Source organism: Phalacrocorax aristotelis, chromosome 5 (assembly GCF_949628215.1).
Source record: "Phalacrocorax aristotelis chromosome 5, bGulAri2.1, whole genome shotgun sequence".
Taxonomy (NCBI): domain Eukaryota; kingdom Metazoa; phylum Chordata; class Aves; order Suliformes; family Phalacrocoracidae; genus Phalacrocorax; species Phalacrocorax aristotelis.
Genome location: NC_134280.1, coordinates 60,410,230 through 60,686,209, shown reverse-complemented (window position 1 = coordinate 60,686,209; position 275,980 = coordinate 60,410,230). Strand labels below are relative to the sequence as shown.

Here is a 275,980-nt window from a genome sequence, read left to right as displayed (position 1 = left end):
ATGGATCTAGAGCATGGGAAATAATCAAAAAACCTGGTATTACGGTCTTAATGTACAAGGAGAGTTTCTGACTATTAGCTGAATTGGCATGAATTTTTTTTTCTAGCCGAGAGCATCACTCCATGATCTAACAACAGTTAAAATAAGATCACAGTTAGGAAAAAAAAAGATCCAATCCTGACTCTGATTTTGGGAAAATGACTTAAGCTGTCTGGCCTGTTGGCTTCTTATGTGGTATAATCAGAACCATTTTGTATTGCTTTGTAATTTTCTGGTGGAAAAAAAAAGCTGCTCGCCTTTATTTAAAACATGCTGTGATGAAAATCTCCCCATGAACTAAAATAATTAATGCTGCATCTTTGAAACTTCAAAATAAAGTGTCACTTATGGTAAGGGAAGAAGGGGATCTTGATGACATTCCTGCTTATCTTTTAGTTACTATCATAATTAACAACAAAGTTGACTGATCCTTGGACTGCTTTTACGGTCAGTCAGTATCACTGAGCTTTGTAAGGTAGCAGAGAGCAAAAACAACTTTGGTTACTGCCTTCTAAGCGGACTCTCCAATAACCATTTCAGCAGTCCTTCCCTCATCAGTAATGCTTTCCCACAGAAATTTGCAGAGAGCAGAGAATTGCTTTATACTAGTTAGTATTTAGACTGCAGTTCAAGGCTTTGAGATTTTTCATCTAGTGCTGATGATATCTCTTTGTAGCTCATTAAGCTCTGTAACCCAAATGAAAGACGCCAAAGGAGTTGTCTGTGAAGCAAATGCACACTTGCTTCTTGCTGTAGTGTCATGGTGCACTTAATTCTGTGTGGTTATCTTGAATGATAACGTATCTGGCAGCAAGAGGAAAATATCTCTGTGCAGATAGTGGAGAGAGTTTTTTCTAGCGTGAACTCATGTCACCCTTCTTTTTGTAGCTTATTGTCTGTTGATGAATTTTAAAGAAGCCCTTAAGGATTTGGCACAGAATAAAAGCATTATGCTAGCTTCTCAAGTCAGATTATCCCTTCACCTTACTGCACACCCAAACCTGGTTTGCGTTGCTTGTTTTTCTCTTAGCTGGACTGAAGAAGGAACTTGCATAAAGAAGAGTGAACTGGAAATTGTTAGCATCATTCTGAGAGTCACTTTTTTTGACATTCTGATTTAAGATATTTCTGTAAAACTCTCTCCACCCATTACAGGTAACTAAGAGTTTGTAATTGGTGCCACAAGCAGCCTAAGTAGTTATCCAGCGTTATAGTACCTCGTGCAGACTGATCTTCAGAAGCGATTAATTTGTTCTGATAGAATTAGACATACCTATGACAAGTAGGATGCAGGCTGGATGTAGCTACTAGTTTCAGCCACAGCATTGCTGAAGTTTTCTTGTCAAACTGACAGTGCTCTGCCTCTTTTCCATGTATCATGGTTAATGAGTACATAGTCTGTACAAGGTGGTACTGTTATTTGAAAATTAGAAGATGATTTATATTATTAACTTATAACAGAAAATTTTGCATCTATTTTTCACCTGCGGTTTAAATTCTGATATAGCAAAGGCTGTTTCCCTTCAGTATAGAATCCTGCAAGTACCTAAGAATCCTTGACAACTGTCTTTGATAGTTCTGGCATAGAGTATTATGTGGTAGAGAGGGGTAAGAACACCTGGAGCAAGGAAGGGGAACAAGAAGTGAAATTCCTACTTAGAACAGGCACCTTGCACTGTACAGGCTCTAACACTACTATTACCAAAGACTTCTTATCTTTAGTGCAGACAGTGCAGTAATCAGACAACTCAGCAGCACCATTTCTGCTGTTTTTTCCAATCTTCCCTCCTAGCTCTGGGCCCTTGTGACTCCCTGGCAGAGATCAGGGAAAGGCCCTTTTTTGCTCTCACAGCTGAGGCTGATAATCACAACTGATACTAAACACAAAGCAGGTGGGCACCCAGGGGAAGCTGCTTCTCCTTCAGCCTGGGTGGAAATTTGGGCTGGTGTCTTTCTAGGCAGTGGCTGACCTCCAGTGTTAGCTGTACTAGAAATACAGGCATTTATTGGACTTTACAGAGACAACACCAGAGCAGAGCTCTTGAGGTAAGGATTGAGTACTCTTTTCTTTAGTTAGTAGGTAGAAGATGCAGCTGGAAATAGAAAAAGTAAAATCCTACCACTTTTAGTTAAGTATGACTTGATAAGCAGATACTTTGGTATCTGAAGTACATATATTCAGTTTTTTAGGGTTGTTTGATGTTCTCAGTTCCATCTGCCCTTGAGAAAGCTGAAGGTATTCAGTATCTCTGGCAAGTGCTGAGGTATTTTGGAGCTGGTCCTTAGTATCTCAGTTGATATATCTCACTTTGCTCTATTAAAATGGCCTTGTTATTGTTATAGACTGTGGTAGTTTAAGTACAAGCACAGCCACACTGATGTGTTAACTGTTAATAGATAGATTGGTCTCTTCAGGTCTATCTGTATTAGATACTCTTTGGAATAATTACTTGCGCTATGTTAAAATACAGAATGGGCCAGAAAATGAGAGACCAGTGGCCAATCTGTAGCATCTGTAAAATTTCAGGTAAATCTTAGAACAACATCTGGGCTCTAATGAGTTCAAAACAAACTCTAAAAGCTGCTGTGCAGAAAATAGTGGTGCTAAAAAGTTTATGTGGGCTAATGAGTCTAGACTTTGTTTTAGAGATATCTGCAGGCTTTTGTTCATACATCATTGAAGTATAAATCTCTGGAGGCTTTACTTGCTTAGGTTGTTATACCCCTTCAATCTCTTTAGCTTCCCATATGTGTGGTAACTCACTATTAGCATTTTTGATGCTTCTCTTTGCAGTGGTAGCTAGAATCTGGGGGCCTCTCTGTGTTGGTGTTACAGCTTTGCTTTGTAACCAATAGCCATGCTGCTAGGCTTTGAAAACAGCGCTGTTTTCTGGAGGGCTGACTTCCCCTTGTACAACATCCACATAAAGCCCTCTATGTAATTTTTTGCATCCTTTGGATTTAGATCTACTTATAACTGGGAAGGCCTGAATTGCTGGTTTACTTGTTCTAATGTAGTGCAGGGGTTATGCTGGTGGAAAAACTGTGATTCAAATCTAGGTTGTGTGATCTGGCAACTGGCAACTAGTTTTGTGGAAGAGGAAAGAGAGGGGAAAGGCTGAAAGTGAGGGCTATCTGGGTTTGTCTTCATCTGACCAAAACAATAAATGTATTTTGGTTCATTATTACTCCTTGAGTAATATTATGTCTCCACATTTCTTTCAAGCACAGAAAGATTCTCCACTATAAACAAGCTCTGAGAAATTTTTCCAGTAATTTTTGGTACAAGCCTTGACTGACATTGAAGTTTACCAAATTACCAATACTCTACTAATTCTCGTTGAACATGACAATTATCACTTCTAACATCACATAAATATTGAGTGTGTTCACACGGGTTTATCACCTCTCCCTCCTCTTCTTCCCTGTTTGAGTAGGGAGGAGCAAAGAAAATTGCCATTAGCTGTTGAGGAGGAGGAATAAAGCGGAATTCCTGCTCTTGATCTTGCAGGAGCTGCTGGTAGCAGGGACTGAAAAAAGGTGGTGGTTCTGGGGCTGGGCAGGGCGCTTTTTTCCCAGGAAGGCAAAGCTTTATATAGGCCACAGGACGCGTACAAATGGTATGTTTACCTGGTCCTCCCATGTCACTTAAAACTGGAGAAGTCTACAGAGTACCTCAAATCTCAGACATTGAGAGGGACAAAAAACAACCAACCAACAAAAAAACCCCCCAAAACCTAAGAAAACCCACAACCCAAAACAAGACCCCAAACCTATTTTCCTTGAACCTCTGTCCATAATGAATTGTGTTATGTTTTGGGGTGTGTGGCTTTGTTAGTGTTTTTTTAGGGGGCAGTAAAGATATAAAATTTTTTCCTACTTCACATTTTTTATGTGATAGGACTTAACATGAAAATCTGGCTTGTGTTACCCTTTGATAGCGCGTCTGACTGATTTATAAAACTTTTACTGAGGCACCACCATCTTTGATGCTTTGTTAGGAAGCCAAATCCCTCCAGGTGGCTTAGACAGATGCTAGCACCTTGGCTACGCCCTAGTTTGTATACTGTTTTAATAGTTACTAATTACCTATTCAATGTCATTACCATGTTTCTGGTTTTGGCACAAAATTACAGAGCAAGTTACAACAGTCACGCAGAAAGATCACTATGTATTCTGCCAACAGTAGAAAATAAGAATTGTTAGGGTGCTTGCAAGGTATGTTGAGAAGTTAGTGTGTGTACTTAGCTCTTAAAATGTGTGTTTATTTTGGACTTTCTGTATTCTTTATGATTTGTTCCTTGGCCGGAACTGAAGAACCAGAACAACTACTTTTTATGTGCTAGAAAGAAGATACACTTTGGAGAAACAGTATATTTTTTACAGTTTGGAGTAACTCAGTGAACAAAATGAAATCTCTTTGGACACCCTTCAGAAATCTTGTGAATTTTCAAAAGCTGTAGTGGAGAATATTACTCTAAAAATCGAAGTTAAGGCAAAAAAAAATTTAAAAAACCAAACAACCCAAACAAGCCCAAGCAGTCACTTATATTGTTAGAAAATATTCTGTGTGGTAAATTTTATTTTACTGTGAAAGGAAAAACTAGTTAACAAGATATAAAGGAGACTAAGATGGTTTTGGTGGGTTTTTTTGTTGTGGGTGGTTTTTTTTTTTTTTTTTCACTTATTCCCCCCTGACCCTGCTGTGTATGTGTATGTGAGAGCCATTTCATAGCAGGGGTTTTAAATCCTGTAAATTCCCTTTTTCATACCACTTTCTGAAAGGTGTTTCCTAGTGAACGTCCTGTAGAGGGAGGTGGTTTCAGCAGGGCTAATTATTTGGGGCAGAGCACCATGTTAAGGCAGATGCTTCTAGTTTTAGCACTACCTCGTTTGACACTGCCCTGTGGGCGAGTGCCAGGGCACACGGTAACCGCACATGAAATACCTTTCATTGCAGATTGGGTAGAACTTCTGATCTGATTAATTGTATGTCTGCTGTGGGAAGTTTTCCTGGTGTAACTAAGATGATTAGTAGTGTGATTTGTTTTGGGAGCATTGCTATGCTGATAACAGGCTTTTATTTTTATAAAATGCAACAGTGGAAACAGAGGGTTTTGGCTGGCTTGGTTACACAGAAAAAAAAAATTACAGTGAGTTGTCAACCAACCCCCCCTCTAGTAAGATCTTATCTAGAGTGGAATACTTAATTTCTACATTTAAATTGCTGTTTAGTTTTCAGAGTTCACTTGCACATGAACGATGCAATTAATAATTATGAAAGCTATCGTCTCAACTATCTTTTGAGGCAAAAATCCTTGTGCTTGAATTTATCAACTTATAGCCAATTCACATTTTGAAATGTAACTTTTGTGTCTGTGTGATCTAGAGATCCTTGAATTACTTTGCACTTCTTCATTTACAAATAATCCCTGGAAGAATAAGAGCCGTGCCCAGTGTGAATAAGAGTACAGGAATTGAGCCCATCATCTATAAAAGAAAGAACAGATTCTGGATCACAGGACTTGAACCCAGCCCTTTCCCTTCACTGCTGCCAGTGGGTAGCAATATGCCTCAGCCAGCTCTTGAGGCTGAAGGAAGCTTTCCAATATAAAGATTTTTCTGTCATCCATCATGCTATTAATTTTTATAAACCTGTTGCTTATGTCTCATTGGTGCTTTGTCTGAGTTTTCAACTGAAAAATAGTTAAAAGCTTGCAAAACCAGGGAGAGAGATCTTGTGTTGCTGCTACTGCCAGTGTCTGACAGCGTGTTTACACTGCAGGCTTGATTTGAGATACAGCCTGCCGTAAGTTTGGGGTCGGGATTTTTTGGCGTTGAGTGCAGATTAAAAGTTTGGGTTTTATTCCCACAAATGCATTGCTCTCTGTTTCCCTGTCAGTTCTCCACCTGTTTTCTGAAGCTGCCTTGTAAGCTGAACTAGTGTAATAATTATCCTGACAAGTGGAAGCTGAGGTGCCCTGTGAGGGAGGGAGCGGAGAGGCTCAGCTCGAGGTTGTGGTACAAAAAAGTGTGAGACACCAGGGTGCTCTAAGCTGGCTCCTCCACCTGCAGGGACGTGTGTGGAGCTGTACCTTGCAGAATTGATTGCCGGGATAGCCCAATCCTGTGTCTTAATCATCACATTGCAGAAATTCATTCGAATTATTGTCCTTGGTGGTTCTGTGTATCATTAGTGCTTCTGGAAATGTAGCTCTTTTCTCTTTGCACGGTGGGGGGGGGGAATCAAAGCTACCTTATGGTTTTTTTCACAATGAATTGTGGGGAAACTTTGTCTCCTTGTAAATTCATTGGGGAAATTATGTGGGAGGTCAAGTAACAACAATGTTTAGCCTTAGGCTTACAGTCCTTTTAAATATGAAAGGAAGAATTTTTTATTTGTGGGTGAGAAAGGGCAGCAGCCAAATAGGAGCCTAGGGTAACTCTGCAGTGAAAGCATAACCTCAGGGGGTCAACACTGTCAGGAACACAGGACATGCTGTTCTCTATTGTGCTTATTTTCAGACAGTATCTTCCGATTTATGGACTAGCATTCACTATAGGGTTAAATCAGAATGGAAAGTTAAAAGTATTCTGAAACGGGAATATAGGAAATTCAACTTGCAGCCTAAATAAAAGTGTAATGACTTTGTTTAAAAAGAATTTATTCTTGGCCTCTTAGAATAAAGTTGTCTGCTTAAACTTTCATTTTAAAACTTCATATTTTCAGAATTATTGTGGAAGCAGTGTCCATTTCTTGGCTAAATTAAGGCCATGCAGATGTACTTCGAATGTTCCCTGGCTTTAATGGAAGTAGGAGTTGAAAGTGCTTGGAGCCTGTACGTTTGTTGTTTTTCAGTTAAGGAAGCTGGCAAATGATGTTAAAATTTTTTTGGAAGAATTGTGGTTTTACAGACAATGAAAGCAGTAGCTAGAGCAACACAATGTCTAGATAGTGTTGCTGAGAACATAATTATGATTGGTTTTCTGTTGTATAACTGATAAGTAATATGAAAACCTCAAATTATGATTGTAGGATGATACAACAGCCCTGAAGTCTGACGTTTTCAAGATCAAAAAGACTATGTGAGGTCTTGCATATTTCTTGTTTGAAGAAACAGTTCCATGACACAGTAGCTATAGGCACTGAACCATCCAGGCAGATGAATCTTACAAGGAAACTATCTGTATTAAAATTAACAGTTTGCAATACAAGCTCTGAAAATCCAACAGAGATTAGCATTGGTTTAAAATGTTGGCATTTGGAGATTATTAATTTCTATTCCAACCTGTGATTCTGTGATAATTAATCTTATTTTTTTAAAAAGACTGCTTTATTTTTTAAAGTTATACATCACCAGAAAGCCCTGTAAGTGCCTTGCAAGTATCCTATATGCTGAGATGTTTTTAATAAACAAAATCATCTGGCTTTGCTTTGCAATTATATTGCTGCAAAGTGGTTTTGCATTATAATGTTCCTCTTTAGTAATTTCTTCATACAGGGTTATTTGGTTTTTATTTTGATAATTGGAAGTTAGAAGTGCTCTGATAATTGAAATAAGATTTTCATTTAAAGATTATATACCTACTGAGTACTTTTGTGTTAATTTGGTTATTATAGAAGAGAGGAAGAAAGTTCATATTTGCCTTCTGTCCGTATTTGTTTAATCAAGATAATAACAGGTACTAGGGTGTTTATTTCTGAAGTCACATGATAAAGTAAGAGAAAGGACTACGGTCTTTTAAATTATAATACTTTCAAACACTAAGAAGTGTTTGTCCTCACCTAGCCATGGATAAAAATTAATTTAAATTTAACTTGTAAAAGTTGAAAAAGAAATCAAGCTTGAATACAGTGCAAGAATTGTTATGCCCATGTAGAAACCCTGTAAAACAGGGTACCCCTACCAAGTATTCGAGTTTCCCAGGGTATAAGCTGAGGGAAGGGTGTTTGACTTTTGTTTATGGCTGTTACTTTTTTATCTTTTATTTTTTTTAGGTTTATGACTACAAAGTTTCTGAGATACTCTGATAGGTAAAATCAAAGGTCTAAGGCAGTGCAGAGTAGCATAATCTTAATTTTTTTTTTTGAAGTGTAGTGTTTAGCTAATTTGTCTGCTTTTCAGTTCATGATGGAAGATGAGAGTGATAAACAAATGAACTATGTATATTCTCATCAAAACAAATGTGCAAACATCTAGGCTGAATCGGGGTATAGAAAGAAGGTAATTTAACCCCTTTTTGAACATGGATTTATAAAAATCTTATTTTGGCTATACTGTCTGAGAAAGCTTCTGCTGAGAAACCACACAGGTGAATCTTCAAGATTACAATCTCTCCCCTTTATTAGTTACTTCTAAGGTATTATTCCTTAAGAATTTGAAGCATAGCAGGGCATGATTCTCTAATAGATGGTAGATTTAATTATTAAAATAAAATACGAAAACCTTCCCCTATTTTTAACATATTTTGTCCAGGCAAACCTTCTATCTACTAATGTGTATATGCTAACTAAGTGTCTGCAGGGAGTGTTTGGTTTTTTGGTGTTTGTTTTTGGTTTGGTTTTTAAAAAAAAATAACAAAAACAAACAAACAAAAAAAAAAAAAAAAAAAAAACAAAACACCCCAAAACCAACCAAACAAAAAAACAAGAACCAGTCACAAATCTGTGCTTGCTTATGCTGTTGTTCATCACTCCATGTTGTAAAATAGGCATGCGGCCAAGAAATGAAAAGCTGGGGAAAATGGTCACAAGAGCACTTGCATGTCTTCACCCTAAATAGCTTGAAAAGTGCAGATTCCCTTGTGGCTGGCAAGTGATTGTGAGACCAGAGGGATGCCCACAATGCCTCCAGTAAATTCAGATTATAGTAAGGATATCTGATTTTCATTAATAGTTACTGGTTTTGTGTGAAGAAGTTGTTTGTAGCTACTGACTTCTCTTTGATTAGAATAGAACAGACAAGTTCAGCTCTTTGAAATTAAGTTTAGCTGTTCTTGGTTTGCTTTGCAAATGTTTGCATCACTGTGCTCTCTTAAAATTAAATTAAAATTATATAATATCAAACAGCAATTAGTTTCATAGTTATGTATACATATTGGCAAAGAGCCAGGATACTCCAGGAGGTGAGACAATATGTCTATGTAGGTAGGTAGATGAAATGCTCTGCTCCAACAAACCAAAGGGAAGATGAACTGACAGTGAAACTTCTTACATGTTCTTGGCCAAATAGAAAAAAAATACACAAGACTACAATAGAAGAAAAGACTATAAAAACTTAATTTCTGAGACTTTGATAATTTTAGGGGAGTGATTTCTGAATTTCATGGTGATGGAAGTACTAATTCTTTGCAGAAGCCTCTCCTAATACTAAGATAGTTGGACATCCTCATGTCCACTTCAAATTGATGTTTAGCTGGGATAATTTTTGAAAGAGAGAAAACCTAGTCCTTTGTGTAAGATTAGATACCCATAAAGGTAAAATAACTGCTTGAGACCTACAGACAGAAATTGACAGAAGATTTTAAAAACAAAAAAAAAAACCCCAAACCCCGATCCCTGTCTTATTGCAACATGAAGGTGATACGTCACCTCTCAGAATAGAAGGGAAGTTAAAATATATTAAGTGAGCAGTTTTTTCTGTCTGAAAGTCTTTCATAAACCAAGTGTTTTCATGCAGCCTGTAGAAATTTATGTACATATTTGGTCTCTTGTAATATTGCAAAATAACTTTGTTTTGGTTTCCTCTACTATTGTTTGTATCTCCTCACTACTTCTCGGGAATGGTAGTGATTATGTGAAGCTGAGTCCAGCTCGACCTGGTTTTGAAACTCACTTGTGATTTTGGCCAAATGGCTTGTGGCTATTGTGCTCGCTGAAGCTGTTAAGAGCAGCAGTGATCGAGCTACAATGCAGTTGCTCTGTCTCTCCCAGCTCCCCAACTTGCTGGCACCTCTGTTATAGTGTTTTCAAAAAGAGTTGACCAAAGTACAGATATTAATTGAACGAGTTGGCTTTCATTTAACATCACTGAGACTTCCATTACCCAGAAGGAACCTCAGGGTGATGGAAGAGAACCACAGTATCTTTTAAATTAATCTATCTTAATTTGGGGGTTTTAATGCCTCTTTTATTAAGTAACTTATACTGATTGGAGGATGGGAGAAGAAGGCATAATCTCTGTTAAAACTCTGGGGAATGGTGAGGGACAACCTAACAGGCAAAGATCTTTTCAGCATCAGGAGTGGTGGACCTGAGAGAGGACATGTGCTTGCAGTCTGAGAGTATAGGCTAGTCATACATGTTTAGCTTTTCATAAACTGGGCAAATGAGGCCTCTTGAGATTAAGTAGTCCCAAATAATCATGAAAATTACTTCAGAAACTGAAGTTCTGAGTTGTTCTTCTACGGTGTAACAATGATTTAAAGGAAGATATGTAATGTTGGAGATCCTGACTTTGTTCAGTGTTTCAACCAGCTTTAATGAGACTGTTTCTTAGATTTGACACTTCTTTTATATATTACTAAGGCCTCTTTCCATGTGAAATTCTTACTTTGCATACACACAAACCTCAGGTTATAGTTGACTTGATGTAGTGTCTCCCATTGTGACTGTGTACCAACATCTACTCGTCCCCTTAGCAATACCTCTATGAAGCATACAACCAGAATGTAGACTATAATGCAGTAGGGAAAAATCACAGCTGACAATATATGTGTTTTAGTAGGGAAAGGGTTAAGTCATGATGGGAATGTGTTTTTAATTTTAAGGAATAAATAAAGGAAACTGTTGGGTCTTAACAGCTGGCCAAGAGTACTCAGAAAGACTTGCAAGCTCCTACAGCAATTAATCCAGATCAAGAAAGGATTAACTTTGAAGTTTAAAATATCCTCCATGCCTGAGGAGGGACCAGTTTAAAGTACTCATGAATGGGGTAGATAGCTGATTTGTAAGAGTGGGAGTTAATTTATGGATATGAAATCTGCTTTTTGACTTTGTAGTCTGGACTTTTAGATCTTAATCTTCTGCAGTACATCAGTAGCCTGGGTGAGTATGGAATGAAAAATACCATAGATCATCTTAGATTAACAAGTAATTTATATTTCTTATGGTCTATACTATATTTATTGCCAGAGCCAAGAGTTTGAGTTATCCAGCTTTTGATAATCAAGGTTTCTAAGTAGACCAACAGTAAATTTGAAAAAATTTAAATTATTTTGGTGGCTTTTTATAAGTTTACTCTATTTTAGCTTGAAAAATAGGTTGAGCTTTTGGATTGAGGGGGAATATCTAATGAGGAAGATATTCCACTCGCTCTATAGAGTAAATCTTGGAAACTAACCTGCAAGTGTATTGGTAAACTTCATACCAATTTCTGAAGATTTTAATTCTTCTGGAAATAAAATTACAATAAGGTGGGGGTTTTTTTGTTTACTAAAGCTCATTGAGGTAATAATATGTATTATCACATCAGCCAGAATAAGTGACCAGTCACATGGAAAAGATGGTAGTCTTTTATTTGACCAGTTTGAGCTTTGAAAATTATAGTGAGATTTTCACATTTTGAGCAGGAAGCTTCCCCCAGTCGTCCTGTTATGGCTTTGCATTTTGATGGGAATATTCTGTTCTCAGTCACTGCCAGTGTTTGTAAGAGGCTCTTTCACTTTTCTATGATTATTTTCTGTCTTAGAACAATGAAACACCTACTGCTGTCTTCATTCTTTTCACTGTCCTCCTCCTTCCCCACAAAAGTGAAAGTGAAGCTATTAAGAAACAGCCACCTTGTGAGCAGAGGGAACCAAATCCTCTGACAGCTTTCCCCTGCAGACTGAAAGTCTCTCAATCTTTGTCTTCCCACACAAACTTCAGGTGTCTTTTTTTGACATGAACGTAGCCTTTTGTAAAACTCATTCGTGCACCTTGATGAAATTACACCCACCGTTGTCTGTAATGCCAAGAGCCTCTAACGGCAACAGAAAATTGAGGAAAGATAGTTTGGAGAAAACACTTAAGATACCCTGTCTCTACTCTGTTTTATTAATACCTACTGTGTGATCTCAGATTAGGGGGCACGATAGCGTGTTTCTAGATGAATGCTTCTCAACCTGTATGACAAAGTACTGCAACAGAGTTGAAAATGTTTTAAACGCTTCTTCACCGGACAGCCCCATGGATGTATCGTTACGTAAGGCACTGACAACTTTGGTATGTTGGAAGGGGAAGGGGGAAGGCATTTAACTTGAGATAACATGGAAGGGTGTGGGAGATGGGAATGGAGATGAAGGCGTGATCATCACAGACACTTCCAGTGAAGATCTCTGTGTCATCAAACTATGTTTCAAACAAAGTAACAAGAATACTAACAAAATAGGATGCTAGCTTTGAATGTTAAGCAGAGAGGAGGATGAGGAAGAAGAGATTCACCTTGCACAGAAAGACAGAGAAGGTAATTGGTTCAGAAGAATTCTCATGGATGGCGTGAGATACCGTGTTAGCTTAAGCTCTTGGCTCCTGGAGGAACAAAGGATCTTACTGTAAAATATAATTTCATATTGCATTTTCTTGTTTCATTTTCCTTTTTGTAGGTTGTCATTTGGAGTTTAATGTTTTGCTGTGTTAAACTTGGACTTAAATTTTCTTGTTTAAGCACCTCTCATCAAGTGCGATCTTGGGTGAAGTTAATAGGATTTTTGTTACTGTAGCCTGACTCTAGACTTACCTTTGGATATGTGCCATGACATGCTTTAGAATCTAGTCCCCTCATTTTTCAAGGTGTTTCTGCTTAGAGCACACAAGTCTCCTGCATGGGGTGAGGATGCAGCTACGTGCATCTGTGGAGCAGAGGATGGGGAAGGGGGAGCTGATGTGTATTGTAAGTGTCTTATGCTGACTTGCAAAGTTAGGTTACGTATCCAGATCAAGAGTTAGAACGTAGTCCTGGAAAGCGTAGAAAAAACCCGATGTAGTGTATGTGTGTAACCTAATGTACAGCTGTAGGCAAATGGAAATGAATGCAAACCATAACGAATTTAGGAATTTCACACTTAAGGCGGGGTTAGGGAAGTACGAGTCTTCAAAGCTGGAATTCCTCTGCAGCCCTGCTCAGCTGGGGAAGTTAGGATGCAGGCTGAGCTCAGGATGGGTCTGCTGCTCAGCGTATTCTTGCAGCTGGACTCACCTGTCTGTGCTTCAGCCTAGGTTTAGGGTTAGGGAGGCAAGGCGGTCTGAGCAGGATATCCAGTGGAGTCCTGTTCCACCTGGAGAGCAGGGATGGGGTCTTGGGTCAGGATGAGGCTGTAAGCCAAGACACATTTGGAGCTAGACAAGCACTGTGCTCTGCCTTGGGATAAGGATGAGGGCTTTCAGAGGTGGAATTGCATTGGAGTCTTGCCCAGTCCAGAGAGCTGATGGGGCAGTGTGGAGTTTAAAGGCTGATATTGCTGAAAATCGCATCATAGGAAAAACCTTCGCATATGTGAATGCCCTGCTGTAAGAGAATGAGTAAATGGTTCGTGCTTCTGGCAAGATCCAAATTCATACTTAGTTATTGTCTCTCATTTTAAAGGTATTTTCTTTTCAAATCTGCAAGATAAGATGAATTGAGGATTTTATGCAACTCCGGGATATTTTTTTTTTTAATGTCAACTGTTAGTGTGTTGAGTGATATATCTGTATCACCTACTTAAGCCTGAAATCCTGCACTTATTTTTTCATGTTATTTATTTTGGAAAACATATTAAAGTGCTCTTCTCTCACTAGTTTAAATAACGGAGAACAACTTGGAATTTGTAATAATCAAACTGAATGACTGAGGGTGGGATAGCAATTCATTCAGCACAAGCCAAAAACAGGAGATTTCAAAAAAAGTCATCATCACCATGTAATGAGAGAAACTATGCCAATTCATGAATACAAATCTTTTAAAAAAGAAAATTCTGTGAAACTTGGCCTGTATCATGTATCAGCTCCGGCTGGTTTAATTTATGTGGCACATACTCAACTCTTACACTAGCTGATTATATTACTCAAAAAAGAGGGGGGAAGTGTATCACCTCTGCACCACTGTTTTTATATACATACCCCTTCTGTGTCATAGAACAATATGCTGACAGACGGTACTTAGTCACCTGTTATGTCTGTTGATTATACGCTTTGATGTAAAATTTATTTTGCTGCTCTTGGCAGCTGAGCTGTTTCTTAATCCATTGATAAAACCTGCTTAATAAGCACTTACAAAGACATTGACATCACCAGACTGTGTTGGTGAAATCATGACCTGATGCCTGTAAATCCAAAAGAAGCCTTGTATTCAAGGCTTCAGGTAGAATGGCTTTTTTTCTAAGAAAGAAGTAACGAGCAGATTTATTCTTGTTTTGCATAGCTAAGTCTGATGCTTCCCTGTATCAATAAGGACAGTTCAAATGGCTCATAATCTTATGAGGAATTTTATTTTACCATGTTACAACTTCCTTTTCTGTGTGTTAAGTCTATTTTGAACATTATTTGATCTTCCTTAATTATGTGTGTAAATATAATTTTGTTGTCATGAAACAGCTTTCAGAGGAGAGCCATTACTTCCTTAGGGTGGCTTGCTGTGACTAAACAGAACTGACAGTTTGCCGTGAGAAGTGTAGGTAGCTAAAATATGGCGCTTTGTTTGTTTCATGGAGGGTTTCTGCAAAAGGTAAAGCTTTCTGGGTTTTTAGTTTCAGTCCTGATACTCATTAAATTCCTTTGGTAATGACAGCGTGACTAATAAGAACCAGTTACAGTAATCTTAATATATTTAACCTTGGCAGGGTGGGAGTTATAAATTTTTTTGATATCTTGAGGACTTTATTGCATTAGCATTTTAGCAAAATCAGGTCTTTCCTACTAACCTGCATGACCATTTCCGGCCAACTCATGCAGTGACCAAGCTTCACTAAGAGGGTCATGCAGTGCAGTTTCACTTGCCATCAGTTGGCTGCCAAGTCCCTTCATCCAATTAATAAGGTATATTCTGTCAGCAGGTAAGCAGTGTCTTCTGCCAGCTTTGGGAACTTTCCAGTCTTGGAGACCTTCAAGGCTGCAGTGTAGGAAAAGTGACTTGTGTTTAGCATTCTCTTTGCCTGGACAGCTTGCTTGATGTCCTGTGAAGGAGCATTGGAGAGCGCCTAGGTAATTAATTTAAACTGGGTGGGCAAAAACCAAGCGTCATGATGCCATAAGAGATTGTTCCTAAATGATCCATCCTTAAACAAAATATTGAAGCTTCCCCATGAAAGCTGTTAGATTTTTCTACAGGGAAATTATGTTCATTTTAATGCAAGAAATACAAATTAATGGAGAAAATTATCATGGACAGAATTCTGGAATATTTAATTCTGAACCTGGCCATAATAACACACTGAATGCTGCTGCTTAGATTCTTATTGAGTTGTGCTCAGGATAGCTCTTACGTCTTTTAAACTAAAGTGACAAGGAAGTTAAGTACTTTATTTCTTCTATTGCCCTGTGACTGATCGCTTGAAAATAGGAGCAAAATTTTTATAAATTTTGCCCTACCTGATTATGTAAGTGAAGTACTTATAAGCACCTAGGTTTCTGTAATGGTTTTTTCTTTGATAGGACAGAATTTATTAAAATTCCTGAGCAAATGATAAAAATGACTTCAAATTTTAAATAAAAAAAATAATTCTACCTTTTTTGTTTTTTGGTTTGGCACAGGAAAGGCTGATTATAAATATAGGTTAGAGGACTACTAGTTAAACTGTAAAATACTGCAAAGCATGTTAAGGCATGACACTGTTGCATGGTTAATGATTGTTCTTTTTTGGCTTGTTGCCTCTAGAGACATACTAAAAAGGGGAGGAGAGGGGGTGAAGCATGCAATTTAGAGCTTATACTTATATAAATACAGAGAGCTTTAAAAAAGAAAAGAAAAAAAAAAACCACCAACCCACAAACATCAAAACACAGGAAACAACCCTCCAGAACCCCCACAGCCCCTGGAAATCCATAGCAAAAATACTCCCACAGCACAGAATGCTGTTCTTCATCAGATGTTTTTGCCTGCCAGACCTGGGGACATGCACACTGCCAGACAGACCATCTGTCACGCAGCCATTTCGGTGTTTGCCACTTGCCAGGAATGTTTGCACAGCTCAGAGAGGGTACAGCAAGGCGTGGATGAATGCTAGCATGGAATAATGCTTACTTGAAACTTTTTTTTTCTGGGAGGAGAAAACCGATATTGTATGTACGTAGGAGAAACAGTAGTATGTATTTTATCTTGGGAAGTTCTCGAAGAAAGAGAATGGAATCTGTGGGTGTTTTGCTTTCTTCTTGGGAAGGCTTTGGGCTTTGGCATGAGAGGGGGTAAAAAACCTCACAATTTAAACATACACTTCAGGTATTTTTAAAAACTAGTTTTAGTTGTGATAAATGTTCATACTGTAAATGTCCATTAATTTGAATATTGAAGAACCCGATATTTAATTTCTGGCTGACGAATACACATGTTTAAGTGGCATAAGAAGCTGAATATATTGGGGAAGCATCTGAGTTTCATTCAGTGTTGTGCTCCCCCCCACCTTACTTTAATTATGAGAGTATCACAAGAAATAGTAGGCTAGAGGAAAAGAGATTTTCTTCCCTCCCTGTCTGACATTGCTTCTGTCAACCTTCCAGCTGCTCTTTCTGACTCCTTTCTGTTAGGGGCTTTCTCCCCCTTTCACCCAGATGCCCTTCCCACACACATACGTACTAGGATCTTCAGTCATATCTACCCTGTCTCATGCGCAATAAATTTTCAGTTACTACTTCTACCTCTCTTTCCCACAGCTCTCCAAAAGCCCGGTGAGAGTCCTTTCACTTACTGTTTCACGATGTCTCTGTTCATCCTGTGGCACTGCCTGTGCCTGCTCTGCTTCCTATTGCTGGTAGTGCAACGCTGACTTTTGCCACCCCTAGTTTTGGCTGCAAAACTAAATTTTGTTGAAGTTGTTATGAGTTGGTTCCAGGTGTAGCAAAATGCACCTCAGCTAGCTTCAGTATTGCTATAATTCGATATCCATGAAGTGAACGTCCTCTTTCAAAAGCTGCTGTAGAGAGATTCCTCAGTTCACAGGCAAGGAACCATACATTTTCAGGGCTTTGGATGAAGCCAAGTATGCATCACTTCTATAGGAAGGATCTTAACGAGAAGATGCAGTGGAAAATAAAGCAATCAATACAGTGATTCTATATTATCTAAAAATGTTTTTCTTGATGGTGTTTCCACATTTATGAAGTTCGAAGTGTTTTAATGTTAATGTTTTGCAAATAATAAGTTGTCATGGTTGATGTTCTGGTGTCTAAAAAAGATGAACAGAATTTTAGATCATGTTATAAACTAGATTATTAGCTAAAAGTTATTGTGAGCATTTTTACAATCTGGCACTGACATCATCTTGGATTGCACCACTGGCAGTCCTCTCAAATGATTGAGCTAATTCACTTTCCCAGAGTGTCTGCAGGCTTAAAAATAGAATACCTTATCTACTACAATCTTCTGATTAGAAAATATTGTTTTACAGGTGTAAAGAAAAAGAAAATGTTTAAAATTCAAATTAGAAACACATGTTCAGCTGGAGAGAATACTAGAAGTTCAACAGCTGTGGATTCATTATGTATTTAGGACTATGGCCATGAAAACTTGAAGTAATATCCCTGGTTTTGGTTCTTTGGTTTGTTTTGGGTTTTGTTTGCTGTTTTGTTACTTTGGTTTTTTTAATTCCTTGTGGATAAGCAGATTTTACTAAAAGCTTTTGTCTGTGGGTTTTTTTTCTCTTTACTATGGTAATGAAAAATGTGACGTGCTAACAGGAAAACTCGTTGCGATGCACATGCTGAAGAGGGAGGCCTAGGCCAGGAGTCAAATATTCCATAGCAGTCTGCAAGATTAAAATGTTTGCAGTTTAGCACTTTACACAGTTTTTATTGGAGTCTATCCAGATATTTGCATGCAAAGAATTATTGCTCAATAACAAATTGTGTTGATACAATCTAGTATGTTGGGAAATTTCCCCTCTAGTAAGGTCATGTGCCAAGTATGATACCTTTTGGGAATAACAAAATGAGTGACGTATTTTGGCCTCAAATGTACAATAGCACTTTTCTATCAAGTTGGAAACATTACAGTTTCTATATCCCTAATCAGAGGTGATAAACATTTTTGCCAGTTTGTGCAAAGGTTGTAACACGAAAAGCTGAAACCATAAACGTCAGCATCTGTAAAATACTCCTCTTAGGAAGAGGAGTCTGCATACATGCATACTTGGGCTATCTGTACTCCAAAGTGTGACCCTGCAAATGGGGTGCTAAGTAGCACTTTTTCCCAAAGTAGTTCAGATACAACTGTGAAATTTGATTTGTGGAAGTTGTCTGCAAAATTGGGGTCTGGCTGCATGTTAAGTCTAATGTAAAAGCTAAGGACCAGATTGTTTCACCACGTTCATCATCTCTGTACGCTGGAACCAGTTCCTTTTCAGAGCAGGAGCTGCTGTGTGTGCACTGTTGCTACTCAGCTGCAAACTGAGTAACACCTGGTTTACACGGTATTTCCAGAAGTATTCTACCACATTGTTGTAATGATATTCAGAGCTGCACTAAATCAGAATAGTTTCTTTGATAATTAACTAGAGCCAGCATTAGTTGACAAGAGAAAAGGATACCTGTTACACTGGAGCTAGTGTGCTCTGGTAGCTAACAGGTTCCGTTTTAAATCTGCTCTTTTCCCCTTTATCTTGTGTATTTTCTACTGTATAAATCCTATTTTGGAGTTTGTTAGTGGGCATTTGTTTCTCAGTCTCGCTCACCTCCCAGAGTTCTATGCAGTAGAGCTCTGCTTCTAATCATGACAAAGTCACTCAAACTTTTTGGCGACAGTAACCCACTCCTACAGTAAGTGCCACATGTCTGGTAGTACGGAGAGATTATTTCATAAAGCTTCATCTAAGCCTTTGGGCAAATTGCAGTACTGTAAGGAACAATCTTATGATGAAGTGGCTACGTAGAAATGTTCTGCTTTAGAAAGCCTGGTCTCGCCAGATTGACGTGTATTTGACAAATGTTTAAAGGAATGCAGATCTGATTCAAAGACTGGTGCAGCCATGCAAACATGTTTCCAGTGGATGCTGGATCAGGCCTCTTCACTTAAGCCAGGGTTTTCAGGCAAGGCTGGCACTGCACCAGTGGACAGTGAGATCTGGAAGAAATTACTGTGTTCTGGATTTTAGAAGCAGGTACTGAAAATCAGACATGCAAGATCAGTCAGGAAGTTTTTGCATTAAGTACTTAAGAGCTCTTCAGTGAGCTAGCCTTAGAGGAAGGAGTAATAGGTTTCCTACAGTTTTTCTCTCTAACTGCCCTTGCAGCAGGATCTGTGGTAGAATAAACTAAGCCTGAAAGAGATGTGTGAGAATAAAGTGTATTTATTGTATATTTGCCAAAATGAAGTATTTGTTGTACATAACAGTAGCATTCTTTTTCCTGTTTGATACTATAAACGTTTCAATGACATAAAAACTAGCATTTTAAGATGATTGACTAAGAGCGGAGGGGTCTCACTTTTCAAATAAAGTTTTGAGGCTGAAAATTCAGTTTCTTAACTGGATATGTGATAGCTGGAATTTCAATATTGACTTCAATGGGACCTTTCAGATAATGTACTTGTACTTTTTGTAAATGTCTTTTATTTGGCAGTAAAACAATTGTAGGAACAAGGATTAGTTTGTGCTTTGTGAAGAGATTACACTTAGTTTACTGCATTTCATGTTTATCTTGGAATATCACTGACATTACAAAGTAAGTTGAAAAGGCTTAACTTTTAAAATGACAGCTGAAGTCTTAATACTGAAAGCTCTTTGATGATTAGAGCTGTCCTCTCTTGAGGAAGAGTGATATGGGAAAAGAAGAAAGCACTAGTGGGATTCAGGTCTCTGTCAACATTTTAATTACACAGCTCATGGTTTTTAGTCACTGTACTTGAGTCTTGCTTTGCGCATAGCTTTTATTTACTTCCATTACGTTATCTTGTAGTTGTTACCTACTGATCACTGGGCAATGTCACACTAATGTAGTAAACAATAATGTTGTAGTACTATAGAAGAGCAGGGTTTGTGGGGTTTATTTTGCTTTTGGTTTGGTGGGGTTTTTTTGGTGGGTGGGTTTGGGTTTTGTTTGGTTTTTTGTTTGTTTTGCTTTTAGACACAGTGAAGGGAAATGTTTTCAAGGTAAATTGATAGTAGCTGGCAGGCACATGATACTAAATGTTTTGTCAAGTCCTGTATAAACATCTACTTTGCCCATTCTGTTCCTGTGTGATGAGTTTTATTTTGTGCACCCATTTGGTGATAGCTCTGTATGTGATCGGTCCCATGGTTGCATTTGTTGACGTAAAATATTTGCTCACATTCCTTGTGAGGAAAAGATAAGTGCCTTTGGTTTCAAGGGCTAGCTCTGTATAGAGCTGATGATAACGCTTCCAACCCATTCAACTCCTTTCTTAAAATGACCCACCATAGGTAGATTCTCTACTTGGCATGAAGCACTCTGGCTGTTGAAAGAGTCCCAGAAACAACTAACAAAAACTTAATCTATCCATCTCTTAGGACACTGTTTTTAAGCAGGGGTAATATATGTAAACACATATATATCTCTGTACTTGTCAATCCTGCCTGCTTCATGTCTTATAGTCCTGAAGAGCTGGAAATAACCATGTTTAAACCCAGTGAATACATTGCTATTATGAGTAAGAAATACAGTTTGACATGTTAATAAGCTACTAAATGTAGTTTATTTACATACTGAACTCCACAAACAATTTTATCTATAAACAGGATGTAAAGATACTGTTGCAAAAATCTATCCAAGAGTGATGGAAACTGGTCAGAATTTGGAAGAAAAGGAGAATAATGGCATTTTACTATAGTAGCTTAGAGAAGTCTGTTAATCTCGTCATTGCGATGACACAGGTATATACAACTTTCATTTTCACGGGCTAGCTGGCGTTGCTTGTAGCACAATGCATTTTTCTAATTCATACTGTCCTTTGAACTGTGTATTTCTTCATTTTTATTGCCTTTTTTCCTGTTTCTTCATTTTCAGCGTCTCTCCTCCAGATCTTTCTGCCCCATTCTTTCTCCTCAACTTTTCTTTTCACTTGTCACTCCTCTGTTTCTAATTTCATGTACTAGAAGTGTTGCTACAGTAATGTAGAATTCCCAGAAGATAGACTCTCTAATAGAAATTGGCCCTTATTTCCTGCAAAATAGTTATATTAAAAGTTCTAAAACTTCCTTTAAGGATATAGAGCATGCTATTCAAGTCATAAGGACCAGAAGATCAGTTCAGGAGATCAGACCATCTCTAATCTAGTTTTGTTTTGCAATATCTTGATGTATTTGTGATGTGAAAGGGCTTCCTCTCTACACAGCTGTTTTGCTTAAGCAGAAGGAAATTGCTTTGCCATATCAAAAGCATTGTGGTCCTGCTGCTTTGTCTGTGCCAGGGCCTCAGAAAGCTAGCTGCTGCTGTGAGGGGGTCAGCAGACAGGCAGAGGCAGCTGCTGCTGGGGAGGCAGAGCCACCACAAAAGCCATGCTTGGTGCCCAGCCTTCCCCATCCATGTACCTCTTCAGCTGGTTCATCGTTGCTCTCAAGTCCCCTTCTTCACATTCCTGCCCGGAGACCAGGCTGGCCCTGGTCCCATATTCTCATGCAGGCTTGCTTCTGCTGCAGAGAAGCCCTGAGATGGTTCTATTTAGGTATTGGTTGCTCAGTGGTTTATGTGAAATGAGCTACTGACCTTTCTGCTTCCTTAGAGGCAGAGATTACTTCACAGCTGACACTACATGGTGTAAATAACATAGCTGAGAGCTGTAGGAACTGAATGAGTGAGCAGGAAAACTAAGTGAGCTTTCAGTTCAGCCCGAGGTGATGCAGCCAGTGTGTGGGAACAGTTCTTTTGCATTGCCTTCTCTTCAGGGCCAAGCAGAGGAGTTCTGCTGGTGGGGTGAGCAGCCTTGTACCTTGTTCTCCAGAGCATGCAGTCAATACCAGTATGATGGTGTACAACACACAACCTCCTTGGTCCAGAGATGGCATCATACAGTACTGCCACCAGTAAGGATATCTTCATGTAATATTATTTCATAGACATTATTGCAGAATATTACAATAAGAGGGATAATTGTTTTGGGCTGACTGTTTTAATATCTGTTTTTGTTATGGACTGAAAAACCAGCTACTGCTTCCTGTCATTGCCTGTAGTTTCCTTTGGACTTATGCAAGCTTTTTTCAATTAGCCTGCGTTCTGATGACTTTTCAGGAAACAAAATCTGTTTATATGCATATATCTATATGCAAGGAAAAGAACAAGCCAGATTTGTGAGGAACTGAAAACCAAAAAATCCTCCACACTCTTACAATAAAACAACAGCAATAGCTCAACCTTTTGTGTAGTTCAAAACACTTCTGCTGCCGTTTGTTACCAAGTATTACGGAAGGGTGCTGAAGGGGGTATATAAACCAAATTCGGTTGTTTTTCAATAGTAGATGTCATAGTCTTTTTCTTGGTGATCATACTCATCCTTCTTTTTCAGATCATTTTTTTTTGTCTTTAGACAACTATCTTTGCTTCAACATAAAGTTACTTATTTAGTGGGCTCTCCTAATAGAACTTAGCATTTCTTGCTACAGACGTTGGTAACTTCTGTCAGTTACTTGCTCTTATGAAAAAGTGTTGCTCTATTTTTCTCCCTACTATGAGGTTTTTCAATGATTCATTTCTCTTTGGAAGTATTATTGGGTTTGATCTCATACTTAATTTGCTTTGCATTTCTCATAAGCTTGCAGTGTGCTGAGAGCTTGCTGGTTTCAGAAATGTGCCAGTGTTTGTGTTTGAATTGGTTGCTGTTTACAAGCCAGACGCTAACAGAGGTGGTTACTAGAGCCTCACTGTCTTTTTTTTTTTTTTTTTTTTTGTAAAGAACATTGATTTTTCACAGCAGTGTTTCTGGATACAGTGATATCGGGCCTATTTGTGCGCAGCAGAAGTTACACAAGTGACAAGACCTTCATGGAGTTTCACGGCCTTTTGAGAAAGGCTTCCAGCTCCTTTCAGGCCTTGACAAAGTTGCTCACCTGTGAAAGCTTTACCAGTAGAAACTTGTTGGAAGGAAAGCAGATCCAGGTGGCTATTGTGTAAATGTGGGGAGACCTTGTCTGAAAGGTTGTTAAAGGGAGAGAAAATTAGAAGAGGGAAAGTAGATGTTTTAGCTTGTTCTCAGTTCTGGGGCTGTTTATACATATATGAGAGGGTTTTCTGTGAGAAATTGAATACTGAGATAATTTCACGCTTGTGACTAAATGAATTTAATTGAAGTTATTTATTGCTCGTTCCCCCTGCTCCCACAAACACTTACTCAGTACCTTTATGTGGCTGTAGAGGGTCATTAGAGCAGAAAAGAAAGCATATGGGTTTTTTCCCTTGACTATTGGGAAAAAAGATGGCTAAAATTAATAAAAATGCCAGGCTTCAGATGTGTCCCAAACCACTGGGGACACGTAAGTGAACACTGATGGGGAAATGGCTTCAACTTTTAAGTTTCTGTTGGCTAGAGTTGTTTTTCAGTTCATTTTGATCATAGATGTTTTAAAGAAACTGTTCTTATTACTGCATCTTTTTAGGATCTGTTGGAGAGATGATAAATACTTCCTTGTAGATTTTTTTTTTTTTTTTCCCCAAAAGAGCTACTTAATTTCGTCTTGAATAAGATTCTTTTCTGCCTGGGTGATCTTACTTTAATTTTGAGCAAAATATGGGTTCCTATTCTGACCTATTCAAGGAAGTGTGTGTGTGTGCACATATCACATCACACACAAATACCCATATCAGTCTTAAGGCAGAATATCAGGCCTCACTTTCCAGAATTTCAGAATTAGAAGATGATACTTCTTCAGCCCCAGTCAGAAAGCTGAAATGATTTTAAAATTTCCATTACATCTGTTAACAGTATTTCCCTGCAATACAGAGAATTTGGATATGAAGTGTCTTCATTCCTATATAAAATTCACCAAAATGTTTTATTTATTTAATTTTGAGGAAACACATTCATAAGTAAGTGAAAAAGGTATAAGAAATAATTTTTATGATAGATTTCTAAATATATTCAAAGGTCTTAACAAGCTGATTTATCTGGTTTTGCTTTAGTGAACTAATAGTGAGAGAACACCTGGAAGTTTACCTTATTCTTTTTTTCGGAAGTGCATATCCTGAAAGCAGAGTTAAGTCAATGTTGTTTAGTAGCAAAGTAGTTTTGCCATTTCTACAAGTATGAGTCCCTCTTTTTCACGGGTTGTGGAGCAGGCTTTTTGTGGATTTATCTTCTGACAGCCATGGCCTGTAAAGGCCAGGTTACCATTCTCTGATTTGAGTTAAAACAGTAGCTTCCTTTAACAGATCTAGTCTCACTTTTTGTTCCTGCTTATCTTGCATGTTTTGTATCGGGCAGGTGGTTGGGAAAAGGAGGAAAAACTTAGTGTGTTCAGTATCTACTGAATTAAAAAAAAAAAATACCCTTATCATTTAGATGAGTACAATCAAAGCATGTTACCCTGCTTAGATTTCAACTGGTTTGGGTTGAGCTGTGCAATGCATAGCTGCAATTGTGCTGAGCCGTAGCTATAAAGTTCCCTGAGAATTCTAGTTTTAGGTCAATCACCCTGTCTCTGTACAGTATATAAGAATTTCAATGCACGCTATTTCATTAGTCCTTGGTAAGCTGAAATCAATATGGGTTCTTGCACTTTTAAGCAACATACTGTATAAGAAACCATGCAAGGCAATCTCCTGGGGGGTTTCTTTTTTGTTGTCACTTGAACTATATGTAACAAGAACCATAGGAAAAAAAAAATCCAGCTTTTCAAAGAACATATTCACTAAGGTGCTCAGTGTGATTCAGCATTGCATTGAAGGCCAGGGCAAAAACTATCTTAAAGGTACAGGAGGAAAGCGGGAGGTACACAGAAGCACGATTGTACCCAGTCATTTGAAGCAAATGTCTTCAGCTTCATACTACACAAGTCAGGTATTTATGTCATAATGCTTACATTAGAAAAAGTGTTTTCATTCAGGATGAGGATGTATACAAGGTATAGGAGGATTAAATCACTGGCTACATTTACTATTAAAAAATAAATACAAGTACAAGAAGATGAAGCACTACTTGCACTTATTGTTTGTATCCCACAGACAAAAGTACTTCTATGTGTTAATGTTAAAATTAATCATGTAATTTGATTTATAGAAAAAAGTGAATTTAAACAAAGCCACCTGCTGTTTATCAAACACTTCCAAAACCTTGTGTTTTTAGGAGGGGAAAAGTAGTTAAAAGAGCACTCTTCTCTACTTGCCCTTACCTGGTAATTCTGTTTCAGCCTTGTACTAGCAAACTTGGACACCGTCACTTAGGCAGAGAGAGAGAAGACAGTTTTTGTAGCTCTGAAAGGGCATTTTTACTATGGTAGTAACGGCTGCAACATACTCTCATGGGAAAAAAAAAAATAGTGATTTTTGAATCCTTTTTGTTATATTCCCAGCTATATTCATGAAATGCCCTTTGGATGGTTATTCTCCAACAGACAAATATATGGCTTATATGTCTGAAGCAACTGTGAATTTCTGGCGACAATGACGTTGTTCTTGCATCAAGTGAATGAGTTATATTCAAATAAATAGCATGCTTCTAAAGGTGATGTGAAGTAGTACTCTATAAATTTGCTTGCTTCTGGCTAACTGGTGACTTCCCACTGTATATAAGGTATGGGGTCATGGGAAAGCTGTCCCTGCAGACCTGTTCTTGTGCACTGGGCTGCGTAGGTTTTGGGTGTCTTTGCAGCCATAATTTCAATAAATGTGCATGTGTTCTGAACGTGGATCTGGTGTTCTAAAACAGGAGAGGAAAAAGAGCCAGCTCCCAACCTCTTTGTACTAGTGTAAATATAAAAAGGGATTTAAAGGAAAGAAAAGGGAATGTGAGTCTGCAGGTGCGACACTTCAGATTGCATCTGCGATTCCCTAAAGTCACTATTCTATTCCTGCAAATTTTTTTGTTTGTTAATCTCCTGAAAAAAATGCTTTTCCAGAGTTAATGCATCAGATCAAATCTGGAATAGGCATTAAATTTTATTTTCAGTCATTAAAAAGTCACTTGATATTTCAAAACTTATTCTGGGACCTTAGGGGATAAAAATTTCATTTGAATTTGCAGGTTTTCTTCTGTAAAAGTACAATGAATTGCAAATGCAATTGATCATAAAGTATAAACTGAAGTCAACAGTTTCTATTCAGATTTATGATTAACTTACAAAGAAATACGGAAGGATTTCTGATATTTAGGTTATTTCATTCATGACAGTGAGATGTATGAATTACTAATGTGTTCTTTAAGATATTTTTTTTTCTGTTATTCTAATCTCAATGGTTTGAAAGCAATCAAGATTACTGCATTGCTCACATCATACTCTTCCTCTATGTACTTTTCTGGGTTTAGAATTTCTCACTATTTTGTTTCGCATTTCCAGATATTAAGTGTTCTTCACAAACTGACTGCTGTAATGCCACCTGAAATATTATTTTCTATATTGGAATTATCTACAATAGCGTGTGTGTATATATGTATGTATTTCCAAGTGCCTTGCAATGAATTTGTCCTCTCATTGTGCTCAGCAAACATCAGAAGGATTTTCCCTGCAGACAGTCTTGAACGCAGAAGCTATAAAATCATGAATTCTCATAGCAATCTACTTACCGTTAATATTCTTCTGTACCGGTATATTTTCAAAAAACTTTCCTATTAGATGGTAATGGTGGTGGGGGGGAACCCACCTGCCACCAAGGTTGAAATCAGCTGAAGTGTATTTAGAGACAGGTCAGTTTCTAAGAAAGAAAATGATAAATTTTGGACAGGTTGGAAAATTAAAAGCAATGTGTGTGCATGGTGCATCTTTTGGTTTTTTTGTTTGGCTTTTTTCCCCTCATTCATCACAGGCTCCGGATCTGAGCATTAGTTATGTTTATCCTTTAATCCTACTGTCTGGGCTTGTTTATGTAAGATTTATTATATAGCCAGGGTGGGTAGTTAAATTAAATACAAAACTGACCCTCAGTGTGAGAATACCTAAGAACAGATTACTTTACATAGACAAGTTAAATTTTCTCAATTAATTTTGTAAGAGTTGGGCTCCATGTTTTCTGAGCCAACATGAGATGGAAATTACTGCCAGTTGTATCTGCCGTTTTGCATTCAGCTCTCTAATATTTGAACAGCAAAACAAGGAGGAAGAGCAGCTGTGTACTTTTTCTATAAGTATTACCTTTAAGATAGAAACTCATTAAATGACTGTGTTTCATTGTTCAGTTAATTAAAACACTACTATAATTGAATAGACTTACTACTGGCTGTGTACAAATCTCACCCAAGTAGGATTTTTGTTGGTCCCTGGTAACATTTACTTTACAGAAAATACTTAATAGATACCAGAAGCATAGGGCTTGGGTGAATTAATATAAAAACCGTAACATTGTGAGTTATTCCACCTTTTTTTTGTACATAAAACCAATTTTAATAGGTATAAATTATATTGGGGATGGACTGTATTTACCTTAAAATGATTCTTGATACTATGGCTTGTTCTGTTAGTTTGAGGTTTGGTTCCTGGTGCTTTTTGGCTTTGTGTTTTTGGTTTTGTTTTTTTTTCCTTTATTTCATGAATGTGCTGAAGCAGACTGGAAATAACCAGATTGCCTAGTTATGTGGACAGTGACTGCAGGAATAGTTGTGGAAATCACAGATGTTTTCACTCAGTGTGCATTTTGTATTTTGTACTCATAGGGCAAGTATAGAAAAATCATGGTGGGCTTGTGCTGCTAGGAGCCACAGAATAAATTCATCCTGGTTTAAAAAACCTACATGAGATTTATTAATCTTTAAAATCCCACTTAAATCCTGTTTTAATGTCTTAAGTAGGATTTAAATGATGTCTAGTATAGGCCCTCTGTAGAGAGGGGAAAAAATGACCCTATAGGTTACCAGAAACTTAATATTTTGCAATTTCATCAAGCCATATGTAACAGGATTTCAGGGCCACTGAAGGACTAACCTTTTGTGAAATCCTGTCTAATTCTCTGAGGAAATAGTTTCCACTTCATCAGAAAACCCAAAGGAACTCCAATGGTTAGTTATGTCACCTAGCTTAGGATCTTAAACAATTTATATGGCCAGCTCCGTATATTCTCTGACTATACCCTATGGCTCCCTACGTGTTTATTTCATTTTAAAATGTTTTGTTTCATTTTAAAATAACATTTGGTAAGGTATTTTGTTCTTTGTGGGTTTCTTTCTTCATTGCTGCTTTTGAAACACCCATGCAAGCAAAAGGCAAAGTAAATTTAAAAAACACTGTAGGAGAAATGCTGAAATTGAAGTTGTATGAAGTAACTTCTGTAAAAGAAAAAAATGAAGTGGGGAATCCCCCTGCCCCAGCTCACTTGCTTTGATGTCCCTATCATTGATTGCATGTTCATATAACTGTTCATGAAAAATCTGAGTGAAAATGTCATTTTTCAATTATTGCATCTTTAACAGTGATGCAAAGAGGTTAAAAATCCTAAGTGATGACTCTAAATCTGAGAGCAAAAATTTAGTGGAGTTGTACAGTTGTTCTGGGATGCTCAATTAATTGTATAGAGGAGACAAGCTTATCCTCAAAATATGTTTTCATTAAAGTCATGTTTCTTTACTCTGAGTGCAGCAGGTTTATGGGGAGATGTGGGTGTGTGGTCCTGTGGTTAGAACAGGAGGATACAAGTAGGACAGGAACTCTGACTCTGCACCAGCTCTGCCATAACTCTCTGTGTGATCCTGGGCAAACCACGAAACCTCTGCTGTTCATTTTGCCCATTCATAGTGGTTAAAATGCTGATTTCGGAATGGGCCAAGAACCTTAATTAGCAGACATTTGATTTGCTCAAGATTCTCAGAGAAGAGATGTTGTGGGTGTTTAAAAATACATGTAATTATTCACCTAGACAACAAAGTTTTGCTAATATTGCAGCACAGCTATGCAGTGAAAGATACTGCATTCTCTTGCTGTGTCACGAGTAGGTGGTTTTGGCTTTTAAAGGTCAGAGCTGTGTTTAATTTATGGTATTAAAAAATGAAACACTAAGTCATACATCTGTACAGTATATTATTATTATAAACTATAATTAGGATAATATTGAGTATTTTTTGTCAGCTCACAGTTGATTCTTTACAAAGTAAGTCTAAATCTAATTCATTGCTGTCATAAGCTTTGTAAGGTGTGATATGAATGCAGGTTTTACTTAATTTCCCCCCTTAGGCAAAATATTTGTTAGTTAATTATGTGTAATAATTTTCTGTCTTTTTGCTCATCTTGGGAGCATTAACAAACAAATCAGGACACATGTCTGTCAGAAGGAGCATGGTCTGGCAGAGGAACAACAAATCAGTGGGTGGGGGCACGTAAGAAATGTTCTCTTGAGGCTTTGTACTCAGAGATTGAATTGCAAGACTGACTCTCTGCACCATTGCTGAAGTGATGAATGAATCAAGCTTGAGGCATAATTTAAGGGAGGGTAGTTTTAATGCAATGCAACAGGCCTACCGGCAAACTAGGATTTGGGGGTCTCCAAATACAAGAGAAAAAAAAAAAAAAGGCAAACTGTCAGAGTAGGTGAACAATTATTATTTTTTTTTTTTTTTCCTCCATGAAGTATTCCACTGAAGGGGGTGGTGGGGGGAACCAAATGGTTGTTTAGACTTCACTTTGGTAAAGCATAAAATAAGAGGAAGAAAAAGTCATTACATCAGCAGAGTGTGGGTTAAATTTATTTGGTCTTTGCGGGATACAAAAGCTGTATGCATGGGGAAAGGGTTACTGATACAGATTATTAAAATGTGACTGTAAAACATGTTCTGCAGGATTCTGTCTGTTTGCTAGTTAATGAGAAGTGTGTTTCTCATTGTCTTATAAAATTGGGTGGCTCTAAATTAAAGCTGTACCTTTGCAGGAAGTGTAGTTTCTGTATGGGCTACCATTTGCCATATCTACGTTTGCACCATGTGTAGCAATTGAAAGCAATTTGGATTTAGGAGGATTGCACTCAATTACCGCTGTGATAACGGGAATCTACAGCTTCAATTAGTGGTCAAGCCACTATAGGAGGCATAGTACATTATTGTGAGTAAGCACAGGATAAAGTGTACAGTGTTTTGCCTTGAGGAGCTTGAAACTGAAAGATGGACTGACAAACCATGGGCAAGATAACAAGGTGCTGCAGGCAGTAGGTTGATATAAGATGCAGATGTGTTTGCAAGAATAAAATTGTTTTATTTTCCATTTAGCTTTATCTTCTTGAGGGCATTCATTCTGCTGACCCTCAGTAGTTCCAGACCAGGACAAGAGGAGTAAGATGAGAGCAGGGATGTCAGGAAAAGCAAATACTGAGAGAGGTGAGCATTTCATGAACTCTGGTTACCTGACATAGATGGCAGGGTGTCTTGCGTTGCCCAGTCTAAATTAGTTAGACCAATATAAGTTCCTCAAAAGATCTGACAGCAGCAGCCATAGGGTAAGGAGGAGATCTGTGATTATCCAGACTGACTTGTCCAAAACTAATAATTTGAAACCAGCTTGACTTTCTCTGGGAGAATGTAGCCAGTGGTGTCGATAACAGAGATCTGACCAACACCATGTGAGGTTTTTCATACTATTTTGCATGCTTACCAAACAGCATCTGACTTGTTATATGGAATTGCTGAGACAATTCTGAAAGGCATATACTAGTTGGCTGGTAAAGCGTGTTCAAGAAATTGCTGTCAGTGATCCTCTATCAAATTAGAAAGTTGTTTTAATGGTATTTATGCAGGGTTTGCCCTTTTTGGTCGAGTCCAATTCCATGCTTTCTTTGCTGACAGGGATGGCAAAATAGAAAGGGTGCCTATTGCATTGGCAGGTGATGCTACACTACAACCAATTTGAAAAACGGGAATAGCTTTGAAAACAAAGTAATATTGAGAAAATAAAATTAATTAAGAAAAAGCATCAAATTATGCACTTAAAAAGGAATGGTTAGGTGGTCATTCTTTAGGAAAAATTGCATTAAAATTGCTAGGGCTTCTGGTGGATCGTGATGCAAATAGCGGTCAACATTTTTTGTAGAAATGACAAATGGGGGTGTCTAGGTAGATACATCATTCATAGCAGATGTAGAGTAATCCTCTACTCCATTAAATGCTCTTACAGTTTCAGCTGAACTACTGTGTTTCTGTTATTAGCCTTAAGTGGCTAAAACAGTAACAGTTAAACATTAGGAAAGGTTTTGTTATGTCTAAGAGTAATGTGGTACTGGAATGATTGTGGGGTTGTGGAGATCTTCAGGAACTTGTTCGATCTTCATTAGTTAGGTGTGAGTTGAATGCACCTGAAAAGAAAGGGCAGGGGCAGCCCAGCTGAAATCTTAAACCTCTTTCAGCCCTGTTTTCTGTGACTCTGTATATCATTCCTGCGCACTTATGAAAACCCTGCTTTTGAGTTCTCTTATTATCCATTGTGTATGCTGAGCCCAGAGACTTATAATTTTAGTGGGACGTAAAACGAGAATTCTGTGTGCATTGCCAGAAGGCACTGATATTTTGGTGCTCTCATTTGGTATCATTGCCTGACAATCTTTTGAAGAATGGAATAATGACACACCTTAGACAGTGTGTAAATTTACTGACTCTGCATTTTAGAAGCTGGATGTATTTAATACATGACTTGGTTCATTATGGTGCACCAAGTTCATTTATAAGTTCTGTTACGTCTAAGAACTTCCTAAGGGCCTCCTCCATGGCTCCAGTCCATTGGCAATCACTGCTTTGCTAGGGTGGTATGTTTGTTTGGGAGAAGTTGAAGTGAACCAAAATCAAGCCTAGAGTTGGGATTTTCTTAATACAGTAAATCTTAGTTATCTGGAATATATTTTACTATGTTTTGAGGAGGGGATATTTTTTTTGTCTAATTCCTGTGGAAAGGGAAAGGAAGTTCTCATACCTTTTTACAATCTCAGGTGTAAATTTCCAGGTATTTGAACAAATACACGGTAGCTTTAAACTGCAATTTCGTGCCTCCTGGATCATCTAGGTCATCCTGGAAAAGGTATGTCATTTCAAAGAGCTACTTAAACAGTGGGAAGCTTTTGAGATATTATCACATAACTCCAAGGTCGACCAAGAAATTCAAGCATAGGTCCCTCTGGCCTTCCTTGGATTCTTCCTCTAAAGTGTGAAAAACTAGACACAGGTCAGCTATCATCCGACTATAGAGCTCTGTCTTGTGCCAGTGAAAGGCAACTGCTAAGGAATTGTGTTTAACAAGAAGCCAAAAATTCTCTAATTGCGGGTCACGTTTTTTAGGTGGAGTTACATGAACCAGTTTGTCATTGGCATTCTGTATGCTCTGTGTGTGTGTATATATATATAATGCATATGTAATACTGTATTCTCCCAAACTTCTCTATAATCCAGGCTATGACTGGATTTTATTTTATAGCCATTGTTTCAAAGAACTGCTTATCCAAGCCATGCATAGATATGGCCTGAAGAAAGGGAACCTTTGGACTGCTTTCATGATTTCATTCAGGTTACATAAGGTAAAGTTTTCTTGTATTATGTCAATTGTTAGCAAGCTTAGGATGACACCATTTTCTAGGGTTTAAATGATTAATTAGAAGCTTGGGTTGAGATATAAAATTAAATAATTGTAATAGTGTGGTCAGCTTTAATTTTGCTAACTGAAACTGTAATACACTGCTTTGTAAGGCCAGACGTTCCCACCTCTTGCAAAAGTGGAAGTGCAACTGGCATGCAGCTCTTCAGCACGGGATAAGCGTGATTTAAGCCATTAGGTTTTGTTTTAAGTTATATTTGCAAAATATTTCTAAACCACTGGACAGTTTCCCTTTTCATTTTCATTAGAAAATTTAAAGATTTTTGAACTGTGTTTTTTGTTCCTCTTATTCCTTAAGATTTATAATAGCTTAAACATATTTAAAATGTCAAATTTATCTTCCTTGTTGTCACCATGAAACTTTTGGTAGTACTGAGTAAACAAACATACTGTGAACAAAGCTGCCTTTTGACCCAAGTTGTCGTTAGCTGTGTTCCCTGGATGTTAACAAAAATAAATTAAATTCACAGATAGGCTAAATATTCCTTCCCGGTTGAGAATTCAAAGACTTTTCCTACTGTTGCCCAAAAATTAATAGATAAAAACACCTCCACACTGATTTCATCCTCCTTTAGTCCTGGGTCTAGCAAGAGTTTGGTAGTATGTTGGATCAGTGTTTTGGCTGTAGTCACTTGTTATAGCCTGTAATGGTTCCGGGGATCTCTGGCATGTATAAATGGCGATGGTAGGAGGAACTGTCACAGCTGCCGTTTCCTTCTGCTGCCTATCTGCAGTTTGTGGTCTCAGAATAGACAGGGACACTTGTGCGCGGCCAGAAATCCAGGCCTGAGGGTGTTCTTGCTTGTGACTGAATTTAGTATGTTGTCTGACTAGATTACAGGACACTAGACCTGTGCGGGGCCGTGGGATCCTGCGATTATGCTTGGTACGGTGCAGCGGTAGCCTCGGTTTCCAGTATGAAAAGCCAAAGAAAAGCCAAGCAGGGGAAAATCAAGGAAGAAACCTTTCATAGTTTGTTGAGGCCTATTAAGGGGTGCAAAACACAGGGATCTTAGGTCATTTCTTGTGTGGTTAATTTATGATGGAAGAACAACAATGGAAGTTGACAGGCACGATAGTTTTTTTTTTTACCTTTTTTTATTTGGCCAGCAAAAAATTCTTGATCAAGGACTGTCACTTTCAAAGCAAGTATTTTACTAATTTTTTTTTTAATATACAAAATGTGGTGGTTTTGGTCATGGATTTAGAGGTGACCTATCCAACCAAACTTTGGACAAAAGAATAAGCACATTTTTATGAATATGTACATGAGCAGCAGTGAGGAGCTGGATAAAAGTAACAATTTTGAGAATAAGCAAGTCTGAAGCCACAAAAGTTGTAGGTGTACTGGTGAAGTAATGGTTTACCCCCCTGAGGACATTACCTTATACTGAGAGAGGATTGTGCGCTGCTAATGACTGCTGTAAAAGGAACATTCTTTGAGAGGTGGGGCTTGGCAGAGCTCTGAAGCAAATCTGATGTTGGGGCCTCTCTCACACTACTTGCTCTGCATCTCTGGTCGGCGCTTTTGTTTTTTTAAACCCTGCTTAGAGTCCTCACATTGATAGTGTAACTTGGATGCTGTGTGTCCCATCTCTATGCTTCTGACACTTGGGGCGTTAGAACGACATGTTTTTCCCCTACAAAAGCGGCCACTGGTGAGGGTGGGGAATCTTCCAAAATAGTTTTCTATGACACAAAACTCCCTCTCCCTGCTTAGTGTCTTAGGTGAAGCATAACACTAGGTGAGGGCAGACAGGTATTCTTATCATACTAAGGACAGCATGACAGCTTGAAAAGCACCATAATTCAGTCTTTTTTTCTTCCCCCCTGCACTGCAACCACCCCCTCCCCAAGCAATGAAGGCACCTAGTCAAAGGGGTTTTTCATAATTATTAGTACTTTTCAGTGCTAAAAACTAACTGGAGATTCCAAGCAGGTGTAATTCACAATATTAAACCATGCCAGAATATCTGTTCTAGAGTGCACTGCTGGACAGGTTAAATGACCACTGAGGTAACACACCAGAAAGTCTACATTGCAGAAATACTGGTGATTTTTCAACTAGTAGTAGTTAATTTGGCTGAACTGAACTGCCCCAGAGAAATTATCACTAAAAATTAAAATAACAATACTTTGTGCTAGCAAAGACATTTTCAAATATCAAGAAGTCACTTAACTATCAATTACACTTCATTAAGTGATTCTTGATGAATTCATCAGCTAAATTAAGCTTCATTAAGTGATTCTTGCAGTATCATTCAGAAATGTTATAATTGTTTCTCATTTAAGTACAGAGAAACTGAGGTAGACAATTCAGGTGGTTTGCCAATGGCTATGTACAGCATTTACTCTATAACCAAAATTGAAGGCTAGATTCCCAGAGCTTCTCTTCTGGTATTAAAACCATTAGCCCTGATTTGATACGTGCTTTAAAAAAAAAAAAAAAAGAAAATCACCACCAAAACAAAACAAAAAAACACCCCAAGAAACCCCCACCTAAAAAACCCAACAAAACCCACACAACAACAGATTAAAAACAAACACACACCACCACTACCCTTCCCCATGCCCCCCACCCCTAAAAAAAAAAAAAAAAAAACAAACAACCACCATAAAAAAAAAAAACAACTTCCATCTTGTTTTATAAAATCTTCAATTTGACTGCCCTGGCTACCCAGACAATGTCTGAAAAAGGTTCCATTTAAATATAATTTAGAAAGGGCTTTGATACGTGATAGAAATTAAGACAAACACTTGGTTTTCAGGCCAAGTTTTATTAGCAATGCTTTTGCCATTTGTAGGCTCTACGGTGTACGTATGTTTTAAAACTGTTTCTTAGGCTGGAAGTGCAACATCTTTTCTGCCAGGAACATTTCTGTAAAGTATGCATTTTGACCTTTCACAGTTCATCACAGTAATGTAATCCATCTAATTTATTTGACGATTTTTCAAAATCCCAGTGGCTAGATAAAAGCACCCACCACAGAACTCTCCTCCACTTTAGTTGAATGACCTGAAGAACTGGTAGTATAAAATAGCTTAGAAATAGCACCCTAAATTTGATTTCCCTTACCACCCCTTTCAGATTTTCAACTTGCTGTAAAAAGCGCAGGACTGAACTTGTGCAAACAGGCTGATGTCTTTCTGAGTGTGGCTGAGAAGCACAGGGGAAAGGATGAATAAAGTGTTTCTCTAGCTCTTGCATAACTGCGTCAGGCCTATTGGTATGTGCTTCCCCCAGTCCCCTGAGAAAATTGGGGCATAGGAGCACAGCTGTGACTCTCACAGCTCAGCCTACAGTGTTAGCGTTGCCTTCTGTGCATGACTTTGTCTTCAAGCACAAAGAAATGTGCTCCTTGCTAAGGTGTATTTAAAAGCATAATTTAATCCATAAATGAAGGCTGATTCTGTCCTTATCTAGTGACTACTATCATTTTGCTCTGGAGCAGGGGAGGAAGCAGCCTTCAAAGTCAAGTAATTTCATCTCAAACATTACTAAAGGTTTATCGGATTCTTACTGTCATCTAGTTATGTTTTAGAAGACACCATGATTGCAAGCAAGCGATGCCAGCTCATTATATATTGGTGGGTTTCATTGCTGCTGTTCAGCTGGACTATGGGACAGGCTGTAGTGAGTGCAGAGAACAGGTACCTCAGTACATGTAACAAATTATTACACACACAGTTATTTTATGTATAAGACAAGTATTCGATGCTGCTTAGAAAAAAAATCTATAAAATTATTGTGTGGCAGAGTGTTGGAGCTTACTTTACTTTTTGACTAAGCAAAGACTGTAGTGGTGTTCTTGTTCAGAAAAAACATAACCATGGTAGTCATTATTCCATTTTGAAGAGCAGAAAAATGGTAGTGGATTATTTACTTAAAGCAAACTTTCTTAAACTTAATCTATTGCATATCTGTTAACGTAATGTGTTGCACTAATTCTGCTCTTCTACAATACATAGTTCCTTCCTATCTATAGGCTGTGTCCCTTCATTTCCTGAGGTAACTCAAGTTCTCTTTTGATAGAGTAATGGCTTCCTCTCTAGCATGTCACAAGTTACAGTTTTGTTTACAAGGATTCCTTGTCTGAGAATTCTTGCACATATATATTCCACTGCTTGCTGTAATAAGTTGCGTGCTGAATGCGTCTGAACTGATTTATGGAGTAGCCCTTGCAGGGGCAGCACGTAGAGCCCTCTGCCTCTGTGTGAAGGGGCAGTGGTGCTCCACCCTTCCCTTTCTTCTCCTGACCAGCGCTGCCAGTTGAATCTTCCCGTGTTGCCTGAAGCTGAAGTGGTTCTTGTCCAATTGTTTACATGTAAATAACTTATACGCTTTGTTAATTAATGGGGGGGTAGGAATGAACAAAACCTGTTTTCTTCTGAGTGGGAAGAAATTTTATTTTTCTTGGAGCCCCAGGGTGTTTTATTTGATACTCTCCAGTGTTGACATCTCCAGATTTCGAACATTGCTCTTCTTGCCAGGAGGTTTTGCTTCAACACTGCAGCAAAGGTGAAGTATATCTGGAAAAGTCTATTACTTTGAAAAAAGCTATCTGAAAGAAAAGGAGTTATTTGCTGGGTTTGTAGGCAGATTGCTGGATTGGTGAAAGGTCTTGATAGCTGAGGCCCCCACTGCAAAACATATGCCCTGTGTTTGAAAGATAGGATTTTTATAAGAAGAATCTCACCTGTGATTACTCTGAGAAGAGGTGTGAATCTCTTTTCTAATGGGGATTTCCAAGAAATCAACCTACAAATTGAATCCATAGCTAAGCTTCGCACAGCCCCCACTGCTGTCAGTAGCAGGAAGTCCTTCAGGCACAGCTCATGGTGGGGTAATAGGTGTCTCAGCAGCACAAGTCTGTGGCCACTGCCATGTCTGTCTGTCCCCAGGCTGTGGTCCCTATGGTGACCCCTACAGCCATGCCTCCTCCTGTGTTTGGGTCCCAGCAGGCGCACATATTCTGTTAAGTCTTGCGTCTTGAGATTTTTCATCTTTTATTTCACTCTGCTCAAACAGAATAAGAATGGCTGTAACCTGAGGGACTCGGATTCTAGGCCCAAGCATCTGTGTGGGGCTTGATGACCTTCAGGTCCTCATATGTACCTGCTGAGGTCCTGATGGAGATGTGACAGAGTGACAGGCATCTTTGTCAACACTTGTTTTCAGTGAAGGGAAGGACAAACTAAAGGACTACAGAAAAACACATAAATTACTAGTATCCTTCTGTGTGAAGATATTCCAGATGTAATGTAATGCCTGTATATTAATATGGCCCCTTTAAACCTGGTAAAAAAGACATTTAGCAGATCTCGTGTCCTCTGACTTGTATATCTAAGAATGAAAACAAAGAATACTAAGGATCTGAGGTGTTTCCTCACAGCTGATACCAAACTTTATGTAATTGCAGCAATAAAAAGCCAAGATGGACCCAAGTTCCCTATTTGAAAGGAGCAAAATGTTCCCAGGTGTAAGTGGCAAGGCTTTACACTTATGGATTCTGGGATAATGCTCTATGCTCTAGGAAGCATAACATGCTCCTAGGAAGGCAATTCAAACTTCAGCAACAGAGCTTTAGGACCAAGTGAGGAATATTGAAATTTATAAGGTACGTATGAATTCGGGGTGGGGGGACGACCCACAAACTGCACTTGTTCAGCCACACTGCTGCTTTAGTTGTCTAACATTTTGAAGTAGCCTGAAGAACTGCAGATTATTAATTGTCTGTGTTTTTGTTCACTGTGTTTCCGCAGTGTCTGGCACTCGATCTTCAAAGGCTGTTGGATGTCAAGTGTTAGGTGAAATCATACTGCTTTCATCTTTTATATTTCTACCATATACAGGGATCCCTCTTACAAGACGGTGTGGTTTAAATGACTTGGGTGTACTTCAACCAGCTGTAGAAAATATTTCATAAGCCTCAAGAAAAGGGTACTTTGCCTCTAAGAGACAAATTGGGTTTGGTTCGCTGACCTCTCATTGTTATCAGAAACTGGACATCTGAATGTCAAAATGAAGTTCAATTGGTTTCCCTAGCATCCTTTCCTTGAGTCAATGATGTATCAAATCCATGGTGCTGAGCTATACTGCTGTGAACAAACAAGCTGCTAGAGGACTACTGCTAGAGGAGCTGCTGTGGAGAAAACTTGGCAGAGGTCCTAATTTCTTTCTATTCTCTTTCTATTTTAGGAGGAATTAAGCAGCTGGTGTTTTCCATCCGACTAAACCCAGGCTTTTACACATACCTTTGCAGTGTAACTTTGACTTTACAAAAAGGGAATGAATTATTATTGGCATGAATTCTGGCTTCTGCCGTTAAAGCCAGGTTTGCAGGACCAAACTGAATGAGAAGAACAACTTTTCTTTAAAATAGCTGCTTGAAAGTCCAGATTATGAAGTGGTATGTGGTATCGTTTAAGTGTCTCAAATACTTAGAGATGTTGCAAGAGCCGATTCAGATGCCCTTAAGTCTGACAGGTTGATTTTGCTCTGTGGGAGGCCTTGAAGAGCTGTCAGTCTCTTAAGTCTGACTGGAATGACTTGGAAGGCTGTGAAGATCATCCTTAAAAGGAAAATAAGCAAAAATCGTTGTGGTTAAACTCTAAGGATTAATTGCTTGAACAGATCTAGTTATAAATGCAGGTTCCTTCTTCCTCCATTACTTTTGAAGATTGTAGGTCTGAGCAGTTGGAGACTTAAGAGCATGGCCTGTATTTTTCTCCTGAATGGCTGTGGGCATTTTTTATGGTTCGCATATTACAGCTGAGCTGTATTTCTTTCTTAATGATTTCAGAGTAAGATTGGAGGATGCCTCTTGCACAGAACTGTAACTTACCTGGTAATCATTGCATGTTTTATGAATAGAAATTCTTTCAATGCCTTAATTTTAAGGAGCCGCAAGTAGTAAAGGCGGGATAGTAAATGATCGTCTGCTCAAAGTTTCATTTAGTTTAATGTGTATTGAAAGAAGTAAACTGAAGAGGGATTATCAAGCACTGACTGTTGTGCTCTTAAAACATGCTAAAAGCAGATGTGCCTGACACTTAAAAACAGAACAGGAAGGCTTTGCAGCTGGTTACACAGTGGGATGTTGCTCTGTGCCCGCCGTTTAAGCATTAGGTGCCCACTTACAAAATAATGTCCCTAGGCTTCTGCCCCTGTCAGAGTGCAGGCTTTGTTGTCTTATTACATGACTTTTAAGGAAACAAAAGGCAAAAGAATGCGTGAAAGCCTCCTCAGTGCATCTCTGATCTTGTGTAGCTTTGCAACTTTTCAAGGAGAGGCCGACAAAGGCGTCGCGCCCTGCCACTGCGCCCGCACTCAGGGAGCGCGGGCAGGGCGGGCACCCTCTGGGAGGCGCCTGGAAGTGTGAGCAGGCAGGGGGATGGAGAGGTAAAATGTCAGTCTGGAAAAACTGATTGCCATCCTCTCTGCAGATAGGTATGCACACACATGGGTGTGCTGGTCGCTAGGCTTTGGCATCATTGAAACTATTTTAATTACGTTTACAGTTTGTTTTGGTGGTAGGTTTTTTTTATATTATCTATGTCTTTAAAAGCATATTCTGGACTTTAGAATTAAAGTTATTTTACCCGTGTTTGTGTATTTGTGTTATTTAGCTCCCCCAGTGAGCTGCCCTCTTCCCCCCCCCCCCCCCCCCCCGACCTTAATGTCAATAGTATTTTTCATTATTTTCTAAAGAAGTTTTGGTGTCTGTAAAGTATCTCTAAAAAGATAGTGCTTTGTAGCTTTGGTTTAGTAGATGGGAGCAGGAAAATGAAAATGCTTGTCCCATTGTCTAAACTGAATGAAGTACAAAAGTAAGCAATGAGAGTATGGACAATGGAGGAGTCTATTTTCATTTTAATAAACCCATGTTAATGATTTAGAAAATATTGAAAATTATATTATTCAGCTACGGTTCTGATTTGGTTCCATTCACAGAATAAAGTGCTCTGAGTGAGAAGACTCAAAATATCATTTTCATCGCTTTTGTGATTGCTTCTGTCTGTTGGAAAATAATTGCCATTAATTTCAGGAGAGAGTTATCAACTTCAGTTTGTTCTCTTTCTCACATAAAAATAAACGTAGGGATTGTTTTGTGGACCTGTGGAAAATATGTCTCTGGCCAGTTCCTGCATTTCCAGTTCAAGATTTCAGGGGTGGTTTTGTCTGCATAAGGACTATAGAATTTTGATTGGTGTTGAAAGCATGGCTATTTAAAAAAAAAAAAAAACCACACAATCTCCTGCTTCCGTACAAAGTTTATGCACATTGATTTGCTGTCTTTACTCCAGGTAGTTCATCTGTTTAAATATCTTTCCAGAAACTGAGGTCTTTGATATTTAATATGTTATTTGCACTTGGATAAGTATAATTAATTATAACTTTCATGCAAAAAGATAGAAAATAGTATTAAGTAGTGATTCTTTTGTTTAAGTTCTTTGAGTTAATTCTAGTGAAGATAATTTTTGGGGTGTTTTTTAAACTAAGAATGGAAGACCAGACCCTGGCCTTAGCTCTAAAGAAGAAAAAAACATGTCTTCATAACTGCATTTAATGTGTATAGTTTACATGAACAGTAATTTTGGAGTGTGTCTGTGAAAATTCCATCTCTTTATACCAGAGTGCAGAAGTCGTCTCTGTCCAAAGCATTCCCATTCTTCACCTCTTTGAATTAAGTTAGGAACAGGAATCCTTATGCTATGAGAGAAAACACAGTATGACCTAAAAAACTTTGTAAATTAGACAACACTTCTGTTTCAGTCAGATGAAATAAATTAACATATCCTTCACATTCTGAGAGGTATAAGTCAATTTTAAAATAGTTCACTTTTCTTTTTAAACTTTTGCTATTACCGTCATTTCAAATCTGGCCTTTTTAAAACTAGGGTCAATATCCCACTGTAAGGCTTGTTTTGGGACTGTTGTTTATTGCCTGGCAGTGCAAGTGAATGTAGCATGAAGACATCTTTGTCATCAGCAGAAATTGGCATAGTTACAACAACCCAGGCAGGACCTAGCAAACAAATATGCCTGTACTTCTTTTTTCTCCTTTATAAAAAGGTGCTGTGCTTGTTAGCTGGGTGGTGTTCATCATACTAGGAGTGTCAGATAGAGACTATGTATATCTTATAAGCAATCTCTTTAAGTAGGTTGTTAGTTCACCACCATGGTATTCGTGTACTGTTAGAACGATAAAAGCTAACCCATCCTCACTCCTACGTACTGCCTTCAGAGTGTTTTGTCTTGCAGCATCTTAAAGTTATTGTAAGCACATGCATCTGTGGGGGACGAGTCACCAAAGGAAGTCCATTTTTGGTCTCTTCCAGTTCTTCAGCTGGGTTTCAGGTACTCACTTGTCTCCTCAGGAGGCAAATGGGATCTGTTCCTTCTGGAGCACCTGCAGTCAGTGCAGCCTGAAATGCCGGGCAAAGGACTCAAGAATAATGCTAGGTACCTCCCTGTCCCACTGCTTCCAGTAACACAAAAGGGAGGAATTATCTGACACTGGCAGAATCTGATGTGATGTTGTGCTGAGAGGAACTGAGAAGAAACATTAGTTGTTATTTTAATGACCTTCATGTGGGAATGCATTTGATGTTCATCTGTGAACAGGACCCAAGATGTACTGAGGAATGTCTTGGAGCAGTATATTCACATGACGTTATGGATGCTAACGTACCATAATATATTCTGAAATATGAATGGTACTGCTGTGAGTTAGCTATTATTCTCTAGGTAGATTAGCGCACAGAGGAATAAGTCAGAAATTAACCCCCTTTCTTCAAGCTGGCTATGTGGTTGATGTCAACTTTTTCTTCCATGAAGTAGGGGAGCAAGTGATGCTGTACCTGCTGCTGTTCTCCCTCTGCGAGCAAACATAGGTGGGGTGAGGGGGAGGAATTGCCTTCATCGGGTAGCAACATTGTACAGAAGACAGGTTGCAAGTAGATATACTGGGGAAGGGTGAGTACAGCTCTATTCTTTCAACTAAAATTCTGCTCCTCTGAAGCTCAGTTCATTTCCTTAGCGCTTCCTTCAGTGGTAGGGCTGTAGGCCCTTAGCTACTGTAGAGCCGTAGGTAGGAATATACTCACTTGTATAGCTGCTTTTTGCAGCGTTACCATGAAAACTCTAAAATATGAAAGGCTTAAATGACCTGCATGAGGTTTTGTCAGTTTATCTTCATTCTGGTATGTCATTCATAATGACTGTTTTTAACACTTAATATATTAAGCATCAAACATTCTATTCCATAGACTACATAAAGAAAAGGTAAGTACAATGGCACCTTCTGGTTTATCTTGCTGTTAGCTCATATTTTTTTCTGTATCTAACTGAAGTATTTGTGGCAGAGATTTTTTCAATCTCTTCCAATCCCCGCTGATAAGTTATGAAGGCTACAGCCAGTAACCCTTTGTTATAATTTTAAGAATCTCTGTGCGAATTCACTATTGATCTGCAGGCAAAGATGTGAAACAACTTCCCTTCGGTGCTTGATTCCCTAAATTATACAATGTGAAACTAACCACTTAGTTACCCACAGAGGTGAAGCGAATTAATTATTCTGCTACAGAAATGTTAATTAGAATCTGAGGCATGTTTTTTTAAACTAATGTTTGCTTGTGGATGATCAATTGTGACATGTTGTGACCTTCCTTTGGTAGAGTCAACAAGCACTTCATACTACTGTTTATTAAATCCTTATTGGTCTACAACAAATGTGCCATTCATTCTCTTCAGTTAGTCATGGCTAGCCTGACAAGGGAGGGCTTTCGCTCCTGTTTGTACGGCTGTCCCTTGTACATGACTGCTAAACAATGGTGCACCAACTGCAGTAAATGATGTGGTCAATTCATAGTCTCAGAGCCACCAAAAATAAATCAATTTTAGTAAATATGCTAATGAACTCTTAACTCATTAGTGAAGTTACTGCAGGTACCAGACTTATCTCCTCGCTTCTCTTATTTACATTAAAGGTTCTTTAAGGTGTAAAAAAAGTAACTGTAGTTGTTACTCAGGACGCATATATTATACAGTTATAGTTGTTAGTGTCTAAAACTGTTTCCTGTTTCACACTGACTCTTTGATACATCTCTGTATCCATGTGTGCTATTTAATGCTCTGTTGAGCAATATTAAAATACCAGAATCATCCAGTAATACAAAATATTCAGCAGTAGCTTCCAGAGCCTGTTCATAGTGCACTGAAACCAAGCATTTCCTGGCTTGTTTTTGTTACCAGTTGTATGTGATGCTTTCAACTGCTACATTACACCTACTACCCTTTGTATTTGACTAATACTTAAGAGAACACCAAACTTTGCAAACATGGAAGGAAAATCTCAGAACAATAGTAATGAAAAAAGTCTTTCTTATTTAATTTTCAGTTCCTGAGGTGTTTGCACATATTTCTTGGTGGTTTTGCTTATTGCCTTTTTCCGTGCTCCTCCAGACTCCTAGGGTTTATTTCATACAGAACCAGTAAGACTTATAAAACGTTGGTCACTATTTCTGGTTTTATTACTGAGGAGTTGATCAATTAAAAAAAAAGAAAGCTTTATCAATCATCTTTACAGTTGTTGAAATTCAAAGAATATTAATATGCATAGAAAATACCCATTCTTTGAGTATTTAAACAAAATGCTTGGGACCAGTGTGTGAAAACATCTCACAGCAATTAAAATGAGTCATGACCTAATGAAATGATTTCCTACTTCATTTTACACAGTCATGACCCTCATGACATCCCCGACTGTGACATCTCCATCACTATTTCCATTTAACCTCAGCCAAGAATCTGGGACATTTGTCATAGTGGAACAGCTAAAGCAGACCTTATCTGTGTGATTCTTACTACCATCAGGTCCACTAGAGTCACGTTCCTGGTATGCCTAGAGGCACTTGGTGTAAAGTGCATCTTCTATAACAATTACGATGGCAGAAGAACAATATACATACTGTGGGCTTACAAAGACCCCTTTCATTGGACTGTAATATTGCACATTTCACTATGCCCAAAGGATTAAAAGTGGCTTTTTCTACCCTAATAATAAATAACAATTTTTAATAAGAAATGTCTTATAGATCCATTTTAGTGTGGAAGTTCATAAAAGTAATTAAAAAACCCTAAACACTTTGTCAAGCTGTTTTCTGTTTTGCTTTTCAAATAGAATATTTTTAACAGACTTGGCAAAATTAGCAGAATGAATGTTTCAGAATTTGCATTCATGCTTTGCATATAACAGGCTTTTTGTTTCTTGCGTATAACTTGGCATTCTCTCTCCTATTCATTCCTTCTGTTTTTCCTGGTTTCTTTCATTACAGTTACAGCCATTTGCCACCTGCTTACTTCCAGAATCTCTGGACATTCTAGGCCAAAATGTTATCTGTCGCTTTTTCCTAATGTTCACATATTATGTGAGCATTTGTTCCTATATATCCATTTTTCTTCATTTTTTTCATGCTCATGGTGGAAAAAAAACAGTTTTTGCTTTCTGCCGGATGCTGTAGCATTAAAATGCTTCAGCTGAAGGATATAGGCTTGAGTGTTCTGTGGTCTGGGCACACCGTGGGGAGAGACTATGCAGCGCTGAATGAATTCATCTTGGGATGTTTTTGGAATCTTGTGCTGAAATTTGGGGATGCTCTTGTAGAATGTTTCCCTGAGTTCCCAGCTGCCTTTTTCGTTATTTCTTTTTTGGGGCTGACAAACACCACACCTTAAGAATATAAATTTTTTCTTTGAGAATGTACCATGTGTCCAATGATTTCTCGTAAGTTATAAAACCTTCTTGTCCTTCTCCCAGCTTTAAGTTGTTCCGGGCTTGTTTGACTCTTCCCCTCCAATCGCACAGTTTGAACGCTGTGCTATTGTACCAGGCTATCGTCTTACTTGCAGTGTTTTTCTAGAAGAAAGTATAAATTATACCAGTGAAGCTAACTTTCAGTTTGCAAGAATGTTGTTTTTCTTCATAAAGAGTGCTTTAATTAGGAGAATATTGATTTCACATACCTGCTAGTGCTGCAGATGTAAACACCTAGAATAAAGGTGGGGGTGTTTTAACTGACATGGAAAATATTTTTGGGAAGATATCCAATTCCTGGATGCAAAGGGATTCATTTGGTACAAAGAAGAAATTTGTAATGGTGTCTTTTTTTTTTTTTTTAATAACCATAGAAAGACTGAGTAATTAGGAGAAACCTATGGATGCAGTAAGAAATCTGGGACACTTTGCTAGTTTTAAATTATCTCGGTAGACACTCATCTCTGATCTTCGTTCTGTTCTCACTATTGACAACTCCCTGCTCCTTCGAGAAGCTACATTGTGATTGGATTCCATTAACTTCTGGCATCCTCTACTTCTTTTTACAGGGTTTGTCTGCAAGCATCTTATATAGATGAAAAATATTATTATAAGCAGGAGACATTGTTTGAAAGTGATCTGATGTGAATGGATTTAAAATACTGCACATAGCTGTTTTGTGAAAATGACTTCTGAGGCATTACAGATAAGCGCTTTTGTGACAAGGACATAGATGCAAATAAATGCATTCTTTGGGTTCAGAGGAGAGCTTATATGTAGAATGCTTTGGTCCAGCCCCTTCAGAGTATCCTGCACCTTTCCCCCTGACATTTTGGTTACATGGTGTTTACATGGCAAACCTTGTAAAAACCAGGAGTGGTGCAACAGAGAGCACAATGACTGTATGCACTCAGGCTGCTGTGCATCTGTGTGTGGATGCAAACTCTTCCCTTCTGAAAGGGAGGTTGGTGCTTAGGAGTGTTTTGAAAGATTTGCTTTATATTCTGGAAACCCTCACACAAAATTTGCTGTGTTTTGGAAAACTAGATACGTTAAATCTCGATGTGTAATATCTAAAATGCTCTGTAAGTAATGCTTAATTAATAAAAGCAGTCTGAAAGCAAGATAAAATTAAGCACACTATGACAAAACATTGATTTCTAGATAAGAGAGTTATTTCGTGCTCCTAGTTTCGTAAGCTTTTTAAAATGGAGCTGGGGGGAGAAATTGCCTGTTAATGTTTCAGATCTCTTCTGGAAGTAATTTTTTTCAAGCAGGCCTGAACTGCTCTGTTTTTAAATGCTAACTACTGGAAGTTGATCTTCATTATACTGCTCCTTTATTATACAGATTGTTCTAGTAATTGAATGTCAACTTAGTGTCCTGTGCAAGACACTTCTGTGTCTCTGTACCTGATTTATTGTAGTAGTTGAAAGGATGGTTGTCTGTTTAAAATCCTTTCTACTGCTCCTCTATTCAGAATCATCTTGTCCTTCTGCCATGTCAGATGGTAAGATTACGGTTCCTGGTCATTACCAAATGAAAGGTATTCAGGCAAGTTGCAGACAGTCACCAAACAGAGGAACAATGAAATATCTGTTCCCTGGGTGGGAGCAAAGGGATTCCACCAGTTGACAAAAGAAAGGATGAACACACTAAGCTCTTGCAACTCAGATTTTCTGTTTTCTCCTTTGTTACTAATATTTTAAGCATAGCAAGAAAGAAGCTTGCTAGAGAGTTCATCTACTGACCATGTCATACTAAGATTGACTTATAAATCTTCTAAGCCTGTTAATGTATTTGTTTGAGCATTAAAAAAAAAAACTAAAAGGCATAAAAAAAACCCCTTCTGATTTCCAGAATACAAATCCTTGACAGGCACTGAAGCTACTGAAAGAAATTGAGTTATACTGAGAATGAGATTTATCTTATTCAAAATGTCATTTTGCTTAATTTTTTTTAGTATCTTTTTTGTATTCTTATGAGCCTGAACGTGTACTCAGTAAAAACAGTATTTTTGCCATTTACTTCAGTGGGAACAGATTAGTACTAGTAAATATTAGAGCAGTTATGTAGATTTCATAGTGTTACTAAACTAATAGAAGTTCAGCAAGTGAAATATATTTCTGCAGTTTTCAAAAGCTTAAACAAATTAAAAATTGTATCTTAAAATACACATTTTAGTAAGCAGAGGCAAAGGATAGCACTGAATCCATTAGTGGCACTTAATCCTTCACTGGAATTTTTCAAAACGAGTTGGAGAAAAGAAATGCAATATACCCGAATGAAAGCTTTTTTTGTTTTAAGAATACTTCTTGTCCTAAGCAGTTTGTGGGCTTCCTCATTGCAGTCGTATCACTTAAATAGATTATGGCTAATGTAACACTGAATTTACACTAATTAGCTGTCTTAATTTTACATTCAGGAAAGCTTATTGGCACAGAGAAATAATCAGCCTATGCAATTCAATGCCCTCAGAGGTGCTCCCAGCAACCTCTAAGTAACCCAAGAGATGCTTTTCTTTTCCCTCTACAGGACCTATATAAGACTTAATGCAATTAACTCTATGGGCTCAGGGCCCTTGGAGGAGCAGAGCTCCAAGGTTTTTCAGCATGTGGGCAAATCTCTTCTGGCACCTCTGCTCAGAGCCAGTGTGGCTCACATGAGGCATTCACGGCTCTTGTATCTTTTAATCTATCAGTCTGACAAATATTATCTGTTTTCATGCTCTGACAGCTTAGTTTTAAAGTATTGTATCTTTAGAAAAGCTCAGTGAGTTAGTGAAGTCCTATTTCCTTTTAATAGAGGGGAACTGAGGCACAATGAAAAGGCTGATGAGGTGGTTGCAGAATTCTAAGGGCAGGTCCTCATGTGGAGTGGAGTGCATGAGGGGACCGGAGCCCAGGGAAAGAAGCCACCCCGCTGATCAGTCAGAGTGCGCAGCCCTTGAGAGAGCTATTGGGAAGCACTGTGCAAGGGGTGTGTGTAAAACCACACCTCAGGGTGTGTGAGTGGGAGAGGAGTAGTCGTCCCAGCTTTGAAGTCTCATCCAGAAAGCAGGTTACCCAGGTTTAGGTCCCTCCTTTGCCTAAGGGCATCCAAACCCACTGCTCCCATCTCCTTTTGGAGCTCCTTAACCTTTGTGCTATGGGCTGCTCTTGGGTGGCAGTTACCTCTACCCTTCCTGCTGAAGCTGTGCCCACCCAAGGTCCTTGCAAAGCTTCCTGACCTTTCCCCTTGTCTCATACCTTCGGGAAGTACCAGGAGCTGCGTTGTGCACCCATTCCTTGTTGTAGGCTGACCATATCCCACTGGGATGGAGGCGGTGGTTAAAGCTGGCCCGAGCAAGCAGGGTGCCAGCGTGTGGTTAAAGCCCTCTGTGGGGAGATGTGTCATGGCAGCTTGGCACATACACTTTGGGAAGGGAAAAAAGAAAAACCTGTTTACTAGCAGCACAATATTGGTGGGGGTCCTTGAAGTATCTTTTTTGCATTGAAAAGGATGTGAAACAAATGGAATTCTCCCCCCTCAAAGTTTCAAAAGATTCAGCATCTGTGGGAAGCATCGATGCAAGCCTTTCAAATTTTGGCGTATTTACACATATGTAGATGTGGCTTTGATTACTGTGTGCTCCTTATTTTTCAAGTGGAACCCTACAATCTGAGGCTAATTAATGCTGGTATGAGAAAGAAAAGGCATCTAGGACTTTGTTCTGATCACAGAGTTAATGTAGGCCTTAATACTGAATGCTTTGGATGGGACACTGGATGAAAACTCATGCCATTACAACTTGCTAAACCATTACATTTAACTCAAGACTTATACATAATGTTATGGCTGTTTTGGCTGATATTATGCACTTCTCTGAAGATCTAAGCGTGCTATACAAAGAGTAATTTATTTGTACTTTCCTATGTTCTGAGAAGTTTCAAATTGCAGCTTTTTAAGAAATAAAACCAATAAAGTATATTTTCTCTAACAAGTAGTTCAGACATCTAATTTTAATGATACCGTAGCATAGTTCTATTTTTGTTCATACTGAAATAATTATACAAAAGGAATACAGATTTAGGGAAAGGGATTTTCTTTACAACCATCCTCTTAAAATCAGAAGTTAGCAGTTAATTGTGGAATATTCTGTCTGTTTTCTATTGGCAAGAGCCATATTTTTCGTATAAGTTGCATCTAATTCACTACTGCGCCTACGAACGTGTATCCCAGCCTTTTCCCAAAGGCTGTGGGGGTACAGAGTAACACAATAAAATGCTTAATAAAAGGAGTTGCAGTGCCTTCTTGAGCTCTTGCTGTTACTTCTCTCAACTCCTACGAACTACTGTATAAAACTGTTTTGCATAGTCCTATGAGCGAAGCCTGTTTTCATGACTGTAGATCATATGTGTATAGCATGGATGCAAATTTTCAAAATGAAAATACATTTGATCACAAGATCAAAGTGTGTCTGGTGTAGAATAACTAAAGTAGCTGGCATGCAAACTTACTGTCACATACATCTCGCCTAATGGCCAAAGACTGATCCCCTTCGTATGGTCAGGGAGGGGAAAGGCAGGGTTTGTTTTTATAGAAAATTCTGTAAGGAAGGGAGAGGTTTCTCTTTCTTACTTTTTACTTACATGAGTTTATTGATACTCTTAGACAAAGATGACAGTGAAAAAGGGATGTAAAGATTTCTTGAAATTAACTGCTAAAAATATACTAGGCTAGACTACCGCGAAGACTGAAAGCTACACAGCTGGCTTGCACGTCCACCTATTCATTCTACTCTGCTTTTCACGGGTTGCAAAATAATGTGCCCCAAAGATACTAATTCAAGCTGTGTTAGGTGAAGGAAGGAAGCCAGTTCCAGAGTCCAGGATATATCCAGCCACTAACTGCTCTTGTTTAAGCTACATTAAATATTTAACTTTAAGCTACTGTGTTGAAACTGACCCAAGTTAGAATTATAGATTGGTTTTATGGACCATAAACTCTACCTCTGATATATGTTAGAGATTGACTGGGAGTAGTGCCAGTAACAGCGCTTTGCTACTAGGTTCTTTTTTTTAGGTAAATCTTCAAGATTGTCTTAAGAGCTGCCACCTTTGTATGATGTGTTATAGCAAGCCACCATCATTCATCAGATGAAAGAAAGATTCATAGTTTTACAGTACAGGAGAAAATCTGGAATAATTAGAAGATTCAATAATACTCCTAAGCCTTGCTTTTCCCAAGGTTGTGTATTTGAGATTATGTCTTGGTGAGCATTTCTATCATCCTCATAGTTTCCTGTGGTTTCTTTCTCAACCCTTGTAGGAATTAAGTTGTGAGACTAAGTTGCAGACAGAAATACTCCAGGTCTCTAGATCAATTAAGTGCCTGGCAAATTGCTCAGCTACGCGGTTCTGTTCCTGATTTAACAGCAACAAAGTGGAGCTAAAAAGCATCCGAATGAATAATTCGTGTACTTCTACAAATGTGGAATCTCCTAGGGAGAGTCTCTATTCAGAAGGAGAAATATTGGGCACAGTTATTACTCTGGAGCTTGTATCGTTGCCCTGTGCTGTTCCAAGGCTTTGAATTCCTGAAGAAATGAGGTGTTTAGGTCAAAGGGGTTCCCCCTCCTACTGCTCACCTTCCCCATGGAGCTGCCTGCCTGCCTCCTTCCTGCCTGCTCCCAGTCCCCCAGGGTCTCTGGCACCCAGAGTTCGAGCAAGAGGTGTACTGAGCGGGCTGGTGCCTTGTACTAAGGTCTGAAAAAGCAGAGGGCAAAGGGAGAAGGCAGATAAGTAGCAGGGAGATAGAATGCAGATGAACACAATCGTGTAGAGAAGATGCAGCCACGTGAAGACAGCAGATGTTATCACTGCTGGCATAGATACTGGATGAGCGGATTGAGTTGTTAAGTATAGATTATATCTTGTAGCAATTCTCACGACTCCTAAAACATGTCAAACTGCCTGCAATATAGTGGATGATTTATATAAAAGACTAATAGGTTTTGTTTGCTTGATAAGGGCCTTTGCCAAGGTGCTGCAGCTCTTCTATGTCTTGCTTTGTCTTCCCTACTGAAACAAGATGAGGAGGAGGGTAACTGTCGTTGTAACATACTAATGATGAAATGGTTGGCCTCTTTGGCTGCTCCATGCTGGGAGGGGAGGCAAAGTCCTTGGGGAAGCTGTGTTGGATGCTAGTTAGCAGCAGCTCTCTTTTGTCAGGAAAGCCAGGACTTTTTTCAAGCACTGGAACAATTAGCTGATGAGGTGATTAATAAGGAAGGAATATTTTGAAACACATTAAAACTGCTGCAGCGAATCCTGCTCTGTAGTGCCCCTTTTCCACATTTCTTCCCTTGAATGCTGCCGTGCAGTTACAGAGGAGGAGAACAGTCAGTGTCACAGTCAGCTGTTGGCTGCTTCTTGCTTTGTTGCTATTCAAACCCCTTTCTTCCCTCATGGCTTTTTTTCAGAGCATTAGGGCTTTTGCTTGCTTCCCCAAAAAAAAGTTATTTCTCCACTCAACCCCAGTTCTCCCCTTAGCGAGAGGGAATGAGACAGTCTGGATTTGGGCATGTCTGCAGTATAGTTTCGCCTTGAGTTAATTGTTTGCTGTTTAGAAAGGCTAGTCTGGACAATCCCTGAATGTTTGTTTTCAGGCTATAAATGTTTGCAGCTCATGCTGAAGATGAGGATGTATGAAATTTCCGTGTGTACGAAATTGACTAGATTTTTCTACATGAACATGTGGCGATATGGGGTTGCCTCTTTTAACTTGCTGACATAAACTTTTGGCAGTTTTTTCTTCCATGAAATATTTACTGGACAAAGAGGGTTTTTAAAAAATTATTCTAGCAATCAGTTTTGGCTAGAAGTCCACCCAACAGTAATGACTAAGATTCTTCTTGTCCTTTTTGCTAAATGATAGGGTAAAAAAGAAGGGAGACTGATATAAATGCCTAATATCTGTGTATGAGTGGATTTTTTCCCATTGGATTGCTTTACCAGCGTAAGATTAATGTTAAGGCTTTCTTTGATAATTTTGAGACGTTTATGGAACAAAATTGCATGAAAACAGATTTTTAATGTAACACATCTTGGGGATCTGTGTGTGCATCTCTCCTTCCCACTTTTATGCGGTTTAGTAAAGTCAGGACGAGAATGTTGTCGGAGGAAAAAAGTGGCACACCACAATGCATGATTCTCCAAAGTCAGGTTACTGCTCAAGTTCCATCTGTGTGGATGCATCTTTTCTCACAGTCATGAATATTAAACCCCTTGAAGTTGATGAAGTTAGGGGTTCTACCTCTTTCACTGGGTAGGCTTGTAGCAGAAAATAACAAATACATAATAATTATTCACTCCTTTGGCCAGTATTTGAAGTACGAACCTCAGATATAAGTTGGTCTAGCTTATGTTACAGTTACTGATATTTTTTTTTTTTTTCAGTGAAACTATGCTTGATTAGTTTATGCCAGTAGGAGAAGACTGGGCTGGACAGCAGAACAACTGTCTCTGTCAGCCCATTGAACCGGTATCCTTGGGTCCACTAGCAGTGGATCTGTGAATTAGTATCGGGAGCATACGAACTTGGGACAGCAGCCCTGCCTGCGTGCTCTGCCCCTCTATCTGTCAGTCAAGTGAGGCTGTTGTGGGGATCTGTTAGTGATCTCACTTGTTCAAGGTGCCAAAGCAATTCTGTTATCAGCGCTGATGTTCTGTACTGTTAATTATAGCAGGTTAAAACCCTTGCAACCCTGAATGCAAGATTGCAGTGCTGAGGTTTTTATCTTGATAAAAGGCATTGATAGGTTTCCAAAGCTATGGAACCAGGGATTGAGCATTCACGTGCAGTGTTGATTCTTCCAGCTACCTCTGGATACGTCTCATATTCTTAGCATCCTGGTGAAGTAGTAGAGCTAAGCTTATGTCTTTAGTAGCGGCAGCTCTTGATTTGGGTTTCATTCTGTGAAAGAAGTCTGAAGCTGGGACAATTGGGCTTTTCCTTTTTCTATTCTGCAAATTTGACATCAGCTGAGCATCAGCTAAGTCAGGCAGCTGGATTTGTGGAAACCTAGGCTTTCACAATAAATCTTTGTGATTTTTCTTGCTCAGTTACTCAGGACCTGGTCAGATCTGGCACCGGGATGTGTATGCTCAGCAAGAGGAATACTGCAGTATTATGAATGTGAGCTTTTAAAAAACAGTTCTGTGCGACAGTGCTGACTTAATTTGTTTCTACACATATATTACAATGACTTAGAAAAGCTGGGCTTAGGAAATATCCTAAATATTTCCATGTTTGTTTTCAGTCTGTATTTTAATAATATCTGGACGCAATTCTTCGGAATTGCGAGAAAGTCACCAGCGGTAACTCCAGACAAGTTTCAATGTATGAAATTGCAAAATTTCTCTGTGCAAAAGTTTTCCCCGGTCTAAAACAATATGCTTCCCCTCTTATTAGTTTACAACTTTGAGTATCAAAGGCATAACACTTGAATTATGTAGTGCAGCTACAATTTTCAAAAAGACTCTAAGTGATTTTTTTACAAAAGCAACAACCTTTTGGAGGACAGGTGTCACTGGTAGTGAAAGACACTTAAACCTGTACCTCTTCTGAAAGCTGGACTTGGGTTCCTAAGTCAAGAGGTGGCTTTCGGTGTCTTATCCACACCCTCTCTCCCCTCAGCAAATCATGCAAAGGAAGCCCCTGCGGGCATACTCTGGGGTGGAGATGATGTTTGATTTGAAGTCAACGACTGACAGTCCTGCCAGACTTGTTGGCTTATGCCAATCCTTTTTCAGAAACAGGGCTAAGCTTAGGCATGATGCTCCAAATGGCATGATGCTTGCTTAGTGTTAAGGAAGATGTTTGAATGCAGTTGCTTGGGGACTACTGTTCTATTATTTTTTGGAAATGAGTAATTACTTCAGAGTAGGGGGGTGTAGAAGGATAATACTGTTTGCTGAAAACAAAATTAGGCATGGGTGTGCCCAAGTGACAAACGAGCAACAGACTTCTCAAACAGCATTGTAGAATGTCTCCTTATTGGCTTATATTTGTTTATGGTTAGACTGCACTCAGATGCAAATGTATGACACTCATGAATGTCATTGAATTTTTAACATTTGTGCCTTGGGCTGGAATTTGACCCTTATTACTCCTAGTGAAACATGCAAAGGACCATTCAGCTGCATTTCATACACTCAAGGATTTAAAAAAAAAAAAAGGGGGGGGGGTGTGAAGAGGGCAAAAATAACCCCATCACCACCACTGCCCCCTAAAACCCACATAGTCAAAAATACATTTTTGGCCAATATTAATGTACCTAAAAGCTCTTTATACTTGAATGCTGGATGTAGTTGGATGTCTTGGCTTTTGCACCTGTACATGTTTAGGCTCGATTTGTCAGTGAATATAATAATAGATTATTTAATTAAGAGTCATTTAAACTGAAGACTGATTACACGCTGCTTACAAACGTTCCACACTGAAATTAACTTAATTTTTCTCCTTAGTAATTTGAATCTGTACTTGTCCTACATTGACATACTCTTCATCTACTGATGTCCAAATGATATTCATCCTTTAAATATGGGATCAGGAAGAAAAATTAAATCAGCTTTAGTCAGCTTGTGTATAACTGAGTAGCTTATGAACATGAGTTCTGAATTTCTGCGAACAGTACGCTATTGGAAGAATTTGTTGGGAATTGTGAGGTACTCTTGAAGTGCCTTTCTTCAATTTGAAGTATACGTTAACGTGCAGAGAATCTCTTTATTTCTAGAGAAGTCTTGACTACCTGTCAACTTCAAAGCAAAGAATAAGGCTTTTTTTCATTAGGTGATCTCATCTTCTCATGACTGAGAAGGATTTTAGTTTTTTTTTTTCAGTAATTGACTACATCATTATTAATATGTATAGTTATATTAATTATCATGTTCAGTAATCAACATTTAAATACATGTATTGTACTTGCAATTAATTATTAAGAAAGATTTTGCAAGACACTAATCGCTTTTAGCTAGTGCCTCTGACTTCCATAAGAGAAGACACAATCCAAAACACAAAGCAGCAGGAAAAAAAGTATATGCATGTCATATACTAAATATATATAAAGCCATATGAAATGTTGAAAGCAAGTTCCAGTAGCAACATTTTCTCATTACTTCTATTATTTGCATTTTTCTGTCTAATAAGTAACGATTCAGGGCCTGCTCTTATTAAAGCTCATAATTCAATATCTAAAATACTTGCAGACACTAGGTTTGGTACTTTCCATTCTTGTCTTTGACATTATTTTGTTCATTAGAGATTTGAATAAAAATGGAAATTTTTCAGGTTAATAATATACCGTGTATCATGGCTACCTTCCCACATACAAACTTTTGGTAAGGGACCAAACTGGAACTTGTAGAGCATTAGTCACAGTGGGTTCCTAGACAACAGAACCAGCCATAATTGTTCATTTGTATTATATAATAACTAGGGCTTTCATCTAAACAGATCAAAAGATGCATGATAAAATATTTGGAGTTGTTCCTTTTGAGCCCTAGCGAAAGATGCAATCTTTTTTAGTTTTGAATATTTGTCTAATAAAGCCTCTTGTGGCAGTGCAGATCTCCGTAACAGTGCCCTTCAGTAACTTTAAAATACTCTGTTTATGGTTTGGGGATGGGAAGGGTTTTAGGGTTGTGTTTTGTTTTTGTTGTTTGTTGGTTTTGGTTTTGGTTGTTGGGATTTTGGGGGGGCGGGGGGTTCTTTTTGGTTTTTGGGGGGTTTTTTGTTTGTGGGGTTTTTGGGGGGTGGTTTGGGTTTTTAAGTAAAGCTGAGAATGTCAGGACTGAGCTCAGTTCAAATGGCCATACTAGCAATAGTCTATCTGAAGGAAATAATCCTCTTTTAGGTGCCATAGGCTCTGATACCTGGCAATTTCAGGTGAAGAGGAGTATGGGTGATAGAAAAGGTGAAACTTTCATGTTGGCACCTCCATCCCAGGCAGAACAGGAATAGCCAGAGAGCTCATCAGAGAGGAAGGCCAGGCAGGCTTCAGAGTGATACCTGCCCACTGGGTGAACCACCTTTGGCAGAGCTGGTTTTCACAAAGTGTTTTACTTTTGCTGGACCGGCAAATGAAAATACAATGGCCTTATCTGAACTTCCCCAACCAACTCTGTTCTCCACTGTATGTCATGTGAAAATTAATTTGCTTTTCACTGAGGCATGTTTTAGTGCACTGATTTGGCTGTTTTGATGAACAATGTGAGTATCCCAGTTTCTGGTATCCTGTAATAGGTCTCTCAAACACTAGGTCAAACTTCTGTTTGTGTTTCCACGGAGCTACTGAAAATTTGTTGGTGTCGCTTGAACTAGTGACAAAGTTTGGACCTCTGTGATCAATAAATCTGAGATAACTCTCCAGGCTCATGATTTTGAGCAGTGTATAACAAATATTTAACAGTAATACATAGAGAAAAAGACGAATGATAGAGCTGAGGCCGTAAGTGAAACACAAGTAGCATTTTTTTACTAAGAGTCCCAAAACTACAGATTTGCTAAGTATATATTGCTAACAACATTGAAAAAATTTAGTTGGAAAACTTACTCATGGACAGATCTTTACGGTATGTGTGGTTCTCCTTCTTGTAGAAAGAAATACAGATATTCAGGAGATGGAGAATGAAACACGTTTGTAGAAATAGCAGCTATTTGTCACTAACGTGTAAATGAATCAAAAACCTTCCTAAACCATAAATTCTTAGAGTACAAAATCATAGACTTGAGACTATTAAGAAATATGGTTATGAAATGTAGTTGTCTAGTACAGTGCTCTCCTAATACACTTTGACCTCCTGTGTTTCTTCAATACCTTGAATAAGTCTCCACAAGTTACCTGGTATACAGCTCCTGTGGCAGTAAGGGGTGTGGAGATGAATTTATAACTTGTCTTTTGCCCGTACCGCATCAGAGACTGGAAGCGTTGGGTCTAGCAGAGACGAAAATGGACTGGGAGTCGGGATAGCTGGCTTCTGTTCCTGTCTTTGTTACTAACCTGCTGAGCACCCAATTCAAGTCACTGCAGCTCCTCTGCCTGTCATTTCAATGATGTCTGGCTTGTCTGTCTGTACTGTGGTCTCTTCAGAGCAAGGGCTGCCTTGTCCTCTGTCTTTTAAAAATACATAGTATAATATCTTTCGATCTTGTGTGGTCCTGTTGCTATATAAATGCTAATAAGAATGATATTATTTAGCTCTAGCTGAAAATGTTGTACAAATTAATCACCGGGTTAACTGGGTACATCTTCAGGGTTGCTGACTTGCCTCCTTTTACAAGGAGATTCTGATATCCCGGGCAAAACAGTGGAGCTTGTGCCCTTTTGCATAAGCTGGTTGTCTGGTTACCTGTCTTTGAACTAGGAAAACATCAGTTCTTCAGCTTTATAAGTAAAAGAAATCCTAGAATAGTGATGTGAAAGCAACTCAGCTGGAATGACTATGACTTAGCAGTTACAAGCCTTGAGTTGAAAGCGTGTGGCAGACAACTTCTGAACAGGTGGGTATCTTTCATGCTTGCAAAGATGAAACCCAATTGTTAATCACTGGAGGAAAAGGAAAAGGTTTGGAAATTTTGTGGGGAAAAATATTGGCAGAGGGGGTAACATGAGACAATTCAAGAGTGAAATATATGTTCTATAAAGGTAAACTATTCCTTCAGGCATACTAAAGCCATAGGAGTTGGTAATTATGGAGGTAGTTATGAAGGTGAAATGCAGAAAGGAGTGTAAGTACCGGTTCAATTAATATTGTCAAAACATGGTAATTGTGTTCATTACCTAGACTAAGTGATCTACATGTGAATCACTTCAGTGACACATGATGAGAGACTTTAAACAACTAAAATTTAAGTCTGGCTCAGTCGGCTTGTTTTACACAAACTGGTTTGCAAAACATACTTAGAAATGCCATTGCACATGCATTGCAAGCTGGCTTGTGTAAACTGGAGTAATAGGACTGGATTTGCTTTTACCTTAAGCTTGCCTATTAAATTAAGCTAAATACCCTGTTTACTTTATGCAACAATTTTCAGCAAATCATGTCAGTAAACACTTCGAGCAACGTGACAATATCCTGGATCGTAAAACAGCAGCTGAGAATGTTCTAGGAAAGGAGTGTATTGGGGGGAAACTCTGGTATAAACCATGTATCATCTGGGAAACACTCATTCCTCCATATTTACCAAGTATGAGTTAAAAGTGAAGGGGAAAAAAACCAAACCAACTTGAGAGTGACTTTTCATTCTCAAATTCTCAGCATGCTAGCCTATTGCAAATTCTGCAGTCACTGGTCTTTAGAGCTGAGTTAGCAAAACCTTAAGGAAATGACAAGATTTTTCTCTGATCTCTCTTTCCTCCCATTCACCTGGCGACAGTGTTGATATGCTGTGCAGATGCTGAGGCATGGACTCGGGCCCTTCCCAGGCTGCTGGCTGTTAGGTGACTGAAGCGCAAGACGCGGGGTGGTTATCACAGACTGAGTTTTCTCCCTTGTTGCAACCCAGGGGTTGATTCATGCTGCCTGCTATTTTCCTGTTGTCCAGGCTTCTTGCTGGTTTTTGTCGTTTCTTGTTCATTCCCTTCAGCTACCTCTTCTCCAGTTTGTGTTTCTTGGACTCAGTTCTGTTCTCTTCTGACACGGTTTCATTCTCCACACTCTTGTCCCTGTCCATCCCAAATTCATTCAGGCAGTGCAGGGGCAGGAAAGTGTTCCTTCCCCACCAGAAGAGAAAGCAGCAATGTCCATGCTTGTTACTACCCTGACCGGTTTATAAATCCCTCTAAGCTGGAATGCTCTTTTCTTAACTAACTCTACACCTGAGCAAGGGATGCTGTTTTTAAAAATCCACACCCTGAAGTCAGTAAATTTGTAAAAAATTAATTCAAAATAAACAGATGATCAGGTTATTCTGTTTCACACTGGGATCACCTGCTGAAATTAGTTAGTTATCCCCGTCAGGGCTAAGAGCAAGTAATTTACAATATACTGGCTTCAAACTTGCCTCTGCGTATTAGCCTAGGAAAGACATTTCTAACCAGCTCGCTTCTGTGGATGGTGCACAGCTGCATGTACTGTTCTGTGTGTTACAGATACAGGACAGCTGAAGCTGTGTGTGCTATATCCTCCTTTGAAGGATGGCAAAATTTGAGTGCCTGACCCTCTACTATGTGGTCAGGGTAGTATTTTTTTTTTAGACCAAGCAGGGAAAGTAGGAGACACAGAAAATGTGTGGGGACAGGATAATAAAAAAGATTACAATCCTGGCTTTAAGCTTTTAACCTACTGGAGATTTGCGAGTCATCTGAAAAGGAAACCTGTAGTAGAATTATGGAGAGACCTTATTGTGAGAAAGTGAACAGCAACAGTGAAAGGAAGGGAAACATAAAAAGCTAGAAGTTTGCAGTTGAAAGCAAATTATATGCTTCTATGCTAGTGGTAGGAAGAACAAGCACCAATGTTTCCAAAAGGCGATCCATGTCTCTCTCCATTTCCAAAGTAATTTTTCTTCTGTTATTAAGATATGTCTATCAAGTGGAGAGTCAGTGGAAGGCAGGAAAAAAAATCATTAGGCTACACTGATAATTAGATGCATAAACTAATAGCCTGATTACATGTAAAAAAAATACACTGCAAGAGATTAAAACAAGGGGATTACATTAAATTGAAACAGGGATTAAATATTTTTCCTTAAGGCTTTTAACACATTTTCTAAAGACCTGCTTATGAGCACAATTTGACTGATGAAAAGTATTCCTTTTAGAGAGAACAGACTAAATAATTACATAATTAAGCCATGTGCAGTGCTAGTGCTAGTAAGCTGATGATAGTATGCTTCAGATATGTAAGAACTCTTTCTGTGAGTCACAGATTTTTTTTGTTCTTGTTGGTTTCCCCCCCACACATATACAAGTAAACTCTATAAAATCCCAAGATTGACTTAGCAGAATCATGTTCTGAGGTCACCCTGAGGTGGTTTCACTGAGCTATTAAATGGGAAAGATGATTTGAAACCATTTAGGAAAGGGAAGCACACGCTCTTCAACATTAGGGGAACTGAGGCAAGGAAGAGTGAAATCACTTAATGTTTTCATTATAACAGTACTAGAAGGCCTCAAGTAGATTAGGCCTTAGTCTGCCAGATGGTATACAATCACACAGTCAATATCTTAATCAAAAGCTTATGCTCTAAGGGAAATAAGATATCACTCGTTACTCAAGTTATTCTTCAAACCAGGAATACAAACTATATCTTCCTACCCCAATGCTTCACAGTAACGTTCCCCCCTGAAACATCATCTGAGGAGATGTGCTCCCTCCTCATGTCAGAACTACTTGCCTCAAGTTAGGAGAAGATAACTTGGAAACATGGTTAAAGAGAAAAAGAAAAAAAGAGGGGGGGAGCAAGGGAGTTGAGCAACAGTGGCATAAAACAGCTGGTGAGAATGTCCTTAATCTGTATGACATGCTATTACATAAAGAACTACAAAAATACTGATGAGATTGCCATGTACTACACAAATAATGAGTTTTTGCCAAGATGTAGAAATTTCCTTCAGGTTTCTCATGAAGTAGGATCCTCATAATGAATCCATGGAGTCCAACCAATTTAAGTGAGGCTATTCATGAAATTCAGAGCAGATGCTGATCAGTAAGGGAGGAGCAGGTTAGCAGGGAAGAGGAAAAAAGTTATTGGGAGGGAAACTATTTTTTCATGGAACACCAATGGGTTTCTAGAACACTTTCAAAACTGAGGGAAGGGAATTTCAATAAAACTTCCCAAAATAAAGCTTAAAGTGTAAACAAACTGATAGGTAGGTAGCGTGTTAAGCCTGCAGAAGTTATATTTTAAGGGTGTATTCTCATGCCCTGGTAGGGTTAGTACTGTATGCTCTAGGAAATCAGTGGCCAACCCAGTGTTGTTCAGTGTGTAAACGGGTGTGACAATCCACCCTGCATGGAAGGTTCTGCTCTGATGCATTTCCACAAGTAATGTATTAAATTATGCAAGCAGTATTTTTTAAAATACTATTTGACAATTCTGCTTGAAGATATTTGGCTAATTTGCATATAGGACCCAATTTTGCCTCGAGTTTATTAAATTTTCCCTTTCTGTTAAGCTTCCAAGTTCATTTAGCAATGTGAGTTCGTATAAAGGAAGTAACATCCGTGTAGACTCCCTGCACTTTGTGATGCTCACTTCTTTAAACTTTGTACGCCAGCTCAGGAGCAATAAGATCAAGTGACTTCAAAGGACAACTGTTTCCAACAATCCGCAGTGGCTTGTATTTCAACTCAGTAACCTGCATAGCTCACCAGACCTGTTATTTTATTTCAAGGCCTGTGCTATTCTTTTCATGTATTGAGCTCAGTCCAGCTCAGTTCAAATGAAAGGAGGGCAGGGGGAAAAGCCCAAAGTAGTGTAGAATTTGGGAGGGGGGGAGATCTGTGTGCATGGCCCTCCAGACATAGGCACACAGACTATTTTTAAAGTAAATATGGAAAATATGTTTCATGTAAGCAGTCAATAATAGATCTTGATGAAATGTTTTCCTTCTCTCACACCCACTTACTTGCTTCTCTCCTTTGACTATACCTCGTCTGAAACCAAGACTGTAGGTTCTTTGGAAAAGGCTCTGTCACTGTAAAGCAACCAGACTTTGATTTGTCTGGCTACATGCTGCTTTAGAATAAATGGTAATAATTAATAGGTCATTCATTTTGCATGTCAGTGGCATTCATTACACTAAATGCATTTGCCTCCCCTCCCTGTTTAAGACATCAAATGATATCCCTACAAAGTGCTTATTCAAACTGGCAGATCCCTTACATGCGTTCAGGACTAGAAATATATTGAATTTGACACAGAGTCTTCATTCTGGTAATATTGCTTGATAGTGGGTTTCTGAAACAAGGCCAAGGCTAAAAGCTGGACTACTTGACTCATTTTGGGTTTTTTATAGGTGAGTGTAATTTATGCCAATGAAGCTTCAGCTCCAGCGTTACTCTTCCACCAGAAATCTTCTCTTTAGACTGAGTGGGGGGATATTTACAGTCTGAACTATGCAAGTCAGCATAAGACAGTGCCCATTTCTGAAAGAATCAGTTCCTCCTTTCCAAGTGCCTTCAATTTCTCGTCTTTACCACTGTACCTTGTCACTGGCAGAAGCATTTGTGTGACTGTACATTGAGCCACATCAGGCACTCACCTAAAGTAAAGCTCATCAGGTTTTTTTTCTGATCTGATTCACACTCTGGTCCCGCAGACTCTTGTACAGGCACAAAAGAAAGTGCCATGTAGGGTCAGGAAAAAACGTGGCCAAGGGCAGCAAACAGACAGGGTTTGTGTAGTAGTACTTGATAATGCGTGTTTAAAGGGTGCCTGAAACTAAGGCCTGATTCTACTCTGATTACGTCTCCCAGACAAAACTGCCTTTGACTTCTGTAGGTATTGTCTGAGAGGCCTGACGGCCTTGGTCCTTGATGGTTGCTTTGAGAAGCAGATGGGGTCTTGACTAAAGAGAGCAATGTGGTACTATACACATTTGTCCTAAGTAGTTCATAATGATGTTAGTTTTTCATTTAATTCATGGCTATTTATATCTGCTTGTCTGGTCTTAAGATGAGAGAAAGATTAGACTGGAGTTGACTCTGGAAGACAGAAGAGTATTAAAAAAAAAAAAAGCAGGTGTTGGTTGGAGTTTTTACCCCTCTCTTGGTGGTGCCAGAAGGTAAATTTCTGTCATGATGTTGGTTGGGTTTTCTCTGCTGCTTTCTCTCTCTCCTATTTTCTCAGAACTGGAAATCCTGCCCTTCTACCTGTGATTGTGAATCAGCTCTCCTAACCCTGTGGCTATGTGCCTGGCAAAACCCCAGAACCAAATTCCTTGACAAAGCCAAGCACCCTGTGGCTTCTCTCTATTATCCAAGTGAGGATATACAAGTCCAGAAGAGGATGGCAAGGGAGAAGTACCTGGTCCAATGCAAACAGTGACTTCTTCTTGTGTGCGAATGTTTTAATAATGGTTTGAGAGAGACAGGGATTTGTGAAAATGTTTGAATTCAGTCTGTGTGCAGGAACAAACTCTGAGCCTGTTGCAATTGCGTTTGTAACTGTTTAAATGTCAAATAAATATACCCAATTTCACCTGCACAATATAGGAGCATATTCAAATATGTGCCTGGAGGAAGTCACTGCAGCTCCCACCAAAATGCTGAGGCTACAGTGCTACCTGCGTTGTTCTCACCCCTGCCCTTGTGGGACGGGGCCAGCAGATCAGCAGGGTCACAATCTACCGCATCATTATCTGGGGTACTGACAGGCCAAGAGCAAGCATTGTGTGGTGCCCAACAAACATGTCCCTTGGTGACCTAGAGCAAAAGTGGGTTTGGCCTGGTTTTAAGGCTTTTCCTAGCTGAGGCTGAGTAGGCAAGCTTTGCTTTACAACTTTGAATTTCCCGGCTTCCTTCACCTCACTTCACAAAATATGATGCCTCTATTACTAGCATAATGATGTACGGCCTGTTGCAGCTTATTTCTATAATGTGCTTGCTTTTTTATTTGCTTGGTGTGGCTAATGGGAGAACTTGCATAAAGCGATTTCAGGTTTATTGCTTACATCAGTCCCTGGAAAAAGTATCAACAGGTACTTGCATCACCCACGCATTACCATCGTGCTGGTTAATATACTGCCATGCAACAATGTGTATCCCCACCCCTCAACTTATTCTTCAGCTCTACTTCCATATAAATATTTTTAATTGCAGAGTGGGGCGAAATTCCTCACACTAGACATGCGCCAACACTTCTAAATGCCGCTACGCTACCCCGCAGTGACTAGATGTGAGGAACGCGCGCTCTGTTACTTCTGCCTGAGGGAGCCCCTGGTGCCATCAGGAGATGAGGGGGCAATGCTGTCATGAGACAGACCGGAGAGGTCTGACTTGGTGTATCTTTCTACTCGCTTTGCCAGAGGGTAAATAGCACCACAAGGTAACACAACACAACCCCAGACCTGAGATAGATAGAGATTTAATCACACTCAATTTGGAACACTCATTTAGTCTTAAGAGTTTTATTAGCTCTAAAAATAGGTTCTTAAATATTCTCCAAGGTTGACTAAAATATGAAAAACAACTATATAATCAGTGTTTAAAATAAACCATGGTTTGTTATAACTGAGACCCATTCAGTAGAATAACATTTCTCAAGAATGACAGCTTACAGGGAATTGTACAGCCTCAACAAATCCAGACAGTATTTCTCCGATTGCTTTCAAACTGACTGGTTGCAGAGTCTGTTCTTGTGTTGTCCAACAGAATTCCTACCACAGGAACACTGTGAAAGTATGGAACCTGGTCTTTGGGTAAGGAAGCTGCAAGGGTGTTTTTGAAAATAAAGAACTGGTCTATTAGTGTACCTTTTTTGACAGTTTCTTACTGTTTTAATGAAAACTCTCATAAATAGCCTTACATAAATAATAATCTCAGAAGTTTTAAGATGTTCATACCATCAGTCGGACCTGACTAAACATTCTCTACACTCCCACTGCTTAAACTGTTTCTGCTATTATTCTGGAATACAAGAATCCTTAATGTCTCTCATTGTAAGAGCATATAATATATTTTTGGTAAGAGTTAAGTTCCAGAGGAAGACTTGGCAGTCAGATGAAATGCATGTTCCAGCTGATGCCGTTTTTTGTTTTTTTTTTTTAATTGGAATAACTGAAAAGATTAAGCTGTAGTGCAGGTAGGGCTTGAGTCATGCTTTTATCATTGTATCTCTTGGCCTGATATGAACTGTATTATTAAAAACAGTAGCTCAAGCTGATTCTGTACTCTGTTTATTTACAACCAAGCCCAGCCAAATCTCAGCTAGCCTAGTGAAAAAAACGTAGTTGAAGGCTGTGTACACACACGCGCTGCTAATTACTTTCAATGACTGTCAAATGAACATTGATACTCATAGATTTCTTAGTATGCCTTTAACCAAAGCGCTCTTATCTATGCATAAGAAAAAGCACTATGCAGAGCAGAGTTAATACAACATGTTAATGTCTTTTGATTTGTTCTTTTTCTTAAAAAGTGATTTATCACCCCTTTTTGTTGCCAAAAGGAAGGGCAGTACCTTCCAAAAGCTTGCGGGCTGGGAGATCCCTGTGTCAGTTTCGGTAGTATTGACACCTCTTTGCCTCCCTAGTGTTTAAATGATCAGCAGCTTTAGTCCTGGTGACTTTTTGTAAAGGAGCCGGATGTATTTGTAAATAACAGCCACTCCAACGCTTCCCCCACCCCCCAGTCTGACTTCGCGATGCTGAGAAGCTGTCACGGAGGTAACTGCTCTATGCTACGGAGAGTGCGTCCTGAGCTTCTACTCGCAAAGAGCTGATACAGCGGACCCTGTGCAGCAGTGGGGATGGCGTGGGGAACCGCGGCACTGAAGGCCCAGCAAGAAAACCTTCGGAGGGGAGCAGGCGGCAGCAGAGGAGGAGCGAGCAATCCCAGACGTGACCGAAACGCAACTGCGCTGTGGGTTTCTCTTCCTTAGATAAAAGTACCGGCGAGCCAGCCTAAACGCTGCCCGCGGATGACTAGTTAGAACAAGTTTAAACTCGGGAGCTAAAATTAAGATGTTTCCTCTGTGACTGCCTCCCGCACCGGGACGTTTCCCGCCCCGGCAGCCTCGCTCCGCCCGCCCCGCACCGGCGGCGAGGGCAGCGGGCAGCGACCCCGCCGGTGGCGATGCGGGCCGGGCCGGAGCCCGCCCTCCCTCCATCCCCGCGGCCGGGGGCTAAACGAGGGACTCGCAGACGGGCACCGAGTCCGAGTCCTGGCTGTGCATGGAGCTCAGCCCCGTGTCCGAGTCCTCGCCGTCGTCGGCCCGGTCCTTGCGCAGCGCCCGCGCCTGCTCCACCCAGCCGGCCGCGCTGCCGCCCCCCGCCGCCGCCGGCCGCCCCCCGCCCGCCGCGCCCCGCGGCTCCGCCGGCGCCTCCGCCACGTCCAGGGTGCCCAGCGTCTCCAGCAAGCGCTGCAGCTCTCGCTCCTTGTCCTCCCACGCCCGCTGCGTGTAGTCCAGGTCGGTCTTGACGGCCTCCAGGTCCGTGCTCAGCTTGAGGCCGATGTAGAGGCTGGTGCTCAGCTGGGTCTTGACCCGCTCGTGCTCCAGGTGCAGCTCGCCCTCGCCGCCGCCGCTCAGCTCCGTGGTGTCGCAGTCCGTGTCGGCCAGGCCGGGCCCCGCCACCAGCTCCAGCTCCTCCCGCCGCCGCTTCATCCAGCGCTCGTTGAGCTCCTCCTGGATCTCGGCGGCCAGGTGCTCCAGCAGCTCCTCCTGCTGCGCCCGCTGCTCCTGCAGCTGCAGCACCTCCTCGCACTTCCTGGCGTAGTCCTCCTCGGGGCGGCCGGCGGCGGGCTGGGCTGCCCCGCCCGGCTCCCGGCCCGGCTCCGGCTCCCCGCCGCCGGCCCCCACCAGGTAGGTGTCCTGCACGTAATTGACGCCGTGCCGCTTCATGCGGTCCAGGTGGATCTTGGCCTCGTACCTGTCGATCTCCCGGTCCAGCTCGCGGAGCCGCTGGATCTGCTGCCGGATGGTGTGGTCCTGCGAGAGCACCAGGTGCACCAGCGTCTCCATCCTCTCCGCCGACGAGGCCTCCCGGGCCAGCGGCTGCTGCCGCTTCTTGTTGATCTTGGCCAGCTTGCGGAAGGCTTTCCTCACCACCCGCCGCTGCCGCTCCTGCGTGAGCGCCAGGCTGGCGCGGGCCGCCCCCAGGCCGTGACCGGGGCGCTCCTTGCTGAGCACCACCCGCGCCTCGGCGCTGCGCGGCCCCGCGTTGGGTAGCGAGGCCTCGCTGCGCACCAGCACGAAGCGCACGTTCTCCTGCTCGTCCCCCCACGCCACCCACAGCCGCAGGATCTTCGTCTTGTTGGGCAGGATCCGCTCGAAGCCGCGCCACTTCTCCACGATGCAGTAGGAGTGCGGCGGCCCCGACAGCATCCCGCCGCCGGGCTCGGGCAGCGCCGGCCGCTGCCGCCGGTGGTGGCTGTCCTCCAGCAGCACCCGCACCACGTCCGAGCAGGTGGTCCGCCGGGAGAGCCCGGAGATCAGCTTCTCCTCCTGGCAGATCCACACCGAGATCTTCCGCTCCTCGGGCTCCATGGGGGGCGGCGGCGGGCGGGCGGGCGGCGGGGGCCGCCGGCTCAGGGCTGGCCGGACAGCCGCTCCATGGGGAGCGCTCCGGGGAGGCGCGGCACCGCCCGCCCGCCCGGCCTCAGCATGGCCGGGATGCTTCCCCGCCCGCGGCACCCCGCCCGTGCGCTCCGCCGGCCGCTCCACCCCTTCCTGCCCGGTGCGGCGGCCTGCCGGGAGGGGCCCGGCGCGGTGCGGAGCTCCGGTGCGGAGCCCTGCCGCGCTCTGCCCGGCCCCGCCGCCGCCGCCGCCGGGTTTTCCTCTCCCACCACGTGGGCGCCCCCCGCGGCTCCCGCCCCGGCGGCGGCCGCCGGCCCGCGGGCAGCGCCGCCCCGCCGCTCCGCGCCGAGATCCGCCGGCGCGGAAACTTAAAGGCGGGTCGCCGTCCTCTCTGCGTCCTTCTCCGCTGCGACCGAGCGAGCGGCGTCGAGGGATCTTCCAAACTGCCGAGGGACAGGAGCGAATCCCGGAGCTTCAAAGCGAAAGCCAGAACTAGCGAGGAATTTCCAGTTTTAGTAAATCATCCGCCTGTAATTAGGAAATTCATGTTTGTAAAGCACTTCGCAGATGAAATATGCAAAGGACAGGAATGTCTAAGTGTTATTAAAATACTAGCTGAGCCAGATTTTAATGGGAGCTTGCTGCACACTTTGATGGGAACAGAATCAGGCTCCGAGTGTGGATTAAAATGAGAAGATGTAAAAAATGGTAATAAAACGCAGGTTGCAGTGCTGATTTTCATGGTGCAATTGCATCATGGGCTTCACGGATCTGTGCTCGTCTACGTGACTAAAAAAGTATTCTAAGGGGTAAAGGAGGTAAACTTTCTAAAAGCTGAAGGCTAGCCTGTACCTTCGGAGAGGTTTCTTAGAGCTAACAGAATTCGTGTGCCGTATGGAGAGGATTTTTGCGTGAATAAGGCTTGCGTTCCAGCCAGTGGAACAGAACGGAGATATGGTGGTATAGCTAACTACTGTAATTTTGCTGTTTGAAATAGTGAAGCTGGTGCCCGCAAAATAGCAAGTTAACAATTACGCAGCCTAACATCCTTTTTTCCGTAAAGGATGCAGGCTCAGTGTGGGCAGCTGCTGCACTAGCTTCTTCCGTATTTAGGTGGAAGCACTAGTCCTGGGGAAGAAAGCCTGCCTTCTGCTCCAGCTGCATAAGGCAGCTAATTACCGTGGTGGTTTCTGCCGTGCAGCTCCTGTCCTGTGAGGAAGTGGGCTGAGGGACCACCGAATGCCAGCATTCCTGGAGCTGAAGATCATACGGGTCAGGTGCCTGCTGCTAACGTCCCCTTCCTGTATCATTGCAGGTTAAATGATTCCAAACCAAGGTGGCCACTGCATGTTGCAATAAGGGCACACAAGATAGGGGTGCTGGTGACAGGCTGAATCTGCTTCCTGACCCCAACCACCTTACATTACAGTTCAATATTCCTGTCCAGTCTGTCACTGCCCATTTCAGGGGCAAGTCACTTTGCTCTTGCGATGTGTCAGAAATGCTAGGTCACTGTACTTTCTTTCCATACAGGGAAGCGTTTGCTGATGGAAGGTTATTCCCAAGGTGTGTAGTATTTTTGTTCGGTGCATCGATTATGCCTAAAAGCATCATTCACTCCAGGGCAGAGGAAGGTGGACCCAGCAATGGCAGTCCTGTAACAGAACAAAATGGCCTTGACAAAGGGGGTCGTAAGGATTCTGGGACAAACGTGACAGCTCATACTGCCCCAGCATGACAGGGTGTTGAACAGGAACGAGATGTACGATTCAGCTTTGCCTCTGAAAGACCCAAGATGAAAAAACTCTAGGAGAGTAGGAAAAGAGAAGCCTTGTTGCTCTTTATCAGGCTGGCAGAAACTTGGAGATGTCTTCTTGTCTTCTGCAGAAGCAGGTGCAGTAAAGGGGTTAACAAAGCAGCGAGAAATGGTGAAACTCCTTTAGTGGTGGTTCCTTGCCTTTTCCATTTAGTTTTGATCTCATTTTACATGTATTTCCTATGGGAATGTCTGTACCTACTCTGTCCTGGCAAAGAACAATACAGGAAGAACAGGGTGTGATGTGAAGACACATCTTACGCTCCCCACAGGTCAAGCTGCTCCAACTTGTCTGACTGCCTGTATCTATCCAGCATCCAAGCCTGGCTTTGTGCAATGAAATTGGAAGGTGATCATTCCATCTTTCCTTGACCACATCTCTGTGTATGGAAAACTGGCTCTGCCTCCCCAGTGGAGCCCCCAGGGCAGCACTGACAGTGAATGAAGATGTTGGCAGTTTGGTTGGAGGCAGTAAGATGAAGATTAAGGAGACAAACACTTGACTTTGGTAGGATAAGCCTATCAGGTGAGTATGTACATAATCCGTGGTTAAAAAGCTGGTATTAGAAATTTGCATTGTTAGATCTCTAGTTCAGCCCTCAGGAATTTTGCTTCTGGCTGTTTGCAGACTCAGGAAACTGCCACCAAAGCTTCAAAAGTTTGAGAGCTTAAGCACTTGTCTGAAGCAAAGTTTTGGCCCTGCCATGCTGAATCCCAGAAGGCACCTGAATGCACGCAACCCTTTGCCTTCCCTCCAAGGATCTTAAAGCATCCTGCAGAGGAAGGTAGTGTTATTATCTCTTTTTTACAGATAAGAATGCTATGGCATAAAGGGGTCAAGTGCCTCACCTAAGGGTATACAGCAAGGCAGTAGCACTGTCACAAAGCAAATCAGGTTCCTTCACGCCAGTGCCATTAGTCACTGAACTTGACTGCCTGGTGCTCTGCCTCCTTCTTCTTCTTCTTTTAATTATTCCATGAGAAAGGGACATGAGGAAGTGTGCGTTAGTTCAACAACTAGAGACGGTGATAAAATGAAAAGTGCAAGCTCAGCAGACGATACATTCTGTATCTCTGGTGAGGCAATAGGAGGCAGTGGCATTACAGCCTACTTCAGACATCTCCTGCCTGGTGAAGGCAAATCTCCTCCTTCAGCTGGCTGTGCCTGCAGACCTGCAAGCCTCGACAGTGACGTGCAGAGAGGCTGTGTCATTAAAATATCCAGTTGCAGGGAAGGACAGTTGTTCCTCTCTTCACTCCCCCACAGAGCAGGGATATATGAGGTCTTCTATAATTTCTAGAACAAGTATATTGCACAATTTAAAGTTCAAAATGTAATAAACACAATCCTCTGTAATCCAGAGGCTGTTTCTATACTGCTGTATCAACGTGCAGCTGTCAGCAGGCTCTGCTTCTGAAGTGCAAACTTCCTTGACAGAATGCTCTCCAGAACATTGCTGTGTGGCACGTATTTCTTGGATTTGTTTTATTAATTGAAAACATTCAAAGTTAATGATACTCTTAACAGCTGCCTAACCTCCAAAAGGAGATTTATGAGCTTAACATTTTAGGCTGTATTGAAAAGTCTAAGCCCAGGTATAGACTAATTTATTTTTACCTGCTGCGGAAGAATTACAAGGCTGAGTGATAGGAAATCAGCTGTATTCTGGCATTTCACGTGAAGTTCTTTCTCTTCCTTCCTTTTTGTTTAAGTGTGCAATTAAATTACCAAGTCTTTTGTGATAAGAACAGCATTTCCCATTATAGGGTTGGATAGTGAGGTGTCTTTCTTTTTTTATCCTGGTGGTTGGTTTTTTTTTTTTGAGCTGAGCCACCAGAATGAAATTGCAGCCCTGATATTTTTAATACAAAAAAAGTTGCAAGACTTTATCCTGAATACTTTGAATCTAAAACAAATAAATAAGAATGTATTTCCTGCTTCCATAATTCATAAAGCAGGCAAGTGCAGGAAGTCTTAGAAAACTGTATTTGAGACACAGAATTAATTTATTTCAAAAACATTTAAATGGAAAAAGTGTAGGATTTCAGATTCAGGGTATTTTTCTTTTTTTCCACAGTGAAGTTGCTTTTACTTTTTAGATTACTCTCAGGACAATTTACTTATTTTTCCTGAGGTTACAGTTCAAAAGAACACAGTCTAAGTGAGATGAGTAAAGGCAGGCTGCAACTGGTAATCTATTGAGCCATCACTGTCTGGAGAAGTTATTCTTTGTTGTGATGCTGAATGGCAACGCTGCTTTCCCGGCTCCTCTTCCTATGCTCCTGTTAATCTTACTTTGTGAGGTTTAGCTGTTGGTCCCTTATGCTTGTTGCTTTCTAACATTTTGCCTCAGCAAACATTGATGAAGTCATAGGACATAACGTGAGTGTTAATTTTACAGACTTCTGCAACGCTTGCTTACCTTTACAGATACACGAGTAGTGGAAGGGGCTATTGAGCTTACAGGTCACACTCTCATGGATGTTTTTTTCTTTTGTGCCTAGTTTTTCCTGACAGTATAAAGCTGAATAACCAAATCATGTTGTGAATAACCAAATCATCCCTAGTTAGCATGCACAGAGTGAAGCTCTTGAAAAACTACCTATTAGCAGGAGTACTCAGACTTTAGTCAAAACAGGTGGTAGACTTAGACTTTCATTTGAAAGAAGGTTGTTCAGTTGGTATCTGAACAGCTTTAGACATGACAGAAAGCTTCTTACTTTCAGGTTTTCTGTTGAAGCCACTGAAGGAACTGGCACTTTTGATAAAGAGGACTTGTAAGAAGAGTAATGAATGATCTGCTTCTGTAAGCTATAAGTTCTGCGAACTCTTGATTTGCTTCCTTGCATCTGACGTGCACTATCTTACTTCTGAATGCCCCCTATGCTACCCATACAGTTGATAGACACAATCTGGAGTAATTCTATGCTTCACATCACTGGTGATGCTTACGTGCTTGTATGATCCATTTGGGAAGACTGCAGTGTGGTCTGTTTGAATAATAGCTGCCGATGATGGGTTACACTGCTTTGACTACTTTATCCAACTTCTTTTTTAACATGCACACACCCAAACTACAAACAGGAATGTCAGGAGGAAACAGTCTTCCAGTGAAATCAGTGGGGGCTGCATGGGTAAATCCCTCTGCAGTGCTTTCAAGATGCAGATATGTCTATAGACTGCCATTAAAGAAAATTATGATGACGTATATTTATATTACAGTACAGCCTGGAAGTGTTGATGTGCTAGATGTAATGTAAGTGCATGGGAAGAGACTATCCCTGCCTTGAAGCCTTAACCAATGTCATGCAGCAGGTTAGGGGCACAGCAAAGATCAGTACTAAGAATATTGATGTCAACTTCTCATCTTTGAACTGAGCCTTTAACAACTTAGTTTTGTTTATTTGTTATGTGCCTACGTCTCTTAGGATGGAAGAGAATCCCTCTCCCTTTACACTTTATGTTTAAGTTTTTCTTTTCTTACTGAATGCTATTTAGCATAAATTAATAACAAAGATAATTGAACAGAGCAGAAAACTTTTTTCCTTATAATGTGCGTAATAGATAGGCAAGGCTTTGATTCTAAGTCAGTCAATTGAGATGGACTTGTATGCTTTGGGGGAAAATATGAGAAAGATCACACTCAAATGGTGGCTATAACCCTCCTTCTCCAAAAAATGTTAAGTGTATTTGAAAATAGTTTAGTACTACTCTAATAGCTTGGCCTTAGCTTGAATACTTAGTCTTTGTTGATCAAAAAAGGAATCAAGAATTAGGTATAGTGACATTACTTTCCTCAGCAGACATCCTCAGTTCAAGTACGACAATTTTAATTATTTAGCGCTTGCAGCTTCTTTGCTTTTATGTTAAACAGTTCTCTTATCCCTTGAAAAAATGCCTGAGGCTCTCTTGGTGATTGTTTCCTCAGTTTTGACCATTAAGCTCAAAACAGATATACTAGGTCGTTCATTACCTTATTGAGATTTATCAGGACAGCTTTTAACTACTTTAGGGCCAAAATATTCTTGCTGATTTTTCTTCCCCTACTAACTTGCGACTATCCATTAGAATATACATCCTTTCTGAGCAAGTAAGCACTGCGGCCTCAATAACACAGATGATACAGAGTTTCCCATATAGGTACTCACATGACCTCTTTTGCAGTTTTTATATGTGTGGAAGGGACTTGAGCTGTCTGGCCTTAACGGGAGTGATGGTTAGCAAAAAGTTCTCCTGTTGTTTTTTCTGTACAGGCCAGGTAGGGGAGCTGCTCTCTGTCTGCTGGGGTCAATGACAAAACTCTTGCCAGGTTTCACTGGGAGCTGGCCCTAGAGTGCTCATCGTTGGAAATGTTAGGCATGAAGCAAACATCTGTTTTCATGCTGGCATGTGAGTAATATGGTTCCTCAACATAGCTGCTGTGAAGAAAGAGGCCCCAGATCAGCCTTGGCATTGAGTTTTGGCAAGCATGTCCAACTCGCATGTGCTCACAGGTATGCTGTATGCACTACGTTTCTGTAAGGCAGTTCTTGCAGGTACAAAGAGAGGGTTTGAATTTAATTATATCTTATTTGAGCTGGAGAACAGTTAGTGACGTATGTTCTTGTCTGTGACTGTGAAGTATGTATTCTCATTCTACCACCCTAAAAGCGTATTCACTCAGAAATTTGTAAGAATCCAAAGTTTTGTGTGCAAACATAGGCGTTGTCTATATATTATGTATGGATCTCTTCTGTGTTTAGATTTAGTGACATCCTTCTCTCCAGTGAAATACATTGCAGGGAGCTTTCTAAAAGTGTCAGAAATCACCCTGAAGTGAGAGATGATAATATCAGGATGTATTATTGTAGTAAGATGTTTTGGCAGATTAGAATGAGGACAAAGGAATTCTCAGTGTTGGAATGAACACAACTTTCAGTATTTCCAGTATCACCATGAAATTTTTTCAAGTCTGTCCTATAAATATACTTAACAGGCAGTCCGCTTTACCTGTTCTGTTTGTGGGATCAATAGTTGATTTCAGCTTTTATAGCCCAGACTTATATTCAGATAAGGGTTTTTAAATATATCTATGAATCCATATGTAAGAAGTGTAATTTACTTTTCAAGTATAATGAAATCCTCGCTGAATTAAGACTGTGAGATTATTACATTCTCCAGCCTCATTCTGTCCAGTTGTGATCCTTCTAACTCTTTGCAGAAAACATTCCCAAAGACTTACTTCTGAACTTTTGTATTATTACCTCAAGACATTTGTAGCTTTGACCCATTTCTAAACGTTTTTCTTTTGTGTTCTTGGTAGATCATTGTAATACTAGCCTAACTCGAACAAGCCTTTATGAGAAGTTCAAGTGAGTAAATAAAATTCATAGATGAATAAGTAAGGATGCTTGACAAATTATTTCAGGAAAAGATAATGCAAAAGGACTTAAAGAGAATATGAAGCTGGATATAGACTGTATGTTCATGTGGCCCCCAACCCCACTCTGACATTAACAGTGGCAGCCAGATTGGGGCCAGAGGCCAGAAGTCTCTTTAGAAAGCAAAATTATTTCAATGATGCTGTTCTTTCCCTTAAGCAGATATGTCCTGGATGGGTTCCACGGACAGAAAATAAAATGAGATGCAACTTAAGCTGGTGGAAAAATTGAGTGGTAATATGCAATGTGAGAAAGGAACCTAGGTTAAGGTAATGTGGAAAAAGCCCTGGAGTTGGGTACATGCAGCAGGGAAATAGGGTGTGTTATTCTTTGAAGCATGGCTTTCCTGAGAGTTCAGGAAGATGGTGTGATCTCAGGAAAAGCTCCGTTTCCCTCAGCATGGCCCAGCACAAGCCTGAAAAATAACATCGTAGGAGACACCTGAATTGTTTAGCACTTGTTACACTGCTATAAAAAAATGTTTTTCCTTGTCCTTTTCCTCGGCCTGATAAGATAGCATGATCCCTAGCTAAGCCATAAATATTAAATTGTACTGAAAGCAATGGAGAGATGACAGCAAGTGCAGTGTAAGGAAAGTAAGAAAAGAAAAATGCAAGGGATGTCAAGAAAATCGGATGGATCTGTCAGTTTCTAGAGTTTTGTTTTAAAGGAAGTGACAGCAACATTGATAAAAACAAGAATCGACACAGCACTCTAAAATATAGTGAATGATCCTGGCAGAAATGGGGACTGTATCTAGAGCCTGCATCCGTGTAGTTGCAACCAAGTCTTTAGAAGGCCTAAATCCTTGCAAAACCATGCAGGTATTACATGCAACAACTGAAAAGACTGATTCTTATTGTGTCTGCCCTTCTGTATAATGCTGTGCTTTTTGCACAAGAGATTTTTCAGGTTAGCTTACAAATTGACAACTATATTAAAAGTGAGACTGTGTCTGCCTCATTTACTTGTCACTCAGGAAAGAATGATACTCCATCCATCATCAGCTCCTTGTGCTGCAGTGGGCTGCTGCATTGTAATTCTCTTGTTATTGTAAAGAGCCTCCAGTCTTATCCTTTCCTTTATAAACAATTCTCAGGGAGTCTCATGGGGCTTCTGGGGTGGGTGTAGGTTCTGCTGGCAGCTGATTACTGTGGATGCCTTGCATGCATTTCTACTGTGTGCTTGTAAAGTCAGTTGTCAAAGCTGGCTATTCAGTGGGAAAAATAACACCAGCAGGTCACATTTACAGTGTTCTTTGTTGACTGGCTATTAATGACTGAAGAGGCATAATTTTTTAATGATTTAATATTTACCAACTGAAAAGACAGCTGTTGTAATGGAACATATATATTTTAAATCCTGTGAGGGCTAGAGACTTATGTATCACTAATTAGTATATATAATAATAAAGTTAATTCAGGTGTTTTTATATGCAGAAGAGAAGTAAGTCTGTTACTTCTACTAGGAATAGTCATAAGTCAGATTTTTAGTAGTTTAAAGTCAATTTCTTAAGCTATGATGATTTATACCAGCTTAAGATTTGGTCCAGACACCTTTTTGAAGCTGTATTACCTACAGTTTCTTCTTGTTGTAATTCATGGCAACCTTTGAATCCTATGCACTTTGTTTTTTGCAAGGAAACTTAACTTGATCTCATTTAGAGTGATGAAATGCACTTCGAACTCTAAAACTTCATCAGCTACTTGTTTTTAAGTAGAAGGCACTGTATAAACTGATGCTATTTGAAGTGAAAAAAAAAATCTCAACTACAGATTTTAAATCCCACGTTGTTATGACAAGTCCCTATTCTTTTCAGTCTTTTATTCCTCCATTTTGTTTCTACCCTGCTTGTGCCAGCATCAGTCATTGGTTTTGGCAGTGTTTCTTAACACAGATTTGAGGAAGGAAAGACAACCTTTGAGCATGAAAAGTTAAGTGACTTTCCTCCATCTTAGAGTTTTAGCACTCCTGACAGCTTGAGGTCTGTTTTTCCTAAGGAACTTGTCAGAATTGAGTGTGCTACTCATAGACACAGCCTCAGACTTGTCAAGGTGCTTACTGCTTACAAGTCTGTGCTTTGGGTATCCAGTTTCCTAACATCCTTCTTGACTGCTGCTATGCATGATTAAGCTCCACTGAACCACTCCTACTCTGGAGTATGAAAGGTGCTCTGGAGTATGAAAGGTGCTTATATAAAAATAATAAAGCAAACAAATCAATTAAAAAAAACCCAGGGAAACGGAATCCATTACTGCGGGTTTTCTTAAAAAAAAGGAGAAAAAGAGGACAGGAAGGGAAGCCTCAAATATTTGGCAGAAATCCTAACATTAGTAGCACAGAGGCCATGTCAGGAGTGAAAAACAGACCTTATTGAAAATCCCAGGAGAATTACCTTCTGAATGAGTGAAGGCTTGATCCAGAGAGATCTTGGGTTGCTGCCACAGGCTTCAAGGGAAGCTGGACATGCTCAGAGTTATATGGCACAATCATCTAATCTTCATAGCCTAGGACAAGTTCAGGTGTCATCTTTCCCTTATTAGAATACATGCTTACTCATACTGCAGCCCAAGTTAGTGATATGAAGCCTTTTGGCTAAAAGTTGAAAGGAAGCTGAAATCCTGTATCGGGATGTTTGACAGTAAGGTTCTTAAAATACACCAGACTAAATCCTAAGAAGTGAAGCCTACCTGCAGCTTGGTGCCCTGGCATAACACAATGATTGGTGTGATAGAAATGTCTAGATATCCACAAAGCTCTCACCATCTTTAATGAGAGTGGATTTGTATGAAAACTTTTAATTCAAGGATTGAAACGAAACCTGAGTGCAGAATTTGTGGAGTAGTTTCCCCAAACTTTCTGTTATATCTGGTTTTCCTAATTTATAGCACTAACTGTGGTTTCCAAGTGGTGGATTGGAGGCGTTTAGGTAAATAGAGCTCTAGAAAGGCCACAGCCAGGGCCAGTCCTGTCAGGCTGGCCGCTCTATAGGCACACAGTTAGAGTCCTTTTAGGACTGGGACTAGTTAAAGGTATGCTGGGGGAAGAGAGCAACTACACTTCTGTTTTAGAGAGACAGAATGAGGATGCAAAAATAGACCAGGCAAGTTTGAAAATGTACTGGCTCTGGACTTGTAAGTGTCACTTGCACCTTTGAAAGCCAGCTTTTCAGTGGTGGACTTGCCTGAGTTGCGGGGTGTTGAGCTGGCAGCCCCAGCCCAGGCCACAGAGGGTCAGCTTTGTGCCCAGAAGCCAGAGATGCCATCACCTTCCCTACCGCTGCCGTCACTGCACCACTACCACTGACAAGCTGTTACAGGACAACTAATGATGTGGCAGTGACTCCCACAACTCTTCCTTTGAGGACTATTGCCCTTTAGTGGCCTATTTCCACAACACTCTAGCATCTTCCGTAGCTGATATGCTGCAGTTGTCCAGCCCGCAGCCAGGTGTGGCTGGCTGTTTTTTAAACCTGAGTTGTTTGGTGAGCGGAGGGTGGTGTGAGCAGGATGCAGGATGAATACGGATGTGTAACGGAATTGACTTAAATTCTGTCTAGCATTATTTGGCTCCTGCCTCTCTTTTCCTTTTCAATCAGTAGAGTAGAAAATTCTTTTGAAGGGAGATAATTTTACAAAGTGCTGCTTTCAGTGTTCCAGAGCCTCTGGCATTCAGCAGGAGACTTGCATGCTTTTAATCTATCTCCTGTGTTCCTATATTAAAGGAAATGTTTTCAAAGTGATTTGAGCAAGCTACTTCTGTGGAACCTGTTAACAACTAATAGGATATACGCATGTAACAGTTATTTCACTTTCAAAGTTTGCCCCTAGGAGCAGAAAAGATTTCTCATTGCTAGAAATACTTCTTTTTTTTAACAAAAAAAAAAAAAAAAAAAAAAGGAAAGAAAGACTCTTGTATGTAATCTTTCATCCCTGTCTCTCTTCTGCTGGCTTTAATCATGCAAACCTCCCACCAAGGTCAAGGGGAGTTCTGGCTGATTTACAGACTACAGGAACTGGAAAGTTGATGCAGATTTAATGACTGTCTCCACGGGACTGAGGGACACAGTGGAGGCAAGAAGCACATCTCAAACCCAGAAACCTCCCAATCATTTCTCCTTCACCAAAGTTTTACTCCTTGAGAGAGAAGATCCCCACTATTTGAAGGGAGAATTCTTTAAGAGATCCTGCTCACATGATTGCAGCATTTCCTGTCAAAGAGTTGATCTTGTAACCATGTGTTTGCGCTGGTGAATGCTCCCAGTTCCCACTGGTTTGGAGAATGCTGAAGTGATTGAACTGTCCCACAGACAGTTTTGACACGCTGTAGTCAAGGTGAAAAATGCATCGTAAGTATGCATGTATGGCGTTGCTTCTTACAATTTCAGTTTTCTAAGACGTGAGATTTCTTCAGCATTTTATATCTACTGAAAATAGACAAAATTGCAGCTATGACAAATTTTAAAACCAGCTGTGCAATAGTATCTATCCCTGTTGTGTGTTGTAGCAAACCCAAGGTTATACCTCTCTCACAGGAAGGTTAGCCACCTCCTATTACTGAAGAGCAGCTGACACGCACCAATTTGTTCCCATTCAAAGCAGCAGTTCACAGCTTGTATGGTCTGCAGTGTCCAAGACAACACCAGGACCTGCATTTGCAGGTGGGAATGCCAGGGCATGAGTGGGGCTGGGGTATTTGGGAGAGAAAAGAGCAAAATGGACTGGGAGTAATGTGGGAAGTATGAATTTTGGGAGCAAAGGATTCCTGGCTTGGAATATTAGGTGAAGTGAGAAGCATGAGGATCTTGGTATGTACCATGAGGTAAGAAGTAAGAAAACGTGGGAAGGTAGCGCACAGGGAGTGGCCGTCATAAGTGGTGGAGAGTGGAGGATATGTGATGAGACAGTCATGGAGCATGAGCCTTATTTTTGACCATAAAATGTATGGCCCACCAGAAGACTACTGAAATAAAGGATGTTGTTATTTGTTTTCATTCATTGTTAGTTCCCATCACAAGGAATTTAGGAAAAATACTTTTTTTTTTTGGTGGTGACTGCTTCTCTGCTCTGCTCTGGAAAATCTCAAGAGTCAGTGTCTGTGGAGCTGACATCTATTGTAGACCAACTAACTCTAGCCTGGTACTTGAAACCGTGGTTTTCTGTGCTCATTCAGTGCATTTTTGGGGATCAATGCCCAAGAACTTTTAAGGTAGTCCTAGCTTTTAGTTAAGACTTCACTGATATTCAGTACTTAGCAGGATCTCCTTTGTTCTGTATAGTGTAAGTCCACAGGACTATCACAATCTTGTAGCACTCTAAAGTTTGAGTCCTCTTTAATTTCCTTCAGCTGGTGGAAACCTCTCTAGGGACACAGTAGCAGGGAGCAACAGTGATCAAGTGGGGCAGAGCATAAACATGCTATTCTGCCTTATTCTTCTATTCTGAGAAACTCCCTCTGCTTCCATTACCTGTCTGGACTTAGCAGCGTGCTCAGCTCTGGGCTTGTTTCATGATCCAGCAGGGGAGGCTGAGGTTAGAGATTTGGTTGTATCAGGAGCAATGTGACAGAGCTTAGAGGAGTTGTGTGTGAAAGAGATTGCTGTTCAGGGAACGAACAGTTTGCTGTCTGCTCAGCACAATGTGATGCTGCTTCTGTGATTTTGATATAATCACAAGAGAAAAGTAAAGGATCTGCAAAGGAAAAGGAAAAAAAAAATGGGAGAAAAAGGGATATTGCTATAACATTACTCCTTGGGAATTCAGACTATGATCTTCTGCTGAGTGGGGTGTATGCACTGTTGTTTAACTACTTTTACATCACTTATTTGACCTTTCCAGTTGGATTTGCCTAAACGCATCTCTATCTAGCTATAAAATGTGGCAGTGTAACTTACCAGTCCTCCTACCTGGAAAGAAAAGCCTGCTGCAGATTTTCTTATTTCACATTCCATCAGTACCTCTGCTACCACCCTATTTTGTGTAGAAGTAATTTTTCTGCAAGTCTTTTCCATCATTAGAGCGCCTTCTAGTTTGAACAACTGCTTACACTGGTTGGGCTAAGATTTAAGCCCACCATGAAGTAACAGCATCTCCTTCCTAACAGCTATTGCAATTTCATCCTTCCTCCCTTCCAATCTGTTTGACCTGGCACGTTCATCTCACCTTACTCTGCTCTTCCTTGTCCAGCTCCTTCTGCCATATACCAATGCGCCTGCTGTTAGTTTATGGAATTTTTTTTCTCGTTGGCTTACTATGGGTTAAAAGTAGGCAGCGATCTGTTCCATTTCAGGTGTCAAAACAAGTTCACGCAGTGTCGGAGAGAACAATGCTACTCCATGACTTCTAGATTATATCGATCTCTCGCAGAGTCTGTTCCAAAGCCCAGTGCAGTCACTGGGAGTCTGGTGGTGGTTTGGTCTGATCCATAATCCTCCTGCCTGTGTTTCAAAGCATATTAAATTATTTGAATTGCATATCACAGACTATACTGGAATGGCTCCAAATGTACCTTACACCCACTCATTTTCTAGTTGTCTCCCAGCGGGGCCTGGGGTGAGTTCCTAGCACCACACCAGCGTGGGTGGCATCAGCCCGTCTCCTCCCCGTGGCAGCAGACACCAGCTCTGGTTGCTGCTGTTCTCCAGCCAATTCTGCCACCGCTAGCCAACAGGTACTTCTGAGTTTCTGCTCAGAGGAAATTTCGCTAACTCGGTGAAATATATTCCTTGCGGAGGTGGGTGAGAACTGCCTTCCCAGGAGATGTGGTACATGGTGTCCCACAACGCTTTAGCTCGGTGACCGTCCTTTTGATGCTGCTGGTTTTCTCAGCAGCGCCGGCTGTGGGTCGCTGGCTGCAGTGTCGCGCCTCTCGTTTCAGATTCCTGCCGGAGCTTTGTGCCTCCAGCCCGCGGCCCCCCGCCCCGCCTCCGTACGCTCACTGACCGATGCTGCAACCGCGCGAAAGCCGCAGTGCCCTGGCTGAGCTGCTGTGCTCCGGCTGCTGGAGTCGCACCCACTGTACCTGTGTTCTGCCTCGGCCCGCACTCTCCCACCGTCAGGGACCCTCCCGTTTCCACGCAGCACGACAGGAGCCTGTCACGACCCGCCGCTTCGCTGACCCCCGCGAGTGCTGAGCGCCTTGAAACGCACTTGCTGGTCACTGGGTGGGACGGCTCCCGGCCCCTTCCCGCCCCCGCCGGCCTGCAGCCGTGCCGGGGGGTGCGGTGCGGTGCGGCGCGGTGTGGGGGGCAGCCCCCCTCGCCGCCCGCGGGGCACGGCACGGCACGGCGGCGGCCCCGCGCCGAGCGGCGGCTCCCGGCGCCTTCCCGCCTCCTGCCCCGCCGCTCCCCGGTCTCTGCCGCCCCCTGCCGGACCGCCGCGGCCGCCTCAGGGCCGGGTGCCGAGGGGCGCTGCCCGCCGGGCCGGCAGCGGGGCGGTGGCCCTCGGGAGCGCAGGCCGGGCTTGGCCTGGGCTGTCCTGAAGGAAAGGTGGCGTTGCTGGAGCAGCCAGCGGGAGCGGGTTTGCGTTGGTGGGGGTTTGGGCTCCAGCCAGGAAGCCCTTGGCGGCCCAAGTGTGAAGGCGCTTTGGTCTTCACCAGTGCTTCCGCGTAGCCCTTGCTTTCACTCAGGTAAAAAGCAGTTGATCTCCTCCTTAAAATCGGGGCGCTCCGTTCCCGACTGCCCGGCTGAAAGCCTCCTGCTTATCTGAAGCCGGTCCGTGGCACTGCGGTTTACCTTAGCGTGCCCATTGCCTGCTTCTGCGTGGCCAGAGCACAGGTTGCCCGCTTTGTGTTCAGCTGAGCCTCTGTAAATCTGAATCTTTACAACAATTGCAGGTTGTTCAAAACCAACATGAAAAATAGTTTTCTGATGTTACGTTTTCCCCCCAGAATACTTTAACAGGTTCACCAAATCTTCTCAGGACGATGAGTCCTTGGTTTCATTTTCAAGTGCTGAGGAAGGCAGAGAATCAGCCGGTACGCAAGAAAAGAGAAGACAAGAATGGCTCCTGCTTGCGCTGTGAGGTTGCAGGAGAGTTCCAGAGCCCGTCTCTCATCACAGGGCCCCAACAGGGATCGTGCCGGCTTGGGGGGCTTTTTGTTATGGTAGAGGTTTCCTCTGTAACCCAGCCTGGAGAAAGCTGTGGCCTTCACAAGCTACGTTTTGTCTTCAGCGTGTTTTCCCAGTACTAAAACAAAACCTTTAGCACAAACCACATCATATTCTGGCATCAGATAATAGTTTGGTAAGCTAGCACAAGAGTTAACTAAAAAAGCAGAGTCTGCTCGTTTTGATCTGAATTCTTACCTCTTTACCAAAGAAGTTTAGTCTGAGACCTCGTAAAGATGGGTAACTGGCTGTAGGGCTGCATATAACAAGGAAAGGTCCAGACAGTCGTTACAGCACTGGAGCCCAGCTCTGCCAGATCCCAGCACCAGGGTCTACCCATACACAGCAAATAAGCTGCGAGTTCCCACAGCTTCACAATACACATATCACACACTGACAGTGGATAGATTTGCATAAATTTTACTGATGATGAAATTAAATTAAATAAAATTGAATGTAAAAAGAGGAAAACTGAATAAATGCAGTAGATATGATTGCAAGAGAGAATTCATTCATTAAAGTACTGAGAAGTGAGACAAATTCATTTCTCATTTACAGTAATTTACCTTGTGTTTTGCTGTGAGGATGTTAAATTGCAGACTGCTTTGATGGTAAGCTGATTCTCATTTAGCAAGGTGTTACCTTTAAAACAAAGTAGGCTCTTGAAATTAGTGAATTGCAGATTTAAAATTAAGGATGTGATCAAATATTTTGACAGGAAGTCAATTTTTCTGGTTTTCTGTTCAGCATCAGTGGGCTTTTTCTGCGTGTTGAAACTGAATTCTTTGGTTCTTATAGGTCATGATGGTTAAAGGAAGTGATTTCACCCTCCTAATCAAATCTCTTACTTTTGAAGGTGGTGCAATCATTTCCTTACGTTAGCCATCAAAACCATCAGTGCCAGGAGCTGGATGGTAAGAGTCATCTTGCAGTTAACGCATTTTGTGAAGGAGGAGGGCCTGAAGAGGTATTCATGTAGGATGGGCAAAGGATTCAGAAAGTGTCTTTCACAGTAATATTTGCACTGAGTGGTTTTTGCACAAGCAGCCTCCAGCTGTGTGTTTTTTCTCCATTCCATATGCAGCTGCACCTTGAATACTGTGTTCAGTTTTGGGCCCCTCAGTACAAGAAGGACATCGAGGTGCTGGAGCGTGTCCAGAGAAGGGCAACGAAGCTGGTGGGGGGTCTGGAGAGCAGGTCTTGTGAGGAGCAGCTGAGGGAGCTGTGGTTGTTTAGCCTGGAGAAGAGGAGGCTGAGGGGAGACCTTATCTCTCTCTACGGCTACCTGAAAGGAGGTTGTAGCGAAGTGGGTGTTGGACTCTTCTCCCAAGTAACAAGCGATAGGATGAGAGGAAATGGCCTGAAGTTGTGCCAGGGGAGGTTTAGATGGGATATTAGGAAATATTTCTTCACAGAAAGGGTTGTTAAACATTGGAGCAGGCTGCTCAGGGAGGTGGTTGGGTCACCATCCCTGGAGGTATTTAAAAAGCAGGTAGATATGGCGCTTAGAGCCATGTTTTAGTGGTGGACTTGGCAGTGTTAGGTTAACAGTTGGACTCAATGATCTTAAAGGTCTTTTCCAACCTAAATGATTCTATGATTCTTAAAAATTGACCATAGTAGTTTATTAAGGCCAGAGATGGACATCAGCTACAGTAGTAATCAACAGCTCTAATACCAGAATGCCAAGGAACACTATTATTCATACTTCTTAGCCTGTTTGACAACTAGCATAGGGACAATAATTTCTGTGCAGCAACAAGTTCAGTGTCTCTAGGGAGTCCTGTAGAATAGGATTCAAAAGAAGTTTTAAGATTTCTCCCTCATACATTATATCTGTGTTAAAGCTGGGTGTAGCCAAGTGCTGTTAGGATGCTTCTTAGAAGTTTTCTAATGGACAAGCATTAGAAAAATCTTTCTTTTGTTACAGAGCAGGTGAGGTTTTCCACCATTCCTTACTCCTTTTTCAAATCAAATGCAACTTTCTAAATACCCCGATTTAGGGTCTTAACTCCGAAAGCAACATGTATTGAGACCTGCAAAGATGTATGAAGTGACTTCCTGTCTGCAGTTAAAGACTTGTACTCTAGTACCCCTGCCAAATACTCCCAAATACTTGAATTTTTCTCTCACATTCATTATCTGTGATATAGATTATTTCCTTCAGGCGCATAGACTTTCATTTACCTCCAAGTCCATATTATTTTATGGCAGCATAACTTGCCAGTGGACTCACTGTCAAATAAAATTTTCTTCTCATATTTTATATGTTGTTGTGGACAAACACAGAACTGAGCAAATTTTGTGGTAACTATTTAGGCATAGTACTCTACATGGTCAGGGATTGCCCCTTCCTTTAAGTGGCCCTTTTACTGCTTGGTGCTTCTATTGATTTTATTTAGTTTTTCTAAATGAGACAGGCACTAGCAGTCCCTGCAGTGCTCCGTTAGACTCTCACCTCCTCTAACACTTTGCTGCTGATCGCTATCCTTTGTTTATAGAGTTGCTGCCAATTTTCCATCCTGTGGCTGCTTATGTCTGAGGCAGTTTGAACTGAGTATGACAGGGAGCTGCTGTAGCAAATGCCTTAATAAAATCCCCAAAGCAAAGCCTGTCGTACTCTTTGCATCCACTGATTTTGCAATCCAGTAGAAGTGGTTTGTGCAAAAAGATTTCTTTGTAAGTGCACAGTTTATTGCTCAGAGCTGCAGTCTTTGCTAGATGATTTGTAAATTTTGGCTGTAGTTATCATTGATATTTTACAGGTGTCTGAAGTAACTGTGAGGACTACTGGAGATTCACAGTGATGTAATTCAGGGCTGGTGGAGTTTTTAAGAACTGATACTAATGTGAGGTCAGAATTTCATCTCCTGGTGCATGACTGTTTATTTGCTGTGTATTTTACAGTATATTTGACCTGAAAGAGCTTTGTATTTGAGGCAGAACTCCCACGCTGTTGTGCTTATGGTCTTATCCGCAATTCTGATTCACTGGTTTTGTTGGTTACTCTGTTGGATGTTTTTTCATGACTATTCCACAAATGGTCAGATATCAGCAAAACAAGCTTAATAGTCAGACACACAGACAACAAAAATCCCTGCTGTTATTCCGTGATCCCCCCACTTGGAGAGCTTCAGTTATTTGATAGTATTTAGGCTCATGAACTGGTTTTCATTTTGACATGCATTATAAATATTAACTAATTAATTACTGTTACTGGTAAGCAATCTATTTTTTCTCCTATTCTCAACACCTTCTTCTCTCCACCTGCCAAGATATTTGCATGCACAGATCAATCTCTAGTCCCTTCACTAGAATTGCGGCTGGGGTAACTAAGCAGTCAAAGTATTTGCATCACAGGTATACCATTCTGCTCTCTCTGCTCTCTGTAAGATGATATCAACAGTGGTATGTCATAGCTGGGGATGTCTGTGATGCAACTGCCTCTGTGCACTATGAGGAGGCACCTGGGTAGAGCGGGTTAGGGAAGAGAGTGGGAGCACCATTGCTATGAGATGCAATGAAATGTTTCCTAACTGGAATATTTCAGAATTCTTTTTTTTTCCCCCACCAAACAAGCTAACTTTTTCACAGTACCAACATTTGCCTTAAAACATTCCTAACCAGGTCTGTCTAAAAATCCTTTGAAAATTCCAATTTCAGGCCCAGTAATGCAGTGATATTTTTGCATGACGATTCCTTTATGTGAGGAAGCATTGGGGTGTCTAAAATGTGAGCAGCTGGCTGCTGTATTATGGTTATCACCTGTACTCTGTGAGGCTGGAGGTAACTCAGTGTCAAGACTGAAATAAATAGGACAAACTCCCCCCTCGCCTGCCATGCAGTGCCAATATGTTAAGGAAATGCTTGCTAATAGGGTGATTTTATGTCATTTAAATGTTCAGGACATCAGTGAGCAGCGTTTAACTGGTCCTCACGTTTAACTGGTCCTCACATAAGTCTTTTTAAAAAACCCAGCAGTGGCTGAAGTGTGGCTTTTCCCGTTAGAAAGGAGTCAAATGCAGCAGTGGCAGTTGTGCTCTAGCCGTGTCCTCCTGAGGGGCAGCACTCAGCATCCCCACAATATCCAGAGCAGGGCTAAGGCTGAGAGCCTGCTAGAAGGGAAGGAGGAATTTCAGTTGTTCCTTCAGTGCTTTCCCATATGTAGGTGTGAAAATCCATGAGGGACGTGATCCTTTTATCCCTTCATTCAATGCTCTCCAGCCAGCAAAACATGCTGAAGAGGCTGTCCAGATTTCAGCATCATCAGGACCCATCAGAAGTGACTTAGCAAGCGCAGCAGATGTGGGCAGTTACTAAACCTGCTCTGGAGTTTGGAGCTCCATCCTGTAGCTGCCTTCAGGGTATGGGTGGGAGCCCCAGAGAGAGGAGGCATCTTTGCCCTTTCCATGAGCCGCCTCTGCTCTGCTTTCCCACTGGCTGCCTCACAACCATTCAGCTTCTTACGAGATCTCTCTCTTCCCTGCCAACATTTGCTGCTCTAGCTGATAGGACATTGCAGTTTATCTGGGCAAATCACCTTTTTTCCCCTTCTCTTGAGGTGCAACCAACCTGATAGAGGCCTGCTCTCCTTGTGATACAGTCTTCTGTTGCAGACCAAGTGAGAAACCAAACTAGCAGGATTGATCCAGTTGGGCAGTCGTGAGTAAATTAGGGAAGAGATTAGCTAGCTCAATTATTGAATGAGGCTGAGGGGGTATTAAAGGATACCCGTTCCAGAAGTGAGTAGTTACTTTTTTGTCAGAGATACTGCTAGTAATCTCTGCACTGTTTTGAAATATAATTTTCTTCCTCAAGAGGTCAATATTGGCAGAAATTAATGGTTTGTGGTGGTTTTTTTTGTTTTCTGTGGGTTTTTTGGGGGGCTTTTTTTTTTAAAGCAAAATCTCAATAGTTTTAGCTGCAATTTTGGACCTTGTTCACATCTGAAGAGCATAGACTTAGGAAGGGAGTGTTCAAAACCAGCCCAAATTATGAAGAAGGTTGTGTTCATAGATCAGACCAGAAGAGACAACTCTAGCCATAGATTTCAGCTTCACATTTAAGCAGATTATCAGAGTTCAATATCTTAATGTCTTTGAACTACAGCATCTCTTTTAGAAAATGCAACCAATTTTGAATTTAAAATTTGTAATGAGGTAAAATCCATCATAAATCTTGATATGTTTTTCCAAAGGTTTATACTTTATTTTGAAAAACGTAACATATTTCTAGTGTGAGTATTGTAGGGTTTTGGTTCTTATCATTGAATCTCTTTGTATTTCTTGTTATCTTCATGTGAGAAACTAAAACATTTCTTATCAGCCATTTTAATCATGCTTACAGCTCTCCACTGTCTTTTCTTCAGTATATCAGCTGATATTTCTTACCTTAGCACTGGCACTAGGTACCATATAGTTGCTGTAGTAATACCACATGTAGTAGTAATGTACTCTAGCCAAGGCTTCTCCTTTTCAACATCCAGGCATTGCATTCACTCTTTTGCCCCACGGTAACAGCTTGTGTTTAACTAATTGCCTGTCACATACCAGGTCATTTTCAATTTCACTGCTTCTTAGAATGAAATTTTCTGTCTGTAACACTTGGACTCAACCAGTAAAAGTCTTGGGTGGTACAACCATGTTCCAACACCTAATATTAAGTTAGATTAACCCTGAGCCAAATTTTTGTCTGTAATGCTCCAGGCATGTTGACTGTAAAGTTTTCAGAAGCTCTGAGTGCAGCACCTCTACAGTCCCAGGCAGGCAAATCGCTCATGAACAACTCACCTGAGCAGAGCCATTCAGATGAGCCAAAAGCCCAAGACAGACATTACCTGACCAGCGTATCTGTGCACTTTATCCCTGCATATGTGTGTTTGCAGTGGCCACAATGCCAGATGCATGGCAAGCCAGGAAACTGAGTATCCACAAAAGCAGACGGTTGCTATGAAAACAAGAGAAGAATGTGTCCTGTCTGATATTTCAGGTCAGATTTAGGATTTCACATTAGAGCAAGAAAATGCAGTATCATATGAGATGTCCGGCAAACCATATAGTGGACCATACAGTCATTTTAAACTGAGGGTCCAGTGTGTAGGAGTATGCATGTTGTGCTCACTGCTTCATGCTGTCGACTATCATCGTCACTACCTCAGGAAAAGATCGCACTGCATCACAGTCATTAAGCAAGAGCTCCTTGTGACATATTTTTTACTATTAATTCCAGGAACAGAGCAATGACTAGCTAAGACATTCTTTCAACGCCCCCGCTCGACAAGCAGGAATCATTTCCATTTTAGAAACAAAGACACCGAGGTAGCTAGGCAGGCTGCAGCATATCAAAGGATGTCACCCACTGAAAACCTTTTAACCCTTCTCTTTATGTGCTCTCCCAGGCAATTTGCAGAGGGGACAGGGTATTTTACCATGAGGCCCAAATCCGAGGATTTAACTGCACCTAAGCAGACATATGAAATCCATAAGCTTAAGTGTGTTGCTGGAGAGGTCTGAGTGGGCAGTAGCAGGAGCAGCCCCAGAATCACAGAGCTGAACATAGTGTTGTGCAGATCTTTGATGGCATTTTAGTAGGCTTTCTGTTCCCAACTTGATTGATTCCTGTGTGCATAAAGAGTGGGAGGAGAGACAGACCTCAGGCAATTGGAGAGTTTAGTCAAGTAAATTCTTAACTTTCTTTTTGTTTTGAACACTAGGCGTATCTGTATGTGGGTGTTGGGAGCTTTTCATGACCTCTTAACTCCATTGAAGTTTTCTGTGTCAGTACATTTTGGTCAGTTCAGAGAAAAAGGTGGAAAACTTTTCTCCATAAAAACATTAAAACACGGCCTTGGGATGGTGCCTTCATCAAGTCCTGAAGTAACCATGAGTTGCAGTTGAGTTCCCCTCACTGTCCTCCTCTGTATGTTTCAAGGACTTTCATGGCCTCTACTGTATCAGAAATATTGCTGGAGGTGGGAGGGGAGAACTCTCAGTTCCAGCACTTTGACTGAAGGGCCTCCAAAGAGTTTTCAGAGGATGACAGCTAATAAGCCAAACTTTGAACCTAAATGCAGACATTTACCACACGGCTCCTGCTGAGTACAGACTCAGGAATTTGGCATTGCTGCCTTGGGCTCTCCAGGATTTCAACAGATGTAGTGAATTGATTTAATGTTTAGAAGGGAACCCTGCTGTGGCTTCCACAGCTTGTTTCATCGCTTTAGAAATCAGGCAGTAACATACAAACAATACAAGCAATTTTGTGTTATAAACAACATCCAATGTTTAGGGAATTGGGATTAAAATAAAACGTCTTCAGGACTTTTGGCATTCCCCCGTCCTCCATCTGGAGATAATTTTCTTTTTCCAGAATCTTCTCATTTTTGTCTATTTCTGAATTTTCAATGTTTTCCCTGTACCTTGGAAATACCTTCAATTTGCACTTTTTCTTTTAACCATGCACTTACCTTGGCAGAGCTTGTTGTTTGCCCCAAATAATTCAGAGCTAATAAAAAGGCTAACTTCGCACATGTGGCAGTACAATGTTTGTGCAATGAGCATTCCACAGCGCTCACTGTATTGTACAATACTTACATGCAATAAGTCACAGAGCCTACAATAAGATCATTTCTATGATAACATCCATGCTTTTGTTTATACATTCTTGGGACCTGATGCTTATACTAGGCTCTCTCAGTTTGTATGTGGTATGGGGAAGAGGTCATTGTGCTTCTGAAAACACTTCTAGAAACAAAAAAGCGTTGAGATTTGCTAAATCTTTTACCAATTGCTTTCAAGGAAGTGCTTTCAGAAGCATTAAAAGGAATTTTCAGGAATAAATCCAGGTTCATTTGCTGTGTCATTGACATGATTACACCTCCAAAGAAAAGCTAGAAAAGATAAAAAGAAAGGCAGGTATAGTAATAGAAGATATGGACGACATTCTGTGTTGAGCATGACATGTGGTTTCGTTGAGCATTACAGGAGGCTTTTGTCTTAGAAAAAGACAACTGAGTTGCGATGAGATAGAAAAGTATAAAAATCATGCATGGAGTAGAGAATGTGACTAGGAAAGCATCATTTAGCATTTCTTGTAGTTCAAGAAATAGGTGGCAAATCTGAAAGAACTAAAGAGATTCTTCCTACACCATGTAGGTATACTGTGAGCCTCACTGCCAGAAGGTGTTGTTGATGCCAAAACTTTACCTGGATTCAGACTAGGCCTGTTCACAGAAATAAGCTCCACTAAAAGCTATTAAACACAAATGTTATCATCTCTGGTTCTGGAAATTATTACCCTGTGTACCTCTGAAAGCTGAAAGAGTTGGTCAGGGAAAAAAGTACTATACCCTTCTTCCTTTCTCATACTCTTCCATCTGCCGTTCAACACTGTTGAGACAGGATACTGGGCTGTATCCTGCTGGGAAGTCCAGCAATTCTTGTGTTTCTAGTCTAAAACTTCATTTCCTTCAGCTTGCTGCTTTTCTTTTTGTTTCCTGCAGTTTCTATCACTCTTCAGTTTTTCCATCTATCAAGTTATGTTTTTTGCCTTCTTTACTATTTCTGCTATTTCTTACTCTCTTTACGTCATCTTCAGAGATTAACTTGTTTGACTTCCAGCAGATCTTTTACCCTGAGACCTAGAAGAGACCTAGAAAAGAGTTTAGTGTCTTGACACCCATCTATGTTTTCTAGTTAGCAGTGATCTGGGGGTCTAAGAATGAAGTACCTCAAAGAGCAGTTGGAGTATTCACCCCCTGAAAAAGCAGGTCTGTTTAAGGGGTCTCCATCCAATCACCAAAGAACTGTAATATGCAAGAATTTGGTTGCTACTATTTTACTTGTTCAAGTGCTTGTTAAATTTTTATGTCTTTAGCTGAAGGGTGATTTTTAAAAAGCGAGGAGTTGTGACTGCAATATTGGGCACAGTGGGGATCATGAAAAATGCCAGATGGAACAAAATTATTCTGATTTTTGATCCACAAAGAGTCTAACTGTCAGTCATGCTGAGCATCCAGCAGCTCCCATTGAAATCAGTGGCCCCAGGCCAATCCTGCCGGAACTGCTTAGTTTAGTTCACTGGATTGGCAAAACCTGCCTTGCACCACGGCTGAGCTTTAAGAATACAGAAAGAGATGATAGTGTCAGTAAAATAAGGAGATGCAGGGCGGCCCTGGGGAAAAGCAAGAGATTGATGCCCTACTGTTCCTTCCTTTTTCTTTTGAAGCTCTTTTGCATTTTTCATTCAAGTGCTGAATATCTTCTGTTTGCTACTGCTCCACTATGTCAGCTCTATTTTGATTTGGTAGGACCTGGCAGGAAACATAACTAATTTGGAAATATAAATTTGTGTCTCAGGTAGAGTCTGAAGTCATAGTTGCTGAATCCTTTGTCTGTTTTGTGGCACATTCTTATGTCAGATTAGGGGGGAAAAAATCCTTGTGATCATACACTGGAAGGCATGGCTACAGGCAGTGGAGGAGTTCCTAAAAATACACTTAGGAGTTCTAAAAATACACTTATTCCTAAAAATACACTCATGAAGTTTATTCAGGGGATTGTTTAGTCTTCTGTTTTGTGTCAGAACATTTTTCAGCCAGCAGTTCAGTTTTATTCTGAAGCACATAAAAGCTCCAAATCAAAACAGACCTGAAATTGAAATAGAGAGCTTCAGACCCAAATGTAAGATTATTTGGATGTTTGTATCCATGTCTAGATTCAGCCCAGTCTTGAGAACAGTGGAGCTGTGGTGCAGAATCAAAGTCTAGACCTGATGATTTTATTTGAATCTATCTCTCTATTAAAATAGCAAAATGATTACTGATAAGTTTAGAAGAATAAGCATCATTACTCTGTTGAAGGTGGTCTGTTGCTCTGTCTGCATGAAGACAAACTGCAGAACAGAAGGATCCCTTCAAAAGGTTCACAAGTAATAAAGGATACATAAACTTCAAAGAATGAGGCTGGGATAATAAAAAATAAGGAAACAAGGAAGATAACAAGGGACCTGGAAACTTTGGTCACTGCGTCTTCTGGATATAATTCTGTTTCTATTTCATGGACAGACTCCAAAGTATTAACAGGTTCAGATCCCTCTTAACAGAAGTGTAATTGTATGCTCACCTGTGAACAGGGAGGGACATAAGTCCACAATTCACCTGAAGCACATCATGAACAGAATGCTTTCTTTGAAAAGGGTTCTTTTAGCATAAGCAGGTTTGAATTCTGCCATCTGCATGGAAAGACCCTTACCTGAGATGATACCATAATTCCATGGAAATCTCACAAAAGCATCAAAGGGATGGATTACTTTTTCATAATGTTAGATTGTGCCTTCCATATTTAAATTCCTTACAAACACGCTGTTGAAGCTTCCAGCAACACCTTTCAGTCTGGACCACGGTGCACTTCGGCTTGTGATGTCTCCTGTTTCATGTTACACAGAATGATGATAGCTGGGAGAAAAGAAAAATGGTAGGAGAAATAGGAATGGGAAGCTGGATGTGCTAGGAGCATTGCAGGTGTTTTCCCACGTGGAGTTTATCAGTCTGCAGGAGAGGCCAAGGCTGTTCATAATGACTGTGAATAGTTATTATTGTTGAAGACATGCAATTAAGCTGCTTGGACTGCCCAGTATCTCGGCCCCATATATACACAGTATTTGGAGGTCCAAGGAATTTAATTGCTACTTCGCATCATAGCCACAAATGTCAGTTACATGCCTCCTGCAGTATGGCAGAGCTGCATAGTAGCACACTGTCTGAAGATTCACAAATGCGCTGCCAGCCCAGGTGGGTGGTTTCTGTGGGCTAGAGATGAGGCAGTCATGGCAGGAGAAGGCTGGCCACTGAAGTCAGCAGATGGGCTTGTCCTTGGAGCAAATCAAGCAACAAAACCAGGTGGCTGAGAATCCCCAGCAGGCCACCTGTAGTTAGGGATGGCCCTAACTGGAGGAGACAAACTTGAAGCTTTATACCTAAGTTTTCAGAGGCTCATATGCAGCTCCACAAGAGGACAACAAGTGGGAATTAGCATGATAGCAGGCTAATATTTTGCCAGGCTGTTTTCTTTACTTTTTGATGTCACATAGCATCATGAACAATTTCTTCAGATGGTTAGGCCTCCTTCCAGCTGTCCTTTGTGGGCGGACTCTAGAAGAATGGGATCTTCTGGCAAGTAGTTGCAACATAGGAAGCCTATTCTGGAATCTCCTAACTGTCCACTTGCAGTTTTTAACTGCCAGACTTGGACAGACTACCTTAGTTTGCTTGTACCAATTTGCAGCTTGGTAGCCAAGTTCAGCTTGGTCTCTAGCCAGTGGCTATCCCGGGATGACTGTTAGCCTTACCCTTTTGTCAGCCTTCCTCTCTTCCTGGAAAAGGTACTCTGCAAACTGCTATTGTCAAAATGTTGTTAAGAAGCTTTTATTCCAGTGGGTGGCACTGAAAAGGTGTGTTTTCACGTAACTTTAATTAGTGTATCTGCAGATGAAACAGAGATGAGAGGAGATCTCTGTGAGAGAATGAGGTGTGGTTGCTTAAGCCCATTTACAATACTGGTAGCTGGCAGCAGATAAAGAGGCGACATGTTCAGGACCGGTCTTTGTATTATACCAGTTTGGATCTTATTTTTCTAAAGCAAACAAGCAATTTATGCTACCAGGTAGTTGTTTCTTTTGTGGGAGACATGATGCAGCCTTTTCACTAGGTGGACTGTGTTTTAAACATTCAGAACAATTACTCAGCCTTTTTTCAGGCTCTTAGCTAGCTAAAGGTTTCTATATATAATAACAATCCATCCCACCAGCCTCCAGAAGTGGCTGTTGTAATCGCCAGGCACAAATCCTGGAAAGTAAACAAAGAAAAAGAAGCTTTCTGTATTCTATGCATATATGAGCCCTGAACCCTGCAGGTATTGTGAACTCTTCACACAGTCAAGCAAGTGTGCTATCTCCTTTTAAATGCTCTAGAGGTATTGGTTGCATTGACATGCTACACTTTGACTATTGCTCTGGCTCTCAGCACTGAGCCTAGAGCTTGGAAGAGGCACTCGCCAATAAACTGGCTGCTGTCCAGCGAAGAAAGGGGGTTATTTGTGTCTGCCTGCATGGGGCTATTTGTCTCTGTAAATGCGTGCTCTATTCAGTGCTGACAATTCCCACAGTTTTATGATATGGCTCAATATTTAGCGCTCTCCTAAGAGCCAGACCCGGGTCATTGTGTGAGATGTATAGAGGTCTTATGATTATAAATATGAAAAGATATGGTTTCCATTCTCTTGAGTACAGCGGATTAGAAACACCAAAAGATAAAAGCAAATTTTTCCTTGAAATTGTTCTTTTAAAAAATTCTCTCACCTGGCTTTTGGGTGCATGACATGGTTTCTGGCTGGGTGAAGTTGACAATACTGCGTTCCTCTGTTTTCAGTGAAACCATGGTAAAATCGGAGTCTGCCTTGGCAATGCCTAGGAGCTCTGAGCTCCATTACGTGATGATGTATCACAGATTTAGCAACACAATGTTACTTCATTCATGGTGCTTTCTGCTCGCTGGCTTGGCAAATGGCTTGCTCTAACCCAATCGCATATCGGCTGCAGCTGATGCTTGACACAAATGGTGCTACTGGATGCGGTGGCTTTTGGGGCAGAAAAGCACTAACACAGGGAGATGCCTCCTGCCTGTTGACCTGGCTGATGAAGCACAACCACACTTCTAGGGAGTTTGTTAACTGCCTCTCGTAGCAGGGTAATTTGTACCAGGTGCCAGGCAGATGAGAACTGAGGAAGGTGGCCAGCAGGTATGGTGTCTTGTGTAATAAAGATAGCGAGCACTTAACCTCCCTGTGTGGCTGAAAGACCTGGTTTTTCTACTCTCATGAGGGGAGATAGAGAAGCTATTAACCTGCCAGCAGATTCACAGGTTTAAGCCCTGAAGGATCCACAGTGATAACCTAATCTGATTTCCTGTATAATATAAATTGTGGAATTTCCCTGGCTTAATTCCCGCTTCATGCTCACCCTCTTTGTCAATGAGAACACGTTTATTAGAGAGGCGTCCTACTGCAATTTAAACATTTCCAGTGATGGCAGCTCCCCTGCAGACCTGGAGGAGCGGCTGTAGGGCGAGCAGCAGGCGCGGGGAAGCAGGGCGCCGCCCAGCCTTGCAAACGGGGACGGAAGAGTGACCGGCTCCTTCCCTTAGCAGTCCCGCCGCAGCGTCCCCGGGCCGCCTTTGCCGGGGCTCGGGGGGCGCCCGGCCCGGGGCAGCGCCGGGAGCCGCTGCGGGGGCCGCTGGGTGTCGCTGCGGGGCTGCGGAGGTGCGGGAGGTGCGGGGCTGCCATCGCTCCGCTCCCCTCCGCCGCGCTTAACCCTCCTGCCGCCGCGCCGGAGAGGGACCCGGCGGCAATGGAGAGGGACCGCGTGTGAAGCGCTGCAGAGTTTGCGTGGTGCGTTTGCTGAGGCCAGATTCTGCTCTCCGTTGTTCCAGGAAATTCACAAATTACTTCTTTATCACCTTATCAGTACCTTTTGATGTGACTTTTTTCCAGTGACGTATTTTTAAATTGAAAGTCCGACTGCTTTTCAGTCTGGATCACTGGGGTGGTTATCCACCATCCCTATGATACTGGAAAGCATGGAAAGCTAATAATAACCTGATGAGGAGCACAGATTTCCCAGGCTGACTCCATTCGTTCCCAGAAGGTTTTTCCAGCCGTGAGTAACAGCTAAGCAAATGTTAGTCTAAAGAGACGTGCCATGTTCTGGGTACTGAAAATCAGGCTGCAGAGGGAGCTAGTCTCAAGGCAAAACTCTTCTTCCGTATTCCCTTTCCATGTCAGTTGATGTGATCCCTTCGGGTTGATCTCAATGCCACAGAGACAGGACTCCTGAAAATCCAGTTTTGCCCAAATATATCTCATGTTGTTCCTCAACATGACCGTTTTCCAGGCCAAGTTTGAGGATTGAGGCTGTTTGTCTGGGATTTCGTTACAACAGAGTGGTTGAAACTGTAGTTTTGAGTGATGAGCCAGTCAGCCAGAGGTATTGGCCGAGCACTGCAAATGTGCGCACCAACACCCCAGAGCAGGTCCAGAGGGTCTGGTGCAGCCTTGGATATGTTGGACAGTTTCTGCACAGATGGTCGGTGCTTGCAGAGTAAATATGATGCAGTCAGGAGTCAGGTTTACTGCACATGCTCATATTTCTGCATGGAAATACAGCAACTCAAGGATCCACTGAAGATCACAGTGACAAATTAGTTTGAGGATCCTAGAGGCAGCACAGCTCAGCCCTCTGGTGATCTCTGGGCAGTCTGAGTATGGTGGAGGTGTGCAGTTGTAAAGCCGTTTATACTCAAAAGTGCTGTCAGCGCCCATGGTTGTTGCTTTGCCTCTTGCTCCTGCAACATGGTAGTAGCAACTCATGTTATGTCTCTTGACTTAGAGCATGGCTACTCCACAGCCCCGCTTTGAAGCAACGTTTCCTTCACTAGCTCTTAAAAAACAACACGAGCATAAAGTGAAGAAAGCTGCCCTCAGCTGGGCAGCTCCCAAGCTGCTCTCTTATGGGAGGTGGCAGCAGCTGCCAACTGCATGTCCTAGTCTGGTTCTGCATCTCGTAGTCTGGCCAAGCAGAAATCTGGAGAGGACAGAGTCTATCAAGTCCCATCCTATTGCAAGATGTGGCACTTAATTATCAGCTGGCTTTGGTTGCTTGGCCCCTGACTGTGTGTCTGTATACAAAGTGTTCTAAATCTATGTAGATTTGGATTCTTCTTCACCATGGAAAGATATAAAATGACAAGTGAGCAAAGACTGATAATGCCAGCAACGGAATAAGGTGCAGAGATTTTGACCCCTGTGTCCTCACTTGGTGAATGCTGATACTGTATGATGGGTTTTCTGTGGTCCATGTGAAATGATTCAGTGTTGTAAGGTCATTTCATACCTCGTCTTCCGCTCTGCAGCCAGCAGGCAGTTGCAAAGCAGTGCACGGGGATGAATATCATATCTTGATTTCTGAGGCACGTTGAGCTGAAGTGATTTGCCAGTTGTCGCACAGGTGGTCAGTGGCAGAGATGAGAGTGGATCTCTGTATCTTAGCTCTAGTCTGGTGCTGTAGTTACCAGGCTGCGCTCGTCTCATGGCTCTGCACAGGTGAGCACAGCTACAACCTCTGCTGGGATTTCAAAGTCTTCCTCCATATTTTTCCTGCACGAGCAAGCTGCTAGAACCTCTTTTCCATTTTGTCTCTGTTCCCTGGCCAGGAAAACATAATTTTGCATTGTCCTTTTTAACCTCTATTTAAACTTTCGCTTAACAGAGTTGAAAAAATAATCTATTTGCCACTATTTATCATAGTCTAGTTATCTGTTTATATCATTAATAAACTATTGAAAACAAAAGTTCTAACGAAAAAGTAAATACTTTTAGAAATAGTTTGTTTCAGGCTGCGGTCTTATACGTATGTGAATAGGAACCCAAATGCAAAGGGCATAAGGAGTTGAAATGGGAGTCCACGTCCATCATGTTTTTACATTAATTGTATTTCTCAGCGTGCCCCAGGCTTTGGCTGATGGGTAGGGTTTCAGTAACAGAAAGTCTGCTCAGCCCAGCTAGAAGCAGTCACGGCACCAGGAATCTGCTGCGCCGGGAGGTGGGGGAGAGCCCTGCCGGCACTCGGACTGCTCCCCACCAAAGGGGGAACGCTGTACTGGATCTGCACCGCGCACCGTACTGAAACAAAGCCTTTCAGCATCTGTGGCAGGGAAGTCACCAATTGCCATATGTCACTCTGCTGTGCATATGTTAAGTGGGCCCAACCAATCGCATTTGCACATTCTCTGTGTGACTTGTTGTCCCACACAATGAGGGCCCTGTTGTCACCAGCGCTAATGCTATGCAGTCTGCTTTGCCGTAGTGCAGCAGGCAGCTTGCCTCTTCGTATCGTAGCACATTTTGCCACACAAGCGTGGCCCCGGTATCGCCGGATGCTTTGCAATCTGTTGCTCTACTGAGTGGAAGCCCTGCTGTCACGCTTGCTGCAGCCTGTTGGGCCACAAAGGAGCAGGCGGGCTGTGGGCAGGGACGCGCTCTTCTCAGCTGCTGTCTCAGAGCCGTACAGACCCTGTACCATGCCTGGGCTGCTCGGCAACAATCAGTCACATAGCAGGAGTGACGGGTGCTCGTAACAAGCTTCACAGCTCTTTGTCCATAACTAATCATTGCCATTCCTTAATGATTTTTATTTGTATTTGCTTCGTGCATAACAAGCACATCCCAGACTCCGAGTCAGTCTGACTTGCACAAAGGGGAGAAATGGGATACTTTCTTATGTTACTTGAAGCCCTTCTTACACAAACAGCTGATATAGGCAAGGTAGAGTAGTGGCCCAATACTTCACTAAGAAACAGAGCTCACTGCAAGATTTGCTTCAAAAACTCCTTGTGTACCACCCTTTAATTCAAGGCTAGGAGACATATAGGCTCTAGTGCTGTGAACTTCACTGAAACAAACCTGTGACTGGCACAGCCTTGCTGAGGATTGCAGGCTGAACTTCTGCTCAGAAGAGCCCCAGGAAAACAAATACATGCTTCTGAAGTATTCAGATACCATAATGTTGTCTCCAGGCTACAGTTAATGGTGCTACGGCCACCTGTTGACCAGTGAAGATGTGATAAAGTACTGAAAAGCTTGTGCATTCGGATGTACCACCAAAACTGCTAGCATCCATTTGGAGATTGTACTTGGTGGAATAAAGTGCATATACATGGAAACTAAATTGGGACTGGGAGTACAGTTTTAATTTAGGCATGCCGTAAGACTAGGTGCTTGATCCCCAGACTGTAATTCCTTATTGTAGCTTTTCTCAATGAAGAGCAGTTGGCCTTTCTGCCTGTAGTGTCTTTTGACACACAACTTGTATAAAGTCAGAAAAAAGCCCCGATTTAGCAACGTAATTTTATAACATTCACACATCTGGTTTCACTGAGGGCTTTGAAGCGCAGTAAAATGGATAAGATAGAAAGGGAAAAAAGAGGCAAAGAAAAAAAAACCCTGCCTGTAGAAATATGACTGATGCCCAGACCTGTCTGTACTTGTTAAAATGTGCTAGAATGACAACGTTAACAGCTTGGCCAAACATCAGAAAATCACTACTTCATCTGATGCTATTAGCTGAGTTATTCAGTAAACACAGAGCTGGAAAAATAGTGATGCCTGCCTGGGCCTCAGGGTGGAGCGGCAGAGAGATCGCACACGCGTGACTGGGAGATGCTGGCGAGAGTCTGGCCCCTTACGCAAGCTACCCCACACTGCTGCCACACTGTCTTAAGTGGCCTGGTGTCACTGGGCCTGGAAAGCCCAGTATCTGGTATCTAACCAGTCAGCAATTTGGAAGGTGTGCAACATGAGAGGGCCTTTCTGGACAACGCTTCAGGGAGACACAAGGATGCCACTTCATGTTTCGCTTGTAAGGCTGTGTTCAGGCTGCACAAGAAGTGAGGGTGAGTCACCAGCCACCCCAAGAGTGAGTCGTGTGCCTGATAATCACTTTCCAATGTCCCGCTTCCCTGAGGGTGGGATTTTTTAACAGGAATACAAATCCCCATCAGCTTTTGTGGTATAACCTGGACTGTTAAATTTCTGCAGCATTGACACCACCAGCAGGATCTGTCTCTTCAGTGTTTATCATTGCCTGTTCAAAGGCACACCTTTGGGAGGTGAAGGAGTTGATCTTTGGATTTGTGCCTCCCTCACAGGTCTCCTAAAATGCTGTGCGCTGTCTTCGGGTTACAGGCCCATCACATCTGCCTTCCAGTGAGGCATGACTCTCACCTGCCTGGCTGAGAGAGGGGGAGATCTGCCAGGTTGTGTTTGTGCTAAATCCTGTCTAGCCAAGTGTCATCTCCTGAGCAAAAAGTGACGCAGAAGAGGGAGTCTGTGATAAAGCCAGAGGTGCTTTATACTGCTTTATACTGCAGCTTCACGCTTCCTGGAAATGTCTCTGAGAAAAAAGGACAGCGCTTTAAACAGCACTTGCCGTAGGCATGTACTTCATTATGGTCTTCATGCAAGGACACAGTGAAATTCAGTTCAAAGAGGGAAGGAAAACCATTTTGCAGTAACCAGAGATCAGATTATTTGGTAAGCACAAAAGCCTTTTGAGTAATAACTTTTCTGTGGAGAGTCAGATGGTTTCTATATGCTTAGTAGTCTTAGTTACCCTTGAACTGTGTAATTCAATTGAGGTGCCTCACTCAGCTTTTAAGCCACCTCATGCCAATGTATCACAGCGCAGCCATATTCCTGGACTGGCAAAGCCACTGAGCATCTCTTGCAACCAGTATCTGCAGCGTTTGGCCTTGATCTTTGGAGGGATACAAGGATAGTCTGACTGACTAAAATCCAAGCCCGCCTCCTCCAGTGACCTAACTTCAACAGTAGTTGGAAGCAAGGCTGGAGGTAAATTGGTGCTTTAAATTTCTGATTGTACTACTCCAGCAATACGCAGGGGGTATCACATAGGTTAGGCAATAGAGAATTCAGAATCAAGCCAAGAGAATACGTGGCTTACTCTGTTGGCAGTGAGGTGAAGAAATACAGAGAAATAAGCAACTGAGCAGAAATTAGAGGGTTTTTTAAATGTTAACTTTGCTGTCCCAGAAGCCAAGAAGCCAATATGTTATGGTAACTGGTACAGTTTTCGCTCTTTTCCTTCTTTTCAGTAGAGCTGAATGTTTAAATGATTTAGCAACTGAAAGTGACAGGCAGCATGCTGCTGGTACAGGGGAGAGCTTTAGAAGAGAATGGAAAAAAGTATTATATTTGCTTATACATTAGTAGTTCCCTAAAAATATATATAGTCTAAGGTAGTAGATACAAGCTGTTCCGAAGTACCAAACTGTGTCGCTGAACCAGACCATAGTGAGAAAAGGGTGGAGACAAAAAAGTGGGGTTTTGTAGTAGTTGTTCAAGTGCATCAAATCTTTCCAACTTTGGAGCCTAATTTATGTTGATGGATAAATTTCTACATTATGTATTCAGACTGTGTGCTAGAGAAGACTGAGAAAGCTAAATATCTTACTAAATCCCGCTCACCTTGTGCTGGGGGTCTCACTAATATTCTTCTAACTAGGCAGAAAGGGATCAGCCCATCTCCAAAGGAGACTCAGAGGAGTTGATGTTCATAGTTATTCATTATGAATGCTGCAGCTGTTCTTTCTGAACACAGACCTAGGAAGCAGAAGGGAGACAACCTTCAAAATGTACAGCAGATAAAGGAAGGTCAGTGGCTGGCAGGAATACGGGAGGAGGGAAGAAAGGTGAGAAGTTTCTGTTAAAAAACAACAGTGACCCCCTCTGCCTGCAGGTCAGCAGCATGTTTAAATCAGTAGTTCTTTTCTCTTGTGCTAATTAGTAGGGGCTACAGTGGAGGTGCATATTCTGTCAGCTTAAATTCAGTTAGCTGAGAAGGTAGACTGTGTCTTTTAGGTATTCTTTTCAGGTAAACTCTTTCTGTTAGGCACAATCTATTATCTAGGGACCCATCCTTCACTCACCTGAGGTTGTGGAAAATTTCCTGTGTCCCAGCTGGGATCATCAGTGTGTCCAGAAAGATGAAGAACAGAGGCCTATTGCTTTCCACGATATCCTAGCATTGAGTGCACTCGTAAACAGAGCACACTGGACAGATGGGTCACGATTTGTTTGTACTACCTATATATCTTTATGTTTCTTATTTATCTTTATATATATTTATTAATTCAAAGACCATTTAAAATGATTCCCTTTATTTAAACATCCTCTAGATTCTATCTGCTTGTTTGTGCCTCCAGGAAAATCAATCTGTGCAGGGTACTGAGCACAACTGTAATAAAGGAGAAAGAAATAAAATAGACAGTGAAATATGATGTGCTCTCTCCAGAAGGGAAAGTAGCAGCCTCAAGCCAAAGTCCAAAGGTTACGTACTGTGGTAATGGTCTTATCTAACCTGATTATACCTATACTTGCAGGTAAACAGATTGAGACACGCTACAGTCATGAAATGACTGCAGCAAACCCTGATGAGACTCACTGCCACCCCATGCTCTACATTAGACTGGGTTGCAGCAGCAATCACCAGAATCCTTCAAGATCTAGCTGTTGTCTTAGGGCCTTATGCTTCTCTTGGGTATCCCCAAAGATTTGGGCTGCTTTGGTGAAGGGCCTGAGGAGAAAACTTAGAACATGCATAAGTGTCCCGTGCTCCTGGCTGAGGGACTTTGTCAGATGTTCCGATCAGGTGCTTTGTATAAGCATAAACCCCAACTTCATTATCCTATGGAGGATTAAATCCAGTTGTTGTAGGGGTTGATACAATCTTGAAATGAAAGGGAGTAGGAATGAATGTTTCTTTTAAAGACATTTCGGTTGTATCTTGGGTTGTATCTTGGTCAGACTTCCAAGCTTTTTTGTTCACTTGCTGTCAGAGAAGTTTCTACTCTTTTGCCTGTTACCATGGCCTCTCTGTATGACTGGCATTTCCTATATGATGTAGGGCTGTGCACAATCTCAGCACCAAGGCTGTTTCCTCATTTTCAGCAGAGCTGAGCCGCGCATACTCTGAGCCCAGCATCCCAGCTTCTCATGAGGTCCTTTGCTAATGGCTGAACAGCGTCTTTGTGTTTAACCTTTGAACAGAAAGCTTAAATATTATACAGAATTCCTCTTTTTCCATTTGTTAAAGAAGCTGGACACACACACCCCTTACATGATTACATGCCTTTTGTTTGGGGACCATGAGGCTAACAAACCATCCACACTGCACAAATTTCTCAATTATGATGTGCAGGTATCAGTGACTGTAGATCTCCTTTGTAATCGTGACCATCTCTTACGCATAAATACTTGCCTGTCTTGTCAACAGGCAGCTGAAAACGAGCTCCAGATGACATGATGTTTTTGTCAGCCATGAGTGTGTGTTTGGAAAGCTGTTAGTCTCACCACTTCCCTGTTTCCCCTGTTTTGCAGATGCAAGCACACATCGCTGCCTCCTACCACCACACACTTTTCTAGTAAGGAAGAGCTGGTTGCTGGAGCTGACAGACCACTTCACAGGTCTGTACTGTGCAGCTCTATCCCCATGGCTTTTATCTCCTTGCTTCTCTTGACCTCCCACCTGGCTTCCTTGCAGGGAACCTGTGGGCAACCCTGATCTTGAACTCTCCACCCCCTCCCAGATCTTTCTTATCTGTAAATCTGTCTACTGCTGCATCCACAGCTTTCCCTTGAGTCTCACAGGCACACCCGAGAAAGCCTGATTTGTGCAGTAACTTCTGACGTTGGCTGTGGCCACTCACAATTATCCAGCCACCTGACCACACAGCACTCTGCACCTGTTCTTTCAGTATTTCAGGGATTGTCTGATGTTCTCCCCCTCCACCACTCAGTGGCTCCCTACCAGGTTGTCTGCCATATTAATATTAATTTATATTAATGAGCACCCTGTACACTTTCCTCAGTCCGGCCTTCTGGGTTCATTTCTCTTTCTTTGATACTTTTCCAGCTGTTGATTAACACTGGCTTTTGTCTCTGCTCTTTCATGTGTCTGGCCAGAGGTAGTGGGAAAGCCTTTTCCTCTGCAGCTCTCTGAAACAGCCCTTACCCTATCTCCTGCTTCATCAGCTGCATCTTCAAATCATGGCTAATGCTTCCTTTCCGTTAGTATTCAGGTATCTTCAAGCTAACTTTCTCTGCTATGCTTGTTCCTATTCCCTTGGTGCTACAGTTTGCAGGGGTAGACAGTTTTGTTCCCACCTCCTCCTGAGCTGAGAAACCACAGTGGCTGAGAGCGGGACACGCAGAAGGAGCCTACCTGACTGGCCGCAGCTGCCATGTTTGTCTCCTCTCAGTGGCTCTTGAGCCCTCAGTCTTGCTCTCTCAGAGTGGTCGTTGCCTTTGTACCACTTCCAGCACTGGCGTTCTTAATGGGAAGATATTTTGTTTGCATGGGAAAAAAATGCTAAGCTGATGCCATAGTTGTGTCTGTGTGTTCTGCATGGCCTGCGTGTGGTGCCTCATCCAGTGTGAAGAGGAGTTGTGAGCCTGGTGATCCTAGTCTCAAGTAATAGCCTTTCAGAGAAGGGAGCAGTCAGAGAAAAATTCTGCAAAAATGAGAGGGTCTTAGAGCTTGAGACCCCCGGTTCGTGTGTTTTTTTCACTGAGCACATGACATTGTGTCCTTTTGTTGGCTGGGAGATGGGTAAAAGCGGGCAGGAAAGCCAAAAGGTTTGGAGTTTTCTTGTTACTGTACCACATCTGCCTGATCCTTTGTGCTTATCCAGAGCCTATCGCTGGAGAGTCTTGGGGCACCTCCCAGACATTACTCACCACCACCTCCCTCAAAACAGGAGATCACTGGGGGAGATAGGAGAGTGTGAACCCTGCCGAGACTAGTGTTCTGTTTGCCACATTATTGCTGTAAACTCTGGAGGTGAACGGCACTGTTGAGTTTCCACCCATTATGGTGTTCTGATGATAAAGCTTAGATTAAACCCTTTTAAAAATACAATATAGTAAAACCAATACAGCTATTTTACAGTGAAGCCATCAAATGCTCTGTGCTGTGTAATGTGCGCAGTGTGGTTGAATCTAGTACTTCATTGCCTGGGTTTGTCACATGTGGGTTCAGTTTAAAACTAATGGAAAGGCCAAACATCATGAAGACACAGGTATTCCCCCTCCACCCCCGCTGATGAATGTAGAGCTGCATCAAAAAGGAAGTGTTCTCCTAGTGTACTGAACGGAACGGTTATAACTTGAATGCTATTCTTATACATTTTGCCAAGTATAATGCTCAGTAGGAAGTTCAACATCATAGGTGATGGGATAAGAAAAGGCAAGTATCTTAGAAAAAAATAAATTCTCTGATAACACTGTAAAGAACATATGATCTTAGCAGAAAGGAATTTTTAAAAGTCTGGAAAAAAAACCCTTAATCTTTAGCCTCTGCCAACAAAAAATAAATTGAGAAGGACCTTTAAATACAGCTAATAAATTCACATGCTTGGGGCGGGGGAAAAAAAATCAGTTTGTAGTTTGTTAATGTACTGGCAAAGTCAGCTGCACGTACAGCTCTGTGCTCTGTTCAAACAGAGAGCATGTCTGAAAGCCGCTGCCGCGTGCTGTCTCTGCTGGAGGTCCAGAAAGCAAAGCAAAGCATTAGGGTGCACTGCAAGATAAGCATGAGCAGCGTACTAGTCCTTTCTTGGAACTGGCTAAGTGAGAGGAGTGAAAAGGGCTATGTACATATTAATCACGGCTCCGCCACCATTTGCTCTGATGGCCCCAACCACCATCCTTAGTGGGACATTGACTTTACTGGTTAGGGAAAAGCTATAATGCTCAAGGCACTAAAACTGCTCACTGTGTGTGGACGTCTCTAAAAGCTGATAAAGATGTTTGGAAGCAGAGTTATGACAAAAAATTTTTTTTTTGGCTTTCTGCTCCAATTTAATAACATCAACGTTAGCTGCTTATGCTCTCGCCTCTAGGACAGAGTGAGGGGCATGGGAAGCAACATTTTTTTTTTAATTTATCAACCTAAACTCTGCACATATACGGAAGGAAGGTGGCTTGAGAGATAAATTGAGATATATTGAGACTAGTCACGTGCACTCAAGTAGCTTTGTTCAGCTGATTGTTTCAGCTACTCTTTGGCAATTGCTCATGCGCGCGCTCTTTCTCTCTCTCTCTGTTTTCCAACCGAAACCTAGCTGACAGCTCTTCATCTATCAGGGAGGCCTCAGGGTGCCTTGCTGCTGAGATTTTTGGGCTTTATTGATTCTCCACAGTGAGGCACACAGGAATGGAGGCCTACAGCATCCCTTTCCCTTAAGCTTAGAGGGTATGTCCCAGACTGGAATGGCCTAATACGAAGCAATATGGGAAGGGGTGGGTGTGGGTGGGTGGGTGTGTGAAAAAGCAGTTCTAGTCACTGGCCCAGAAGGTGAATGTTTGTCTGTTTTGTTGTAGCTTTTTTCTTAGCTTTAGGTCTCCCTCCTTCTTCTAATGGACTTCTTTTGTGGTGGTGGTCTTCAAATTATCTTTATACTTTTCCTCCTTTTTTCCTAGTTTCTCCTGTCCTCAGCTTTTCATTTTCTTTGAAAAGCAATATCCTGCCACTCTTTTTTTCAGTCACTTGCACTTTGGGTTTCTACAACTTTCTTTTTCCCTCCACTCCTAATACAGTCTTCTCTATGCACTCTCTCCTGCCCTTCCGACCTTCACCAAGTTTCTAGTGTCTCCAGCACAGCTCTAGCTAGCACAGGGCAGCAGCAATCATCTAACAATTCACAACCATTAGCCAATTAAGTGTCATACCTCTCTTCAAGGTAGGTAATTATTTATGAACATCCCTAAGTTACCACTGCATGGTATAACAGATTGGTCAGCTGTTTCTGCTCAAAGGACCTCAGACAACAATAGTAAGGCTGTGAAAGGTCAGGGTTGGGATGAACAGTTAGAGCTGTGTGGGGAACTATAGACATCTGCTAGCACACTGCTTAGCTCTGAACTCTCCTTTTACTCTTGGGTTTGTGAGCATTAAATGTGCTCTGTATTTGTGGTGTCAAATAGGCTGTATCTTAAAAAAAAAAAATCCACAGAAAAGTCCATGTACCGCGTAGAGCTCATCATTCTACACTTCATAAATGGCACAGCGTAACTGGTCTGGCCACTTCATCCCTCACCATGCTGCTGTGTTCGCATAAACCAGGCGGTGCTTATTCAGGGAGAGGCCGTTGCTTCTGCTGAAGGCAGCTGGTTAATAAACTCATGGTGTGACGTTACATGGGGACTCCCAACCTGAAATGCTGCATGACATTTTTCCCAAAGGTGGAAAATTTATGGTTCTTAACCTAAATTAATTAAGACGCAGAACCTTAATTAAGAAGCAGGTTGCTTCTGAAACAGCTAACCCACTTCAAAGGGCTGAAGCCGTATACTTCATGGGGAACAAAGAAGAGAAAACAGGGTCAAAACAGACCATGCCTGTGCGTTGTTCTCAACCCATTCATCTCGCACACTGGGGGGGGGGGGGGCAGTGTGTGTGTGCTCTGCTGGCATTTAAAAAAATGGCAATGGAACATCTGCCACCCAAAAGGAAATTCGGGGTGTGTGGGAGGGGCATGTGGTTTATTCATCAAAAGCCACTGCCCTCCTTTTGAAGCAGAAGATGAGCCAGATGTACATTTTTGTTTGGTTCCGCTCCTCCCCCCGACTAGTCCTGGTCATGTTCTCATTGAGTTCAGTTGATCCAGAATATCCCTCTTTTTTTTTTCTCTCCTCTCCTCTCCTCTCCTCTCCTCTCCTCTCCTCTCCTCTCCTCTCCTCTCCTCTCCTCTCCTCTCCTCTCCTCTCCTCTCCTCTCCTCTCCTCTCCTCTCCTCTCCTCTCCTCTCCTCTCCTCTCCTCTCCTCTCCTCTCCTCTCCTCTCCTCTCCTCTCCTCTCCTCTCCTCTCCTCTCTCTCCTCTCCTCTCCTCTCCTCTCCTCTCCTCTCCTCTCCTCTCCTCTCCTCTCCTCTCCTCTCCTCTCCTCTCCTCTCTTTTCCTTTTCTTTTTTTTATTTTTTTTCTTTTCTTTTTTCTTCCTAGCTTGGTGGTTTCACCATAAATGCAGCAGGCAAGGTGATGCTGTTTCATCCTCTCATCATACCAGGTACACCTGCTAGCTGAGGGGCAAGTCGTTAAGGAAAAACTAGAAATCAGTCTCTCCAAAAATGCCACATTTTTCGGACCTCAGCTGCCACAGAGCTCACTGTCCTTCTGGAAGAAACACCTCAGCCTCAAGTAACTGCTGTGTTCCTCAGTTCTAGTTGCCAAGTTAGTGATGTATTTGATACCATTTATTATGTAAGATTTCGAATAGGTCATTCCTGCCCAATAGGGGATCGGGCAGCTTTTCCCATTAAAACAGAATGGTTTTAATGATGTTTCAAAAAAACCCACCACTGTTTCTTTAGAAGACATACAAGCTAGAGGTAGTCACCTTTCTTGCTGATACAATGCCAGAACACAAATGGACCCGTTGTTGAACATGGCTTCCAGATGTGCTGGCCTCAAGCACCATCGCTACAGGTTTTTGTGACTCCTGCTGGATGTCAGTGCACCTCCAGGGAGGTACGCAGACATTGCTGCAAGCCGTGCTGCTTCGGAAAATGCTGTCGGAAGTTACATCCAACATTAAAAAGAGATTGATATAAGAGATTAAGATAAATGCACAAACCACTTTCATTTTCTTTATTTTCAATCGATACTGTATGAATACAAAGTTTCTAGAAAGCTACAAAAATTCTACCACTTTATCAAGAAGGCATCAAAATGTGTCACTTTGCAAAGACATGAAAACACCTGCAGTAACCGACACAAAAATAGCATTTTTAGAGTGATGAAATAATTGCACTTAACTGTCATGGATATTAAAGTTATCACACATATGTACCGCGAAAGCTAGAATACATTTTTTTTTTTTACAAAGCACTTTATAAAAAAATTCTCTGCACACAAAACCTATAATTTTCATATTACTATCATACTAAAGATAAATTCACTTTAAAGCCAACACTTAAAACATTTTAAACAAAAAAAAGGTACCAGTACCTACACACAGACAATAACAAATACAAGAATACTGTACTGCCAAGAGGTTTGACTGAAACTCCTTTTGAAAGCTTCTGCAAATATCTTAAGAAAACATTGGAGAACATTCACTTTTTTCAAAGAGCCTTCCCTCCCTGTCTAACCTAGAGGTACTTTATCATCAAAAGGCAAGTTCTACATCAAAAGTTACCAGCAGCAGTACAATATTAAAGTAACCACTGACCATATATGAATATGCTTAAGTCACAAACCCATTTTATACACATTACACAAATAAACATAAAGTGAGAATTCCATTAAGTCATTTACAAATGTGAACAAATGCACATGGCAAAAAAAACCCCAAAACAAAACAAAAACCCAACCTGTTTTACATAAAATGTACTGAAGAATTAAAGGCTATTCAGGTTTTCAATGTTATAAAATTCTTCTGTCTTTTTTTTTTTTTTTTTTCAGGCACATATTGTATTTTTTGTCTGCAGTCATGAGCCTGAATCAGAGGCCCATAAAACAAAACAAAACAAAACCAAAAACACATATTCTGTAAGGAGGTAACGGGGATCCATCTCCTTTTAGTCAACTGAGTGCATTTAAGATTTAATTTATACACTAAAACTAATTACATGATCTCAGCAAGAATGACCTGAAAAGTTAGAAGATGAAGATGTCCAAAGTGTTTCTTGTACTTTGACTTATCCAGCCTCAATCTTTTTTAGGGGGCTAAACCTCTCGTTACGAAAGATAAGAGGGGGAAAAGCGATCATCCTGAGAAAAGTACAAAACCGGACTCTAGTATTATTATACACACCTGCTGTATGACCGGGGTCGTGATTCAGTATGGGTCGCGTACAGGGCAGACAAAAGGTTTCTCAGCACAACTGGCTGAGTGATCCGGGAAAACTATAAGGGGACCTGCTTCGGAAAGCAAGTGCGCTCTAGGACTTGCAGTGGAAAAATAAATAGATACGGATTAGTACGTCAAATGTTGTATCTGCCTCAAACTGGCCAGTTACTTACATTCACTGTTAAAGTACACCCTTCATTATTTCAAATAGCCTATACCGTGGAGGTTTTAACGGAAGAAGCTACTGCCAAACTTAATGAGCCGTAGCTGTGGTAGAAAGGGAAAGCGAGAAACAGGCATTGTATCTGCAATTCCTTCAAAATAGTGGTGCAGTACCTAAATAAAATCATTTTGGAATTCAAGTATGTAAAACTACATGTGTTAGTAGTAACTTTTAACAGCCCCAAATGGTACCATTATGCTGCTTTTAATATTTTAATGAGACAGAAGTGTAGTTCACCGCAAAAAATTAACTAGTACAGCTGAAACGTTTGGTAATAACTGAAAATATATGCTCTACTTGTGGGGCAAAAGTGTCTTTGCCCTACCTCAGTCTCATTGAGATCAACAGGATTACTCGTCTTCTAGAGGTAAGTGTGATTTAGACCTTGAAGGAATAACAAAAATAATATTTTAGAGACAGGGAGCTTGAATTATCACAATATTTAGCACACAGTGTCACAATATTTCTATATATAAAAAGTTAATCTTAGTTTTCATCAAATACTTTAAAAATCAAGTTAAAATTGTATTCACAACTATATAGTCCCTCTGACAGCTTTTGGTTTTGCTGATATTTGTTCTTTCTAACGTAATTTTCTTAAAATCTTGCTCCTCTTCCCGTCAATCATAGTTGCAGTGTACAGTATGGCCCCCGTTCACAGAAGGTATCAAATACAGAAATCAAATGCATTTTTAAGAGGAGCTAATTTCTTTTTTTTTTTTTTTTTTTTTCCAAGACATTGTCTGGGAGAAGACCAAAAAAAAAAACCAACCCTGTGTTTTGAAGCGTGCTGGCCAGAGTTTCTCTAACAGCACCTTCATCCACAACGTGCACACTCAGCGTTTCAGTGCTTCAAACCACACAGTTGCATTGACCCTAGCCATCCGCTGTTCCCCATTTTCATCTTGGTTTATGCATCTGACTTTCAGCACGCACGGCTTTGTAAACAAAATCTTCTGTCTAAACAAAAAATCTTCACAGATACTAGAGGAGAACAATAAAGTCACATTTGTCCACTGTCTGAAATACTGCAGTATATGGATCTCCCATTATGCAGATGCACAACTGGATGAAGAGAATATGAATGTGAAGCATTTCCATTTTTCTGTCACAGACAACTCAGTTGCTGGTTTGCAATGCTGTCAGAAATGGCAAACAGTAGATTATTCTTCAGCAGGTTGATCATTAGCAAAATTACTTCGCTATAAATGGTGCTCTTTGTGAATGGAGGCCTGTAGATTCAACTTATTCCAATAAACCAAAGGCATTACGGTGATAACTAAATATTTTTGGTCTCTCTACAAATTGTCATTATTATGGCAGCACTTTTCTAAGCTGGAATTTCAAACCAAAGGCACTTTCATGCTAGAGTGCAGAAGAGTCACAATTAATTATTTGGTCATGAAATTTAAAAAGGCAGCATTTATTAATACAATTCACTTTTCACGGAGAACTAAGAATCTGTAACCTCTCCTTTTGGTATAGACATTTAACTGCGCAGTAATGGGACCGACTTGTACAGAAGGTTGGTTTAGACCAAGCAGTCAAAAAGTATTTCTGTGGGAAATAGTTTTAAAAATGGAACCAATTAATAAAACAATATATAAAATTTATGTTAAGAGGCTAAAGGTACTTCTAATATAATGCTAAGGCACTGCATATTGTAATGCTTTGGCAGCTCTCAATTAAAAGGTTCCTACAAAAAAGTAACAGTAACAAGATAAGTACTTCCAGCTTACAAAAGAGCTCACAGTTTACAGGCAGCCTGTTGGACTACACACCCCACACCGAACAGTTGAAGGATTAAGGCTTTTAAGAATTAACATATACAGGGTATGGATCATTTACAGAAGTGTAAAGAAAAGACAATGGAAGTAGTTTCCCTACTATTACATATGTGAACACCAATAAACATCGTGACTTTTTATACCCTATAGTTATGGCATATGTAGTGTGCCAGATTCTATTAAAAAACCTGTACCTGGTTTTGCAAAGTTGACTTACATACTTTATATGCCTCAAAGATTTTGCTTGTCATTAAAAAAAAAAATAAAATCACCAAAACCACAATTCAAACCCTAAATAAAAGACAACTTTAGAACAAAATAAAACAAAAAAAGTAGTTTTTGACTTGTAACACCAAGTGCTTAGAATAAAGGGCTACCGTTAGGCTGTTACAATGCAGTGCTTTTCCTGATGTGATTGTTAGTGTTAAAAATGAGTGTTAAAAGAGACCTTCCCATGGACATATTTCTCTGTTCAGTTCGCGGAATATAAACTGAAAGATCATCAGCCCTAATATCCACAAGCAGGCAACAGCTAGACATCACAGCAATCATCCACCTACCGGAGTTAGATCAGAGGCAGGCTAAGGAATTCAAGCAATCGCCCTTCCACTCGGTAATGTTTGTATCATCCTCTAACCTAAGTCCTCACCAGCATTAAGTATGAGCACGGTCTGATGCAGCCGTACAGCAGCCAGCTGCCTCACATAGGCTGTATTCTAGTCTAGATAACTCAACAGTGGGCCATTCTAACAGAAGGTACTATGCAGAAATATAACATAAAAATAAGAGTGGCATTTTTGAAGACTACAGCACTGTGCTTGGGAGTAAAGTCTAGACTTAAATTGCACATGGGTGCATATTGGTAAAGGGCAAGGAGGAGGGACCCACTAAATGTTAACTGTTTTGATTCAGGACTGCAAAGGACCTTCCCAAGAACACTCTTTGCCGATACCTCATAGCTAATCTTTAAGGTGGCTTGTGCTTGGCCGGGCAGCCCTCAGCCTTTCAGACAAACGTTTTGTGTGAGACCCCGCTGCTGGCCCCGCACCTGCTGAACCAGCTGCTGCTGGGGCAATGGCGGGGCAGTGCTGGCTCTGGAGCAGAAGAAAAGAAACGGAGCAACGCTCTCTGGTGTAACCAGGAGGAACGAGACTACGTCTCTCACGTGCGCGTACCTCAGACAATCGCTCACACGCACATCCATGGTTTGAATCCTTACAGTATTAAAATATCTCCAGCTGTACTTCACTTCCTGGAGTCTTCCCTGAATATATCAGAAGGATGAATGCTACTACATCAGGATGCAAAAGGACATCAGACCCCACGTGGTACAAACGTGTTTGTTTCAGATAAGGTCTTCGCCAGTGGGAACTGGAGAGACAACTGGGAGAGCTGTAAGAGCACCATGATAAAGAGGAAATGGAGAAAAAAAAATCTCCACTTTCCAGTCTTCTTTGCCTGATGTTGGTTGTGATTTTCTAGCGGCTCATAGATATTAAAGCTGTTGATCCTTTCAGAGGTGTACGTATTCTTCTTTCAAACACATTAGTGTTTTGCTTTCAGTTTACAAATTACCCAATGTTGTCGCAATGTCAGTTGTTTCCATTCATCTGTTAATTTCAGAGTTGCAAGTTTTTCACTCAACTTATTAGAAAACATAGTTGTCCATATAAAATATAACTGCACACACAAGACTACATATAATGCGAGTCTAAATCTTCAGTATTTACCTACTTATTGCAAAATGAGCCATCTTTTTCATTAAATAATCAAATTTTCATATTAGTACAATACAACTTTATACTCTTTTAAAATACACTAGATATGTTAGGGGTAAGGGATGATGTTTTCTTTCTCTGCAATACCTGTTTGAAAGTTTAATGGATTAGAAGATTAGTTTTAGCATTGAGAAAAAATACAAAATTTGCCTAATTTTAGGACCTGTCTGTTTCTATCAGGCATTTCTTAAGGCTATATTTTTCATTTGGTTTCAAACAGAAAAACGTTTCATTTTAAAAAATAATTTAGTGAATTACATTCGTCCATATCTTCCACCCTAATTAGTTACAAAGATACTTCTATAAAGATTATTAACTTTGTGTACTCATTTACAGTTATAGCTAAAGATTCTTTTCAATGTCACTTGCATTGTAAAACAAGTATTTAATGTTGGAAAAAAACCCAAAATAAATTCTTATAAATGCTGTCAGTTTTTCCCCATGGCAAATGCTCTGTCGTACATTTTTCTATCAGAATTAAAAATAGGCCTCCACAGACAGAGGCATTAGGTTCTTAAATACAGTCTTCCCAAAGAACTGTGGTTTACAAATTTGAAGAACACTTAGTTTTAGAAATAATTTTTACAACTGTACCAGAATTTCACAGCTACAATTATATATGAACACATTAAAAATGACTTCACTAAAACAGGATTTAGAAAAATGTGGGTGAAAGTTGGGCCAGAGGCACTGCCACTTAGTGTTGAGGTTTACAGTCTGTGTTTTGATAAAGAAGTGAAATGAAGTGTATATATAAATAACTGCTCAGTCCTTTACAAGCCTGTAGATATGATGCTGTGCTCCATGTTCGCTGTTCGACACTTCAAATACACAAGCCATGCAGAGCAGAGTTTCTTGTGTATCCCTGTTTGTTACAACCTGTTTGAAGGGAAGGAAGAGGTAGACAGTATATTACAAACTTGGAAACACCAGGGCCAAAACACGAAACGACTGCCTTAATGAAAGACAATCTTTAGATGTGACTGTTTAAAATGTGCGTCCTCTCGGTCTCTCTTTGGCAATTTAAACTGATGTTTGTGACTGTGCTCACAATATCTGCTCTGGGGCTGAGCTGCAGGGCTGTAGCTCGTCAGTGGAGAGAGTCACCCCACCCTGGCTTCTGGACCATGAGCCACCACCATGTGGTCTTGCAAGGCTCAGCCTTCCTCAACCTGAGCCCCACTTGAGCAAAGGGAAACCAGCGCACCCTTGTCACCTCATGTGCGCTTGCCAAAAGGCAGCTGAGCGGGGTGTGCATGGCTCTGTGCTCACGGCCCCACTGCTCCCCCATGCCGCCAGCCTTTGGTCCTGCCTGAATCCTGTGGCAGCAGCAGTGGCAGCGCAAGGCTCTAAGTGCTTGGCTGAGGTGCCACTGCAAAGCCACAGTGAAAACAAGCCTGGTATCTGGATGAAACTGGCTTAAAGGCCACTATGCAGACCATTCTTCATGCTTTAGATCACCTCTTGGGTGTACCCATTACTGCATGCTTTCCTGGCCCAAGAACTAATTAACACCACTGACATTTGCAGTATTATAACTGGCACCTCAGTGAGAACACGTTAGATGAATGGGATGGTTCAAAGTTACTGCCTCAGGCTTGCTACAAACACCAAATAGAGTCTTGCAAGAATAAACAGAGAGAAGTAAGCGGAATTTTTGGAAAGTAAGAAAGATGTTTGCTCATGTTCTCAGCCAGCTTAGCCTTTTCATCCTTAGCTTCTACAGTGCACAATTCCAAGAGCATTACTCTGAAGTCAGTGGGATGAGGTGTTTAGTAAGCAACATGACTAAGGGATTCGGAAACTGGTTCTAAGTATTACAAGTTAAGCAAGCCATACAAAGCCTGAGAGTAGTTTGGACATGGAAAAATAAAAAGTGAGTTCATACCAATAAAATTGTAAAATTTTCCAACACGCTGTTCATCATGTATTTCTCTGGTAAATGCTTCAGCTTGTGTATGAAGTTGATCATATATTCGCACATTGGAGAGCGATTTATTCTGTACACGAATCGGCCATTCTCAAACCTTGCATATTCAGTCTAAAAAAAAAAAAGTATTTAGAATAAGATAATTCAGAAACAGAAAAAAACCCACCCTAAATCTGTCTTTTAATTTGTTTGAGTAGACAGAAAAAAGAGAAATTGTCTCTCAGACACACACACGCCTGCTTGCTAACTTTCTGCCTGGGCTATGCAGAGCTTTGCTAAAAATTCAAGGGCCCTTAATTATTAGAAGTTATAATAGCACTACTTGTTCTCTAACCTGTGAATTCAAGAACTGAACAGATGAGGATTACACAAAGGTAAGTCCAAGCCAAGTAAAAACGAATTAAGCAGAAAAACATGGTAAGATGATTTTCCAGTAGTTTTGAGGTGACTGTCTTCAAAAGGAACAGCAAAAACGAGCGTATATATTTATGTACAAATGTACACATATACACAGTTATATTATTGCATTATTTAATAGGCAATTTATGAATTACAGAAATATGCAAGACTACAGCTGGAAGAAAACCAGACTGATTGATATTGCAGGGGCTCACAAGGGGCCAAAGAAGGGTAAGGCTTTGACGCTTGGACCCAGGCTGCCCAGCTGCCAATTGCTCAGATGAGCTGCTCAGTGGCTTGTGGGGTTTTTTGGCTTTCTCTAAGCTTGGAATAATGGAAGTGATGGAAAACTTTTTTATGGTCACCATGCACAGAAAACATATTTAGTATAAGAAGGTCATGAATGGCGACCAGGACATCTGTAAAGGCTCTACCTGCAGCTCTAGGCTAAAATTCCCGTACAAAAACTATACTGCAGATAACAGATGTGGGTGTGGGGCTTAGTATAGAGAAGACAAGTTAAATAGTTGCAGTACCATTGTACAGAAAAACCAACTAGCTACCTGTCCTCTCAATATGGTTCTGTGCTTAGAAAAGTAAAGGTAAAAAATAAATAAAGGCCCTTGCATGTTAAGAAAAATACGCAACTTTGTATTCAAAAGCTGCTGGTGACTGGGGAAAGCATGCCTTTCTGTGCACAAAATAAGATAAACTAAGCATGGGTATAGATGAAACATAGCACACCATCCATGCCTTTAAAATGTTTAAAAAAATCTGGATGATAGAGGGTAGCTCATCACTCCTGTATGGTTCCAAATGGGCTACGTGGCTGGCCAAGTGTTTGGAAATGGGAGAAAAGTCGTTTTTGTTTCAGCTCCTTTCTGCCAGGTGCTGGAGGAGGTGGCCCTGATGTCAGCTGCAGGTTCCCCACCGAAGGGTGCCACAGGCAGGTTGGAGGAGGGTCTCCAAAGCAACAGGTAACTAGGCTTTTACTTAACTGTGGTGTCACTATTTACACGGTGATTTAAAATTAATCCAAATGCTGATGGGAAGGAAAATACTCTTTCAGGAAGGATTAGAGGAAGGAAAGAAAAGACAGCTGAGAGCAAAGTAAAGATGAGAGAGAGAAAAGCCAAATTAAAATGAAAGGGAACCAGATAATCAGCCCACACATCCCATCACAACACCCACCTCTACTTTTTCTACTACTTGCTTTCCAAATGAGCAGACTTTGGTGGAACAGGTGATTGTCATGTTTTCTGAGCTCTCGTACTGACTAGTGACTCCGTAAAATGCTCCTGTATCATCTTGAATGTTGCAGTTTAAGTCAGCCTGTTGGGAAAAAGTAATAGATGTTGAAGATTTTATTTTTCATTCAAGAGTGTCAGTAGCATAAGCTGTAATTAGCTCACTGTTCTTTTCAGAAATAAGGGAGAGAGGAGGGAGTTTTATAGTGACAACAGTGACAGTGGAAAAAGTCTGTCAGGAAAGTACCTGCCTAATTGTTGCAGTAAAAACCTTAGGGAAGTAGCAATTTCTTCAAACTTTAAACAACAAAAGAAAACCCAGTATTTCTCTGGGCTCCAGGTGATATTCTTGTCTGGCAGATAGCTGATGAAGTCCCTGGAGCAACGGGAATGATCACTTGCAAGGAGCCTGCCTCCAGAGCTGGCTCCTCCGGAGGGAACCTGCCCTGCGGCCTTCAATTCATCCGAGCCATCCCGCTCCTGAGAGGCCAGAGTTCACTTTCTCCTTTTCCTTTCTTAAAGCAATGAAATCCTCACGGCAAAGGGAGAGAGCTGCACAACACGGGAATTGATCTCTGGTAAGGCTCTGTCAAGCCATATGGCCCTGATTCAGCAAAATACTTCACAGCACCGTATGATGCAACTCACAGTCTTCACATGAGCTGCGTGCGCACTGAGCCGTGGCTACCCACCAATAAAATACTACGGAAAGTATTTGATTTCTTTAAGTATTCCTCTGCAGCCTGAATAACTATCCAGCTGCCTTTGATATCTAGCAACAGAGATTGAGACTTGCAGGATCAAGCGAGGAACAGTGCTACCTTTAATTATTTATATCCAAATGCAAGCCCTGTGCACAGCGTGATTAAGTTGGCTACAAAGCAACAGCACAGGTCACATGCTGAATCTGGCCTTCCCAGGCCTGCAGCAACACTGAAGCCGTTCTGCCACTGTGTTCTTTGTCATCATGAATCCATTTTCAAAAGCCCTCAACTTAAAAGAGCACTAATATGGATATTGGCAGAGTCTAGGGATATCCACAGCTGGATTTGTTGATTCAGGCATTAGCTCTGCTGACATCTTTGGTGCTCAAGGAGAGAGTGGGCAGGGTTTTCTTTTTATGTGGAAATAGCTGATCAGCTACTGCAGCGTAACATCTAAGAATCGTCTGAATTTTTAACTTACTCTGAGGCAAGCATTTTAGCAGGGAAATGCACTTTCACAGCTGTTTCACTTGCAAGACTAGCTCTGCTCAATTTTGTTGCTCATACAGAAATGTAACAGAAAAATTTTGACAGATACTTTCATGTCTACATTGATACCTTTTAAAACCCCAGTTTACAGATATGTTTATTACTAGTTAGTGTAGAATATTTATAATCTGGCCTTCACTATAGTTCAGGTCATTTGTAACTGCTATTTAATTTTTAACTAGGCAACAACTCATTAATTCTACTTAGTGTCTACAGTCCTTATTTGTGGTACAACATTCTGAGGCAATATGCTGATAATAGCACATACTGAGCTAGTTTGTGGTACAGAGAAGACACAGGTCTAAGATTACTTCAGGGTGGCTTTGGTAAATTAATCAGTGGCGAAGTCTCCTGAGGTTTACACACAGTAACACAAACAGCCCTATAGTCACGTATTTTGCATAACAGAAAGAAATCCTATCGCTATTACACCTTGTTTCTTGCACATGTTTTGCATGAGGTCAGCAGTTAATGTTTAATGTACATCTAAAGCAGTGTGTTCATGGTGAGCTGTAAGAAATTGTTCTAAGCTAATAGTAAATAAGCAATTTGCCATCACAGCTGGCTTGCAAGCGAAACATGACAAACATCTAAAGACGACAAACTGTAGCAGTCATCAGCCATGCCACAGATGCTCCACCAGAATTTCTGAAAAAACAGTTGCATTGTTGTAAATAACAACAACAACAAAAATAGTAGTAATCTCTTAAAAAGTGGTTATTCCTGCTGCTGCCACCATAATTACAATTTTACTGTCAAAACATTTTGTTTTCTTTTCCTTTCGGGTATGGACAAAGTATTTAGGAAATCATAACTAAAATGCTCCTACAATTTCATGTTGTCAAAAGGGTCAAGCACATAGACCTTACATTTCAAGCTGCAATAACGACTGTTTATAGGGTTAAAAAATAAGAATATAATTTTTATCTGCTGCCTTCTGATGTTGAAACCCACTGAAAGAAAACGCTAATTGTTGTATTTACATGCTGACATTTAACCTGGGAAAGTAACACATGTGGCCATCTGGCACCCTGTTGATCACTCCCACAGCTCTTCCAACTCTTGCTGAAATCACCAGGAGTCCTGTGTACACAAAAAATACAGGCTGGGGCCCTAGTGTTTGAATGAGAAATATTTGAAATTATCACTTAAATGTCATAATTTACTCTTATGCAATCATGACATTGTTGCAAAAGTCCCATGATGGTAATATAGATGTGAATTACCTTTATTTGATGTTCGATTTTTTTTTGAGTCTAGCACACAGTAAAGGTGTTTTCAAGGAAAGACAGAATTTTTCTTTTAAACAAGTTTGCATGTTCAACCAATTACAACCACTGAGAGCTGAAGCTTTATGACTCCTCCAAAACATGTAACACCAACATAAAAATCATGAGAGTTGGCAATGGCAAATACTCTTAAATGAAGGCTTCACCAAAGCCTCTTTTAATACTGAAAGAATTTTGTCTGTTCTCACATACTATAACAAATTTTTCCCTCAAGTCTGGGTTCAAATTTTTCCCTAGAGGCCGAGTACCTGCACACTAGGAAGGAGTGCGTATCACTACAAAGAGGGGATTGTCATGTCAAGAAAATATTCTGAACCAGGTGCTGAAAGCTTTGTTCCATGTTGAATAACTTTAGAAAAGAAGGAGAGACTATCAGTTCTAGTAAAATACAAAACTTTTGTTAAAAAAATGTTAGTGAAAGACTTGCCAATTATATTGTTATGGCTTACATAGTAAGGGGTTCATCTAAACACATACACCTGAAAGCAAAATGGTATTATTGAACACATGAAAGCAGGTCACAGTTAAAATTCAGGGGATTTCCCCCCCACCCCTGAAAAAAAAACCAACGAAGTTGTAGATGTAGCTTTGAGCAGGAATAAGGTGTTGTGTTACCCCAGTATTAAGTTTTAGCAGGATCCTTACTACAATATTGATTCCAGTTTTTGTGTCTACATTTTAGAAAGGATGTTGGAAAATTGGAAAGTGTTCAGAAAAGAGTTACAAGAATGATTTCAGGTCTGGAAAACATCCTTTGTAGTGAATGACTAATGAAACTCCATCTACTTACTTTTTCCAAGGGAAGTTTTTCCACGACTTTGTCATAGCCTACAAGTTGCTACATGGGGAAGAGTCTTCTGATAGATTAAATCTTGGAGAAAAGGACATTAAAAGACAGAAAGCTAAAGCTACTCAAAAGCTAAATGAGAAACAAGGCAGAGGTTGGTAACCCTGATGGCAATGAAATGCTGACATAATTTTCAAATATGGTGGAATCACCATTACTTTGGGTCTTTTTTAACCAAGATAAATATCTAACAAACAGGGATGCTCTAGTTCAAGTAGGCTTATTAATGTCCAGAAGTAGACATTACTGAGTGAGGTTCACTGCCTATATTGCGGAAGAGGCAAGACTAGATAAATATAATAATAGCAAAATTGAAATATAGGAATTTATCTTAATAACCTCAATTAACCCGCTCCTTATAATTTCCTTTTTCAATGATCCCTGTGAAAAACATGACAACATTCAAGCTTCTGGAGCACTGTGCTTGCAGCCTGTCGTGCTGCAACCAGCTTTGTCTCATTATTTCCTTGGTACTCTGTCTCTAGCTGAGCTCTTACATTTCAGACTCAGATTGCAAGTCTCCCTGGGTTGCACACTAGCTTTCCCATCTGTGCACCTTCTCATGCAACTATGCTCCAACCCATGACTCCAGGAATTATGGTTGGTGACCACTATTGTAGCATATACAGATACATAACCTTTTGAATGGTTATTTCAAATGTATTGCATGATTTCAAATATTACGGCATTTCAGATATTATGGTATGATCACATGTGATGAACAGGAGTCTGTTTACTCATTGAATTTTAACATACAAGATCAATACAATTTAGGAAAAAAACCCCAACAACTTTAAAACACAAATAAAATTTTTTTTTGTTTTACTTTCAAGAGTAAAACTCTAATTTTGATTTATTTCTAAGAGTTGAGATTTATATTAGCTGAATGCATTTGAGGCAGGAGAGGCACTCAGCTTTCTGGCACCCTTTCTACAGTAGTTGTGTAACAGCATGATTAATTCATTAATAAAGCATAGCTTGACAATGGGTAGCACTGAAAATGTTACATATTAAGAGCACCAAGTGTTTGACGTGCTGCATGGAGAAGCCTCTGCCAATGTGCCAGGGCAAGCACCAAAACAGAGCTGGCTGCAACCAAAATAAAGAGTCAAGATCAATCAATCAATAAATAAAATCGTCATGTTCACTTCAGAAGAGCTCTCAGGCTCTGTGTTAAAGGCGGGGGGCCGAGGGTAAAGCGCTTGTGTAATAATAACAGCTTTGGCTAACAAAAAAGCAACTCCAGCAAAAATTGCTGAGAAGAGTCTAAATCCTTCCTGCTGAGTAGAAGGAAAACAGCACCTACTGGAAACAGTGGGATCTGGGGAGGGCCAGAACAATTTACACTGGCATTCAGTAGTTAACATTAAGCACATAAGGTCACTTATTAACAACATATAGGTTTTAACAACTGCTGACTGCAGGGAGGTGTGTTACTCATATGACTGCATCATGCCTCCCCTCCTCCTCTCCAAAGAGTGATCAAAGAGCAGAGGTTCCAAATTGTGAAGCAATTTTTTCCAACGGGAGCATCTGGGTCGTTGGCACGTTTCTCCATGCGTTACACTGCAGCTCAGGAATTGCGTCCAGGTCTGCCACATGGTTGGGCTCGTGATGGACAGGCCAAGCTGCTCTGGCTTCCCAGCTGCTCGGCCCCTTCCACTCATTATCCAGCCTCAAGCGCTAATGCCCTTGCATCAGTTTGCGAAGGGGTCCTCCACAAGCACCACGTGAGCTCCCTGCGCTGAGAGGGTTGTGATGGGGAAAAGAAAATGGATGTCTGCTTTCTTCCATATCTAATTTGTTTTGCGTATATTTGCATGCTGGCCATAGACCCATTCACATTACGGATCCCATTTGTGAGTTGCAGATCATTTGCCAGTCAAAGCTGGCGAGTGTGCATATGTGTCTGTGTATGTGGAGGGAAATCCAAGATTCTAGATTGTGCAATATAAATTACATTTAAAAATACAAAGGAAAAAAAAAAAAGGCAGTAGCCACAATTGTGTGTGTGAATGAAGGGCACAAAGAGTCTCTGCACCTTTGAAGACGGCTGGAGGCACATGGGGATAAATTCAGGAGGGGGTGGGAGGAGACCACAGGCACAAGCCATTTCTGAACACTGATTACATGGGTAAATTGTTTGTTCCAGTGTATCACAAAGAGAAGGAGCATTATTTTTCATGCCACAGCTGTTTTGAATAAGAATAGGAATAAACTTAACCATCCTCCTCATGTTACTTACCACTAATTATGGCATATATTTACATCTATAAAACAGTGAAATTTTGGGGGACATAATTTCATGCCCCTTTATTGTGTAGATTCCTTTATTTCCATCCCACATTTGAATTTCAAAAATGTTTAGGACTTCAAAGCATCTTTAAAAGCTTGCCCTAATTATAATATGCATTACTTTCTAAAACTCCTAGTTTGCATTGCAGATTCCTGCAAATAGAGGCATTCATTTTAAACATCAATTAATATCATCCATGCATCTTCAGATGAGTCTGGGTCTTTATTTCAGAGTTGCACTGAGCTCTGACTAAGCTTTCCTCAGTTTGAAGAGTAGTTCAAGCTACTGCAACCATTTGAAATTAAGCCAGTGGATCAGAACAGTAGAAAGCCCGACAGCCCAATATTAATTTATATCAGCTGGTTTTCTCCTGTGTCACTAGTTAGAAAACATCCCTCCTCCTTTCAGATATATTTGCTTCCTATGTCTGTTCCTGTAGCTGCAGAAGTCAGAGTTCAGATTGGCACAGAGCGTTTGGCAGTGTCAGAGACACAAAACCCATGGCCACAGATTGCAAGGTGTGCTTACAGCAGCACTAAGGATCCTAGCAGAGGCACGAATCCACTGCGTGGTACTGTAGGTTACATAGAAAAGTAATGCAAAAAGAGAATCCCTGCCTCAGAACTTGCAATCGGGGGCTGAGGCAAAACATGAGAGAGAAATAACTAGCTAAAACAGAATAATTTAGACTAGGCTGCAGCCGGCAGATATGTACTGCTGAGTTAACAGTAAAGGTGCTCTTAGTAGTGAAAAGTGTTTGCTGGATGAACTAGCGCTAGATACAAGTGCAAGTTACAGAGCTAGCAAAGCTAGTGGGGGCATAAAGGGAGATAGAGTTGTGCCTTCCTAGAGCAATTCCCTTGCTGGAATCAGTGGAGATGTATGTGATCATAACAGCAGAGTCAAAATGAAGGTATTTGTTACAGCTGTGGCTGAGAGATGCTGGATTCAAAAGGGGAGAGGTGTGAGGGGGACAGACGTACCATCAACCTCCTGCAAGAGGAACTGTAGAGCCAGAGCGCTGGGCAATCAGCACTGCGGGCCAAGAAGGCAAGGCCAATGATAATGTTTTAGACAGACATTTTGGGGCAAAGCTGGAGGTGCAATCTATCATTTAATTTGAACTCTTTAGGGGCCTAAGTGTGTTATTTAGTATTAGATAATTTAAGAATAGTAGTGAGTAATCAGTGGGGATAGCATTAGCTATCAACATGAGTAGAACTTCAACCAATAAAAGAAACCAACAGAGGCAACATGTGTTGACTTAGCTTTTAAATAGGCTAATCAGAACTTCAAAGACCAGAAAACTTCGGGGCTTTCCTCAAGTCACGAAAACAGTTTAAACACAAACTAACCAACAGGTATGTTGACCTCACTCACATTAAGATTAGATGGCATGAACCATACCTATGTTTTACATAGATTGGGCTTATTTTGCTAGTGACTAAGGTACCAGAAGCAGGATTGTGCACTCAACCTGCACCCAGGGAAAGGTTTCACGTGCAGACATTCTGAAGCCTTGTCTGAATTCCTCGTCAGTGTTCTAGGAAATAACCTCTACATTTATTTAAGAACATTTATTTTTGTTTTCGTTTTATATCCCTGTAATCTCCGGTTTCATATCATTGTCACACAAATTTCCTGTGCCATATCATTAGTACGTTGTTCTTATTTACTCGTTGTACTGAGTGTACAACATACCAAGTAAAGCTCCTTCTACCTATTACTGTAAAAGCCTTTCTCTGGTTGACTTCCCTGAACGCTCTGGCTCCCAGTGACTACCTGGGATAAACAGAAGAAAAGAGTCACTGCATTCAAGGTGCAAGACAAGGACCAGGAAATTGCTTTGCAGGGCTGTAAGGTTGGTTGGTCGAGGTGGTATAAAAGGAGAAGTCTCTTCCATTTATACCTCCTGCACTGGTAGGTAGGAAGAGGCCCGAAAGTGTGACGTCCAGATGCGTCACTAAGACTGAGGCCAGAAGCTCATCCATTCCCAGCATCAGGCTGTATTTCACAGGAGGTACAATCTGTATGAACCAATAAACCTCTGCAAAGCAAAACAACACTTTGCTTTGTACTCCAAACCTATGATGCTTTGGAAAATCAACTCTACAGTTGCCAAATGTCTTCTTGCAAGATCTCAGACCTTTCCCTCCCACTTTTTTGTAATCAAACCTTATTATGTTTATCACAGGGAAACCCATGCTGCTGAGGAGCCTCAAGCACAGCTAAATGGGAAAGAGTGAGAGGAGTACTCTTCCGGCTACCAGAGCTAAGCCACTTTCTGCCTTAGTCACCCTCAGTGCAAGTGCTCATCTCCGGTCTTCCTGTTTCCCATCTTTCCTTTCCACACTAGATTTAATGTCTAAAAAAAATACCCTTTGTGCTGCCTCCAGCGACATGCTGACTTCTCTTTAAATCCATTTACAGGCTCACCATCTCCTCTGGCATCAAATGCTCACCCTCGCTTTCAAGCTTCCACATGCCAGGACACCAGCCTGCTTTTCTTCTCTGGTTTCCCTTGACTTCTTTCACTCATTGTCCCCGGTTTTCTGTTGTTGAGTCTCCTTACCGTGCTTTCTCACCTGTACTTATTTGCCCATCACAAGTTCCCATTCCTCTTTTACTCACATTACAATCAAATTCCACCAAAACTTGGACTATCACTGGACACTGATGCTAGGATGCACTAGCTGACCGCGCTGAGCAAGCTATTGATGGTTGAATGATAATGAAGGGAGAAGACAACAGAAAGGATGAGAAGGGGGAAATCATTAAGTAAAGGGGGGAAGAGAGTATTGTAAATAAGGAATAACCACACAACATGAACAGAACCTGGGAGAAGCTGACCTTTCAGAGTAGGAGGAGGTAGCAGATGAGGAGAGAGTGATACTCTTTATCTATTAATCTAATACTGATTCAGAAGTGAATACTTAATTGAAAAGGAAAAGAATATAAAAGTTAATATATTTTCCTATTAATAAACTTGAAGTTACTAATAGTGTCAAAAAGATTGTCAGCAGCCTTTGCCAGCTTTACACTGGTAATACATGACTCTTTAGAACAGTTCTTCAACACTCCCGTTAAAAATGGGAACAGCTACCTTTTTTTCTGAAGAAATGTCCTATTAGAGTGAAAGAAATCAAGCACAGTGGGCTGACAGTTTAGCATCTAATTCTCATGACTACTTACACACCCATCTTCTGGTTTTCCTATACATATTTCTAGATGGGGAACACTGATGTGAAGTTTATTCCTACAAGGGCATTCATTGTGACTCTTGCTACACCCAAGCACTGCCCCGGCACCTTCCCTCTGCCTCACTCACCCCATGAGAGAGAAAATTCACTGGCCTACTTTGAAGTCATGGCTTAGGAAGGCATTCTTACCGTATTTTTAATGTATAACTCAGAAGGATGTTAGCACTGTATGGTTTTTAATCTCTAAGTTAATACAACACAAAATTGTGTTAAAAGACCATTAAGTTGGAAGGCACAATGAGGTTAGGAAATGTTGGATTGAAGTTGCCTGCATATCCTGACTGTTGAACTGCATCATGATATAGCCTTTTGCTACACGGTGCCCACTCGCCCTCTGAGTATCTGTACAATATTTCTTTGCCTTCATTATTCAGTGTGGCCCGGTCCCTATTTCCTGCACACTACTCAAAACCTGTGCTGAACACAGAATTATTAATTTTATAAAGGTTGTCTTCATAACATTATCTTGTTTTTTTTATTAACAGCTGTAAGTTTGATTTCTCAGTGACCACCTGAGGTGAAGGCATGGTATCACCCCCATGTTACAAATGGGGAACTGCAGCAAGAGTGTTAAAGGTATGCATGGCTTGTAGGAGATCAAGCAGAGAAGGCTGGCACTTGTATTTTCAAAGTAATGAGTACAACACAGACCTTAATGATCCAAAGAAGATCTCTCCTGGCTTTAGATACATCTTTGAGCATTCAGCATGCCTGAAAATATGTTTCCACATTGAGAAAAAGCAGAACACACCATACATCAATGACCATATCACAAATCTCTGCTGTTTCCATGTCTAATCTAGAGCCTGAGGCTTGTCTTTCTCCGTGGGAACTGAGAACAGGCAAGTGGGGTGACACTAATTTCGCCAGTGGGTTTTGCAAGTATTTTTTATGCAAAGTGTATTGGTGAGATGATGGTCCTTAGTTTAAGGCCAAGTTTTTCAAGGAAGCATATTTAGGGGTCACAGACCCTTATCCTCCAAGCTCTATTCCTCTGCAGCCAGAGTTGTTCTGCCCTTACGCTTGTCCTGTTCCCACCTCTCACATACCTGTTTCTGCTGTGTGCCTTCATCCCTATGTTTCCCCACGGGCTCCTTATCCCAGATGCTTCCTCTTCCTACTGCCTCCCTGTTCTTGACCCTACATTCTCACCTGCCCTTCCAGGTTCCTGGCATCTGCTGTGTTTCAGTTCCCAGTTCTCTGCTGCCTCCTGTTCCTGGCTTCTTTGCTCAGCCAGCCCTCAAATACTTGGTCTACAGCTTCCATGCCCAGTTTAAGACCCACGAATTTCTCAACAGATTTCTTCTGCAGTCTAGCACAGCTCCTGATCAGTAGTTTATCCCTTCCACACCCAGATTTGAGAAAAGAGAGTCTCCCTCACTCCCAGTTTCCAGATCCAAATCTGGTACCACAGAAACTGTTGGCAAGATATGAAGTCTGGGGTATGTACGAGGTGAAGAGTATTTCAGGTCACATAGATAAACTTTAACTGAAAGCAATAAATACCAGGAAATCTGATCATAAGCAATGATTCCAGATCAGCCTTTTCTGGTTTCAGTCTCAATATGTCCACCCTGTAATTAAACCCTGAATATGCCCCTTTCATTGAGGTTTCAAAAGAAAAAAAAATTTATATGATAACTCTTGCTATGACAACTAGTATACCACAAAAATTACCTCAACAACTTAATGAGTAGAAGAAGCTTTAGTGTAAGCATAAGGTTCAGCCTGGAGATCTGCTGATCCTTTTTGATTAACCTTTAGTGTCGCTGACATGAGATTTTGTAAATACAGTAAGAAAAAAATCTGATGTATCAATGAAATTTATCACAACTGGATCAAAATACAACATTCAGCCTTGAGAGAAGGAGGCTTAGAGGGGATCTCATCACCATGTACCAGTACTTAAGGGGTAGCTACAAAGAAGATGGAGACTCCCTTTTTACAAGGAGTCCCATGGAGAGGACAAGGGGGAATGGACGCAAGTTGTTCTTGGGGAGATTCCGACTGGACACGAGAGGAAAATTTTTCACAGTGAGGACAGTCACCATTGGAATGATTCCCCAGGGAAGTGGTTGACTTGGTCTCATTGGACACCTTTAGGAGTTGTCTGGACAGGGTGCTGGGCCATCTTGTCTAGGCTGTGCTCTTCCTAGAAAGGTTGGACTAGATGATCTCTGAGGTCCCTTCCAACCTGGGATTCTGTGACCTTAGCCTCCCCTTCAAATTTTTTTTCACTCTTGCTCACAACTGATATGAATAGGTATAACTTTTGGAGCAGGGTCCCAAGGCTGACTAACAGAAAGGCAAGGGGAAAGCAGATGTGCTCTAGCAACAAAATTAGTTTAAGAAAACCCTGGAACCCTCCCAGGCTCACAGTTGTCCTGCTGCACACTTGGTTCAAATCCTGCTTGGTCCTATCTGCATATGTGTGGACTGATTGCAGGGCTGATACTGCTACTACTTGCATTTGGCAAGAGTTCAACTTCTGAAACACTAAAAAGCAGTCTCCATTTCTGCACTTCCCCGTTTTTTTCTTGGACCACTAGATGGCAGTTCCCCATTTACAAACGAGGGCTCTTGTTACCTGTTTGCTCCTGCCCAGCAGCTGTGTCAAGCACAGTTGAGGCACGCATCTGCCTTTGCATCTGCCTTTGCATGTCGTCTGCAACACAGATTTCTTGTGGAGCTGTCAACAAGAGTGGCTCTGGGCCAGCGTCCTACCTGAAGGATATACAGCTTTGCACTTTTAAATGACGACAGAAGAAATATCCACAAGCACCCCAAAGAGTGCTAAATACCAAACAAAGGCCTTATCAACAAGAGAGGTTCTCCATGGCATATTTTACTCACCCAAAACTTTACGAGGAAGAAAGCATTTTGGGGCCCTTTCCCAAACAGTTCCTTTAGACCGCCCTTCTTTTCAGGAAATTTGTCATAAATCTGACGAATGTCCACCGATTCAAGCAACGGGTCACTGTAAGAATGGTTAGCGTGTCCAATGTGTACGAAGAGGTGTTTATTGTACTGCAAGAAAGAAACAGGAAAATCAGTGCTGTACAAAAAGAACAGGTTTATTAAGGCACGGGTCTGTGTGTGCTCCTGCGGACGGTAGTGTGCTTTGATGGATTAAATGACTCGCACATTACTCCTGGGACTATGATTTTCTGCAGTATGATTTCCATGAACAACTTAGTGATTGTGTCGTAGCCCCATGTGAACAAGGGTCAACATCAAAAAAACCTGTGTCCCTACTGCAAATGACAAAACATGGTCATCTTCAAGGGAGTAATTTACACTGAAAGACCCAGCGGCAGCTCGGTGATAAAGAGCCCTTGGCAGAGCATAATAAGATGAATATGCTTACGAGGAAAGCCTATTTCTGCCTCTTTAAACCATGCCTTTTAATGTCCCATGTCCTCCGAGCCTAAATTTCTGCTAGTGCTGCAGACCCTGCACACATACACCTCCTGTTTGTCTATTAAAAACCCCCAAACCTCTATCTATAGCATTTGCTAATGCCCCTTAACTAAAAGAGATGGAAGGGATTTTCTTTTAACCCCAAAATGACAATAACGAGAAGGCCACTTACTCTGTGTTGCTGTTACTACAGAAGTGGTTCTCATTGCATGTTCTCCAGTGTTTTCACCCATGTAATATTAAAGAGCCAAACTTTTAACACTTCCCTTGGGAGCTAGCTCTATAGATGACCATCTCTGCCAGAACACATTCAGCTTCAATTTCCTATTTCTTAACATTCATCCCATCACACCTCATTATAATCATGGGAATCACCTCAGCAACCCCTTTCCTGCCTGGGGGAAATCCTTGGCCCAGTGAAGTCCACAGCAGCCCCCTACTGAATCCAATATGGTCTTTTAGGGGCTGCCATTTCTCCAAGGTGAGAGCACCTTCCAGTACCTGAAATGAAAGTGGGAGGACAAACCCCAAAGACCCTTTGCTAGTCAATCAGCTGCTCAAGGTGTCATGAAAACAGACTGAAGGAGCTCAAGAGTGGCAGGATTAAACATTGGGGTTTTTATCCGTGTGGATCACAAAACATTTTGCTAACTCAGTTAAAGGAAAGCTGATATACTGTCAATGAACTCAGGAAAACCCTGTCATATTGAACACACGCTGTATATAAGGGGCAATTCCCAAAAGCTAAGCACAAATAAAATATTTAAAACCCCAAAGCAGACCTCATTTAAGCTATTTTGTTTACAATATACCTGCAGAATGAACAAAGTGAAATGACAAATCTAAATTAATTGGACATCCACTCAGAGCCTTCCTTTGGTGTAAGCGGAGTCTTCCCTAGCAGATGTCCAAAACTCTGGGGAAAAGGAAATGGACTGGCTAGATTGCTGCACTTAGGAAATTAAATTGAAATCTATTTAAAAATCATCTAGCACAGTGAAATCTGAATTTAGAATCAGAGAACACTCATCTGTGTATGGGGCCAAAACTGAGATATGTTCTGTGCTTTCTACAGGGTTGTATTTCTTTTTTAATTTTGTGGAAGGAAAAAGGAAAGAGTAACACTTTATTAAGGTGTTTGCACAAGCAAGCCCAAGTCTGAAAGCACCGGTTCCACAGGTTCTCCTTGCAGCCCCCTTTCAAAAGAATGCTACCCCAGCTGCTTCTGTGCATAAGTGGAAAACTTGCCCAGCCTTTACTTAGTGCATGTGGAGCGCAACAGGGGCAGAGCTGATTCAAAGAAGCTGTTTCTACCTTGAAAAGGAAAACAGGCATGGCAGAGAAATAAATGGGCAGTGGAGAGCTGAATGCATGCATGCAGGAGCGAGCGTGCCCATGAATGTGTGCCAGCTAGCCCTCACCCTGCGCTGGCCTAGATTGCATGCTGACCATTTACACACGATAAAGGAAATCATCGTACTGGCTGGCAACAATGAGTGACTGCCCCAACAGTGTCCATGGTCAGATTTAGCATGTTACTTTACACAGTAGTGGCAAAAGTGGACTAAGGAGACATTTTAACATGACAAAACAAACAAAACAAAAAATGCAAAATAATATGAGAAAACACCATGGCTTCAACTTTTGGTTTTTTGACAGTGTTGTCACATATTTAGCTCACAGTACTGTGAGTAAATAACTTAAAGTCACGCTGAACATTTCTTACATATCTTGCTGCCTACTGAAACACTTAGATCTCAGTAAAATGTATCGGTGCCCCATATACCTGGGAACTGCCAGGAATGCAAGAAAGGGAGTCCAGAAACCTGCTCCTGTCGCTTTCCTAAGCTACCAGGGGTGAAGTGCAGGAGGACAGGGCATGGGCTGGGTCACAGAACATGGCTATCAATGGAAGCCTATCTGCAATCAGGCAAACATCTCAATTTTTCAAGTAGAATGATAAGAACTCCCTGATAGAGGTAAGCACTTCAGCCTTCTTTGAAAAATTAAACCATAACATTTCTCTTCCTCCAGCACTCCTGTAGCCTGCCTAGGAGTGCTCAGCAGTTGCACTCTCCCAGGGGATGTGAGAAGTCCCAAGGCATCTCTCTGCTCTCCCTCATTCAGAGTAAGGGCTTGAAAAACCATCCCCACCATAAGTGACCAGGTTATTATTTATTTTGGGATTGTTTCCTTTCAGTCTTCTCTGCTGGAGCCGTTCCAGGTTGTACAAATAACCACTTTTTTATAGGAGCAGAACCAAGAGCTTAGGTTCTCCTGCGCCCAGGAAAATGTCCTCCTCAAAAGGAGGGTCTCTCTCCCAGGCCCAAAGGTGGCTGTGGAGTGAAGGAAGAAGGGAGAGCTGTATTTTACAGTTTAGCAACTGCAAATTCCCAAGACAATTTACACACTGTACCTTATTCTGCAAACCAGGAAAATATACAAATTGCTCAATATCCAAACTTCAGTAAAAGCAAACACATTTATAGGAACATCACCATGAAGGCTTAATACTGTTCAAATATAAAAGCAAAGTTAAAGGCAGCTGTAAGGCTACCACAGTTGTCTGTGGAGCTCGCCAAAGTACCAGATGCTGCTGCAGCAAAATTTCCGAGGGGGTACAGTAAGACAGATGGTATGACACCTGACAACATTCTTAGGACTGAAATGTTTATTTTGATATTGCAATGTGTAATTATTTTCTCCTTATGTTGTTGCAATTCCTAGACTAAGTACAATCATTACTAACCTAATTAGATACGGCATATTTCTACGAACTAACAAACGATAATATAATATTATGAGCAGAGTATATGGAAACTGAAACAATCCCTATCGTTTTTATAAAAACATACTCCATGACAGGAATTTATGCATAGATAAAACCAAAGAAGCAGTGTTTTATGCCTTTATTTTTGAGCCCATTAGTGTCTGAAAAGCTTAGAAACATCCTCATTATATTGAGAATTCACTGTTCTTTTAGACTGAGTATTCCAGAGTCATTGAAGTATATTAGATGCTAAGGAATTTACTCATGCTACAACATTTAAAAGATTTGCATCCGGCATTGGAGTAATAATGTGCTTTAGATACTGTAAACTGTCATAGGTCAAATCCTCTATTTTCTGAGCATAAAAACTACATAAAAATACAAAGAACATTTTCAGCTATGTCTTCAGTGTCCACATTACATGACGTGCCCTGGAAATTGCTGCCTTTTACTGAGCTCCTTTCCTTAAAAAAATTCTAACTATCCGAAGAATGCAGTAAAGCCATGAAATATGGCTGTTGTCAAATAATACCACAAGGAAAATTATAATCCACTTAGGAATTTAAAAGAACCAAGACAAATTGCCAATTGCAGGGGATGCAAGCATTTAAGGTGGTGCAGAACAAAGACGAATCACCTACATTTGTTTTATCAGCTAGCATAAATATTTGTAACAGCTCCTCACCAATTTTGCACTTATATTCTAAGGCAACAGCCCTTCTGGTCCATGAAACACAGGTTTGCAAATCGCTGTAGCTCTCCCTGCTGCATCCCTGTGCTTCTGCACACCTGTGGAGCTAATGCCAAGCCTTCACAAGCCTGTAGAGGACCAAGTTTTTTATTAAACAGTGGTGGACAAGATGCAGACAGCAGTGGAACCAACCCTCTCACGTCCTTGGTGTGGGCGAGCTGGGCATGCAGAGCTGCTGGGTACCTGCTCCCTCACTGCTCCTGTCTGTCATGGCTGCGCAGCCCCACATAGCCATAATGAGCAGCATGCGGGAGGCGAGAGGCTCCCTGGGCCCTGCCGATGCTGGGTGACATGGATGTGGAGCAAGGTGGAGGGCAGGTGTCCTGAGAGGGGGCACTCCACAGCTGCTTCTGCAGGGTTGATCTTGCTCATGGGCACAGCATCCTGCCTGCGAGGGTGCTGTGCCCTCCCACTGCACCGAAGGGCACAGCTGTAATTTCACTCGCTGAATCGCACTAGCACCCCAAGGAGTCAACCCACACTGGTGTGGATGGTGTGAGCTCCTCTGCAAACACCCTTAGCTCTGCAGCAGGACAGCAAGCTGGTGGCTTGCTGGACCTCGCAAACCCATGAGCAAGACAGGGAGGCAACAGCACCCTGCTGCCTTCTTTGTCCTGCGTGGCCTAATAACAGCACTTTGCTAGCTGGGCTGCTTCATGAGATCTGTAGGTTCCTGCAAATTTCAAGCATAACAACCATCAGGGTGTGGCCATCTATATCATTACTTGTGGCAAGAAATCCCTATGAGAAAATACCATGGGGAGAAGCTGGCAACTTGTATGGATGGTAGTCTTGTGTGCCCAGAGAAACTCCACCACCCAAAGAAGTACATTAAAAATGCTCTGCTGCAGGTCTTCTCTCTCCCTGACACAGAGGGACAGCCTCTTGGCTCTCTGTGGACTGAATATATTCTGTACTGGAGGTCACAAGGACTACTGCCGCAGCTCAGAGGACAGGTGAATGGAAGGCAGGTGGGACAGCCTGATCTTTCACTGATATGAGAGAAAACAGCACTGCTCAAGTGCCTGGTGCTCTGCAGTGATTCCCTCTGTACCTCCACAGACCGGTCCAACACATCTTTTAAAAATGTACCACTGCCTGTCAGCAACTGTTCTTTTGGAGGAAAAAGGAGCCAGGTGGGGTGGACTGATTAAAAAACAATCACTAGCATATCAGCAGTCCACATGCAGCTCTAACCTGTACCCTACCCAGCCTCAGCTCTGCTGTCTCGCTGTATCTTGTAAATCTGACACTCTTTAATTTCCTGCTGATGTAATCACTTGGTCTGCCAACAATTTTTCTTATTTCTACCAAAACACTAGTAACTGAATATTTAATTCCTGTTGCTGTTGTCCTCCACTGAAGCAGATTGGAAGTTATATTTATAACATTTTAATGCTATAACTGGAGTCTGTACGAACTATTTTTCAAGTTTTTAACACTTTCACGTGAAAAGTTAAGCGACCTTTCTGTGCTTGTATGCTAAAATACAACTGCGTGTTCAACCTAGTTTTTCAAGGACCTCCACCCATTCAGGCTCCTGCCTGGATCTGCTCAGGGACTGAATCAGGAATGTGAAGTAAAAGGAGATCTTTGGCTACTTTACGGTTGCAGAAATGGGGAGGTAGGTGACAAGCAAGGGCAGTTCCCAGCCCTGCCACATTAATGTTGCCCAGCACTTCCCAGCTACTGCGACAGGATTCCCAGCATGAAAGTGGGACTGGCTGGTTGGGGAAGGTGCTCACACAATATTTTTCATCAGCTTTCCTGCCAGAGTGAAGATGCACCCTTCAGTTCTGGCCTGTCTGATTTGAGACACTGCGGTCCCAATTCCAGAAGCGCTGAGTGCTCAGGATAGGAAAATTATGCTTGAATATAGGAAGTTCTCAATAACGCTAAGTATACTGCAAAATCAGGTTCATGACAAATCAAAGTGGACCCTCAAAATCAGTGGCCCATTCATTCTTTTGCACCTGAACTTCTTGGTTTGTCAAATGCGAGTAATAATGCTCCTTCATCTGAAAAATGACTGCACTAATACATCTGTGAAATTCAAATAGGGGGAATTATTAATTCCGTTTGGAGGAGAGGTTAGACAGTGCACAGCGAGCAGGGCACGGGGCCACGCATTTCAACAAAAGAAGAAAACAAACAACTGAATAGTTGCTTATCAAAGAAGGACCATCTACATCTGCACTGAATGAAGCAGGAACAAATAAACATGTGAGCATGTAATTAACTGCTGTACTGCAGAGCAGACACATGAGGACATTTCCCAACTTCTGAGAGCCTGACTTTGCAGCCCAGTTAAGCAATTTTGGGGTGGGTGTAGCGGTGGGGGAAGCTGTAGTGGAATGAGATGGGAAAACCTGGGGCAGAGGCACAGGCAGGCATGAAGCCCCTGGGGCAAGCGCAAGGGCGTACGCTAGGGGCTCAGCACATAGGCAGGGCAGGCAGCACTGGGGAGATGCACAGCCATAGCCCACCGCACTGCTAATGCCAGCCCAACCCACGTTTCCCCCCACTCCTCCTCCCTGCGGTAACAGCACAGCGCTGTGCAAGGCTGTGGGAGGCGGAGGGCCCCCCACTGTGATGACCCCCCTTATTTTACAACTCCCCTGGGCTCATCGCAGGGTCTGTGTGCCCGGGCTCAGCTCCAGCTACCCCACAACCTCACTCACTCGCTCCTTTCCCTCTTCCCTGATTTCACATTTCCCTACTCAGAGCCGGTGCCCTGTGTACTGTCAGGTAGTTACCCCTACCCTGGCTATTTTCAGCACCCGGGCTTTGTGCAAGTGTGGGCTGGGGCACGGGCAGGGCTGGGGCACCAGCCGCGGCGCAGGGCCCGGCAGAGGGAGCTACCATCGCTGCTGGCGCTGGCACTCCTCTTCAGTTATGCAAAAGCAGCACTTTTAATTTTGCTGGAAAATTTCCGGCAGCAGTGGTTGGTTTTGAGAAAAGGGAGAGAGTGCGTGTGAAGGCAGCAGCGAGAGCACAGGCCCTGGTGGTCCTTCCACTCGTCCTCGGTATTTAACGTGGGCTGACTTTGAGGAATGTATTGTGCTTGGTCTCTCTACCCACTCCACTGCGTTTTCACCCCAGGACACTCCCTTGAAGAGCCCATGTCCTGACCCTAAAACTGGGCTGGGGGAGCTGGCCTAGGCTGCCCACAACACCTCTATCTGGTCCCCTGAGAACGTCCCCAGCCAGGAGGTCCGCTGCAGTGCTGCGATTTCAAGATTGGAGCCTGTGTCAATACTGGACCCCCTTAAAGTGGTTTCTTGGCACTGCTAACTACAGACACCTGAATATGAACATTTTACAGAGCATGACATTCGCTTCCCAGGGCGAGCACATAGCTCTCCTTCACTGCAAAATAAATGACCCTTGCATTTAGTTAAACTTTGTCTGAATTTAGATTAAAATTACCTCAAATCCTGAGTCTGCCACTCCAAGACCTTTATCCAAATGCGGGTTTGCTTCCTTGTCCTTTCACATCACAAAGACACTAAACCAAGGACTTCCTTACAACTGAAATGCTGAACTGCTTTTTATACTGTTTACAGAGAATATGGAAAGGATAAACAATACTTGTAACAATGGATATTGTTCAAAGATGGAGGGCTTCTTTTGAAAAGATCTAATTTATTTTTCATCACTTAGGTGGTTTGATTAACTTTGGTGAAATTTACTGCATTTGGCTAATGATGGCAGGCTGTTTTTATGGCCCTTGAGCAATTGCTTTCACTTTCTGGTTCTCAGGCACAACTCTCCCTGGGCTCACAAAGCCCTTTTACAACAACAATAAAACCTGAATTAAAACATAAAGAATATTTTATTTCTTCACCGCTTTTTAAAATACATTTTGAAATTTGGACCTAACACAATCTGACAGTTTGGATAGGTGGATTAATACTGAAAATGCCCATCAGCCGTATTCTTTATAGCCTTATATAGATATTTTAGATGTAAAGCTCATAGTCGAAATGAGTATGGCAGCAAGAATGAGAAACCTCAAAGAGGAAGAGAAGAAAGGGCTTTTTTTGTTGAGTGGTGGCAGGATTTTTTCCTGATTGGAAAGCAAGCTTGAAAAATATATATAATAAAATGATTGGAATTATTATCATTTCGGTGTTATGGTCTTTGAATTTTATAGCTACTTTTTTAACACTTAATTGCTTAGATCCCTTCTAATCTGCTTGCATACCCACCTTATATTTGTTAGGGAACATGGGATTACTTGGTTTAAGCATTTGTCCTGAACTTTCACAGAACCACTACAGTAAAAATGGAAATCCCCCATTAAGGAAAACCTGTCTTGAAACTAACAGATGGGTACATAAACTTATTAATTTGTTGAGAATATAGTTATATATATAGTTATATAGGGTAGGCAATAATTAAAGGTAACCATAACGCTGATGCTTGGATCTACAAGGGCAGCTTTTAGTCACCATTTAGGAATTGTATTTGAGAACAAAATGCCACAAAAGGAAAATACAGCTTGACATTTATAAACTGAATTGATTTTCATGTAAAAGGAGGAGTAATTTTACCCATCCTTAACTGCTGAGTCAGTATTCCAAGATTTTTGAACTGTGCCATCTTATGTCTCCCAAACTATCTTCTGCCATGCAGAGTTTCAGTGAGGGTTGCTTATTCTTTCCTTTCTATAATTTTTTCTTTTGTAAATGGAACAGTTTTGTGGCTAGGCAGGGGAAAAAAGTCAACAGCCCTCCACAAGTGACAGGACTCTGCAGAGCACGTTTCTGACCCACTAGAATGCTCACTCTAAATTAACATAACTGCCTGACATTGAGGGGCTTTTGTACTTTTAAAACCAATCTCCATTGGAAGAACCTTAGAAATGTTTAAGGCCCCACTCCTACAATGAATTCCCTGTGGGTGGACCTTTGTGGCGCTGGGAGTCACCATGGGCCAACAGATCTAAATTTCTAATTGCTGTACAGTAATATAGACTGCAAAGGGCCTCCCAGGATCATCAAGTCCTGGCCCCAGGTGCCATGTCAAATGAGCTTTTTTCTGTAAATTTCCAGGTTATTTTTTAAGGTGGAATGGGTCTATTTGCCCCCACTACTATGAGGCTTTCTGGCCTGGTTCTGGGTTGGGAGGGAGTAAGGGGTTTTATTTGTGGTTTGTTGTTTTTTTTTTAATAAAATGCTGCAAATCCATTTGATCAAAATAATACTTTATGTGATTTTCTGTAAAAAATCGGAAGTGTAATGAACATATATCTATTTTCTTTTGGAAGAGATGTGAGAACTCTTACACAGCTCTCACGTAGCAGCATATACATATATTCATTTCTGAGGTCAGCAAAGGCACAAAGGTGTACAGGAGATGCTGCAATCACAGCACATGCCTACATGAGTCCACATGCACATTGTGCAAAACACACATCTTGCCTGGCTTGCTGATTTTGTTATTTAAAAAGTAATAGAATCCCATCCTTTCTATCCTGTGCAAATCATATCTGCAATAAAATGTTGCACCAACATGAAGATAGGTGTACAAAACCACAGGCAGAATTAATATTTTCTTCAACAGCACTAAATAAGGCTTGGGGTTGGCTCTCATCAACAAGAAGGACTTTTGGTGCTTGCTGGAAAAGTCTGTGTATTGGGGATGGGGAAGGCTGGCAGGAGGCAGGGCCCCTCAGAGCTGTCCCTGCAGACAGTGTGCACCAGCACCTCTGCCCAGAGCCTCTCCTGTAAGTACCCTTCTGAACTTGCCCTGGGACTGGTCACACTGCCTTGGTTTTTTTTTCTATGCCCTTGTTTAAGATCCGAATAATAAAATTTACTTAATTTGATCGAAACAATGCTTTCTCTTCTCCTCACTCCCCTTTCTCTTGCAGCGCAGTGACACACTGCCCACAGGGGCTCATCCCATGGCTCCCCACAGTGCCTGCCCGTCCGGTCCAGGCTGTCCCCACGCAGCCCTCACACTGCGCTTGCAGCATGGGTGTAAAGAATGATCTAAATTGGAATTAATGCATGACTGGGAATTGACTTTTCTTTGTGTCTCATTTTTGCAATGTAACAGCACGCAAGTAACTTTTTAAAAACAAGTCTGGGTAGTTTGATGCTCTTTCTTCTCTAGTAAACCTCCTGCATAAATGCTATGCATTTAGAAGATAGGTTTCTCAGCAGTATGCTTGCAAGCTGGGACAAGCTCCGGTGGGCCTCGCTGCACCGTCAGGAATTCCAAATAATATTAATTTACTCAAAAAAATGCTTTACAGTATTTATGGGGCAGTCCTGACTAACTGTGTTTCTATTCAGGCCTCCACACTTTCTCTGCAATGCAAGTGGATGTGTTGAATACCCATGAGCCTGCACCTGCCTGAAAAACGAGAGCCCCAACGCATCCCCAAGCCGCCGGCCCACACATTGTGCATGAGCGCAACCGACTGAGCTGCACCACCACAGTGGAGCTGGACCCACGGCTCCATCCCCTGCCAAAGCAGCATCTTCTCCTCATTTTTGGTCTGTCAGTCATGTTGTAAATATATTCACCTCACTCAGCTGGTTGCACATTGCAGACCCCGGTGTTGTGATGGGCAACCACATGGTGTCTGTTAAGAGCGTACTTGGTTTGAGGGAGATTTTTCTTAGAGGGGAAGACATAAAAGTGACTTAGTTGCTGAACTCTTGTTCACTCTTTTTTATGTAAAGTCACACAGATTCATAGAGGCTGTACACCGTATAAGCCCATGGGTTCTGCAAATAGTTTTGAACTATAAAAACCTACGGAAAAAGGATTATTAGGTGGTATACTGGCAAAACAGCAAATCCAAATACACTGAAATGCCATTTCATTCACATACAGCACAGTAACACTGAGCATTACATGGCCACATCCTGCTTTCCCAATAACCTCAAGGCACGGACATAGCATCCTGGTGTGAAGCAATCTGGATATGGCAGAGCCCATAAATCAGCAGGACACATTACATGGGGTCAGCAAGCCAAGGACTCTGAAAACTGTGTATTGATAAAGCTGCCTGATGAGAAAACCTGGATGTTGTGTTTCTGGTTTGTAAATACGAACCACTGCCTGGATGTACTCGGGGCTGGGGATGAAGAAGGTGTTCCAGCTGTGGATTAGTCTGGAGGACATTAAGATGAAGCTTTAGCCCACCAGAACGAGGATTACCAGGAGAGCACGGGAATCAGGACCACGGGATCCCAGGGAAACCATTCAGTATATTATCTAACAGTCAGGTAAATGCTGAGATAACTGTACCTGCTACCAAACATTTCCTCCCTCAAAGTTAATTCAACTTGGCAAAACATGACATTTAGCAAACCCACCCCCTGTCACATATTTAGTATATGAATAGCTGAGATATGGTATATTTTCACTGGGATGTTTCTCCGCCAGAAGCATTCCTCTGTTGTAAGGTTTCTGGGCTATGTCTCCAATCTCCATTATGCAGGGTAAACACCCTGTGGATAACACCTCTGGCCAGAGCCTGTAAATGCTATGGTTTCCAGTACTGAATTATAAAGAGCAAGTGATAGCCTCTCTCTGCTCCAAGCTACTGTATTTTACCAGGAATATGAACAAGAATGGCCTGTCTGTATCACCCATTCATGACAGTATTTGCTTTTCAGAAATTATCTCAGTAAAAATTCTCGGGTTCGAGCTGAAAGAAGCTATTTTGATTTATTTGCGATGCAGTAGAAACAGTGCTAGGCTACTAACAAATGTTCATGGTAAATATATGATGTTTAACATCAAAGTTCAAGGCTAACTGGAGTAAATGAAAAATTACAACCAACTTCGTAAACTACGCTTGCAGGTATAGTATGCCAACAAAGAACCAAACCAAAACCAAAACCTTCCTAAAAAAAAAAAATCCAAAAAAATTCCAAACCTTGGACTGGACCTTAAGACACAATTAAAGATCAAGGAAGACTGAATGATTGGACGTTTAGATAGGTACCCTCAATTAAAAAAAAAGTGATACAGTTAAATGGCACATGCTTGGGAGGTATGCTAATCAGTGACAATCCTGATACTCGGAGGCTATCCTAATAATATGCATAGCTTCTATACAAGTCCTTAATTTTGTTTCTGTTAGGAAACAGATTAGGCTTTGACTTAAACTTTAAGTACTGAATTATTGCCAAAACCACGATGCAATTTAGTAAAACTGCTAAACTATGTCAACAGTGAGACAGGCACCATAGCAAACCACACCTGCTTTCAGAGAGGCCTCTTACTTCTGCAAATGGGAAAAAAGAGGGCAAGAAAGGAAAATACAGTACTACAGTGAAAGGAATAATACACAGAGCAGTGGTGAATGCAGAAACACCAGGTGTATTCCATCAGTCTTAACCCTGGAAAGCATCCTCAGAGGGTGGAGAGCAACAGAGAAAAGCTGAAGATTTGCGGACACGAGGGCAACACTTACTGATTCGGGATCCCTCTGCTGTTCAAGGAAAGCTGAAAACTCCACCAGCCTGAGCTTGGTCGTACCAATCGATCGGCCCTGCCATGCAGGGACAGAGGGAGCTGGAGCTGACGTAGGCTCAAATCCTAAAATAAAGGAACCATTTTCATGAAGAAGTTGCTAATTCCTCAGTTAATATTTTCTGCATTAAATATAATCAGGAATTATGCATGTAGCCCTTGAATGTTTATACTAATTTTAGCAAATAATGAATTCAGAATGAGTTAAAATTGGAAAAACACAGAAAAATATGTGGAAAAAGAGGTCCCAACCCAGCAAGCTAATAATGCTGTAAATAAAAGATCTACCACTTTGCTTCCTTGGGGCTGTAACTCACTGTAGAATTTTTGTTTAAAATATATACCAGATTATACAGATTTATAGAGACTTCATGTAGACTTACAGCTGACCTTTCCTCAGAAACTGGCAGCAAGACTTACAGGAGATATTACTGCCTTGGGAGTCAAGAGGACTGGCCTCCATTTCTGGCTCCTAATGTGCCACATGTTACAAGTAAATCACCTCTCTTTTTGCCTATTTCTTCTGCACTCGCAATTCCCCTCTCCTATTTAGAGTATAAGGTTTCCAAAGCCAGGACTTTCTCTTACTACGTATTTGCACATTGGGTCTTTGACTTCTTTTGGAGCTTTTAAGCAGCATTATATTACAGATAATAATAAATAATTACTGTAGAGAGCTGAATCATACCCTAAAAAGAAAAAGAAGGTTTTAAATTGATAATAAAGAGGCAATGACATGATCTAGAGAGAGAAGGGATGTTAACCACCATCTCTAATTCACCTCAAGAGAAAAAAATAAATGCTATCTCTTGCTCCTCATCATGGAAAATTAGATGAGAAGGAAACAAAACAGTAAAGAAAGAAGGGAAAGGCAGCAGCTCGAAGGCAAAACTGATCTTGGGAGAGATGCAGGCACAAGGAAGGCAGGGGAGAGACACCAAAGGTTAGAAAACAGAGATAATCCTGAACTAGGTTGAGAACCAGGGAGAGGTCACAGGTAGCATGTGTCCCCATCCTGTAATGGGAGTGTGGTATCTGACTCCAACCGTCAAATTTAGGCAATGAATGTATGAGGCTTGTATGAAATAAGAGAATTACAAACATGACTGGTTAGACATGAACAGGAAATCTAATGAAGCAAAAACTCATGCATGAGTTTTGACTGATTTAGAAATGCTAATAACCCTATACTGAGAGAAAACATGGAAGAATAAAACAAAACAATTCAGAATGTCTGCCTTGGAAAATAATGTTATAAATTAGGAATATCATGAAAAAGGAAATAATCAGGGATGCAGAAAGATAACCTTAGTTTTAAACATTAAAGAGCAGCAAGTTAGAAAAACATTAAAATTGGGTAAGGGTCAGACAACTGCAGTTCAGAGTCAGAAGTGTGGTGTCATTTGGCAAGGGAGACATAAAGTTAGTTATCATTTGCAAAGAAATCTTTCCTGAAATTAGTCAAGAAACCAACTTAGGAAAAGGAGTAGGGAAGTAGCCATGAGAAGGGCTTGATCAATTTGAGCAATGGACGTCAGAATAAACATTAGGTACTTATCAAAGTGGTACCAGGCAGAGCAGGACCTTCAGAAGGGGAAGAGTTATCAACAACCAGATACACAGAGATGTTTTATACCTAACACTAAACGTATATGGCTTTGGAAGAGTTTTTAGACTCAGATTAAATAAATTAAGGCATATTCTTGTTATGGATGGAAAGGAGATTTAGCTATTAAGAAAGAAACATGCATCCTATCACTCATTTTTTACTAAACATTTTCCTACAATTTGGAACGCTGACTGGAGATTACATATCACAACTCCTTGCATATGTATTTTTGCGTCCTACCTAAAATGTAAAAAAAACCCCAAACCCAATTATTTTCCCTCATATAAAATCAGGTAACAGGACATTGGGACAGGTGTTTGGTTTGGCTACAGGGAATGTTAGATATGGAGTAGTGGCTCTGTCCATCTCCGGAATTAATACATCACATTCAGTACACAATTCAAGTCTTTTAAAAATACAGTATAAATGGAAGAATTACCTGAAATGGGAGCTGTGACTGATGGCTGTATAGGATAGGCCTGCTGAACAAATGGCTTTACGCTAGAAAAAGAGTTACACAAAAATCATACACCATGCCATCCACAGTAAATACCATTAGAGTCTCATAGTATAAGAAAATACATGGTTAATGACCTTCACCCACCAACATGTCTCTTCCTTGCATAGCATATTTAACAGACAGACAGTAAAGAGGTAATAGAGAGAGGGGGGATGAGAATTACACCCAACAACTTAAAGTGAGTTGCAAGTGTCGCAGCAGACATGGATGGTGATTGTTTTGACTCCCAATAAATCCAGAGGACACTGAACTACAGGGGCACAAAAAATCCCATGGACCTCAAGGGAATAAGGTGGGAGAAGCTAAAAAATAAGGCTGGGAAACATTGATCCAGAGACCACAGCAGGGCTGAAAATGTAACACCTGACAGAGGGTCAAAGGCTTCCTTCTCCATATGGCGCTGTTGCTACGATGGTGCCGAAGGGCAGCAACCCCACTGACCACTAATGGGCCTCATACAGGCATCTCCTGCCCCGCAGGAAAACACGTCCCCCTTGCCTCCAGTATTGCTCATATATTTTAAAGAGGATGGATGTATTTGTGCTGGAAACTTATTCACAGGCAAAATCTTACCAGCTGCTTCCCTGGCATTACCATTGCCGCTCACCATGCAATGGGAGAAAAAGGAGTGTGCCCATTAGGTACTCAGCTTCAGCTCTGAGGTCTGGGGTCCCTTATAACTTTTTGAATGTGAGTTTACATCATGTAAAGGCTCTTCCTTTCCCTACAGCTATCTTTTCCTCCTTTTTAGAAAAAAATGCAAGTTCTTGCCTCATGGATGCCGTCTGGCAGCAAAGTGCACAAGCCAGCCCCACACTGCATATAGAAGCATATTTTGATTTTCAGACTTACTCTTGCGAGGATCCAGGCTGCCCCGTTTGAATCATGCCTGGCCAAAACTGAAAGAAGAAAAACAAACAAACAGACCCAGAATTGTTTTCTTTGCTGAAAGATTTTGGATATTTCTGAACAAGCATGATTCCTTTTGCAAACACAGGCAAAAGCATTAATCCATTCATTCAGCCTTAGTTTTCTGCTGAACGTTGTTAGAGAATACAGGGATTTTTTTGGGGACTCAACTAACAACTTACCCCAGGTGCCCCAGGAAATGTAGGACGGGGAATTCCTGGCAGGCCCAGCTTGTTGTGAATAGCAGTAGCTGAGACTATCTGAGCTGATGACATTGCTGCCATGTGCTGGAGTGCTTTGTCCTTTGCTGTCTGATCCTTTAATATGACAATTACACGGAGTCTTAAAACATTTGGCACAACAAATGATGTTAAATAACTGCAGCTACAAGCACATAACTAAAAACTTAAAAGCCACACAGAAAATGCAAAAATAGCAAACCATGCAGGAAGAAAAAAAAATACAGCATGGAGGCTAACACTCAAACTACCTCAAGGCAAAACCTCCTCTCAGACATGCATGGTAGACCTGAATTCTCACAGTCTGCTCTGCCAACACGCAGGAAGCTCTGGGAGAGCAAACTAATGCCCGCTTGTTTATCTGGGCAAATTCTGCTGATTTTTAAATCAGGCTGAACTAAACATGGTCTGCTGCTAAGGCTCTGCCTGCAGGACAGGGAGCACTGAGATTTGAGCTCTATCATTTAGATCTAAGAGAAGTTTGCCTTTCATATTACACTGTAAAATGAGAACACAGAACTGCGACTGACTCGCAAACAATGACAGGTTTCTCTTCATGCTAACAGGTTTAGAAACATTTTGAATTCTGGTTTATGACAAGTATTTTAAAAGTTAGATAACAAAAATGTAAACAACATTTTAAACTTCCAATTGTGGTATTTTACTGATTTACAGTGTTCCCAAAGAAAACAATCAGCCATAAAATTTCTGCTGTTTTCAAGCACACAGAAACAAGTTTAGGAAAAGATGGGTTATTACTGATTACTTGTATTAGAGCAGCGCTTGGAGTCCTAGTCGCTGCCAATCATATATGATCACAGAATAGAAAAGGAAAGCCTCTTAATGCAACAGAATTAACTAAGTGGATATCTTAGGTCCGGTAAAATAAGTAAACAACAGACTGTTACTATCTGGTAAAGTGGGGTTCCTCATCCAGAAGTACTGTATTAATAGGTGCTAATATTTAGGTACGTGACTTAGAATGAAGGAACACAAGCAGTATTAAGCAAGGATTTTGGTTGGATTTTTTTTTCTGGTTTTATTTTACAAGCAAAGTAGCAAGCATGCTGGCAGGAGATGCATGCTCTTATATATGATACATGACTTTGCACATATGCTCCCTTTAAAGCTTGTATATAGTAGTACTATAGGTGAGCAGTTTCTTCCTTTGAATAGCTCCTTTAGAAACAGCACAGGCTGAAAGTACAGGAAAAGCTAGCCAAAAATTCTGCCAAGCACAGCTAAGGTACATAATACTTGGTTTAGTTAAAATACTTACCATGCTTGTTACCTGGATACAACAACAAACAGTTTATTAAAATGCTTGTGTAGAATAGCAGATTCTTAGCAAAATATGAACAAAATATTAAGAGACAAAGGAAGAGCAGTTTGCTCAACATTAAATATCAGGTTTAAACAAATGTATTATTTTCACCTAGGGACTGATTCATTAAAAGGAGGAAAAAAAGGATAAAAAACTAACAACAAAAACCGGGTGGAAAATAAACCCTGCCTCCCTGCATGAAAGCTGCAGGTACTGAATGAAGGGGTTTATTGCTGAGCTTGTTTCCCTGAGCTGTGCAAGGAGCCCCTGCGGGTGCCTCTGTGGCCTGCAGCCCGGGAGAGCACCAGGTGGAGCAGGGGAGTAGCTGCATCCCCCCTCCGCACCTCGCAGAACGAGGGTCTGAAGTGCAAATCGCTGCGGTGCTCCTGCAGAGGCATTAGCACCTGCGGGCTCACCTGCACTGCCTCCCGCTCAGCGGCGCCGGGGGCTGCTTTCTGATCTGTCCAAGCCTCAGGACAGTGCATCCACAGAGCAGCTTACGGAGGCGGGGGGACATGCTATCCATCAGCGTGTGATCAAACGTGGTCGTTTCTCCAACTTGTAGCTTTCCCATATAACCACGACCAGTTCACTGGGTAAGAGCTAGAAGTCAGCTCTGGCTGTGCCAGCTACTGGCACTCACCTCTCCCTGCCCCAGGGTAGGAGGGTGTGCACAGGAGGTTTGCACACAGCATGTTTTACTGGCTGCCTTTGGATGTCTGCAGACCTCTGGGCTAAAAAATGCTTTGTTGGTTGTTAAGAGGTGGCACTTCCCTGAGATTCATGCAGCTCTCCAGAAAGCTAACCCCTCTACCCTCCTGCACAGTAAGAAGGACCTTCCATCATGAAAACATGAAAATGAGATGTCCCTAAGCAATATGGAGATGCCAGCCCCACCAGACTTTTCTGTTCCTTTTCCCTCCTTTTTTTGCTAGGTGAGCTGGCTTGGAAATGCCAAACCATGCATCACCTGCAGTCAGCTGAAACATAACAGAAGAAAACGGACAGTGGATCCATGTCTTGTGTGTGAAATGTGTGTTTCAAGAGATGGGTGCCTCTGGGTCCTAGTAACTTCCAAAACTATGTGAGCACTACTTTTGTGACTACCTTACTCTCCAGAACTGCTGCAGCACTACAGCCTCCTCTCCTGCACTGCTTCCTGGCTGCCACCAGCCATGCCAGTGCCACCACATGAAGGTGCAGCCAGTGCCTGTGCCCCTGCCAAGTTCCCAAACTCATACTATTCTGCTGCTACAGTGGCCTTACTATTAGGTGGATCTAAACTAAAGGAGAATTTTAAAGTATAAGCTTTGTTAGGGTTATAAAAGTCCACACCTGGAAGTTGCATGAGCCCAGGGCAAGTTATAGATCTATGACATAGTTCATCTTGCCTCACTTTAGCCAAGTGAATTGTCCAGTCTAAGGCAGACAGCTAACCTCCTGCTATTGTTAGTGCAGTAAGCACCTACAATGTGTTTCTTCCTTACCAGGCATCAAAACCAACCAGACTACATTACTCTCTGTAATGTTATCACTGTCCAAGGACTAGAATAGGAGCCAGGACACCCAGCTTCTACATGGCAACAGCTATGGCAGGTAAACCCCACAATAACAGACGAACTAAAGAAAAATTTTTGAAAACTTACACTTCCTACAAGACCTTCTGTCCACAGAAGGAGGAACACTTAGACTGTCCCGTGTAGCTCTTAGCTGCCATTAGCAGTGAGTCCAATGATCCTTAATTTTAGAAACAGTGACAGGGATTTTTGGAGGGAGAAAACATCTTTCATTTCATGACATGAGAAGGGATGTGCCTTCCGTCTTGCAAGTTGCTGCTTTTCTCCCCAGAATGTTTTACATTTTGTGGAGGCCATTCATCTCATCCTCTTTGACTTATTACATTTTCAGGAGAATGGAGAGAAAAGCAAAAATATATAGGATGATAGCTTAGAAATACAGCCCTTGCAATAGAGCTAGTCTTGAAGAGTTTCAATGACTCCTACAGAGTTTCACAACGGTGACCAAACGGCCAGCTCCACTGGACATCATCTGACTCAGGCCAACACACATCAACTTTTGTAGGCTTAGGAACATCTGCATAGTTGGAAGATCAGTTTTTCTCAAAGTAACTGTAACTTCAAGTCAACCATTAAAGAAATAAAATTCAAAATGAAATATGAATACATAAGAGGTCCTGACTGCCATGGGCAAAAAAGCACCTCCAGCTCCAGGAAGGTTTTGGAGAGCTGCAAGGTGGTGGCCTATGCTTGTATAATCAGGCAGCCTTCGAAGTCTTCAAAAACAAATGGGAAAATGACATTTTAAAGCTGTTTATTTAAATTGAAATATTAGCTTGTCTGCCACTTAAAAAAGAAAGTATATGTTCTTTTTTTTTTCTCCTCAGAGTGCTCATAACCAGGAGGGAATGAGTCTTTCTACCTATCACTGCAACGTGGCCGCTTCTGGGATGAAAGTTGGTAACTGATTAATAACACACAATGGTATTACATCACAGTTTAGGCAGCAAGAGAAGTAATATATCCAATTAAAACGGCAGGGGTAATTTATACAGGCAGATTACAGTAATTACCCAGGTTGGAATTTGGCCAGGACAAATGGGTTAACACCCCTACTCTAAACAGGAACGTTGTGGGATTTTTAATGACCGCAAATAGTTAAGACTGTGATTTCCTATCATGTCCAAGACAGAAGGGGTTTGGTTTTGCTCTCACTTGTGCTGCTGTATAAAGCTGGAATAAATCCTTTCAGGTCAATGAGGTTTACGCTGATGTATGTAAAATAAAAGTTCGGCCCAGTGTGCTGCAGAGTCCTGTGCTGAGGTTCGGCAGAAGCTCAGAGGGACAGTATCTCGTACTGAATCATTACATCCTGCTGGAGCTTAAGGTATTCTTTGGATAGGTCCCATCTGGCCCTGACCTGGCTTGACCCTACTTAATTTATGAGCTCTGATGGGATTGCTGCTGCCCAGGAATGACACTGTAGTAAGTAACAGACTGCACTCTTAGACTGCTGCCTTCCTCTCCCTTTATGTGTGGTACGTAATTAGTAATGAATGTTACTGAGGTGGATTTAGAGTACAATCAGTGGAAATCTGGTCTAGTTCCACCAAACCCCTAAAATGTCATCACTGTAATGGAGATCAGGATGTGCCTCATGTTTTAGCCGACTGCTTCTGGCTGCAGTTGCAAACACTTTTTTTGAACACGTAAGCGCTATAGAATCTAATGCAAGGAGACTATAACTTTTAATGAATCAGGCCCTTGAGGTTTACTTTTCACCGATTAATTTTGGAATGTAAAATACATAGTTAAATTAGATAATAATAATTCCCCAGTATCATCCAATTATAAGCTTAATATCTATAAAAGCCCCACATGAAACAAGAGTTCTACATGACAAGCACAAAAGGATTTGTGCTTGACTTTCTTTTAATCCAACATAAACAGAAGAATAATTCAATCAATCAGTTCAAATGAGTTCTACAGCAAAAAATAAGAACTGTTATCCTAGAATGATAAATGGGGCTTTGAACACCATGTTATCTATGACTTTGGGGAAAAAAAAATCTAAGACAGTATGAGGAAAAGTAAGCACAACAGAACACCGTATTAATTCAAGAAGCCCTCAAACCTGTACCAATATTTAAAATACAAAACTGTAAGGAAGAAAAAATAACATAAGAAACAACAATTTGCTCACAAAATGGATATTACAGTAACACTAATGTAAAATAGACTCCTAATAAGCAATTTTGCAGATGTTATTTCTGCTCAGATCTCATATTGATTCAAATAACCTTTGAAATAATTAGCTGTAGCTCAAAAAAAGATAAACAAATCATGAAAATATACAATTGTTCTGGACAAAAGATAAGAGAGCACTTCAGTGTTTCTAGCCCTGATCTCCAATTTGCTTATTATTAGAGAAGACAGGAGTAAATACAAAAGCTGGCTATTTCAGCCAGGCAATAGCTAATGCCAAGAAGAGAATGCGCATTCAAAGCTGTCCCAACTTGCTGCCTAATGAGTAGCAATTAATCCATCTTATTGTATTTCAAAATGCTGAAGACTCCATTCACATCAAAGGGAATTTTTCAAGGCTTTTATCATTGTTCATTTAAAAAGTATAGAGCTATCTTTAGCATTTTATAATTGACAACAATATTTTCTTTTTATCCCTCAATGTGGAATGTAGAATAATGGATTTTAAAACATGTAATACATGTGAACTGTAGGCATTTTAATGTTTCTTTTTGTGTCTGTCTAATTAATCTTGCAGTATGAAAAAATATTTGAAACGAAAGTCTAATTTAGACATATATCCTGCTGTGAAGACCTTTACTCTATTTATGCACAACTTCCAATCCATCTTTTCCTCTGAATGGACAGAAGTGACTTTGGCTCCCGGTCAATGCAAAGGTGGGAAATCCTGCAACCTAACACTATGGGCTGGTGTATCTGACACGGAAGTACAACATTAGAGTGTGAAAATTCTGCTTTGCCTCCTCCAGTCCTTGCATGAGAGGAAATGCCATGAAGAGGAGCTGCCTTTCAGATCTGTCTCAAAGGACAGCTTTATCTCAGCCTCTCTTTCCATTTTCATGAGATGAAATTTCTCTAACTTCAGGAAGATTTTAATAAACTCAGAAAATTAAGATTAAAGTCTCCAAAATAGGAGTATTTTCCTGCTGTAAAAAGAATTAAAATGTACAACATCCCTGGAAGGGCTGATGAGACATTCTCTACCAGTCATCTTGAAATGCAGCAATAGCATTTACGCACAAAATATCTTTTTCTTGCAGTCTAAGGATCCTCTGTTCAGAGTGACTGTAGGAACTTATCATCAAAGAAAAGGGACTTTGCTGAACCAAGCAGACTTTATGGCCTGCAGGTGAGATTTCAATCTGTTAGGTAAGCTTCAGTAATACTCTATCCAATGCCATGGGGGCAGATAGCTCTGAAATCCTTCCATCCATTTGGATATTTGCAGAAGACAAACACAGGAAGATTCACCCAAGTCGTCTCCTTGCTACGAGCAGGATTCAGACCAAAGCAAGATCTCTTGGTATAAAATAAACTCAGCAGGCACTTGGGGAACAAGAGTTATTTGTTATACCCTTCGTCAAAGTAAGAGACCAGGAACTGAGGTCAATGGGACAGATTGGCCACATCTTGAAAGATCGATAAGAAATGGCATTATGAAGAAAACCGCTAGCAATGGATGTCAGCTGGGGGACAAGCGCCTCTGTGCTGTGCCCCTGCAGTCCTCAAGTGCCTGCCTTTATTTCAGCTAAAGCAGTGCTGACACACAGGGAATGACCAGCTTCTCTGCTATACCCTGCCTGTGTATGTGTGGGAGGTGTGCAGAGGGGATGTCTGGTGGCAAGAGGAAGAAACATGGGAGATGGAGATGCCCTCAGGTCAGAGCTGACTGAACTTGTAGCTATGGACTGGCATGAAGGATCTCTGCATTATTCCACAGAGTGCTTGCCTGTCATGCTGTAGGTAGGAAAATTGACATCAGATGCATGCATTTTTCTTTTTAAGTAGTAAGTGCTCCCCTGGATGCCACCAGTCACAGGTTTTACAGAGTAATTGCAGGACCCAGCTCATTGTCAAAAGGGCAAGACTGGCCTGAGTCAGAAGCAGTGCTTCCCTTGGCTATCGCCTTCTTTGTCACCCTTCACTGGTAAATGTGGGGAGCACCCACTCCAGGAGGACAAGAGCCCATTATCTGCCTGAAGAGGTTGATTGGGAAGTCCAGGTTGCTGCCAAAATGGTCCCCATTGAAACAACGGGCACTTGTAGATGCCAAAACGTATTCATAGATGGTTCAATACAGGAATAATACAAAAAACAGGCAGTAGTGCTAACAAAATGTCTGGAGCAGCAAGGTTCCTTCTCGGGTCCAAAACCAGTGGTTTCTCCCACTTCTAGGGAGTAATTGCAGCTGCCTGGCAGAAAAAGCGAGGACTGTCTTTCTAATAAAGAAAGCTCCCTCATGGCACCTTCTTGCATCAAAGTTTCATCTCTTCCATGTGAGGAGAGAAAGGTCTGCCGGAGGCTGCAACTTCTCTGGAGGAAGACTGTGCAAGAACGCTGATGTGCCACGGCACCTCGTTTGCTGAGACCAAGACCGGCAGGAAAAAGAGGAGGGAGGGAGACAGGGACAACCTGGTTCCTTCGCCCTTTCTGGGCACCCTGCCGGCTGGGGGCCATGGACGTGTCACCAGGGCTGTGTCAGGCTCTCAGGGGAGCTAAATCCTGAGGCAGCATGAGTACCCTGGATCAGGGGCAGGAGAAGCAGCCTGGGATCCACTGGCCAGCAAGACTTGCTGGGGAAGGGCTGGGGCAGCCTTTGCCTCCAGTGATGCCTGGAGGGTAGCAAGGCCAGGGGCTAGCAGACCTCTGTCATCAGTGTGCACTCTGTCTTCACCATGTAGTCGTAGAGAGTTGAAGCAAATGCCCCGGCAGAGTGTTGGGGGCATGAAGGAGAGAGACTCTTCCTGAAGCAATTAATTCCTTGCACCAAAATGGCAGCTCCCCCACTGTCTACTCAGCTCTGGGGGAGCTGCAAACCACTGACAGGTGGAAAGCAGCAGCAGGGTCTGGAGCCCTTACTAACTATTTCGTTGCCCTAACAGTTTTCTCCTTCTTCAGGCAACTCCTTAAAATGAAAAATCCCTTTGGATCTCTATTTATTGCAAATGACATCGAGGCTAGAGGTTTCAAATATTGCTAGGGTTTAGCTATCTTCTTTCTTCTTTGGAAAGCTTCAATTAAAATCAGACAGCAGGTGTAGTACTTAAAAAATACTTTTTGCTTTATAAGTGTCTTTGTTTTTTAAGCTATTTTGGGCATTCAGAAAGGGAAGCATTTTAGAACAGTAAATCAAATATTTTTGTTAGGCTCCTAGGCCTGTATTGTGGTATCTGAGTGGCTTCCTGATTTTTGTAGCCCTGAGCGCTCACCAGTCCTATAAAACTCCCTGAGAGCTGCTGGTACTGAGCACCTCTGAAAGTAAGGTCACCTATTTACATACTTAATTTTAGGCATCAAGGATTGACAATTTAAGCTTAAAATGCTACATATCTCTGTATTATTGCACCCTTGGTTAAAAAGCAGTATGTTTAAGTTGTCTTAGTTGTTCCTTACGAACCCCAACTGCTCAGCCAGTGCAGCTAAAAAGCCAGCCACCAACAGCCATACAAGCTTGCCAGCATGCTGCCCACTGCGGATGAAAAACCCAGTGCTTCTGTCAAGGAGGCCTGTTACAAAGCCAGGCTGTTATTTATACGCTGCAGTTCCAGATCATGGTAAGCATCTGCAGTGCTCACCGCTTAGTATTGTGAAATTAATTTCTGAAACATTTTGCTTTTCAGCTAGAACAAAAATGTGATTTGTTCCCATGTGGGGAAAAAACCTGACAAAAAGAAAAAAGGAGGGAAGTAGAAGATTGACAAATTCCTTTGCTTTTTATTAAAAATTAAAAAATCAACATCAAAAACTGCAAAACCCCCTCCTCCACTTTTAAGTAATGGGAAAACAAAACAAAAAAGGTCCCAAGACCTCCACTGGAAAACTTGGGAAAAAAAGCAATCCAAGAAACCCCTATTAAGCATTTCCAAGAGTTTCTTTTTAGCCTTTGAATGTATTTTATGGAAACCAGGGAAAAATGGGGACATGTACAATTCATCACGTCAGATTAAGCAAACATACTTAATATTCCCTGAACAGGACTCTGACTGAGGCTCTCCAAAGAATAAATGTCAATATTTTCCTTTAAAAAATTAAAATTTCAGGGAATCTTGTAAATAGTATGTAACTTGAGGTGGTACTAGATTGTACTCTAGAAACACCTTATAGTTAGGGCAATTTTGATAATCTGTGCTCTCTGGCACTTGGAATAAACCATGTATTTTAAGTAGTCTTGATAGCATTTCAAAATGACAGACAAAAAACTTTTGGGAATGGAAAACAATTACCCCAATTACCCCTCTGGAAAAAGCAAAAAAAGAAAAAGCATATACACAACTGCATAAAAACCCTGTGTATTTAAATACACTACTAGCACTTAACTGTTAAAAAAAATAGACTAATGGGTTAAAAATCAGGTTTAGGTGCTGAGCTGTTACAAAGAGTAGTTCACTTTGCATTTGGACAGTGTTAAAACAACGTTTTTAATGTGGATGCTAGTGCAGAAACCGGAGATTAAACACAGAGACGCAGACAGCTACCACATGCAGGAAAACGAGGTTACAGGCACGGCAGCACCAGGCGCTCGCCCATCACCGCGGGGAGGAGGAAGGGACAGGCATAGCAACCACAAGCCCAAAAGCAGAAAAGCGCATACCTTCAGCTTGGAATGAAAATCACGAGATTTCCTTCTGGCAAGAACCTGAATGTGACTAGACACCTGCAGGGTAGGGGAAGGGAGGAAACAAAGGAAAAGCCTGTAACCATGGAGATGAAAAGCCCCCTACAACTGGGCAAGCCAAACGTACCTTAATGGCGGCTTGAATTTCTCGAACTTTCTTTCTTGCTAAGACCTGTATGTGACTAGACACCTACATTGTTCAGGTTTATAGGGGAAAAAAAAACAACAAACAAAAGAAAAACAAAAAGCAAATCAAATTTAAAATGTCTATTTTTTTCTTAAAAAATAAAAAAACTTTTCTGAGGGGAGGAAGTTATTTGCATCTTCAGTAAGCTCTGCTGTTAAAGATACCACATTCCCAGCCAGATACCAAGCTCTTAGCACCGAGGCTTAACAATACAGGTCATCACTGCAGTGACTTGATTAAGGGGGGAGGGAAGTGACCCACCAGGTTGTGCATTCAGCTACAAGATAGAAGACACAGTTCACAGTTGGACACAGCCCACATGCTTTGGTACTGATTCCATCCGTGGCTAGGCCCTGCGCTCTCGCGCTGGGCGCCAACAGGATTTCTACCCCATCTGCTAGAGATGCAGATGCCCACTCTGACCATTTGCCACTAGGCTCAAGACATAACTTGGCACTGAGAAGTTTTATCCGTTGTTTATTGTGTTCTGCAGCTCCAATGAGGAGCCTTAGGTGGCATTTTGACCCCACTGAAATGCTCTAAATTCTGGAACAAATGATAAATTACTGGCACGACATAGGTCCCTGAATCTGTGCTGACTTCCTCCGTAATCTCAGCATCAAGTCTGCCCACAAGACACTCATCTAAGTGCAGACCAGTAACTTGAAATCAGCTTGAGTGATCATTATCACATGTGTCACATATATGTGAGATAAGTGTAATGGGTTTGGCCCATCGTCATTACATTTTGGTAAAAAAATTGTGTAAATTCAGTCCTGCACTAGACCAGGTATTGGTCAGAAGTTGTTGCCTGTGCAGTGAAGGGTCTGGGCCCAGATTCACCTTCCTGTTTACTCAGGCACATACTGAAATCCATGTTATTAATGATGAGGGTTTAATGATGCTGCCCAGCACCGCTCAGTAGTGCTCAGCGTCCTACAGCCCTCTTGCGTGAAGGTTTAAAACCTGCAGTGACGGTAAAAATCTCTAAAGAGAAATCTCTTATTCTTATTTAACCCAGGGCATACCATATCAAGTGTTGTACATTTTTCCTAAGTTAGTTACAATTCCTGTCTGGGAAAGAACAAAGCAAAAGAAAAGGAGAAACAAAGCTTGATTTCCTCCCTCTGTAAGGCTATTCCATGACAATAGTACCAAAAAGCCTTTCTTTTTAGTAGGAAAGGAAACAATAATTTATAAATGAGCACAGCCCCCAAATGCCACCTTCAGAGACTTCTTCAGGAAGCAGCTCAGGAACGAGTTTGCAGTAATTCAGAGTTATATAATTGCTTACTAAGCAATTTTGTAGTCAAACACATAGACCAAGTTTTCACACACGTTCATTTGTTTTTGCTTTCAGTGGGATATTAGTGGTATTAAAGGTTATACAAGGAGCACAATTGTAACATTTAATTGCTTAGTTGAAACTCAAAAGAAGCAACAATCAAACTTTTCTAAACACTTAGTCTAAAGTGATTTATTAATCACTATAGAGGGATGTACAAGTTTGGAGGCAGAACATTGCCATGTGTAAGTCATCACAGCCCTCTTCATTTCACTGCAGCTCTACCAGGACATGCTGGCCAAGGATCTAGCCCCAAGGTCTGCATTTTGACTCCTGGTGTGATTTTAAGATCCTAGCGTAACCCTTGACTACTGGAGCTTGCATGGGCATAGCTGAGAACAACTTGGGACTTTGCCAATCTTTTGTTTGTTCCTCCTCCATGTGCTGCAGTTTCTCTCCTTTCTCATGCCTTTTTTCATCCCTTGTACATACGTTGTTTTCCTAACTGACAAAGGACACTACCCAGGGCAAAATATCACCCAGTCCAAAGTGCTTTAAATCCAAGTGCTGGCAGCAGGCCATCTTTGTGTGTGCTGACTCAGCGTCACCTTTCCCTGCATTACAAAACACACGTTGCATGCAAGTGTACGAGCCTCTGCCTTCCCCTTCATCACGCACGTGGATAGGGAGAAGGGAAATCTTGCACTGACGTTAGAGAAAGTGAGAGGACTCTGTGATTTGCAAAGCATTTTGAAACAGCGCAAGAGTTTAGTAACCACCGCATACACTACACAGAGCGTGTGCCTTCTGTGAGGCTGCTGATCACCACAGATATTCTAAATTAAAGGATTTAGTAATATGAGATAAGTTAATGGTTGTGTGGTAATTATCTGAAAAAGACTTAAGACTGGTTAGAGGTTTATTCTGACTCTTTGATTAATGAAATCTTACCATGATCTTACAGAACATGAGCCTGAAGGCTCTTGGTGATTTTTTAAATTATTTTTTCATCCTGTAGCAAGTACTGCCCATGAGCTGAGAGCACGATTAGGACCAGTCCTGAGAGATAGTTTTTATTTATTTACCTCTCATGTCCAAGGTTCATAACCTCTATTATATAGGTGAATTTTCTGGACTTTCAGAAGTTCCACTATTCACCATCTCAAATTAATTATTATATTGTGTAATTGTCCTTCTAGAGAAATAGGGCACAATGCTTTATGCTTCTACTTCAAATTTTGATTTTTTTCCCCCCAAATACAGGGGATAATAGCTTCATGTGCACATAGGTTAATAAAAATTGCATCCTCAAACTGCCACTGAAATGATGCACAACATTAAAAAAATGGAGTTTTAAATATTTTCTAAACAGCATGTATTTAAACTGAACAGTGAAGTCAATACATCATCTCATCAGAGCTGAAGCACAGACAGCCACTGCAGCCAAAAATGCCATGTTTTGTCATTCACTGACATGCATACTTCCCCACTGGGTTATTTTACCTGCTTCCTGGTCCGTGTCTTCCCTGTTCTAAGTTTGATGTATCTGGCTATCAATTCATTCCTACCTGAAACAAAGAAAAATTCATTATAAGGGACAAGCAGCATTGCATCCATAAACACCATAAAAATACCACATTTAAACATACGAGTTCCATGCATATGAGGCTTATGTTTTCTTACACCTATTCCACTTCTCCTTTGCAAACTATTTATCAGTATATCTCATTGTTCTTCAGCATTTCTCTTCCCTCACCTTAACAGACATTTCATGTTCCACATGAACTATGTGCAGAGGGCTATGGGTTCAGTGTTTTCTCACTGAAGCCCTGCAGCTGTTTGCAGGCAGAGAGGCACCTCCTTGGCCAGAGGTGGTCCCCAGGATAATCTCTCACTGCAGAACCCCTCATCCTTGGGGCTGGCATGAGGTCTGGGCCCCTCTGGTTTTGCTTCTGACTGTGCCGGGTGGCATTTTTCACACACACCCCCAGCCCACCTGGACCCCTGCTGGGAGATGGAGCTGCTCAAGAAGGTCGTGTGCCACCCGGGCTGAAGTGCCAATCACCCGGATGTTATGGTTTTACATCAGCTTTTCTCCAAGTTTTAATTCTACATGGAGGACAGCAAAATCTATCCTTCCTGCAAGGAAACACTCTGCCTCCTCCAGTCCCAGTTCAGCAGCTTATCAATCACACACTTAACTCTACACACAAGAGTGGTCACCCTGTGGTGCCCAAGTTCCTGCTACAGTGGGGCTGATCAACACGGTGGTTTGTTATTTAGAGCTCTATTTCTCTTGGACACGTATAGTATTTCCAAGTTTCTAAAATGGCTATTTGACTCTTCTTCAGTCACACATTATGCTACCTAATGCAAACGAACATTTTCTTTCCAAATAATTTCCTTCCGAAATATTGCTGACATGGAAGATAACACAGTTTTATGTGGTGCCTGTTTATTTTCACTGCATATTATATTACTTCTCCATGAGTTGTAATAACTTAAATATACTTGTCCTAAGTTATGGAGTTATTTGCATTCAGCACAGGGGATAAGCAGCCCATGTGTAGAAAATGAGAAAACTGATTTAGCAGCAAGCTGAAAATGGGGAGGTTAAGAAAATAACTCATCACCCACCAAGTTATTTTAAAGTGTATGAGTACATAGCTGGGGAGAGCAGAAAGTTGTATCAGCCAGGAACTCAAACTGTTTCTGTTTGATGTTGTTGGGGAGAGATGGGGAAGTTTTGAAGTAGCTTGCCTATGTCTGAAGGGTATTTTGTTGACTGGAAGATTGAACGCAATTAGTCAAACTGGACCTTCATTTTCCCTTTTCCTTCTGTCTTCCCCTCTGAGCCTTATTTTACACCCTTTGTATCAAATGTCTCACAGCTCCTGTCTCTTCCACATTTTGTTTGCTGAATGGGTACTAGAATATGAAATACCAACGCGTTTCAGAGTAGAGCTGTGTTTTCTCCGATTCCCTTTTGATTTGGTCTGACTATGTGCCAGGTTTCCCGCAACACACCACTGCGATGGCAATGTGAGGTTTGTAACTCTTCAGCAGGTCTTTTCAGGACAAACCTCAAGGGGTAAATTTGCGTGAGCAAATTGTTACACAAACAAGCAACATTTCTGCACACAGATGAGGGATTTTCATATGCAAAACAAGAGTTAGTTAGCTAATTTCACGCAAAGACCTTGTCTTTTGGCTGGACTGCATTTCTGCAGCCTGTCATGCCCACAAGGTACTTGCCATTTGCAGTGAACAAGTGCCTTTGTGTCCATGGGGTGAAACCAGGGAATGCTCAATCTCTGTACTGCTCTGTTCTCATGTACTTTCTCACCATCCAAACAGTTCACTTCAAATATGGAGAAGTAGTTTTCACAGTGGTGGCTGTCCCCCTCTGTCCTTACACTGTAACAGCAGCTACCTCACAGTGACAGGATTGCAAATTCACTTGCAGGTGCTGGGCATGGGCAGAAATGGAGCTGCTCTGCTCTTCAGTAGTATGAGATGGAAAAGTTCTACAGTGGAAGAATATCATACAGTTTGGGAAACAGAACCGACAGAGAGGTTGAGAGCCTAAGGCTATGGTAACGAGAAGGGAGAGGAAAAGGTATACAACGATGGCACATCATACTAAATGTTCATTGGATGAGAGTTTTCCAAAACCTTCTTGCTTGGCACTTTTTATGCCTCTGCAGTGTCCCTTTAGTGAGTACTAGGCTAGTAGACAGTAAAGAGGTACACAAAAATTAAAAGAAAAATAGGAATATGCATTTTACCACCTATCAACAGGGAGCCTGAAGGGGTGGTAGCCTGCAAGTGCAGCCCTCTGCTATCTGGTGAGATTCAGAGATCACCACATTCCTGCAATCACCAGCATGGTAGGTGGTACGAACATTTTCATATGTCTAAATGCACATTTTGATTTAATTGGGGAATGCCCTCCTTCCAGAAAGTACTTTCTTTTGCATATCTTTAAGTAAGTGCATACATTAAGCACTCAGAATACTGGTTTGGTGCAAAAAGAGTTGTCAGGTTGTCCTTATCAGCAGCTGGCAACTCTGCAAGGTCAATGACTCTGTATGGTGATGTAAAGGATGCGTTGCTGTCTCTTGTCCCTCCGTCTGTACTGAAGATGTTTCAGACACACAGTCACATCCCAGGTCACTCCAGCCATCCCTGCCCATTAAGGCAATCCCATGCAGCTTTCAGCAATAGCTGAGGAAGGAAGAGTTAAACCTTCTCATGGTTTAACAGTTTTCTTCCCAGTCAAGAGAGCTAAAAACCTATTTTTAAAGGAAAGCTCAGATTCCCAGGCAGCCACTTGACAGGCAAAGCAGCTTTATAAAAAACACCAAGTACTGAAAGTCTAGACTGTATTATACAAAATACCACTCAAGTGCTGTCTCTGGTTGAGCTCCAGCCCATCCATGAAGTGCTCTGGCTTGAATCAAGGTGGAGTTTCTCTAGCTGCTATCTAGCTTGGCAGAGGTAGGTCTAACAAGATTGTGGTTTTGCAAAGTGATCGCTTCCCCTTAAGGTGAAGTCTAGCTGGAGCCTAGCTCAAGAACAGTCAACAGCCTAGAATAATTTGACTTAACTTACAGGGAGGAGGAACTCTACAAGGAACCATACAAAGTGGCCAAGGCCTTACATTTTCCTCTACAGCCATGTTTCAACACAGCAAAGAAACATGCACCGGGTTTAGCCAGAGCAGAAGATATTGTAGCCTCATGAGGCTCCCTAAATATCCGCTGCCTGACCACAGTGATCTGAAAAGTTCTTTTTTGGTCTACCAAAAAGCCATAAACCCAAATATAAGCATTACCTGATATATGCAAGACAGATGCCCCTGTCTAGAAGTTTACAGCTTTTATGTTATCTACCAAATACTGATGCTCTTTACCAGCTGACAGATACTAACAGAAAAGATCTTATCTCCTCACCAGCCAGGGCCCTGACAGGATTTTAAAGAAAGGAAGGCCAAATAATCCTAAAAACACACTTTCCTGTTCTTGGGAATAGGAAGAGTCTGAAACAAGAGGCTCAAGGAACTTCTTTAATTGACCATTAGAAACCTTAGGGTGAAAAATGCTCATTAATAAATAGATCTGTTTTTCTCTAAGAAGAGCTCAGCTGTGGAAATACTTCCCATACACGCCCTCCCTCACATTCCCTGTCATATATATCTGGGAAATTGCCTGGCAGAAGAGAAGAGGTCAGGTTTATGAACTGCAAATGTTCATCTCCTTGTTATCCTCTATGACAGTCTCCTACTTTGAATGTTTTTGTTCAGGTATCAAAGAGAGGTGTGCGGAGGTGCCCGGTCAGATGAAACATATTCACAACACAAGAATCTTTTTCCAAGGATCTTGAAATCATCAGGAGAGGATCACAACAAATATTTTATATAGGCTGCTTCTTCTGGTTTGGGTTATTTTTTTTCCCCCCTCTTCAAAATTCAGGCCTAATATGTCATGCCCTTCTGTACTGTCAGTGCAATTGCAAACTATAATTGTTCCTGAGCTGATGCTGAGGAGGAGGCATTTTACACAACAGGTCATCTTTTTAATCATGGCAGGAAGTAAAAAGGGATTCAGCTAGAAAACAGTGCAGGTGCTAGAAAACGCGTGAGGCTCCAAGGGGTGCCAAAGCCTCACTGTGGCCCCTTGGGCGAACGGCCGGGCCCCCGGGGCAGCCATGCTCCTGCCAGCCAGCAGGACACAGGCTCACTCTGCCTTCCCAAAATACTGCCCCGTCTCTGAGAAGCATCACCCTAAACAAGGGAGTGTGCAGTGATCACGGACACCTCACAGGCGGCACGGAGGACTGACATTTCTGCTCTTCTTGTTCAAAATAAGTAGAAGCAGCTGCAAAGTGGGGAGGCTCCCACCCGCCTCTCCCTGGGGGAGGCAGTTGTTGCTCTAACAGAGGGCCCTTGTGTGGGGAAGCCTCCCCCACTAACGTTATTTCTAAAGACAGCCTATATCAGCCAAGCTTCAGCCCCCACAGAGGTTTCCACAAGGCTCCCAGGTGCCACTCTTGGTGCTGAGGGTGAGTTTGGCCCCGCTCGCCCAGCATGGGCAAGGACCCCAAAGGTGAAAATCAAACAGGCCACCACAGGCAGATCTACCAGGACCTGTGTGAGCTGTGGACATACCCCCAGCCAGGCCAGGTCCCTTTCCGCAGGTCCTAGCCACAAGCATTGCTGCTCAAACCCAGTCCCTACAGCAGCAGTGCACCAAGCCGGTGCATCACATCCCTGCGGAGCTGCCGGCCACGTGGAGGACAGACGTCTTTATTTAGAACATTAATGACACAAATTAAACCTCCGCCCTCCTAGCTCCCAGTAATAGGCACCATCCAAATGTGATAAAAATAGACAAGTGTGGGAAATCAAGCCGGTTATCAATTTGAAAATGAACAGCTAATTTTAAAAAGTTTTCATACTCTGCAAAATAATATAAGTAACAACCAAGTAGAAATGCCTATTCTTTTCAGATAATGGTGTACTATGATTTTCTCCAAATTCTAAGAGACTGGCTTGAAATAGGTATTTCATATCCTTAGCACAAAGTCTGGGGACAGACCCGCACAAACATTTCATCTCCCAAGTCATGGTCATGCCATATTTTCACCATGGCAAAGTTTCTCAGCTGGTTTTAGTAAGCTCCATTTCTGTCAGTCTCTGCTCAAAGCTGGTACACAGCCTGGTGATTGCAAAGTGCCGCACATGTGCCCAGGGGCTAAATTTGGAGAGCTAGCGGGAGTTCTGCTTGATGAGGAGCCTACTGACGAGTTCGCCGCACCTCAGGCGAGCGCTCTCCTGGGACAGCCCCTGTGAGCGGCACTGAGCCCTTTGTCTGGCTGCCGAGCATGGGTCGGATCCAGATCCCACCCAATGTCCCTGTGCAGATATCATCAGTGGGGATGGGCTGGTTTTAACACTTTCCTCCATCAGAAGGTGGCCGTGGGGCCCTCGGGCGGCCAGGCTCCCAGCCTGTGGAGGAAAAGCCACTCTGCTGCAGCGCTCAGCCCCAGCACTTTTCTGCTCCGTTTTGCTGGCAGAATATCCGGCTTTGGGAGAGCTCACCTAAAATTTGCTGGTGCTGCCTTCTGAAGACGCTTTAAAGCTAAATTGGCTAACAAAAAGCCTCTTGTAGATAAAAGAGCTCTGCAAGTCAACAACTGGCTAAGCAGTTTAAACCCCTAAGTAAGGCATCCTCTATTTAAACGTTATAGGCAAATCTAATTTAAGCTTTTAAAAATATTATGGGCAGGTGTTTAAGTCGTCCGCACACTGGGTTTTGCGAGGGCTTCAGAGGGGGCTGGGCAGCGCTTCCCAGGCGGGCAGCATTTTGTTCAGACAAGCTTTCTGCAGAAGGCCACGTGACATAGGCCAAATAAACAGCATCTGGGGATTTTCAATTACAGACCTTCACCCAGCATGCCTGCACTGTAATCTCTACCAGATGAGGCTCAGGCCTCACTATTTTCAATAATTCACACACTGTGTACACATAACATGACAATAAGGGCATTCATGCAACCGCCTGATTCGCACATCAAAGCTCCCAAATGGCCAGCTGTAAGCATGCTTACTGCTGAATAATTCATTCTTTTCACAGGCTTGAAAAAACGCTCAGCGGGAGTTGGCAAGCTTGTGTTCTTTCCTGTGTGGTATGCTAAACTCAAATTTTGAAAGAGGTACAGCCCCACTAAAAAGAGTCAGAGATCCAACTATTTAAATGTGCATTTGCGAGCTTTCGGATGGCTGCTCACAAAAAAAAAAAAAAAAAGAGAAAAAAAAAAAGGAAGCGCTATGTTTCCAAGTGGGTAGCAGAGATAAGATGAAATAGCCTACATGTTTTCCGGGGCAGGTGTTTAATAGAAATAAAATTATAAAACTGCTTTCAGTATGGTAAGATATTTTTACACATATTATTCCTTGCTAAATATCTTAGATATACCAGAGGCATAATAGTTAACAAGTTCAGCAAACTTGAAATTTCCACATGCTTAGCATAAATTTTCGACTATATGGCAAAGAGGGTTTTAGTTAAGACTAGCACATATGAAAAAGGCAAACACAGAAACACCAGAGCTAATTCTGTTACCCATATTTACTGTTCTCACAGATATGGGTTGAATACTAATTTCTAGATGATATTTTAACAACTCCAAATTTGCAGCTGTGTCTCTGGACATTTAGCTTGCAACCGGTGAGTGTTCCAGATTTTGAAAATACTTTGGCTTTACACAACAGAAGCATCATTTCTTTAAGAAAAAAAAAAAAGGGGGTGGAGGGTGGGGGAAGAAGGATCTGCTTCATAATATCAAGTTTTCTTGACTGTCAATCAATGCCAGAACCAGCAGGATCAACTAGTCATGACCTCTCCTTATAGCAAACACATGCTGCTTACCAGCTGTGGACTGTGTTTTTTACACCCTTTTCTCTATCATTCAGAATGGCTTCCTCCTAATCACAATAATCCCAAAAGTGCTAAAACATATCAATCGTCCTTTAAGCCCTGCCTACAAAAGGCCAGCCGTCCGGCCTTTATGGGCTTGTCCAACAGCAGCTGATACTTCATTCAACTACAAATCCAATTTAGCAGTTACAAGAGGTTTAGCATCACTGGAAAAATATTGGTGTTGATCCTGCACTCTTAAGTCAGCAAATATTCCTTTGCCATATTGTTTAGCTTTTTCTGCCATATTTACACTTCTGCTGGATTTTCCTGAATGAATTCAACAACAGCATTTAACCTCTGAACTGGTAATATTTACAGTTGATCAAACAGCAATTTTTAAAATATGTTTACCACAATTACAGAAACATAAGCCTATTTGTATTCCAACTGTTACGATTCTGAAAAAAACCCCAACCAACAACCCTAAAAACAAACACAGTCATTTCATTCAAAACCATAGAACACACTTTATGTACTAGTCATGCAGGATGTTATTTATTATAGCCCTTTGGGCAAGTTCATGGCAATTCTTTAACTTATGTATTTTTAATTGCCAAGTGAGCCAGTGCAAACACTCCCTTGATCCCCCTACACTTTTTTTTTTCCTCATTAAGCAGCAGTATATGCAATGCCTTGAAGTAAAGATGGGAGGCCCTATGCAGGGAATTTGCTATTCCCTAGCCCAAATATGCGAATCTGAGGGACCACTCAGTTTAGGCAGCCTTTAATAATGGGAATATAAGGCAGGAGGCAGCTCCTCCAGCCTGTGGAAGAGAATGGGAGCTGCTTTTCACTTGCTTTGTAGTGAAAATAATCAGATTCAAACCTGCATCAAGCACAGGGTTTCCATATCTGTGCACGGGCACTTGCTGGAGGGCTGGGGCTGCCCAGCTCACCCACAGCCAGCAATGCAGGCAGATCCCCACAGTCCCCCAGGAAATGGGGTGGGGGCAAAAAAAAAAAACCCCACGCATCATAGACCTGCTGGAGCTTGTTGCTTAACTCTGCACTGAGACCTTGAACAGGTTCTGCCTCTGAATTCACATAGGGACCACGCACAGAAGTGGCCATCCCAGGACAGGACCAGGAGGAGACAAAGACCACAGGGTTCCTAAAATGGGTGGGTTATAAGGGCTGCCTGAGTGGTGTGTGTGTACGCGCACACACACACACACACACGCAAGAGTACAATAAGCCACTTAAGTATTATTATACACAAATTAACTGCTTGAGAAGTATACTGTAACTGGGTTGCCCAAGAGGACAGGGAAAAGAAAAGATCCAACAAACAAAATAACCAAAATAATCCCTTTGGATGCTAATGAGTGAACAATTACAATGACTCATTGAAGTTATATCATAATGATATTTCCAAAGAAAAGCACTTTTTGTGCATTGTATTAAAAACAACAACAACAAAATTATCCCAGGTTGAAGCAATACCACAATTTACTTGATACAGCAAAAGGGAAATGACCTAATAGTAGCACGGAAGGATATTCTCCCCATGTCAAGTCTTAACCTTTTGGGTTTTATCCTAGTTTCAGTTGCAAAGAAAACAACAAAAAAGACCCATAGGCACATCTGGTTCAAAAGTCTTCATTGACACTAATGCAATGCATTGGATTCTGTTTGGCAGCTCTTCATACTGGGAAATATTCCACATAAGCAATGTTTATTAATTTTCTTCTTCTGAGTTTTTAAAAACACAGACAGAACATATTTCAAAAAGACAGAAGAGTGATCCAGAGATCTCTCTGAATATTCATTAATTAATATTTTGTCAGTGTCAGTTGTCTCAACAAAAGAAGGTTTTATAATTTACTCTAAGCCCCATTTAATTAAAATTTAAATGTTACAAAAATACATGGAAGTTTTTTGCTCCCTTGTAATTATATTATTTTCTACTTACTATAAACTGTATTTTACTGCAACCAAAAATGCATTTCAAAACAAACAGCAATTTCTAGGCTTCAGAAGATACAAAGAAATCCCCATAGGAAAAAAACACCCAAACTTGACCTTTGCCATCTCTCTGGATCAGCTACAGATGTTTAGTAGATTATACAAAAACCTAGATGTCCTTAATCTGACATTCTTTTTTTTTTTTCCCCTGCTATGATAGGAACTATTAGTAACCTATCTGTGAAGACCCCATGTGACTTCCACGTGTATATGTAATTGCTGTGTTGTTTTCCAAGGTAGTTGTAATTTTTCAGCAACATGAGCATTTCAGAAAGGGGAAGACTCTTACCCAATGCTACTGACAGAAAGTCTGATTTGAACAGGAATCCTTCAAATACACAGACAATGGGCTGGCTGACCTGTCATGCATGATGGATGAGTTGAGGGGATTAAAACCACTATTTGCATTAGAATAGATAAAAATTAGCAAAATAGAATTTCTCAGTAGGTGGCTTCAGTTCTGTTTGTTCTCTTAGGGAAAATTAAGTTCATTTTTTAAAGGAATTACAATTGTTTAAGTAACGCTTATTTGCAGAGGAGAAATTTTGGATGCTAGTTTGCGTTCTATTGTTTATTCTTTAAAAAACCCACTTTAACTATCACTACAACAGTATCCTTCCCCCCCCCATGTTTAATATTAAAACTTTACACAACTACAATGTTCTAACCGCTTTAAACTGTATGTATATCTTAATGCTTACACATTTCTAAGCTGCATATACCCAAAAAAGTGTTTTGATTTCAGAGAGATGATCAAATAGAACAAAAAATTACTTTAAATTGTGTATTGAAGCTTCACTGAAGTTCTGAGTATGAGCCTGTGCCTCAAGAACTGAAAGAGGAAGATTCTTGAAATACTGCACGTTTCTTTGGACTAGATTCATATTGCACACAGTGATGGTACTTAAAAGACTTGGAAATGGCTGCACAAAGTAAGATAACGCCTTACAGAATAGCATAATATTGTTTATACAATATAACTTTGAAAGAAATCTGTATGAACAAGTCAGTGCACACAAGCAGGAAAACATGTAGAAACTCCAGAAACATCCATGGACCATGTCCCCTCACTCCTGCAGCAAGCAACCAAGATTTGTCTCTCAAACGAGAGTTGTAGAAGTAATGGAGGGCCTTCTCTTTGTAAGGCTTACACATCCAATTTGCAGACAGCAAGCAGTCTCCAGAAAATCCAGCACATTTCAAAAAACATATCTGTGTACTGCCAAATATGTTTTTGAACTCCTCGCCCATTTTAACGGTGGACTGCAGTCAGACTGGTGATATATTCCCTATAGCAGCGTTGATAGAGAGCAAAGCTGAGGCATTAAAGAGGTAAATTTCTTCCACTGATGACATTACAAACGGGAAGAGCTGTGACATGATTTCTCAACTCAGCATTTACTATAATGAGATTTTAAGAGAGCAGGTCACTTCTCTCGCTCAGTGATCAGGGTTCTGGCCAGATCCAGAGGCTAAAACAAGCCAAAGCCAGAGCCCACAGCCAGGTATGGGGTCCCACCATATAGCTCCTGGGGAGGGGGCATTCATCTGCAGGTGAGGGAGGACCCTGTGAGCTGTCTTTGTTTTCAGCTCCACAGACCCTGTGCTGGCATTTTGTGCAGCTCTTTGCAAAAACTGTTTATTTAGCTTATGAATTATTTGACGTCTGTGTCCCATGCAGTTAAAATGCTTTATTTTCACAGCAGGTGCAAAGAGGTATTTTAATTTGCATTATGTCCAGGGTATTTGGACTCAGTTTGTGTTAGATGACAGCTTCTGACAGCAGATGGGCCAAGTGGAGAAACGTTTGACCAGCATATGAAAGAGCCTGGGATACATCCAACACTAACCTTGGTTTCCAAGTTATTTCACAAGCACAATGCAACATTTTGTGGAGATTTTACAGCTAACAGTGTCATTCTAGCTGCAGTACGATAAATATTTTGCTCCAGTTACGAACCCACAAGACAGACCCACAACATACTTGAGCTACAGGGTAAGTAATTTCTTGCAAACCTGGTCTCAAAACATGCTTAAAATTGGGACTCCTTTAACTCTTTTTTTTTTTTTTTTGGCCTAAAGAAACACCTGTCCATACTTCCAGGTATGGTATGAACCTGTCCAGATCAGTTGCCCATTTCTGCCTCCCTGTTGATCCCATCTGAGTTACTGATGTTCAAGCTAAGTGGAGAAGAACAATATTCCCTGCACTTCTGAAGGATCCCCAGGACACCAGCCGAAGGGGAGAAAAAAAAACTTTAATGCCATCCTGAATTCAAGTATAAGAACACAACAGGCTGTTAAAGAATGGAAGATACTGCTGCTTATTTTGATGCTCAGCTATGAGAGATAGCAATGAAGAGCTGAGTAATCAAATAATACTGCACCATAATGTATCTTGTTTAAATTTGGAAGTGTTCCTCGTAACCTACTCATTCAGAGTGAAAAATGTCTGCCAGACTCTTCCTGCCCCTCTGCACCTCTGTGGCCTCCAGCAACTCCAGCAGTCCACAGTATGTCCCAAGCAGTGTAAATACTGATTGTAATTGAAAATGCCCATTCGTGCCTTTCAAAATCTGCAAGATTATCCTGGAGAACCATAAGGAAATTTTACTTCATGTATCTACCAAATGCATTAGAGTCCTAATTTTACTCAATTTGTAACTTACTTTATAAATTATTTTACTTAAAGCTGTTGCTTTGGATGATGGGAGGGCTCTTTTAAAAATGATTTTAAGGGGTAGGGCGTGTCAGAGGACCAAAAGAAATTTACAGTTATTGACAACTTTTTTACCACTTTTTGTTTCTGCAGTAAATCACTACTTTCTTTTGCTTCCCAGCTCATGTCTTTACATAACATTTATTTAAAAAGTGTACCATTTGGAAACCTTTTCTTTGTTTGTTTTGGATAAATGAGTAATGGAGTGCAGACATAGTTTCATGCATAATTCTTAATCCCACTTTCTTTAAGCCTGATGCAGAAGGAGAGAAACTTTACGGTCAGGTTGTTTTGTGGCTAAGTACTGTTGACATGGGACTGGGAGCGGAGACTGGGCTTCCAGCAGCAGCTCTGGCATGTTTCCTTCTTGAAGCCTTACACTCTCTTCATGGTTTTTGCTTGTTATAGAAGTTAGTTCTCTAAAAATCCTGGTGAAAAAGGTGCGTGAAATCAATCTCACTTTCTACCCAATGCATCTCCCCTCCCTCCATCTGCACCCATGCCAGCATGGTTATCATACTGAACAGCCTCAGCCACCAGTAGCTTCTAATCCCGATAGCAACAATGGGCATTTCACAAGGAACAGGCAGACTTTGCTCCTCAGTTCCAACATGCCTCGCTGGGGGCTGCAGGCCCAGGGCTGGCATTAGGAAGGATGGGGGGGACATGTCCCAGCGCACAGCCCACGGCTAACATTGCTATATCCACAACGGGTACACTGGCAGGAGCTCTGAGCATGGCAGCCTCATGCAGCAAAGAAGGAAAGCTTAAATACACACAGATCTGGAATTGCATTCAACATTTATTAATGCCACTTAGAAATTTCTCCCCCTACCAAGCTCTCAGTTTGCTCATGTGACTTTATCATCTGCTTAGTCTAATCTGCCGATATGGTAACCTGTAGTCTCTGGCACATAAAATTATTTCATTTTTCTTTTGAGTGATGGCTCTTTATGCACTTCTCTCTCCCCTCTTTCAATGTGCACATGCTCTCTCCCCGCCCCCAAACCAGTAAGGACAAGTAATACTAATCCTTCCTCTTCCTCAGCTGTTTCCATGATAACCCTCCATCCCATAATGTTCAGCTTTAAAGATCGCTGCTCTTCTGTCCACCCCATACTGTACAGGCTCTGCCCTAATGAATGCACAGGCTGCCACACACCATGGGAAGTTTATTTTGTAGGCGCTACTTCCTAATGGGCAAAGCCCAGAACAAGGCTCCTGCATCTTACTTCTAACTTGGCCAGTGGCTGGCTGAATGCATCCTGACACACAGAAAACTGCAGTATTGAGTGAGGGAGTAGTCCTGAGCTTTACCGGTACGCAGCTGAGACCAACAAATAAAAAAGAGTTTTAAAGTGTTAAATACTGTATAGTGAATTTCAACCTTCTGACACTGGTATGAATTCAGATGAGTCCCTTGGCAAAAAGGTACTTCAGATTAGTGGCAACGCGATCAGCATCCCCCTTCCTAATTCGCAAGTTTCTGCCTATGCAAGCACAGAAATAGCCATCTGGTGCTTTGCTAAAACACAGGCAGTGTACAGAGTGCTACACTGTACCTAGACTTTGGTCAAGTTGACCTGGCACCAAATCTCTAAGTTTTATAAACCTCCAAATACTCTACTATATTTTGATCTTTTTATAGTATATGTATTGGTCATGAAGGCATTTTCACTGAGGCAACTGGCAAATCCATCCTGAACCTGGCAATCGCACTAATATCAACATTTTAGCACACACTAAGCTTTTGCTGTTAAAAGTCATAAAGAAATGGTCATTGGGCTGGCCAAAGAAATTCTACCTGACACCAGGCAGAGCTATTACATATGCACAAAGAGATTAAATTAGTGCTGCAGAGACTTATGAGCGCTTGCAAGAGTGACATCCATTTCATCTTTTGTGAGGTGCATATGAATATATCAGTACTCACCCCTCCAGATGCTACATTGAGCCATAGGCTGATTTTCCATGAGTACTGTGGACTTGGTAGTATTAGGTTAACACTTGGACTCAATGATCTTAAGGATCTTTTCCAACCTAAATGATTCTATGATTCTATGACATAAGAACAAGGAGTAAAAATATACTTACTTACCTCAGAGGCTCACAAATGTTTATATGAAGCTATTAAAAAGCTGAGATTTAAAACAACACGTTCATTTAAAAGAAAATGAAAGGTTGTTTCTGGTATGGCTGATGCAGTTATGTGTTTTCTGTTGGGGGAAATTTATAGCCACGTTATTGCTGTCAAGGAGGGTAGTGAGCTACAAGGACTTCCAGATGCCGTGTGTGAAGTTTCTCATTTCCCCTACTATACTAAAGTACATTATCACCCAAACGCAAATAAGCTTTAAAAAGTATCTGTCATTAAAACATGTGTGGCCCTCTTGCCTGGACTTAAGAGATTTGTGGTTTTTTTTTCCCTTTCTGTTCTTCTTAATGCAGATGGGAGACTGTACTGCAGCACTCCCCGGGGCCTAGCACTGATCATACCGATGTCGACAGTAATTACATCAGGCTGCATCCCTACTGCACACTGCACCCTGTCAGTGGGAAAACCTAGCTCTGCCAAACAGTAACATTTCACTTGTAGAAAGTCAGTCTAAGGAGTGGAAGAATTGCTGCCACATTTCTCAGAACAGCTATGAATGTGAAAATGGAGATTTAAAAGGAACACAGAAGATAAAAGGAAAAACACGTTTGTTTCTCCTGTACCTGTAACTACACCTTGCCACACCAGCAGACAGCTGAGGGACCTGTCCCTCTGTATGGACACCATTGAGCAGCAGGGACAGCTTCCTGCGCAGGAGACCACCCTCAAATCTAGCAGTGTGTTCGCGGAGATGGTAAACCCATGCCAAAAGGACATTCAAAGGCAAAGACCAACTCCAGGACAGCTTCAACAAGCCTCAAGCAGAACGATCTCTCTTAATGGCTGTCTGGGATTGCTGCACACTCAGGCACAAGGCTTTCAAGTTGGAATGGGTGCAAAAGAATGCCTTGCAATTAATGACCTTTCCAACTCTTACTAGGAGAGTGGTAGGAGAATTAAAGCTAGAAAATCTTATGCAAGGGAATGAACTTTTATTCTCATCTGCATTTGTTTTTTAAAAAAGGAAACTCAGAATTTATGCAAAGGTACAGCACAATGGTGCTGAAAACAAGATAGAGGTGGAACCATCAGAAGGCTGATGCTGTATAGTCCCCACCTATTTTTTATTTACAGTGAAGGCCAGTGTGTCAAAGCAGGTGTTTTGTTAAATGATAACCTGAATCTTTTGCTGAAGATGAAGACTAAATGGGAGATGTTGAGTCCAAAGCAGAGCTGTCCCTTCTGTCTCACATCTGGAACCACACCAGCAACAAGCTTTTGAGTGGGAGCAAGAAAAACAGTTTTGCTCAAAACCCAGAATAAAACGGAATGTCTGTAAAGGAAACAGGGACATGCTGTCATCCCTCACTCCAGCTGAGGAACTTCCCCACTTCTATAGGGCATGGGGCACAAAGCGGCACCCGTTTCTGAGGTACGCTTAGCAGAATGAAGGCTGAGGAGAGCACTGTGCCAGTGGCAACTGAAATGACTCTATGCCAGTTTTATCACATAAGTTTTTGTCCTTTATCTCAAGAAACAGTTTCTATGTCTTCAAATATTTCTTATGGTCCTCCCAAAGAGGGTATATATACAACATAAACCTCAGATATCGAAAGAACACTCTTAGAAGCATTAAAGCAAATCCCTGAGACTTTGTTTTCTTAATCACATCAGAGACTTGGCTTGCAGTTATGCTATGGCACTTTCTGAAAGAAACATAGATCTGAGTAACAAAAATGGTCCCTCAGAAACTCTTGTGCTCCACATTAATACTTCAGAAGAGGACAACTGAATCTCTGCTACAGCAACAGGTGCAAATAGCTGAAGATTCAAAGCGCAGAGTGTGCCCATTTGATGAAACAGAAAACAGCTAATGCAATTATTTCCATAGATTTAAGACAAATAATATGGACAAACACCTTTTCAAATCTATACGAGGCAAATCATTGCCTTGCTGTAGTATTGTGATCGACACTGAACCACCTGAGTCTTCATAGCACTCACTTCTAGCTAAAGAAACTCTTCCAGAGTGCCTACCGCACCTGTTAGTGCTTGATACTCCTGCCTTGTTAAAAACCCAAGTTAATACATTAAAAACAAAAGTGTCATTACAGTGCTTTTAAAACAGTCACTCTGGCTTCTCCTTCATCTTTTAATTTCCACAGATTAATTAAAGACTTCAATTAAAATGTAAGCCAACTTACAAAAGTTTTTAAAATTCAGTAACTCAGATGTTTCCTCCTAGTATTTCTTTTCTATTGTAACATCTACCATTACGGCAAGCTTTTGTTTGCATCTTTTCCCATTCTTACCTGGACAAAGGGCTCTTTTTTATTCTCCAGATTAAAAAAAAGTGGAGATGTCAGACATTTCTATGTGCATAAATAAAGTCTTTCAAGGGTGAATATGAGCTAAACAGCCTCAGCAGCTCTAAAAATTAGTTCACAAACTTCTATGCCTGAATTATTTGCTGATTCTCTGAGCACTGGAAATACTTTGACTTGTGTGTCTGAGAAAGTGAATCTCCACAGAAATCAGATCTCAGACCATCTTCTTTGTGTACCTTCCCAAGCAAGACCCCCAAAGTCTCCTGCCTGCCTGTCGAGAGGGAGGTGTAAGCATCCAGGTATTTGTACAAGCGAGAATGCAGTCAGACTCATCTATGTCCACTGGGCAGGCACTTGGTGGTGTACATACACACGCCGCACAGTGGAGGCATGGGACCATGCTGTGTCAGGATCAAGGTCTCTCACTTGAAAATGCCTTTTCTTAGTCTCTGCCTTTGCTGACTACCTGCCGACTACTGTCCTCTGCCCACAGCCCATCAGCGTTCTCTCTTAAATTAAGAGTTGTTCTTGTGTTGTTGCCAACAGTAGGTTTATGCTTTTATGAGCAGCAGAACCAAGGAGACCTGGTTTCCTATGATTCTGGGTCCCGACAATGAGCGTTTGCATGGATTCTAGTGCCTTGCCTCCTGAGGGCTACACTCAGCCTTTCCCTCGCAAGATGCTCATAAAGTCTCTTTCCCATCTACCCACTTTCCTGTTTTCAAGGAGCTTCAAAAGACATTTCCTGAAGCATATCACCTCTCTCTCTAGTTCAGTTAACATTGAGCAAAGGATTTACAGAAGTGACTGGGGAGAATTGACAGGCAGATGTTTGTGGACTGCTTTGGAGCTGGGAACAAAAGAGAAGTTCAAGAGTCAGACAGTCCTGTTTCACTGTTGTATTCAAATCTCAATTTAAAGCTCAGCTGCTTATGACATTTGAACATGACTGCAAACTGTGGGTGAATAGAAGTAATTTCGGCCATCTAGATCCTCCATCCTTGTAGCAAGCAGTAATGATCACAGGAAAAGAACAACAGAGGCCAAAGTGGATCAAGAAGTTTCCCTCTTCAAAAAGATTTTCTTTTCTAAAATTGTAGTTTCGTGGCTGTGCTTGAGCAGAGAAGATAACAGAAACCTTGCATAAAGCTCTTTGTTCTGGAGACATTAGTGGACAAAAATAACAAATTCAATCCCAGTTCCTACATCTGGCCTTTTATATAGCTGATGGCTCAGATACTCAGTACATAACTCTTACTAAACTTGGGTTTAAAATAGTTTAGGATTAAGTAGAAATGATTAATATTTTACAATGCCAAAATATTTATGGGTGAAGAGACTGAGGTAGTAAAACTGTTGACCGTATAACTTTAAATAAGTATTTGTCTGGCTTTAGGAATGAGTAAATTGCACTAAGTCATATTAACTATGATAATTTATTATGATTTGAGAAGCTTAAAACCAGTGGAAAATTATATAAATTAGGCATACTTAATCCTGGTGCTTAAGCCTCCTTAAAGTCAATCATGATCCTTGGAATTTGAAAGGTTTCATTGGAGTTGTTGTCAGTGGTATCTTAAGGTGTGTGTATAATGAAGAGCTTGACTTTAAATACAGGGGGGTTAATTGCTGTCAAAAAATAAAATATATTTCAAAAAGTCCTGTTTTCTTTCATACAAATGTCTTTTTCCTAATATGTGGGAAGTAAAAACATCTAGCATTCAATACTGAGCTCAGTAGAAATCATTGGTCCAAAAGTTCAGCATTGCTTTCTACAACATAAAATCCAATACATCCGCTAACAGATTACATTAAATTCGACCTAATCAGTGGGCAGGGTTCTTTATCAAGAAATAATACCCTCTTGCACAAAATTGGTATTTTGAAGGCACATAATCTTAAAGTGACCTATGGAAATATAACGCCCAAGAAGATGACACTAAACCAAAGGATGGTGTTTGCTTACATCCAATATGGCAGAAATACCTACTGAGCCATGTAGGAACACTTTTTTCAGTAACAAAGAAACTACACCAATTCATCTAGGAACAGCCTCATCTGAATGTAGTTCAGTCTGTAAGAACAGAGAAATGAACCCACTTCATGAGAAATGGACACATTTCCAGAAGATTTTCTTTGGTCAAGATTTTCCCATTTTTCCTTTATCAACCCACTCAACCTGCAACACAAATGCAGGGTTCAGTTCCAAAAAAAAAAATACCAGCATGCTGAAGGCATCTGGAAGAGCAGTAAATTACTAGGAGATTGGAAAGATTGATTTGTGAAGAAGTTACAACGAAGTGAAGACATTGCAATCAGCATGTACATGGTGTAAAGACCGAGTCTCCCAGCAATCTCTGAATGCCCTCAATTCCCACTAGCAGACTGAAATCAGTGGGAGCTCAGGACATTCAACAATTCATAAAAATTAAAGCAGGGCAACGATTGTTTTTATTGTTTGTTCTTGGCAGTACCCTCTAAGAGCTAGACGCTGAAGGAATGCATGATCTATGTTGTGACACTTTGCAATTTAGGAAGATTTAAGCAAAAGGGATAGGGTAGTGAAAAGGGGTGTAGCAAGTGAATAAAGCAATCAAAGCTGATGGCTGGCATTCTCTATTAATACAGCCATCTCTGTATTACAGGTAGAGACTATTCCCAAAGCAGCTCAACCTACCTGTTATTGACATACTCATTTCCTACAAATCACAGTAAAAGTGCTTCTTGCATGCTTCAGACAGCTATAATCTAGAGGACTGTGGGTATTGTATGTGGAGAGGTTTGCGGGCCAGCTCTGGCACTACATTGCGCTCACGGAGGGAGTATGCAGCAGGACATACCCACTGCAGGTGAGAGTGAAAGGGGCTGATAAACAGATGTGGGGAGAGCAACACATGGGGCCGGGGGCTGCTTTGTGGGCACAGGCAAGAGTGCTGCAGTATGCAGCGTGAAGGAAGACAGCTGAGTTGCATAAAGACAGAAGGGAAGCAGAGAGAGATTTATCTTTTTACGTGATATGTGAGAATATACACAGAGGGATGATCTTAACAAAACAAAGTTTAGATATTAAGCAAGAAAATACCTTCCAGATTTAAAACAAGCTCCAAAGATGTCCCATTGAGGCACTAAAAGCTAAATTGGGCAATGGACTAGAAAACATCCTGAGAAGAGGAACCTTCCACCAATTCTTTCTTTCTTTTTTTTTTTTTTTTTTCTGGTGGATGTATATTAAATATTTTCTTCCTGTATAACCTAAAAATCTACACCTATAACACAGCCCCAGGTAATAGGCACACCATAAACCATATGGTAGGCCTGCAACACAAATATCCCTGAACCAGCCCAAACTCAAAAACCCTTTGGTACCAGTACTTTACTTACTTTGACTCATATGGGTTTAGTTTTAGGTCCTGTGAGGAGCAGGAAGTTGGACTCAATGATCCTTACGGGTCTCTTTCAAGAGACATTCTATGATTCTATGACTCTTTTCAGTCACATTCCTCTAAACCTGAGTGTTTAATAGCCACACCCAGCAGGCACTCCTTACTTATCTTTCTGGTTTTCTTACACAAAACAGAGAATAAGAAAAGTAGAAGGTGATAAATCACTGGATGATTCTTCTTCAAGAACAGCTGTGGCAATTTAGTATTGTCTTAAGGTCACTTTTCTTGTTTATCTCACTTTTTCTAACAAATTACACTTTTTATTTAAGCATAGACTCTGAATCTCTTATATACTTGGAATATGCCAAAATACTTCCACAAGTCATCTCCTTTTCTTTGAGGGAAAAATAAAACAAAATAAGGACCTACTGTAAAAGCAAGGGGCTGTCCCACCTTTAACTTCTTTCTAAAGCTTAACACCAGGCTTAAAATTGTACCATATAAACACACAGAAGCTGAAACACCATGAGCAGCCCTTCCACCTACTTTGCTTTACACATTAAACCACGATTCAGAGTCCATTAAGGCATCTAAATGTGACTTACCACATGCGTTAATTGGGTGGGGGAAAAAAAAAGAAACCAGCCCTCAGATGTGGACATTTATGTATTCCCATTATTCAGACCCTCTTGATGCCACAATCTCCCACTTCTATAGTTTATAAATGTTTGATTTAAAATATAGCCATTTTATCATTTGTACCACATTTACCTCATCTTACCACTGTTCTGACTGGATGAGAAGCTAATGTAGCCTACACTGTCTGGTCAATTATTGCATGGACACCAGGGACCAATTAATGCCATCCATAAAAGCCTGAATCATTCTGTCAATTAACTAGAACTAACTATGTCATCAGATATATTACTGGTGAGCAAGTCTATTTGGTTGCAATATGTCTTGAAGGAGAGCAGTATCAAATGAATCACAATTGACTTGGACAACTGCTAGCATAATTTCAGAAGATGAAAAGACAAATGTGGTAGTTATTAGTGGTCCCCTGAGGAATTACGGCCAAGCAATTGTAATGTGCTAAGACTGTACTAGCAGGTGCCCACAGCACAAATCAGGCAGAGGGTTAAATCAATATTTTCAATTTCTTAGGATCAATCCAGTGTTTGAACAAGATGGAAACTTGTTAGCAATTGGCAGAATGTGTAAATGAAAAGTCAAACTTCTTATTATTTGTTAAAAAGGAACCAGTGCTCTGCATCATGCCCTTGGCACAAGGTAATGCTTTCATGATCCAGTTGCTTGGGCATTCACTAAAAATCTAGCAGTTCTTAAATTTTAATAGAGTGCAAAAGGTTTCTTTAATACACGCTGAACATTCAAGATCTTTAAAAATGATTGAAGTGTCAATAGGAAAGTTTTTGAGCTGTGACAACAGCATAGTTATTAATGATTAGTGCAAGAAGCAGAAGAAACCTTGATCGCTCTAGGAAAGCCTCACCAGGAATGCAGCTTGAATCTTCGGTACAACTTCACATTTATTCTGCTTCATAAGGAAGAACCTTAGGATTGTTAAGTGATCCTCTACCAGTTCAACAAGAAAGAAAAAAGTGACCTTACAAACTGATTTCATTTACACTGCTGGGTTTAAGGATGCCTAAGCAGGACCTAAAGAGTTGGCATCATATTCTTTAGTTTTAACACAAAGGTGTCAAATGCACCCTTACATCTTATTATTGTTTCACAAAAAGAATTCTCCAGATATCCTGACAATCAGGTGAGGTTTGGATAATACACTTAAATTTGAGTTAGGGAAACACCCTTAAAACGATACCTTAGATACAGCCAAATGTCTGGGATTCAGAAGCAGAAAACTGGCAAGTCACATTATTGTACCTGGTTAAAAACAGGTGATGACAGGGAAAGCTGTTGCCATGATGCACACCCAACTCTTTAAGCCCATTATTTCAAACAGATCAAAAACAAGAACCATTTTTCATATTATAAAAATAAAGCAATTTTTATTAGGAAAACAAAAAGAGAGGCCTGCTGGTTAACTGAAAACAGGAAACACAACAAAACACAGTTTTGAAACACTCATGCCTAAAGAAAGCACCTAATGCTGCAAATAGGAATACATTTCTTTACATGTTTGGCTGGTATAGGAATTTGTTTATGGTCTTCAGTATTTGGACTTCAAGTCATGGGCACAGACAAGTAAAGAGGTAGGTGAAGCTCCTCTCTCACAATTGCCAGGGATAGAAACGTTGTTTTTAACGTTCTTTGTTGGCTGTTCTTAAACTGTGAAGATAACTATAATCAGAATACTGGAAAAATGGTTCATCTGCCTGGAGTGCCTTTCACCCAAAGGATCTCCGAGCACTCTCAGTACCAAAGCACGGAAATGATCTCTTGCTCAGCATATGGTCAGCCTATGAATTCACTGCTACAGAAAGTTATTAGCAACACCTCTACAGCTGCTTTTTTTTACATAATAGTTGCAGCCTTCACTGATACAGGCCAAAATAATAAAGAGCACTTGACCTTCAAGAAACTGCAAACCCTTTTAAAGCTTGACATTAGATGCTGCAGGTGAAGTAGGAGATATTTCTTCTTTCTCAGCCTTTTCACAGGAAAACAAGGGTGTTGAGCCAAATGAAAAAAAAAAAAAAATCCAAGTGGATTTCCCTATTTCAGTGTTGGCCCAGCTAATCTATTGTCAATGTCTAACTCACTGCAGCTTTGTCTGATTTGCACAACACGTTTGTCAAGAAGACTTTTTTCTCTGTGTGCATTTAACACAATATGGGGGATGCTCCATACCACAGAGCATCGGGTCCAAAGTACACAGATACGTTATCAGTGTAAGACAAGTATGATAAAACCATGGGAATGTAAAACATTGCAGTACTTCCTACTAAATTGGCCCTTAATAATTAAAAAAATATAAGAGAAAGAACTCATTATAGTAATGATACAGTTATTCTTTGAAGAATAATGCGGGGAAGATAAGCCTTTTAATCCAAGATACACAGCCAATATATTTTTTTTTCTTTCCTAACCCCTCTATCTATGCACTGTGTATCAGTAACAACGTGTGTTTTTGGCTCCCTGCACACACCCTCAGGTGAAAACCATTAGCTGTCTTCACGGAGGATACAGCATACGTGTATTTCCTCGTGTTGGGCTGGGGGAGCTCAAAGAACCTACACCTTTAAGCAGCACAGCGAACGAGCGCAATCGTTTGAAATCAAGGTTCAGCAAATAGGAGACAATAAAATATGGAGTAACTTGAAACCAACCCACGCACTGCCCAAGAGAAATCTCCAGCTTGTCTCACTCTCAGACACACCCTTGCAGCTCTTCTGGAAAGCTGTGCCCTGTTTGCAAGACAAGGAGCTAATTGATTCAATCGTCTTCTGTATGCGTAACTATAAAATAAAGTGCATAAAGAACAGTGCGGACATACAGCTCAGCTGACTGCATTAAAAGACTGCTGTCTAACAACACGCTGATCACAGAACAAGCACCGCAATTGTTCCAGCCAGACACCACGGGACCAAGAATGCATAATTTCAGTACTTGTGTGTCCAACAGTAGAACATACTGGGAACAGAATAGCAAACTGGCTTTAAGTTCAGCTATTGTTAATATTTTTCTTTACCATCTATGGAGTTACTGAGACTGTATAGAAGGGGGCTGGTCCATCCTCCGCCACCAGCTCACACACCTGCCAGAATGCCTCCTCTCCCTGTGCACAGCAAAGAGATTTTCATCTTCACAAACTGGCATTTTTTTTTTCCATCTAGAAATTATATTCTTTAACTTCCACTGTAGCAACCTTTGAGCTGAGCTTTCCACAGTTAGCCACAAACTGGAGAAAACAAAGTCAATCTTTTCAGACTGAAACTGATATACCACTTAGTACCTCTGTTTGATTTCTTTTACAGTGTGATCTATATCACAGACTTTCTGCTTCTGATCCAGTAAAACTCACCAGGCTGGAGGGAAACTCTAACACTGGATCTATATGAAAGTTCCTGGTGGTGCGAGGGGAGGGTCATCTGCCATATAAACATAAGGAGAATACCTCTGCTGTACTCAGCCCAAGGTGACAGATGCAAGGGCTCTACCGTTTCAATTCTTCTGAACTATATGCTTAAAAGCAAAATGGGACGAGATGCACCTCAAGCAGAGCAAGAAATATGCTATCTTTGTATTCATGTGGTAATCTGTCTGCTAAGCAAAGGCATCAATCAATTGCACTAATGATGAAAGGGAAAAATTTTATGTCAAAGCCCGTTCTGCGAACTCTGAACTCAAACACTGCTCTTGGATCTCAAACATAACAGAATGTGCTACCTGAGCTATATAAAGCTCGATATTAAATGAGTCTAAAAACACAGGGCTCATATCATCTTTGAAATGTTATTTTTTCTCCAGAAATAAGGATATGAAGGATATTTAAAATATATACCTCTCTTCTATTAGAAAAACTGGATTGAAAATTCTGAAAATCTAGGAAAAACCATACAGCAGGAAAATAATTCTAAGCAAGTTTCTACACAGTTATTGAGCTTCTCATGTCAGTTGTTCTGGTTTAAATATGGAGTACTTTCACCAAACAGGGCAACAAAGTCAAACTAATGTAAAACTGGGGTCTGTCTGAGGAGAATCAACTCTGAATTATTTATCAGATTCCACAGATTTTAGACATATAACTTACAAACCCTGCCAATGCAAGCTAGTGGGGAGCCAGCAGTTCTCTACCAGGTATGTTGGAGGTATGATTTTGGTCAAGCTAGGAATTAATTTCCAGGTCTTGGCTAGATACATTGAGCAAATCAGAAAGATGATAACAAACTAATGAGCTTATGAACCTCATGCCCTCTGATTTCTCATAAAACCAAGAAGCAGTATCTGGCCAGGTGTCCCCATAGACTTCAAGACAGGATTTCACCTCAGGGTCTCAATTGCCTCTACCCCATAAATGAGTGACTTCTCCTGAAGTCGCCAGCAATGCCATGATTCGATTCAGTTAAATTCTTGCACATATTAAATTCAGACAAATTCTTTCTGGAATGCATGCAGGGTTTGAGGATCACATCACAGGAGGAAATTTTACATGTTGCATCTGATTTCACATTGGTTTAAGTTCACTGAATTCAAAGGACTTAGTGACAGTTTGCTCACAAAAAACTGATCCTGTGTTTTTCCTTTTCTTACCTCCTTGCTCAAGCCCCAAGCCCTACACTAACAAAAGATAACGACCCATACAGCCAGCCATACACTTGATACAAGAACTCGAATCTGATCTATAATTAATGCTCTTATCCTTAGCTCATCTTTAGTATTTACTGATGTTTAACATACCTGAGGTCTGACTCTCTTCCCATCCCCCATTTTATGACTCTCTAGCTTCGCGGTGACTCAGAACACCTGTAACGAGACCACTCCTTCCTTGTCAACCAGCCTTACAGACCAACTTCTTTTCAGCTCCTCTGATATCAACACGATCCATCTTGATCTTGCTACAACATCTTGCAAGGACATTTATAGAATAATGAGTCTAGGGGACAGAAAAGGCAGGAAGCAGGATTTCTCTCCAAGGCTGGAGCGTGGCACACCTGCCCTCAACTGCGCCTTCAGAGGGGAAAAGGGGGTCACCCCGTACCCCTCAGGTGAGCTGGGAGAGCAGCTCCCCTCATCCCAATAACCAGCAAATAGGTCTCCACATTAACACCCAAAAGAACATTTGCAAAGAAAATAAAGGCAAGATTCTCACTCAAGTCTGTTGGTACACATAATATAGTATTTCTCAAATGTATTATTATTATCGCTATTATTACTTTCCATCATGTCACTAGTATATTTCTGCCGTGTAAAAAATATACTCATATAAAAAGATCTAAATCTTTTCTTTCCAGAACTACGTGCTTTGAAAAGCAGAATCACAACTCTACATTCTTTCTTCAACCAGAATTTCTCTCCCATGGTGCTGTGAAGTAGAGCACAGTATTTTACCATGACCCGTTAATGTTTTGCTTGGATGTGGTGCTGCTGTTAGCCAAAATGGAGGGCAACAATAAACCTGACTGATCCACTCCAGAACAGACACCAGAACCAGGAAAATCATTGCAACTAAATAATGATATGAAACTAAATGCAATCACTTTGCGATCAATTTTATGTCATACATTTAATTAGAATAGTCCTAAAAAATTATCTGATTATTTACAATTCAAGTCTAGCGAGCAAGGCCAAAATGGAGCCCAGTGCATCCTAAACTCTGCTTAAAGAAAGAAAAGGAGACCTCTGTAGTTTTGTAATCAATTAAGAACTTATGCTCCTGCACAACTGATTCTGAATCCTGCATAGTTTTGTTCAAGCAGATACACTCAGTATACAAATGTTGGTTAATACTTATTTTATTCAAAAGGCAGTGTCAGATTTTAAAAAATGTGTTGCAAATAATTACATGACGTTGATGATGATGTTGAATTGCTGCATCATGTTGATGATGTTCCATGAGACAGATGTGTATAGCCTGCATAATTTAGGCGTAGCATAATAAACATTATATTTTTATGTTAGATCAGCGTAAATCAGTGAAATCTTTTCTAAATCTATCTAAGGCAATGAAGTTGTCTCCCTAGACTTGTTCACAGAAATATGTCCAATCACTTTTGGACTCATGCAGATTTTATATTTATACAGAAGAGGTGACTTCTTGCTTGAACTGAACTTTGCATAAATTAAATCCCTGGGGGGAAAAATCCATAATTATAGGTGCAATACCATTCATTGAAGAACACAGCTTTTCAAATTTAATTATAAACCCTAAATGTACTAAGCTAATCAGATCAATTGCAAGTCACTAGCAAAGCTCATTCTAATTTTCAAGACAGATGAAACTTTGCCACCTTTCAGCTGCTGTGAAAGCCAACATCAGGTGAAGAGTAAGATAAACCAGACAAGCATGTTTTCCAAGCACCACATTACAGCAAATCTTTATGATTGTGTTTGCAGAGATGTTCGCTGCAGATCTTTGATTTGCTAAGGCTGGTTTTATCTTGCTGACCCACTGCTAAGCAGTAACCACCCTTTTGAGGAGGCAACAATCCCCTTTTTGAGAGGTCCCATCATCCTTTCTTGCCCCAGGAATGCAGCAGGCCAGTTCTCAAAAGCCTCTTTATGAATTTTTGGGGTAAAACTGAAATTCTACATATCGAAACATGGGTGATGTCTCAAAATAGCTCCGAAGAGGTCTTGCTCCAGACCACAATTGCTGAGCTTACTCTAACCGACCTGGAACAGAGACTCAAGTAAAGTCTTTCTTCAGTCACTTGCTCCAGCAACATGACTTTGCCACCGTTCTTTCGCTGCTAAGCTGGGGAGGCTGTAGTGTCAGTCCAGCACTGTGGGATCTCTACCAAATAACCAGCCCCTCACAACAGGAAGGCAGATGGTGTGTTGTGACTCTGCATCATCAAACCCTTCTGGCTTCCTTCATCTTTTCTGTAACATGAACCCATTCTCTTTTCTGCAATGGTGAGTACTTTCAGATGGCGACCACCTCCCTGTTACTGTGCAGTGGTTAGTATAATGAAAAATAAAGCTAGAGTACGGTGAGACAATTATATTTTCAATGTTCTGGCCAGGTAACAAGCCATGAGACCATGCAGAATACTGCATCTCTCTCCACAGGCCTCTCTGCTAATTCTGCCTTGGTTGCACATACTGTAATTCGTATGAATGGGCTTAAGGGTACTCTGGGCAAAAAAGCAAAACTGAGCCCAAAACAAATGGTTTGCAAATGCTAAGATCAATACTGCAGTCAGTCTACTGTAAATAGAAGGCAAAAATTAGCATATACAATAATTGCCAGTTTGTGTCATGGTTGTGTTTTCTTTTATTGCAAACATCATCTTAAAAGCTCCTGATGACACAGCAGCTGCAAAATGAACTGGTCTAATCACAGCACACTCTCAGGTTGACATAAAGGCACTTTTAAAAGGAATTAGTATTGCATTATAATTACATAGCTATAATATTATTTATTATTTGCAATATTTGCTGTTACTTTGAGGTCTCAATTCCATGGTACCAGCTGTTTAAAAACACAGTTTCTCAAAGAGCTTGCTTAGCACAGAAAATCAGAGACAACAGGTAGATGTAATGGGCAGGAGAAAAGCACAGCAGAGAGGTAAAAATAGCCTGACAGCTGTGCCAGATAAAGTAACCAGTATTTTCCTCTTTTAAAATAAATTTTGGCACACATAGGGGCAGGCAAATCAAAGCAATTCAAACGCTGCCAGAGCCCTATTGACATCTATACAGTGTGCTGCTTCTCTATGAAAAAACGAATTTCTTCTAAAACACTCCAGAACCTCCAAGGACAGGGAACGTGCCCGAGCATCACCCTCTCTAATCTCTAACAAACAGAGGAAGCCTGGGCTAGGAGAAAAGCACTGAGAAGCACGAGGATCCCAAGGAAAGACAACCAGGTGGACAAATGAGGAGCAAAACATCAAGGAGACCACCAGTTGTATGAGACAAACAGTGAAGAGCAATATGGTCCCAGATGCATGAGATAGGGTGCCAGGCCTGGCCAAAGCCTGTCAAGGCCAGTGTCTCACCCCTGAGTCAACGAGGATGAATGTGAGGACCGCTCAAGAGAGTTCTCCCAAATTCAAAAGACTTGTGGCATAACAGTGTCAGAAGCCAGAAGCAGAGCCTCTGGATATAACACGGGATTTTTTTTCCGCTGCTCCATTTGCTTTCTGACCCTCTGCAAGCTTTTAACTTCCACTATATCTTCCAAAGACATTCATAGCTGAACTAGATCTTGTACCAAGAGTTATTACCTTTTGTTTGGTTTGACCCTCTCACCGAAAGTTTGAATTGCTGCAGAAGAAGCAGTGAGCAGCTGCTCCTCATTCACTTTCTCTGTGCAACTTGGTTTTACAGACTTTGACCCTATTCCCCTGAGTCACTTCTTCTGTACTGAAGAGGTGCAGTCCACTGAGTCACTGCTTGTGCTGAAGCTGTTCATAGAGAAGTTCTTTGATCCTCCTGTTTCCTTCTTTGAATCTTTTCCAGGTCTGCTCCTCTCCTTTTTGAGAGGAGGAATTGAAGTGCACAGAGTATGCAAGGCTGCCCTGGCTTCCAGACACAGCCAACTTCCTCAGTCCTGCAGCACCAAGGAAAAGCCAGACTTCTTGAAAAAAATCCTGGAGCGCTTTGTGCAGTGCTGCCACAAAGATTCTCACCTCTATCACCTAATAAAATTTAAGGCTAAAAATCAAATAATCACTTGCCACTTTTATTTCCTCGCATTTTTTTTTTTTTTTGCTTACTTGCAAGTACAGGAACATAAGCATGGACTGAATTGTTTCAATTTTTGAAATGTGTAGTCCTCTCACAATATCTTTTGATGTTTTATGGACCTCCAGACATCCACAGACCACATGCTGAGTAACACTGCTGTTCAGTGCTTTAACAAACAAACAAACAAGAGGACAAAACAAGTTTGACTCAAACTGGCCTCTTCTGTAGGACTAACTGCTCAGGAATTTTCTGTATATATTCAAAACCACTTACACATAATCTGATGCTCATTTCCCATGCTATAAATTCACACGTGTATGCTCGAGTGTGGTTCACTGTTTTGGACCTGAGGCTCGAGAGAGATTAATGCTTCCTTGTGAGGATGCATCTTAATATGGAGGTAAACCCAAGAACCATGGGGTTCATAGCTGAACTAGCTATGCACGCCCAGACACAGCATGAAGAATATGGCCAAAACCCTATGAGAGACATTGTGCCTGTGTTTTTAGGGCAAATACTAACAAACATCAACTATTTTCTCACAGTAGCTGACCTATGTGCAATTTTTTATGACTCATTGAAAACTTGGAACAGCTGTAAGAAATGGTCAGTAAATTTAAGCACGACTAGAGCAGATCAGCAATTGTGCTGAAACAAAATGTTACAAAGCTGAGTGATAAATCATGTGAGATGCCCATAACAGAAGATTTGAGGCTGTTGCTGCAAAGGATCACCCATGAAGGCGGAATCACCGGACAAGACAAAGTCAATATATTCCTATGGATTTACCCATTTTATTGCTTCTAACTAGCCTTGCCTAACTTTGTAGATCATAAACTAGAAAAATTATGGTTGAAAGAATATGCTATACCAGCTGAAAATGTCACATTTGCTTTAATTTATTACTAACTGACATTACAATTCCAGCAATTCATAGATTTCCACAGTGGTCAGCAAGCTATGACCTACAGGGAAAATGCTATGCTGACCTCACTGCAACAGCCATGCTAAAACCTAGGAGACACAGAGTTATCAGTATTTTAGCAATGGTGTTTAGATGGGTTCAACTAGTTGAAAAGCTAGTATGATACTCAAAGGTAAATGCTGGGGTTGTGGAAAAAAACGATTTAGTCCATATGTTTTGGAAAAAATACATGGGATAACAGCTCCTTGGGAGAAAAGCTGCAGAGACTAAATATGATACTTACAATCTACATATCTTAAGATTGTAAATATTTACTTTATATTATTTAGACTTGTTGGTAGGTCTAAGGAAGCCACAAAGAAGTTTATATTGGGAGAAAGACTGGTGAAAGAAAACAACCCAAACAAAATCCCGAAAACTCTACAATGGAGGAATATGGCAACATTTTTAGCATCTGATATCATGTAGTCCCTTGGAAACTAAGAATTTCTATTCTGCCTCAATCAGCAGCTTACCTCAATCAGCAGCTTACCTAGTTTAATACCCCATTTCTGTCAGTTATGAGCTTTACATGTTCCAAATAAGGTTTAAAAATATGATCGAATAACTTGCCCACAGCTTATTCCAGTTTGTAACATGAAGAATATATTTATATTCCTTATAAAATGCTTACTTTCTCTAACACAGCTGCAGGTTCTTGCTACCCGCATAAATATCTGATCTTCCCTTGTATCTCACGTGCTACAGAGTACTGTACTGTACTGAAGAAGGACCTGCATTTCCCAGGATTACCACTGGATCCATTTTAAAGAAAATCTGCTTCCCTCCTGCTCTGCAGTTCAGCAGCCAAGTCCAAAAGAGGTCCCCCTCCCAAATATTTATGTGCACATGTGACTTGTTTTCATTAATGACCCAGTATACCATTCTGCAGTTCCATTCTGCACCTACAGATGCAGTTTTACTGACTTGGTATTAATTAAAACTAAATCCTGCCTTTTTATTACTGTTATTTTTATTTTGCATTTGTCTGTCCCAGAGGCACAAGAAGAGAAAATGGGTAAAAGTTCTGAGTCATGCCTGAACACCCTTTAGTCCATCTCCAGAGCACTGCAGAGGGTGGGAAGGCTTGACAGTCTCCTTCCCACCCTAGGGAGCCACAGGCATCGCCACTGTGGGTGCTTCATTCCAAATGCACACTGACAACCACCATGCCATAAATAGGGATGATATTTCAAATCAATGAGAACACAGAAGTAACAAAGTAGTCACCCCAAATGACGATTAATTAAACGCTACCATCAGAATTGTCTTTGGAGACTGGGGGACCATCCTCATGAGCTCCTAGATGTGTGCAGATGAGGGTGAGAAGGGAACTGTGGCCCACTTGCTCCCCGTGAGCCAAACCCTGCAGGTGCAGAGAGGGCATGCTGGACTCTGGCCTTCGCTGCAGGGCTGAGCACCCCACTCCCCTTTCGGGAAGGTTTATGCATGTTTAATTACAGGTGTGTGCAAGGAGAGAGCTCAGCATTGAGTATCCCCCTTTCTTGCCTTATTAGATTTGCAATACTAAATGTTCCATAACTGATTACATTCAATCTGTACCAGCTGTATCTACAAGGTACTGCAGATTCACTTTGGATGTAGAGGCAGTAAAATTAGAAATGCTCAGGCCACCAGTGCAACTCAGTGATTACGTTTGGCAAGACACAAAGAAACAAAGAATTAGTGCACTGGAGACTAACCTTTCAGGAACAAGACAGGTTTACTCTGAGCATTAATTCTGAGAAGAATGAGGTTGTGGTTTCAGTTCAGTCTTTAACAGTCTTAATCATAAAAGCACTACAGATAATATCCCATAATCAGTGATTTCTGCTCAGGAGAGTCCAATAAGCAATTTTCCAGCACATACTGGAACTAAGCTACTGCTGTAATCTGAAAACAAAAACAATGCTCCAGTCTACATATATCAACAGAAAACACAGGCAAAACAATTTAAATATTTTGGCTGTTAAGCCATTTGAGGGTCTAGCCACATCTTCCATTAAAATTAGCATCCAAAAACTCCAGTTCTGCTTTGGAGCGCTCACATTTAGAGTTTTCTCAGTGTGTACAAAACTTCATCTTTTATTGTTGCTCAGCAGTGCTGACTCCCTCACTACCAGTCGTAGTCCAGAAAAGTAAGAGTATTCCAATTTAAGAGAAATTAGTTTTTTATCTGTTTTGTTGGAAAAACTGAGAGAAAAACCAGTTTGAATAAAAATCAGTTCAGCAGGAAAGTTCAATTTTACAACCCCTCTTTAAAATTAGTATATATGGTTATTATTAATTTCTGAATCATACCATGTGCTCTTTCCTACAATAATTGCTAACTTAAGTCAACAGCAGTACTGTCATCCATTTTAATGGGCTGGGATCACGCCACAAGACACAAAATAAAGACACTTCTTGTTTCAAAATGCCTAGGATCAAAACAAGAAAAACACAAGAGACACACTGGGAAACCCAGAGGGATGAACGACTAGGAATTTAATTTCTCATTTATTGCTAATATTATTGTTGACTTGCTTGTCAATGTAACGTAGCACTTACATTAAGGGATCTGTGTCAGACTCACCCACTAATGATGATTTGTATCTGCTGCCAGGATAGGCGGACATAGAAGAGACTATTTCGGTGGTGTTCAGGGGCTATTTCCCTGTCATTTAGGGGATTTAAAGCTCTTAAGCAGCTACAGGCTTGTTTATTTTTTAATAATCAGAGCTGGCTGAATTGTAAGTCAAAGAAGACAGAGGCAGGATAAGGGGCCTTTGCCATCTATAGTGCAACTGAAGCATAAAGGAGAAAGCAGGAGCTACAGGGCTGGTTTTCTTCCCCTCCTCACCAGGTGGGGAGGGCGGAAGAGCCTCCTAATTTTCTTGCACAATGCCCCAGCCAGCACAGCTATGTGCCTCTGCAGGTAGAGGCAGCTTCTCATCACCACAGAACTTCCTAAGCCACAGCTCTCTCTGAGTGTGTGTGACTGCTGTTTATTCCTCATACACGACTGACCAGACCTCCCTGCTGCACTTTTTCTGTATGTCTGCGTTAGGCACCGTCACTAGCCGTGTACTTGCCCTCGTGCTCACAAAGCAACTGAAACAGTCTGTTGGAACTGAGCTCCCGCAAGAGCACGTCCTGGAGCAAGGAGCTCCCTGCTTACAAATATTATATTTTTTGTGCCATGCTGACATGTCATCTTGTCTTCCAGGTTATCATGGCCAGCACTGTGAAGCCCTGGCAGCGGATCAAGGGCGGTTGGGGAAGGGGCTGTGGGAGGAGAGGAAAAACCTCAGCTTTGCATGACTGAACTGGACCCAAAACTAGATCTAGCAAAGCCATAGCTATCTAGTAAAAAAAGGCCCTACAGCTGATACACCTTGTACACAGAACAAGCATCAGGCAGTGGCAAATGCCCTCTTTTGATGGAATGACCTGCATTCCCCGTAGAGGGCTCATCAGCACAGCTGTACTAGCAAACTTCACCTATTGCACAAAGCCTAAAAGAGTCACAGGGATACACCTCTAGCCCAAGCTTTCCAAAACGCCTTCCACCAAATTTCTTCTTTAGTAGGGGTCACTGCATAATGAAAAGCACAAAGGGAATATATACTTAGAAACGTCAATTTGTAAGACAAGGAAAAACCAGCTGCTTGTAATGGCAGGCATGGACAGATGCATAGGGGAGACTGCATTAATACCAGTTTGGTTTGGTTTTGTCTGGTTGCTTTTCAAAACAGTATACTTACTATTCCACTTGGGAAACTTACCGATGAAATTTATAACCCTTTACTACAGCAAGCATTCATGGACACAAGCGTGCAAGCAGAATAGGCTGATTAAAATAGGGAGAACACAACTAAAAAATATTTGAGTGGCAACTAAACAACTGCTGCTTTTAATCATGGGTGATGTTTATATCTGTGCATGCGGGTGTAAAATTCTTCTGTTATTAAGGCAAAGCAGCGGGGAATGAAGCCTGTGGCTCACACTGCAACGGCAGTCACATTATCCTGTCTCCCATCTTTGGCCTCCACTATGACTATAAGAGCCAATACCAGCAATAAATCAATAACTCTCTACTCTTCACATCTGGGTGTTTGTTTGTTTTTAAATCAGGATCATACAGAAGCCCTCACATATCTATAGTAAACACCAGAAGGAGAACTGGGCAACTGATATTACCCAGGCCCTTGCAAAGCAGATGCAAATCAATAGTATTTCTTGCCATTCCTTCCTTAACTGGGCTGCTGCTTTATCCACTCCATCTACGACTATTTAGACTGCAGGCTCTTCAGGCCGGGGACCACCTACTGTGTGCGTGTTTCTACAGTCTCCGGAACAAGGCTTCCATTTTTGCTGGTTCTCCCTAGGCTAGACCATAATAAATATGATTATTTTAACAATAACACACATTAATAATCGTTAATGCATTGCTTGAATTTTCCTTTGAAATGCAATCTGTGCTCTCCTCCCTCTCAGCAGTTTAATTGCTGGCTGAACTTTTCTCAGTTAACTGAAAGTGCCATAGGTAAGATTTTTTTTCCATTATCAGCACTTTTAATCTTTGAGTAATTTAAAGCAAATACATCTTTCTCTGTGATTGCACATGAGCCAAACTGTTGGGGGTTTCTTTGTGTTTTTTGTTTTTCGTTTAGTTGGTTTTTTGGTTTTGGGGTTGGGCTTTTTTTTTTTTACTTTTCTGAACTTTTACGTTATTTTACAAGAACTACCTGTCCTGGCAGCAGTAGCGCAGACATGAGATAATGCTGGCTGTTAATGGCTACCTAACCCTGACTGCTAGCTCTCCCCTCGCTTTTAATGAGTAAATCCCCATTTCAGTTACGGCTGTCAGACCCTCTTGTGCCTACCAAACTCACCGCGCTCCCGGGCTGGGCCAAAGTCACAGCTCTATGTAAGACAAACAGCTCCTTTCAAAGCCTTCCTCAGCTCAGAAACAGGACTCTACCTCGTTTAAGTGCACCAGGCTGTCTGCTCTTTCATAGGCATCTTCAAGTTCCTGGGGGTGTGGGAGGCCACACCATTCTCAGCTTTCCAGCACGTCGCTGCCGGGAGCGGGCCTGTGCCAGCAGCACTGAAAAGCGTGCGGGGGCATTGAGGGGGCGCCGGGGAACAGCTGCCTGGCGCAGAGCGATCACCTTTCTGGGCAGGCGTCTGCCGGCCAGAAAAATCTGTGTAAATGTTATGAACTTTGCTGGCACGCTGAGGAAAGGAGAATCAACCAATGCCGCCCTGGCCCTGAAAATAACCCCGCTCCCAGGGCTGCCGGTTGGCATCCGGCTCCTGCGTGCCTGCGAAAGAGCACAGCGGTGTCACAGGGCTGGCTGGGCCTGTCCCACTCTCCCGCCGGGGCCGCGCTCGCAGAGCACGAGGCCCTGCGTGCCCGTCTGTGCCAGCGGCCAGCTGTACGCTACACGGAAAAAAGCCCAGTCCCCGCAAGGAGAAAAAAAATCCAGCATTTCAGATGGCTGTTTAGGTTTTAAGGAACTATCTTCCTCACACAAAGAATTCCTCTCATCTTACTTCACATCAAACATGATTATTTATAGGAGTGGTATGTATGACAGAGGGACCTGGGGGCCCCATCTGAGACCAAAACCCCGCTGTGCTAAGCACTGTACAAATACAGAGCAAAGAGATGATCCTTTCCCCAAAGAGCTTACATCCAAGCATAAAATGGAAAAATCTCATTATTGACAGATTAATGACAATCTGTCAGAGCAACCATTCCTATTAGGAGTGTCTTGTACAGAAAAGTAGTACAGGGCCCTTATAATTAGCTAAGGATAGCTAATCCGATGCAAAAATTGAACAGTTAAAATTAATGACTCACCTCCATGGTAATATTAGATCAAAAATGGTGAGTGTGATATGAGTCCACAGAAACATTTTAAACAGAACACACAGACGGGTAACTCCCAGGGAAGAGGCCAATGGATGGATTTCTTTTGTGAATTTCATAAAAACATGCAACATTTATGTCCTTAGAACTGGTGTTTTTAAATAACATCTGTGGATTTTCTTCTTTCAGCCCAGTTTACTGAGGTAGTTTTAATACTAATGCTACAAAAAATAAAAAGTCACTGACAGGCTATGGGTTGGGGTATTTGGTGTGGGTTTTTTTTTTTGTATATTAGTGCTACCTTACATATATTTGTGAAAAGAAGATTTTCCTCAAATTAGTGCTTCTTTTGCTTGATCATCTATAAGTCAGTTTTTAAAGACTGGCCAAACACAGTGCTAAACTTCCTGAGTCACACAGCTTTCATAATTACAAGAAGTTAGTACAGAAAAGGTTGTGTTTGTTCTGCATGTACAAATTGCATCCACACACAGAGCTTGCAGCAGCCTGAGGACAATTTCACACTACTCTTGTTCAGTCTCACAGCTGCCATCTGAGATGGAGAAGCCTTTTGATATTCAATACAATATTTGACAGTGTCGGCACTTACGTGATATCTAAGTATATGTCAAGAAACACAACCAGAAGGAGCTTGAGGAAGAAAGATCTTACATCCTCATGTGGTGTAAATGAGCACACACTCATGCATGCCAGTGAAAATCATGCTGATTTATATGATGTGAGCATCTGGCTCTTTTCCAAAGGTAAGGACTTACCGCCCAAGGGCAAGAAACAGTCCATGACGTTATTTCACATGGGCACATGATTTTCCTTGCATTATTACCGGGTAACTCCCACATAGCTTCTCCCACCCTCAGGAAGGAAAAATTCTGACCTCAACTTCAAATGAAATTATTCAGACCAAAATTACCTTGGCCATAAAACATTCAGGCCCCTAGCTAGGGCCCAAAGCGCTACTGTTGTACCATCAATGTCTAACTTGAGCTTTAGGACTTGAGAATTTTCACACATTTATTGTGACCAGTCTTGCTATTTACTTCTGTTACACGATCACCAGGATACACAGAGTGTTTTGGTCTAATCCTGCAGTCCTGACATTAAAAAACACCTCAACCATCCAAAATCCAGTTTCAGTACCGCATTAAGTCCTTCATTACAGACTTGTAAAAGGTGTCTAAAACCAAACATCACAGCAGCAAGCAAACCCTTTTGTACTGAAATGCAAAATATTTTCAGTAGTTTAATAAAAACAAGGCAATCCTTCCAAAGTGCTTCTTGATCAATAGGATGAAATGACTGTGATAATATGAGAAGAGTGAGCTCAGAATTAACTGAAAGCATATGACAGAACACAAATGGGGCAATTCTGTTTCTCTAAAAATTAAGATTTGTCAAATTTTGAAATGACAGCCATTGGTACTTAGAAAGAAAAATCTATTTGTGGCTTATGCACTGTTTTAAGAAACTTCCAAAGATGAATGAGAATCTGTTCCAGATTTCATACAGTTAATGAAATACCAGAAAAATGCTTATTTTTGATGTTTTTCATTGACACACACTGATATACATTATGTCATTTGAAAAAATGGCAGCTTTGTCTGTACTTAATAACTACAAGGCGTGGGTAAGAAACAGCTAAAGCATAAAACCCTAAGGACAAGGCTTCATTGTGAGCATTAAATAATTATTACAATGCAAAATTAGTCAGAGTAATATCTCTGTTTTACTTCAAGCGATGTGAGGTCTGATCCAGACCTGAATTTACTGTCAACTCTAGTTACGATGGCATTTCACACTGTATTTTTTGCTTATAATTAAAGGGGCAAAATCCATTTTATTTTTTAACCAACTGGTTTCATTTATTAAATCCAGTTTCTGAAAATAATTACTTTAGACTTTAAACTTGCCCTAGTTTCATTTGTAAGTGTATCTGAATTTGTTTCTACTTATATAGAAAGCTTTTTACCTTAAGAAATTGACTACACAAGGGCGAAACAGTGCGGTTTCTGTCTGTCTTCCCCCAAAAGTGACAAATAGATATTATTAGGAATTTCAAATGAATCATTTTGGGAGGAAAATAATGTTCTTTTAACTATCATTATAATTTTTACACAATAGTAGACACAACATAGGGGCTTGCAGCTGGCGCTATACTTTCAAATAATGCCTATATTTAAATTCAGTCAGCTTCTATATTTGCTAAAAGAAACCTGGTACGTAAATTCTCCTCGGTAGAGGAGCTGTGGAAATGATTCATAAAAAATGCTGCATTAAACTGAATGTTAGCATTAAGAAACCTGTTACATACCTATCTGATTATTATTTATATTGAGTAGCACTCTCCATTTCAAATCCACGAGCAGAACCATGCTGTGCTACATTAAAAAAAAAAAAAAAAAACTAAACCCAAAACAAAAAAAAAGACTAAATAAATGAATAAATATCCTGTAGCAGGTCCTACTGGCAGGGCCAGCAGGGCTAATTGCCTCCTACTTCTGCCATGGCTATAGAAAAAAAAAGCCCAGTCCCAAAAATAAGGCAAAAAAATCCTGTTGGGGTCTGTCATGTGTGGCCTGCCACCCAAAGCCTATACTGAAGGGCCTTCCCCTCCCACAACATAGGTCTTTTCCTTGAGGAGAAGACACGCTTTTTTTTTTCCTGGAGTGTATGCAGATCCAAACCGATGACAGCTGAAATATATGTCATTCTAATGGGTTCTGTCATAACCGGGCAAAACACAGCAATGTTAGAAAGCATTTATCAAAGATATGACAGGGCTTTCAAATTATGCTGCCTTTCAACCCACTGCTTAATAAAAATGTGCGAAGTGATAGAACACTTTACCTCGTCAACATCACTAGCAGGAATAGACTTATTTTCCTTGGGAGCAGCTATTCAAAAGTAACTTGACTGAACTTCAAAGTTACAATTATAGGAACTACTGTTGAGGGATTAAAAAAAACCCACCTGTGCGACAAAGTAATTATATAAACCTATTATCTTTAAAACAAACATTTCAGCATTAATAAAATTGTGTGCTTTCCTTTCCCAAGATGAGCAAAAATTCCCTTGTTCACTTCAGTCCTTCAGCAGCTCCCATCAACGGGGAGTGTGGCCTGAGCAAGGGCTCCAGCACCGGCTCCCGACACCTTCGCTGCACTGCTGCCATTTCAAAGGCAATTCAGCTGAACAGACTTGGATGGTAAATTCTCTTGAGCTTTCTACTCTACTTGGTGTTTCTCACTTCCTACCTTAATACAAATAACAGTAAAGACTATATTACCCTAAGTTTTCAAAAGTTTGCTATGAGGACCACCCTTTACGCCCTCAGAAATCATGAGAAGTTTTTGAGTTGATTTGAACGGGGCCAGGAGTCGGAGAAGCTTCTGTCCCACTGAAGACACTGATGAGCTTCCACTAATCTCAACTACATTTCATGTCAACCTTCAAGCACACCCTGAACATCGCTCAGTTTTCACACATACACAAGAATCTCCCTCAAAGTCCACAGATTTTAATGAAAACAGGAGCTCACCAACAGTGTTTAATTTTGATAGACTGCAGTTCAGCAAAGTATGCAAGAACATGTCTAACATTAGTAGCTTGGAAGTTTTCTGGCTGGCTTTTGGGAAGTGAAGAGTCCTCAGCTACAACTCTGTACATAGCAGTTACTTGTAAAGCTCTGGTTACTGAGGTAGCACAACAACTTACTGTAAGCATCTGTGACAGGCATGTCCTTTTTAGTTCTTACCTGCTTATGGATTTAGAGGTCTAGATTTAAGCAATATTGTATATTTTGCCTTTTGGGTCTGAATTTGGCTGTTATCACAAATATTCACTGTGACTTAAAGTGTTATGAAATACAGCACGTAAAAAAATCTGTTTATATTTTAGTTTTTATATATGAAGGACTCCACTGCTTACAAATACACATATGTTTCCTTACCTAGTAACTCTGTACATTATGGAGATCTATCCCTCTGTCTGTTTAGTACCAACCTAGAGTCAAGAAACCTAACACTAAGTTTCCATTGCTTAAGCTCCAAATGCTTCACATTTCTCTCATAGCCATTTCACTCCGCCTTCTACTTACAGCACAGAAACAGAGCCAAAATCCAAATTCACCTCAGTTTCTGAAATTTCCTCCTCTGGTTCCCCATTTCTTTAATTCTACAGTGGATTTTTTCTAGTTTGTCCCTATGTTCCACATCTGACAAAGCAGCCATTCCTGTTCAACCTACCCTGACTGCTTCTGTTAAAGCCCAGCCAGCTAAACTCCACAAGCCTTTGCCCTCACTGCTCCTCACTGGTTACAAGTGAGAGATGTGACCCATCAGCTGCTGCAGGGCTTTCAGCAGGCACCTCTGTTACCTTACTGCAGGCGCTGATGTACCCAGCTGCTCAGCACGGATGTCCTGCCATGGAAAGAGGTGACCTTCCTGCCGCCATAGGTATGCCAGGAAGCTGAAGAGGACAGCGTTGTTCTGAAGGGGCAAAATCTTTCCTTTAAACACCCTTTCAGAAAACCGTTGCGAAGCCTAAAATCCCACTAATGATCTGGAAGTCTGTGAAGCTGCCCAAGCCATGGAGAACTGAACTCAGGTACTTAATCAGATACCAGTATTACAAGTTTTAACTGGACTGCTACTAAATGATATACTGCCTTGCTCTTGTTCTACTCATAGGCTTCAATTTCCCTCTAAGTGAGGCACCAGTGCATGAAACCCAGACACAAAAGCTATGTGTCGCCCTGGGCTTTCATTTCTCCCCACGGGTACCAGCCCCTCCTGCCCCAGGCTCACTACACTCACAGACCTGGGGATTCACTTTTTGTCTCACCACAACACCGCACTTCAGCCTCCACCGCAGTCTTGGTATCTTAGATTACGAATCAAGAGGGCTATGCTGTGAAATAAACTCACTGGTCACATGCCTCTTCCTTGCTGATTTCTCCCAGAGCTCCTAATAAAACCCATTATATTAAAACACACACAAAGCAGTCAGGCACATACAGACACACACGCATGCACGCCCCTATTTACTATGCATAGTGGCTTTATATTTAAGGTAGTATATCACAGCCCTGAACAGAATTTTTAACTGATATAATAAACAATTATTCTTTTGGCAAAAAATACATTTGAGCATCCATTTTCAACAAGTTACTGATTTTGTATGGGTTCTTCAGGGGCATTCAGACTAAACCACGCATGGCACAGGTGTTCAGCCCCAGCTGCCTGAAGGGACCTCCGGCAGAGCAGCAGCTACCCAGACAACAGGACCACCGGGCAAATTGAGCAAAGCGGGCTGGGTTTCTCATGCATGCAACACCCTCATATCCACAACCCTAATTTGGAGGGAATGCCATTTAAAATAACCCATGACCTTAGTTCAACCTTCCATGGCCACACAGTTTTGCCTGAGAGTGGTCTTTTACTTATATTCAATATGTGAAATAAAATAACCACCCTGCCGATTCTCACTACAATGTGAAATCCTGGCTTGTGACATCCCAAAATAATGGAACTGTAAGAAAATATGCAAAAAAAAAACCCTTGTCAGCACTCTCCCTACTGTGTGGCCATGGGCCAGATTCTTCATGATGCAATTTCCCAGAGAAGCTGGTTTTCAGGACAGAATCTCACCTCATCTGTGCTGAAGAAACTCCAGTTGAGCTGCACATGTGAATCTGGCTTTTTATGTGTAACCTGCTATCACATTTTTGCCCAGAGAATTTTAGTCTGTATTTTAGTATCATTCTTCTTAACAACCTGCAAGACATTTTTTTTCAAAGAAAGCTCTTTTTAGGCTTTATATCTATGACCTTAGGTTATCTTTCATTCTTAATCTACAAAAGCTTAGAAATCAAGTTTTGCCTGTGGTAGCCAGCCCAACAATTCATTCAATTGTCCAGTACAACTTCCAGTTCTCACAAGCAATTTGACAATTGTGAATATTTTGCATTGCATGTTATGAAGTCTAGTGCTGCAAAAATAATGAGACCTGGAATTACACACAGCATTGCAAGTCTACTCATTTAACCATGAATTTTCAGGTAATTTAGATATTTTGATAACAGGCATACTACAGGCCAACCTGTCATATAACTCTTATCACAAAAATGTCATGTGCCTGTCTCCTAGCTTGCACATATGCCAACTCTCAGACTGTCATCAAACCTTCCCTAGTTCACAGGATACATAAGCAAAATACATTATTTTTAATGGATGGTTTCATAAATAGCAGAGCCCTCCAGCCACTAAATAGTGCTCTCGAGTAATTCACTAAGGTTTGTAATTCATTAACAGAGGATATATGAATCTTCCTTGATGGGGAAGACAGAAGAAACCTAGGTCAATTTGGCCCGCTAGAGGCACAGAGCTGGACTCTGCTCCCAGTGACTTCTGTCACGAGTGGGCGAAGAAAGGGGCGTCCTGTCCTACCCCCTTGGTCCCGCATGAGAAAGGCTCCCCTGCTTGGCTATCCTGGAGTCAAACGCTGGTGCAGGTGCTACTCCAACCCTTTGTCAGTGGTTAGGACACTTGGCACCAGCTCATGACGAGTGGACTGCCGCAGCACATCTTGCACACGTCCGCTGCTGAGAAAATAACTTCCCAAAGGCAAAGGTGGTCCACAAGGTGGGAGGGGGCAGTGGTTGCAGGAATGGCTGGAGCGTGAGTCACCATGGCAGGGCAGCGAGCCCCTGCTGCTGCCAGGAGCTGGGGAGGAGACACCTCACCCCAGCTGCTGGGACAGGGTGCCCTGGTGCCCATGGCAGGACCAGGAACTCCTGGCGGCAATGAAGCTGCGTGTGGTAGCATCACAAATAAAATAAATAGCAACAGATCATAAATCACATGATTTATGTGAAGAATTTATGAAACATCATGTGATTATATGAAATCATAAAGTAAATCATAAATAAAAATTAAAAAATTAAAAGGCAGCCACCCAGATCTGGCAGACCAAAGAGTGGTCTGGCCTGGCCGCAATCACACAGTGATGGCTGGCTCTCCCACATCACCAGGCACGATTTCTCTCCCACTTTCTCCTCCTTCACCTACTGGCTAAATCAGTGGGCAGGTGCAGAGACAGGCTGCCTGTGCATAGCTCAGCACCCACCCTAGAAATCACATCTTCACAACTGTTTGCATGGCCCAAGTTTAGCAACCTGTAACAATATCTCAAATCCCTCTTACTGCTGTATATAAAGTTAGCTTTACTTCTTACTGCATTTTTTTCTGCAGTTAATCTGCAGCTTGGAGCCAGTAAACTCTCAAGCCTTAGAATATGCTATAGGATGGGGTTAACCTGCAGTATCTTCTTAAATTACATGGATGGTTTAATCCTAAGAAAAATGAGCAGGTACAGAAAAGCCAGTCTGAAAGCAGATTGTAAACACTGCACTGCATTCAGTAAGTTCAATTCACTTCCAATTCTGATCTGATATTTTTATAGATTTAATGAATCTGTCAGGTTGATACCATGCAATGGGGTAAGTGAGCAGTCAGCTTTGTTGTTCAGGCTTTGTTTTCATGTTTTAAATTAAAAAAAAAAAACCCAAGCAATTAATGAGAAACATTTAAATGTAGGAATGCAACAGCTTTTAAACATATGGGAGCTTTCATGTGAGCAAGAATTTTCCCTGGAAAAGACTGAGGTGAGCTCACAACTTTCAATCAAATATTTCTCTATTTCTAAAAAACTTAGTTGAGGTTGGTTAAGGTTATCACATAATAGGTGAACTTACACAACTTTAGAGACTGGCTTTACTAGAATGAATTATTGATGTCTTACTTTCATACATGAATGACTTGCAAAAACCAGCATACAGTATGTTTCAGGGCTGCAAGCTCTGCAGACTTAATGCGGCTCTGGGAGAGAGAGCCAAATTCTTTCTTCGAATTGCACATCGATGAAAACAAGACCGTAAAGGACACAGTTACTTTGGAAACAGAGCAGTCTTTAAAATGTTAAAAACAATTTATGTACCTGAATCTCGTTGATAATTTATATGGTCTTATAACTGTTTTATGTATTTTCAGAAGTTTTTTTCTGCCCTGCTAATTGATAGAAGCTAAACATCTATTTTAGTGGAACTCTGCCAGTTTATACAGGCTGAGGATGTGGCCCATATTTTGAAAAAGGGAGGTCCATTCCACTGTTTTGCCATCTGCCAGGCTCTACTTTAAGCTAATTAAATAACATCAAGTTCTAGCAGGCATTTTCAGGCCATTAGAATTTTCCATTTTTGGACCCCTACAGGTACCTAGCAAGTCTGGCTTCCGGAGAACCGAGCCACAGATTCAAAGGTGCTGAAAATGCTAAACACCTTTTTAGAAGTTGGAAAATATCCTAACAGTTTGGACATTCTCTGTGGTTCCCACCCAAAGTGAGTTTTGTGTAAGACCTGTGATTGTGAGCAAACAATCTTACACACTTGGGGTTACTGGGGGATTGCCTTCAAATATCTGTTGTTTCAATTGCATCAGTCACTAAGTCTGATAGCACAGGAAACAAACCTGCGTAATGCCCTGTGGTAGACTGAAGGGTGCAGACAGCTTACTCCTGATAAACAGTGAGGCTATTTGTCACGTTGAATTGGTTCCCCCTTCAGCACTCCTCGAAGAAGTTACCAACCTTGCCTACCCTTCGGTCCAGCACCTCCACAAGTTGTTCTGCCTACTGCCTCTTCTCATCCAGAGCCCTCCAGCTTCCTCACAGCAGCCTGTAGCTGCGATGCTGGCTGCAGAGATGAGCAGCAGCAACTGCCCACTGGGAAAAAGTGTTTTATTTACCTTCTACTCTACAGTTACAAATAGAACAAACTTCAAATGTCTCAGAGATACCGAAATGAAGAGTTACTCCATGTAACCATGGATTCCCTATCATTTTTAGCATTTTCTTTCCTTCTCGGCTATTCATGTGATAAACCCACTTACACTACTGGTCTTAAAACTGACTGTAAACAGCCGGAGCAGAGACTGTCTCATCTTGTGTGCACAAGACCCACTACAATGGAGCCTTTATCCTGCCTGCAGACTTTCAGCGCTGCTATAATTCAAATACTACTAATAATGAGAGTGAATGTGGAATAGTATGAGTGAGACATTAACATGAACAGAGAATAACCCTCTATCAACCAGAGGCTCTATAGGAATAATGGAGTACACCAGCAATACTGGCAGGGTTTGCACGCATCCTGCTTTTTATCCTGAAAGAGCCCGAAACACCTTCTCAAATCTATAGAAAGACTGTTTCAAACACATCATATTGAATGAAGCCTTTTTATCAAGATGCAGCAGCACCACATGCCATTTGGGGCTAAAAAGGAGAATGACATTTGCCAGCTAAAACTGCCACTGGAAAAGGGAAGGGAGGCCAGTGCGTACCGGCATGGCTGAACGACAAGCTCTGGCTTCTGGTTTGCATAGGATAAAACAAGAATTACCCCAGCCTAAATCAGCCTCTCATCCACTGTACTGCCCACTAAGAAAAAAACAAAACCAAACCCCAACAAACTAAGCATTAATAAGCAAAATGTCCAGCAAACATGAAAACTGTACTTCTCACAGAGTCTCTCATGCCAGGAGCATCCTGGTTTCAGGCCAGACATAAATGTCAGCTCAGGACACCAGTAAGATTTCACTGTCATTTCAATGACACACTCACACCTTAGTAAGCCTCTGTAGAGGTGTGTGCATATGTGGACACACCTCTGTATAAACTTTGAACATGATTAAAGTATGTCATCCTACACCGACAAAGTCGTATTAGTACAAATCCATGCCTATTGTAACAGTCTGAGTCATAAGTACATGGCAGATATTTTAACACCACTTTAATGGTTAATATAACTAAGCCTAAATCTCCAGCGTACCTTGATTTATGTGACCACAACAGCTCTTCTCCTTCCCTTAGTAATAAATTTATCATATGGAACCAACACTCACAAGATTTCCCTTGAAACAGTGTTAATGTAAAGGAAAACGAATAGGGCTACGGCGTTCAACACAGCTGACCATTGCACAGTGACATCCTTTTAATGAACAAGCTGGAGCTGCCTGAAACAGCCTGGGTTTGGAGGGAGGCAAGTTTCCTCATGCACCTGGATAAAGGTCTCTGCCTGCGAAGCTCACAGGCCTGAGAGTGTGTTACGGGCAAGGGAACACCATGTGGGGTAGGGTGCAAGATGCTGTAAGAAAGGCCCAGAAGTAAAGCAGTGTTTTAAAATGCACAGTATTACTGGCAAGTCACATGCTTTAAAAATGGATGTAAATCATTGCAAACTTCAACTTTTGTTTCCACAGAACATTTTTAATGTTTTTGCTTTCACACACAGGGCCCTGTTCAGCATCTTGCTGCCATGGTGTTTTTCTATCTTGACAATTCACTTCCGTGAGCAGGCATGTAGCCAACTCAAATGAGACTCAACGCAGTGAAAAGCCCTTCAGGTAAACAGTGTGATAAGCTAAACTGCAAAAACGAGACAATGTTTTTGGACTATGAGGCAGTTGCTATGGAGACGGTTGCTAATTAACTGCATTCAGCCAAGAGAACAAAGGGTTTAAGGGCAGACAGGACTCTGTATCTTAGAGTGAGCAATGCATAACGTCTTATGCAATCTGCACATCTATCATATCTGGAATACCTAAGCCTTTGCTTAGGTTGCAAAATACCTCAAGAAATGACAACAGGGTGGTTTATTCCTTTAAATTTGAACTACTTTTTAGGTAATTAATGATCTATCAGTATTTTAAAAACAAACAAAATCCATACTTAGAAGCCACAGGTATCATGAATCAATGCATCAAGTCAGGACTGTATTAAACATTGAAATGATTTACACTCATTCAAGTTACTGCTTTCACAGCTAATAAAAACACCATTGAAAAATCACTTCTAAGACAATATAATATACCTAACCTATTATTCTCTCTTGCATCTTAAAAATTATTAGCTTGCAAAGCTTGGAAAGCTTAGAATAATTAATTCTTCAATTTATTCCTAAACAAAGTTCTTAGAAATATACCTTGGACCTAATTACTATATTTATGTTTAAATGGACTATTCTGAACAGGCATTGAATTACATTATTTTAAGGGGCTTATATTTTGGGGCACTTATGTATTATGATTCTTTACCATTTCTATAATACACCGTAGGCCTACAGTACTCTAGAAAAAACATAAACCTGTCAGAAGTGACATAAATCCCAGAGCAGCATAGCTGCAGCTTATGGAGTCCCCACGTGTTACTGGGGAAACCGCCCACATGCACGGCAGCCCCCTGCAAATGCACCGGCCAGGGCATTTGCCAAGACCTGATGAGCCTCACTGGCGGGTGAGCGCTGCGCAGGCTGTGTTCAGGCCAGACCAGGCACCTCCCTACAGTATATGGGCAGATCTTAATTCACTTTTCAGACGAAGACTTCAAAAGTTGACCTCTTTTCCTAAGTGAAAGCTGAGGAAACCAATACAGAGCCAGTTGCGTATTAAAAAGCCCCTTCCATTAAAGCTGAAAAGCTAACGGATAAAATATATCTGTGCTAACACAAGATTTCTTTAGGTCTGGATAAATACAGCAACATTTTTGATTAAATATGTTATTTAAATAAAAACAGAATAGGAATTTTTTTCTTAATGATTTAGATACTGTTAGGATTTAAAGGGTCACAATCAATTTTGAAGTTAAGTCCTTACTAAGGGGAACGGGATGAGTTCACACCTCATATGAGGGTATTACTTCAGTAAAGCTTACTGCACACTGAACAAGCAGTATATTAATTTACTACATGAAGGCCTAAGGTTTGGGTTTTTTTGACATTTTAAATTATGAGGCATCTGCAAACAGATCCTAAATCTGAATTGTACATGGATTTTCCACACCAGCCAATTCAGATTGCCCCTAGACATCCCCTCCAGCGTTAATCACTCACCCGCACTACTGTAGTTCATATTTCTTTTACAGAAACAGAGGTCTGCAAGATTCTTAAACTCTTGCCTAGAAAACAGAAATTATTACTTATGTGGCAAACTAAGTTTTAAACATAAGGGACCCAATTCTGCCTTCAGTTACACTGCCATAAATCTTTAACAACTCCATTAGATTTATAACAGTGTAACTGAGAAGGAAATTGAACCCAAGATATTTTCTAAATCGGTAATTAAATAGCAGAATTTTAGCTTGGCACAGAGTAAAGACCTTTTGGATTACGTCTTTGGATAAGGCTACATACTTTTTTGTTCCTTGAATAATGATGTTACGAACAAATTAAATCATCTTATTTTCACCAGCCTCTATATTAGTCTGTAGAATGACCACATCATCTCATGGAGCATCAGCATGGGACTAACTATTGCCTCACTTTCCCATCCACTTTCTCTCTCTCTTCTCCATATAAATGTTAGACTCTTTATAGCTGGCCATTATTTGTACATGGTATATAGCACCTCAAGGACCTTTTCTTGTTTGGTTTCAAGGAACTACTATATTGAACAAATGTCTAATAATAATAAAATAGCATTTAGCCAACTCCCTTATTAGAGGTGCAAGGCATCCTGTGGTCACATTATGCAGAGATTGTGCTTTTCAGAAGACGCAGCCTGCCTGCTTTCCCAGTGCACAGGATGTGGTGCAGGAAACACGGTTTTGCCACAGTAGCCCTAAGCTCCCCAAGGGTCACTGGATAAACTGTGAAAGGGGCCCCTTCAGCATTAAAACATAGATGGCACTGGGGGTAATAGGGCTTAATTCCCAGCTCTGCTATAAAACTCTCGATGACATTGGACAAGTTATTTAATCTCTCCAGACTTCTTTTCTTCATTGGGCTAAAGGCAGCTTGTAAAACTTCCTGTCTCATAATTTTAATGGAAGTGTGTTTTTTCATGGCTGTTTTACCTCATTTTTATCTTTGCTCAGTATTTCCAGTTCTAATGCATCTTTCCTATTATTTCCCACCTCATATGCCAGAGCCCACGCCATCCCCATTAGCTCTGTGCGTGCCACACTCACAGACGTCAGTGGGAGGCTGTAACTTGGGGCAACTGCTACAAAATGGGGACTGAGAGAGATCAATAGCCTTTGGGGCAATCAGGCTGGGCCAAAGGGTTTTCTGAACTGTCCCACCTGCTAATGACACTCCTCTGGCAACCTAGCTATATAGCTCCAATAGCCTTTTTTCACTGCCTTGCAGGATGGAAAATTCTGCAGGTGGCTCCTCCATATGCTATCCCTTACAGCACTTTCACAGCCTCTGGTGATTAGACCTCCTATAGCTAAAAATACACCACACAGTCTAAATATGTAACAGACAATATATGCCTGCATACCTCACCTATCTAAATATATGCCTACATACCTATATAACAACTACTACGAATATGAACCATAACATTTCTTTGCAGATAGCTCTCACAGTAAGTTGCATTCAGTTGCCAAAGCAAAGAAGGAAGGTACCAACCAAGAGATAGCCAGTTTGTTGTGTGTAGATGCCCCTGTTGAGGTCTCTTAAATATATTTTAGTTGACTAAAAGGAAACACATTATATTCACACACACACATATCTGCACATACATGTGTGTGCATAGGTGTATGTAGCTATTAGCAAGTACTTATTTCACCATTAATTGTACTAAAAGGCTTACTGCTGACAGTCTATCCAAGGAAGAAATAAACAAATGAAAAAGCAATTCTTGTTCAAAAAATTAAATGCCGAAGTTACAAGACCACATGAAGGCACCTGTTAAAATGATTCAAAGACTATTTTTACTATGGAAAAATATTTTACTACTTATCTACAGTTGTCAACAATACCCATAAACAACAGTAAGCCTGCTGTCCCTGACTGCCTGGAATTGGAACCATTTGGATTAACATTTTCTTTTTCCCAATGTCTACGACAGTAGTGTTACCTGTTTAGGAATAAAAATGATGCTGAATCCAAGTGGTTGAAGATGCCCTTTTCATCTGCATTCTCTACTCACTTGCATTGCTACAATGTCATAAAGGGCAATTTAAACTATGATTTCTATTTAAGTAATGCTTTTCTTTTCTATGTTAACCAAACACCAGTTGATCTCAAGGTATAGGTAAGCAAAAGTGAAGAAGCTTCAGGCAAATAAGCTTGAAATGTTTTAGCTTTGCTGCAGTGATGAGGCATGCTGAAAAAGCATTTCGTTCCTTATCTGCAAACTAGTGTAATCTACCTCGCCTACTTCCACACAGATTACTGGAATATGCTCCCTAACACCCCCAGGCATACATTCTGTGCTGGTGTCACCAAAACTATCAGGCATCAAGTCTAATACTGTTGCCTACAGACAAACCAAGATTAAGCCCAAGCCAAATCCTTTGCTACCTGTTGGGTTCCCTGTCTATCCCCACCAAGGAGGGCAACCAAACAAGGAATTGGGTTGATTAACTGATCTTTTTTGATGGCTCATACACATGGTAACCTCTAGCAAGCTTACTGCCCGCTTAGAAAGGCAGGTCAGTTTTCGTGCTAACTTTAATTCTGTGCCAAGGTCCTAAATTCTGTCATATTGTGTGGGCGCAAGACAGCCCGATATCTCTCTCTCTCTCTTTTTCTCTGAAAGGAGATCTCAATAAACGCACGAAATCTGCCAACATCCAGGAAAATCTTTAGGAGGCTTGACCTAGTTGGAGATGGCTGTTGTAGGAACGCTGTAATTAAGCAGTTGCAAGAGTGATGCTGACTTCTCACACCAGAGAATGTGCATGTTGACCACAGTTTCTATTAACAGTGTTTACTTGAGTCCTCTGTAGGTAAAATTGTAATGGTGTTTGACTGACATCCCAGCAACTCCCATGGTGTGCAATGGTTTCTCAGGGTTTCAATTTCTGCATGAATTTGGGGTGCATTGTTGACCCTTTTACAATAGGTCTAACAAGCCATGCTACTGCCCTATATTTAAAAATTTAAAAGGGCATTCATGAGATGGAATTAGCACATTTATGTTCATCTCTCTCCTCCTTCCCCAATTCATATTATTTTTGCTTACAAAACCATGTCCTTTAATCATCCAATGTAAAAATTTTAGTTAGTGTCCAATTCTTTAAACGATATGGTCAGACTAAAACCATTTGGAAGCCCAGACTCTGAACTGTTTTTCTCTGATGTTCCAGCCCAAGTGTCCCACATGAAATTGTTTGTAGGATAGGAAAATATTCATACAATAGTATGACTACAACTTCTCAAGGACATCACAAAAAATAATCCTGCATGCATCTGTGAGGAAATCCCTGTAAGACACAGTTACGATACATAGTCATTTTGAATAGCATGGCCCTCAGGGGATTGGGTAAGACTCATGTCACAACAACCACAGCATTTACTCTCCAACAGTTAGCCTGGGCTCACTCCTGTGAGGTGTGGGGTGGGATATAAGCTTACTTCTCAGGAGACTGCATGTCCCCAGAAAAACAAAGATGTTGTAAAAAGTTCTTGGTGCTGCCACTGCTTCTTGTTCCCTGTAGTGTTATTTGTGTTCACACCCACACTGAGCAAATCCACTAGGGGAGAGGAGGAATATTAGGATGAAGTTTCCCTCCCAACATGGTTTTGATGCCTGGCTTTCGCCACTCATCTCGCTGGCCCCAGCTCTCCCTGGCTTGAACAGCCAGCTAAGGCTCACTGATTCCAGCAGCTCTTGGATGTTGGTGCAAGCCATGGTGATGGTGCTGACGTGGTGGTGGTGTTGCTGCTGGTGGTTAAGGGGTCAATTTTTGATCAATATTTTTCTGTTACTGGTCACATAACATGCTCTCTGCACTATCCAAGCCTCCCTCTCTTTATAAAAAAAATACTTTCTATGTTTTTTTACCTCTTCTGCTTCTATAAGGATGCCCAGAACAGGGGTGTCTAACATGAATATATTCACCTTCTACATCCTCATATATGCACTTTACTGGGGATGTGGGTCAACAGGCTGCTGCCATGATTGTGTGAGATAGTTCAGCTGGTATTTGAAGCTGGTAAGAAAGGAGACACTTCTACCTTAATCTTATACTGACCTCAAGAAGAAGAATCCAAATTTGACAGCCCATCATAGCCCCCAAGGGCATGTGGGCCTTACTTGTCTAACTCAAGTTGTCCCCCAGGTTGTCTGAACCAGACAGTGTTCACCCTGACTTGCTCCTAGGAGGGGTCCCAGTTCTGCAAAGAATGATATCACATAAACGATTATGTTTTCTTTTATGCTATTTACATGCAGGTTTTTCAACTACCTTAAGCTCTCAGTACTGTGCAACCAATTAATATAATACATCAGCCTGGTCAAGGCTGCTTTAACTACCTCCTGGCATGACAACCCTATTTCTTAAGGCTGCAAAACTATGCCTTCTGCAATTACAGGATCACAAGTTCATCTTGTGAAACCAGTGCTGGAAGAAAAATGAGCTAATATAAATCATACTAGACAATCATCTAAATGTATCCTGGATGTTCTAGTGAGGTTGCATCACTTCAGTGCTCTCATGCTAACATGCGTCATTTCTAAACAACGGTTTTACTAAAGGAACAATGTCATAAAGGAAAAACATCCTCTTAGTATACCCGTTTCAATAGGACTAGCCATTAAATGACTCTTAAGTGGTCAAATGCCTGATCTGAACCTGCCCTTGTAGCTTCCACTTAGTTCCAGGCAAGAACTAATGTTGCTAGTAACTCCGCTATACAAGGGTACCTACTAAACACTGGAAGACTTAGGTAGCAGCGATACAGTTTACTTGACATTGTTTCCCACGAACAGGCTATAAACAACTTTCTGTGAGTTCTTCTTTATATGGACGACTGAAGAGAACATACTTAGTACAGAGAGGACAAAACCCGAAGTGCTAAAAAGAACTTCCAAAGGACGTCCTGTTCTTTTTGATGCATAACTTTTCAGCAAAACTTTCTAGTATATCTTCCCATTTCCTTTGCAATACATCATTCTCCTGACCCAACACAGCCAAATGGAGTACTTGATCGCTGTGCCGTGTACGACCTTGCACAACATTACTCAGACTTTCAGATGTGGTGCTTCCCGCTGCCTGCTCTCTTCTGCCTGCTCCCCAGGTAGGAGCTGATACCCTTATGCACAGCTCTTACAGTCCCACTTAGATTTTCCCTTGAGGATGGTGGCTTACAGCAAGGCGGGGGGAGGGGGAAAATTCTCTGTCTCGTGAAGACTTTGCCATTTTTCCCAAACCATTGATAATTTAGTCTTGAAAGCCCAAACAGAAAGATTAAACCCTGTTACCCCACATTTCAGAAATCCTGGACAACAGGACCAATACCCTTAATTTCTAATGACAGCAGTGCCTATTGCTTAGCTCACAAAACCAGATTGCCTTCTTGCAAGCACAGCATGCTGATGTTGCAAGAACATCACCAGATTGCAAAAATGTTTATAGGTAGATTTGTTCATAATCTGAGTAATTTAAGTAGTAACTTTTCAAAGAGACACTGTATATTTGGACCTTCGTTTTCTTGACTTTTAACTGATTGCTCAGCACTCGCTTGCAGCCTGCCTTCATGCATGCACTGTGCCATGACGTAATACAGTGAGCAATCACAGGATTGCAAGAATGTTTCTAGACAGATTTGTTTACAATCTAAGAAACCCAGATAGTAACTTTCATAATAGGAGTCCTGTCTCCGGTGCATTTTGTGTATGTTGCTGTGAGACCAAAAAGAAAAAAAAATAGAAAAAATACAAAAGCATATCTTTCTACAATGATTGCAATAACATATGAATAAACACGCAACCTGATACTTCACATCTGGTATTTCATCACTCCAAATACCTTATTCACATTCAAATATATTTAATACTGTGGAAACTTTATAAGGTAGTGATGTCTTTATAGAGGCAGTAACCTGCATGGAACTTTTAAAATTAAAAGCAATAGTAAAAATAATTTGTAACATGTTACTGTATTCTTCATAAAGATAGTTACCTCGCAGTTTCCTAATAGAAGCCCAGAAAGACACCTAATAATAGCCGTTAGCTCCAGAATCACACATGCCTACAGAATAGGATTCCTTTTACCAATGCACTAGTTCAAAGTTCAATTTTAATATTCAATTCATACACAGTGCTTTGGAAATGAAGACTCTTATTACTCATCATGCAAAAATTCTATCATCTGAACAGAAATTTTTATGAAAGTATCATTTTCCCTTTACTGTCATGGTAATACAGGCCAAGAGATCCTACGCATGACCTAATAAACATATACAGCAGTTTTGAAAGGCTGCTATGCACCTTCTCACGATAATTAGTACTCATTCTTCTCTGTAAAACAACTAAACATGCTACAAAACTTCCTTTTAAAAAAATAATCAATATTACATTCTTAAGTAGGTTTTTTTGTAGAGGTGAATACCTCTGATGGAAATCACGATGACTAATTTCATTCGTAACTGAAAAGCTGTTTACAGATCTCAGAAATGAAGATCAAGCTATTTTCTTGTCTTAAAGGCGAAAGCCACGTTCGATACCTTGAGGCTAAATTAGCAGTGCTGATAGTAGCATGTCTGCAGGCGTTAGTACACTTGCTAGCAACTTATGTTACTTTGGCATTGTCCCTAGAGCTGCACTAAAGCTATGTTTTGCTATAGCTAAATTTCAAAAAAAAAAAAAAAAAAGAAAAAAAAAAAAAGGTGAAAACATGCGCACAGGGCCAAATCCATTCCTGTGGTAACTCCAGTGACTTCAGTGTTACACCAGGGATAAAAGCAGGGCTGCATTTCACAGCCGCTTGCTTTCTTGTAATCTTTTCCAAAACACTCTCCCAGGAGCAAAGACAAGCACAGGCAAATATCCTGCCAATAAGTGAGTTCACAGGAATTGCTACAAGTAACTAAACTGTCAGCAGTAAAAGACCAACAATTGGAACAAAGTACAAATACAGGACAGCCAATGCCCTCTAATGGGCTGGAGTTTTACTCTGTGCTGGATGAACAGGACACAGAAATTCATCAGCATTGATCTCTGAGAGGGGAGGGAAATTAGAGGGTGTCTCACTTTGTACTAGTGGATGATATTCGTGTTTTATCAATACTTCTTTTGAAATGGTACAGATGAAAAAATTCTTACCAATACCTTGCAAGACAGATGAAAATGGGTCTAAGAGTTCAGTCTTTCTTCCATGGGCTATGCTCAACTCCTTCCACAAAGAGTGTGGGCATCAATTTATAGATGTGTTCCTCTATCCTCCTTCAAGCTTTCGTATTTATTCCCTCCTCACCTTTTTTTTCTTTAATTTTCTTTACTACTAGTCAATACTATACCAGGAGCAAAGCCAAAACTGTAAGACCAACACAACCACACAAGCACATGCACACAGGAAGGGGGACAAGGAGTGCTTTCCTGCAGAAACCTTATCACTGGTCCCTTGGCCTTACAGCTCACTCCCTTTCTCTTGAGAATTTCCAAACTACGGTTCCCGGAATTTGCCCCTCTGAACCAAAACAAGCGTCTCTGCTTCTTACCCAATCATTTCCTATAAATTTAAAACCAAGAGTTTCATTAAGTTTTTATTTTGTTTTCTGAGGGTTTCTTCAAGGAGCTGTAACCCTGTACTGGTGGCAGGGTCCTCCCCTTCCCCCTCCCTGGCCACGGGGCCCTGCAACCCTTTTCTGTGGTGGTAGAATCGAAAGTCTTTTGTTCTCCTAGTCCTCTGGTGTCATAAGTTACTTTTTTGGGAAAGCAAGGGGAGAGGAAAAGGCCCTCCCCTTCCCTTCCCTCCTTCATCCAAGATCACAGCTGTAGAGGAACAGCTGAAGTAATTCAGGCTGCCCGGGGAGGTCACAGATGTCCCTCGGTACTGTTGGAGCGGCTCTGCCAGTGTGAGCCACGCTGCTGCTGCCCAGGTGGCACTGCGGGCAGGCGCTCCTTGGCCACCCACCCTGCACGCTTCCCCAGGTTTCAAACTCCCCAGTCCTGCTCGAGCAATCCTCCAGGTCCCCCTGAACCAACCGCCCAGGAGCCTGCACGCAGCCCTCTTAGAAATGTGACTTTTAAGGACGATTTTAGACCACCACAAAGAACAGGGAGAAACCCTGGCTTCTGCTTACATGAATGTCGCAAAGCTCTCATTAAATCAAAGGCAGAGACTTAAAATATTTCTTCAAGCAAAATCTCTGCTCTCCTCAAAGTCTCTCTCCAAAGATAAAAAACTACAATTGCTTAACTTAATCCACACAGAGTGATCATTATATTTGCCTCTGTAAAGATCATATTTGTTCTAGTGCCTATATCTAAAGGCAATTTCAGTCAGAAAATGAAATGGTGCTCTCTTGACCTTTTGTCTTACATGGTTCATGAATTACTGACACATTACAATATCCTCCAACACTATGGAAGCTTAGAGATATTGCAATGTCTCTCTTGTAAGTGAAATAAACTTGGTATGCCACTAAAAGGCATTAAATTATTTTCATTATGCCACACAGAATCTAAAACACTTACACTGTTTTGATTTCAAAATCCTTGGAGAACAATTATGCTCTCAGGGCCATAAGACTCTATTAGAAAGTCCTCAGAAACCTAGCATGGTTTCAATAAATCCTCAAACACTACAAAGCAGTTACTCAGCTTGAAGAATGAAAACATGAGTTCATCCACGGCAAAGTCAGGACGTGAATTCCGCTCATACAGCACCCCGCACTTCCTAACACATTTTTTTTCTTCCCAATCAGGGCAACGCTTTAAGTCAAGTTTTCAGCATCAAACATGCATACCTCCTTTTTTGATTGAAAATAATATTTGATGTAGGATGAGCATAAATACATGAGATGTGCGTATATGATTATGGTATTAGTAGTTAGCAGTATTAATCAGCAATTAGATACGCATAAATAGTTTTGTACGTATAGAATTTAACAAATGTTAACATTCAGGATTAGAGAACCATTAAAACAAATCAGTAATTGTAGAAAGGAATGGATAAATATGTTAATTTCTTCAATTTATACAAGGGCACAAAGAATGCTTCAAAGCACCAGAAACCAGACTTCAGGCGTGATTACTGTGGTTGTAGGGATCCCGGTTTAAAAAAAATGCAGCCACCCTTATTTTGCCTGATGAGGCTGTGTTCAAGCCTAAGTAGAGCTTTTGAGTATAAATACACAATAAGCTTGTTTGTGTATACACGCTTATGTCCTCCTAGGAAGAGCACAACCTTCTAATTAAGCAAATCATCTCCCCTTTCCAGAGGAACGTAACAACACCGAAATGCAATCAAGAGAGGCGGAAACGGGCGAGGAGGAGAGCACAAGAGAAATTATATTCTCCCGTGCAGGGAGCGAAGGGGCGGGGGGTGGGGGGAGAAGAAAAGCCAACACCCAGGCAGGAAACCGGGGCCGGCAACTTTCTGCCAAGGGCAGCTGAGATGCTTCATCACAACTCTCTTTTTCCAGACGCGGCGTTTCGTGCGGCCGCCAGGGTCACATGGCAGCTGCGAGGGGAGCCGGGGGGGCCGGGCCCTGCCCGCCCTCACCCGCCCCTGCCGGCAGCACCGGCGGCACCACCAGCAGCGCCCCGGTGTCCGTGACCTCGGGCCGGGGGGGGGGGGGGGGGGGGCGCGGGGGCACAGCTGGTGGCAGCTGCAGCACCATCTGCTCGGGGCTGCGCCCCGGGCCGGCCGCGCCCCCCGCCGCCCCCGCCAGGTAGGGGCGAGGCCCCGGCGAGCGCGCTCCCCCCCCCGCCGCCCCGCCGCCGCCCGCCGAGCCGGGAGCCGGAGCGAGGGCGCCGCCGCCGCCGCCGCCAGGGGAACTTTGCAAAACGGCAAAGGAAAAGTGACGGCGCGGGAGAGCTCGGCCGAGCCGGGCGAAAGCTAAGGAGCCCCGGCTAGTGCGTGCAGATGTCAGTATCCCTCTGCGGAGCGTGTATTTATGGAATGCTGTCAGCACGTCATCTGATTTATAGCAGTTTGCACGGAGGGACGGGGAAAGGAGAAAAAAAAAAAAAGAGAAAAAAAAAGAAAGGCAGAAAAGCACCCCTAACTTGCCTCTTTCATCGAGAGGCTCCTGAACGCAACAAGATCTTTATCGCCTCGCAATTAAATATTGCGTATCCTGCCACGCAATCACGCAGACTGTGTTTCCCATTTCCCTTTCTTCACCATTTATTGAAAAATAAAGGAAAATCCTTACATTTTTTAATGCTTAGGGAGTGACACATTTAAAACCTTCTTTTAAACATTCCCATTCAGCCAGAGCATAGCTTTCACTAAAGACACAATTGTGCGTCGGACATTGCTTCCTAGTGCCAGTGATGAAGGGACTGGTTCCGACAGTCCTGAGCACGGCATCAGCCCAGCTGAGGTCCCTCCGCTTCACAGAACTCTTCAAGATTAACTCCGAAAGTACCAAAATCAGAGCCAGGGATTTTGTGTAAAAACAGGCTAGGCTTTACAGTTCTCATTGGGACAATTATTTCCAAAGGCTAAATGTGAACCACTTACCATACATTTTGCCTTCATCTGATAAGATGATTTTCCTCCTCCCACATGGTGGATAGATAGCTAGAGCCTCCTGAAAGCTCTGTTCAATGTCAGGGCTCCAGACACCTTCTGCATCATTGTCAATAGGTTTATCTGCAGAATCACTCATTCTTTCAATATCTTCGGCAGGACTCTCGCTGCCGCTCCAGCTGCTGGGCTCAATGGTGATGGCTGGGGTCTCCAAGCCTAAGCCTGGAGTCTTAAAGGAAATAAACCTACAAAACAAACAAACAAACAACCCCAAAAGGCATTAAAGACATGGAACTTTAGGTAAACATTTCCGTTTACTTCTGATACTACCTTGACAGCCGCTGAGCAGTAATGGCAGTAACAGGAGCATGCAAAGCTCCCAGGAAAAGTAAAAAAATAATAACCATTCTACCTCAAATCAGCAGAGTTGGAGTGATAAGGTTGTCAGAAGGGGAACTCTTTACCACATTTTCTGTGTATAATTACATGAAGGCACAGAGCACCAGGTTATTTTTCACAGATAGTCAAAGTGGGTCTTAATACTGGGGAAAACTCAGCAGCACACGACACATTTTATCTGGCTGAAAACTGGCACCCCTACAATAACAAGCCAGAACCTCAGGCAGGGGTAAACCAGCATACTTCCACTGCCTGGAAGGGAAGCACACCAATTTATGCCACAGCGACCACCAGAGCCTAAAATCACTTAAACCTCAAAACAAAAGCAAGAAGTATTGTTCACATTCATCCGGATGTCAGTGGAGTAAATGGAATTACACTAGCGATGACACAGCTCAATGCGATTAACTGGAAAAGGCCGTAGTTTTCATATCTTACCCAAATAAATAATACAGTCAGAATATGAGCTACATACAATCTGAGATACAGAAATCTTTAAAATGATAATACCAGAGAAAGGAATTACAAGGAAAGATATATACTTCGCCTCGTTTAAAAGGTCTCTTTCACAGAACCATAGCAGAACAAAAATTACAAGCTTCAAGTTGCTGAATCAATTTAATAACAAATAATTTAATATAGCTGCACCTGCTCACACCACCAGAGCTGCAGATCTGTCAGTGTTCCTTTTATATTTTTGAGAGAAATACAACTCTGCTATAAAGACTTGCTCCAGGCAAAAAAGCTGCTATACCAGACCAAATTCATCTCTGGTGTAATTCTTCGGGAAGTCAGTGAAATAACACCAGGAACAGATTTGGCTCAACATGTCTAGGCATAATGCAGTTCTATTTTGAAAAACGAAGAACTTCGGTGACTCTAAGTGGATGGGAGTGTTCAAACATGCACGCATGAACTGCACACACACTTAAAAATCCAGCTAGTTGGCTAAACACTCAAAAATCCCTAAACTATAACATTTATATTCTGCTGGGGGAGATGAGAACAGGCCCTTTCCACACGCGGAAGGCAGGGCCTCCCCTTCTGCACATCTCCATCCTCATGCTGATATGCCTCTCATGGGGTCTCAGTATATCATAAAATAACAGGTGAAAAGTGGCTGAATGGCATTCACCCCACGGAGAAAGAAGGGGAGGCTGTACGTCGGAAGCCATGACAGCTCTGACGAAACACCTTTGGGCTGGAGAACTCCTTGAAAGAAGAAATATTTACCAGCAGCCCTCACCCAGACTAGCCAATCAACCAATCACTAGAGATAGCCAAAACCTGATAGTCCGGTCCCTTGGAGGCTACAGTGCCTTGCAAAAAAAACAGCTGAAACTGGGGAAACAGGGAGTAGTCTCTCAGTCTTGCTAACCAACGTTACCGGTCTGGCATCCAAAGTATGGGGTATTTCCAATTCTTCAGGCTCTAATAGGAGCTCCGTACATGCGAAATGGACTCCCAAGGACTGTATTTTCCTTACTCGCATGTCAGTTTCTACAAAGAGGCATTTCTTAACCTTGCATTTGTTTGAACATTTCAGTACAGCTTATAAAAATGTTAGTGCCTCCCCACCAGTAATCTCAAGGCTAATCAGTGTCTCGAACGCCTTTTAATAACTGATAATGAGGGAGCAGATGGTTTCGCAGGGAACCACACACAAATGGTAAGCGGGTGGGAAGTCTGGCCAAATACACCACTTCTTGTCTGGGAAATCCAAAATGTACAAAATTTTTAAAGTCTCATCACAAAGAGGGAGATGTAAACCTTTTGTAAAACAGTGAAACACCATCCTTCATAATTCTCAGCAGGCTGAAGGGTTGATTCAATCCTTACAAGATTTGAACCTTGTATGCAAGGTTTAGCCAAAACATAAACGCAGCAATACTGGGAAAGAACTGACAAAAACAATTATGTCCACTGAAGCCTTCAAATACAGGGGGAATTTTAGGTAAATGAGAGGTAATCGAATGTTGACTGGGATAATTAGGGGGGGTTCAGTTTTACTGCCACATTGCAGGGAAAAATAGCTACTGGAGATTTTATTGGCCTCACATGATTGAGACCATGGTTTAGCATTTCACCAGAAGACAGCACAGAGTGGGACTGTTTGCTGGGTTGGTTCTTCAAAGGTGACTCAGGGAGGAAATCCTTCCCTCCCCAGTCCTGGGCATGCAACACACAGCACAGCCACGGGCATCTTTTGCTCAGTCCAACCACTGCTTACAAAATCTGCCACAGTCATAGCCTCAAGTCTTATTATCGTCCTACAAACCAGCCCTTGTTATTACATTATGCTGAAATAATAATTAAAATGCACACGAGGAAAACAGAGAGGTTCTAAGTAATTAATGTTACTTGATATTCGTGTTAGATCTTGCATTGTGTTTACTGGTGAATTTTCACTAATACGCTATCTCCCTTCCCATTCCTTTTTACCTACTTGGATATCATCTTAAGGCATTAGTAGCTACCATTCCAGCCTCTAAAATGTAAGTCAACCAAGTGTTTCTTCCAGAACATCTGTACAATAGGGGTGAGGAGCAACCTGCTGTAAAAAAATCCCTTCCATGTACTGCAGGGGTTTAGTACACTAACTGGTCTTGGTGGTTTCCATTTTGGTGAATGCTGACACTGCAGATCAAACTAGAGGACCAAGGGGCAAACACCTTATGGCTCCCTCTTACTTCAGGAAAATAATGGGCTGCTCAGTTAATCACTTCCACCTCGGCTCTACGTATCAGAAGGCAATTCCACCTCCTCCTTAGCTTGAATTCTAAGGACCCAACTGTGATGAAAAATTTCAGACCTCTGATTAGTAGGCGATTATCAAAAATAATACAAGCTGTCGATAGATGAGCTTTGTTGCACATTTCTAATGAGCCATAAATCTCATATAAAAAATGTGGATTTGCAGTCCAATTTAAATTAATAAAAAAATAAAATTAAAAATATAAATACCCAGGCCTTCCTTCTATTAGCAAACTCCACACTTACAATACCAACTTTCAGCAGAGGAAGAGTTAATCTGCTGGAGGTGATTAATCCCTCCTCCCCGCCCCCCACCCAAAAGCAGAGCTTGCACACATGACAGATCAAGTTGAAGAGTTCTGTATTTGCTTTTAACATGTTAACTTTTAGAGAACCAATTTCATGATTGTACTTTCTGTTAACAAAATTAAAACACTTCAACGCTACCCAGAAAACCAACAAAAAAACCCCAGAAAACAAAAAACCAAGTTTTGGTTAACCTTTTTGTACTTTCTAAGATTGCTTAAAGCACACTGCTGCAAGTTTAGGAGGTCTCCCTTCAGAGCTTCCCCTGTGCACAAAGCTCTTTTAGTTGCAAACCTGAATGCATCTTTCTTGCAGTTGCTGTCTACTCTCTCCACTTAAGTCAATTCTAAGTATAACTGGTTTTCTCACGTAGTTATTAAGATACTTTTTCTGTGCAGGATGGAGGTGTGTTTCCCCCTCAAACAATGCAACATCCCAGTTAGCAACGGAGAAACTATTAGGGACAATACTGGATTTTATAAATATGTTTTATAGCCAATCCATTCAATACAGCTTCATGGGGCACAAGATACGACTTATTTTCATTATGCTCACTTGGTAGAGTAACTTGAAAAGTTACTTTAAAGACTCAGAGAAACAAGGATAGCTATGTCAGAGCTGATCAAGCCGATGAATTTAACTAAAACCAAATGATAGTCTGCAACATCTTATCAAAGGAATGATTTCTTTGCTTGCATAAAGCATTCTCTTATGCCTTCACTTTATGAGCAATGCAAACCTGGACTTGCCCAGAAAGTTGCTGCTCACACACCGACAACTGAGATCAATAGCTCTTCACAAGAGTGTAGGACAAGTCCAGATTTAAGGCCTTGATATGTTTCATATCCTTCAATACTTGCACAACAAACTCACGTGGAAACATTGTCTTTCAAGAGTCATCAGAGCTGAATTTTATTTTACAACATCCTGCAAAAGTTAAACCACTTTCTTTGTTTGGCCAATTAATTTACTTTCTTGAATTTCAATGTACAGGTGCTAAATGGTGCTTTCACTGAGGTATCACTTGTATACATACATAGCCACTGGAAGAGGATTAATACTCTGCAGCTATTGGTGCAGGAACATGAGAAAGACTGAAAACATGCCTTGGTTCTGAGAAATCTTTAAGAAAAAAATTATTATGTCTCCCCAGTCATCTAAATTCTGTCTGCTTGAAGGGGATCAAACACAGACATTTTTGTGACAACCTGCAAGAATTCACAGGTAAGAAAGCACCAGTGTAGTTATCCACACTGATCTTCGGCCTATGAATGACTGCAGAAGGCTATCAAATAATTCTTACAACCAGCCCAATTTTTCTAAAACGGGTCCTTCAGAAAAATCTTAATTCTTGAGGTAAAGATTTTGAGTGTTGAAGTGGTAAATCACACTTTTAAGAATATATTTTATTTTTAGTTTGTGAACAACTTAATCTTGGCTTCAGTTACGTAAAAACAAGGGGATCAGGAATCCAACACGCTTTTTATAACATCAAGACAATAATGAGCAGATGAGTAAAAACCAACCAATTTTAAATTTGCAGATGGCAAATTTTCTCCCAAGGCTTGAAAAGTTACAGGCCCATGGGATTTTCCTTCTGCTTTGTTCAGCAGTGCAAATCCACAGCTGGAGCGCTGGGGCTTCAGGAAAGAACTGCTGGAGAGAATCCAGAGGAAGAAAGTTATCAGATCTAGAAAACATGACCTACCAGGAAAGGAATTAGGTTTGTTTAAATTTAGAGAAGACCGATGTGAGAAGATAACCACTTTCAAATAAGGAAAAGGTAACAGCAAAGCAGAGAAGTAGCTCTTGGCCGTTTCTACCAAGGATAGGACAAGAAGCAAAGAACTTAAGTTGTAGCAAGAAAACCATAGGTTGGGATATGGAACACTGTTCCGACTCTACAGTCACATGCCAGAAGCAATCAGTCTGGGATACTGGGGGACTGCTGCGGTGAGGGAGGTTGTTAAAAGCAGGTGTCACAAATGTTTCTCAGGAATGAGGCAGCTATGCCTGGCCCTGTCTGAGGTGGAGGAATGAACTAGATGATGCCATGAGACTCAGCAGTGAAGACAGAACGTACAACGGCCCAATAGAAGGAAACCTGCAGTGGGAGCACATCCTTGACTAGGAATGGGGGAACCCAGGTGCCCTTGACTTCACAGATATCCTAGTGACCAGGCAGCTTTGTCAGATGCAGGGCAGAAATCCAGGGGAAACCAGGCTTCCTACCACCCATGCCCAAGGAGAGCTACATGCTTCTTTTCTCTGTGTGGTTTCCTTGCACAGCTGCTGGGCAGTCTGCTGTGTGAACATCACTGGCAAAAGCCACCTGTGAAGCAGCTCATCAAGACAGGCAGGATGGGGAGGGAGACAAATCACCAGGCTGGGGAGAAGAGGGCTCTTCCTCCTGCTGGTGCTCTCCGTGGGAGTTTTGAGAGATGAGGCTGCCTCATCCCCAGTCACCCCGTTCTCCTTCTGGATATCTGTTGAACTGCCCAACCCCGCCATACCACATCCAGATTTCTCACGCTCCTTCTGCACTGATTAAAGTAAATCTGGAATTGGCGGGAAGCTTGAATTTTACTAGGATTTTATGTTTCTACTTTGCCAGTAAAAGTATCTTTGCAGTGTTTATGCCAGTCAAGCAATGTGCTCAAGCCTTTTAAAAAAACAAAATCACTTTTTTATTTAAAAATGAATTCGTACTCTGGATTTTGTAGCTGTGATATGTAAGCATGTATGGATTTTTCTGATTCTTTGAGGCATTCAAATGGCATTACTTTCAGGAAAACACTATATACATTCAAGCCATTTTATATATAATTTAGTTTAATGCGGTAAGAATATAACACAGTACGAAGAATAAAAATGTAAATCATTTACAAAGCATCCAATGGTGAAATCATTAGCTTAAAATTACTTTATATTGTATTTTTTTTACAAGGTCTACTTATCAGCAATTATTCCCTCTAAGAAGAAAGAGCACCAGGAGAGAGAAGCAGCCCATTTCTAGGATAAAGTATTCCTTTAAAACTCAGCCAGACTAATTCAGCCATTCACTTTTGCCATTGAAATGAAATAAAAAGAGTTTTTCTCTGACTGCAAGAACACTTCAGGGAGAAATTCTGATGCTGTGCTTTTTTGGCGATCAAATAGTTGCATGCAATGATGCCTCCATGTTCTTCCTATCATTCAGATAAACTAGTTCTGTTCTCCTAGGATTAAAGTCACTATTTCTCACTTGAGATTGAACTTTTTACGAACGGCAAGCCACCTGCTTCAGATGTGTATTTGGGATCTGTGGAGGAATAATATAATCAGTTCATATACAGCTACAGGGTACCTGTGAAAAGCGGGTTTTTTTTTCTCAAGCAAGTGCATTGAATGAATTCAGGTGTTATTTTCTTCCCCTCAACTACCACACTCAGGTATGCACAAAAGTAGCAGGAAGACCCACAGTCCCATGCCAACGTGTAAAACACTGAAAATATGTAACTTAACATCAGTGAAGGGATAGTTTCCTTCAAATACAGCTCTGTACCCTGCTCATCTGAGAAGATTTATGTGTGTAGTTTTACGAACTGTGAGGAAACTTACTGAACAAAGAATTACTTAGATCTGCAAGAGTAGGCAGCATATAGGCCTAAATGTGAAGTTAGGATTATATGAACTGTTTCTGAAAAGAAACAATGCATTCTCCTTGAATTTCTAATTTTTTTGCTTATAGAAACAGATTGCTCAGCAAAGAGTGGGCTGATGTTAATACAGGGGAATTCTTTGCTTTGCAAACAGCTTTCGTCTCTCCGCACTCTTTATGCAACTGAAAAGAATATTTTGTACCGCTCGGAGGGCCTAATTTTTTTTCCCCCCAAAGCTGCTTTTGTTGTTATATAATTATTGTTGTAAGGATGCTGAGTCATTGACTCCAACCCAATTTTCTTCTCCATTAGTTTTAATTTCATGCAATTAATAAAATGGTTCATCTTCTCAGTGGGGAAACAACTGGATTCTGGCTGTGACTACACCACACTCGTGGGCTCTGTTGGCTTTGTGCTGGCTCACCACGACGCCTTCTGCAAGCAGATACAGCTACAAACCCTCCACAACATCTAGCTAGTGCCCAGCAATCCAGCGTGCAAAGTGCTTTGTAAGGGGCTACATACTGCTTGTGGTCCATGGTCTGCACTGATTACCAAGTTATCACCGGATAGGTGAATCTTAACATACCAATTGTGAATCCCTATCTCATTATGGTCACAGCTGTTTGAGAAACAATTCCTTCCTTGTGTGATACTGAAGCAGTCACATTCATCCTAGGTGCTAGTGCTCATTTACACCCAGCTGGTTTCAATTATAAGGGTGTTCCTGGGATTTAACCCAGCTCAAATACTGCATTGTGGCGGTAACCAAAAAGATTATTCTGAATATGACTTGGCACTCAGTGGAATGAAGAATAGCAAGCGTCATGTCTGACTTGCTTTTGCTAATTACCAACATGAAGCAAAGGAAAGGATAAAATATTTACCAGCTCTCAGAAGGAGAAGCCATTCTTCCTGCAACTGCAGGAGGTGACTGAGCAACAACCCAGCTGCTGTGCTCTGCAATGGGAGCCGGTCATGCACCTACTGTCACCCAACAGGGATGGCTTGTGAATGGCAACAGCAACATCTATTACCAGTGTAACACCATGGCGTGCTTACCCCAGCTGTATTCCAGCTGTGACCTTTATATGACAAGAGCTGCTATATTGTGAAGTGGAGATTATTAATATTTCACCCATTCATTGATGATTCAGCTTTTAGAAGAATGCTCTGTGACTGACAGGGGTCTGGCCTGCACCAGGGGGGGCTCGGCTCATAGGGCAGGTGAAATGGCTGTAAGAAACACTCCCCAGCCCCAAGACCTGTAAGTAGAGGCCACAGTATAGTCCCTCAGGGCAAGATCTGCAGCCACTGCTTTGCTTGGGGCATGTTTACAGAGCAGTTTGGCAGTTCACTATAATTCATTCTGCTGCCAACACATGTAAACAGAAAATAAAAACTAGTATATGTAACTATGAGAACAATGGGCTTTTTTTACATACAAGGCTGGGAAAAGGGACACAAAAATAGAAGCAGTTCTTGCTTATGCTTAACAACTGTCTATTCCTTGAATGCCTTAAGTTCAGTCACCCAAAGGAGGCTGAGGCAGGGGTTCAGTCTGCACAGGGCCTCTGTGCCTTCCCAGTGACTCCACAAACTATGAATTAGAGCATAAAAGCCCAAAGAAAACAGACACTGGCCCTTCCTTCAGCTCCAGTGGTGTTCATCTCTCCCTGTCCCTCCAGACACATAACTTTGGCATCTGGACCTGGATACAGACACAGACAGACACCCTGAATGCTTTCGGAGCTAGCCATCTTGTGCATCTAATGGTGGTTTTGCCACTGTTTCAGTCCCATCTACCTGGGAGTGTGTGAATGATGTAAGCGCAGTCAATGGTTTTCATACGTGTAAACAGACAATTTCTTCTTTGTAGTTTGTTGTAACTGCCTTTCCACTGCACCCCTGAGCATGACTAGTTATTTTTTACCCCAAAAAACCAAACTGGAATTATTAACACCACAAATATTAGAAGTAGGTACGTCCTTGATCTCTGGTGTATTACTAGCTTCCTGCTGGGACCACAGACAATCCTTTGCTCACATATATAACAAACCTGGCAGCAAGTTGTTCTGTCTAGACATAGCCCTGAAACTGTTTGTTCCCCGGATTCCCTAAGCCTCCCCAATTTTATTAGAGTTGCCATGTCACACAGACATTTGCAAACCCAGATCCAATCCTTTATGTTCATAGCTTTCTTATTTTATTACTGGCATATGACTAACTGGTTTTTCTACTCCAATATTAGATTTTTTTTTCTCCTTTTTTTTTTTTATTAACTTGTTTTCAGGATGAAAGGTTTTTTTCCACAATGGCTGCAAAAACATGAGTGTTCACTAACAGCTCTGAGTGAGGTGGGAAAAGGGACAGAAAACCACCTGCTTGAACAACTTTATGTAAGTTCAGTCAGGAAAGGGAAAACCAATGCTATTTGAAGGGTGGTCCAATGTCTGACTGCTTCATATGTAACATAAAACTTTCGTCTATATAAAAAATATTTTATATAATGATTTAAGTATTCTGTTAAAAAGGTACAAAAAAGGCACAGTAAAGTAAAAGGTTCATTCATTTACTCAGGTGCATTTGTTTAAACAAGAAATAGCCACAAGATTAACCCTTTCCCTACACCAAGGTGAAGAAGGATCCTTCTTTTATGAAGCAGAAGGCAAGTTTTGGACTAACAACCGCAACATCCAGTTGGGCAAAGCCACCCCTGGAATCCAGCACTGGTAACTTTTATCTCAAGTCCACTTGTTCTCTGCTTTGCAGATGTTATACAAACACTCCCTTGTGTAAGCGCAAGCACACATACACACATACTTTCTCAAACATTCATTGAAAGAGCTAAATTTTAGCTAAAATTCATTTTACAAATTAAGAAACACTTCTAAGCACCATCTATAAGCTCTGTCACCCTAAAGCCGCTACAGAAGGCTGTGAATGCCTTGTGCTCACCTGAATGTGCTGATTTGGTACCAGGCAGAACCAAGAGAAAACAGTTTTATTCTGCTTTGGTGTCACTACTTCAGCTACCGCCTCAGGCTCTGATTCTGCCAACACAGAGCCATTTTATACATATGAATAATCACTCCAAGTTTAATGAAGCTCCTCACATCTCCATTAGCAATTGTTTTGGCTGGAAAAAAGGCCCTGCCTATCAGCCCTGGAGGAGCCTGGAAACAGAGGAGTGATAATACTGGGAGGTGCACTTTGGGAAAGGCTGCGGTTTTCTGGTGATAGGACACAGAATCACAAGAAAAAAGAGGGAAGGGGTGAAATCACAACACCAGGGCCCTCAGCAGGGTTGGGCTTTAATCCCAGGTTTCTGGCCTTGTTCTCACCAACTCTTAACAGAAAGGGATTTCAGGAACCAGCATGTGAGATCAGATAGAACTTGGGGTCCATGTTGACTAGTCACAACATGTCGAGCGGCTTGTCTTCATCACAAGCCAACATTGGAAACCCCACCTTGTGTTTTTTTTTTTTATAAAGAAATATCAAAGCAACAATTTTGTTTGCAAGTGCAGTAGCTGTCAAATAAAAACATTTTAACGCATTTTGTTTCCCAGCTGCTAGCAGTAGTGTTATGGGCAAATTACCTGCCAAATTAAATTTTTAAGTCTGAGTTGTTTATCTATGTAGTACAAAGGAAGCCTCCTATGTAAGGAAATGAGCATTACTAATACGGCGCTTCTACATTCCAACTTCTTTCTTCCATCTCACGCTTGCTTCCAACACCTAACCTTCCACAGGAGGTGAATGCATTGGCATCAGCTTTACTTCGTCAGTATGACTGTCTCATATAGATAATGACAGATCTACAGCTTCCATTTTGCCCATAATGGAAAAATTATTTCTGACATCTCAAATAAGATTCTCCTGAGAAGTAAGGATGCTTTTATGCAGCAGGACTTGCATTTTCTACAAGGGAGTAGAAAACACTCTCCTGCTGAGATTCTGAAACAATCCCAAACGGTGGCAATCTTTAATTGCTAAACATAAGTAAAGCCTACAAAGACTAGCTACAGCATTTTCAAAACTCAATATAATAGCTATGTAGTTATTCTGCACTTCTCTTGCAGTTATCGCCTGTTGAGGAAGCAATTTCTGTCTTAAGCTCTGACTTACGTTTCCAGTCTATTTCAACTCCTTGTTCACTGTAGTTTAATCCTGCTTCAGGAGGTGTCAATTTTCCACAAAAATAACTTTGCTGGCAACCATTAGGCTTGTGAATTCACTGGACGCTGGCAGAGTTAAAGAAGAGATGGTGTGGTCCAGGCAGCAGAAAACAAAACAAGTATAAAAACCCAAACAAAAAGTACAAGCCTAGGAACTAATCCTCATAATTCTACTAGACTTTAAAAATCTTGAATTTAACAGAAATCCTGATTTCACAGCGCACTGTCATTTCTGCCACAGCAACCCTTCCTCCCTCCTCTCACTGTTCGGTTTCACAGGCAAACATCGCCTACCTCTCACTCTGCCTAAAGAAAGGCTTGCGTGTCCAAAAACTCCCTTGTTATTCCCAGCTCTGTCAGTACACCCCAGTGCCTCTCAAAAGCTGCCCCTGATGAAGGCGTGCGTGCCTCTGGTGAGGCAGAGACTGCAACATCAGGATCTCCCTGAGCTGCCTGGGTATGTGGGAGCAGGTCCATGCCTAACCTTAGCAGACCCCTGCCATTTTCCGCTACCTGAGTCACCCTTCTGCTGCACTGCAGCTGGAGCTGTTTCTTGGAAAGGGAGTTTTGGACTCACCCAACCCCACACGGAGGTCTGTGCTGGGGATTTTCACTGCTGCCTCCTCGCTCATGGCTGGGACTATCATCTGTTCCTGCCACATGTGGAAGAGGGGGGTGGGAAATGAACATGAACAGAAAGCCTTGCAGAAAGAAGCCTGTCCAAAGCAATGAGAGAAACCCACAGAGTATACTAGAGAAACAGAAAGGAAACGCATGGGCATGTGTTATCCCTTACTGCTCTTTACTCGGGACCTTCCACCTCCTCCCTGTCTGTCAGTTCTCCTCCGTTTGGTGGGAGGGACACAAAAGGGGAGCATACCCTTGCAAAGCTCATTTTAATTCACTCTGCATAGGCAATTGCTGCAACAGTTGGGCCACATTTTCTCCTTTTTCCAGAGCCAGGGCTGACGCTGTGCCCCCAGACATCCGCATGCTGCAAGCCCAGGAGCTGCTCTGTCACTCACTCGTGAAGGCCGTGCGCCTCGGCAGGATCCTGTGGCCAGAGCACACCCAGCTCTCCCCCTCAGCACCTGCTCCTGCGTGGGGAGGCAGCAACCAGCCGAGGTGCTCACAGAGGATCCACGGGCACGTCTAAGCTGGAGGACACCAGTGCTGTCACCAGGGTGATATAAACTGCCTACTGTAGCTAATTTTACTGTATGTTTTCTCCATAAGACTCTGATCAGGTTCAGGAAGACCTGAAGTGGTTGTGTTGGCCACACATTGCACATGCTGCTCCTGAAATGGCGCAAGTACTGCAGCGTCCTGCTTGGTTCTCTGACGGACATGGGCAGCAAGACCTTCCCAGAACCATGCTGTTATTAAGACTGCAAGGTCTCTGAAGGAGATAGAAGGTGGTTTCTCAATGTTCTTGATACAGTTTTACCATCCTAATTGGGAGTCTTCAGGAGACAGTTTTGTAGTAATATTCTACACATTCCCCAGGGGAATGTGTCTGCCCACAGTGGTCAAGAAAACCTCAGTAAAACCAGCTGATAGTTGCACCGTCTGATAGAAACACAACGCTTCTAACACAAGCATTATTTAGTACCTGAAGGTTATCAAAATCTGTTTAGGAAGAACAGTTAATACTCATGCATGCACACAGCGCTACACCAAAATGTTTTGTCAAGCTCAGGAGAAGACAAATAGACTCAATTATTTATACTTTTAAATTATGTTAAATCACATTTGCTCTTCAAATTACCTCTGTTTTTCATGTTGTCTACACACAAAAGTTCCTTTAACTCAATGGATGCTTTTGTTGTAGGGAGAACTGAACACGTGTAGCATGGCTTCTCTAATGTTTCAAATTAGAGGCTAAGGGTGGTTTCATGCTGATGGCCGAGACTTAAAATTTCACAATTTAATTCACCACCACAAAACACCATTAAAACGCTGCACTTTTTTCTGTTTAAACTTAATGTTGCAGGCTTTCCAGTCCTTGAAGAACAGACATCTCTTTAGGCTGAACAATTTCTGGACTTGCACAGTAAGTACACGTCAAAATGGCAAGTCTCTGGGAGGTCTGACTATCAATCTTGAACTATCTAGTGGTGTTTCTAGTGAATCTAACACTTCAAGAGAAGGATCAGAGACACCTTGATTTTTTTCCTACTTAGCCATTGACTTGCTATATGTTTCTTTAAACTTGCCTATGCTTTACCATTTGCCGTATCCTGTTTGCTGAGAAGCTCAGTCAGGCTGTGATACAGTGCCTGCAAAACCAAGCAGCCCTTTTTCTACTTACTGCCAGTTAAATCCTTGGAAAACCTAGGCAAATGTATGTCATTTGAGTATTTTTGTTATTATTATTATTAAATGAATATGAAGAAGAAGGAAAGAGTGACCCAGGCAAAAAAGTGACCCAGAAAGGGAATGAGCCAGGAAATGACCCAGAGAAAAGAAAGTATTTTGGCTTTCTTCCTCAGACTAACAGTTGGTTTCCTCAAATGACATTTTTTAAATATTTTTTTTTTAAAGTATAAAAAAATGCTGATGAACATTACAATAGAAGCAAGCTTGGCTCTTGGTAGGGAAACATTATGACTTAAAGCCAAGGACATTTATTTTTCACATTTGAATTATTTTTTGAACAGCATTTCCTCGCTCAATGTCACCACACCACAGATAGATACGATAGCAGATAAGTGTATGAGATTTTAGATCAACAAGAATGTTACTTTTACAATGAATACATTTGTACTCAGAGCTCAAAAGTGGTTTTATTTCTGCTATGTATGGAAGACGTTGTATTACACATTGTTTTACTAATACACTTTTCTTTTTAAAACAGAATGTAATTCATACTTTCTGACACTGCAGCTGCAATTCGATAGTTGGATTTACTAACCGTGTGGATTTACAGTAACAAACTCTTGCATTTTCTTTCCCTCTCTAGCTCACCTTTCTGCCATCTTGATTTATTTCTGTTTCACAGCTGTGCCTACCACATTATTCTTACTCTCAACTCTACAGTTTTCCACCTCTCCCTGCAGCTGATCCAAACTAAAACACAATTTTTCTGGGAATGTGAAATTAAAGAATTCTCACAGCAAGCATACAATGTCCAGAACTGAAGGGAGGAAAAAAACACCAAACCTGAAAACTACAGGTTTGAATTTAGAAAAGTTAAAAAATTCTCAGTTTAGATTACACCGTGAGTAGTCACTACAGCACACCAATAACCATCCCACAGATTCTATGGAATTCATGCACCTCCAGTATTTACAACACTAACCACCTTAAGCAGTAATTGCTTGAATTACATAAATATAGTCACAAGCCCCAAACACCCCCACTCTCAAAATCAGTATTGCTGCTGTTAAAACTAGCACCAGAAAACTTTAGTAGTACAAATAGGTTCCAAAATATGAACCAATCCAAATAAATAATGGAAACCAGATCAAAGCAGAGAAGAAGCGAACACTGAGGACTGACAAAATGAAATTAATAGGTAAAATAATGAAGAAAACTGACGGAGCCTGTTTTCAGCTCCTTCCCCTATAAGACCTCTCCACAGCAGTACAGATGTGAAGGAGACCCGGGTGCAGGCTTAGGACATGGTTGAACTCTGCAGGCTTGTTCAGCCCTGTGCCCATCCAGATGAGAGCTCCCTCTCCATAGCGTTACAGAGTGATTCAAAAAGGCAGAGCCCCGGATGAAACTGTAGCCCTGTGTTTACATATTAATTACTGAAGTTACTTAACCTTGGGCCATATCCTAATGTCATGAGCTTGGGCATTCTTAAGTCTCTCAGAATGGGAGCTGAAGGCAAACCATCTGGCTTGCCTTTTCTTCTGAGTAGCCGTGCCCCTGGGTTTCTTTATAGGTACTCTAGACGCTACCCATAAAAGGCAGGCTCTGACAGACCAGTAAAATGCACAAATTCCAATTACAGGGACTCTGCACTTCCAGTGCAGCCCAGCTGCCAACCACGCAGAGATTTGCAGCGATAACAATTATACTTAAAAGCGTCACTACACGTTTGAATGCATTTACACATTCTCCTTTTACTCTCTATTTATTATTAATGGCAACTCCACTAATATCAAGACCCCAGTGTGCTTGGCACTGTAGGTGTACAGAAGGACAGGAAGACCTTGCGCTGAGGAGTTTTCAGTCTAATTATAAATGACAGCAGATGGAGGGTAAACATTATGAGCTGTTCCGCTTTTCATCAGGAAATTTAACTCAGGTAACAATTTTTAACCAGACAGAAACAATTGCACATTAAATTGTACCACAGACAAGGCTGCAGACATATCCTAGTCAGTCTTATACACTGTGATTACAGCATCCACTTCCAAGACAGATAACCAGGTTCCAGAAGACTGAGGGCTTTACAGGTGACCGCCTGTGTGGAGATTTTGCAGGAAGAAAATGGGAAATTTAACTTTGTTCAAGTAAGTCACACTCACATTTACACATAAACCTGTGTTTAAATCCAAGTCTATTCACCAAAGGGCTTAATATCTAAGCCTTTGATAGCATTTTGCACTTCCTCACAATTTTAGGTGTCATTGCTAAATCCACCATAAATTAGCTGCCTATGTAACTTCATATTAATCCAGCTGGGAGGTCATAAAAGTCACAGGTGACTGTTACAGATCTCCAGAAAAAAGGGATTTTGAAGCTGTAACTGATAAAATCTGTCCACCTGAGTACTACACTGGTCATTCACCAGGAAACTGTGGCCTCGTCCGTTTTACATACATTGAAACTTTGCACCCGTACTTGCTGTGGTGGCACAGTCTGCAGACCCATATGAGAGGCACCAGGCTCTGTGGGGCTGGGTGTGAGCTGCACACTGCCATTTAAGGACCCCTCAACAGCCAGCATGGAGGAAAGCACCAGGGGCTGAGCTGGAGATAACAACAGTATGTGAGAGAACAGCTCCCATGGAAAGCCCAAACATTAGGGAATAGACTACTACAATACAGAGCAGCCCTTGCAGCTGCAGCTTCAGAAGTGGGCCCAAGTGAGCAAGGACCCTTGTATCTCCTAGACAGCAGCTGAACCTTGTTTCCTAGGTGGCAAACACAGCTCTCATCTCATTGAGTGACTGGAGCAGGATTGTCTGCATTCAGCCCTCTTGGAGGCCATTCCTCAGTACTGAGGAGGGCCAGAGACCTATGAGCTGTGCGTTATATATAAAAGATTAATGTCATGCTGAGACTTCATCTGCTACATTTCCTACTGTTTTACAAGAAGATTTTGACTCTGCAGACTGTCCTGTAGGGCTCAGCAAGCCTCTGGTCTTTCCCAGGGCCCTAGGAGGGCCTCTTACGCAGAATCTCGTGCGAGCCCTCGATCACAACCAACCACCAACCCACAAGTGCAGGAGGTGCCAAGCACCACATGTTCCACTGAAGCCAACTAGTATCACAGGCGACTCACCACCCCTCAAGGGCAAGAACTGAATTTGCTAATGTGAAGTGCAGAATCACATGCACCTCTTCCCGGATTTGACGGAAAATGGGTATGTAAAGTTCAGATTCCCACAAGTGCATGAAGCCAGGAGTACCTAGCAAGCTACTAATTACCAGCAATGTCCATGTAGAAGAAGGGTTATTTATTGCACCACACTGTGGGAATGACTGCATCAGTTAAGAGTCCTGGGCTTAAGATTCATTTTGTCCCACTAGTAAATTCAGAAACAACTCATAGAATAGGAGCAAAGGTCTTTACGGCTCCCTCATTTCCAAGGTCTCCCCACACTAGCTTTGCCCACTTGCCACAGCTAAGACACCTAAGGCTACTCTGACACTTCCCTATGCAATGAGAGCACTACATGTCACATGTTGTCAGGAGAGATCTTTCTCCAGAAGTACAGCCACAACATATCCATGCCAGCTATAGATACTGCAAGGACCAAATTCTTTCCCGATTTTACTCTCTAATGCTCTCAGGTACATGAAGGTTCACACAGGAAGATCTGCAGATCGCTCCAGAAGTCCCTGTCTACATGCGTCCTGCTTCCCACGCTGCAGACGCAGGCGGAGGGAAGCCCAGTCTTCATGCACACTGAAGCACCCCAGCTTCCTGCACTCAGCCTGCCGTGTGCATGGAGGGTTGGCTCTCACCCTCAGGCTTGTAGTCATCAAGTCCAGACGGGGAGACAAGCTATTGTTCTGGAGTAACTGTACAAATATGGGCTATACTTCACAGAGCAAAAGTGTCAGAAAACCATTTTGCTACTGAAAAAATAAAAAATTGACTTACAGCAGAATCGGACAATTAATCTTTTAGAATTCAGCCTAGCCAAAAATAGCCTGTGTCTAATAGAGATTCTGCAACCTTCTTTACTCCATAGCCACAAAAAATGATAACTCAAGGAAAAACATGTCTTATTTCAGACTTCCTCAAAAGCAAAATTCTCGATAAAAGGACTTTTGTCGCACCCAGACTCACAGGAATGACATACAGGGACTGCATAAACTCTGAACGTCTGAGTATCCTGATGATCCTCCCTCAAAGGAGGATCCACCATGGATCAGCTAAAGAAGAAATTTGAGGAGACAGCTGAATGTCCAGATTACACCCCTTCCTAGATACTATGCAGAGAAAAAAAAAGTTTATACCCTTAAAAGACAAAATAATAATTTGAATTATAGGTCTCTCCTCTCAGGTAACATCAGGTTAGTCTACAACTGATGTAGGAAACAGAAGCTGAAGATCTGAGAATGGCTTGAGGCTTTACTACAACAAATTTATGGTAGATTTTGAAAAAATCCTCAAGACATCATTGAATCTTCTATTACTTTCTTCAGATAATTTCAGATATTCTAGCAGGCCAAGGGAGAGTGCAGTGAGTACATGGGGACTGGTGACACCAGAGTTGGCTTCACAGCAAATCAGAACCAGAAACAGAGGGTGAAATCTCAAAGACAAGAAGGGTTTTCTCTATCTCCCACATTGTATTTGTGTACTAGGTTTTCTGGGAGGCTCCTGCCTCTGCTGCAACACACAAACCAGCTCGTGGCAGTCCAGCTCATCACCAGGACTGATCCGGATGCGGTGTAACTTCACTTTAGCAGCTGTGAGCTAAGAGGGATTTATCACCAAAACCATAAAGCAGAGCTGCACAGTTGGGACCTGGTGATGCAGACTGAGGAAGCCGCAAGTGGCTTCTTGTTGCCCTGCACCCTCCACTACATCAGCTACGAGCTGGCAAAAAAACTTCCCCTCCAGCTTTCAGCACACTCCAAGTAGGGGAAGGGCACCTTGGCTTGCAGTATCACATGCCTGGCTTCCTCTCTCTTCTCATCCAGGTAAGGAAGCTTCTAAAGGACTATTGGTGGCGAGTCAGGGCTAACAGCATAAACTGTATTAACAGTGAAAGAATTTGGACACGAGATGTCTGTCACTAGGCATTGTGCGTCAGGGAGAGTCAATCCTGAATGATTCCTACCAGTTTCAATGGGAGTTCAACAGATGACACAACACTTTGGAAAAGCAGCCCAAGACACACGCAGTACCCCATAAGAATGGCTTTACTGTCGGACACACACCTCCACTTAACCCACAAAATGGCTTTTGGGGCACACAGCATTGGCAACATGTAAAGGTTTTCCTTAATATGTGGACCGATTTCCCAGGAATATTAAGGAACAAAGGAAAAACAAATACATACACACATTCATGCACAGCTGGAAAATATGATGAGTTTAATCCTGCAGTGAAGAAAGTGTCAGATATTGTCAGTGACTTCATACTCACTGTGGAGCCCAGGATATTTAATTTCTACATCCTATTCCAACAAAGTTGCTCTGATTTTCAGGGAATTTGGCTTTTACAATTGGACAGATGTGATTATGAATGATTTGCATAAGGGACTTTCCCAGGCATGCTTTACAAGCTCACTAAGACTTCTGAAATTGTGTCAGTCTTTTCTGTCTCACAGTAAAACTTTAAGATTTCTTTCCCAGGGAGCTGGAATTGTATGCACAGTATTTTGCTACTAAGTGAAAACCTTTTATACAAAAAACATGCCAAAATCAGAGTATCTGTACCCCTGTACCTTCTTCTTGCTCACCCTTCTAGTGTCTTTCCCCCACAATTTTGATGTCATAAGTTCTGCAACCAAATAGCCTTTGGGCAAGAAATAGGAAATGTTCTTTCCAGGCATTTAGCACTGAATCTTTATCTGTGCCTATGAACCCACTGAGAGTTTCACATAAATTCCAATTGCTTTTCCACTCCTCCATTCCTTTTTCCATTCTTGAAGACGGTTGTTGCATAAAGGACTGTAGAGTTGTTTGGTTTTTTGTTTTTTTTTGTTTTTTTTTTTTTTTTTTAATTTTTTTTTCTGCTACGTAAATTACCTATTTCTATCTGGTACTCTTTTCAATTATTTACTTTCCTGTGAAGGAGGGGGAAGGAAAAAGCAAGTTTCAAATATGCAAGTAAATACCTAGATAACTGCAGGAATAGTCCAAAAACTACACATCACGAGATGGAAATCAGAAATAAAAAGAACGCTATGCAGATAATAAAAACTGTCTCTTGTTAGACACATCAGGAGGCTGCTGTGACCTCAGACCTGTGGTCACAGAAGCCAAAAATCAGTTAAAACCTGCAGAGAACATTGCAGATTCTATTTACAATTTGCACTGAGATCCCTGCATTAGAAACTCTGCTATTATTTTCATTCTTGATTGATGTCTGAATGTTTAACTTATTTTGGCTTTTGCTTTTTTTTAAAATGAACACTAACTAGTGGTTTCATTACAGTCTTGAGGATGGCTCTGTTTCATGTGCAAAGCAAACATTTAGTGAAGGGTTCGATTAAAGCCAAGCAAGTAAATGTTTTACAGAGATAGCTTAGAAGCTACAGCACAACAAAACAAGTAGTTATTTAAATGCTGAGAATCTAACCTGTGTGCAAAGCAGGGGACATTTTGCCAGCACAGCACATCCCACAGCATGGGGTGCACCTCCAGAGCCTGGCACTCAACCCAAGGGAGGGGTCAAGCGGCTGGCAGGGTTTTGCGGCGGGAAAGCTCCCGGCACCAGGTGGTGGCTGAGCGCAGGCCAGGTACCAACCCCGAGCCGAGCCATCTGTGCGGTGAAGATACACCCATTGTACGGGAGCAGCGACCCAGGCGTGATCTTTCTCTGTAGGAAAACTACCCTCAAGATAAAAGGGTAGTTTTCTGCTAAACAGGGAAAGTAATCATTGGGAACAAAACCATACAAAGCTATTTACTCTGCTTTAAATCCAGGGGGCTTTCCTCTCTCCTCAAAAAAGTTTCAAAAAATCCTTGCTGTTCCTATCTGTAAGTGATAGTTTATGGAGAGGAGGGAAAACACAGGACTGGCAGTAAATCAGCCTACTAACTGATCCAGAGTCCATTACCAAGTGTTTTTCATTACAAGTACGGCTTCACTAATTTCTGCAATGCATTGTAGGCTATTTCTGGAAGCTTTAACAATGCATGATGTTTCTGCATTTTAATACTTAACAGTATAGTTATTTCAGTTTATTAAACAAAAAAAGAGGGAATCTGCTTAGCTGCAACTGGCTTTCATGTCACAAAAGGACTAAGCCAGTGCAAAAGCAGCCAAGCAGGAACCCTATTTAAGTCCAGCATGAAGAAAACCTTTCCAACCTCTTACACCAATTAGGATAATCTGGGTCTTTTGATGTTGAAATCCCCAAGAATCATATGGAAATCATAAAAAGCAGAGTATTTAAAACAGATTCGGAATGCAGATAAAATCATTTTTCCTTCTTAACATTTCCACCAGAGCTGAGGGCACCATCAGCTAACAAATTCTCTCTAAAGCTTCTGTCACTTGTACTGTAGTGTTTGCTTTCTGCCAGGGGAGATGAGGGAGGCCGTCTCTAAAAGTAGCTGCTTGTAAAACAACACAGCACCTGGGAGGCTAAGCTGGGACACACGCTGGAGCTGGGCCCAGCAGACACCAGGGCGAGCGTGGAGGCCAGCCCCAGGCCCTGTACGCAAGCTGCTCCCAACCAGGAGAAATAAGACCGAGCAACTACACAATGCAATCCACTGGCCAGTTTCTGGAGTGTCAGCCCTTGGACGCTTTGGTGGGCTTTGTACAGACTTCCCTAAATGAATGGCATCCTTCATGAACATAAACAGAAGCTACAGGCATTGAAATAACCTGCTTGAATCTGTGCAATCAGTTACCTTTAAGCGAAAAGCACTTAAACCTTGCATTTCTTCTTTATATTAGACTATTTCTGAAACATCCAGATTCCTCTATATGCGTCCTGCTCCCAAGGAAACTCAGGGCAAGAATTCTGTTTGCCTTGACAGTTCAAAAAAAAAAAAAAGATAGGCAGACAAGCAAGCGATGTTTTGCTGGATGCAGAACTGCAGAGCCAGAGGGATATTTCATTTTCCTTAAATAAAATTTGATCAACAGTATTTTGCTGTGAAATCTGACACAGCAACAAACCTTTGCCAAAACCATATACATATATAGGGAGAGAAAGACAGAGAAGGTAATTTTACAATCTTCTTCCAGACCATAACAGTATTTTCTGTAATGGGAGAGGTTAGACACACCTTCTTGTGTGATACAAGGCATCAATATAGCCTCCCTATGGAACTAGTTACACGCTCCTACTACGTGTGCATAAGATGTTGTACGACACAGTTCCCTAGAGGCAAGGGGATGAAGCAGCGAACACACGACTCAAGAACCTTACATTGGCATTTGAATAAATTGAAAAGTAAGCAAAACTGTTCATGTTTATACAAGCAACTTGACTGTACTCTAACAGAGGACAAGGGTATGAAACTATGTCCTTATAAAGTAACACTCATCTTTTACTTATCTAACAAAGAGAAACACAGGAGAGGGTCAGAGGCTGCTGAAGGAAAAATATCCAAGTGTTAAGGCCAGAGAAATGGAAAACAAAGTTTAACACAGATAGAAGTATTTGCAGATAAGAGCACAAAAAAATCCTTAACGCTGCTTATTTTTCTGTAGAAATAAACATTGAATATTGTTGTCAGTGGTATGCACACCTCTGTGAGAACCTGATATTTAAATTGTCAGCCAGACAACTGATAAAAATGATATTAAATAAAGATTAGCATTACAGTTCTAGTACAGCTATAAAAAGAAAATTGGCAGTAGTGTTAGGTATGAATGTGAAATCAGCCTTTCTAACTAATCACCCTGATTTTCAGTTGTGTTGTGAAATTCTCATATAGATTTTTATTTTCCTTTTATGTCTTATGGCACTACTAGAACTATAATTAATTACAACTTCCATAATTTCACAGTGCCTGAACGGCTTGCTATTCCTAGTATTTGTAGGAACCAAGCCGTGCAGTTCCTGACACAAATATTATTCTTTATTAGTTTTGCAGCTGAATAATATTCAGCCTGTAACAGAATCCTCCTACGACTGAAAAGTGCTCTTGTGCACACGGATACACGCACAAAAACAACAACTAAAAGCTAAAAGCAAACTTGCCGAGAACTTCTGGGTCAGCTTTTGACATCACCCATAGGAATGAAATCAGACACCAACCAATCAGGCACCATGAGGCTGGCAGCACAAAATAAACAAAAGCTGGGCCCGGGGCTCTACAATGAGGGAGGGAAGTGGAAGGGACTATTGTTCCAAAAGCTTTTAAATGACGTTGCTTTATTTATTTCTTTTGACAATGCCTGAATTGAATCTTTAAAAAGGGAAAGGACCCTCCTTCTCCTCCCTCCCCCCCCCCCCGGATCTGTTAAAACAGAGTTGGGGGGTTTCTTTTCCCTGTTGCTATTTGTTCTCTTTAACAATGTTTTGTGAGCCCTGTAAAGCGAACAGCACTATCCCGGCGCGGCGTGTGGGAAGGCAGCATTCTTCCCAGCATCTCCACAGCGGCTCAGCACCGACACTTGGTGCCAGATTTTCTGAAAAGCTGGGCAGGCTGGGTGCTAAGCTCTTTTCAAAATCTGACCCTTATTTAGGTGCCTTCCAGGAAGCTGAGGTCTTTTGAAATCTGGCAACAGGCGTAGATACTGGGCATTTTGGGAAGCTGGGGCAAGAACCGTGCAATGAAAACACCTATCTGTGTGCTCTTCCCAGAGGAAAAGTGGCAGCTCTTTTGGTTTTTTTGCACTGTGCATTGCTGAACCTACCCAAGCCGAAACTCCTGCATGAGACCGTACTTATTTTTTCACACGAGTGGGCTGAGGAGGACAATGCCCCTCGCAGCGTCATAGCCGTGCTAGCATACAGCCGATGATTCACTTCTTGGACACTCTAACCTGTCACTGAACTCAAAAGATTTAGGATTAAGCCCAGAGTTCACTAAAAGCACACATGGTGTGTTTTTTCGAAGTTCAGCTCAGCTGAACAAAGCTAGCTGAATGACTTCAATGCTCTCAGTGCTTCCCAAGGAAAAAAAGCAACATATGTCTACAGTTTGGACTGGACTTGCTGCCCCTTTCCCATTTCTAACCACGCCACATAGTCAAGTGTATAGGGTATAGTGTATAGTGTATAGTGTATAGTCAAGTAAATGCATTCCAGAAGCAAAAGATAAACTCATGGATCCTGCAGTTGTATAGGTAAAGAATATCAGTCATTCTTACATCTTTAATAAAATAGACCTTTTTCTACTCTTGCCAAAAAAATTAGTCCTTAAGGTGCACACAAATAATTACATATTGTGGAACAGTAAATTATTACAAATGCCATAGAATTCAAGCAGCCCCAAGTCTGGGCCAGATTTTCACATGTTTTGCAGATGTTTATGGTTTGCTGCAAAACTTTTGTCAAGTTACCCACACAACACAGCATTTACTGAACGATTTTGGCACATGGTAATTCATTTTCTTTGCACAGGTGTTGCATTCCAGAAATATTTTGTCTTCTTATAGAAGACTGCTGGAATTCTACTTTAAAAAATCATCATAAAAAAACCCCAGATCTTCTCATCTGGGAGAGAAAAAAATGTGCCCCAAAACTCAGCTTCATTTGCCTTTTCTTTCTTTTCAGGTAAAAGAAACTCCCCCTACAGCATTACAGGTAGAAATCTATTCAAAATTTGTTACAGATATCTGGTATTTCTGCAAAACTCACAGTCTGGAAAGCACAGTCCACTACAGGGTGAAGCCCCAGCTTGCCTTTGACAAAGATACTGGGGTATCAAGTCCCAGGTAGTATTTCAGTGGTTAATTTTACTTACTGGAAGCTCACAGTTGGCAGGACTGCTAAGGCCTAACCCTTGACTGCAGGAGAGAGTCATGGAAGGAGACTTTGTCCAGCAAGCCCCAGGCCGAGCCACAGCAAGGGACCTTGCAGGCACATGGTCAGAGCCAGTCTATAGGCAGCGTCAGCACCCCCATGTGCATCCGTCACCGTCCCCCTCAACCTCACCACAAAGACACCACGTGCACCCGCAAGGCTCCCTTTTGTCATGAGCTTTTATTCCACACTGCGTGGGGCAGGAAGCAAAACACAAAACGGGGTTGTGCAGCACTTTGGACCTTTCCTTGACTGGTAAGTTGCCTGGAGGCAAAGCGAAATGGAACCCTTGGGATTTAACAACTTTCCCTTTTAAGCATATGGAAATTAAACATTAAGCCTAAAAAATTTTCCAGGAACAGATATGAATCCAGATATAATATCACTTTGTAGATATGGAAAAATACAACCAGCTATCTTCGACTTCCTAGACATGCAAGCCACTAAGTTTTGCTTCAGGGTAGGAAAGCAAAGATGAAAATGCCAAAGGACTGTTAACCTTTAGAGACACATTTTAAGAGATAACAGGACTGAACCAGATAAATTGGAATTAAATTTAATCAACCTCCCCCTCCCTAGCTACACTATCAGAGGAGAAGAATTTTCAATTAGGAAAGAAACAGAAGAAAATTTGGACATCTTAAACTGGGCAAGCTCCCATCTCTGCTGTGCAACTTCCTTGATGATACTAAACACAGCAATTCCCACGTGCAGTATTACAGACTGGCTGTCGTAACAGTCCTCTTACGAGTAATCAGTGGAAGGGAACATTTAAATAATATTTTGGAGAGCATATTATCTAGATTTGGCTGTTGTTCTCTCATTTAGAGCAAAATGAATCAAAATTTACAATTTAAATACTTCGCATCAAATCCTTAAATCACCCTTCTTATTCTGTGAATGGAGGTGTTAACATCTATGTGGTAACTATGACCCACTAATTCATGTGCTCCAGTATAGTGGCTAAGAATATATAATCCTTTAATCTTTTGTTCTGTGACTCCACCTACAACTCCCTGGTACTAATTTAAGAATACAGACCATGATGCTTCTAATGAGCAAAACAATAAAGTAAGATTGATTGTCACAGTCAGCGATTTGTTGCCAAAAGGGTCATGAAAGTCAGATAGGTGTGAAGGTATGTACAACAGGAACCTTAATTTTTAAGTGACAGGACTGTCCCAGCATGAATATAAATGCCTATATTAAAAAGAAGTTTAAATATATATTATTAAAATACAGGTCCTTCTACTGAGTGCATTTTTTGTCTTTCTAAATAAAACCGTTAATTTATGATAACCTATATTACATTTTACCTTATTCTAAACTTTTTAAGAAATGTCCACAGGATTTTATGTCATGTTGACACTGTATGTGTGTCACTATTCAACCTGTTAATTTTTCTGGAGAAAGCTAAACTATTGAATGGATAGCTTCGCTGCCTAGGCATCTAACACAGTTTGTTGAAACTTCACCCTATATTTTTTTTCCAAGAGTATTTTTTTCTGAGAGTTGCAGCAAGAGTTTTCTTCATTTTCAGCTATTTCAGTTTATAATTAGTTCATTGTAAGTTAGGAAAACAATTAGGAATTCAGGAAGCACGGAATTTTGTTGTTGTGTTTTCAGTCATGAATAAAATTCAGATGTGCAATGATAGACTACTTAGCTTAAGTAGTTCAAAAAACTTGAAGTACTTGGTGTCCAGAAACAATCGGCACAACGCACTGGCTGTGGATATCAGTTCTGCCTAACAGATTAGTTTTAAAAGCGCAACATGTTCCAATATAAATTTTTGCCTTTTATGCCAGAACATCAAACATAGTTAAACCACTACAGCAGTCTTGAAATGTCACTCCTGTGTATTTTAATTGAATTGAAACTACAACATTTTGCTACACATGAATCACAAGAGATTAAAAAGGTCTATTATTTCTAGGGGTTGGACTCGATGATCTTAAGGGTCTTTTCCAACCTTAACGATTCTATGATTCTATGATACTAAGAAATCTGATCTGCTATTCTCTACCATAAGAAGAATGTAAAAATTTACAACTTGAGTAATTGTATGTAAGTGGCACACATGTATTTGGAGAAACCCAGTAAAACAAATAGCTCTGGTTAGCAAATGATATTGACCAATAAAACTGAGCCTTTGTTTAGGAAAGTAACTGGAAAGCAAAAATGCAAAACAAGATTACACGTAATTATTTAAATCAAAGTGCTCTGCTTGTTGATTTAAATTGTGATTAAAATCAGGGATTTAAATTAATCCACTCTGGATTGCATAGACATCACCTTAATAAGAGGGAGCAGTAGCTTCATCACCCAAGAAGTCATTCAGGAAGAGCATTGTGACAGAGTGCAAAGACAACTGAGGAAGTTCATTACTGGATATCCCTCTGCTGCCCAAACTCTCCGGTCTCTCCCACAGAGAGAGCAAGCAAACACATGAGTGGGAGGAAGTGTTTACAGGAGTGTGCATGCATAAAAACATACACGGGTACTACGAGGTAAAATAATGATGTTTTTTCATTAAAAGCATATACTAGGGTCCCTAGTACAGTGCAAGTTCATACTTTACCCCCATTCCAGGACAATGGAACTTACTCCATGTTTAGCTGATACTGGCATTAACTAATGTGTTATTTAAATAGAAAGCAATACTAAATATTATACTGAAATGGATTTAGCTCTGCACTCAGATACTCACACCCAAGTCCTGTTCCAGCTTCTACCAAATCCCAGACTACATTTCTTCTAGATAGCAGGGAGGTGAATAGCACAAACCAAACAGTACAACTTAACTGTTATAGGAGATCTACTCCAACTTAGCTAAAAGTCCAATGCGTTGCCAAGGTGATCAAAATACCAGTATAATGACAATGGAGCATAAACTAAGGTACTCGACATGCAACCTACAGCGTATTTACTCCAAGGGCGCTTTAATACCTTATATGAGAACATCCTCTCAAATCATATGATTTATTTTTCAGCAGAGGTCCAATTACAATTAAAATAAATGAAAGCAGGTAAGCCTTTCTTCCTTCTGCTTCACAGCTTGATCGTGAAGGACAAAATACTCTGGTTGAGCCTACTTCTAATAGGAACTACTTTTTTTTTTAATTTTACAAGAAAGCATTTTACAATCCAGAGAGGATGAGTCATCAGAAAATCCTTGTCTAGTTGCCAAAAACCTGCCCCTCTTCATTATGAACATAAAGATAAAAGCTCTTACAGTACATTAGCTGGCATACGCCTACACAGACAGTACAAATAAATTAATTGTGCCTAGCCTCAAACATCCAAAGAGGTGTAGTAGGAGCTCAGTCCATCTTGTTTCATTAACAAATTAAACCGTAATAGAGCATCAACAGTTCTCTTATGTACATAAGTTTGGCTGTTGTACAGAAAGGTTTTGCAGGTATCATGCTTCCTTACATACACGCATTGTTATTCTTCTGATATTTACATTAGTTTGCATACCCTACATAAATACCAACAAAAATGGTATACGCTCAAAAAAAAAGCTATAAATGTTGGAGTAAACCTGTTGGCTACCTTGCAAAACTATTCAGAAACTGCATAGGTTTTTGGAACCCAAGACTCAGTAGTGATGTTTACTAAATAGGGAACTTTGGGTATGACACTATTTCACACATGCAAAATTTACAAATTGTTTTGCATCTGACAAGAAAGGCAGGTATATTTAGAAGTGTGAGTGGACTGTGTCTGGTCTGGTATATTCAGGTTCACCTGAAAACTGCACTGCTTGAAAACATCAAGGCTATTTCTTAAAAATATAGACACACGTGTATTTTACAACTCAGCCAATGAGAATACAGATCAAAAGTCACTGTATTTGTGAGTACATACAAGTACTGTACGTGGACCAGGGGCCAGAATTACTGGAAATAATCAGCATTTACCATCAAACCCCTGCTACAGATGAACTGTTTTCCTTCTGGAATGCTCACAATCTCTAGCATGAGAAAGTTATACACAACCAACTTGAAAAACAAGTTTAACTCTACTTAGCCACAAGCTAAGATTACACCCTCAAACACACCTTTCTACGATTTCTTATGAGAGGTTTGTTTGTGCAATCCAGTTAAGGCCAATTTGTTAAAATTGCTCTGTGATTTTCTTTATCCTTTAACTGCATAATTTAAGCAACCTGCATTTTATAAGTTCAAAGAATTTTTTTTTTGTAATTACATATTTCTATCTGGCTTTACCTCCTGAAGAATGAAAAGTTGTAGAGAAAGAAGACAGAACAAGAATGAAGAGAGAGACTGAGCTCAAATCTGTCTTAGAAAGCAACTTCTTAATGAGAACAGAGAGTGAGTTAACGTAAAACACAGCGGTTCATAACGATCTGGAGTCTGCGTTACTGCTGCTCTACCTTTTGGCCTCTAACCCCAGGGCTGGGAAAAGCCAGAGAGAAAAGCAAGGCCCTAACTCCTCTGGAAGCTAAGTACTGCTGATACCCAACGGCCAGCAGCTCCCACCTGTCCGAAGCCTCAATGATCCCTGTACGGAGAATTTTACCCCTCTGTGTTTTTGTCAGGCAGTTAAGTTCCCTCCCCAGGTGCAGCAGGGCATTACTGTGGCTGTGATGTTCTGCCTAGCTCTCAGCCAGGACTTCCTTCCAGCTTTGTCCCTCCATAAGTTCCACTTTGTATCTTCAAGCAGAGACAGTATTTTTCTTCTCTTCCTACCTCAGGAAAGCACACTGCTGCTATCTGATGTTAGTAGCTTTTATGTGGTACTACACAGGTGGACACAGCCTCAGCAGCTCCCAAACAAGCTCCAAACTACATTTGCAGAGGCCAGCATTTCTCCTGAGGGGTAGATCGGCACGACCAGAGATGGGGATGCGCACCTTACAGCAGACTGTGGCTCATTACTCCCATTGCACATGTTTTTTTTTTCCAGAGATCAGTTTTGACAGGCATCGAGGCCAGTGCAGACATACTGGCCCGGACTCATGACATCACCTGATTAATAAATCCAAGGAAGGTTTGGCAGCTCTGGCTACAGGCAGCCAGCCCGCAGGAGAATGGCAGCCGCACATCGGATAATGCAATGCTAACTCACTGCTCTACACAGTGCTTCAATCAATATACAACTTTCTCGCAAGCCTGCTGTACTGTCAGTTTGTACGGCGCCTTCTGTAAGCCCCAAAGGCCCCTCCAAAGCATAGACAAGACCCTGCCGGCCGCCACAAGACCAGAGCTCCCCCTTCTGCCCCCCCCCCCAGCCAGAGGGACGCGTGGGGCGGCGAGGACATTGTCCTCGTGGTAGCAATGGCAGTACTGCTGACAGGGAAGTGACAAAGAGCTCTGGGACCGTGACTTTACACTCACTGAATGGAGGCCATGCTCTGCCCTGGCTCCGCAGCAATACACACAGGAGCCTCACTGAGCCCCCTCCACCCTGCCAGAGCACAGCCAGGCTCACGGCCTTCCAGAATGAGGCCTCTATAGGTCCTTTCCCCCCCCCCCCCCCCTTCCTTTATGCAGAATGATGCAAGCGCTTAATTAGTGCTATGGGTTAATCACTCTGCCTGAAGAGTTTCCCTCTCTTTCATGAATAAAGGAAGCCAGCCCAGCTTCCCGTTATCCAGCTACCAGCATTGGCTCTAATAAAGCACCATCTTTGGCCAAAGTCAACCACAGCCATCAAACAGATACGTAATGTCTGATGTGTAACTGTAGATATCCTTTCTTCTATGGGGTTAATATTTGCCCTTGGGGATAATTGTGGAGGACTTTAGATGAGAGATTTCCATAAAAGGCAGTAAGAGTCACCCAGCTAAAACCACACATAACTCAAGCTAGTTTACCCCTTTGTATTATTTAAATGTCTCCCCTCAATGTAAATGCATCAATTTAAAGGCAGAGTGCTGCCAGTGCTCCGGGCAGGCAGCTCTTCTCTGGCGACCAAATGTGTCTCTTCAGAATTTAATTTTGCATGTATTTCAAAAATGTGCCTTTTTGTAGGCCTCCTGGCTGTCAAAAAACAAAGGTGTAAGTCTGCCTTTCCCATTGCTGTCAGGGAACTTGCAGTGTCAGATTTACTGCACCCCTTTACCTGGGTGTCAGGCAGATAGGGGGTTGTGCCTGCCCTCTGAACCACATGTGGATACTGAAATCCAACGTAGTGGCATTTCAAACCGTTGACTGCTAGTGATTCTCCAGACCCTGGATGAGCACCTGGCCACTTTGGGAGGGGACCCAGAGAAGGAGGAGGAACCACCAGCTGCTCCGGCCTTTCCACTCTGCTTCCCTGTTCCCAGAGTACTGACTCTGGCTCATACCTTCCTTGCAAGTGTTTCTGCTATATCAAAATTTACACCAGTACATGCAGGTAACCAGAGACTTTTCCAAATCTCTTACAGCTTGACCTCTCATTTTAAGATTACAATTTTTTTTTCAGGTTTATTTCTAGCATATATTTACACAAAGAACACCAGCAAGGTTCAAGTTACAGCAATTAATGAAATTTAACTACATTAATAAGGAGAGAGCCTTTTTAAAAACAAGTTGGGTTTTCATGTTAAAAAAATGCAAACAGTAATAAGAATGAAGTAAAAATATTTTCATTTGGTTACATGTTTCTTTCTCTGACTACTTGTATCAACTTGTTTCCTGGTCAAGGGGAATTTTTGTGGGTAGGAAAAAATAATTCTGCCATCCACTCCTGAGTATCTTGTTTTTATAAGGCACAAAGGTTTTGTCAGCCAGGTTACCTAGGAGTGAAAGTTATGTCTCATAATCCGTAATTCTATTGCCCATTACACACCATCTGGTGACACAGTCAAAGATAATCTGATTTTTGTATTTCAGAAACATCACATAGCTATATCATATGGTGCATGCAATGTGATTACTTATTACTTAAATTACTTATTTAAATATGGTGTTTCTGTATTGTTTACAAATCCGTGGTCACTCTCAGTTAACCTGAAGGCAGTTTTGAGCAGGATCTTTTTGTTTGTTACTTCAAATGCCTGAGTCCCTAGCTGAGGTTTTTATATATTTACAGTTACACCTAAAATTGTACAATCAAACAGCTAGCATATAATCTAACCAACCTTTAAGAAGCCGTTATTGGAATTCAAAGCTTTGCATCTACAGTGGAACAAATATCATGACAAAGCTGTTTCCTGTCCCAAAAGCAGCAATGTCTTATTGCTGTGTCTTCGCTAGGAAAAGCCCGATATAATTTAATTATAGACCACTTGTTCAATGTGATGCAGAAGTTCTCAAGTATTTCAAGTAGATTCTGGGATTTCGAGTAGATTCTACCCATAAAGAGCTCCTTGCAAGATAATGGTCCATCAATATAACTGCAGGTTTGCAGTAGATGTGCTTTTGTCACTTTATTTTCAGTCTCCAGAAGTAATCAGAATAGTTAGTGTGTTGCCAAAAGTTGTAATCTCACAAAATAAATCAAAAAAAGAGAATCAATCACGCTGGGCAAAAGAAAGCTTTCACACAATTAACCTGGTGAAAGGAAATGGGCTGTTTGCTGTTGCTTAACTCCTTTGCCAAACTATTTCAGTGGCCCTTACATTCTCCAAGGCCAAACCTTCAAACAACAATCTTATCCCCTTCTGATGCACAAGACACACCCAAAACATTTTCAAGAAGGGTGGAAAGTAGTAAAAGAAGATTTCTGTGATTTGCAGTCAGGTTCTTCTGGGAAGATTACATTTTTCTAGGAGGCTATAATGTACACGCACATCTGTACCTGTGATACAATCACATAATCAACATTCAAATCTAGATAGCTGTTTTTCCATGCAGATTTTTATTACTTTCTCTTCCTGGAATAACTAACCACTTTCAGGATTTTTTTAATTTAGGAAGTGAAGATTTAATTTTCACCTGACTCTTCAATTACAATTCTGAATAATTCCCATTTTTCTTGCAGGCCAGCTTTAAATCAGTCTATCAGGCCACTGTGTCCTTTTGCACTGGCAGGTTTCATTCCCACCAGAGCCTTTGGGCAAGCCAAAGCCAAAGCACGTCCCTATAATAATCTCATTTAGTGATACACCTGCATCACTCACCAGAAGTTTCCACAGTCTCAGGCTTCGTTTGGGGAGAGGGATGCAGTAGTGCTCCAATGAAAGAATTCCTCGCAGGGTTTCCTCTTGGGTGATGGCTCACCAGCAGCCCAGCTGCTGGCATGCCAGACCATGCACCGTGGGGAGGCAGGGAACATTTCCAAAACCTGGCGAGCACAGACACGGCACACAAGCCCCAGGTGCAAGGTCACAGGTGTGCCATTACACTGCTCTCCTCTCACACGCACCTGCAGGGCCCTAAAAGCACCAAACCTCATCCACAAAGTGCAGAAATGTTGTTCCATTTCCTCTGCCCTTTGTATCCAATCGTCCCATTCCTGCTCCCTCTGAGCAGGCTGTCCAGCTGCCTATGCCTGTCAGGTATATTCTGTACTAGAAGGGATTTGAACAAAACGTGTAAGTATCTGGCAAGCATTTTCTTCAATGAAGACATGCTATGAACTAGGCAATCGTATTTTCAACTGTGCTGCCTGCCAGAAAAGTGCACAAACTTCCAATAGCAAAGAAATTAGGTCATTTTGGTCAACTGCCAAAATCAGCACATTTCCTCTTTCAGTCCTGGATGCTGCACCTCCACACTCCATGATGTGCGACAAGCTGTGAGAGGGAGGTGCAGTCTCTCAGAAAAGGAAATAAAAAGTAAACTGGTGGATGCTATTAAAACAGGAAAAGGGGGTTGGAGGAAAAGGGGGAAAAAAAAGAAAAAATTATGAAGCATTCTGTTGTCCCATGACATCCTCCTGAAGATCTATTTAATTGCAGTCCAGTATAACCTTCCTAAGAAGGTGTCAATATGTTATCTTGATATTGCAGAAATGTAAAGTCTCATCTCATTAGAGGAACTCAAAAGGCTTACATGAGGGTTGCAGCTTTCGGTTAGAAGGCTGGACTAGAATTTAGAAGATCAGGATTAAACCCTGGTCTTGCCACAAGTTCCTGTGGGGCTTGAGCAAGACTCCTACCTTCCCTCGCCTGAGACTCTATCTTGTGTCTAGTCTTGTGCATTTAAAAACTAAGTTTTCCTGAGCTGGGAATGTGTCTTTACAGCACAGCAGAGTCTGGAACAGTGGATTTTGGATGCTCATTTGGGCCTCTTAATGCTAATGCAACCCAAACCCAAATGACAGTAGTAGTAGTAATAAGAATAATAATAGTAATTATCTCTCAGTCTTTATTTTCAAGTTATTGTCTGCCAAAAAGTGTTAGAAAAGTTTCTCATTGTGGCAACTACTATATTTATGTGTGTAATTTACAAGCAGCTCATCTGAATAATTTGAATTTTTTATTAAGATTATTTTCTCATTTTCCATTGAGAAGTCTTCTTAGTTACTGACTCACATTCAGCCTTGTAAGGAAAAGTGCCAAGCATTTGTTTTTCTTATGTCTCCAGTAGTTATTTGACTCCTGCGTTAAACTCAGCAAAGCCAAAACTGAACAGGAACAATCTTAATTTAATTATTAAATATATTTCAAACTTCACTGTGATTTTAAAAAGATCTTTCATGTGGGGTAGTGGAAATGTGCCAGGGAAATCTAAAAAACTCTATGTAATCCTCTCTCCCCACCCCTTCTTTCTTTCAGCCTCTCTCAAAAGGAGTTTAGGTGAACTCAAATCTAGTGGAGACAGGGTGAGCTAGTTTCACTTCAGGTTTGCTAGAAAAAAAGGTACCAGGGCATCATGCCAAGCCTGCCACTTTTGAGATAAATATGACTTTCTTTCAGGGCAGTTTTATAAGGGGCACAGCAAGAGGCTCATATACTATGGCAATTCAATTGCAGATTTAGCTATGCAGCAGCTGCCACTGCTTCTTTATAAATGACAGTTCACTCTGAAGTTCTCTTAAGAAGTTTACAAAAAGAACAGTGTATTTATCTGATGTCTGTTACAGTGGTGTGGAGATACACAGATGGCCTTTGACAATCACCTTCTGCATCACACAGAGCCAAACCTGGTCCTACAGAAAGGGCTAGACCTTAAATTTGCCTGCTCTTTTCCTGATGACACTCCCTTCGTCTATTTGACGATCAGAGCCAGCTTACTTTCCTTGGGAGGGTCAGATTGGCAGATGAACTATAGTGAGGAGAGGAAACATGTTAAGTATGAAAACATTCTCATAACCTCTCACAGGAAAAGGATGTAGCTAACAATAAAAGAGAATACTGAGTTTCTCTGCCAAACTTTATCATACAAAATTATGCATTTCCAAAACTTACATTTATACCAGTGAAATATCAGCAGTGCTACATCTACAGAGGGCACATTCTGAAATACCCTTCCTGTATTCCCCATAGTAAGTCAGCTCTGGAGGTTTCTTTCTGAGGTTAGCAATAGGCAAATGTATCACCACGGCACTTAGCTCAGGATACTACCAGAGTGCTGGGAGTTACAAAGCGAACCGCTTCACCACTGTCCGACCAGTCCCGCGAGTGATCTGTCAGGGAACACCTCCAAGAGGCACTCAGGGAAGGCTGTCATAGACTGCTTGAAGCAAGCTTCATTCACCAGATCCTCACCCGTCGTACTGATGGCCTGGCCTCCTGCCAGGCACAAATACTGTTTGTTGTGCCGTTGGAAGGCTAATTACTCAAGGTTCATCCTTCCTCCTCTGGGGTTGCTCCCTGCACTTCAGTTTTGCAAAGCTGGTAGAGTAAAGCCAAAGCGATGGTAAAAGTATGGTCTGGGCATGGGTTTGAACTGCTTGTCTTTGCTTGGCTTAGCGGCCATATCATTTGCGGTTTCACTGAAAAGCTTCAGCTCTGACTGTTATGGCCAAGTTTCATGGCTTTCGGTACCTTTCCAGGGAGCAATCAAAATGAGCTTTTTGACAGCCCATCCCCAGTCCAAGCCTTATTCCCAGAAACACACCAGCCAGCAGACACCTATTGACCTTTGCTTGCTGTCCTCAGTGCCATTAGGGCAGCTGGGTTTGACTCATTCCTCATTTTGTTCGCCTGTGGACACGTTGCCAAACAGGCAGCACAGGTGATTTTTCCTCCACACAGGCTGCTGGAAAGACATGTGCAGGCAGCCTTTGGTTTACATTTGGTGTCTAATCGGTGAAGTGAATGCCCAGGTCAATACCTGTACTCAATTTTACAAATGCAAAAGAAGAAAGAAAAGCTGCTGCCAGGTCATTCTCAGAAAGAGATCTAGGGGGCTTTGTAACTTGCCTTATCCTTATGGATCTGGAACTGCTGCATGCGATGAAAACAGTCTATTAACAGTTCATCATAAAACGTGCTCAGAGATTTTACGTCCTAAATCATGATACAATTGTTTTGCCTGTTTGGTGACTGTGGGAAGTCTAAATCACCTTTAACTAAGGATTTTACACTATTATTTAAATTAAAAAGAAAAAAAAAAAAGACAAGTCCTCAGCAAGACTATTTCAAAAAGCTGTGATCATTCTGTGAGCAGCCTTAAATACGGACTTGATATTTCTCCTGGTCCTGGGATACGCCAGTTTCAGCATGTTACTTCAGAGGGGAATCAGCTTTTCTGCAAAGACTGAGACCTATGCATCAGTTTCACCACTTAGAAATGGTTCTTTACATACATTTTCATAATAAAGCACTTTATAACTATTACCCAATTATTGCTTACAGCATTAAGTAACAAGGTATTATTACTCCAATTTTACAGACGGGAACAAATAATGAAATCTGAAATACTTACTCTGCTTTTGCGTAGGCTTTCTCATATTAATTAATTATGAGACTTAATTACACTCAATCTCACCACTCCAGGCCAATTACAGAAAATTGTGTAAAGCAAAGAAGTAGGGAAATCTCTATCTCAAAGACAATCACTTACACTGACAGCACTTTCCACATAGGTATATAAAAGGGCTTTGCAAATATTAACTCACACACCCAATGCAAAGGGATGGATTTTTCTCTGATTTTTCCCTGACTGCCCCTACACTAGTAATCTGAGCAATGGACACTTCTCCCAGCTTCCTTACTCAACTCTGCCCCAGAAACCAAATGCAAATCTCTGCCCCCTGACTTGTGCCTTAATCACATGATCACTTTTCTTCCCAGAAGCAGTAAAAAAATCCCCAGGCATGTTAAAATCACCAGATTAGAAGAGCTGTAATCCAATGAAATTAAACATGTGTTGATAAGAATTGTTATACGCTATATTTCTACATTGCAAAATATTTTTAAACTTTCTATTTATTTTGAATCTACAGCAATTTTATTTACTGAAGTTTAGCCCACATGGAGAATGGTAAATCCTCTAAAACATCACTTAAAGTTTTTGTTCCACTGAAGTATCTATGAACTGTTCTGCACCCTATGTTGAAAAGTTCATTCATGACTTCCCACAGCACTTGGCCTCAGGGATTCACAACACATTTCAATGCCTTCAACAGCAGCAGCATTTCATGGGGAACCATTCCTCTGTTTCCAAGTTATGGCTCTTACAGAGATGGACTAAGCCAAGGCAAACTGTCCTTTTTATAGTAATACCTACTGATCCTCCCATAAAAAGTGCACATTTAAAATCAGGGGAGAAACAAGAGCAATTACCATCTTCAGCAGTTCGTCTAAAGAGGATAAATCTACCTGATTAAAACTAGGGAGAGACATTAAACTGACAAATATTAATCTGAATTTTCCTTAGTTTCTTTACTCTGTCAGTGAGTGAAGGCTGCTCTAAAAGACTCTGTGAATAACGGGGTAAGTGGAGGGGACTCCATTCATTTACGACTTTGACTCCTTTGGAGCCAAGATTTCCCCCCAGTCTTCACAGTTATGACATTTTGTGTTCAATCTGGCCTGTTCCAGCAGAATATTCAGCCTGTGCTCCTTGCAATTATGCCTTGTTTGCATCGCACCATAACAAGTGCACTGTGAGAGTTTCACGCACTGGAATCTACCACATGGTACATTTTAAATGCTCTCCAGTTGTCGAAGTCAGCCTCATGGCGCGGCAGCAGAATTAAATACAATGGGATCTGGCAGGCTGCATTCACAGGACTGTGTTGTAAAGAGGGGAAAAATAAACATTAACATTTTGACTGTTTCTTACAATTTTTCTAAATGCTATTAAGTAAAACAGAAATACCTCACTGAGCCTGAGAAACCAGAGCATGCAGATACAGTTAAATCAGGCACCTTTCAAATACACATTCTTCCTTATTCTGCAAACCCCTCCTTTCTCCTTTGCCCAGTGATACTTCCATACTTTCATTAGGCCAGGAAAGGGCAGCTACAGTATAAAACAGGCAGAGATAACCTAGGCATTCAAGAGAGTGAGATGCTCAAATCCACCCCTGAATTTCCATACGTAATGACGGCTTTATCCCCACCCAAGTAAACTCTTACTTTTCCCTATTCGGACAAGGGAGATGCCATCCCCCTCAATTTAGGCACAGAGGGTGGATGGCCAGGATCCCCCTCTGGAAACCTTCAGAGGCACACAGCTCTCTCCTCTGGATATACAGAGAACTAGAAACATTATTTAGTAAGACTGGTGTACCAAGCACCAAAAATTTAGCAACAAATTAAGTACCAAGTCTTCTTAATTTGGACCATATCCTCCAAGCCTCAGAACAGATACTTTCCCTGAAGATGCAAACTATAAATTGCAAGCGTAACATTAAGGCATGAACCTACATCTACCGTAGTCTTGTTAAAACAAATATCAGCACAAATTCTGTGCTAATGATAGTCATGTATTTTCCATGCTTTTAATACTAACCCCTGATATTAATTATTATATTTAGTGTCTAGGGCAGCAACACTTCCTACCCAGCACTCGCCATCAGTCCAGCAATTAATTGCATACCACTGACCTTCATAGAACACCATGGAAATTTTATTGCTATACAACTCAATTGCATTTTGTATAGCACTGCCCCATAACTATGTCTTATTATAAAAAAAAAAATCATGTGCTTACAAAAGGGATAGCTGAGCCAACTGAACTATTTATAATTTGCAAGAATAAAAAACATTTCACAAGGTTTGCAACATACATACAAAAAAAACTTTGCAGCCTTAATACAAGACAAATGTTACAAAGATTCACGTTATAGACAAACACGGAATGGAAAATATTCCCTGAAGTCATAATGGCAGGGTTATGCAGTGTGCTATTTAAAAGCTATTCACCAACAACGTCCTCTTCCTTTTAGCCAGAACCCTACGGTAGAAACTGAACTGAAGAAAGTCAATTAATTGAAAGTGTGGTTCAGCTGAGGAATTGGATGTATAAGACGAAGCAACTCAAGGAAAGGATTACACTCCCATGTACTATTCAGTACTAGAAGAGCGGGCTAGCAGTCACAGCCTGTGTCTTCTACCTTGGAGTTACCTCTGTGCAAGTTAGCCACTTTGAGAGGGCTACGTCCTCCTTATGTCCTGCCTTACTCTCTTCTCTCGTTTTGAAGGAAATGCTACCACTCAGCACATTTATTCTAAGTTCAAGAGTCTTCTTGCTCCTTTCCAAACCAAAGGGTTCACAAAATAATTATTGCATGACTACTCTGATTTCAGATTGGCATGCTAATACAAGAGCTAATGTAAGTCAGGGCAAGAAGGCTTTCTCCCTGGATTCAAGGGCTGCATCCAGGATGAAATAACTTGTCACGCCCAGGATTTCAATGCTAGCTTCCAAATTCATAGGCTCAAGTGACCCAGCAGGATGCAGCCATGAACCTCCACACTAACACATCTGCACCAGCTGCAGACTCAGAGAAGGAAAGGGACTGGTGCAGCAAGCAGCATGGGCTTTTTAGAAGGTGTACATGTGCACTGAGGAGCCCCGAGAACTGCTGTTTTGGTAGTTTGCACTGTCCTCCTGCACTTCTGCGTTGTCCTCCAAATTTCTTACAGGAGCCATTAGTAGGCAGCGGGCTGGCAACATGCCCAACATGCATGGTGAGGTGAATCACCCATCCTCCAAAGTCAAAACCCAAAGAATACCGAGAGAGAACCACGGAGTAAACTGGAGGTCACCACCAAGCTTTCTTGCAAGTCAAATGAGTAAGGTATTACACTTATTTTAAAATACCGCATCTCCCAAATAACTTGTTCAATTTCCATAAGCAATGAAAAAGCTTTCTACCATGGCAAATTCCACACAACTCAGGCAATGCATGTAAAAAAAAAACCCAGCTACAATTGGGTTTACAGTGTCAATCCAGTTTCAAACCTTTTCTTGGTTAAAAATTTATAGCCTATACTGCCAGTGACAGTAAGAATATCTAACAAACAAAACTCATCAACAACGCTTTGCTTTGAAGAATTGCCTACATGTTGAATGGATGATGTGTCCGAGGCAATCCAGAGATATATGATGGTAGTAGTTTCATTTAGTGGTTTTTTTTAAGGTCACTAAAATTTTTCAGCTGATATCAACAATTTATTACTGCGTGTTTTCATAGATTCTTCCGTTTTCATAACACAGCAGAGGAAACATGAAATGAAACCAGCTTCATTGTAATGAAAAAGGATCTCATCATTTAATTCATTTTGCTCCCTAATCACAAATGCACTGAAAGCACGGACGATGGAAGAAATATGCAAAGTGATGCTACAACGTAGCATGCATAATTTAAAATCTCCTTTCCTGTAGAAGCCTGGTTTACAAATCAGATGCGGAGTACACACATTATTGAGATTACTGAAAAGTTGTGGGCAAAGCTATGAGTTGGAGGCAACAACCCAGCTCTGTTTGAAACTAAATCAAAATTCCCATTGATTTTGCTGACACCTTGGCTTAGATATTCTTGAGGCCTGATAACAGAGCATCATAATATGTATATAGACGCCTGGAATGACTTGCTACACATCTTGATGCAAAAAGGCATTACAAAACAAATGCAAAGATGACAGACAAGCCTCCCCTCTCCCAGCCAGGAAAGCTTTTATTGCCATCTCTTCAACACTTTCACTTCTGCCAGAGCTCCCCGCTGCCCGTGCAGCCCCTCCAGATGTCCAGAGTGTCTCCTCCAGACAGTACTGCTGAGCAGGCAGAGCATGGATTAAACAGCATTAGATGTACTTTCTGTCATTTTGTTTTCAGTAATTTAGAAAATTATTTTTCTTGTTGTGGATATTTTTAAATGGGGTGAGGGAGATGTTAGAGGAAAAATAAGAATCTCCAAGATCAGAATATATCAGAAGCTCGACAATACTTAACAAGGTTCTGTGACCATGAATATGTACACAAGCACAGGCACACGCATGCAGATTAAAGTCAAGTCTTTTGGAGGAGGCTCACAAAAAATAATAAAAAAAACACATGTTCAAGAGGAAGAGTCTGTTTAATGTAGGAATTAAGCACGGCTCTTTCATTTGCATAGATCGCTTACAGCAACAGCAATTCATGAAATTCTCCTATAAAAATCCTGCTATATTTTGTCTAAAGTGACACATTCCTTGCAGATCACAGTGCCTTTCTCATGCTGTTAATAAGATAAACTGTTACACGAGGCTTACAAATCCATTTAAATTGATTTTAATTAATGAATCAATCACTAGCCACTGATGACTTGGTCTACAGACAGCAAGCAATTCAAAGCCCCAGGCCTCTAATCCCAAACCAAGATCCACATTAGAGCAACAAGACATCTCTCTGATCAATAGTAACACAAAGATATTCAGTTCATACACATTTAAAGTATATGAACTTGATCAAAATGTATCTCCAGATCTTATGCATTACAATTCCCATATTCAGGACTGTTCAATTAAAAAAAGAACAATATTAAATCATTTACATTTCTTTGCAAGTTAAATAGATTAAATCAAGTACAACTATAATCTGCTTCTAAACTTTTAGATGCTTATTCCACTTGAAGGTTTTTTCTTTGTTCTTAAACAATCAGTTGTTTAACATTAATTAATAGAAAATTGCCCTTCATATGGTCATAAACATGAACAATGCCTTTCACATATTCTTTGATCCTGTGAAAATTCACTGCTATTGTCTGCTACTAAAGTGCTTAAATTTTCCCTTAAACAGAAAACAAGAAAGAAGGATTTCTGTCCCAAAAGAAGCATGCAGAAGCAGCATGAACATCCTTGTTATTTCAGTAAGTTAATTATTGTAATTATTGTTATTACAAGAAGTTAATTACAAAGCAGTAAGTTAAATCCACAATAGGTGGTGTGATGCTGAACACTGCAATGCCTAAAGCATCAGCATCTGGCTCCCCATAGCAGAGGGGACACACCTGAGTGAGGCTTCTTCTCCTATGTACACAAACAGCTGGCACACAAGCTCAGCATCTGTGAATAAAGCACCACTTAAACTAACCAAGAGAAAGCAAGAAATGATGCATGTCTCCCCAGGAGCCTCCTGCCTGCATGCAAGCATCTAGCGCTTCTTTCAAAGGCCACTCCTTTTTCTTAAAACGTGACAGAGAAGGAAGGGTGAGAGAAGCCAGCTTGCCTCCAAAACAGTGTAGCTGTTTATATAGCTGCAGCGTGCTAACCCCAAGCCGCTCTGCTCATATGATGCTCTGCACTACACAAGCGTGACGGTACAGATCTCTCCTTGCCTGGGATATGACTCTCTACTGAAGTCCCTCACCTGATGTAGGCTTGCCTCCAGAAGCAGAGCAGCAAGTACTTGCGAAAGTTCAGTATAAAAACCTGAGATCTCTACCGACTTCCTGTACCAGAGAAGTTGCTGCAGTGAGAATTGCAGTTATGGGCCAGTTACTTTGTTTACATTTTTTTAAAACACTATCTGCACCTTCATGGCTCAATAGCATTCCATTACATATTCTAAGAGAAATCCCAACGCCCGCAGTCGACAAAGCAGCTTGCTTGGGTGCTCACTGCCATGCCGAAAGTCCCAGCAGCACCCCTCAGGCACAGCTCCAGTAGCCTGTTCCTGGATGGATGCTACCAGCCCTACTGCGGGGGAAAAAAGGGCAGCTGACATGGGCCATCGGAAAAGTGCCCATGAAAACTGTGCTGACGCAAACCTGTCAACCAGGAGAGAAGCTCTTCCTCTCCCTCAAGGGCGAACTTACCCATAACTCAAAACAGTCCCTCAAAGGTTCCATTGTCACTGTCTGAGCAAGGGATTGACCCTCTCCAGGTCTTTCCCATGAACATGGAGTTGCACAGACAGAGGGAGGAGGTGGGAAGTTTCTATTATGGATATGGGTCTTCACATGAAAAGGATCTCAGTTCTTAGCTGCCTTCAAGGTGGTCTGCGTTCCCTCCTTTTCCCCCAGCCCAAGCCTCCTTGGTACTGCCTGACAAACACAAGACTCAAAAAGCACCACACCGGACACCAGTATGGGATGACCTGTGTCAGCCATTTGGCTCCAAAACTCTACAAATGCCCATCAGTTACACTCAGGTCAATTTACCAACACTGAGCTGCACCAGCTATGAAAGAACCCAACTTGTAGCTTGCTTTATTAAAGCAATTTCACATATAATCAAAAACAAAAGATGTCATTGCCTAATGTGCAATAACCATTCTGCCTGTTTAAATGAAGAGCTCTGTATTTGTTTTTAATCAATACTGCATATACAGTTTAACCAATGCTGTCAAAAGTAGCTTTTTACTGCAGTGTCTCACCAATTTATTGCTCTCAATACTTTTGTTCTTCTGAGTTTGTTATGAACAAATGATTTTTTTTGGAGGGAAGAACAAAAAGAATAATTAAAGAAGTTAGGTTTGGCTTTTATGTGCTGCTAATTAATTAGAGAGTTGAATTAACCAAATAATAAGTACAAGATACCAAACTACCTTTCATAACACTGAAGAAAAACATAGTGTTGAACACTTCCCAGGTGTAAACACATTAAGATCAACATGGTACCAAACCTGAATCTGGCCCAGTTAGCCTAACAAGGTAAATAGTGCATCCCCTTGCACAGATGTTGTGGTGTACAGGCACTCCACATTTAAAGAGACAGATTCTGCAGCCAGCAATGCTCCACTGACATAGAGACAATCAATGTGTCCTTGATTATGAGGAGGCAAACAGTTTTCACTACAAAAAAGGAGACTGAAAAACAAATCATGTGTTTTTATTTTACAAGTTCCAAGTTTGGGTTGGGTTTTTTTCAAGCCCTTTTGGAGCACTGTAACAGAATAAAAATAGTTTGTTGCACAAGCATAAAACAAAGTAACTGCTAAATAAACATTTTAAATGTGCTCCTATGTGTTCAGTTCTCATTCCCATTACTCTTCAGGAGTTGGATGATATCACTAAAATATCTTCCTGTTTTCTGGTGAACTGATATAGATGGGGTTTGTCCAAGAATTGTGCCATTATGCGTTCCCTCTATTTCATATTCTGAACATCACTGTTGGAAAATGTACTGCAGCACAGAATGTAGTATACGCCAATATATCCTGACATTCAAATCAAGACCACAAATTATAAACAGTTTCAGCAAATTGACTTGAGTGCCTTTGTTCCTCAGACATACATCTTCCTATTGCTTACAAAAGCAGCATATACTAACCACTAACACTGCTATAGCCAGTACTGGGAAAGGAAGTTATTGAAGCCTGGATTTCCTGCTTTCAGTCGTAGCCAAGAACTGTGAGGCTTGTAGTGGTTTCAGGAACTGACTCATCTAATGATTCATGGATAAGATACTGGTTTTAATATATTTCTGATCATAAGACTCAAACTTCAAAACCAGTGATGCTTAATCTTTATTTTAAAGTTTAAAAAACTACATAAATCAAGTAAATAAAAATCGTCATGGGACACACTGGCTAATAATTATAAATGTGTTTTACAGTGCACTCTGCTTTAAAAAAATAGTATGTTAAACTTCCTGGAAATTAATTTCAAGAGAATGTTGACAATGAATTCAAAATCCACTGTCAGAGACCCAAGTACTTTTGTGGAAATCCTGATACAGCTGAAATTGAAGTGGAAGACAGGTGGGGCTTCAATTGCATTTTGAGATATACCCTTAGATACACATATACCTACTGCTACATATTAATCAATGAATCCTAGAGCTACTATTGTTACTGCCGGTGGCTTCTTTAGCTGTACATAAAAAGTATCATCAAAAGATCAGCTGGTAACAAGACATTTGGGTATGTGAAACAGCAGGAAAGTTTTGTTTCAGGAGTGACTGGAGACGTAGAGGTCAATTTTAAAGCAATGACTAACACTGGATCTTGAGCGCTCACAAATACATGCATTTTGTGCTAATTCAGAATCCAAACCCAGCCATTTTTCCATGTCTAGTTCTTCCAGAGGGAAGCGTGCCCTCCAGTGCATCAAAACGCTTTTTGCCCACAACACAAACCTCATCAGTATGCTGTAACTTGAACTGCCAGGCTCTTGCACCTAAAAAATAGCTTGTGATGGAAGCTTAATTCTGCTAGGCTCATGTGTGGAAAAGTACTGGTTTACTTTTAATTTTTGAACTGCAAGCTGCAGCTACTCACACGCTATGTAGAGTGCTGCGGGGAGGGAGGGGGATGTTAGCAATTCTATATTTCACCATGTGCACAACTAGCACAAAAAAAAAAAAGAAAACAAAATGCATGTTGCTTGGGGGGGGGGGGAAGAAAACCACCAACAACAACCAGCAGTTAAAACAGTTGACAAGAAAAGGCCAAAGTGCGCTCAGTGGCTGGCAGTCATTTTATGGCTATAGTCCTACAGCAGATTTACTTAGATGACGTCAGTGGCTCCCATCCAGCTTTTCTTTGGTAGCATTTACCACTTGCCTCTTGAAGCCTCCACTATGCTACAGAGCAGTAGACCATAATCAAAATTCCCTTTGTGAAATAGAGTTTACCTCAGGGCACAGAGGCATTGCTAGCTGAATTGCAGGCTCTTCACCCTGTACTGCATGCCCAGAAATAAATAACCTACAATACTGTACTTTCCTTAATACAGAAGAACCATTAAAAGCAGCCTGCTACCTAAAAAAGGGTTCTTTAATTTGTTTCCAAAATCTCAGAGGCCAGAATATTAGTTAATTTTCCAAGCAATGAAGAACGATGATAATTCTACTACCCTTTGGACTTCTTTGTATTGTTTTTAGAGATTTTGGAAAATAAGGTTATTTATGGGTCATTGTTTCACCAACAAAAAATTACTAATGCTAGAGGCTAAAATGAATTGGTATAGGAAGCTGTATATTTTTAAATTGTCTTTCAGATGTGCCCCTTCAACTGCTTATCTACAACAGGTCAGTAAACATATAGTAAATATGCCAAGAAACAAAGCAAGAAATTACTATGCATAAATAACAGTCAATTTAAAGAGCAAAATGCACATTATTTGGAGCTATGGATTTCCTCTTACAAAACAATGACTGGAACCAACGAAACACTAGTAAAGCCAAGTCAAGCAGATACCAAATCAACTAAAACTTCACAGGCTCTGAAGTTTAACCAAGAAAAAAAAAATAAGTAAAAACCAAACCCCATACCCATATGAAAGATGCATCTTATCATACTAAATAAACACAGACTTGTTATGTTTTAACGGCTCCACCAGTCCAAGAGCAACCATACTTATTATGGGTGATAACTAGATACATTAGTGGAATGAAAATTGCCTCTCACAGTTAAGCGCTTAGAAATTACTTGTAGGGAAGATGCACATGTGCCTCACAGAGAATTGGAAGTCTCAATACCTCTCCTTTCCCTTTCCCAGCCTTTTCACTTACCTTCCCCCCAGTCACACCATGAGAATGAGAGATCACAGGTCTAATCTGCAATGAGCCAGAACACAAAAAATGCTATTATCGTCCAACTGCATGAGTCACACCATGGACCTGAACTTTAAATCTGAATTTAAAACAGATTTAAAATTTGAGGTGACCCCCAACCCAGCTCCAAGTGGACAGACGCTAGCATTTCACGTCCCTGCAGAGAAACTAAAAGCCTCTGTTAGCAGCCTTAGATTCCAAGCGATGGGCAAGAAATCTGTCTTGTTTTCTGCAGGTGTCCATGAAGACTTGGGCACAGTGGTGAGGTGGGAGCATCACCTCTCACTTCACTGCCCACCTGGCTGGCCTCTAGCTGCTCTGCCAGCTCCTGCATTTTTCCATGCAGATCATCTGGGTGGACTTCAGTGGGGCGTTAGAGAATGGCTGTTGTTACAGACTGTCATACTGCTCTTGTTCCAAAGGGGCAGGAGAAAATTTTTCTTCTCTTTGGCCTTCTTTCATTACTAAAAAGGCGGTGTCAGCAAACAGACTTAGAAGATGACTGCAAATTTCTTTGAGAGAGAATCTGGCCCTTTAATTGGTCATTAAGGATCCTGGACATGAAAGGCATTGCACAAGCACAAGCCATCCTTTCTTTCCAATAGCCAGGGCAAGGAAGGAGTGGAAGCAGCACGGCAACTGGGGTGGGCAAAGAGACCTAACAGCAAGACCACATCCATGAGCAGCAGCAGAAGAGTTAGGATAAGGAGCACCTGGCAAGATGGATAGCAAAAGGAGGGAAACAAAAAGCCACCATAATCCAGAGGAAGGAGAGCCTAATCAAGCGCTGCCCAAGAGCAAGTAAGTGCATACCCAAGGGAAGAGGAGGGTCCAGGCAACCAGAGAGAGATGCGGTGCCCTGTAAGGAACAGTGAGATGGAGCCTGTAGGGCAGAAGACACAAAGGAATGTGCCGCAAGGTCAGAGAGCAACAGACAGATTCAACCCTAAGGACATCACTGCGGCATTGAATGTAAGGCTGTATTTATGGTTTGAGACTTTTCCTGCAACAAAATAATTACAGCCGAAGAAAGGCGGGGGTAGGGGGAAAATGAAGCAACGTCCACTGAATCTTCAAGTTTTCTACAAGGTTTTCAGTTGATTGTGGAAAAAGCAGAAATAAAAAAAATAAAAGACTTCAAAAATCAGCTGATAGCAGATATAGGGACACAATTGTTTTTAAAGGTTATTTTTTTTGAAAGAACAAAGGTAAAATCAGGGATGTGGAAAATGAAACTGTTTACAGAGCTTTGCCTTTTATTTTAAACTGTAAACCAGCTTTAGGACAAGAAGTGCGTACTCATGGTGGTGGTAGATTAAATATGAACAAAATTTCCTTTCTACTGTTATTTAATGACCCCAAACACTATACATTTTTTTAATTGAGATGTGCCTAATAGAGGCTTTAATCCACTAAACCTCTATGAATTTACTTTTTCTTCCAAAGCCTGTTCTGACATTTTCTCCCCTTAAAACTGAAATGTCATTCCTGAATTATAATCTCTCAACAGAAAGACGACCATGTAAAAAAACATGCCAGCTAATTCCAAAAATAAGCACCATTGTTCACGGCACCATGAGGTGAATGAATGGCAAGAGATTCCACCAAGGGAATAACTGTGATGTCTATAATGTTAAGGAATAATTTGGCACCAAAAATACCCAAGGCCATACTGGTTGGTGATTCAAACATGAAGCATATCAAAACGCTACTGATAAGCTAAATTAACAGATAGCTTATCTGAAGCATATACTAGCCATATGGTGCCACAACTTCTGTTGCCTGTTGCTGGCATAACAATAGGCTACTGCAGTCTTAGACTGGAAGCACTATTTGACAAACTGTCAACAGCATTTTTATTTTTTTGCAGAGCTCTAGGGCAATGGCGCACTCGTCTATTTGCATTTTTTTTAAACAGGTGAACAAAGAGTAAACCAGATGTCAACTTTAGAAATCGAGCTGTCTGGATCAGGAGATTTAACAGAGACAGGCATACTGCTACAGCTCAAATCTAGACAATGAGCTTTTCTAAAAACACTCTGGCCTAGGGGAGTGGCTATTTAAAACACTTGGCTTCTTTTATTTCAGCACTATGGAAGTGAATTCTGCTCTTAAGTGCCAGCTCAAATGAAGTCATTTTGTTTCACTGGAGCTTTCTTTTGCATTTTAGAAAAGTAGCATGTACTGTAGTAAAGGAAAGGACAAGTATGGAAAAAAAAATTCTGATTCTCTTTCAGCTAGAAGCTGGGTAAAATGGAGTGGGGTGGGGTGGAAACTAACAGTTTGATCACGTACAAAACCAAAATTTTTGAAAGGATAATTCAAGTGCAAGTTAAATGAAATTTCTTTTCCCCTCATATAGGAAAAAAAACCCCCAAAACCAAGACCCAAACAAAATCCAAACAAAAACCAAACAGACCAAAACCCACACTTTTGAAAGCTTCAGAAAGACCTGGTATTTACATCCCCCTCAAGCTGCACAAAGACAAGGTGTGAATACTGACCCATAAGGAAGATTTACAATGGAACTTTAATATGTTACAGAAACACAGTGGGTTAATACAAAAAAAGCTGTCTTCTTGCTTTATTTAAGAAAATTAAATCTTTGTTACTTATACACTATTTGAGAAAAAAAATCTTTTAATAACAACACAGTAATCCACTCAATTAACCATTTCAAAAACTGACAAAATAAAACTACTGTCAATCAATATATAGTAGATCCGACTATGGTATTCAATTATGGAAATGCACTTTTAGTTGTGTTCTGTGGGAGTGTGAAAGACATAATGAGAAAAACAGATAACTTTCTGTTCTAATAATCTATTCTGCTTTGATAGACAGTTATGGGAACATATTTATTTTCTGACTTATACCCAGCTAAGTATGCAGCATTTTTAGATTATCTTTTCAAATTGTTCTTGAACATTCTCAGTTTAACAAAAAAAAAAATCCTTTCATGTTAAGTTGAGATTGCACTTGAACTCTTTCCAAAAGCCAGAGCTGTACTGAATTATGATAATTAGAAAGCTGTGTGCATAAAAGGCAGCACAGTTGATGCATTTAAAAAAGTTCATGCCAGAGAATATAAGTTCAATATGTTCTCACATAATTAACATTTCCCATCATTAGCAGCAGTTTTCAGTTCATGTATCTGTAAAAACAACAGCACTCGTCATTGTTTTAGATTCCGTCAATAGCGTTTTAATAGTTTTACACATAACCCTAAACCTTCCTTCCCTTCCCCCTCCCAGCGCGCTGAGATTTCACATTTTACCTTCTGACCTGCTAGCAAATAAACTTGTATTTTTTGCTCATATGCTTCTGCTGCCGCACGGACTATCTCCGATTCAAAAGTTTAGCGAAGAGTGAATAAGAGCTGGAAATCTAAGAAGGCCATTTGGAAAGGTACAGCAGGATGCAAAGGGAATAATCACGTTGCTCCAGTAAACAATGACTAGAAGACAAAAGAACAAGAAGTTGTAGGTGATACCTTGGACTGGAGGGGAGCCAAACTGAAAAGGGCGGTTTCTGACGAAGCCAGACACAAGCTGGAGGGACTAGGAAATGGGTCTGCAGCCCTGCACCAACTGGGCAAGTGTCTATAAACCCTTTACACACTCTGCGGATTTTCATCATGTTCTTGACGTATGTACAAAATGCATCTAACAAATAAGGGCATGTAGCACATGACGGGTTACTCTGAGACATTCATAGGCTTCCTGTGTAGAATATCTCAAATCAGTTGTTAGGAGCCAGATTTTGACATAGGCTTATTGCCTTCTTTCTCTTCCCTCCACTTCTTCAATCCCTGTATTTTAAAATTAATATAATTCTGGCGGAACATTAATAATCTGATATAGTGTAAAAGTTGCTGAATCTGCGTCAACACAGAGAGAAAGTTTGGCTTTACCAATAACAGGAGAAAACTCACAGTGATTGCAGCGGGATCGGGATTTCATACAAAAACTCCTAGCTGAATTTTATGCGACAAATCTAAGGAGCAGATTTGAAGTTGTTGCCTCAAAGGATTGAAGTCTGCAACTTTTCACTCTCTTATGTTTTGGAAATGAGCAATCATTAAAACCAAACACAAAATTATTCCAGGAAATATTATTCCATCCTTGTTCCACTTGCAAAAGTCAAAAGGAGTTTTGTGCAAGAACACAGAACAAGATATGGTCATAAAGTGGGAATTTATGGCAGAGATTTTTTCTTTTAAAAATGTGTCTTCAGTGTGGCTTAGAGTCGGTTGGCTTTACAATAAATAATGCCATTAATCCATTCATATATCACAGGATACAATTTAAATTATATAGTACTCACAAAAACTGCCACAAAACCTCTAACAGCCATTTCTTTCAGGGAGATGATTTACCTCTTGCAGGTTCTAAAATTTTGTTAAGTCTCACTTAAATTATATTTTTTAATAGTAAATGACTGTAGTTTAGAAATAGAAAACATTCCTACTTGAGGCAAGCACTAATGGCAAAGTGCAGCATGGTGACAAAACAGTAATTAAACCTCAGATCCCAGAAATAAGTAAGTACTATTTCTCTAAAGCAAAAGTAGGTCCCTCTGATGAACTGGGGATTTCAAAATCATGCTTAAAGGGCCAGTTTGCACCCTTATTACAACCAAGGTAATACAGCAACAGGCCATATGAAGTCGATGGAATTACGCTGAATTTCGACCAGATTTTTAAAAAGTCTGCCCTCACCTCATATTTGCACATGCTACGAACAAGAGCACAAATGGAATGAGTGACCAACTTTTAATAGAAATCTGCCTGCAAGTTTTAGACAGATTACAAGCAAAGCAGAACATAAGCCCCATACACAAATTTGAAAAAGCATCTGTGTCAAAGCTTTAATCAAAGATACAAAATAGCACCTATGTCCTTCTTTAGACATCAAATATCATACTAGCCATGTACATAAAGCATATGCTGTAAATATCTTAGTATTTGATCCAGCGAATATTTATTCCTATGAGTCATCCCAGCCACTTTAACCTGAGTGAGGATTGGATCTAGCAAACCTTTTCTTCTTAAATAAATGGAATCACTTCAGAAAGACAGTTTTTAAAACCATCTCTGGAAAGATACAGCATTAATATTAATGTCATGAAGAAATACCAGTTAAAAAGACTGATGTATGCGTGTATATACACAGTCAGAAACCAGGCGTTCAAAAGATAATGTTTGAAAGGTAACCTTCTCCCAAACACACACATTCAGAACCGTACACAAAATCGTTGTGTTTTGGAAACAGACTTAGGCACCTTCCAATAAAGTGAGACTGCTTCTAGTTAAATTGTTCCAGCAGTGCAACCATCCTACTTTATAGATTTAAAACTGACAGCTATCATAATACACAATTACATATTTTTACCTTTCACTTTTTTTAAGTGAAAGACACCAGAATTCCTCTGTAGCTCCAGAAGTTTCTATTACACTTCAAGACAAAGTACAGGCAAAAAGTTTGCTTACAATTTGATCTACAAGGGTAGCTTAAAAAGAAAGAAGGAAGAAATCTGTTTTTCCCCCCTTGCACGTGACTTAACTTTTTCAGGCATGGACAAACAAAGCCTAAAAACCACTTTAACGATATCCAAAACCACTACACCATCCAGCAACAACAACAACAAAACACTAGTTACAAATTATACCAGACATGTTACACACATGCTCACACATCTCCACACATCACAATACGCTATCATTTCTCAGCTGGAAGCTCACGGCGGGTCTAGTTCATAATTAAGTTTCTGTTGTTCTTTTTTAGTCATTTAATTAAAACTCCTTTAAGCAAAGGCTGTCTTTGCTAAGACTCTTGTCAAATAAAAATTTTTCCTGCTTCGCTGCTCAGCTACATCCCACTCAGCACTAAGAAACTGTACAGAATATAAAACCATAATTTGAATCTCAAGAGCTGTTGTTACACTCTCCTGGGTGCAAAGGCTAATAATATTTACTTCACCAAAGCAGCATATGTAAAATTGATGCTCAAAATACACCTAACACGTTTAGCGATAAAGTACTTTCCACAGGTATTTCTGGATCACTAAGAAAAAAATTGAAATAAATCCTTTGCACCCAAGATTTCTGCTTGGTCAGCTAATAAAAACCTGCAGCAGACAAAATGCAGAATTATCCCTACTGGTATAGAAAATGCCACTTGTCCTAACTAAAAATCAGTGCAGTGTGAAAAGACAGGTTTTACCATGAAAGTGAAAAATAAATGCACCTCAGAAAAGTTTATCCTTAATGAAAGTCATTTCAAAAAGTTGATTTTAAAAACTTGCAAGTCCAAAATGTGACCCAACTATAAAATCTTTGATTTTGTGTTTTAAGAACATCCACTGTATTCATTCCTGTATTTCTATTCCCAAATAAAGTATGCATATGTGTGCATATACATAAATATATATAACTATATACACACACACATATATACACACAAACATGCAAGCTTCCCTCCCGCCTCCAGAAGCGATTTAATATACAGGTCTGTGTCATTTTTGATAATACCATTCTACCATCAGTACAATCTAAAATCCCTGTAATGGTATTCCCCAACTATTTATAGAGACAGGATACATCATACATTACAGCCACACATTCCCAATCTAGGGTTATAAGAACCACCCTACATAATTTTAAATTAAGTCCTAATGTAATTACAATAATCTCTGTTTTCATATTCAATTGCAGGTAGCACTTATTTACATGAATTTCCCTGTAAGAGGCATTCCCACAGAGATTTCCATATTAGATGCCGTGCATAATAACTGAACATTCAGCTAGAGAAAACAGTATTTTATCCACGCCACTCCAAACTTTGCCACTATCTAGGTTAGCTATCTCTGTAAAACCGCTAACTGGCAATATTGCTTTTCTAAACTTTATCAGCACTAAGGGAAAGCAAATATGCTTCTGTTAGACAGGAATACAGCTGCATAGGTACTTTTTTTCCCTGAGGCTCTGCCATTTCAGCTTACATTTCTTACATATACTACTTTATGTCAGAAAATGCCAGTACTATCTGATGTTTCTTGGCCTTTCTTTCCCGGATGGTGCTCAGCAACGAACAACTAAAAAACACTGGGAGCCATTTACATGCAGAAAGCGTAGGACAGAACTGTTCCCTAACTTCCCAGCACTTCTGGAGGTCACTTTTCATTTCTTCATATCAAAGGCAGGCACTTGTTTCTAATAAGTTAACAACTCTCCCGAGAAACATGGGTGGCTGGTATTTCATTGTTTCATAAATATTTTTATACTGTAACACCAATCCACTTAAAACAGATTTCAAGAGGAGAAAAATCACGACTAGGATTACGTTGAAGCGAGGTAGGAGCGCAAACTTTTTCGCTTGGTAAAAACAGATATATTTTTCTCCCCTCATGCTTGATTTCTCCTCGTTGTTTTTGTTTAGTTGTTTGGAGGGGGCCGCTTTGTTTTAATTTGGTTACAAAAGCCGTACTGTACAACTTTTTCCCTCCCCCTTAGAAGTGTACTTCCTTTGAAAACGCTCCCTCTGTGAACAAAGGCTGCCACCGGCCCTCCGCATCAGCACTGTGGACATCTGTAGAATAGATCTCTTTAAAACGTTATGGATAAATAAAAAAAAAAAAAAAAAAAACAAAAAAACAACCACCCTATGGTTCCTACCGAAAGGAAGTTTTCCAGGGACAATCTCCTCGGTGTTGTTGTAACTGCGACTTTGTCTTTTTTGGATACAATGTTTCTGCTGACTCCCGAAAATTTTCCACTTGAATGTGCAATTAGCCAGCAGCAGCGGCGGCAGCAGCAGCAGCTCTGGAGAAGGAGAAGAAGCAGCGAAAAAGGACATTCCTTCTTTCATCTTTTAGAGGAAAACAAAAGGGGGAAGGACAGCAAAACTCGGGGCAGCGTGCGGAGCAGAGCTGCGAGCCAGGCCGGGCCGCTCGGCAGCCCGCACCGCCGGGGGGATTGCTCCTGAGGGCTGCGAGCGGCTGCCGCCAGCCCGGGGCTGCTCCGAACTTCTCGCTTCCCCGTGGAAAAAAATGTGAAAAATGCCGAGGATCGGTGCGCGAGTGCGTGCGTGCGTGTGTGTGTGTGTGTGTGTGTGCGCCCGTGTGCGCGCCCCTGTGTGCGCGCCCGGCTGCAGAGCGGTGACTCAGGCAACTAAGTGCGAGCGGCGGCGCGGGGGAGCGGAGCGGCGCGGCGCGGCGCGGGGCGGGCAGGGCAGCAGCCGCCTGTTGCAGCTCTGGCCGCGGCCCCGCAGCGCCAGAAACTCCGCGGGAAACAACTTCTCCTCCCGCCGCGGCCCCTCTCCCGCCTGCCCCGGCACCTGCGGGAGCGCCGGCCCCCCGGGCCGACCCGGGCCGGGACCGACCCCCCGCCCCGCCGCACAAAGCGCCGGCGGCGCGGCGTGCGCGCCCGCGGCCCCCGCTTACCTCCGCGCCGCGGCCCCCCTCCGCGCACCGCCAGCGCGCCCCGCTCCGACGGCAAACTTCGCCCGCCGCCCCCGGGCCGCCCCGGCTATTTATGGCCCCGCGCCTATTTTTAATCCGCCGTTTGGCTATTTATACCGCGGCGGTAGGTTGCCGCGGGCCGGCGGACGGAGCCCTCGGAGGATGAGTTGCTGCCCGGCCGGCGGCGGGGCGGGCCGGGCTCCCGGCCGGGCTGCGCGGCGCCAGCGATGCGAGGAATGCGCGGAATGAGGGGAGGAATGAAATGAACGCGGGAGCGGGGCGGCCGCGGGGCGGAGCGCGGCCCGCCGCCCCCTGCGGCCGCGGGCGGGCGGGGCGGGGCGGCGGGCGGGGCCTCCGCGCGGCGCTGACCTCATAGGGGAGCCCGCGGGAGGGGGCCCGGCGGGAGGGGAGCGGGGAGGGCGGGCCGCGGTACCGCGTCGGCCGCCCGGCGGCTGTGCAACGGGGTCCCGCAGCGGGGCTCCGCAAAGGGCTCGCGGGCGGCGGGCGTCTGCAACAGGGCGCGCGATGCTCCGCAACGGAGCATGCGGTTGCAAGAGGGGTCTGCAGTGGAGGCCTGCCATGGGCCGCAGGAGCTGGCTGGGCCCTGGTGTGTGGGGAGGCTCCCCTGGGAAGCCCAGCTTCCTCACACGCACGTCCAACCCCTGGGTGCACCACAGAGCCCTCTGCAAACAAAACCCCGCCAGTCCCCAGGAAATGCAGGCCGCTGCCCGCAAGGCCACGCGCAGCACCCCCAACAGAGCCCCGGCACATGGGGCGAGCAGGAAGGCTCTACAGACGTGTCACACCCCAAGCCAACGTGGGTATAGCGTGGCCCAGGGGGCCGCAGTCTTCACCCTGAATCCAGGTCGTGACCTTTCTCACAAAACTGGCCCCAGCTTCAGATTTCACAATGCGAGTTTTGCACCACTCTAGTTATGAGCCTAAGTGCCATTAGACTATCTCTACCCTTCTTGTATGGGTGCAACCTGTCCCCCAGAAATGCTCCCCAGGCATTATCATAAGGCATGTCTCCTTCAGTTAACAATCCGCTACCTTATGGAAATAACCACAGGGCAGGCACAGCTGTTGTGCTTGTGAAAACTTGTATTTGCATAAGCAAAATGGATAACTGGACACCTCGGTGCCTGTTTGTGAAATAAATTGCCTATTTTGATGTGCAAACATACATCTCTATCCACCTTTGAAAGTTTGCCCAGCAGGGCTACCGCTTTTGGAGGTGTCAGGAAAATCACATTACAGCCTCAGAAGAACCACATGTTGGTGTCATCAGACAGCATTTGCATGCTCACATCACATGTACCTTCTCCACATGCTGGTGGAATTCACAATAAATGCCCCGTATATTGTGTATGACATTAAGAAGAGATGCCGAGCATGTCTCTCTGTGAATATCAGAAATGTGCTCGTCCTGGTGCTTTCCCAGTACCAATCTTGTAAGTCAGCCATGCTCAAAACAGCCACCGTTTGAGCCTGTGACTGACTCAGGAGCCTCTTGAAAACGAGTCGCTTAAAGGTTATGTTGCAGTTCACACAGAGGCTGCGACTGTTTTTTACCTCTGTGGACCAGGCAGAGTGCGTACAACAGGCAGTGCAAGCAGAAGATGCAATGTTCCCACTGATCACATGAATTACACTGACTGAAATCTACCAAAACTCAACACTACAGAAATGGCATGCAGCAAGTAACAATATCAAATGGAGCCAAAGTTTGAGCAGGTGTTGCTCAAAGGATTGGGAGAATGCAAAAATGAACATCATTTTAAGGGTGCTTTTCCCCCACGCCGTTCTACACTGGCTGAAATTTTTTTTCCCCAAAGTAGGCTACAAGGAACCCCCTCACACGCACAGAGAATTTCTTTTCTCTTTCCCTCCTCCTTTCCACATAGCTCTAGTAATATTATCTAATAAGTGTCCAAGTGCCCGCACAATTTGTAAAATGCAGTCACTTTGCAGAGGTCTATACAAAAGCCATGGTCTCTTGAGTGTACACAAAGTTTACCAACTCTCTTCCAAAGCTGGATCAGAAAAATGGGAAAAAACTTTGTCCCCTAACACCTAGACCTTTTAGTCACTAGACTTAAACTCACTCCGCTATGTTCACTGCATGCACAGAAACGTGAAACATTTTGAAACGAATGGGATTCTTTTTTCCATAAGGCTTGCAGAGAAAGTACCCAGAATACTGATGCTACCTTTTATGCCTGTGCACGGCCCAAGAGGTATCACAGCTCTGTACGCATGGGGGGAGAACAGCGAATTTTTGAACAAGGGATAAATACAGTTTGAAAACTTCTTACCTACAGCTCACAAATGAAAGTGATGAAAAATTTGCAGGATTTTGCTCTCCTAGTGGGAAAAAAAAAAGGTGGGTTTGTTTCTACACCCACGGTTGTGGATGAACACAAATCAAACTTAAACCAGGTTGTAGCTCTTTGCCCGTATCTGCAGACAGACAGTTCGGTAGCTCTTTTGCCATTCAGAACTCTTTCAAGAAGAATAATTAAATCTACCTGATGCCTGCGTATTTTGCTGTTAACTGTGAGCCGCAGGGAAAGCTCACAAAGTTTTGATTGTTTCTCAGGTTCTGAAACTTTGTATGTTAGTGTTCTTCACAGGCAGTGAAGCTCCAGATAAAACCAGTAGCCTCTGAAAAGTGAGGCAGGGAAACCCTGTCAAGTACTGATCTTTCTTGCCTCTTGCTCATACATCCTGCAGGTTGTCATGATGTCATGTCATGTTGTGACATATCAAGCCACACCCTACTGGCAGTCACTTAAAAAAATACATACCTGGAATCCTGATGAATTTCTGACAGAAAAAAAAAATTGTGTGCTAGGGATGGAGAGGTCTGTGTGTTTTGACAGAAAGCGAGGATGAGGAAAGACAACATCAGTATCATCCAGCCTGTTAGTGGAGCCGCTGCCTTCATGTGAGGCTAGGCTTCCTTGGAGGCCCTGCGGATGAAGAAGGAAGGTACACTGGAGTCACATTCACAGACCTTGCTCTGATTAACTGCCTGCCCTGTGTTTATTGATGAATGGCTTCTTCAGGCACACAGGTGCGTTGAGAATTACAAAAGCTGAAGAAAACCAAGGGACATTGGGACAAGCCCAGACAGAGGCATTTCCTGGGGACAAATGCTTATCTCAACTAGAAAGGAGATATACAAGTGGGGAATATGGGAACATATATTAAAGGAAGAGAAAGAATGAGATTGAGGAAGCAGACACCAATAAAAAGACATCAGGGAGAAAGACTGGGGAAAAAGGAGAGACACAGAAAAGAGGAGAGAAGGGAAAGTGAGATAAATATATGTGACTATAGAAGGAAGGCAGGAAGAATAAAAAGAAAGTTAAAAAGGGGGGATAAAAATGGAGAAAGGGAAACCTGCAGAAGAAAAGGAAAGGATGAGGCAGAAAGAACAGCTGAAGGGAAAACAGCTGGGAGGGCAAGGGAGACTAGTTTATGAGAAGAAAAACAAGAAGCAGTAGAAACAAGAGATGGCAGCGAGGTAAGGGAATTAGCTCAACAATTAAAGGAGTAAGGTAAGGAAGGATAAGCAAGTAAAAGAATATACAGAGAATAAAAGTCTGTAGTACTATAAATTCTTGCATTTGTCAGTAAAATATTATTTTGAGTGCAAGTCCCACTGAGGCTGGGGTGAAGACAACTGTGACCATACTTAAAGACAAAATGGAGACTGGATTGTGTTTTACATATAGGAAGCACTTTTGCCTTCATTAATGAGACCACTGATAGTGGGGGGCATTAGGGAGCCTACTGGAAGAGTTGTAGTTCTCTTCCTCTTTGCTGTGAGCTTTGCCAGGTACAGGGCACATAACTTACCTGTTCCATCCTAGCCACCCAAAGGCAGATAATGCTTTTAAGTCCCCCAGAGATGAAATGGTACCCAAAGATACAGAGTTAACAGAATTCCTAGTTTACTCTAGACATAAGTAAACTCTCAGATCTACTGACAGATGGAAACAAGATGGACTTTGCAAATTCTAAATCCAGGGCCCATATTGGACCTGGAATTAGTCTCAAAGCTCAACAATGCTTGGATACAGCATTTTGGTTACAAACACTGAAAGTATTTTAAAACTTTGTATTTGGATTGCATTTCAGGTTAGGAAAACCGCTAATGTCAGGAAATGCTTAAAAGCAGTATGTAGATTACGGTTTATCTATCGTGTGCAAAGAATTAAATGTCCAAATCAATGTGTTGTTGAGCATGCCAACAAAAATACTACAGGAAAGCTGTAATGTAATGGAACAGAGCTCTCCATATTATAAATCTAGCTGCTGAGCTTTGTAACGCAGCAGACAGTGTGAAGAATGAAAACAAATAACAGTTTAATAATGAATTACAATAATTGAGTCAAGAGGAAGCCAGGACATGAACCACGGCCTCAGAGCCCAACTGAGTTAAAATAGTACAGGGAGTGGAAATATATAATTTCAGACAATTCTAGTTGCTTATTTCTAAAGGTGAACGGAGAGCTTTTTAAAATTACACGACCAGAGTCCAGGGCTGTGTATTTCTCCCATTGATGAAATCACTAA

The 275,980-nt window shown here is 41.4% G+C and overlaps 2 protein-coding genes and 1 long non-coding RNA gene across 10 annotated transcripts; 1 reads left to right on the top strand and 2 right to left on the bottom strand.

Annotated features, from left to right (window-relative positions):
* Positions 1–64,734: 64,734 nt before the first annotated feature.
* On the bottom strand, positions 64,735–68,130 carry RASSF10 (Ras association domain family member 10). Its single transcript, XM_075094859.1, has one exon. It carries the CDS (start codon positions 67,866–67,868, stop codon positions 66,507–66,509), a length of 1,362 nt encoding a protein of 453 aa, XP_074950960.1. The 5' UTR covers positions 67,869–68,130; the 3' UTR covers positions 64,735–66,506.
* A 34,324-nt stretch (positions 68,131–102,454) lies between these two features.
* LOC142057915 (uncharacterized) lies at positions 102,455–114,046 on the top strand. The gene is made up of 3 exons (XR_012660805.1): positions 102,455–102,560; positions 104,248–104,334; positions 113,640–114,046. It is a non-coding gene; the product is annotated as an uncharacterized LOC142057915 (long non-coding RNA).
* Positions 109,499–271,679, bottom strand: TEAD1 (TEA domain transcription factor 1). Of its 8 annotated transcripts, XM_075094850.1 has the most exons (14): positions 271,376–271,679; positions 270,609–270,755; positions 216,575–216,828; positions 158,443–158,507; positions 155,595–155,657; positions 155,444–155,506; positions 145,690–145,824; positions 145,451–145,497; positions 144,518–144,579; positions 142,411–142,535; positions 129,880–130,053; positions 118,026–118,166; positions 116,394–116,546; positions 109,499–115,384 (listed from the first exon to the last, which is right to left on the bottom strand). In XM_075094850.1, the coding sequence occupies exons 3-14, from the start codon at positions 216,720–216,722 to the stop codon at positions 115,271–115,273; spliced, it is 1,290 nt and encodes a 429-aa protein (XP_074950951.1). In that variant the 5' UTR covers positions 216,723–216,828; positions 270,609–270,755; positions 271,376–271,679; the 3' UTR covers positions 109,499–115,270. The 8 variants fall into 8 exon arrangements, with proteins under 8 accessions (XP_074950951.1, XP_074950953.1, XP_074950952.1 ...); XM_075094852.1 differs by lacking the exon at positions 155,595–155,657; XM_075094851.1 differs by lacking the exon at positions 155,444–155,506 and having other exon boundaries at positions 271,376–271,678.
* Positions 271,680–275,980: the final 4,301 nt, after the last annotated feature.

What these genes read in the sequence shown, in the direction of transcription:
- RASSF10 (XM_075094859.1), bottom strand. Translation starts at nt 67,868, where the DNA reads ATGGAGCCCGAGGAGCGGAAGATCTCGGTGTGGATCTGCCAGGAGGAG.
- TEAD1 (XM_075094850.1), bottom strand. Translation starts at nt 216,722, where the DNA reads ATGAGTGATTCTGCAGATAAACCTATTGACAATGATGCAGAAGGTGTC. An exon ending in ATTTTCATTCCAAGCTGAAG is followed by an intron (nt 145,825 to 155,443) that starts GTATGCGCTTTT and finishes GTCATATTAAAG; the next exon opens with GATCAGACAGCAAAGGACAA. An exon ending in AGCAGAGGGATCCCGAATCA is followed by an intron (nt 130,054 to 142,410) that starts GTAAGTGTTGCC and finishes TCTTTCTTGCAG; the next exon opens with TACAATAAACACCTCTTCGT.